At 44.0% G+C, this 222,426-nt stretch overlaps 2 protein-coding genes, 1 long non-coding RNA gene and 1 other non-coding gene across 6 annotated transcripts; 2 read left to right on the top strand and 2 right to left on the bottom strand.

Annotated features, from left to right (window-relative positions):
- Positions 1-9,337: 9,337 nt before the first annotated feature.
- Positions 9,338-15,502, top strand: MPV17L (MPV17 mitochondrial inner membrane protein like). 2 transcript variants are annotated; one of them, XM_006050081.4, is made up of 4 exons: positions 9,343-9,736; positions 12,833-12,903; positions 14,590-14,619; positions 14,701-15,502. In XM_006050081.4, exons 1-4 carry the CDS (start codon positions 9,427-9,429, stop codon positions 14,878-14,880), a joined length of 591 nt encoding a protein of 196 aa, XP_006050143.1. In that variant the 5' UTR covers positions 9,343-9,426; the 3' UTR covers positions 14,881-15,502. The 2 variants fall into 2 exon arrangements, with proteins under 2 accessions (XP_006050144.1, XP_006050143.1); XM_006050082.4 differs by lacking the exon at positions 12,833-12,903 and having other exon boundaries at positions 9,338-9,736.
- Positions 15,503-56,548: 41,046 nt separating this feature from the next.
- On the bottom strand, positions 56,549-61,856 carry LOC123331540. 2 transcript variants are annotated; one of them, XR_006548227.2, is made up of 3 exons: positions 61,711-61,856; positions 60,762-60,993; positions 56,549-59,469 (listed from the first exon to the last, which is right to left on the bottom strand). It is a non-coding gene; the product is annotated as an uncharacterized LOC123331540 (long non-coding RNA). The 2 variants fall into 2 exon arrangements; XR_006548226.2 differs by having other exon boundaries at positions 60,774-60,993; positions 61,711-61,855.
- Positions 61,857-61,906: 50 nt separating this feature from the next.
- BMERB1 (bMERB domain containing 1) lies at positions 61,907-206,340 on the top strand. The gene is made up of 6 exons (XM_006050080.4): positions 61,907-62,160; positions 146,777-146,900; positions 192,823-192,896; positions 200,691-200,805; positions 202,107-202,189; positions 204,735-206,340. Exons 1-6 carry the CDS (start codon positions 62,055-62,057, stop codon positions 204,845-204,847), a joined length of 615 nt encoding a protein of 204 aa, XP_006050142.1. The 5' UTR covers positions 61,907-62,054; the 3' UTR covers positions 204,848-206,340.
- TRNAG-UCC lies at positions 108,745-108,817 on the bottom strand. Its single transcript has one exon. It is a non-coding gene; the product is annotated as a tRNA-Gly (tRNA).
- Positions 206,341-222,426: the final 16,086 nt, after the last annotated feature.

The following is a 222,426-nucleotide window of genomic DNA, read 5'->3' as shown; positions in this document are numbered from 1 at the left end:
AGCCACTGAAAACAAAGCTGGTGAAACTGTGCCAGAGAAACCCTCTATTTCAAATATTTCTTTCAAATGGCACAAAGTACCAAGTCTCAGGTGAACTCTCTGATGTCCATCATTCCTATTAAGAAATCCATGGCCCCATTTTCATATTCTCTTGAGGTTAGGATGGAAAGTGGAAGGTGTTCCAAACTTCTCAACAAGAGCAAGGGATGGATACAACTCTCACCTTAGCACTTTATTTTACTTCCACCCAGACCAAGCCACCAGCTTCCCTGGTGGCTCAGTGGTAAAGAATCCCCCTGCCAATGCAGGAGACATGGGTTCGATTCCTGGGTCAGGAAGATTCCCTGGAGAAGGAAATGGCAACCCACTCTAGTATTCTTGTGAGGAGAATTCTATGGACAGAGGAGCCTGGCAGGCTACCGTCCATGGGAACACAAAAGAGTTAGACATGACTGAGCAACTGAACAACACCAACAACGTTCATTTCAGTTCAGTTCAGGCACTCAGTCGTGTCCGACTCTTTGCAACCCCACGGGCTGCAGCACGCCAGGCCTCCCTGTCCATCACCAACTCCTGGAGTTTACTCAAACTCATGTCCATTGAGTCGGTGATGCCATCCAACCATCTCATCCTCTGTCCTTCTCCTCCCGCCTTCAGTCTTTCCCAGCATCAGGGTCTTTTCTAATGAGTCATTTCTTTGCATCAGGTGGCCAAAGTATTGGAGCTTCAGCTTCAGCATCCATCCTTCCAAAGAATATTCAGGACTGATCTCCTTTAGGATGGACTGGCTGGATCTCTTTGCAGTCCAAGGAACTCTCAAGAGTCTTCTCCGACACCACAGTTCAAAAGCATCAATTCTTAGGCACTCAGTTTTCTTTATAGTCCAACTCTCATATCCATCCGTACAACAACGTTAAGAGGGTCTGAAAACAAGCATATGGAACTAAGCACTTTCAGATAACTGGTGCCAATGTCAAGGAAGTAAGAGCTGCCTAGGTCATAGAGACAGAATTCTTTTTATGCATATATGAATTTATTTATTTTTGGTTGTTTTGGGTCTCCGTTGCTGGATATGGGGTTTCTCTAGTTGCAGCAAGCAGGGGCAACTCTCCTTTGCGGTACATGGGCTTCTCATTGCAGTGGCTTCTCTAGTTGTGGGGCATAGACTTTAGAATGCATGAGTTTCAGTAGTTGGAGTGCATGGGCTCAGTAGTTGTGGAGCACTGGGCTTAGTTGCCCTGAGGCATATGGGATTTTCCCAGACCAGGTATCGAACCCACATCCCCTGCATTGGTAGGCGGATTCTTAACCACCGGACCACCAGGGAAGTCCGAGACAGATTTCTTAGGTGTGGTTTTTCCACATTAGAGCTGACATGCAATGATTTCATGGTGGGATTGCTTCATATCATTTCTGCTAAGAGGAGAAATTAAGGCTCTGGTTGGAACTAGGCTTGTATCTTCTTCTTTCTAACCTCCTCTCTGGAACTTTTTCAGCTAGAGTACCCATTCTTTCTCTCCTATGGACATTCATGTAGTGAAACAGAGCAGGACTCTATGATCCTTGCCCCCCACCCTGTCTTCTGCCTGCCTTTTGCCTGTGGAAAACTTGAATCAAAGAACAAGTTTAATCAGAGAAGTGAGAAATGCTGAAACAAAAACAGTCAAAGGAGACTAAGTAATAATAACATTCTCATTAAGTATAGTCAAGGACCTTTAGTTCTTTCTCAAGGGCTATAGATAATATTCTGAGCCATATCCTGTGAGCTGTCTTATAGATACCAGAATACCAGGTGGAGAAGTTAACTACATGATGACCAGACTGTACCCAGGACTTGAGCTGCACAATTCTGAGAACTGGCCAGAGAGAAATGGGAACAAGTGCACCCCGAAACTGAAGATTAACTGTACCTAAAGCAACCAAGGTGATGCTAGTCAGGCCACTGATGGCCAATTGAACATGACTGCTAGAGATGACTGTGCTGTTTCTGCATGTACGCTCTGCCCCACCCACCAAATCTGTCTATGAAAGCTCTTACCCTCTGCTTTTTGGGGTTGATGGGGGAATCAGCCTTTGGACAGATGTCTGCCACCCTCTCCCTCCTCCTCCCCCACCGCAATTGCCAGCATCTGAAATAAAACAAAATTTCCTTTCCATCAACCTGGCCTGTTTACTGGCTTTTGAGTGGTCAGCAGCCAGACCCCCATGCATACCTTTCAGAAATAGGGCATCAGCAGTGGTGGTACCTCCTCCCCCACCTCCATCATTTCAACCCCACCCGCTGGAACCCATCCAAAGAAAAGTAATTTTTAGAAAAGAAAATGATATTAACATTTACATAAAGCATAGCTCTTTTTATTCATCTGTAATCACACTAAACAAAAACCTTGTGTTTACTGGGCATACCCAGCTTCAAATCAAAGCACCCCCTTCCATTCAGATCAAGGCTGGAGAAATTCCATTAAGAAAGAAGACCTCTGGGGGTACTTCCCTGGTGGTCCAGTGGCTAAGACTCTGTGCTCCCAATGCAGGGGGCCTGGGTTCAATCCCTGGTTGGGGAACTAGACCCTGCATGCCTCAGCTAAGAGATCCCGCGTGACACAAGGAAGACCGATGATCCCGTGTGCCGCAACTAAGACTTGTTGCAGCCGAAGAAATAAATAAAAATAAATATTAAAGAAAAAAGAATGGACTTCTCTGGGGGTCCAGTGGTTAAGAACTCACCTGCCAATGTAGGGGACATGTGCTCCATCCCTGATCTGGGGAGATGCCACGTGCCTCCAGTAACTAATCCCTCGAGCCACAACCAATGAAGCCCACCCACCCTAGAGCCCTTGCAGCACAACAAAAGTCACCTCAAGGAGAAGCCCTCGCATGGCAACTAGAGCGTAGCCCCTGCTTGCCACGACTGGAGAAAGCCCAAAGCAATGAAGACCCAGTGCAGCCAAAAATAGATAAATAATAATTTTTAAGAATGAAGGGGTCTGGGCTGAAGGGGTGGGTGGGTGAGAAAATGTTGAGAGAAAGAGGATTAGATTAGAGTTTTTGTTGCCAACCTCATTTCAGGTGACAAGGAGTCAGTCTCTGGCTTAGTAGCCACACCCTCAGAAACAAAAGATGTCTCAGAGGTGATATTGAAGGGACTGGAGGAGCTTCCATGACCTTTTCTGAAGGTCATGGTTTTTTTTTTTTTTTTTTTGAAGCTGATTGCTTCCTTCGTTTGTTGGAAAACAGACCTGTTGGTCTTGGAGCCTATTCAGCACAGTAAACTTTTGTCAGCAGAAATTTCCAGATTAGTGAAACAAGATAGAAGATTTTAGACATTGCAGCCCAGTTGATGGTTCTTATTAAGTCCTCATTCATTTAAATATAATGAAATAATAATGGTTACAATAAGCTTCCCTGTAATCATCTTAATGTGTATTTAATGTGATCCTTAGTTGTAAATTGAAGCTCAGTTCCCACATCAGTACTTTACTCCCTGCTGAAAGAACTCCTAACAAAACTCTTTTCCATTTTAACTCAGCACTACATTCCCTGGTTATCCTCCACTGTTCAGGGATATTAATGTCCCGTAAACCTGTTAATTCATTATTGCCAGAGGGCTCGGAATCACAGCTTGCACAGATGATGAAGCATCAATGGAATGAATGAATTTATCTCACAGCATCTCTTCTCCTTTGAAGGCCAGGCAAGTTCTTTAGCATTTTTACCTAATTAGATTGTCTTTAACTGCTGCATTTTTTTTTTTATTGCTTTTAAGAAGAGACAAGTATATACTGATCTACATAAAACCATCTCAACTTTGAAAATATTCATTGCTCTTCCTTTCAACTCCCATTAAGTAAATATGTTGAGCTCTTTCATAAACATCACCATAGATTTTTGAGGATATTTGCCTCTCTCTATATAGGTTGTTACCAATCCTCAGCCTCACTGGCTTTCTGTGAGGAGAAAAAGAATTCATGTATTAAAGTGGTTAGTAGAAAATTGACACATGCAGCGAACTCTCCAAGAATGTCAATCCCAATAGCTGTGTTTTAAAAATACAGGGTGCCTGGACTTCCCTGCTGGTCCGATGGCTAAGACTCTGCACTCCCAGTGCAGGGAGCCCACGTTCAATCCCTGGTCAGAGAACTGGATCCCACATACCACGACTAAGCACAGTCAAATAAATATTTTAAAAAACAAAGCAGGATGCCCTTGAGAGTTTCCTGGAGGTCCAGTGGTTAGGACTCAGCACTTTCACTTCCCAGGCCTGGGTTCAATCCCTGGGCAGGGAATTAAGATCCCATAAGCCACAGGGTGTGGCCCAAAAAAAAAAAAAAATTAAAAATAAAGGTACAGGCTGCTCAATTCACTTCAAATTTCAGATGAACAGTTAAAATTTTTTAGTGTAAGCATGCCCAAATACTGCACCAGGGTATATACGTACACGAAAAATTATTCATTGTTCATATGAAATTCAAAATTAAATCTGCATCCTACACAGAAGAACTATACAAAAGATCTTCATGACCGAGATAATCACGATGGTGTGATCACTCACCTAGAGCCAGATATCCTGGAATGTGAAGTCAAGTGGGCCTTAGAAAGCATCACTACGAACAAAGCTAGTGGAGGTGATGGAATTCCAGTTGAGCTATTTCAAATCCTGAAAGACGATGCTGTGAAAGTGCTGCACTCAATATGTCAGCAAATTTGGAAAACTCAGCAGTGGCCACAGGACTGGAAAAGGTCAGTTTTTATTCCAATCCCAAAGAAAGGCAATGCCAAAGAATGCTCAAACTAACGCACAATTGCACCCATCTCAAAAGCTAGTAAAGTAATGCTCAAAATTCTCCAAGCCAGGCTTCAGCAATATGTGAGCCGTGAACTTCCAGATGTTCAAGCTGGTTTTAGAAAAGGCAGAGGAACCAGAGACCAAATTGCCAACATCTGCTGGATCATGGAAAAAGCAAGAGAGTTCCAGAAAAACATCTATTTCTGCTTTATTGACTATGCCAAAGCCTTTAACTGTGTGGATCACAATAAACTGGAAAATTCTGAAAGAGATGGGAATACCAGACCACCTGACTTGCCTCTTAAGAAACCTATATGCAGGTCAGGAAGCAACAGTTAGAACTGGATGTGAAACAACAGACTGGTTCCAAATAGGAAAAGGAGTACGTCAAGGCTGTATATTGTCACCCTGCTTATTTAATTTACATGCAGAGTACATCATGAGAAATGCTGGGCTGGAGGAAGCACAAGCTGGAATCAAGATTGCTGGGAGAAATATCAATAACCTCAGATATGCAGATGAAACCACCCTTATGGCAGAAAGTGAAGAGGAACTCAAAAGCCTCTTGAAAGTGAAAGAGGAGCGTGAAAAAGTTGGCTTAAAGCTCAACATTCAGAAACTAAGATCATGGCATCTGATCCCATCACTTTATGGGCAATAGATGGGGAAACAGTGGAAACAGTGTCAGACTTAATTTTTGGGGGGTCCAAAATCACTGCAGATGGTGATTGCAGCCATGAAATGAAAAGATGCTTACTCCTTGAAAAGAAAGTTGTGACCAACTTAGATAGCATATTGAAAAGCAGAGAAATTACTTTATCAACAAAGGTCTGTCTAGTCAAGGCTATGGTTTTTCCTGTGGTCATGTATGGATGTGAGAATTGGACTATGAAGAAAGCTGAGTGCCGAAAATTGATGCTTTTGAACTGTGGTGTTGGAGAAGACTCTTGAGAGTCCCTTGGACTGCAAGGAGATCCAACCAGTCCATTCTGAAGGAGATTAGTCCTGGGTGTTCTTTGGAAGGAATGATGCTAAAGCTGAAACTCCAGTACTTGGGCCACCTCACACGAAGAGTTGACTCATTGGAAAAGACCCTGATGCTGGGAGGGATTGGGGGCAGGAGGAAAAGGGGATGACAGAGGATGAGATGGCAGGATGGCATCACCAACTCGATGGACAAGAGTTTGGGTGAACTCCAGGAGTTGGTGATAGACAGGGAGGCCTGGTGTGCTGCAATTCATGGGGTTGCAAAGAGTCAGACATGACTGAGTGACTGAACTGAACTGGACATTCTACCCGGAAACCCTAATCCCTCCCCTACCCTGCTTTTCAGAAAATTTCCCAAATTTTGCTCTATTTTTCTCTCTAACAAATTTGGTTAAGGGAATTATGTAGGAGTCATTAGGATGATTCCCTTTTTTTTTCTTAACGAAGACCACAATTTCCTCTAATTTAGGCAGGAATTAGATTTTTTTTTTCCAGAAAAAAATCATTGTGAACACAAATCCATGCCACAAGCACATAGTTTAGTGCCTGGCCCATAACTGTGCTCAATAAATACTGATCAACTGAATGAATGAATGAAAGATTGCCTGGGTTAACAGCTGGTCCTATCGCAGTTTGTTGAGATATGGGTCCTTTGATTTCAGCTGATGTGATCAATTGCTGTTAGCAATTGAAAGGATTACAGAGAAGTAAGACATGAATAATAGCCCTCCAAAGATGTCCCAGGTGTTGCAGTGGTAAAGCATCCGCCTGCCAATTCAGGACAAAAGAGACAAGGGTTTGATCCCTGGATCAGTAAGATTCCCTGGAGTAGGAAATAGCAACCCACTTTAGTATTCTTGCCTGGGAAATCCAATGGACAGAGGAGCCTGGCAGGCTACAGTCTCTAAGGTTGCAAAGAGTCAAACAGGTAAGATCTCAAGATGTGGAGGTTAAACTGCATTATCCAGGTAGGATGAATGTGATCACAGGGGGTCCTTCTAAGAGGAAGAACAGATGAGTTGGAGTCAGAAAAGACTATGTGATGATAGAATGACAGAGAGAGAGACTGGAAGATGCTTCGAAACTGACTTTGAAGACAGAGGAAGGAGCCATCCAGGAATGCAGAGGGCCTCTAGAAGCTGGAAAAGGGAAGGAGATGGATTCTCTTCTAGGGCCTCTGAAGGGAAGGCAGTCCATGGGTCCATTTTAGACTTCTGACTTCCAAACCTCTAAGACAACAGATTTGTGGTAACTTGTCACAGCAACAATAGGAAAAGAATAATACAAGGGGGATTTAAGTAATAAACAAAGGTGTGTGCCAGGAACCTGCCTAGTGGAGACAAGTTTGACAAAAGATTTACTTGGAACCAGTAACAAGGAGGAGGAGTGTGAAGGGATGAAGATCAGTACATGAGCAAATAGCAAAGGTCAAAGGACACAGAAATTGGCAGAGTCCCCCAAACTGAAGAGAATGGGTGGATTAGTCGGCTAGGGCTGCCAGAACAAAATACCACAGACTACGTGGGTTAAACAATTTATTTTCTCACAGATCTGGAGGCTGGAAGCCCAAGGTCAAAGTGTCAGCTGCCTTAGTTTTTTCTGAAGCCTGTCTCCTTTGCTTGTAGGTGGCCCCCTTCTCACCCTGTCCTTACATGACCTTTCCTCTGTGCATGCACTGCTCTCATGTCTCTTCCTATGTCCAAATTCCCTCCTCTTATTAGGACATCAGTCAGATTGGATTGGGGCCTAGCCGAAGGGCCTCATTTCAACTTAACCATCTCTTTTAAGTAGCAATTCCCTGGTGGCTCAGATGGTAAAGCGTCTGCTCACAATGCGGGAGACCCGGGTTCGATCCCTGGGTTGGGAAGATCCCCTGGAGAAGGAAATGGCAATCCACTCCAGTACTCTTGCCTAGAAAATTCTACGGATGGAGGAGCCTGGTGGGCTACAGTCCATGGGGTCACAAAGAGTCTGACACTACTGAGTGACTTCACAACTTCACAACCTCTCTTAAAGCCCTTTCTCCAAAGACAGCCACATTCCGAGGTACTAGGGGTTAGGGCCTCAACCTATGAATTTTGTGGGGACACAATTCAGCCCACAAAGTAGGGCTGACAAATTGAGGAACAAACTGTAAAATAACTGGTTAATGCTCCTAGTTGGCAACTAAGGTGCTCTGTAACAATTCAATGCAATGCAAAGCGATCCAGGATTAAATGCTAGTCCTCGTAAAAGGACTTTAGTGGGACTGCTGCTGCTGCTGCTAAGTCGTTTCAGTCGTGTCAGACTCTGTGAGACCCCATAGACAGCAGCCCACCAGGCTCCCCTGTCCCTGGGATTCTCCAGGCAAGAACACGAGTGGGTTGCTGTTTCCTTCTGCAATGCATGAAAGTGAAATCCCACAATTGGCAGTAATTTGAATATGGTGTCTAGGCAGTTTATTACATCAGTGCCTGTTTCCTTGTTCTGACGATTGATTGTGCTATGGTTATGTAAGATGTCAATATCTGGGGAAGCCTGGGTGAAGAGTATAGGGGAACTCTGTACTACTTTTGCAACATTTCAAAAGGTCTGGCATTATTTCAAAATGAAAAGTTAAAAATCAAAAATTAATAATTAACCAAAATAGGGTAAACAGAAGAGAGAAAGAGAGAAAATGAGAATGGAATTGGATGTGACCATGGAGGAAGGAAAAATGGAGAAAAAGAAGCAAAGAGAAAGTGACTTCCATGAGGTCAGAGGTTACACCTGCTGTTTGGGTTTCCAACGACCCCTTGCTTCTGGGAACTCAGCATATGTTTTGGGAGGTAATATTGAGGCATAGCCTCTGAAGAGGATTGAATCCCACCTCACATTCAGAAAAGGCCTCAGAGGTTAATTTCTGACATTGACTCCAAAGACTGGTACATAGTCAGTGCTCTGTATGTGTTGAAACTGTGAATCTCTTGCATGTAAAAACATTTAAAATACACTGCCACCTTGGTAATCGAGTTTTGGTATGCCCACTTTTCCCCAAGCTTTTCCTTTTTTAGACTTTTTTTTGGGGGGGGTTTGTTTTTGAGGGATAATTCACATACCACACAGTTCACGATTCATTCAATGGTTTCGTTACCATGCAATCGCTGCTGCTACTGCTGCTGCTAAGTCGCTTCAGTCGTGTCCGACTCTGTGCGACCCCATAGACGGCAGCCCACCAGGCTCCCCCATCCCTGGGATTCTCCAGGCAAGAACACTGGAGTGGATTGCCATTTCCTTCTCCAATATGCTATCGCTACCATTACCTAATTACTAGATATTTCATCACGCCACAAAAGAACCCCACACCCGGTTAGCAGTCACTTCGCACCCCCACCCGCCCCGCTTCATCGCCCAGCCCCTGACTAGTCTACTGTCCGAATGGATTTGCCTGTTCTGGGCATTTCTTGCAAGGTATCAAGCATTTGCGGACCCACCAAACATCAAAAGCTCAGCCCCAGGATCGCCAGGGGCCACGGGATTGGCCGGCGAGGGTTGGGTGTGCGCGGGGCGCCCAATCGCCTTCGAGCATCGGAAGGAGGTAGGTGCAAGTGGCTGGAGGCGGCGCGCCGGCTGCCCGGGCGGAGGGCGGTGGCGCGGGAGCCAGCGGCCTGCGTTCTTGGGGTGCCTTGGGAACCGGCATGGTGAGCTGGTGGCAGGCGCTCACGCGCGCCGCCGGGCGTTACCCTTGGCCAGCGAACGTACTGCTTTACGCCGGCTTCTTCTCGGGCGGCGACGCGCTACAGCAGGTGCTGCGGGGCGGCCCGGCCGACTGGCAACATACGCGGCACGTGGCTACCGTGGCCGTGGCCTTCCACGCGAACTTAAACTATGTGTGGCTGAGCCTGCTGGAGCGCGCGCTGCCTGGGCGCGCGCCGCGCACCATCCTGGCCAAGGTGCTGTGCGACCAGGCTTTGGGCGGGCCGGTGTACGTCTCTACCTTCTACGCCGGTGAGGAGCCGGGCGGGGACCTGGAGGCGGAGCTGGGGGACCGGGTCGGATCTGGAATTGGGGGACTGGAGGCAGGGGCTTCCTGGGGCTGGGACGGAGCAGGAGCCTGGGGCTCTGTGGGGACGGGGCATGGGCTGGAAACCCTCCCGTGGGGACCAAGGGTTAGGAGACCGGGAGGGTGGGGCGAGAGCGGGAGATCGAGGAGTGAGGACCGGGAAGTCTGGGAACCATGGATTAAGGGGATTGAGGGGAAAGAAATTGAAGCGTGGTTGCTGGAGAGGCCTGGGATTAGGGCGCGAGGAGCGCATTTGGGACGCTGGGGTTGCAAATAGTCTGGGGCTGGAAGTTTCAGGGGGCCCTGGGGTGTACGTAGGCCGGAACTGGGGGAGGCAGGAATGGAGATCCATTTTTCCCCTGAAAAAAAAAAAAGATCCACGGGAATATCAAGGAGACCCCCAGCTCGTTAGCATAGCCTCTGCGATCCCTGTGACTAGGTTGTGGGGCGGTGGGTGGGACGGTCCGGGGTGGGGTGGGGGGAGGCGGTCCTGCTCCTGGGAAAATTCACGCCTGGGGCTGGGGCCTCGTTTCCACTGGAGGGATAAGCCTTTCCAACACGAAAACAAAATGTGAGGGGATTCAGGATGGTCGGGGCAGAGACAGGGGAATCTGAGGTCCCGCCTAAGTGTTCAAGTGTTAGTCGCTCAGTCGTGTCCCGACTCTTTGTGACCCCATGCACTGTAGCCTCCCCAGGCTCTTCTGTCCATGGGATTCTCCAGGCAAGAATACTGGAGTGGGTTGCCAATTTCTTCTCCAGGGGATCTGCCCAAACGCAGGGATCGAACCCAGGTCTCCTGTATTGCAGGCAGATTCTTTACCATCTGAACCTCCAGGTCCCACCTGTTTCCCCCCAGAATGTGTGCTCAGGGCCATTCTCCTGCTTTTGTAACAAGGTTTACCTGAAGGGAGTCCCACTCCCACTTCAAAACCCACAGATAATGTGAGAAGACCTTGGACCCCTGTTATGAGAGGACTCTGTACCTCTGAGGGTGCAGGGAGCCCCTCTCTTCAGAAAGTGCACCGAGGAGCCTGAGGGCCTACCTTTGGGAACCTTCCTTAGCGCCCTAAAATTCTAAAACAGTGGAGAGGGCTCTGCGGCCTTCATCTTCATAGCATTTTCTATCACCTGGAAAGGAGTGAGCATGGGAGGGACACCCATCCATTAAGAAAATTCAAGAATCCTGGGCCTGGCCTTAGCATTGGGGATCACAGATTCCCCCCAAGGGGTCATGTCAGTGCCTGTTGGTGCTTTCTTCTAAACGGGTGGAAGTGATCAAGTTACCACTTTGAAGGAACTTGCACTGCCCCATGGATCTCATTTTGAGGACCAGAGTCGCTCACAAATTGCACAGGAATCATTCCTGATACAGTGCCAACCACAGGGTTGACAGGGTCCGTGAGGTCAGGGCCTAGAGGACCTGAGAGCAGGAGCTGCCTGGTTTACCAGAAATCCGTGCCTTTTCCCCGGGAGTGATGTCCAGGCCAGGTTTGTGAAGTTTCCTCGTGCCTGCTGCGGCAGTGGCCTTGTACTATGGTGATGGGGTGGAGGGTGGTGGTGTTGGCTTTTGGGAATCAGATTCCTGTTTAATTCTCAAAATTAAACAGCAACGCAGGTACCATTATTCCCATGTTACACATGAGGAAGGGGCTTCCCTGGTGGCTCAGATAGTATAGAACCTTCCTGCAATGCAGGAGACCTGGGTTTGATCCCTGGGTCGGGAAGATCCCTGGAGGAGGGAATGGCAACCCACTCCAGTATTCTTGCCTGGAGAATTCTATGGACAGAAGAGCCTGGCGAGCAACAGTCTATGTGGTCACAAAGAGTCAGACACAAATGAGTGACTAACACACGCACACACACACACACACGAGGAAACTGAGGCTCATAGGAGAAAAAATGATTTGCCCAAAACAAACACAATTCATGGCATGGTCTTCATCTCCCCGGGGATTGTCAGTATGCCTGAAACCAGAAAGATGCTACAGCCACAGGGCTGCTGGGGCTTGTGAGTCAGGCCCAAGGACCCTGAAACAGATTCCTGCCCATGGGGCTTCTTTGTTTTTCTTTTCACAATTCTAGACCCTGCTTCCCTCTCCTCCTGTAAAAATGAAGTCGGGGAGGTAGAAGGGGGGTATGTTGGATGTCTGTTCAAGGCTCTTTAGACTTGGAAATTGCCTGTCTTAGATGATCCTTTGTGCTGGGCCTCCCTTGGAAGCTAGAATAGCTGTGATTATGAGATCTGGTTCAGAATCCACGCCTGGGTTGCTCCCTGAGCGCTTTTCCTCCTTTGTAACTTGACCATCCTCAGCCCAGGGTTATGAAAGAAAGGACATAAAATGCTTAGGCCTTAGTTACTGCCGTGTAAGTTGAGTATGGTATTACCAATATTAGGCTCAGTTTTCTTATAAGTCCTGTTCTAAGAATCCCCTGCAATTGACTTAAAATACTTTATTTCCCCATCCTCCCAATCAGAGTTGGGGGAGAATTTTTAAAGCGCTCTTATGTTTACATCCTTCCTAAAATAAGAGGGTTTTATTCTTTTCCCCAGACTTCCTTTTCAGGGTTGCTGAACATCAGAGTTTTCCACATGTTTTTAGGAGCATTGAATTGATGTTCCGCTTTCAAATTCCAATTCAAAAGCCTCTTTAGATGGGAAATCTGAGGTTGCTAGAACACCCAGGGTCTGGCAGCCTTTCTGTAAAAGGAAGAAATTAATTTTAAAAAAATTTAAGAATTTCAAAAAATCTTTTGAAAGGAGAGGAAAAATGTCACCAATAGTCCCACTCTGATTATATTGAGGTTTTTGTGAATTCTCTTACAGTTTTTTTTTTCTAAATAATTCTGCTATAACCTCATACCCTGCTATTGTCACTTCATATTAATCATCACTTTAAAATGTACCCAGTTTTAGAATGCAGATTGTCTTCTGTGTTCACTGTTGGGTCAGACGGGACGTACTGAGTGAGTGATATTGGAATAGAAAACTCAAATGTGAACTGTTACACAGTATTCTTCCTATTGAATCTTATTAAAAATAGGTATGAGTATTCTCCAAGGAGAGGATGACATATTTTTGGACATGAGACAGAAATTCTGGAATACGTATAAGGTAAGACAGACTTCTGAAAAATACAACCATGATCTTTCTGTATCTTTTTTTTTTTTTTTTTTAATATTTATTTATTTGGCTGTGTCAGGTCTTAGTTTCCACAGGGGATCTTTCACTGTGGTTTGCAGGCTTAGTTGCCTCGAGGCATGTGAGATTTTAGTTCCTCATTAGGGACTGAAACTTCCTCCCTGAACTGGAAGGCAGATTCTTAACCACTGGACCACCAGCGAAGTCCTTTTTTGTATCTTTTTAACATAAAGTGAAAGTAAAGTCACTCAGTCATGTCTGGCTCTTTACGACCCCATGGACTGTAGCCCACCAGGCTCCTCTGTCCATGGGATTCTCCAGGCAAGAACACTGGAGTGGGTTGCCATTCCCTTCTCCAGGGGATCTTCCCGACCCAGGGGTCGAACCCAGGTCTCCTGCATTGCAGGCAGACGCTTTAACCTCTGAGCCACCGGGGAAGCCCCCCTTTTTTTTTTTTTTAACATAAAATACATTTAAATAAAAATATTCTTAAATTAGGGCTCCAGATGGTTGACACAAGGGTACAGTGTTTTGACAGATCTTAAATTGTTTTAACAGTTAAAGGAGAAGCTTTAAGAATGTCTATATGTGCCTCTGAATTTTATTCAATGCTCACAATGATTTCTGCCATTCTTGTATTTATTCTTGTTAGTGATTACAGTGATTTTTGGAGTCAAAGAAGTTATTGCAAAATAGGAATTGTAGAATGTGAGTGGCTTAATGGAATCATTGCCACTTTTAGAGCTGATGTTTCCAGGTATGCATTCTGCTGGGTCCCTGTGAAATGAACCTTCTTAATATCACAATGGTATTTACAGAAAAGGAAAATGTTTCTCAGGGCTTGAAACAAGTCACCTCTGGTACTGTATACTCAGTTGTTGTTTAATCGCTAAGTCATGTCTGACTGTTTTGCCACTCCATGGACTGTAGCCCGCTGGCCTCCTCTGTCCATGGGATTTCCCAGGCAAGAATACTGGAGTGGGTTGCCTTTTCCTTCTGCAGGGAATCTTCCCAACTCAGGGATCAAACCTGTCTCTCCTATGTTGGAAGGTGGATTCTTTACCACTATTACCTGGGAAACCCCAACCAACATGTTAAAGCCTGTTAAATCCATCTTAAAAGCTAAATTTATTCTCTAGCATGAAGTAGCTAGAATACATTATTAGAAAATCACCATAAAGTAGGTTTGGTCTATAGTTTCAAAAATTCATTGATGACCCTGTGTTTTATCAGTATTTCCCTGAATCATTTGCGTGAGCAAACAGGAAAACTGCAATATATAAATATATGTTGTTAACAATGATTTGAAAGTAGTTGTCTTCCAGAATTGGTCCTCATTCAGGTAGACTTTTCTATAGTCTAGATGACTATAACTAATAAAAATCTTTATGCCTGTGCCTAACAGCTTTCTGTACAACTTCCCACCCTCTTCCACTCAAGAGACCATAAGTAGTCTAATTTAATCTGCTTAGTTCGAAATATACTCCCACCTCCACATTCTTCCTGTCTGGTATTTCTCTTTTAAACCATGTTTCATGTTTTTATTTATTTATTTATTTTGTTGTCTGTTTTTTTTTTTTTTTAATGCTTTATAGAACAAACGGTCTGATTACTTTGTGCAATTTAAAAGCATCCTAATAAAGTTTTCCTTTATTCCAGAGTGGTCTGATGTACTGGCCTTTTGTACAGGTGAGTTTCAAACTACTGAGAATGCTAATTCGTGGGTTTGGTTTACACGGAGCACTCACAGATGTGTTCTCTCTGTTACAGCTGACCAACTTCAGCCTCATTCCCATTCGCTGGCGAACAGCTTATACTGGACTCTGTGGTTTTCTGTGGGCCACCTTCCTCTGTTTTTCTCAACAGGAAGGTGATGGCACCTTCAAATCAGCTTTAACTTTCCGTCGTATCAAGGGGACAAATGAAGTTGAAAAGCCCTCAGAGAAATGACAAGTCAAGAACTCCCTGAAAGGGACTCATTTTGTCCCCTTAAGTAAGCACAGTGAATTGCCTGCAGATAAAATACTCTGCTTACCAGTTACGTGCTCCCTTTTGAAGATTTACTTTCCTATAGACCTGACTGCTTTTTAATTAGCAATGATAACTTTCAATTTTATCCACATATCCTTTTCCTCCCCATTCTAATCTGGAGCTATTAATTCTCTAATATTTTCACCTCTCTAATGGTGGTGGTACTCAGTTGTGTCCGGCTCTTTGCGACCCCATGGACTGTAGCCTGCCAGGCTCCTTTCTCCGTGGAAGTTTCCAGGCAAGAATACTGGAGTGGGTTGCCATTTCCTACTCCACTTTGACTCCTCTACTACCTTGGTTAATATCAATGATAATGGCAAAATGGCATTTTATAATCATTACTATTTCTGGTCTAATATTTTATTGCCAGTTAATGTAGAAAACCCCTATTTTGATGGTATACATCTCTTCTAAAATCTCAGGTTGTCTCCTAAACACTTTTGGATCTGATTATTTTTTATACCAAAAATAGTCCTTACAGTAAATTTTTGTTTACACCACATTCAATCAGAAAGTTTGAATAAACAGATTACCCCCCAAATATTGTATAATAATTTATTGTTATGCTAACGTGAAGGCTCTGCAAGTACATTTTATCTATTAAAAAATAGTGTATCTTTAGTGGTCCTGAATAGAGTATATTTTACTGATGTTTTCTCTTTTTATAGTTTTTAAGGTTTTGTTTTTCTTTTTTTTGGTTAATGTTTTTTAGTTTTTAGTATATGCACTTCATTAAATATCCCATTTCCTAGATATATGAAATGTACAAAATATTTGTTTTTAAAAAGAAATATATTGAATGAAGTTTCTGGAAAAAAATTAATAAGTTTTCTTCTGGAAGAAAGAACTCAATTCCATAAAGTTTCAGGGAAAATATTTATCCCGAAATTCACACTGATGATATATATTTTTTAAATTACTGCTTTAACGTAAGTCTTTATAGGTAATTTTTAAGGTTGACATGAGAAATTCAATCCAGTTTTTCATTTCTATCTTCAAAGTCAATGGATTTAAAAATTAAAAATGGATTTTAAAATGTGATTATTTTAAGAAGTTTGAGCAATTTTCACCCAAGAATTGCATCATTATTCTGTTGTTTCCAATGGAGTGTTTCACAAATTTAAAGATGTTGAACATTGTGATGTTAATATATTTATCTTGAGACTTTATATTTAAGATTAATTTAAGCTTGTTTGCCTAAATATTTAAGCATATAATTTATATAACTTGTAATTTAAATTTATATGTCATAAATATATGACTTTTAAGTATATGAGTTATTTGAATCTAATAGATATTAATATATTTTACATTATTGGGGCAAGAGTAAGGACATTTCTAGAGAGTTTAATTCTAAAATAATTGGTTTTTCATAAAGTTTTAAAAGTAGTTCATATAACAGAAGAGCTATTTCACAACATGTAAGACATGTTTTATCATTTAAAAAGTATATCCAGGACTTCCCTGGTGGTCTAGTAGTTAAGAATCCACCTGCCAATGCAGGGGACATAGGTTCAATCCCTGGTCTGGGAAGACGCCACATGCTGAGGGGCAGCTAAGCCCTACCTTGGGCTGTAATTACTGAGCCCACGCTCTGGAGCCCACACGCCACAACTGGAGATCAATCAATCAATTTATCTATCAAAAAGAAAAGCATATCCAGAGTAACTATAGTAAGGACAGCTTGAGAGAGTTCTAGATCAGATTCAGCACTATTTATGGTGGAAGAGTAGTGTTTGGGAAAACGTTTGAGAAGACAAACCCTGGGGGAAGGGCGAAAAGCTTATTATTCATAAAAGTTTGATAATCTTGACTCATTAATGTGTTACTCTGTACTGCAGAGATATGTAGCATGTATTCTCTGAATTTTTGCAAATAATACTGTTTTAATTTTTCTCAAGAGTCTTTTTGTGCCTTAGTGTGAGAAATGGAACTCATTTGAAATAATGCAATGTTTGTTTTAAAATGCTGCCATCCTTGGTAAAACACGCTCTTGACCTTCCAGGATTTAGAACAGACCAGATGGATGCTATTCTTCTTCCAAATTTCTCCATTCCGTAAGGCTTCTCTCTCTCTCTCTTTTTTTAATCATTATTTTCGGCCGTGCCTCGCAGCGTGCGGACTCTTAGATCTCCAACCAGGGTCCTCTGCTTTGGAAGCGCGGAGTCCCGACCACCGGGCGGTCAGGGAAGTTCCCCCATAAGGTTTGTTTAACATGCTTGTGTGTTGCCCCCTGGCCCTCTTTTCTGGCCCCCTGTTGCTCAGGCACAGGCAAAACCTTTCGTTCGTTTTTCATGACAGAGCTGAAGAAGACTGGATTTTCAAAACAACTTCACCTAATACACGTAGAAAGCAGAAGGGAAATTTGGAGGATGTCAAAACATTTGTTTTCAAAGCTTGCAGACTACTGCTTTCTGATCCTGGGTCCATTTGCCCTGTAGCTGGAATGGCACCTAGCCAGTTTTCCTCCTTTTCCTCCTTTGATAGTCACCTTATAATGATGCCACTGGCCACCACCCCCAGGGGGCTGTCTTCCTGGCCCTGCTACCGTTAAAATCAAGGGTGCCCAGTCTTGACTTTCCTGGTTTCCATTTCCAGTTTCAGATATAGGCCTTTTACTAAGATAACTAAAAAATGAATTCTCAATTCAGGGGAGATCTTTTCCTTCTACACGAGTGGATGCAACCAGTCTTATAGTCCACTAGGATAACTGTAGTAGATAAAATTTCATAACCCTCATGTAAATAATAAAGGTTATTAAATGGCCACTGTAGGGATGTGAAGAGGATAAATAGCATGCGACATCTGTTAAAAGAAGTCCATGGTCTTGGGGACTTCCCTGGTGGTCCGGTGGTTAAGAATTCGCCTACCAATGCAGGGGACTTGGGTTCAGTCCCTGGCTGGGGAACTAAAGAGCCCACAAGCCACAGAGCAACTAAGCCTGAGCACTGCAACTATGGAGTCTGCGTGCCACAACTAGAGAGTCCATGCCCTACAACAAAAGATCCCTCATGATGCTACAAAGATCCCACGTGCCACAACTAAGACCAATGCAGCCAAGTAAATAAAAATTTTTTAAAAATTAAAAAAGAAGTCCTTGATCTAGTTGCAAGTATAAGTATAAAAAAAAATGACAATCAGGTTCTCAGGAGATCTAATCCAGTTCACCATTCAGTACCTGAGCAGCATCCATGACAAGTGGTCAGTAGAAAGCTTCACTGTTGCTGTAGTAACGCCACCCAGACACAGGCTGGTGACATAAGCAGTGAAAAGTGAAAGTGAAGTTGCTCAGTCGTGCCCAGCTCTTTACTGTCCCATGGACTGTAGCCCGCCAGGCTCCTCTGTCCATGGGATTCTCCAGGCAAGAATACTGGAGCGGGTTGCCATTTCCTTCTCCAGGGGATCTTTCTGACCCAGGGATCAAACCCGGGTCTCCGGCATTGCAGGCAGACTCTACCGTTTGAGCCACCCGGGAAGCGCATAAGCTTTTAAAATTATGGTGCCTGAGCAATCTGGAGAAGCTCCATGGAGGAGATGCCACAGCTAGATGTTGAAAGATGGATTCAAAAGACTGAGCGTCTGTGAATTGAAGTGGTGATGGTAGGATTAGATGCGATTTTTTTTTTTTAATATTTTTTATTTGGCTGCTCTGGTCTTGGTTGTAGCACTTGGGTTGTTTAGTTGGGGCATATGGAATCCTTAGTTGCAGTGTGCAGACTTGTAGTTGCAGCATGTGGGATCTGGTTCCCTGCCCAGGGATTGAACTTGGGCCCCCTGCATTGGGTGCATGGAGTCCTAGTCCCTGGACCACCAGGGAAGTCCCAGGATGAGATGCGATCTTGAAGGAGAGAGCAAAGAAAAAAAAAAAAAAAGGCATGTAGCTTCTAACAGAGAGAGAAATATCCATAACCATTCCTCAACTTTGAATAATGTAGATACTTCTGTCTAGCTTACTTGTAATTGAAAATCATGCATAATTTGCAACCTATCACTCTTTCATTTGTAGGAAAATTAATGAAAGTTACTCCATTTTATCTATATCATAGTTGGTTTGGTGAGAAAGAATCAGGCAATGTGAGAGTTTGCACATATTTAAAATTTTCTGCTGACAAAAGTCCATCTAGTCAAAGCTATGGTTTTTTCCAGTAGTCATATATGGATGTGAGAGTTGGACCATAAGGAAAGCTGAGCACCAAAGAATTGATGCTTTTGAACTGTGGTGTTGGAGAAGACTCTTGAGAGTCCCTTGGATAGCAAGGACATCCAACCAGTCAATCCTAAAGGAAATCAGTCCTGAATATTCATTGGAAGGACTGATGCTAAAGCTGAAGCTCCAATCCTTTGTCCACCTGCTTTGAGGAACTGACTCATTGGAAAAGACCCTGATGCTGGGCAAGATTGAGGGCAGGAGGAGAAGGGGACAACAGAAGATGAGATGGTTGGATGGCATCACTGACTCTATGAACATGAGTTTGAGCAAGCTCCAGGAGTTGGTGATGGACAGGGAAGCCTGGCGTGCTGCAGTCTTGGGGTCGCAAAGAGTCAGACACAACTGAGCAACTGAACTGAACTGAACTGAATGTGTTGTAATTTAAATGGTTAAATACCACTCAATGTCATTTCTTTGGATAATAGTTTAAATAAATCAGTGGTTTTTAGTATGGATTTATGCAAACATTGTATAATTTTATTTTACAATTTTACATTTATTTTACAATTTTACAATAGTACTTTGTACAATTTTATTTTAATATTGTTTGGTTTGCATAAAAATTAAAAGGGTATTATTTGCAAATATTCAGAGAATATATGCTGTATATTCTCTACAGTACAGAGTAACACATTAAGTAAAGGTTATCAAACTTGGATGAATAATAAGCTTTTCTCTCTTCCTTCAAGGTTTGTTTCCTCAAATATTTTCCCAAACACTATTCTTCCACCATAAGTAATATTGAAGCTAATCTAGAAGACTGCCGAGTAGCCCTTCCTATAGTTACTCTGGATACATTTTTAAATGACAAAACATGTCTTACATGTTGTGAAATAGCTCTTCTGTTGTATGAACTACTTTAAAATGATGCAAACCAATTATTTTAGAGTTAAACTGTCTAGAAATTTCCTTACTCTTGCCCCAGTAATGTAAAATGCATTAATATCTATTAAATTCGAGTAAATCATATACTTAAAAGTCATAGACTTATGACATGACTGAGTGACTGCACTGAATTGAAAACTTTCTGAAGCCATGTGTGAGAGTGGCATGCAAAAATGTTTTCCTCAAAATCTATCACTAAGGAGATTCAATGGACAAAGTGATAGATTTGCCCAGTATACAATGAGTGAAATTTGGCACTTAGGGGTTCATTAAAATGAAGGGTGCTTTAGGAAAACTTTATCTTATTGGCGCTGATTTTTTGGGGATCCAGAATAAGAACACTGTCCAATAGAGGAAAGGAATTAGAGCTACTAAAAGATAACTCAATGCAGAAAACATTTTTCACACTCTAATACTTCATTAATAATTGCAATTTGGATTTATTAATACTTTTAAGAAAATTTTGTTCTATTTCTTTCACTATAAAACATGTAGATGTAGAAATTTAACTTTGCTATTTCAGGTTGTATCTAAGTGCAGGAGACGCAGGTTCGATCCCTGGATTGGGAAGATGCCCTGGAGAAGGAAATGGCAACCCACTCTAGTATTCTTGCCTGGAGAATCTCGTGGACAGAGGAGCCTGATGGACTACAGTCCATGGGCTCACAAAAGAGTTGGACATGACTTAGCAACTAAATTACAGCCCAGAACTACAATTTCTAACTCATCCATGTTTTATTTCTCTTCCAAGGATTGTCATCCTTTAGAATTCTTTTTTTTTTTTTAGAATTCTTTTGAAGCTATTGAAAATTTATTTTTTTCTAGGTGGGCAATTTGCTGTTAGTTCAGTAGAGTTTCATATGAATTTCTACACTGTTTGCCAAAACAAATTATACCCAGAACATACTTAACCGTATATTCTGGAGGCAGCTTTCATCTGACATTAGGTTCATCTTCTGAAAGTATTAGAACATTAATGGATTTTTTGTGCCTGAAGATCTTGACCTTGCATTGGCTATACTTAATCTAGTTTTGCCTACAATGCTTAGAATCTAAAGAAACCAAGTCATAGAAAATGCAATCTTAAACCTATTGAAAAATGTTCTTTTAATATTGTCAGTGGCGAATAAGTCAAATGGGAAATCTGGTTTAACAATAAATGATGTACTTGGGATTTCAAGCTATTATAAACTGTAGTCAACCAAGTGTATAGTTAATAACTGATTAACATTATGGGCATATATCAGAAGCTTATCTTTTTTTAGTTCACTTCCCTGTTGTAAGTCTGTTTTTCCTTAAATCTTTATTTATCCTTCCTCTCTCTCTGTTAAATGGCCATAACAAACCCTCTTCTGCCCTTCATTCCCCCACAAACCTCATCACCCAGACACTCATAGGGGACAGGAAACTGGGATGAAGTTAGAGACCACACAGTTCAATGACACGACAGCCATGATTCAGAGAGATGGAAGCAGAGCTTGCTCTTTGGGTCTCTTCTTCCTTCTGGAGAAAGAAAAAGGAGGAAGTTGAGCCCTTGAGAGAATTTTGAAGTAAGTAAACATTTTTGGAGGCAGGTTCCATCTGAAATTAGATTCATCTTCTGAAAGTATTAGAAACTTAATAGGTTCTTGTACCCAAAGACTTTGACCTTGCAGCATCCCCTTTCTTTTCTGAAATCCTCTTCTATCTCTGTATGCCTGTTCTCTGCATTCTGTCTGTGCGTGCGTGCTGTTGATTCAGTCATGTCCAACTCTTTGCAACGCTATAGACTGTAGCCCTCCAGCATCCTCTGTTCATGGGATTCTCCAGGCAAGAATACTGGAGTGGGTTGCCATGCCCTTCTCCAGGGGATCTTCCTGACCCAAGGATTGAGCCCACATCTCCTGTGGCTCCTGCATTGCAGGATTCTTTATCGCTGAGCCACCAGGGAAGCCCACATTCTCTCTGGCTTAGTGCTGTATCTTCCAAATCAGTTCTCATTTCTTTTCCTCACTTCTCAAATCTCCCATTCTCTTCATGTGACTGATTTCAGCTACATTTAGAAGAATAGGTTTATTAAACTAATTTACTAAGATGTGGATGACAGCCTTTCTAGTTGAGTTTTGCTTTGCTTTTTTTTAAATTTTATTTTATTTTTAAACTTTACAAAATTGTATTAGTTATGCCAAATATCATAATGAATCCGCCGCAGGTATACATGTGTTCCCCATCCTGCTTTGCTTTTTAAATTACTAATGCAAGTGAATCTCTGGATGGAGTTTTAGGGAACTATTGCTGGGTGGGTGGGGGTGGAGAGAAGAAGGTATGTTTTGGCAGAAGATTTCTGATATACTTTACATTATGTGGTCTACTTCCCATTGAATTAAAACCAGCTGGGCAGAGATCATTGCAATTTATTGTGAACTTTCCACAATGTATGATCATTATCCGTTTGCATATTTATAATCCCTACTGGAATAAACTTCTGAAAGGAAGAATATAGTTCTTATTTATACTTGTTTCTGAAATGTCTAGCACAGTGTCTGGCATGGAGCAGAAGCTCTGTAACACTATTGAATGAATGAATGTAATTTGTGGATTTCTCCTGTTTTTTGCCTCTAGACTGCTGCTGAGCAGTCTGGATAGATGACCCTTTCATTTTCATCCCTGTGTGCAGGTAGCTGTCCTGTCTTAAGCTGGATACAGTTCAGACCTTCACCTACTTTGGTCCCAGGCCCAGAAAATTGTGTTTTCTTAGAGATGGTGAGGACTTGAAGGCTTTGATGCCCCTGGTCCAACTTGCACACACCCTCTGAAAACCATCTCTTCATACCTCTAACTCTCTAAAGATTGGATTGTTTGTCTTTAAGAAATGCGTAGGACTTCCTTGCTTGTCCAGTGGTTAAGAATCCACCTGCCAGTGCGGGAGATATGGATTCAGTCCCTGGTCTGGGAAGATTCCGCATGCCCTGGAGTAACTAAGCCCATGTGCCACAACTACTGAGCCCATGCCCTAGAGCCCATGCTCCGCAAGAGAAGCCACCACAATGCGAAACCCATGCACAGCAACTAGAGAGTAGCCCCCACTTACTGCAACTAGAGAAAGCCTGCACAGCCACAAAGACCCAACACAGCCAAAAATAAAGAAAGAAAGAAAAAGAAAAAGAATTGGGTAGAATAAAGGTAGTTGGGCGTCCTTCAAACCAGTAAACTACCATTGAAAGAAAGTGAAAGTCACTCAGTCATGTCCAACTCTTTGCAACCCCAGGACTATACATTCCATGGAATTCTCTAGGCCAGAATACTGGAGTGGATAGCCTTTCTCTTCTCCAGGGGATCTTTCCAAACCAGGGATTGAACCCAGGTCTCCTGCATTTCAGGCGGATTCTTCATCAGCAGAGCCACAAGGGAAGCCCAAGAATACTAGAGTGGCTAGCCTATGCCTTCTCTAGTGGATCTTCTCAATCCAGGAATTGAATCAGGGTCTCCTGCATTGCAGGCAGATTCTTTACCAGCTGAGCTATGAGGGAAACCCTTTTGTGATGGTTAATTTTATGCGTCAACTTGTCTGGGCCATGAGGTGCCCAGATATTTGGTCAAATATTATTCTAGGTGTTTCTCTGAAGGTGTTTTTGGATGAGAGTGACATATATATTGTAGACTAAGTCAAGCAGATTGCTCTACCTAATGTGGGTGGGCCTCGTCCAATCAGTTGAAGGCCTGAGTAGAACAAAAAGCCTGGCCTCATCCTGAGTAATAGCATTTTTGGGCAAACAGTTTTGCCCAACTGCCTTCAAACTGGGGCATTGACCTTTTCTCTACCTTTGGACTCAAAACATTGGCTCTTCCTGTGTCTGGAGCCTGTCAGCCTTCAGATGAGAGCTACACATCTGCTTGCCTTGTTTTCAGGCCTTCAGAGTCAGCCTGGAACTAAAGTGTGGCCCCTCCTGGATTTCCAGCTTGCTTACTCACCCTGCAGTCTGGGACCTGTCTCCATCATCATGTGAGCCAATTCCTTATCATAAATCTCCTTTTCTCTCTCTATACACAATCCTATTGGTTCTGTTTCTCCGGAGAACCCTGCATAATGCCTCCTGTTTATATATATGTATATTTATGTGAATATTTCATAGTTTGTGGCTCATGCAGTGTGGTTATCTGGGTGGTGACACCCAGCTCACAACTGTTACAGATTTACTCTGGACGTTAATTTCTGGGGCCCCTGAAATCATAATATATAGGTGGTTATATAGGGGCTTCCCTGGTAGCTCAGCTGGTAAAGAATCTGCCTGCAATGTGGGAGACCCCGGTTCAATCCCTGAGTCAGGAAGATCCCCTGGAGAAGGGATAGGCTACCCACTCCAGTATTCTTGGACTTTCCTGATGGCTCTGGTGGTAAAGAATCTGCCCACAATGTGGGAGACCTAGATTTGATCCCTGGGTTGGGAAGATCCCATGGAGGAGGGCATGGCAACCCACTCCAGTATTCTTACCTGAAGATTCCCATGGACAGGAGGAGCCTGGTGGGCTGCAGTCCATGGGGTTGCAGAGAGTCAGACATGACTGAGTGACTAAGCATAGACAGGTGGTTATACACACCTATTCCCCAGCCTCCATATATGACCTGGAAATGGAAATTCAGTCAGGTAACCAAATAATTGCCAAAGAACAGAACTGACTATATTTACGCTTTAGGTTGACAGTGGATGGAGTATGTACGTTGTGAATTCTGTGAATTTTGGGGACTGAGAATTGATTGCCGTTGGATTAAAAGCCATTTCAGAGTTGAGAGTGTCACTGTGTTTGATGATGCTTCCTAGTGAAGGACTCAGTCAGTATGATGGATAACCTACCTTAGTACTGAGGCCAGACAGTGGGGCAGACACCTGCTGTGTCTGAATATTGCCTTTTTAATATTCATAAGGAAGAGCTATTTGTTCATCTTCTCACACTTGTATCAGTGTCTTACCCCTCTGAACCATGGAGCCAGAGTACTCTTCATATTTTGTGTGGAATGGGTTGCACAAACAACACCGGTTGCTTCATTTCTAAATTTAAATGTTATATATATTAAATTTTTAGGGTGATGTGATTTAATGTACACGAAAAATAAATGAATTTTAGTTAAATACAGAAAATTACTGTTTTGTGCTATTGGTGGTATGCATATTCTGGGAAATATGTAAAGGAAATGAGATTTACATCCTGTAATCCTTCCTAATCATCTTTATTGCAAATATAAGATTTATGTCTTTACTCTGGATTGAGATCCAGGTTGTCCTTATGTAATGTGTGCTGTTTGTCACTTACTGAATTCTTCCAAATGTTTGGTCTACATCCTATGAATGTATGTACTCTGATAGAGCTGAAAATTTAGAATTGGTGTCGTTCCCAACTGACTTCTCAAGAGCTATTCTTTTTGAGTATTAAATAGAGGAAAACGCGTTATTAAGATTCCTCTTATTAATACTGTGGAGGCCAACTTGAGCTTCAGCTGGAAAATTACTGAAACTGCTTTTTCCACCATCCCATGTTCTTGTGGCTCCTTTGGCCTGGAGTCCACTCATTTCTTTTTATTTTCCCACTCATTTCTTTTTTCCTGATTTAAATCCTTCCCTAGTGTGTTGACTGAAATAGATTTGCCTGAACACAGTCCCTGAAGGAACTGCAAGTATGTATCTGAAAAATATGTTTCTTTGTTCTGGAGTTGACTTCAGCAAATGTATACATTTATGCTATTTGTGAACATGTGTATGCCTTGGGGTCACATTAGATTTTTCCATGGCTCCCCTTTCTGTATCACTGCATCTTCTTTTCAGGTCCCTTTCTTTACCTTATTGTTTTATTTTTAAACTTTATTCTTTATTGAAACTTTTTTATTGAAGTATAGTTGATTTACAATGCTGTATTAGTTTCTGGTGTACAGAAAAGTGATTCAGTTTATATACATATATACACATATTTTTTTCACATTCTTTCCATTATGGTTTATTACAGAATATTGAACATAGGTCCCTGTGCTATGTCGTAGGTCCTTGTTTTCCAATTTCCCCGTCTCTTTTTTTTCTTTCTCAAGATTTTATCATACATAAATAGCATGTATAATAGAATATATATTTCAGAAAAATTATGAATTTTTGCCTAGCTAAAACATTTATGACATTTTGGTTCCACTTGTTTGAGTAAATTTGGATAGAATGCTAGATTTCTAGTTTATATTCACTCAAAACTTTGATATAGTTCCATTTATTCTGGTATCTAGTATTATTGCTAAAAGTCTAGAAAGATTATTATCTTAAAGATTTTAAAAGATTTTGAATGAGGCTTGAAACTTCTGATCCAATTCTGAGAATATAAAGAAATGGCTATGTTGTTAAAAAAAAAAAAAACAGGAAATTAACGTGGTATAGTATTATAACTAAAGTACATATTTTGTTCAAATTTCACAGGATTTTATGCTAGTATCCAGTATTTGTTTTCATACCTCATTCAAGATTCCACATTGTATTTAGCAGCATTGAGCAGCTTCAGCCATATGCAACAAATTCTGATAAATCCTCTTTTCATATTTATTCTGTTACAAATATTTTTAAATTTTCCTTGTTATGGCTTCTTAGATACAACCACCATTTAAAAGTGGACATTTAATTTCCAAATATGTGGGGTTTTTTAAGTGTCTTTGATATTAATTTCTCATTTAAATATATTCTTCTCTGCAATCACCCTCTGTTTTTCCAGTCTTAACTTTACTAAGGCTTTCCATGGCTAAGCTACAGAGCTTCCTGGTAGCTCAGATGGTAAAGAATCTTCCTGCAATGCAGGAGACCTGGGTTTGATGCCTGTATAAGGAAGACCCACTGGAGAAGGGAATGACAACCCACTCCAGTATTCTTGCCTGGAGAATCTCATGGACAGAGGATCCTGGTGGGTTACAGTCTGTGGGGTTGCAAAGAGTTGGACGTGACTCAGTGACTAACAGTTCTACTATGGCTAAGTCAAAGATCTCTCTTGGTAAATGTCATACTGTACTTGAAAATATGTAGGTTATTTTAAATTATCTTTTGATATTGATTTCTAACATAATTCCACATTGAGAAAAGAACATATTCTATATGATTTCAATACCTTTAGACCAAGAAATTTTGCACCTTGTTTTATGTCCCTGGATATGTTTCAGTGTCTCTTGGTTTATAATCTATGGGAACTTGAACAGAATTTGTATCCTGCTTTTGTTTTAAAACATATTTTTTAATTGAAGTATAGTTGATTTACAACGCTGTGTTAGTTTCTCATGTACAGCAAAGTGATTCCATTTATTTACATATATATATATACACACACATATATGTATGTTCTTTTTCATATTCTTTCCATTATGATTTATGGATGTGAGAGTTGGACTGTGAAGAAGGCTGAGCGCCGAAGAATTGATGCTTTTGAACTGTGGTGTTGGAGAAGACTCTTGAGAGTCCCTTGGACTGCAAGGAAATCCAACCAGTCCATTCTGAAGGAGATCAGCCCTGGGCTTTCTTTGGAAGGAATGATGCTAAAGCTGAAACTCCAGTACTTTGGCCACCTCATGCGAAGAGCTGACTCATTGGAAAAGACTCTGATGCTGGGAGGGATTGGGGGCAGGAGAAAAAGGGGACGACAGAGGATGAGATGGCTGGATGGCATCACTGACTTGATGGACGTGGGTCTCAGTGAACTCGGGAGTTGGTGATGGACAGGGAGGCCTGGCGTGCTGCGATTCATGGGGTCGCAAAGAGTCGGACACGACTGAGTGACTGAACTGAACTGAACTGATTGAATAGTTTTCTGTGCTATGTAGTCAGTGTGATGTCGTAGCTCCTCGTTGGTTATCTATTTTATATATAGTAGTGTGTATCTCTGCAGTGTGGGAGACCTGGGTTCGATCCCTGGGTTGGGAAGATCTCCTGGAGGAGGGCATGGAAACCCTCTGCAGTATTCTTGCCTGGAGAATCGCCATGGACAGAGGAACCTGGTGGGCTGCAGTCCAATGGGTTGAAAAGCGTTGGATGTGACTGAGCGACTAGGCACGCACAGCACAGTATGCTTCTGCTAATGTCAAACTCCTAATTTATCCCTCCCACCCCATCCCCTTTGGTAACCATGAGTTTGTTTTCTATGTCTGAGTCTATTTCTGTTTTGTAAATACATTCATTTGTATTATATTTTAGATTCCACATATAAGTGATATCATGTGATGTTTTTCTCTGACTTATTTCACTTAGTGTGATAGTATCTAGGTCCATCCATGTTGCTGAAAATGGTATTATTTAATTCTTTTTTTATGCCTGAGTGGTATCCTATACACAATGGAATGGACGTGAATTTGAACAAACTCTCTGATGGCTTAGATGGTAAAGAATCTGTCTGCAATGGAGGAGACCCCAGTTCGATCCTTGCATCAAGAAGATCCCCTGGAGAAGGGAATGGCTACTCACTCCAGTATTCTTGCCTGGAGATGAACAGAGCTTGGTGGGCTACAGTCCATGGGGGTCACAAAGAGTCAGACATGACTTAGTGACTGAGCAACAACAACAAAAATACATATATACCACATCTTCTTTATCCTTTCCTCTGTTGATGGGCACTTCCGTGTTTTGGCTGTTGGAAACAGTCCTGCTGTGAACACTGGGGTGCATGTATCTTTTCAAATTAAATTTTCTCCAGATATATATCCAGGAGTGGGATTGCTGGATCATACAGTAACTCTATTTTTAGTTTTTTTTTTTAAGGAACTTCATACTGTTTTCCACAGTGACTGTACTGATTTATATTCCCATCAAAACCCTTTAGGTTTTTCAATATTATAATCAAACAGTTGTGAATATAATGGGAATTATATTGTATTATATATAATCAGAGAAGGCAATGGCACCCCACTCCAGTACTCTTGCCTGGAAAATCCCAAGGACAAAGGAGCCTGGTAGGCTGCAGTCCATGGTGTCGCTAAGAGTAAGACACGACTGAGCGACTTCACTTTCACTCTTCACTTTCATGCATTGGAGAAGGAAATGGCAACCCACTCCAGTGTTCTTGCCTGGAGAATCCCAGGGATGGGGAAGCCTGGTGGGCTGTCGTCTATGGGGTCGCACAGAGTCGGACATGACTGAAGCGACTTAGCAGCAGCAGCAGCATATATATAATACTATAAATTAATTTTATATAAAAATTAATATAAACAGATTGCATTATATATTTTAGATTCCTAAAATATAGGAAGGTAACTTGGAGGGTGGGAGATGGACTTCCCTTCCTTGTACCCAGCACTTAGCTTTTAGTTCTAGAATTTGAATAGCTATGGAAAAGATGGAATCAAGTTACATGTAAAGTTCAGGTTTGTTAAATTTTCACGGGTCATTCTTTCTGAATGTCTTCTGCATAAGGGTTATATTAATAAATTGGAAAGTTGAAACAGAAACTACTGAAGCAAAGTAAAAATATTCCCTGTTCACTTGACTTCTTCAATCACAGGTCTCTAAATGGAAGATTAGAAGAATGTTCTTAGGGGGAAAAATGGTGTGTCGTTAAAGGTTCTTGCACATTTTGGCCAATTTTACTTTAATTTTTTGCTACTAAAGGGAAGTGGGAAAAAGTCAGTTTATACATGGGTTGAATACCAGAAAAAATGCTTTATAATATTTAGAGGACTTAATAAAGGGACAAGGAGTATTAATATACTGGACAGTAAGATATAAACCCACTAGGCAACAATTCTCACATGCCAAGTTTTTGCAGACTGTTTTTGCTCTATAATGATAAGTATTACTAAAGTGAACCGCGATTTCCAGGCTTTTGGCCAATTATGAATCTGTGAGAACAGTATTAGAGAATCTCCTGCAGGTGATGTGTGAAATCTCTGAAAAGAGTTAATGAAGGAAAGTAATTTATTTTACCCTCTGGAAGAAATTTTAAGGAGCAGTATATACATCTAGAGTAATTTCTCAACAGGTTGGAGCAATTATGTTTTTCTCTGAAGTAATGAAAATGATTTCACTCTGTAAAAAAGTAAAAAAAAGAAAAAAGATGTATAAAATAGTCCATTGTAAAGCAAAAGCTAGAGGAGGCAAATTTTATTTATATTTATGTACTTGGCTGCACTGAGTCTTAGCTGCAGCACGCAGGATCTTTAGCTGTGGCATGTGAACCCTTAATTGTGGCATGTGAGATCTAGTTCCCCAACCAGGGATCGAACCTGGGCCCCCTGCATTGCAGGCCTTTCGTCTTAGCCACTGGACTACCGGAGAAGTCCCAAATGCAAATGTGTAGAAAGAATGATGAGCAATACAGACAAATGGTAAAAGCGAAAACCAATTTATCTGTTACTCCCCACTGTGCTTTCCCTGCTCCAGACTGGTTTTTATGTTGTCCCGTTTGCTTCTGTGTTATATCCTAAGATGCTGTGTCCTTGCCTTCTTTTTATCCAAATTCTACTTGTTAATCAAAGTTGAAAAAAAGTTGTTTTGTCTATTTCCTAGGTCCATATTCATCCCCATCCTGGCTTCAATCAGAATGGCAAGGCTTTCCCTTATGTTCTCTACCCAGGATTAAGGAAAACAGGCTTATGCACACAGAATAATTCATTTACTTATTTTGGCCATGCTGGTGTGTTGTGGGATCCTAGTTCCCCAGCCAGGGATCGAACCCCTGACCTCTACAGTGAAGCGTGGAGTCCTAACCACTGGACTGCCAAGGAATTCCTACACACAGGATAATTTAGAGGGCTGGATCCCGTCTGAGCCACAGATGAGTCTATCTGGCTGGAAAATGAACATGCAGGCATTGGGGAGGGCTACCACAGAGCTCCTGGGTATGGACCCAGGCTGGACTTGGCTTAGGCAGTAACTTGGGCGATTTGTGAGCCTTGACCGGGCGCCCCTTTGCCGATGAGGTCCAGTGCATGCCCCAGAGAGGCTGGAGGCCTTTCCATGCTGACTCAACCTTCCAAGCCGTCTCTCCAACCTGAGGGACTCCTCTCCTAGGGCCCCCTGCAGCCCTCCCTCTGTTAAGGAATCTATCTCCCAGGGCAAGGTCATCTGACTCTTCATTTGTTCTTCACAAATCTATCAATCATTGCAGAAACTATGCTGTGAGCCCTTAGGGACTTGACTTTTGATACTCAGAAGTTAGTTTTTGGACTGTAAGAGCTTTTGAAAATCCTTCTATGATTGGTTTCCAAAGACTGTTTTGAAATCCAAAAGCTAATAATTGACTGACTTCTGGATTATCAGCATTTTTAAAAAACTGTATTTTACTTCCTCAGAGCTGCTGGGACAGGGTAGAGCCATGGATACAATAAATGGTGGTAGGGAACTGAAAATTCATGATAGTACTTACTGCTCATTCATTCATTTATCCATTTATTCAACAAATGTTGAACTGAGCACCTACTCTATTTTAAAGTTGGTTTTCAAAGCCACCTTGCCATAAAACCATCTCTGCCAGTTCTGGCTTTTATTATGCTTTTTTTTTCTCCCTGACTCTCAGAGGATTTATAGTCGGTATCATACAACTTAGGGCTTCTCAGATGTCTCAGTGGTAAAGAATCTGCCTACCAATGTAGGAGATGCAGGAGATGTAGATTTGATCCCTGGGTTGGAAAGATTCCCTGGAGGAGGGCATGGCAACCCATTCCAATATTCTTGAGAAAATCCCATGGACCGAGGAGCCTGGCAGGCTGTAGTTCATAGGGTTGCAAAGAGTTGGACACGACTGAAGTATGACTTGGCGCGCACACACACAAGTACAGCAGTTAGGGTCTTTGACCTTTAAGGGTCTATAAAGATCTTTGAAACGTGTGTGTGTGTATGTATACACAAATACATGCATGTTTATATACATATATGTCTATAAATACATAGATAAGGCTTCAAAATACAAAAAAGAATCTTAGCAAATCAAAATGAATAAGTTTAAATGTCTTTGAAAAGGAATATAATGTTGGTCAGTCATTTGCAACTCAATTCTCCTAAATCTATCATTTATATTAAATGTGGGGTGTGGGTGCATTTCAATATGTTTGATACACTGTAGGGTAATCCTCTAAAAGAGTGTCTGGGTTTTACAAAGGTTTAAAAATAGCTCTGCTGATGTCAGGCAGGATCCAAAATATTGTTTCTGGAGGCATGCCTGAAGGGAGAAGGATGCGATTTCCAGACATGGAGGATGCTAGAATGTAAGACCGATTTGAAAAATCCAAGGAAGACCTGGGTGAAGACACAGGGTAATCAAGGTCGGAAATTGGAGGCAAGGGAGAAAAAACAAAGAAGAGTTTTTCTAAATTATCATGAATATGAAATAATTTATTATACAGTGCTAAAAAAAAAATCATACCTTCTTTTTCAGTGGTCAAACCAGTTAGTCATCTCATGTCACTCCTCTGAGAATGACCCTGTCAGTGGCTTTCCATCCCACTCTGGGGAACAATCAGGATTCTGGAGATCCTACCAGACCTTGACCTTGACTTTGACCTTCTGTGCTCAGTTCCCGCCACTTCTCTCTCTGCCTCACATTCTCCAGGCACAGTCTTGCTTTAGGGTCTACATTACTCAGTTGCTGCTGTGTAACATATTACCCCAGACTGTGATTAAAACAAAAACCATACATTATCTCACAGAGTTTCCGTGGCTCAGGAACCTGGGGGTGGCTTCACTGAGTAGTGGGGGCTCCAGATCTCTCACGAGATTACAGTCGAGATGGCAGCTGGGGCTGCCGTCAGCAAAGAAGACTTGACGGGCTGGAGGACCTGCTTCCAAACACACTCAGCTGGCTGTTGGTTGGAGGCCTCGGTTCATCACCACATGAACCCCTCCATTGGGAAGCTCCCAACATGGCTTTCCCTCGAGTGAGATCCAACTCAGAGAAAGAACACTCGAGAAAACCCCAACACAGGCCTTTTGTGACTTAGTTTTCAAGTCACACACTTTTACTTCTGCCGCACTCTCTTCTCCTCTCTTCTAAATCCAGCCCTCAAGGGTGTGAAGCCCAGGAGGCAGGCGTCACCCTTATGGAGGCTGGAGACTGCAGGACACTTGCACTGGCCCCTCTGTGATCATCTCATGGCCAACTCCCTTAACTCTTTCAATTCTTTGCTTAAATGCATCTTCTCAATAAGGTTTACCCCTACCACTCTGGTTAAAATTGTCATCAACCATGCCCCCCCACCCCGCCCTCCCCCCCTCCCCGCCCCGCGGTCTTTCCTCTGTATTTCCCACCCCCCACCCAATCCTGCTGACTTGGCTCTACTTCATTTTTCCATAGCACGTAATATCTTCTGTCTTATGTAGTTTACTTATTTATTACATTTGTTGCTTATTGAATGTTTCCACCCTTCTCTTCCCCCAAGCTCCAGGAGTGCAAGCTTCTTTGTCTATCTTGCTGACTGATGTATCCTAAGCTCCCAGAAATATGCCATAATGGGTACTAAATAGATACGGTGATTGAGTAAATAAATGAAGGCCATATACAGAAATGCTTTATTTTAAAATTGCATTATTTACAATAGCCAAGATATGGAAGTAACCTAAGTGTCCATCTACAGATGGATGAAGAAGGTGTGGTATGCAATGGGAAACTACTCAGCCAGAAAAAAAGAATGACATTTTGACATTTGCAGCAACATGGATGGACTTGGAAGCCCTGGTGCCTGCACAGTTGCTTCAGTCATGTTCCAAATCTTTGTGACCCTGTGGACTGTAGCCCACCAGGTTCCTCTGTCCCTGGGATTGTCCAGGAAGGAATACTGGAATGGGTTGCCATGCCCTCCTCCAGAGGATCTTCTGGACTCAGGGGTTGAACCTGTGTTTCTTGTGTCTCCTGCACTGGCAGATGGGGGTTCTTTACCACTAGTGCCACCTGGGAAGCCCTTGGAAGGCATTATGCTAAGTGAAATCAGTCAGATAGAGAAAGGCAAATACTGTATGCTGTCACTCATGTGTGGAATCTAAACACTCCAACAAACTAGTGAATATAACAAAAAAGAAGCAGACTCGGAGATATAGGGAACAAACTAGTGGTTATCGGGGTGGGGGGTGTGCAACATAGGAGCTGGGGACTGGGAGGTACAAAGTATTGGATGTAAGGACGAGTACAAGGATGCCTTGTACAACATGGGGAATATGGTCAATATTTTGTAATAACTGTAAATTGAGTGTAACCTTTAACATTGTATAAAAATAGTAAGATGAATTGATTTCACGTCTCGACGTCTCAGACAGTTCAGTTGCTAGGTCGTATCTGACTCTTTGCGACCCCATGGACTGCAGCACGCCAGGCTTCCCTGTCCATCACCAACTCCCAGAGCTTACTCAAACTCATGTCCATCAAAGTTGGTGATGCCATCCAACCATCTCATCCTCTGTCATCCCCTTCTCCTCCCGCCATCAATCTTTCCCAGAATCAGTGTCTTTTCCAATAAGTCAGTTCTTCACATCAGGCAGACAACGTATTGGAGTTTCAGCTTCAGCATCAGTCCTTCCAATGAATATTCAGGACTGATTTCCTTTGGGATTGACTGGTTGGATCTCCTTGCAGTCCAAGGGACTCTCAAGAGTCTTCTCCAACACCACAGTTCAACAGCATCAATTCTTCGGCGCTCAGCTTTCTTTATGGTCCAACTCTCACATCCATACATGACTACTGGAAAACTATAGCTTTGACTAGATGGACCTTTGTTGGCAAAGTAATGTCTCTGCTTTTTAATATGCTGTCTAGGTTGGTCATAGTTTTTCTTCCAAGAAGCAAGTCTTCCAAGTCTTTTAATTTCATGGCTGGAGTCACCATCTGCAGTGACTTTGGAGCCCCCCAAAATAAAGTCTGTCACTGTTTCCATTGTTTCCCCATCTATTTGCCATGAAGTGATGAGACCAGATGCCATGATCTTAGTTTTTTAAATGTTGAGTTTTAAGTCAAATTTTTCACTCTCTTCTTTAACTTTCATCAAGAGGCTCTTTAGTTCTTCTTTGCTTTCTTCCATAAAAGTGGTGTCATCTTAGTATCTGAGGTTATTGATATTTCTCCCAGCAATCTTGATTTCAGCTTGTGCTTCATTCAGCCTGGCATTTCGCATGATGTGCTCTGCATATAAGTTAAATAAGCAGGGTGACAATATACAGCCTTGATGTACTCCTTTCCCAATTTGGAACCAGTCTATTGTCCCATGTCCAGTTCTAACTGTTGCTTCTTAATCTGCATACAGATTTCTGAGGAGGCAGGTCAAGTGGTCTGGTACTCCCATCTGTTTCAGAATTTCCCACAGTTTGTTGTGATCCACACAGCCAAAGGCTTTGGCATAGTCAATAAAGCAGAAGTAGATGTTTTTCTGGAACTCTCTTGCTTTTTCTATGATTCAACAGATGTTGGCAAATACACAACTACAGTATATATTAGATATTCTTATCTCAAAAAGAAAACTGGGGAATTTCCTGGGGGTCCAGTGGTTAAGAATCCATTTGCCAATGCAGGGGACATGGGTTTGATCCCTCCTGCAGGAAGATCCCATGAGCTGCAGGGTAACTAAACCCAGGAGTCATAACTACTGAAGCCCATGATCCACACCAAGAGAAGCCACTGCAATGAGATGCCCACTGGCAGCAACAAAGACCCAATGTAGGCAACAAATAATAAGTAAATAAATAAAAACTGGAACCCAAGCAAGTTCAGCCTTCCACAAGATAGAAGAAATGAGAGATGAACTAGAAGTCTTTTGACAGAGGCATGCAGCAGAGAACGGACAAACCTGGCCCACAGGAATGCTTTTTATGGCAATCACAAGGTTTGGAGACTTCGGAAATTTCGTGTTAAAAATCTGGGTCTCTGGCATCTCCTGGAAGATGTGGTCCTCTGATTGCTATAGTCCTCTATTGAGCATTGTATTACAGTATCTGCTTCCATTAGATAGTTCTCTATAGACTTCGTTCTCTACTCTCCTACAACCTGCCCAATGCAGGCCCTTGAAGGCCCTGAGTTTGCAATCCTTTTTTAGATGGTACACCACACTGGTGATGTTGACCAATGTGCTGTGTGTGCTAAGTCGCTCCAGTCGTGTCTGCCTCTTTGTGACCTCATGGACTGCAGCCCACCAGACTCCTCTGTCCATGGGATTCTCCAGACAAGAATCCTGGAGTGGGTTATTGCCGTGCCCTCCTCCAGGGGATCTTCCTGACCTAGGGATCAAACCAGACTGAATTACAGTCTGGGATTAAAATTGAAATACATTCCAGTACATATTTTGTGCATGAATGCTCAATCGCTCAGCATGTTATGTCTCCTGCATTGCCAGGTTTACCACTGGCACCACCTGGGAAGCCCCACTGACCAGATAACCACACACTAATAATTAGCTTAGTTGATAGAGAACATAATACAACATAGGGACATAGGACCATGACATTTCTTGGATCTGTCTCCTGGTAGAAGGATGAACCTGTTGCTCAGAGATGGTCTGATTCCATCTTGCTCACTGTTCAGCACATGTTATATTAATAGTGGTAACATTTTCTGTGGTACACTGTGATTCAGCTTTTCCACTTCTCATGGCAACAACAAATGTGTCCTTTCTGAGTCAGCATTACCTAGATGCTACCACTGACCAAAATTAGACTGTGTATTTGCAACACATAAATATGAATAATTAAAACTGCTTTTAATATTGATTGCGTTTGTGGGTCATGGAATTAGCCTATGCTCAGGGGTCCTGTGATCTACGTATGGCTCCTACAGAGCCACATGCAGAAATACAACAGCATTCTCTGTTATGCAAGCATCATTGCATTATAATGAATAGGTAATATTAAATTGGGCTGATGAGTCACATTGCTGTAATCCAATATTTCCTTTGTAAAGTCCCTGAGGTCTATACAAGGAAATCTTTTCTGGTAATGAGTAGAGTGATTTTTGAGGCATGTGCCTCTCAGCACCTGGGTCTTTATTTACTAGATGTGTGATCCTGGGTTAGGAGATTACCTTTTACCGCCTCAATTTACTCAGGATTAAATGAGATCACATTTGTGAAAGCTTGAAGGATAGCTCCTGGCACATAGTGGGATTAATCAATGTTAGTATCTGTTTAATTGACACTGATTCTGAAGATCTGCAAAATAGTAAAATAGATCAGCCATCCTCTTGAAACTTGGTTTCCTGTAAGCAGATGATGACCCTTTACTTAGCATTTCTTTTCTGAATTGACCAAAAATTATAGCAGGCCCTTAAAGTATGTACCGGTTCTCCAGGTGGCTCAGTAGTAAAAGGGAAATGGCAACCCATTCCAGTATTCTTGCCTGGGAAGTCTCACGGACAGAGAAGCCTGGCAGGCTACAGTCTATAGGGTCACAAAAGATTTGGACATGGCTGAGCAATTGAGCACGCATACACAAAATATGTACTGGAATATATTCCAGTTTTAACTCTAGTCTGTAATTCAACTATATCCAGCTTGGTTATCTTATTAATGCTGTGAAACAACAAGAGTGTGTGTTTTCATATTTCCTGAAGTCATGATATCCTTTTTCCCTTGTTGAAATCATTTCTATAATTTCTATAATCTCTATAATTTATCACTTTGTATTTCCCATTCCAACCATTAACATTAATTCAACAAATATTTATGCTATGTCCCAGGTGCTGTGCTAGGTATGAGGGATGCCTGAAGTGAGAGAAGGTCCTCATTTGCAGCTTGCTTATGGTCCAGTAGACAGACTTAGAAGCGAATTACAGCTATCACTTACTGTGTGCCCACAAACTTCAGACATGGGTCTGCGCCATGTCCTTTAGATAATGTACTAATGGGCGTGGTGTAGTGAATAGTTCGGCGGCCTCTCCAGCATCCATTCTCCACCCTCCTTCCCCATAGCTCCCAACTTCCGAGGGGAGAGCCTCAGGGAAGGTAGTTCCACTCTCAGCCCAAAGGGTGGAGCACCTGATCAAGGGGAAGCCAATCAGCACATTTCCTGCCTCTGATTACAGTGATTGGTTCAGGGGTGGTCATGTGACCTGCAGTGGCCCAGTTTGGTGTTAGGAGAGTGATACTGCTCACTTAGCTGGAAAAGGCAAAGCCATTCTCTCATTTTCCAGTTGGGATATTAACACAGATGTGAACCCTAGAACTGCTGTAAACCGTTTTTAGTAGCATGAAGGGCACAGAGGCGTGTATTATTGAAAGAATCTCAGAAAAACCCTGATGATTTCTTAATCTTTACATCATTCTGTTTCAAAGCCTGCTTTACCTCTGGGCTTTTCTGTTTCAATAACTGATAGATTCTCTTTATTATTCAAACCATGGTGAATTAGGTCTCCTATTATTCGAACGAAAGCATCTTAAAGGATACACGTGACCTCACAGTAGATAGCGACTCCATTTTTAACAAAAACTATTTATTTGGCCACATGGGATCTTTAATAGCAGTATACAGGGTCTTTTAGTTGCAGAATGTGGGATCTAGTTCCCTGACCAGGGATCAAATCCCGGGCCCCCTGCTTTGGGAGCACGGAATCTCAGCCACTGCACCACCACGGAAATCCCGGCACCTCCACTTTTATAGCTGAGGAAACGAAGAGACTTGTCTTCATCAACTCAATACATGGCAGAGCTATAATTTGAATTGTGAAGTGAAAATCGCTCAGTTGTGTCTCTTTGCGACCCATGGGGTATACAGTCCAGGGGATTCTCCAGGACGGAATACTGCAGTGGGTAGCCTTTCCCTTCTCCAGGGCATCTTCCCAACCCAAGGATCGAACCCCAGTCTCTGGCATTGTAGACGGACTCTTTACCAGCTGAGCCACCAGGGAAGCCCAATTTGAACTGTAGTTTGATTCATTCAAAACCCGCACTCTTTCTAGGATTGTATGAATAGAATTACCCTCAGCAGTGTGATAAGAAGTATATGAAGGATACGACAGTGACACAAAGAAAGAAATGGTCAGTTCATGTGTGTGTGTGTGATGTGGGCATGGAGATATTTCAGGAGAGGGAACATGAAGAGGCATGCAGTGACTGGCGCATAGTATAAGCTGAGGAAATGCTTTGTATTTTGCCTTTGTGCTTCAGAAAAATTTGTATTGCCAAAGAATCTTAACTGGAGGGTTCCAATATCTCTATGGCTCTTCTTAAAGATAACGTAAGGGTTAGTTATCTGGGAGTTATTTTCAAAAAGCTATCATTCTAAAGCAAAGTTGCACCGATTACTTCAAACATCCCTCTGTACCATTCTCAGGAGCTATGTCAACTCAGTGTGTCTGTCTCATGCTCAAGTTGCCTAGGTAGCTCAGTCAACAAGTCCTGTCTCTTTAATAGCTCTCTTTAGTGTACTCTTGCCTGGAAAATCCCATGGATGGAGGAGCCTGGAAGGCTGCAGTCCGTGGGGTTGCTGAGGGTCGGACACGACTGAGCGACTTCACTTTCACTTTTCACTTTCATGCATTGGAGAAGGAAATGGCAACCCACTCCAGTGTTCTTGCCTGGAGAATCCCAGGGACAGGGGAGCCTGGTGGGCTGCCATCTATGGGGTCGCACAGAGTCGGACACGACTGAGCGACTGAACTGAGACATATATCAGGGAGCATTTAATGGACTTTTCTGTTTATTCAGTTCATTCATTCATTCAGCAAACATTTGCTGAGTACCATGTGCCATTCAGTACTCCAGCTCTGATGATTTGAAAATGAACAGAGCACATTTCTACTCTGTGAAAACATGTGAATTCTAGTAAGTTGTAGTACACTTCTGGTGAGTATAACTTAAGTATGACATTTCTGGAGAGCAGCTTAATGACAGGCATCAAATGCCTTTGACAATGTGTATATCCTCTGATTTGGCAGTTTCACTTTAAGGAATTCATCCTAAGGGAATAAATGACATCTACAGAGGATGAGATGGTTGGATGGCATCACCGACTCAATGGCCATGAGTTTGTGCAAACTCCAGGAGATGGTGAGGGACAGGGAAGCCTGGCGTGCTGCAGTCCATGGGGTCGCCAAGAGTCGGACACATCTGAGCGACTGAAGAACAACATAGAACTGTAACCGCAAGTCTCTCCTCACAGTTTTCTTCATAATCTCAGGAAGTTGGGAATAACCTGATTGTCCTCAAAACCAAGGAGATTGCTATGTAAATTACTCTGCAGGCAGCAGAAATCCAGTAGAGGTTTTTAAGCATAAGAGTGGTAGTGTGTGTGTGTGTTTTAAAGATAATTTTAGAACTAATGTGGATAATGATCTCCAGTGGGGAAAAACCCAGAAAAGATATTTTTTTGCAATAGTCTAGGAAAAAGGCAATGCAGCCTTGAGCTAGCGCAAGGCAGTGAGGATGAAGGGGAAATTGGATTTGGGAGAGATTTCCGGGGTAGAATCTTCAGGATTTGTTTGACTATGTGTGAAAGAGTGTGGAGTATTCAAGGGTAAGTTGTATGTGTTAGTCGCTCAGTCATGTCTGAGTCTTTGCGACCCAGTGGACTGTAGCTGGCCAGGCTCCTCTGTCCATGGGATTTCCCAGGCAAGAATACTGGAGTGGGTTGCCATTCCCTTCTGCAAGGGATCTTCCTGACCCAGAGATTGAATTCAGGTCTCTTGCACTGCTGACAGATTCTTTACTGTCTGAGCCACCAAGAAAACCCTCAAGAGTAAAGTATGGAGGCTAAATCTGAGATTTCTAATTGAGGTGGAGCAGGTTTGGGGGGAAATACAGGGAGTCTGGTTTTGAGCTCCCAACTTCCTGGGTGGAGGTTATAAATCCCCTCTCCCAGCTATTGCCATGGTGATTCCTGGAAAAGAAAGGAAAGCTTTGAGAGGGGATGTGGAATTGTGATTAAGTGCTTGGACTCTGACTGGCTGACTGAGATTGAATGCAGGATCCATCACTTACTAGCAAGCCACACCTCTCAGTAGCTGCAAGCTCTGATCTCACACGACACTGTTCAGAGTGTAGAGTTAAGAAGGGTGAGTCTTTTAAAGTGCTTGGTACATCAGTTCAGTTCAGTTCAGTTGCTCAGTTGTGTCCAACTCTTTGCAACCCCATGGACTGCAGCTTCCCTGTCCATCATCAACTCCCGGAGCTTACTCAAACTCATGTCCATTGAGTCAATGATGTCATCCAACCATCTCATCCTCTGTCATCCCCTTCTCCTCCTGCCTTCAATCTTTCCCAGCATCACGGTCTTTTCTGATAAGTCAGTTCTTTGCATCAGGTTGGCCAAAGTATTGGAGCTTCAGCTTGAGCATCAGTCCTTCCAGTGAATATTCAGGACTGATTTCCTTTAGGATGGACTGGTTGGATCTCCTTGCTGTCCAAGGGACACTCAAGAGTTTTCTCCAACACCACAGTTCAAAAGCATTAATTCCTTGGTGCTCAGCTTTCTTCATAGTCCAACTCTCACATCCATTCATGACTACTGGAAAAACCATAGCCTTGACTAGATGGACCTTTGTTGGCAAAGTAATGTCTCTCTGCTTTTTAATATGCTGTCTAGGTTGGTCATAGTTTTTATTCCAAGGAGCAAGTGTCTTTTAATTTCATACATAGTACCACTCAATAAATGTCTGCTCTCAAAACAGAAGTGGAGAGGGAGTACCCACACACTTCAGTGAAATTTTTTTCAGACTCCTCCTTCCCCCAATACAGCTTCGCTAGTGGCTCAGTAGTAAAGAATCCTCCTGCCAATGCAGGAGATGTGGGATTGATCCCTGGGTCGGGAAGATCCCTTGGAGAAGGAAATGGCAACCCACTCTAGTATTATTTCCTGGGAAATCCCATGAACAGAAGACCCCAGTGGGCTACAGTCCATGGGGTTGCAAAGGATTCGGACAGGACTTATCAACTAAACAACAACAGCAAACCTCCTTTAAAAGGAACACACAGCATGCTTTCTGGAACTCTCCTGAACTCTATTTTCTCTTCCAAATCCATTTCCCTCTTTTATCTATTTTCCCCAAGACCGCTTGGTATTTCCAGGAGGAGGGTAGAAATATAAGGGGGAAGTTCGGGGGCTGGAGATGGAGACTGAACAAAAGACAGGTTTAACTGGGAAGAGGTGAAGAGTGAGACGAGAAGATGCAAAGGGATAAACATTGGGAACTGTAACTAAGGGTGTTTGGGATGGGAAAACAGCCTGTGAAGGAGACCAGAAGTGGGGGCCGGAACAGCAGGAATGGGAACCAGAGAGACCATGAGGGAGCAGGTCCTGGAAGCTGGGTGGGGAGAGAGTTTGAGTAGGGTCTGCTCCACAATGTTATATATTTTTGGAGATTAAACAGGGTGACAACTAGAAAGAAGATATGAGCAAAAAAAGCTGTTGGGGATCTTAGAGCATTTCCAGCAGAATAAAGAGGGAATAAGTGGCTCTAGTGGTAAAGAACCTGCCTGTCCATGCAGGAGACGCAAGAGACGTGGGTTCAGTCCCTGGGCCGGGAAGATCCCCTGACGGTGGGCATGGCAACCCACTCCAGTATTCTTGACTTGAGAATCCCATGGACAGAGGAGCCTGGTGGGCTACAGTCCATGGGGTCGCAAAGAGTCGCACACCACTGAAGCGACTTAGCAGCACTTGCCCAAGGTCATGTAGCTACTAAGTGGTGGAGCTGGGATGACAACACTCAAGTTTCTTATTACTCTGTTGTTCAGTTACCCAGTCGTGTCCAACTCTTTGCGACCCCATGGACTGTATGCCAGGCTGCCATGTCCCTCACTGTCTCCCGGGGTTTGCCCAAGTTCATGTTCATTGCATTGGTGTTGCCATTCAGTCATCTCATCCTCTGATGCCCTCTTCTTCTTCTGCCCTCAATCTTTCCGAGCATCAGGGACTTTTCCAATGAGTCGTCTGTTTGCATAAAATGACCAAAATACTGGAGCTTCAGCTTCAGCATCAGTCCTTCCAGTGAGAATTCAGGGTTGATATCCCTTAAAATTCACTGGGGTTTGATCTCCTAGCTGTCCAAGGGACTTTGAGGAGTCTTCGCCAGCACCACAGTTTGAAGACATCAGTTCTTTGGCGCTCTGCCTTCTTTATGGTCCGGCTCTCACAACCATACATGACCCCTGGGAAGACCATAGCCTTGACCATATGGACCTTTGTTGGCAGAGTCCTGTCTCTGCTTTTCAACACACTGTCTAGGTTTGTCATTGCTTTTCTGCCAAGAAGCAATTGTCTTCTGATGTCATGGCTGCAGTCACCGTCCACAGTGATTTTGGAGGTCAAGAAGAGGAAATCTGTCACTACTTCCACCTTTTTCCCTTCTATTTGCCATGAAGTAATGGGGCCAGGTGCCATGATCTTAGTTTTTTAATATTTAGTCTTAAGCTGGCTCTTTCACACTGCTCCTTCACCCTCATCAAGAGGCTTTTTACTTCCTCTTCACTTTCTGCCATTAGAGTGGTATCATCTGAATATCTGAGGTTGTTGATGTTTCTCATCACTCTACCCTACAGGTAATATTCTTTACATGCCCACTAACATGTCCCAAGGGTGTCTTGTGTTTACGTGTATTAGAAATTCATGACATATAATTTTGTTATAGAAGTGAAACACTAAAATCCCAGATTTGCTTTATGAAAGTGATACCCTCTTTTTAAAAACATAATTAGTTCATTAACTTAGCTGCATTGGCTCTTAGTTGCAACACGTGGGATCTTTGACCTTTGTTGTGGCATGTAGGATCTTCAGTTGCATCGTGTGGGATCCAGGTCCCCAACCAGGGATTAAACCTGGGCCCCCAGCACTGGGAGCACAGAATCTCAGACCACCAGGGAAGTCCCAATGATGCCATCTTAAGATACTGATCACACACGTTACAAATGGACCAAATCAAATAGAAAAGAAATATACAAATGGAACAAGCCAATAAAATACCCAGTTTTGATGAGAGAAGGAGCTGTGCTAATCCCAGCTCTGCTTGATGAGGTGTCTGATTCTGCCTGGGAATCTGCCTTGCTTGTGCGACAGCTGCTTTGCCAAACAGCTGGCACGGGGTGGCTCCTGGACTACGCAGGAGTTGTGCAATGTGGTCTAACTGTTGCATTTCCCAGCCCTTCTTTGTGAATTTCTTTCAGTGCTTTCTGAGACTCCTCATCTGTGGAACTCCCAGCTATTTGCTGGCCATCAATTTGTGTGTGTGTGTGTGTGTGTGTGTGTGTGTGTGTGTGTGTGTGTTCGTGCGCATGCGCGCACGCTCAGTTGCTTAGTCATGTCTAACTCTTAGTTCTGTGACCCTATGGATGGACTATAGCCCACCAGGCTCCTCTGTCCATGGGATTTTCCCAGTAAGAACACTGGTGTAGGTTGCCGTTTCCTTCTCCAGGGGATCTTCTCAAGCCAGAGATCGAACCCACTTGCATCGGCTGGTGGATTCTTTACCAATGAGCACCGGGGAAGCCCCAGCCGTCAGTTTAGGAAAGTGTTAATACTGAATAACACTGATCTCCCTGGAAGGAGTCTGTAAACTTAGGAATATTATTATGACAAATGTAATGACTACCTAGAGCTGCATATTCTAGGATTTATGTAAGGATGATCTTGATATTTTAATAAACACAGCACAACACAGAAGCCAACTTTTAACTTCAAGTAATGACAAGACTCTACACATGGACATCACCAGATGGTCAACACTGAAATCAGATTGATTATATTCTTTGCAGCCAAAGATGGAGAAGCCATATACAGTCAACAAAAACAAGACCAGGAGCTGACTGTGGCTCAGATCATGAACTCCTTATTACCAAATTCAGACTTAAATTGAAGAAAGTAGGGAAAACCACTAGACCATTCAGGTATGACCTAAATCAAATCCTTATGATTTTACAGTGGAAGTGAGAAATAGATTTAAGGGACTAGATCTGATAGATAGAGTGCCTGATGAACTATGGAATGAGGTTCATGACATTGTACAGGAGACAGTGATCAAGACCATCCCTGTGGAAAAGAAATGCAAAAAAGCAAAATGGCTGTCTGGGGAGGCCTTACAAATAGCTGTGAAAAGAAGAGAAGCGAAAAGAAAAGGAGAAAAGGAAAGATATAAGCATCTGAATGCAGAGTTCCAAAGAATAGCAAGAAGAGATAAGAAAGCCCTCCTCAGCGATCAATGCAAAGAAATAGGGGAGAACAACAGAATGTGAGAGACTAGAGATCTCTTCAAGAAAATCAGAGATACCAAGGGAACATTTCATGCAAAGATGGGCTCGATCAGGGACAGAAATTGTATGGACCTAACAGAAGCAGAAGATATCAAGAAGAGGTGGCAAGAATACACAGAAGAACTGTACAAAAAAGATCTTCACGACCCAGATAATCACCATGGTGTGATCACTCACCTAGAGCCAGACATCCTGGAATGTAAAGTCAAGTGGGCCTTAGAAAGCATCACTACGAACAAAGCTAGTGCTGGTGATAGAATTCCAGTTGAGCTATTTCAAATCCTGAAAGATGATGCTGTGAAAGTGTTGCACTCAATATGCCAGCAAATTTGGAAAACTCAGCAGTGGCCACAGGACTGGAAAAGGTCAGTTTTCATTCCAATCCCAAAGAAAGGCAATGCCAAAGAATGCTCAAACTACCACACAATTGCACTCATCTCACACGCTAGTAAAGTCATGCTCAAAATTCTCCAAGCCAGGCTTCAGCAATATGTGAACTGTGAACTTCCTGATGTTCAAGCTGGTTTTAGAAAAGGCAGAAGAACCAGAGATCAAATTGCTAACATCCTCTGGATCATGGAAAAAGCAAGAGAGTTCCAGAAAAACATCTATTTCTGCTTTATTGACTATGCCAAAGCCTTTGACTGTGTGGATCACAATCAACTGTGGAAGATTCTTCAAGAGATGGGAATACCAGACCACCTGACCTGCCTCTTGAGAAACCTGTATGTAGGTCAGGAAGCAACAGTTAGAACTGGACATGGAACAACAGACTGGTTCCAAATAGGAAAAGGAATATGTCAAGGCTGTATATTGTCACCCTGCTTATTTAACTTATATGCAGAGTACATCATGAGAAACGCTGGCCTGGAAGAAGCACAAGCTGGAATCAAGATTGCCGGGAGAAATATCAATAACCTCAGATATGCAGATGACACCACCCTTATGGCAGAAAGTGAAGAGGAACTCAAAAGCCTCTTGATGAAAGTGAAAGTGGAGAGTGAAAAAGTTGGCTTAAAGCTCAACATTCAGAAAACGAAGATCATGGCATCCAGTCCCATCACTTCATGGGAAATATATGGGGAAACAGTGTCAGACTTTATTTTTTTTGGCTCCAAAATCACTGCAGATGGTGACTGCAGCCATGAAATTAAAAGACACTTACTCCTTGGAAGGAAAGTTATGACCAACCTAGATAGCATATTCAAAAGCAGAGACATTACTTTGCCAACAAAGGTCTGTCTAGTCAAGGCTATGGTTTTTCCTGTGGTCATGTATGGATGTGAGAGTTGGACTGTGAAGAAGGCTGAGCGTGGAAGAAGTGATGCTTTTGAACTGTGGTGTTGGAGAAGACTCTTGAGAGTCCCTTGGACTGCAAGGAGATCCAACCAGGCCATTCTAAAGGAGATCAGCCCTGGGATTTCTTTGGAAGGAATGATGCTAAGGCTGAAATTCCAGTACTTTGGCTACCTCATGCGAAGAGTTGACTCATTGGAAAAGACTCTGATGCTGGGAGGGATTGGGGGCAGGAGGAGAAGGGGACAACAGAGGATGAGATGGCTGGATGGCATCACTGACTCGATGGACGTGAGTCTGAGTGAACTCCGGGAGTGGTGATGGACAGGGAGACCTGGTGTGCTGCGATTCATGGGGTCGCAAAGAGTCGGACACGACTGAGCGACTGAACTGAACTGAATGACAACAATAACATTAATAGTAATAAATGACATTTATTGAGTATTTATTCCATGCCATGTGCTGTGCTAAGCATGTTTCATAATTAACCCTATTTTATAGGAAAGCAAACAGTCTCTTGGAGAGCTTCTGTAGTTGGTTTAGTGTAAATAGCTACCAAACCTGGAGTCAGGATCTTCACTCAGGCAGCCTGACTTCCAGCTATGGCCTTAACCTCTAGAACTTTCTTTTTTTTTTTAAAAAAGAATAATTTATTTTTGTCTGTGCTGGGTCTTTGTTACAGTGCACAGGCTTTTCACTGCGGTGGCTTCTCTTGTTGCAGAGCATGGGCTCTAGACACTCGGGCTTCAGTGGTTGCAACGTGTGGGCTTCAGTAGTTGGGGTTCATGGGCTGAGTTGCCCTGTGGCATGTGGAATCTTCCTGGATCAAGGATCAAACCTGTATCCCCTGCATTAGCAGGTAGATTTTTAATCACTGGACCACCAGGAAAGCCCTCTAGAACTTTCTTTTCTGAATCTTATTTCTTCTCATGCAAATCACAGTTTCTAGAATTCTCACATTCTAGAAGCAACTCTTTTATTTCTTTGAGATTCTGGGAGATTTTCTTTTCCCTCTGCATTGGGCTTTTCTCTGGAACACAGATCAATTCCTCTCTGTCTCTTCCACTGATTCTATAATCACAGTGTGTGACCAACAGGATATGATTCAGCCGGAATACAAGGCATAGAGCCATACCGGTTATGGTAAATGGCTAGTAATTTCTCTCCTTGCAGTATTTCTAATTTTCTGAATGTTTTCCAGGAATCAAAGAGAGACAAGGCTGATAAATGATATGCTTTAATAAAGGCTGATCCATTAGGAGAAATTGGGGCTACTGTGGGGGAACCCATTTTGTGTGAATAAAAAGAGCTTAAACAAAAGAAAGCATCTCCATGCCCATGTCTTCTCACTTTCTCCATGATTTAAAATGGAACAAAAGGCATGTCATGGGAACAGGAAATGATCCTCCTGATGTTCTTTCATGTATTCGTTTGTACAATTGAAACTTATTCTCTTTGCCAGATGCAGAGGTATAGCTACAGTCCTCCTGACATATAACCTGTATGCTAGTAGCAAAACGGCTAATTCACTAAAACCCCAGAATAATGCTGGCCAAAGTAGAGAGTAAGCGGGACACAGAAGTGTTGAAGGGGTGTGATGTTGAAGGTGGGAAGGTGTTTGCCCAGCCTTTCTGAATCAGGCGCATGTAATTAAGCCACTAACTGGGGCAATCATGTCATTGTTTTGGAAACTCCAGTTGCCAAAGGACCTCAAGTAATGTCCATCAATACACAAGCTGATAGGGGATGGATGGAGTGGGAGTTAGCATCTTGGAGTAGCAGATGAAAACTATTAAGTATAGGATGGCTAAACAACAAGGTCATACTGTACAGCACAGAACTATAGTCCCAATCCTGTAACATCATGGAAAAGAATATGAAGAAAACCCAGACAGGCTGGAAAGGGCAAACACTGTCAGGTAATGCCAAATCCCAGGTAGGACCAGGACAGATCTGGACCGTGTGGCCAAATCCCCAGAATTCTCCACTGGTTGGCTGCACAGTCTGGCCTTAGTCATTTCATTAACCTCATGACAATATGTGTGTTCATGGAGAATAGATGCAGAAACAAGGGAAATAGTGACAGGCTTTATTTTCTTGGGCTCCAAAATACTGCAGCCATGAAATTAAAAGATGCTTGCTCCTTGGAAGAAAAACTATGACCAACCTAGAGAGCATATTAAAAAGCAGAGACATTACTTTGCCGACAAATGTCCATCTAGTTAAAGCTGTGGATTTTCCAGTAGTCATGTACAGATGTGAGAGTTGGACTATAAAGAAAGCTGAGCTCCAAAGAATTGATGCTTTTGAACTGTGGTGTTGGAGAAGACTCTTGAGAGTCTCTTGGACTGCAAGGAAATCAAACCAATCAATCCCAAAGGAAATCAGTCCCAAATATTCATTGGAAGGACTAATGCTGAAGCTGAAACTCCAATCCTTTGGCCACCTGATGTGAAGAACTGACTCATTGGAAAAGACCCTGATGCTGGGAAAGATTGAATGCAGGAGGAGAAGGGGACGATAGAGGATGAGATGGTTGGATGGCATCACCAAGTCGATGGACATGAGTTTGAGCAAGCTCTGGGAGTTGGTGATGGACAGGGAAGCCTGGTGTGCTGCAGTCCATGGGGTTGCAAAGAGTCGGACACGACTGAGCAACTAAACTGAACTGAACTGAATGTGTTGTGATTTAAATGGTTAAATCCCACTCAATGTCATTTCTTTGGATAATAGCTTACATAATTCAATGGTTTTTAGTATATCCTTATCACTACAAATGGTGACTGCAGCCATGAGATTAAAAGACGCTTACTCCTTGGAAGGAAAGTTATGACCAACCTAGATAGCATATTCAAAAGCAGAGACATTACTTTGCCAACAAAGTTTCGTCTAGTCAGGGCTATGGTTTTTCCTGTGGTCATGTATGGATGTGAGAGTTGGACTGTGAAGAAGGCTGAGCACTGAAGAATTGATGCTTTTGAACTGTGGTATTGCAGAAGACTCTTGAGAGTCCCTTGGACTGCAAGGAGATCCAACCAGTCCATTCTGAAGGAGATCAGCCCTGGGATTTCTTTGGAAGGAATGATGCTAAAGCTGAAACTCCAGTACTTTGGCCATCTCATGTGAAGATTTGACTCACTGAAAAGACTCTGATGCTGGGAGGGACTGGGGGCAGGAGGAGAAGGGGATGACAGGGGATGAGATGGCTGGATGGCATCACTCACTCGATGGATGTGAGTCTGAGTGAACTCCGGGAGTTGGTGATGGATAGGGAGGCCTGGCGTGCTGGGATTCATGGGGTCGCAAAGAGTTGGATACGACTGAGTGACTGAACTGAACTGAACTGAGAGTTATGCAACGATTGTAACAATTTTATTATTATTGTTTGGTTTGCATAAAAATTAAAAGGGTATTATTTGCAAATACTCAGAGAATACATGCTGTATATTCTCTACAGTATAGGGTAACATATTATTAAGTAAAGATTATCAAACTTTTATGAATAATAAGCTTTTATCTCTTCCTTCAAGGTTTGTTTTCTCAAATATTTTCTCAAACGCTATTCTTCCACCATAAGTAATATTGAAGCTAATCTAGAAGACTGCCGAGTAGCCCTTACTATAGTTACTCTGGATACATTTTTAAATTACAAAACATGTCTTATATGTTGTGAAATAGCTCTTCAGTTGTAGAACTACTTTAAAACTATGCAAAAACCCAGTTATTTAGAATTAAACTCTCTAGAAATTTCCTTACTCTTGCCCCAGTAATGTAAAATACATTAATATCTATTAAACTCAAATAAATAATATACTTAAAATTTATATACTTATGACATGTAAATTTGTATTACAAGTTATATGAAACATGTAGCATGTATTCTCTGAATTCTTGCAAATAATACCCTTCTATTTTTTATGCAAGAGCACTTTTGTGTTTTAGTGTGCAAAATGGAGGGCTTCCCAGGTGGTGTTAGTGGTAAAGACCCCTGCCTCCCAATGCAGGAGACTAAGATGTGTGGGTTCGATCCCTGAGTGGGGAAGACCCCTAGAGGAGAGCATGGCAACCCACTTCAGTGTTCTGGCCTGGAGAATCCCCATGGACAGAGGCGCTTGGTGGGCTCCAGTCCATAGGGCTGCAAAGAGTTGGATACAACTGAAGCAACTTAGCACACTAGAACACAGTGAAAAATGGAACTTCTTTGAAATAATGCAATGTTTGTTTTAAAATGCTGCCATCCTTGGCAAAACACGCTCTTGACCTTCCAGGGCTTAGAATAGACCAGATGGCTCCTATTCTTCTTCCAGATTTCCCCATCCCATAAGGTTTATTTTAAAAAAACTTTTTTTTAATTATTTTTGTCAGTATGTGGAATCATAGTTTCCTGACCCTTGGGAGTCGAACCCTTGCCCCCTGCATTGGAAGCTCGGAATCTTAACCACTGGACTGCTAGGAAAGTCCTGTCAACATCACAGTTTTAGAATATTTTCACCTACAAAGAAACCCTGTACTCTTCAGCAGTCATTATCTTCACCTATTCTCCCTTGCCCCCAGCCTTAAGCAACAACAAACCTACTTTATTTCTCTATAGATTTGCTATGGATAGTGTTTTCTCTGTAGATATAGATTCTGCTGCTAAGTCACTTCAGTCGTGTCCGACTCTGTGCGACCCCATAGACGGCAGCCCACCAGGCTCTGCCGTCCCTGGGATTCTCCAGGCAAGAACACTGGAGTGGTTGCCATTTCCTTCTCCAATGCATGAAAGTGAAATGTGAAAGTGAAGTTGCTTAGTTGTGTCTGACTCTTAGTGACTCCATGGACTGCAGCCTACCAGGCTCCTCCATCCATGGAATAGATTCTAGACAACTTATATAAATGGCATTATATAATTTACGGTGTATTATAGCTGCTTTCTTCACTTAGCATAATGTTTTCCAGATTTATCCATGTTGCAGCATGTATCAGTGCTTCCTCCCTTTTTATTGCCAAATATCATTCCACCTGCAGGAATATACCACATTTTATTGATCATTCATCAGTTGATGGACATTTGGGTTGTTTTCACTGTTTTGGGCTATTGTAAATAATGCTGCTGTGAACATTTTTTCAAACAAGACTTTTAAAAAATAATTTTATTCATTCATTTACTTTTGGCTGTGCTGGGTCTTCATTGCTTTGCAGGCTTTTTTCTAGTTGCGGCAAGCGGGGGCTACTCTCCAGCTGTGGTGCATGGGCTCTCATTGCGGGGCTTCCCTCGTTGAGAAGCTCGGGCTTTAGGTGCACCGGCTTCAGTAGTCGTGGCTCCTGGGCTGAGTCGTGGCTCCTGGGCTCTAGAGCACAGGCTCAGTTGTTGCAGCTCCTGGGCTTAGCATATGGGAGATCTTCCCTAATCAGGGATCGAACCTGTGTCTCCTACATTGACAGATGGATTCTTTACCCCTGGACCACCAGAAAAGGCCTCAAACAAGTTTTTGTATGGATGTATCTTTCACTTCTCGTGGGTCTATACTCAGGAGTGGAATTGCTGGGTCATGTGATAACTGTGTTCACCCTTCTGAGAAACTGCCAGACTGTCTTCCAAAGTGGCTGCACCATTGTACATACCCACCAACAACATATGAGGGTTCCAGTTTCTCCACTCAAGTGTCGTTTTGATAGGTTTCTGCCTTGGGCTTGGACACTTCACCTGGTAAATACCCAAGATATCAGGCGGAGAAGGCAATGGCACCCCACTCCAGTACTCTTGCCTGGAAAATCCCATGGATGGAGGGGCCTGGTAGGCTGCAGTCCATGGGGTCACGAAGAGTCGGATACGACTGAGTGACTTCCCTTTCACTTTTCACTTTCATGCACTGGAGAAGGAAATGGCAACCTACTCCAGTGTTCTTGCCTGGAGAACCCCAGGGACGGAGGAGCCTGGTGGGCTGCCGTCTATGGGGTCGCACAGAGTCGGACACGACTGAAGCGACTTAGCAGCAGCAGCAGCAGCAGCAAGATATCAGGGCTCAAAACATCAGCCAGCACAATGCAATAATAATAACAATAACAACAACGTTGTACTATCATCACAACAATATCATGGGTTAGATAATGTCATTAGAATTTTAAAGATGAAGAAAGTGAAGCTTAGAGAGATTGTGACATGTCACACAGGATCACACAGCTGGCAGGTGGCTGAGCCAGGGCTTGAACTGAGATCCTCCAGATTTCAAAGCCTGTATTTTTGAAAACCATGCTATTCTGATAAGCTCAATGTCATGAACATTTGAAACTGTCAACATGCTGGATAAAGTATCAAATTATCAGGATGATATTACATTATTTTCTCTTTCAATCAACCTAAATGACAGTTGTAGAAGTATGCTGCATTGCCCCTGCTGCCCTGGCTCTTTGTAATCATCTAGCATCCCTCTGAGTCTTTGGCATTCCCAGCAGAGCAAGGCACAGAGCCAGGATGAGAAGCCAGGGCTGGAATAGCCATTTAATTCCATGCAGATGGTCACTTCAGCCAGTTATTGAACTTGAAGCATTATCACCCTGAACTAATGCAAACAGACAGGCTTCTAGGCACCGCTGTGGCACGGATGGTTTTGTCCTCTAAGATTACAGAACTGCATTACTCACACAGTCTTAGGAACGGAATTTATTCCTTTTTGAATGATAAAATGCACAGTATGAGTTTTCTGAATTTTCCAACTGCCTATACACTAACTGAGTGTATGGTGGTTGGAAAATTCAGAAAATTAAGAAGGAAGACATCTCCCACAAATCTCAACTCTTAGAAACAACCCCTGTTAACATTTTCATGCATTTATTCCTTGTCTTTTTATTTTTCATGAATTAGAAACATAGTGATTTTCCCCCCTGATTATAAAAGTAATACATATATCTTGTAGGGATATTGGAGAATTCAAAGAAAACATTATTACCTGGATGTTCATAGGTAGTATCAACAATTTAGCATATGTCATTTCAGTGTTTTATTGGATACATGTGTATATGAACACATTAAAAAATTGGGATCAAAGCACTTGTTTCATTTTATTTCTACCATTTTTATGAAATACTAGTATGATCAAGATCACAGTGTACACTTAGCCTTAACCAAAGATCAAGAATAACAGTGTATCCTTTCTACTACAATTTGCATTCTACTTTTCCTCTGATGCTCTGATTAACATTGTGTTATAATGGTTTTTTGCCATGACATTTCAAACTCTCTGTGAATATCATTTTTTAAGGTATGCCATGATCCATTGCATGCATTCCATAATTTATTTAGCCATGCCTTTGTGTAGGATATTAGACTTGTCCTAGTTTTCCCACATTTTACATAAATTGTAAGAAATATCTTATTGGTACGTATTTTTTGTTGCTGTTGTTGTTCAGTCACTCAGTTGTTTCATACTCTTTGTGACCTCATGGACTGCAGCACGCCAGGCTTCTCTGTCCTTCATCATCTCCCAGAGCTTGCTCAAACTCATGTCCATTGAGTCGGTGATGCCATCCAACCATCTCATTCTCTGTCATCTCCTTCTCCTCCTGCCTTCAATCTTTCCCAGCATCAGGGTCTTTTCCAAAGAGCTGGCTCTTCACATCAGGTGGCCAAAGTATTGGAGCTTCAACTTCAGCATTAGTCCTTCCAATGAGAATTCAGTGTTTATTTCCTTTAGGATTGACTGGTTTGATCTCCTTTCAGTCCAAGAGACTCTCAAGAGTCTTCTTCAACACCACAGTTCAAAAGCATCCATTCTTCGGTACTCAGCTTTCTTTATGGTCCAACTCTCACGACCATACATGACTACTGGAAAAATCATATATTTCTTAGGTTAGATTCTCAGGGGTTGAATTATTGAGTCCAATAGGTCTGGCTAGCTTTTCTTTTCTTCTTGTTGTTTTTTAAAAAATCATGAACTATTTCAACCTACAGAAGAGTAAAGAGCATAACATGACAAAGTTCCCCAAAACTTTTATTTAGTTTTTTGTATTAAGTTATAATTTTCACACAGTAAAGGGCATATATCTTAAATGTCATCTCTTCCCCCTGCCCCAAGTCTATGTATTCATACACACGTCACAGTACATCATCAACCAGATGATACATTTCTAACGTTTCAATAAGCTCCCCCTCATTTCCCATTCAGTACCACCCCAAAAGTAAGCACTATTGTGACATTTATCACTGTAGATAAGTTTCACCTGTTCCTGAACTTTATAGGAATGGAATCATTTAGTATGAATTCTTCTGCATCTGACTTCTTTTTTTTAATGTTAAGCCTGTAAGATTCATCCATTTTGTTGGCAGTAGTTAGGTCAAAGTGGTTGACCTTTCGGAGAAGGAGCTGGCACCCCACTCCAGTACTCTTGCCTGGCAAATCCCATGGATGGAGGAGCCTGGTGGGCTGCAGTCCATGGGGTCGAGAAGAGTGGCCACGACTAAGAGACTTCCCTTTCAGTTTTCACTTTCATGCATTGGAGAAGGCAATGGCAACCCACTCCAGTGTTCTTGCCTGGAGAATCCCAGGGACGGGGAGCCTGGTGGGCTGCCGTCTATGGGGTCACACAGCGTCGGACACAACTGAAGCGACTTCGCAGCAGCAGCAGCAGCAGCAGCAGTTTGACCTTTCCCACTGTTGTGGCTATAATCTCAAAAACAAAATATAAAGGTGTTAGTGACAATGTAGAGATGTAGGATCCCTCATACATTGCTGGTGGGAATGTAAAATAGTTTAACCACCATGGCAAACAGTTTGAAGGGTACTTAACAAGTTAAACATGCAATTTACCACATGGCACAGTAATTCCACTCTTCAGTATATACCCCAAAGAATTGAAAACAGATACCCGAACAGATACTTGTATACAAATGTTCATATGGATACTGTTCACAGTAGCCAAAAGGTGGAAAAACCTAAACATCCATCAGTGGATGAATGGATAAACAAATTAAGATATAGTCATACAATGATATAGTATTCAGCCTTGAAAAGGAGTGAAGCACTGATACTGGCTACAACTTGGATGAACCTCAAAAGTAGCAGGATAAGTAAAAGAAGCCAGATGCAAAAGGTCACACGTATGATGCTATGTGAAATACCCAGAAAAAGTAAGTTCATGCAAAAAGAAAGGACTGGTACTTTCAGAGACTGAAGGGAGTGGGGGAAGTGGGGAAGCTGCTTAAAGGACATGGTGGTTTCCTTAAAGGGCATTTGGTGTTTTATAACTAGATAGAGGTGGTGGTTATACCGCATTGTGAAGGTATAATACCTTGACTTGGTTGCTTTAAAACGGTTAATTTTATGTTTTGTGAATTTCACCTCAAAAACTTTTAACATAGTTAAATTATTAATATTTTTCTTTAAGGTTTGTGTTTTTGGGGGGGGGGAGTTTTAATATATTCTTCCATTGCAAAATAATCAAGGTATTCTACATTATAAATTTTAAAAATTTTGCTTTTCTCATTTAGGTCCTTAATCAACCTGGAATTTCTGTGTGTGTATGTGTGATGGGAAATAGAAAGTGAAAGTGTTAATCGCTCAGACGTGTTTGACTCTTTGTGACCCCATGGACAGTATTCTGCCAGGCTCCTCTGTCCATGGGATTCCCCATGCAAGAACACTGGAGTGGGCTGCCATTTCCTTCTCCAGGGGATCTTCCCCACCCAGGGATCCTACCCAGATCTCCTGCATTGCAGGCAGATTCTTTACAATCTGAGCCACCAGGGAAGAAATGTGATAGGAAACATAAAGGTGTGGTATTTATTTTAGTTTTCCATTTGTGTAGGCAAATATCTCAGCACCATTTATTGAATAGTTCATCCTTTTTGTACTGATTTGTAATGCCTCCTCTGTCATATATCAACTTTCCAAATACGTGCGGGTCCAAATGGGGGCTCTCAATTTTCTTATTAGGCCTTAAGACAGTAATTTAAGTTTAACTGGGACTTCCCTGATGGTCCAGTGGTTAAGAATTTGCCTGCCAATGCAGGGAACACGGGTTTAATCGCTGGTCCGGGAAGATTCCCACACGACACGGGACGACTAAGCCTGTGCACCACAACAAGAGAAGCCCACACAATGCTATTAGAGAGTAGCCCCTGCTCACTGCAGCTAGAGCAAGCCCGAGTGCAGCAACGGAGACCCAGCATAGCCAAATAAGTAAATTATTTTTTTAAAAAAAGGTTTAACTACCTGGGAATTAAGTGCTCCCTGTTTTATTTTCTTTGCCATTGCCTTGCCTATTCTTTGCCCTTCATTTTTTCACATAATTTTAGGGTCAGCTTGTCAAAGTTTATGTTTTATTTTTTACATTGTGATATTTATTAACAAAGATGGCCAGAAAAGGATGCAGCCACAATTACGAAGTGATAAGGATTAAAATAAAAGTTGCTTTCTATTATATTGTTCCTAGGGCATTGTAGTCAATCTAGAAGTTGAAGTTTATTTTAAAATCCTATTCCTATTGAGATTTCAACCGAATGGCATGGAAGAGAATTGTCATCTCTTTCATACCTCATCTTTTGTAACCTTGAACATGGCATACCTATCCCTTCATTTCTTTTCAGTTCATTTTTATTTTGCTTAACAGTACCGGATAAAAAGTTAATTAATTGTCCCTTGTGACATGAAATAGTAATTTTCTTCTCAATGATTTTTTTTGCATTATGATTATATTTTAAGGTTGATTAATAATTATAGAAAACGACTACGCTTTCATGTTTGTCCTGTGTCCCCCAAACCTGCTGTTATTCATTTTAATAGATTATTTGTGGATTTTCTTGGATTTTTATATAGATAATTATACTGTCTGAAAAAGCAGCTTTGTTTCCTGTTTCAGTTCTTATACCTCATTTATTTTCTTATTTTGTGCCAAGCTAGGACCTCTCAGAAGTGGGGATTATCAGCATCCTTCTTTTGACCTTAATAAGGATGCTATTAGAGGTTCAACAGTAATTGTGATGGTTGCTATTAATTTATGATAATTACTTTTTAGAAACTTAAGGAAATGGTCTTCTAGTCTTCATTTGCTAAGCACAAGAACAAGCATGTGACTGCTAATTTTTCAGATACTTTTTCTATATTCATTCAGATGATCAAACAGCTTTCTCCTTTGATCTGTTAATATGATATATCATATCAATAGATCTTTTCTATCAGGTCATTACTCCATTTTGGGAATAAACCCTATTTGTTCATGATGTATTTTATTTAGAATTCTTGTAGCTAGGTGAGATCACTTTGGGATTTTTTAGCATAGCATCTTAATCTGGCTTTAATATCAAGGTCATACTGTCCTCATAAGATGAGCTCTGAAACAATTTTTATAAAATAAGGATGATCTGTTATTTGGTAAAACTCACCAGTAAATGATTTGACCCTGTTGCCTTTGTGAGACTGAGGAGAAAAACTAATTTCTACATTAACAATTCAGGTTATCGGTTATCAGTGGTTATCGGTTTGCGTTTGTATTTCCTAACTGCACTTTGATGGTTTACTTTTTGAGAGAGAATTTATTGGACTGTGTCGGGTCTTAGTTGTCTCACGTGGATCTTTCGTTGCCACGCACGGACTCTCTAGTTGTGGTGCCCAGGCTTCAGTAGTCGTGGCACATGGGCTGAGTTGCCCCATGGAATGTGGGATCTTAGTTCCCTGAGCAGGGGTTGAAGCCCGGCCCTCAGCAGTGAATCCATGGAGTCCTAACCACTGGACTGCTGGGGAATACCTGAGAATCACCCATTTCCACTAAGTTTTCAAAATCTCCCTGTATTCGTATTATACATCTCTTTACTTCTTATTACTCATGAGTGCTTTGTTTGATGAGTCTCAGATGGTTTACCTTCTTTAATAGTTCTTTCCCCCAAAGGAATCAACTTTTCAGTTAGACATCCTCTCTACTACTCCTTGATTTTCTACTAGGTTGGTACAAAAGCAATTGTGGTTTTGGATGGTGAATTTTAAATCATTATAACTAGGCTCAAACACATCTTTATTAATCAAAATGGATATCATTACAATCAACACATTTTTGCCAATGAGAAATAAATTTGTCCATTCCTGTAGCATAAAAATCTGTGCTTTGGGATTCGAAGAACTCTTGGGAAACATTTTCTGCCTCTGGTTGGTTGTGGAAGCATTTTCCCTGCTAAAAGTTGTTGAGATGGTTGAAGAACTTGCAGTTGGTTTGCAAGGGCTCAGGTGAATACGACGGATGAGGCAACACTTTATAGCCCAATTTGTTCAACTTTTGAAGCGTTGGTAGTGCGATGTGTGGTCGGGCATTGTCATGGGGAAGAATTGGGCCCTTTCTGTTGACTGATGTCAGGTGCAGATGTTGCAGTTTTGGGTGCATCTCATCAATTTGCTGAGCATACTCCTCACATGTAATCGTTTCACTGGGATTCAGAAAGCTGCAGTGGATCAGACAGGCAGCAGACCACCAAACAGTGACCATGAACTTTTTTTGGTGTGTTTGGCTTTGAGGAGTGCTTTGGAACTTCTTCTTGGTCCAACCACTGAGCTGGTCATTGCTGGTTGTTGTATAAAATTCACTTTTCGCTGCACGTCCAATCTGATCAAGAAATGGTTTATTGTTATTACGTAGAATAAGAAAAGACAACACTTCAAAATGATTTTTTTTTTATTTGAGGTCAGCTCATGAGGCACCCACTCGAGTTTTTTCACCTTTCCAATTTGCTCCAAATGCCAAAAGACCATAGAATGGTCCACACTGAGTTCTTCAGCAATTTCTCTTGTAGTTGTAAGAGGATGAGCTTTGATGATCCTCTCAATTGATCACTGCAACTTCCGAGGGCTTCTTCAAGGCTCTTGTCTCTTTTGCAAAACTTGAACCACCGTAGCACTGTACGTTAGCCATTCCTGGGCCAAAGGTGTTACTGATGTTGCGACTTGTCTCCATTGCTTTACGTATGACCCATTTTGAACTTGAATAAGAAAATCGCTCCACTTTGCTTTGTGTCTAACATCATTTCCCTAGTCTAAAATAAATAAAAAATAGACAGGTAATAAGTCATTAGCAAAAAAAAAAGCTAGAAATGCATATTAAAATAATGTATAATATAACCACATTTATTTAAGAATGTTTTCCAATATCAAACAGTGAAATTCAACAATGCAAAACTACAATTACTTTCGCACGAAAGTAATATTTTCCTTAATTTATGTTTTTATCATTATTATTTTTTCTACTCGACTTAGGTTTTATCTGTTCTTTTTTCTTATAGTCTTTGCAGTTTAACATTTAACCATTTAAAAAAATTTATTTATTTTTTTATTGAAGAATAATTGCTTTACAGAATTTTGTTTTCTGTCAAACCTCAACATGAATCAGCCATAGGTATATCCCCTCCCTTCTGAACCTCTCTCCCACCTCCCTCCCCATCCTACCCCTCTAGGTTGTTACAGAGCCCCTGTTTGAGTTTCCTGAGCCATATAGAAAATTCCTGTTGGCTATCTATTTTATATATGGTAATGCATGTTTCCATCTTACTCTTTCCATACATCTCACCCTTTCCTCCCCTCTCCCCATGTCCATGTCTATTCCCTATGTCTGTTTCTCCATTGCTGCCCCGTAGATAAATTCTTCAGTACCATTTTTCTGGGTTCCATATATATGCTTTAGAATATGATATTTATCTTTCTCTTTCTGACTCACTTAACTCTGTATTAGGTTTTAGGTTCATCCACATCATTAGAACTGACTCAAATGCTTTCCTTTTTATGGCTGAATAATATTCCATTGTGTGTATGTACCACAACTTCTTTATCCATTCATCTGTCGATGCACATCTAACATTTAACCATTTTTTAAAACCAGTTCAACCAATTTTAAACATATAAACTCAGTGGTATTAACTATTTTCACATTGTTGTGCATCACCCCCATTCTTTTTAATTTAATTTATAACTCTTTTCATCTGTAATACTGCAAATCTATACCCAATAAATAAAACACCCCATTCTTCCCTCCTCCCAGCCTCTGGCAACTTCTATTTTACTTTCTGTTCCAGTGATTTAGACTACCCTAGGCACCTAACATAAATGGAATCATACAGTGCTTTTCTTTCTTTGACTGGCTTATTTTACTTAGCATTATATCCTCAAGTTTCATCCATGTTGTAGCCTATTACAGAATTCCTTTCCTTTTTAAAGGCTGAATAGTATTCCACTGTATGGAAAAGCCATGTTTTGCTTACCTATTCATCCTAACCCATTTATTTTTAGTCTTACATTTTTAAATGCATGCATTTAAGGCTATACATGTACTTACATCAAAACTTACAAGTTTTGATATGTGATACTCTCATGCTTATCCAGGTCTAAATATTTTATGATTTTTATTGTTATTTCCTTTTTCTCTCATGAGCTATTTAGAAGTTCTTTCATTGATTATAAATTTTTAATGACTCTTGTTACCAGTTGATAAATCATTTTCTTAAAAGGCTGGGCCTCTTCATTCCTCCATGAGCCATGTGGATCCCAAAAATCACCCCCTATTATATCTTAAAAATAAGAACAAACAATAGATAATCAACCTGTGTCCTATAGGTCTTCCCTCTTCCCCATACAAAGCTACATACCTGTGCAGTTAAGAAGGTCAGGACAATCAAGGGGCTAAGTCTAGATTCAAGTGCTGACCAGACCACTTGGTAAGTGTGGGAATTTGGGCAAATAAATTAATCTTTCTGCATCTCAGTTTCATCTTCTATAAAACAAAGCTAACAAAACAGTATCTGTTTCACAGAGTTATTGGGGAGTGTTCAGCACTTAGCCATCATTCAATAAATATTACTATTTAAAAAATCCATCTAGCTGTGGATTTTACTTTGTACTTTTAATGCTGCCATGCTAATATCAACCCCTGGGTTTCTGGGCAGTAAAGACCCATGTTCTAAATAGCTTTGTTATACTGATGTCCAAAATATTTTTATGCCTCTCAAGTTCATGCAAACACCTACAGGGTGGACACAGGCACTGGGAGAGAAGACTGTCCCATTTTACATTCAAATTCAAAATGCACATAAATGCAAACTACAGAGGTTCTCACAGGCACAGAACACACAGATCCAGGTCCACACTCACGCTTCCGCGCACTCGCCACAAAGATGGATCCATCGCCCACAGATAGAAATGCTCTCACAAATCCCACTCAAAGCCTAGCAGCACTCTGACATATCACAAGCCACTCGCAGCGCCAGCCCCATGCAAAGCATCGCCACCTGCTCCAGTAGGGGGCTGCTGCCTTGTTTTTACTTCCTTTAGGTTGGTTCTATTTTAGTTGTTGTTTTTGTTGTTCTTCGAGTTATTATCTGCCCCCTTTTCTGTCTACCCAGCCCCCAAGCTCCCCTCCCAAGCCTCCACTGCGCATGCGCCCTCATCCTTTCCACGCCCCCCTCCCCGGGTACCAGTCGGCGCTCCTCGGCTTTGGCGGCGGAAGAGATGGAACCGCGTCACGAGCGCCCGGCCCCTTAAAACGCTGCTGGCTGGAGCCGCCTCCCTCCCTGCAGCCCGCGGCAGGGATGGAGTAGAGGGAGACCGGTCGACCTGCCCGCGGGGATCAGCGATGGAGTTGAAGCAATCTTTGTCCGTCCATCTGGAAGCGGAGAAGCCTCTGAGGCGCTATGGGGCGGTGGAGGAGACGGCGTGGAAAGCGGAGGGACTGGGGAGAAGTGAGTAGTCGGGCGGGGTGGGTGGGACAGTTGGGGATCGGTGCGCCGGAGCCGGTGGTCGCAGGAGCGCCGGGTTGGTAGGGAGCGGACCGAGGGGAGCGCCCCCGCAGCGGGGCTTTAGTCGCTGGAGCGGGAATGCGCAGCGCTGCGACGCTGTCTCCCGCGAACAAAAGGGGGACCCTCCGGACTGGGTTTCTCCGGGAGGCTCGGAAATCTCCAGGCAGCTGAGCCGGGAGCGTGGGGTGGACGCGGGAGTCACCGGATCCAAGCTCGCAGCTGGTTTTGGAAAGTAGGGTCTTTCCCACCAGCCGAGCGAGGAAGGTCTTTTCTCCGCCCGGGATGCGCTAAGGCGGGCTGGAGCCTTGGACCATCCTGGAAAGCGCCCACGGACCCGGAGAGGGGGGAGTGTCCTCTGGGTTTCTGCTTTTGCTTCTCCGTCGGCGCGAGGTTCAGGGCACACCTGAAATTCCCAGCGTTTCTTTCCCCTGCTTTCTCCAGGGTCGCGAGTGGGAGGGAAAGGGTTAGGGGAGGGTTAACCCTGTGCACGCCCTTCCCCTTTCTCTCTGGACTCAGAATCTTTCTGCTTTGGGTGCAGTCCTAGAAGGCAGTTCGGAAACGGACCGATTGTAAATATTTGCTGCTTCTCTCTACGGTATTTTGGGGTCAACAGCATTAACAAATAAACTAAGGATTTTTGTGTTTAATGAATAGGATGCTGTAGTTGAAACTCTTGCCCTTAAAGTATAGAGGCAGCTGCAGGGGCCCTAGGGTCACTAGCCCTCCCCGCAAATCCGGGCGCTTCATGGTGTCCCTACCCTTGTACTTCATCCTTGGGGCTGGGAAAGGCCCTCTCGCCCTTCTCAAGGACCCTCGGCTTGCTGCCGTGGCGCTGAGCAGTGTTGGATCAAAATATTGTGAATATGCTCTTTTCCTGTCTTCACCTGGTAGAAGACTCTGTGTGTGTGTGTTTGTGTGTGTGTTTTCTCCATAGCTGTAATTACAGATTTAGAAGATCTTTTTAGAATGGCTCAACTGTACTCTGGTTTTCATGGGTTCAAATAGAAATCACAACCAATGTCATAGTTCTCCACCTGAAACTGGGAGAGTGTCCAGCCTCTCTCCTTTTCTTTCTTCTTTTAAAAATCTGGGTTCTTCCTCTGGTTTCATCCTTTTAAAACCCTGTGGCTTTGGTACTTTAGCATAACAGCAGAGCTGAGGGTCTCTGGTCTCCCTGCAAGCTCCACATAATACCCACAATGGCTGCCTTTTGTTGATGGATTGCCATGTATTAGGTCTTGCCTGTGCTAAGAACTTTAAATCCATCCTCTCATTCAATCCGCATAACAGCCTCCTTAAGAGGAATATTATGACTTATGACTCCCCTTACACAGAGGGAAAAACTGGGGCTTGCTTAGGTAATGGGATTTAAGTGGCAGAGTCAAGATTTGAACTCAGGTTTGTTGGGCCCCTGAGCCCCTCTCTGCTTTTTACAAAAGGTATTTTGCTATCAGGTTTCCAGGAAGCTTTGTAAATCTGTTGAGAGAGTCTCAGAACACATTCAGTGATTTTTCTTTTTTTTTTTTTCCCTCCACCCCCACCCTAGCCTGGGCCAGTGGCATGCAGACTCTTGGTTCCCAGACCAGGGATCAAACCTATGCCCCCTGCATTGGAAGCTCAGAGTCTTAACCACTGGACCACCAGGGAAGTCCCATATTTCGTGCTTTTAGAAGTATGTGGCAGCCTGTTGGTTATGATGGCCTTGAAAGAAAATTTGGATCTGTGCAGAAAAGAAGCCCTGGGTTTGAATCCTGGCTCTGCCCCTTTGCTGGCTATATGACTGAATTTGTGACTAGTCACATCTTTTAAGCCTCTCTCTGCCTCCCTTTTCTGAAATGGAGATGCTAATAGAATCTACCTTGTAGCTTAATTGTGACCATTCAGTAAGATGATATAGAGTTCAAGGTAAGTGCAAAATATATTAGCTGCTTCCATTATTTTATTACTACATCTGTGGTAAGAACCTGCTTCTATCCTTTGCAAAGAATTATATAAAGCAACACTGAACTAAAATTACAATGTTGGCCAGGTCCCTGATAATTCTCTTATGGTTTTTTACTTTCTCACCATTTTATTAGGAAAAGTTTTAAGCATACAGGAAAATTACAATGGAAACTTGGTAGCATTTTCACTCCTGAAATTTTTGTACTTCTCAGTCATAGACTGCAAACTGTCAAAGGCTTGGCCAAAAGACTTTCTCATCCTCTCTCTTCCAAACCGTTGAAGATTCTGACTCTTTTCTCATTCAAATGCAGGACCACAGTTTCTGATCTGCTTTTGGTGTTGATCCCCAAATCATTTTTTTTCCATTCTAACTTAGTCAAATCCAAAAGCTTCTTAAAGCACTGATCCAGATTTTCACTTTTGAATCTTAAATTTGGGATTGTTTGCAGGTTTTGATCTCTAGACTCTCGTCTGTGGCCTTTCTTTTTATTATTAAAGTGGCTTTTTAATTTTTTTTTGATGCTATATCAACTCCTAAGGGATCTATGCATCCATCCTGTAACATCTGAGGCCTCCATTAATTTATTAACGAAGTGTGAAAATTAGTAAAATTGATTCTTTGGCATAACAATTGCCAAATCAACGTTGTTATGCACGAAATGCTGGAGAAGAAAGAGAGGCCCATTAAAAAGAAGATATGCTCTGTTTAACTTTTACACATATTTAAACACTTTATGTTAAACATGGAGTACAAGCATGCTAAGTTGCTTCAGTCCTGTCCCACTCTTTGTGAACCCGTGGACTCTAGCCCTCTAGCATCCTCTGTCCATGGGATTCTCTAGGCAAGAATACTGGAGCGGATTGCCATGCATGCCCTACTCCAGTCTTCCCGACCCAGGGATCGAACCTGTGTCTCTTACGTCTCCTGCTTTGGTGTAGGTGTTACTTAAAAAAACTTGAAAAAGGATGGAAAAAATTGCAAAACTGGTCATTTTCAGTTAGGGCTGTATTAATTGTTGTCTTTACTGTTGGTTGTTGTGGTTGTTTAGTCGCTAAGTCATGTCTGACTCTTTGCGACCCCATGGACTGTAGCCTTCCAGGCCCCTCTGTCCATGTGATTTCCCAGGCAAGAATATTGAAGTAGGTTGCCATGTCCTCCTCCAGGAGATCTTCCTGACCCAGGGATCCAACCCCACATCCCCTGCATTGGCAGGTGGGTTCTTTACCACTGAGCCCTAGAGGAAGCCCATTGGTACTGTAAGCTATAGTTTTTCGGTAGAAGATATGTATAGTACAGTAAGCAAGAGTCAAATGACATGGGTCCAAACCAGCTCTGACACTTTGTCTCTTTGTCACCCAGGGACAATGGCTGAACCATTCTGTGAGTCATCTGTCTCATCTATAAAATGGAAATGTGTTGGTTTGAACCCTTGGGAATTTCCTGGGTGAAATCTGAAACTGGCCCTTTACACAGAGGGCAAATGGAGGCCAAAGAAACAGGTGGCCATTCCAGATTGGTAGGAGGCAGGTATAATAACAAGGAAACTTATACATGAAATTTGTCTTGGGCGCTGCAAAATAGTAGATCATTGTACCCACCTTCCAGATTCTCAAGAGTTTATATAGAAGCCTTAATGGGGTTCAGTCATGTGTCCAGATGGTGCCAACAACACCCTACTGTCTCAAAGCCACATCCTTGAACTGGCTCCTTGAACGAGAAGAGTGGGCAGAGTGAACATTTTGAGGCTAGAAGAGGACTGAGTAATATTCCATTGTACATATGTACTGCATCTTCTTTATACATTCATCTGTTGATAGACATTTAGGTTGCTTCCATGTCCTGGCTATTATAAATAGTGCTGCATAAGATAAGATATAGTACATATCTACAATGGAATATTACTCAGCCATAAAAAGGGAATGAAATTGTGTCATTTGTAGTGATGTGGACAGACCTAGAGTCTGTCATACAGAGCAAAACCAGTTAGAGAAAAATACATTCACATATATATGAAATCTAGTAAAAGGGTACAGATGAACCTATTTGCAGGGAAGGAATACAGACATGTGGACACAAGGGGAGAAGCGGGGGATGGGATGAATTGGGAGATTGGAATTGACATATATACACTCGTGTTCAGTCGCTTCAGTCATGTCTGACTCTTTGCAACCCCGTGGACTTCAGTCCACCTGGCTCCTGTGTCCATGGAATTTTTCAGGCAGGGATACTATAGTGGATTGCCATTTCCTTCTTCAGGGGATCTTCCCAACCCAGGGATCGAAGGTATGTCTCCTGCATTGGCAGGTGGATTCTTTACCACTGAGTCATCACCAAAGTCATATATATACACTTGTTGTTCAGTTGCTGAGTCATGTCCAGCTCTTTTCGACCCCAAGGACTGCAATACCTCTGGCTTCCCTGTCCTTCACTATCTCTTGGAGTTTGCTTAAACTCATGTCAATTGAGTCAGTGATGCCATCCAACCTTCTCATCCTCTGTCTCCCCTTCTCATGCCCTCAATCCTTCCCAGCATCAGGGTCTTTTCCAGTAAGTCAGCTCTTCGTATCAGGTGGCCAAAGTTTTGGAGCTTCAACTTCAGCATCAGTCCCTCCAATGAATATTCAGGATTGATTTCCTTTAGGATTGACTGGCTTGATCTTGCTGTCCAAGGGACTCTGAAGAGTCTTCTGCAGCACCACAGTTGGAAAGTATCCATTCTTTGGTGGTTAGCCTTCTTTATGGTCTAACTCGCACATCCGTGCATTACTATTGGAAAAACCATAGCTTTGACTAGATGGACCTATGTCAGCAAAGTGATGTCTCTGCTTTTTATTATGCTGTTACATGTCTATGTTTGTCATAGCTTTTCTTCCAAGGAGCAAGTTTCTTTTAATTTCGTGGCTGCAGTCAGAGTCTGCAGTGGTTTTGGAGCCCAGGAAAATAAAGTCTGTCACTCTTTTCATTTTTTCTCATTTGCCACAAAGTGATGGGACTGGATGCCTTTTGAATGTTGAATTTTAAGCCAACTTTTTCACTCTTTTACCTTCATCAAGAGACTCTAGTTCCTCTTCGCTTTCTGCCATAAGGATGGTATCATTTACATATATGAGGTTGTTGATTTTTTTATTTTTTAAGGACAGGAGATGGGTGAGGAGCCTCTGGTTACTCTGTCTAGCCAGAGAGTCATCTGATAGTCACATACGCTGAATGACTTCATCCAACAGGATAATAGGGACCACTTTAGGCTGTTGGGAGGATTAAATGAGATACTGTGTGTAATGCATTTAACACAGTGCTTGGCACACAATCAGCAGCCAGTCTGTCATAATGGGATTTCAGTGACTGGCACCCATCAGCACTGGTGGAGACGATTCCAGCCTGCTGGTCTGTTTTTCCTTGCGTCCTTTTCTTTGTAAATTCCAGGTGATGCTTGTGTAGATACCGCTGTCTTCCTCACTGGAAGATGTAGGAAATGGCTTTCACACCCTTGGAAATCACCTAGTATTTTCTCTTTTGAGAAAGAGCCTAAATTGCTCCTATCCACCTTTGACAGCATATTCCCACTAGAAGTGAGTAGTTTTTTTTTTTTTTTTTTTTTTTTTTTACTCAGTTGGAAAATGCGTAGTGACATGTCATTGTGGTTAGGTACATAAAAATATTGCTTTCAACCAACTGTAATTAATTGAGGGAGACATGAAGACAAGGTGCCTTTTGACAAAGCATAGTGCTTTTTAAAAGCACAGTTGTGGCCAATTCTTGAAAGATTTGAGTGTGCCTTAAAGGACAATCAAGATTTTGAACAGGGGAATTGGGGGGGAGGGTGGCACAGCGGGTAGGAGATGCCAGGAGAGATAACAGAATTGGCAGAGGCATAGAGGTGGAAATAAATGTGCTGTGAGGAGGAGATTGGACTGAAGTGGAAAGCTCAAATGATAATCTTTCTATAAACCCAGGAGAGATGACAGTTATTTAAAAATCCAAGGGTGTGTGCTGACTGGCAAACAGATCATTAAACTGGCCAACGTTTTAGGTTTAATAAACAGCGAGGAGACCGAATGCTATGAATTGTTGGCAATCTATGTAATATATTCTTGGGGAAGAGTCCGTGTTTCATCTGTTTGATTAAATATGCTAATTATAGTTTTTCAACTTTATTTTGCTTTGGCCTTATTTCTGTTTTCTTGTTACAGAAGTAATACATGCACTTTATAAAAATTCAAATTCATCTGAAATATAAAAATAAAAGTTGAAAAATAACCATAACCTGCTCTCCCATCCTCATTTATTTATTCAATCAGATCAGATCAGATCAGATCAGTCACTCAGTCGTGTCCGACTCTTTGCGACTCCATGAATCGCAACACGCCAGGCCTCCGTGTCCATCACCAACTCCCGGAGTTCACTGAGACTCACGTCCATTGAGTCAGTGATGCCATCCAGCCATCTCATCCTCTGTCATCCCCTTCTCCTCCTGCCCCCAATCCCTCCCAGCATCAGAGTCTTTTCCAATGAGTCAACTCTTCGCATGAGGTGGCCAAAGTACTGGAGTTTCAGCTTCAGCATCATTCCTTCCAAAGAAATCCCAGGGCTGATCTCCTTCAGAATGGACTGGTTGGATCTCCTTGCAGTCCAAGGGATTCTCAAGAGTCTTCTCCAACACCACAGTTCAAAAGCATCAACTCTTCGGCACTCAGCCTTCTTCACAGTCCAACTCTCACATCCATACATGACCACAGGAAAAACCATAGCCTTGACTAGACGAACTTTTGTTGGCAAAGTAATGTCTCTGCTTTTGAATATGCTATCTAGGTTGGTCATAACTTTCCTTCCAAGGAGTAAGCGTCTTTTAATTTCATGGCTGCAGTCACCATCTGCAGTGATTTTGGAGCCCAAAAAAATAAAGTCTGACACTGTTTCCACTGTTTCCCCATCTATTTGCCATGAAGTGGTGGGACCGGATGCCATGATCTTTGTTTTCTGAATGTTGAGCTTTAAGCCAACTTTTCACTCTCCATTTTCACTTTCATTAAGAGGCTTTTGAGTTCCTCTTCACTTTCTGCCATAAGGGTGGTGTCATCTGCATATCTGAGGTTATTGATATTTCTCCCGGCAATCTTGATTCCAGCTTGTGTTTCTTCCAGTCCAGCGTTTCTCATGATGTACTCTGCATATAAGTTAAATAAACAGGGTGACAATATACAGCCTTGACGAGCTCCTTTTCCTATTTGGAACCAGTCTGTTGTTCCATGTCCAGTTCTAACTGTTGCTTCTGCTTTATAAGTCCCAGGTAGTGTTCTGGGGGCTGCGAGTATGGTATGGAGCAAGACAGGCAAGGTTCCTGCCTGCATGGAGCTTCTATTCTAAGGGGAACCTGGAAATGGACTGCGGGTGAAGATGTCAGGTAATACGTAAATAAATAATGTCCAGGTGATGTTGTGTTACATGAGAATTAATAGGGGAGGGGCTTCCCTGGTGGTCTAGTGGTTAAGAATCTGCCTTGCAATGCAGGGATGTGAGTTCGATTCCTGGTCGGGGAACTAGGGTCCCACATGCAGTGGGGCAGCTAAGCCCCCACTCGCAACTTCTGAGCCTGCAAAAGCACAAATAGAGAGCCCGCTCACCTCAATGAAGATCCCACCTGCAGCCAAATAAATAAATATTGAAAAAAAGAGGATTAGTAGAGGAGGGATATTTTCCATCCAGTGGTCAGGAAATGCTTTTCTAAGGAGGTGACATTTTGCCATGTAAATGTCAGGGATCCAGGAAGCAAATGTAAAGGCCCTTGATATATTAGCAGAAGAGTCAGAAGGCCAGGGTGGCTGGAACCCAGAGAGTCAGGGAAGAGAGTGGAGATAAATCAGAGAGGAGCCAGATTGGGTAGAAGCTTGTAGGTTGTGGTTAAAAAAAAAAAAAATTACAGGTTTTATGCCCATTGCAGGAGAAGCTGCTGCTGATTATTTAGCTTGAGGTTAACATGAACTGGCTCATTTTTTTCTTAAGATTTTTTTCTTAATGTGGACCATTTTTTTTTTAAGTCTTTATTGAAGATGTTACAATATTGCTTCTGTTTTATGTTTTAGTTTCTTGGCTGCAAAGCGTGGGGGATTTTAGCCCTGCCACCAGGGATCAAACCCGCACCCACGCCCTGGGAAGCAAAGTCTTAATCCCTGGACCAGCAGGGAAGTCCCTGGTTTTTGTTTGTAAAAGGTCACGTAGGCTAGTGGCTGGAGTATAAGACCATAGTGGGCAAGTGGTGATCGATGTAATTATCCTTTCCTGTAGTCCCGGTTCCTTCTTTATCAATACTATTTTGGATAAGTGATGGGAATTTCCTTAGTGTGGAAGGTGTGACCAGGGTACAGGGAGCGTGGACTGCCTTTTGGGAGACTGAGCACCAGGTTCTTCTCCCGTGGAGCTAGTGGTCAAGAACCCATCCACCAATGCAGGAGACATAAGAGATGAGGGCTCGATCCCTGGGTCAGAAAGATCCCCTGGAGGAAGAAATGGCAACCCACTCCAGTATTCTTGCCTGGAAACTTCCACGGACAGAGTAGTCCATGGGGTTGCAAAGAGTCGGGCATGACTGAAGCGACTTGGCATGCATGCACTGGCTTAAGTTCTCAGAGGTGTGCCAGCCTCTGCTTTCTGCCTGGAGAGGCAACTGACTGTGCAACTTATTGCTGTTGCTGCTGCTAAGTCGCTTCAGTCATGTCCGACTCTGTGCAACCCCATAGATGGCAGCCCACCAGGCTCCCCCGTCCTTGGGATCCTCCAGGCAAGAACACTGGAGTGGGTTGCCATTTCCTTCTCCAATGCATGAGAGTGAAAAGTGAAAGTGAGGTCGCTCAGTCATGTCCGACTCTTGGCAACCCAATGGACTGCAGCCTACCAGGCTCCTCTGTCCGTGGGATTTTCCAGGCAAGAGTACTGGAGTGGGTTGCCATTTCCTTCTCCAATGCATGAAAGTGAAAAGTGAAAGTGAAGTCGCTCAGTCGTGTCCGACTTTTCGCGACCCAATGGACTGCAGCCTACCAGGCTCCTCCGCCCATGGGATTTTCCAGGTAAGAGTACTGGAGTGGATTGCCATTGCCTTCTCCGTAACTTATTCCAGGAAACATGAATAGCAGGATATGAAGATTGTGAATATATTATTAGCTAATATGTACTCTGAACAAAGTTACTTATTTACATTGCTCTGTTTATTCTCTTAAGTTTCATTTTTACATTTCCTTCTTATGTGTCCATTGGAGGAAAAATCCATTATGCCTATTCTTGGTCTCGATGAATTATTAAATACTTATTAATAATAATAGTAGTTAATGAGCCTTAGCTATGAACTCGAGCTTATTAGATTCTATTAGTTCAGTTGATTGTAACTCCCCTTTTATATGTGGGGAAACTGAGGCTTAAGGAAGTTAAGAAAACTAAAGGTCACAAAACCAGTGAGTGGCAGAGCTGGAGCCTAATTCTAGCTCTGTCTGACTCTAAACGTTCCTAGCTAGTGTCTGTTATTCGTGGCCCCATGCTCAAAATTGCAGAGATCAGAGATGAAATACAGCTCCCAGTCATAAGAAGCTTACAGATTTGGAGGTGTCATAGATGTGAAGAACACCATGATTTACGTGTATCAGTTCAGTCACTCAGTTGTGTCCAACTCTTTGCGACCCCATGGACTGCAGCACGCCAGGTCTCCCTGTCCATCACCAGCTCCTGGAGCTTGCTCAAACTCATGTCCATCTAACCATCTCATCCTCTGTCGTCCCCTTCTCCTCCTGCCTTCAATCTTTCTCAGCATCAGGGTCTTTTCCAGAAGTCAGTTCTTTGAGTCAGGTGGCCAAAGTATTGGAGCTTCAGCTACACAGAAATACACATGTTATTTATGTGTATAAACAGTATGAAACAGATGCTAAATGAAGGTACAAGTAGAAAGCGAACAGAAGAGCTTGGCTCTTCCTGGGGCTCCAGTATGACAGCAAGGAGGAGTGTCTGCACTGGACCTGAAGGCTGAGCAGGGTTTCAGTGGGTGAAGAGAGAGAAGGGCATTTCGGGTGAACTGCCAGCCCCAGGCAGGGAGGTGGAGATCACAAAGGCCAGAGTCCATGTATTGGTGCCAGCTTTTTTTTTTTTTTTTTCCCTGTTTCTTTCCCCATGGAAAGAAACCTCAGGATCTGTCTGGTTCACTTGAATGAATCACCTGCTGCCTGGATGGGCCTGAGAGCTGGAGATAAGCACAGGTGGAGGCTCTTTTAGCGTAGTCCTTCAGAACGTCACTCACCAAGCTCCCCCAAAGATGCTTACCATACAGTCCCTTCATTCCTTCACTGTTCACTCACCCAATGGGCTTGAGCCCCTACTATGTGTCAGCTAACGAAGACGAGCCAGACCTCACCATTAAGGAGTTCTTAGGTCTGCTGTATTCTAACACTGTAATCTTGGGCAAGTTGCCTAACTTCCCTGAATCTCAGTCTCTTCATCCATAAAATGGGAATGTACTTAATACCACTGAACACTTAGAAATGATTAAGATGGGAATGCCCTGGTGGCCCAATGGTTAGAACTCAGCATTCTCATTGTCAGGTGCTGGGTTCGATCCCTGGTCAGGATACTAATATCCCTCAAGCTGTGTGGCATGAACAAAAAAACAATTTAAAAAAATGGAAAAAAGAGAACTCTTTAAATACAGGTATAGGTTATATAGTATCATGGCATCTGTTCCCATCACTTCATGGGAAATAGAAGGGGAAACAGTGGAAACAGTGTCAGACTTTATTTTTTTGGGCTCCAAAATCACTGCAGATGGTGATTACAGCCATGAAATTAAAAGACGCTTACTCCTCGGAAGGTAGGTTATGACCAACCTAGATAGCATATTCAAAAGCAGAAACATTACTTTGCCAACAAAGGTCCATGTAGTCAAGGCTACGGTTTTTCCTGTGGTCATGTATGGATGTGAGAGTTGGACTGTGAAGAAAGCTGAGTGCCGAAGAATTGATGCTTTTGAACTGTGGTGTTGGAGAAGACTCTTGAGAGTCCCTTGGACTGCAAGGAGATCCAACCAGTCCATTCTGAAGGAGATCAGCCCTGGGCTTTCTTTGGAAGGAATGATGCTAAAGCTGAAACTCCAGTACTTTGGCCACCTCATGCGAAGAGTTGACTCATTGGAAAAGACTCTGATGCTGGGAGGGATTGGGGGCAGGAGGAGAAGGGGATGACAGAGGATGAGATGGCTGGATGGCATCACTGACTCGATGGACGTGAGCCTGAGTGAACTCCAGGAGATGGTGATGGACAGGGAGGCCTGGCGTGCTGCGATTCATGGGGTCGCAAAGAGTCGAACACGACTGAGTGACTGAACTGAACTGAACAAATATATGATAGGTCCAAGTGGTCAAACCAAGAGATGGTTCTGGGGTCTGGAAAAGAAAAGGACATTTGAAGAAGGCTGAAAAGGTGAAGAGTGTTTAATCACTGACTGGAGGGAACAGCATTCCAGGCAGAGGGAATAGCGCGTGTGTAGACTGACATGAAACAGCATATTTGACCCAGGAATTGCAGGTGGGTCAGTCATGTTTGAGAGAGACAAGACAGGTGGAGGACTTTTCCGGTGGTCCAGTGGCAAAGACTCTGAACCCCCAATATAGGGAGCCCAGTTCCATCCCTGGTCAAGGACCTAGATCCCACATGCTGCATTGAAAGATTCCACCTACCACAATGATGATGAAAGATCCAGCGTGCTGTAAATTTCAGAGGCCTGAGTAAGGAAATAAACTCTGATATTCATTAGAAGACTGATGCTGAAACTGAAGCTCCAGTACTTTGGCCATTGGATTCAAAGAGCCAACTCATTGGAAAAGACCCTGATGCTTGGAAAGATTGAAGGCAGGAGGAGAAGGGGATGACAAAGGATGAGATGGTTGGATGGCATCGTCAACTCAATTGACATGAGTTTGAGCAAACTCTAGGAGATAGTGAAGGACAGGAAGCCTGGCAGGCTGCCATCCAGGGGGTCACTCAGAGTCGGACAGGACTAAAGCGACTTAGCAACAACAGCAGCAGATTTGAGCAGATTAAAGCTGCCAGGCTGTATGGAGCCACTGCAGGACAAGGGGCAGAAGTAAAGAAAGTGGCATCTTAGGAAGACTTATGTGGCAGTTGTTGTAGACTGGATGAAAGAGCAGGAACTCTGGGGTGGTGGAAGACCAACCTGGTGTGTTTTGGAATCATCTGATAAAATGGCAACCCGCTCCAGTATTCTTGCCTGGGAAACCCCGTGGACAGAGGAACCTAGCGGGCTGCAGTCCATGGGATTGCAAAGAACTGGACACAACTAAGCCACTGAGCACGCACGCACGCACGGTCATGATGTCACAGGGACTGGGCAGTGGGTGGGAGCAAGGGGCTAACCAGACATCTGGAAGGGAAAAAACATTGGTGATTGATTGCAGAGAGGAAAGAAAGAGGCTCTTCTAAGCATAGACAGCGACAGGTGGGAAATAACTGTTGGTAGCCTGAAGTCTTAGGAATTTACATAGGCATCGGTGCTGGTTACTTTCGCTCTCAATAGGGTTTAAAAAGGTGCATGGATTATGGGTTTTGGGAAAAGTAATAGTAATGGCCTCTTACCTTTATAGCACTTTCCAATGTATACTTCCCCCGTGTTTTCTAACTTACTCTTTACATAAAGGACAAAGAGCAGGAGGTGTCGTGGCAGGACTCACCCCAGGGAAGGAGAGCAGCCTGTACAGGCTGAGCGAGAACACAACAGTCCGGGTTGTTTGCACTGGACGAGGGTTGTTTGCACTGGACCAGGGTGCCCGGGGGTATGTCTGTTTGGATGACACACAAACAGCAGCTGCATCACAAGATGGTGACAAGTGTGTCTGGATTTCATAAAATCCAAAGTGGAAAGTAACTAAACGCATGACACCAATCACTCAGTTCATTTAAAATTTCCAAACAGGGGACTTCCCTGATGGTCCAGTGTTTAAGAATCCACCTTCCAGTGCAAGGGATGCGGGTTTGATCCCTGGTCAGGGAACTAAGATCCTACATATCATAGGGCAGTTAAGCCCATGAGCCACAACTAAGACCTAATGCAGCAAATAAGTAAATACGTATTTTTTTAAATTCCCAAACAGGTAAGTCATCCATTCATGTATTTTTCCATGCATCTATTCATTTCTTCATTCTTTGAATATGTATTTAACGGCAGCCTCGTATGCCAGATAATTGTGCTAAGCCCTTGAAAGTATAGTAGCACTTTGAGTAAGACATATATTGTCTGTGCCTTCAGATAACTTAAGGTCTTCTGGTAAAATAGAACTACCATATGATCCAGCCATCTCACTTCTGGATATTCCTGAAGGAGATGAAGACAGTGGATCAAAGAGTCCTCTGCACCTCCATGTTTGTAACAGCATTATTCACAGTAGCCAAGACATGCAAACAACCTAAGTGTCTATCAATGGATGAATGGATAAAGAAGCGTTGTGTGCAATGGAAAATTCTTAAAGAGATGGGAACACCAGACCACCTTACCTGTCTCCTGAGAAACCTGTTTGCAGGTCAAGAAGCTACAGTTAGAAATGGACATGGAACAACAGACTGGTTCCAAATTGGGAAAGGAGGATGAAAAGGCTGTATATTGTCACCCTGATTATTTTACTTATATGCAGAGTACATCATGTGAAATGCCAGGCTGGATAAATCACAAGCTGAAATCAAGATTTGCCAGGAGAAATATCAACAGCCTCAGATATGCAGATGACACCACTCCAATGGCAGAAAGTAAAGAGGAACTAAAGAGCCTCTTGATGAGGCTGAAAGATGAGAGTGAAAAAGCTGGCTTGAAACTCAACATTAAGAAAACTTAAGATTATGATATCCAGTCCCATCACTTCATGGCAAATAGAAGGGGATAAGTGGAAGCAGTGAGAGATTTTATTTTCTTGGGCTCCAAAATCACTGCAGATAGTGACTGCAGTCATGAAATTAAAAGCCACTTGCTCCTGGGAAGGAAAGATGTTTGCTCCTGACAGACCTAGACAGCATATTAAAAAGCAGAAAACATCACTTTGCTGACAAAGGTCCATCTAGTCAAAGCTATGGTTTTTCCAGTAGTTGTGTTATGGATTCGAGAGTTGAACCATAAAGAAGGCTGAGCACCAAAGAATTAATGCTTTCCCATTGTGGTCTTGGAGAAGACTCTTGAGAGTCCCTTGGACAGCAAGGAGTATCAAACCAGTCAGTCCTAAAGGAAATCAACCCTGAATATTCCCTGGAAGGACTGGTGCTGAAGTTGAAGCTCCAATACTTTGGCCACCTGATTCGAAGAGCTGACTTGAAAGGCCCTGATGCTGGGAAAGATTGAAGTCAGGAGGAGAAGGGGATGACAGAGGATGAGATGGTTGGATGGCATCACTGACTCAATGGACATGAATTTGAGCAAACTCCGGCAGATAGTGAAGGACAGGGAAGCCCAGCAGGCTGCAGTTCATGGGGTTGCAAAGAGTCGGACATGACTCAGCAACTGAACAATAACAACAAAAATTACTCAGCCATGAAAAGAAGGGTATCCTGACATTTGTGACAGCATGGATGGAACTTGAGGGCATTTTGCTAATTGGTAAGTTAGAGAAAGACAAATACCGCACGATGTCACTTATATGTGGAATCTTGAGCACATGTACACCCGTGGTGGATTCATGTTGATGTATGGCAAAACCCATACAATATTGTAAAGTAATTAACCTCCAATTAAAATAAAAAAAATTTTTTAATTAAAAAAAGATTAAAAAAATAAAAATAAAAGTATGTAAAAAAAACAAAACAAAACAACCAAACTTGTAGAAACGGAAAGCGGTAAAGTGGTTGTCAGGGGCTGAGGGAGGAGGGAAATGGGAAGAGGCTGGTAAAAGGGTGCTAGTTTTCAAGTATGAAATGAATGAAGTCTGAAGATCCAATATGAAACGTGATGACTGGAGTTGATTATACTGAATTATGTAATTGAAATTTGCTGAGAGATTAGGACTTAATGTCCTCACCAAAAAATTAACAAATAAATACATGAGGTGATAGATGTGTTAACTTACTAGATAGTGAGACTCTTTTCACAGTGTTTACCTGTTTTGAATCACTACAATGTATACTTTGAGTATCTTACATTTTGATGACTTCCCTGGTGGTCCAGTGATTAAGACTCTGTACTTCCAATGCAGGGAGCACAGGTTTGATCCCTGGTCGGGGAACTAAGATCCCACATGCTGAGTGTTGTGACCAAATTGAAAAAAAAAAACCCATATTTTTGTCAAGTATAGCTCAATAAAGTTGAAAAAAGTCTTCGGGAACAGTTTCTGTTTCCAAGGATGCAAAACCAAAGGACCAAGCCTTGCAAAACCAAGGCTCCTAGTCCTTCAGAAACAGAATTCTTCAGCTTGCTGACCGGATGCCCTTGTAGCTAAATATTGTCAAGAGATTAAATTAATTGTTTTGCCACAGACATGTTTTGCAGGCCCTTGAGAAGTTGGGTCCTAATAGGGTCAAACCAAGTTTTATGGGCTAACCCGAGTGCAATTACCTGATTCTGTTTTCCTGCAAGTGCCATGACCACAGACGCTGTGTGTGTCAGATGCTCTGCTGAATGCTCCCTCGGTGCCTACCACATTGCCCAGCACTTGGAAGCCTCACATTAAAAGAAATCAACAGTTGCTGAATCGGGCAACGTTAATCCACAAAGACTGAGAAGCAAATGATTTAATCCTGTTTTATAAACATTCAAAATCATCAAACTAAAAAATAAAGTTAGCTGGAGCCTTGGTCTGTCACCTGCCCCTTTCTTGGTTCCTGGGGCTGCTAGTGGTTGAGGCTTCTTGCTTTCCTGCTTCAAAGGAAAGATGCAAGATTTCAGATCAGATACAAACAGTAGGAACAGATACCATGATAGTGAACTGGCAGTGTGCAGTGAATGCTACGATAGGTGTAGGCTGGGCAAAGTGATTGACATATACACCATATCTCCTTGATTCTTGCGTGCATGCTAAGTCGACTCAGTCATTTCCGGCTCTTTGCAACCCCATGGACTGTAGCCCACCAGGCTCTTCTGTCCATGGAATTCTCTAGACAGGAATACTAGAGTGGGTTGCTATGCCCTCCTCCAGGGGATCTTCCCAACCCAGGGGATGAAATTAAGTCTCCTGCATTGCAGGCAGATTCTTTCACCCTCTGAGCCACCTGAGAAGCCCCTCCTTGATTCTTCGATGTCAGCAAAGGTGGGATGCACCATTCATAGTCAGTCACATCTTTCAGGAAAAACGGAAACAAAAACCAGCATGGCAGCATTAAATTTACTGGTCCATTAAATTTCATACAGAGAACAGAGTCATCTTAGACACCATTGGTGAAACTGTTGAGTGTTCCAGCCTTTGGGGAAAGCAGTCGGATGTGTCTGCATGGTAGTCGCTCAGTCGTGTCCTACTAACTGCGACCCCATGGACTGTAGCCCACCAGGCTCCTCTGTCCATGGAATTTTCCAGGCAAGAATACTGGAGTGGGTTGCCATTTCCTGCTCCAGGACATCTTCCGTACCCAGGGATCGAACCTGCATCTTTTGTGTCTCCTGTATTGGCAGGTAGATTCTTTACCACTGCACCACCTGGGAAGTAAGCAATTGGATAACATCTATTAAAGTTTAAAATGCTCATATGCTTTGACTCAGCAGTCTGACTCCTGGGATGCTACCCAATAGAAACAGAAGCACCAGTATATAAGGGCCTATGTACAAAAAAACAGAAACCAAAACACTGAACACAATGAAGGCCCAAGAGTAGAAGAATGGTTGAATAAATAATTGTTCATCCACTGTGAAATGTTGGGAGCTATTAAAAAGGTATAAATTAGAGCAATAATACTTGTCTTAGAGGCAGTATTAAGGGAGACTTCAAAGAAAATTAATATAAGAGGATCTCATTTTTGTAAAACAAAATCTGTCTATATAGTACACATATAATGTATGCATCCGTGTGTGTGTGTGTGTGTGTGTGTGTATGTGTGTGATTTTGTCTTTTTTTGGCCACACTAGGTGGCTTGAAAGATTACAATTCCTGGACTAGGATTGAACCCACGGCCTCAGCAGTGAAAGCCAGGAATCCTAATCATTAGGCCACTAAGGAACTCCCATGTGTGTGATTTTATTTGTATGGAGAACAACATGGAAAAATGCAGAACAAGTTGTTACTGTGGGCTACCTGCAGAAAGGTGGGGTGAGAGGGCTGCTGTGAGGGGCAGAGAGAGGAGGGGGCAATAGAGAGTCAAACACAAAGCAAAATGAAAAAAGAAACACACAGAAAAATTCACTTGCAGTATTATCAGATGTATACCTTGATGTTAAATTATGTGTTTGTGGAATGGGAAAGGGGCATCCTATCTTCAGAAATGCTAAAATAGGGCTTTCCCTGGTGGTCCAGTGGCTGAGACTCTGAGCTTCCAATGCAGGGGGCCCAGGTTTGATCCCTGGTCAGGGAACTAGATCCCACATGCCGCACCTAAGAGTTCGCATGCTGCGACTGAAGATCCTACATGCCACAACCAAGACCCGGTGCAGCCAAATAAATAAGTATTTTTAAAAAAAGAATTGTGAGTCTAGAAATAACCCTCACTTTAAAGAAAATAAAGATCCCAGCATGCCGCAATGAAGATCCTGTATGCTGCAACTAAGACCCAGCACAGCCAAATAAATATTTTTAAAAATGCTAAAATGTGGGAGCAGAAAGTGGGTCACAGAATTGAAGAGATACAGTTTTATCTGACTTAATCCTCACTACAAGATAAAGCATTGTGTGTGTCTGTATATACATGTGGGTTTTTCAGGTGGTGCCAGGGATAAAGAACTCGCCTGCCAGTGCAGGAGACATAAGAGACTCAGGCTCGATCCCTGGGTCAGGAAGAAACCCTGGAGGAGGGCATGGAAATCCACCCTAGTATTCTTGCTGGAGGATATCCTGGACGGAGGAGCCTGGCGGGCAACAGTCCATAGGGTCACAAAGCATCAGACACGACTGAGTGACTGAACAAAAGGGAAAGTTATAGACATTTTATGGTCCTAGATTCAAATCCCTTCTCCATTGATTAATGGGCCAAGATTTTTATTTCTTTCTCTGTGTGTTCAGTTCAGGTCAGTTGCTCAGTCATGTCCAACTCTTTGCGACCCCATGAATCACAGCACGCCAGGCCTCCCTGTCCATCACCAACTCCCGGAGTTCACTCAAACTCACGTCCATCGAGTCGGTGATGCCATCCAGCCATCTCATCCTCTGTCGTCCCCTTTTCCTCCTGCCCCCAATCCCTCCCAGCATCAGAGTCTTTTCCAATGAGTCAACTCTTTGCATGAGGTGGCCAAAGTACTGGAGTTTCACCTTTAGCATCATTCCTTCCAAAGAACACCCAGGGCTGATCTCCTTTATACACACATAGACATATACATGTATATGTGTGATTGCATGCTGAGTCACATCAGTCGTGTCCGACTCTGCAACCCCATGGACTCTAGCACGCCAGGCTTCCCTGTCCTTGACCATCTCCTGGAGTTTGGTCAAATTCATGTCCATTGAGTCGGTGATACCATCCAACCATCTCATCCTCTGTCGTCCCCTTCTCTTCCTGCCCTCAATCTGTCCCAGCATCAGGGTCTTTTCCAATGAGTTTCCCTTTAGCTACTTGTAAATGTTTAACCGTATTAAATTACTCTGGCTTTCTGTATTTTTAAAGGGAAAGGCACCCGAAATAGTGCATGGAAACCTATTTTAAAGATCTGGGTGGTCACTGTGCTGACCATTCTTCCTTAGTCCTTCTTCCATTGCAGTTCCCACATGCCATCTTTCTCCTAGTGATCTCAGGGCTGAAAAAAGAAATAACTTTCTCCATAATCCTGGTCCCAGAGAGAAATTTGGGAAACAGGCCACAATAAGCAGAGGAAGGGATGAAGCAGTCGTTCCTTCCTTCATGCTTTTCTTCCTGTGTTTATGCCCCTCTGTCTTGGTCCGTTCCTGCTGCTGTCCCAGAAGACCATAGACTGGGAACTTACAAACAGCCGCAGTTTCTCTATCACATCCTGGAGGCTAGGAAGTGCAAGATCAAGGCCCTGGCAGACAGTGCCTGGTAGGGGCTTCCTGGTTCAGAGATGACTGTCCTTACATAGAGAAAGGGGGTGAATGGGCTCTCCAGGGTCTCTGATATAAGGTCACTAATCCCATTCATGAGGGCTCCACCCCCATGACCTAATCACCTCCCAAAGGCCCCATCTTCTAACACCATCACATTGGGGATTAGATTTTCATATGTGAATTGGAGCAAGACACACACATTCAGTCTTTAGCACTCTCCTCGGTCCAGGAATTAAGACAGCTCAGAGCTAGAAATTTGTCCAGGCCCTACTCCAGGGATGAAATGCTTTTAGCAGGTGGCTCTTAAAAGTGGCTATCATTGTGTCAAGGAACAGATGTGCTTAAATTATCTTCATTGAGGTTCCATTTGGTTCTTCCACACTCAGCACTCCTGATGAGACCGTTTCACCCACTCTGTGTTCGTGGTGCAGTGTGAATGCTGGAGACGCACCGTCCACCACTACACAATCTGTCCATCCCCAACCTGTTTAATAGATGCAGGGAAGGCGTCCCCCGTGCATATTTAAAACCAGAGCGAGTGACACTGAAAGAGCAGCCTAGCAGGGGCACAGGTGGCCGGGCTGGGATCCAGGCGCTTGGAGGTCTGCTTTTGTAAGGATCAGCTCTGCCTTGCGGCAGGGCTTCCTTTCTCAAATGCTTATCCAAAGCCAGGACTAAGTTGGCTTTGTGTGTTTCTTCTCTACTGAAGTGGATATTTCATTTACTAAGGTCAATTTCACATACCATAAAGTTAACCCTTAATCATCTTCAAGCGTACAGTTCAGTGGCACTTAGGATATTCCCGGGCTTTCCTGGTGGCTCAGTGGTAAAAGAATCTGCCTGCAACGCAAGAGACGTGGGTTCGATCCCTGGGTCGGAAAAATCCCCTGGGGGAGGAAATGGCAACCCACTCCAGTATTTTTGTCTGGGAAATCCATGGACAGAGGAGCCTGGTGGGCTACAGTCCATGGGGTCTCAAAGAGTCAGGCACGACTGAGCCTGAGCACCAGCATGAATAGTACATTCAGAGGTGTGCGGCCATCACTCTGTCTAGTTCTGAAACATTTCTTCGCCCTCAGAGGAGACTCCATACCCATGAAACAGTCCCTCCCCCCATACCCTTTCTCCTACTGTTTTCTGTGTCATTGGATTTACCTATTCTGGATGTTCAATATACATGGAGCCATACAATGGGCGAATTTCACTTAGCATCATATTTTCAAGTTTCATCCATGTTGTAGCAGGTGTCAGCATGTCACTCCTTTTTATAAATATTTCACTTATGAATACACTGCACTTTTCATTCATTCATCAGTTGATGGGTATTTGGGTCGCTTCCACCTTTTGGCCATGTGAATAATGCTGTTATAGACATTTGTGAATGAGTATTTGTTTGAGTACCTGTTTTAAATTCTTTGGTGTAGGGACTTCCCTGGCAGGCAATGTGGGTTTGATCCCTGGTTGGGGATCTAAGATCCCACATGCCACGGGGCAGCTAACTAGAGAGAAGCCTTCATGCTTCAGTGAAAGATCCTGCATGCTGCAACTAAGACCTGATACAGACAAATAAATAAAGATTTAAAAAGTTCCTTGGGGTATATACCCAGGAGTGGAGTTGCTGGGCCATTGGTAATGCTATGTTTGACTTTTTGAGGAAGATACAGAGATTTTTTTTGATTTCCACATTCTCTGGCAGTTTCACCCTCCCCTGACTCTTTTCTGGATCCTGCCTTCCCTTGAACTTTATAATTTCAAGAAAATAAGACAGTCAATTTAGGAAATCAGCATTTTGTGATCATTAAATACACGAATTCTTATCCAGGGGTCAGGGTTCGTAGCCCCTCTCTCCCATTTACTAACTGGTTGATCTGAGGCTAGTTACAAAGCCTCTGAGCCTTCGTTCACTCATCTGCAGTTATCGTTGTTCAGTTGCTCAGCCGTGTCCAACTCTTTGCAACCCCATGGACTGCAGCATGCCAGGCTCCCCTGTCCTTCACTATCTTCCAGAGTTTGCTCAAATTCGTGTCCATTGAGTCGGTGATGCCATCCAACCATCTCATCCTCTGTCATCCCGTTCTCCTTTATGCCCTCAATCTTTCCCAGTATCAGGGTCTTTTCCAGTGAGTCAGCTCTTTGCATCAGGTGGCCAGAGTATGGGAGCTTCAGCTTCAGCATCAGTCCTTCCAATGAATATTCAGGGTTGATTTCCTTTAGGATTCACTGGTTTGATTTCCTTGCAGTTCAAGGGACTCTCGAGTCTTATCCAGTACCACAGTTTGAAATCATCAATTCTTTGGCGCTCAGCCTTCTTCATGACCCAACTCTCACATCTGTACATGACTACTGGGGAAACCATAGCTTTGACTACACGGACCTTAGTTGGCAAAATGATGTCTCTGCTTTTTAATACACTGTCTAGGTAGTTCTATTTTTAATCTCTTAAGGAGCTTCTATTCTGTTTTCCATAATGGCTGCACCAGTTTACATTCCCACCAGCAGTGCACGAGGGTTTCTTTTTCTCCGTACCCTCACCAACACTTGTTATTTCTTGTCTGTTCAACGATAGCTGTTCTGAGAGGTGTGAGAGAACTTCACTAGTGATACTGACATTTGGGGCTGGGTAGCTCTGTGTTGAGGGAGCTGTTCTGCTTATTTTTGGATGCTTAGCAGCATTCTGGTTTCTACCCACTCAATGCCAAGGGCACCTCCCCCACCATCTCCAGCCATGACAGCAAAAATGTCTCCAGACATTGCCAGATGTCCCCAAGAGGGGCAGAACGTCCCCAGCTGAGAACCACTGATCAGGTATAATTCTTTTTTGATGCTGATGCCCTAGTTTTATAATGTAGAGTTGAAGAGTCCGAAGAATTTTCCTATCTCATCTCTTCATCTTGACTCCTAGGTTTCTTTCCTCTTTCCCTCCGGACGTCTCTTGGTTCATGCACACAAAGCGCTGACAATAAAAACTGTGTTGTGTGTGCTCAGGGTTAAGCCCGGAGAAATATGCTTATGGGCTTCCTGAAGCATCCCTCTCCCCATGTAGGATTTTCCTCAGGCATTCTTTTCCTGGAAGATTTCTACTTCCTACAAATCGGAGTGAAGGGGAAATTGTCACTTTCACTTACAAAAGAAAATGCTTCAGGTAGATGACTAGAAATACCCTTCAAATAATAGCCCTTAACTCTGCTACTAGAAAGAGAGGGATTTCTGCCAGCCTGGAGAACAGTGACACTCTGTTTCTCTGGACCATTATCTGTGTGCAGGGACTGACCATTTCTTGTTTATTACCACCCCAAAGAGTACCCAGACAGTTATGAAAGGGACCAGGAAAGTAGAACACAGCAGGTGACAGATGACATCTCAATTTTGCAAACTGAAATGAACACTTCTCTGGGTTGGGTGGGGGAGGAAAAAGAATGCCTGGTTCTCCTATGAATGGTTTTAGATGCAGGGTTTTTTTTTTTCTTAATTTAAAAAATTTATTTTATTGAAGCTTAATTGATTTACAATGTGTTAATTTCTGCTATACAGTAAAGTGATGGTTATATATATATACACATTCTTTTCCCTCTGCTCTACAGTAGGATCATGTTGTTATCCATTCTATATAGTACTTTGCATCTGCTAATCCCCAAACTCCTAATGCATCCTACCTCCCCTTCTTGGCAACCACAAGTGTGTTCTCTATGTCTGAGTCTGTTTCTGTTTTATAGATAAGTTCATTGTGTCATATTAGATCCCATATATAAGTGATACTTAGATGACGTTCTTAGCGTAGAGGTGTACTCAGAAATCAGGTGTCCCTGGTGATTCAAGTCTCTTCCTCCTCTTAAGAAGGCCAGTGTGGGGACTTCCCCAGTGGTCCAGTGGCTAAAAATCTGCCTTCCAGTGCAGGGCACGCGGGTTTGATCCCTGGTCGGGGACTAAGATCCCACATGCAACGGGGCAGCTAAGGCCTCACACCACAACTAGAGAAGTCATTGCACCTCAATGAAGATTCAGCATGCCAAAATAAATAAATATTAAAATACAGCTTAAAAAGGACAGTGTGTGTATATGTCTCTGTTCATACCCAGTTGCTTCCATGGTGTCTTGAAGGGCACAGAATAAGAATTGTTAATCCTGGGGAGAGGCTAGTTCCCATGTGATCCCCAACTCTGGCTGTAGATTAGAAACCACCCCCAACCCCCAAAAGTAGCTTTTAATATGATTATCCCACCCCGCCTCCTTTGTGAGAGGATTGGAAACCCCTTGCCCAGAAGGAAGATCATTTTCCCAAGTGCTCAAGCTAGGCAGTGGCAGAAGTAGAACTTGAACCCACTTATTCTGTATAATCAAAACCAGCTCATAAGCGAGAGTTCCCTCCCTTTCTCTGCTAGACCATGATGGCCGACACCTGAACGCTCAAAGTAAAATAAATGACTCACTCCTAAATTGTGACTCCGTCATTGTTCTTGGGAAAACAATTTATCCCCTCTGTCCTGTTGTCCTGGATCAGTCATCCATTTCCGAACACAAAAGATGCTCTTGCTCTTATTATTAGCAACTGTTATTCAAAAATTTGTCACGGACGGAGAGAGACATAACCTGTGTGTGGTGGACCCATTGCTCTATTAATTTAGCTCCTTTTCTGAAGAAGGAAACACAATACCCTGCATTTAGAAAAGATAATTATCCATTAGCTAATGCATTTCCCAAAGAAGCAGCCTGCTACCCTATGACAATGTGTCAGCTGCAGCAGAAATGCGCCCGTAGTTCTGCTGGGGCAGGGGAATGCAGGAAAATATTAGTGTTACTGTTCAAGGATAATTTTCAGAACAAGGTAAAATCACGATTATCCCAAAGATATAAAAATGAACATGTGTTAAAGATTTTATTCTGGCCTCTCTCGCCTTCTGTGATGGCCCACACTGTCTACGGAGTGTGTTTCTCTCTCAATAAATCCACGTCTTACCTATGTTTTAAAAAAGATTGCATTCTACTCAACCAGTGAAGGAAACCTTGTAGATGTTATAGCCGATTCAAAAGAATCTGAACTATGGACCTACTTATGGGTCAGAAATATTGAAATGAAGGTGCAAAGTTTTTCATGAAGGAGAGGGAAGTCATTTGGATGTGCATGAGAATTATTTTTGAGTTTTTACCAGTTATCTGCTACTCATGGTGTTGTAAAATAGCTCAGAGACAAAGAAAGACTAGAATCAGAGAGCCTGGCCAAGGTGACCGGTAGATCGCTTGGAGTGTTTCACTGGAACACTTCTGGGCTTCAACCTTATCTACATGCTTTCTGCAGAGAGGTGATGTGAATTCAGATTCTTCATTAATCAGCATTTACAAACACAAAGAAAGCTACTAGTTTTCAAGAGTTACGGTAAAGAAAAGTATCTTTTATTGCAGAAAATGATTTCAAATGAAATCTGATCCAGTGAAAGCCTGGACTTGAAAACATGGAGTCAGGAGGGACACTGAAAAATGCCTTAAAATTCAGTCTATTAATTACCCAGATGTTCATCTCTTGATGCCAAATGGTGGGTGTTCTATTGACTTTTTAAAATATTATCCAGACGTACAGTTTGATTGAAGGTCTGAGTGGGTAAATCCAGCCCTTGCTTTTTACCAATTTAGCTTCTCTGCCAACTAATATTATCCACTATCTACCTACATATGTGTGTGTGTGTGTGTGTGTGCATGCGTGTATAAACATGCACACATATATAAGGGGCTTACCTGGTGGCTTGGGAGTAAAGAATCCATCTGGCAAGAAGGAGACATGGGTTTGATCCCTGGTTCAAAAGATCCCCAGGAGAAGAAAATGGCAACCCACTCCAGTTTTCTTGCCTCGGAAATCCCATGGACAGAGGATCTAGGCGGACTACAGTCCATGGGGTCACAAAAGAGTCAGACACAACTTAGTGACTAAACAACAACAACACATCTGTATGTTTAATACATGTACATTATATATGTATGTGGGCTTCCCTGGTGGCTCAGCAGGTTAAGAATTCACCTGCAACAGGAGACGTACATTCGATCCCTAGGTTGGGAAGATCCCCTGGAGAAGGGAATGGCAACCCACTCCAGTATTCTTGCCTGGAAAAGCCCACGGACAGAGGAGCCTGGCGGGCTATAGTCCTTGGAGTCGCAAAGAGTCAGACACTCCTGAAGTGACTGAGCACACACACACATATATGTATGTAGCAAATATATATTACAGTGTATACATAATATATATGTATATTATATTATGTACATATATGTGTATATTATATTATACATATATAATATATGTATATATGTATATAATACATAACATATATGTATACATAATATATATGTATAATACATACTATATATGTATTCAGTGAATTTATGTAAACACACACATGCATATATATATATATATATATTTTAAATTCAGGGTCATTACTGTATCATCCCATGATTGGTAACTGCCAACCTGCCTTTCAAAGAAGAGGCTGTTAACACAGGAACTGGCACACACTGGGAATTCCACACATCAAGGTATTTGATTCCTTAGCAACTGAGAAAAGATGCTTCGCTTCCTAGGGAGGTAGGGATCTTAGGCAAGCAGCTAACCAGCTTCTAAAAATAGCCTTGAAAGAGAAATTACTTTGTCCTCTGTGGGACCAGGATCAGATATCTAGTTTTACAATATTTACTCAGCTGCCATTTCTATTATCTAAAAATAAAGTAGTTTGAACCTGACCAGCAAGTCTAAACCCCTAGGTGTGCGATGGCTTACCAGCTGGGCACAGGCTGCTGCTCGGTGTATAAAGCTCTGGCCTCTCCACTAAGGAACTTAGCAGCAGCAAGATTTAAAGATAGAAATCATGTCACCATTCGTCTTTTTGCCACACTTATAAAGTCAGACATTGGATGCCCACTGTCTAATACAGTGGTTTCTCATATGACTGTAGGTCTTTGCTTGAAGGCAGCATTTTCTAAGCTGTGTTCTGAAGAATAGCAGCTGTTGATAGGTTTTCTAAGAAAAAGGGAGGTGGCTCAGCTGGTAAAGGATCTACCTGCCATGCAGAAGACCCGAGTTTGATCCCTGGCTTGGGAAGATCCCCTGGAGAAGGAAGTGGCGACCCACTCCAGTATTCTTGTGGAGAATCCCATGGACAGAGAAGCCTGGTGGCCTACAGTCCATAGGGTCGCAAAGAATCAGACACGACTGAGCAACTAAACACGGGATGTGGTCAGTAAGTTTGGAAACTGCTGGGTGAAAGATTGTGCTGTAGAGTTTTTGAATGTTGCAGTCCTTACTAGCCTGATGCATAGAGCAGATCTCCATGGATACAGGAAATCTCCTGCCTTAGCTCTGGCCTCTGGTCTCAGTTCTGCCTGCTCTGCTGTTGACCAGTGTGTTCATCACTGCTTCAGCCCATCTCTCCCTTTCACAAAAACTTCCCATTGCCTCCGATGCCAATGACATGCTCCTCTGCTATATTTTGTCGGTTCTTTGTTTTCACTTTTTAATTGGTTATAAGACATTCTGCCTGGTCTTCTGCAGCCTCTGTGGTCTTCACCTACCCTCTGACTGCATCCATGAAATTAAAAGACGCTTACTGCTTGGAAGAAAAGCTATGACAAACCTAGACAGCGTATTAAAAAGGAAAAGCATCATTTTGCCAGCAAAAGTCCATGTAGTCAAAGCTATGATTTTTGCAGTAGTCATGTAGGGTGTGAGAGTTGGACCATAAAGAAGGCTTAGTGCCACAGAATTGATGCTTTCAAACCGTGGTGCTAGAAAAGACTCTTGAGAGTCCCTTGGACTGCAAAGAGATCAAACCAGTCAATCCTAAAGGAAATCAACCCTGAATATTCATTGGAAGGACTGATGCTGAAGCTGAAGCTCCAATACTTTGGCCTCTTGATGTGAAGAGCTGACTCACTGGAAAAGACCCTGATGCTGGGAAAAGATCGAGGGCAGAGGAGAAGGGGACGACAGAGGGTGAGATGGTTGGATGGCATCACCGACTCAGTGGACATGAATATGAGCACACTCTGGGAGACAGTGAAGTTACAGGGAAGCCAGACGTGCTGTAGTCCACGGCGTTGCAAGAGTCAGGCATGACTTAGTGACTGAACAACAACACCACCACCTTCCCTCCCAAATGAGCCTTATTCCTCCCCAAGACTCTGAAATGCCCTCCTGCTCTGGTTAGATTGGTTTCCTTCACATCCTCATCTGTGAAATGGGGTGATCTGTCCCCCGCTGACACACTTAGGGCGAGCATGCAGTGAGTGAACACCTTCAGGCTTTGAACACAGTGCCTAGCGCAGGATAAAGCCTGGATTGTGGAAGCTGCTATTATCATAGTTGTCATTATGGTGGCTATTCCATTCTTGGGCCACTCCACCCTTCTTCTCCTTTCTGCTTAGATTTGATTTTTAAAAAAAAATTTATCTGGCTTCACCGGTTCTTAGTTGGTGGCTTGTGAACTCTTTAGCTGCGGCGTGTGGGATCTAGTTCCCCCACTGGGAATGGAACCCGGGCCCCCTGCACTGGGAGTCTTAGCCACTGGAACACCAGGTGATGCCCCCTCTGACTTCATCTTATCTTTCCTCATGGCAGGTCCTTTTGTCTCCCTGCTTCGCTCGCACCCTTCACTTGATTTACACAATAGACACCCCCCTTCTGTAGGTGTGTGTGTGCTCAGTCACTTCAGTAGTGTCTGACTCTTTGCAATCCCACACATGGTAGCCCGCCAGGCTCCTCTGTCCATGGGATTCTCCAGGCAAGAATACTGGAGCAGATTGTCATTTCCTCCTCCAGGGGATCTTCCTGACCCAGGGATCAAACCCACATCTGTGTCTCCAACGTTGGCAGGCGGATTCTTTACCACCAGCGCCACCTCCAAGCCCTTCTTGCATAGAAATTCAGAAATCACCCAAGGTTCCAGCCTCACCTCCTCTGGAAGCCCCACACCTTCCACGTTGCCTCTTCGTTTGAAGAATTCCTTCCATTTGACCTCCTGGTGTGCTTTCTCCATTCTGTGCAATATGATGTTTAGTTGTCCTTGATTTGTGTCAGCCTCAAGGGTTCTCATCTTTAGAGCAGGAGCCATGCCTTAACTTCATTCTCAATCTCCCTGTAGTGCTTAGATTAAGTGTCTGCAAACTTTTTTCTGTACAGGGATAGATAGATAGTAAATGTTTTAGACTTTGTGGGTCATATAGTTTCTGTTTACTGTTGTGGTCCCAAAGCTGCCATAGATGAATGAATGAATGAATGGATATGAATGTGCTCCTTATAATGCTTGTTTACCGTCACTGAAACGTGAATTTCACATCATTTTTATGTGTCATGGAATACTATTCTTTTGCTTCTTCCCCCGCCTCCCGCCCCCGCCAATCATTTAAAAATGTGGAGGCCTTTCCTTAACTCAGGTCCAGGTGTGGCCTGCAGGGTTGTGGCTCCCTGGTCTAGACAACAGGCATGTAAAAGGGAGTAGGATCACACCTGACTTCTTGATTGCTGCTGGAGGAGAAAGTTCTGGCTGTGATTAATTCTGTTCTTCAAAACCAGCACTTGCTGGCTTTTTGTTTCCAGAGCTGGTCCTGTAGCAAGAGAGAGTTCACTGCCCGAGAGAAAAATTTGTATGAATCAGCATTCCTTTTAATTTGCTCTTTTTTTGTTTGTTTGTTTGTTTCACACACAAGAGATGGGATTATTTGCAAATGAGAAATGGACTTTGGAAAATTCTGAGGCTTTCCAAGTGTGGGAGCAACCCATTAGTCAGTTCAAGAGGTCTCAACTAGAATTTTAGAAATTCAATAGAGGAGACTAGAAAGTATAAGAATGCCTCTAAGGTACTAAGGGTAAATATTATTTTGTGCTATTTTTATCTCACTTATGCTTATGTGTGATTATAGATTCCGGGTCACTCTGTATGCCTTACTGTGGATTAAATAAATTTGAAAAGCACAAGAACTCAAGGAGGAAGGGGGAATTTATTTGATGCTTGTCAAAATCCTTCCAGAATCAAAAGAGCTATATGGCCAGGCCTTCCTTAAAAGAAGAGGAACTCTGATGACTATTAAGTTTCAAGTGGCAGATAATTCAGGGCACTATCATCAGGCTGAATCAGACCCAGTGTTTTGCATCCCTAGGACATTGTGCTCAAGATTCAAATACCCAGGAGAGGACAAAGAGAAAATTTCTGAGTTAACCAGTCAGTTCTGTTGCTTGAAAATAGTCCTACCGCCTGTGTTCACCCTTCCGGTGAGAACCTATAAAGGCATGCTATAACCTATAAGCTTTTCCCCACATCCTAGTGGCTTCTGCAAATATTGACGCTAGCAACTACTGCTCTCAGGGCAGTGCATCCATCCTATCCCAAGACAAGCTCTGGGACCACTGTGTGGCTGAATGTCAGTTGGAAGAGCCAGGTTCGATCCCGGGTCGGGAAACTAGATCCCACATGCTTCCACTAAAGAGTTCACATGCTGCAACTAAAGAACTCATGTGCTGCAACTAAGACCTGGCACAGAGAAATAAATAAAAATTAAAAAAAAATCAAAGCCAAATGCAGCCAGAACATGGCATGTGTATGTAGGCCTAGCTAGATCAGGACCCAGCCCTTGGTTGAGAAGGGCGCCATCTTGATTGCCAATCCCACTGGACAGCATTCCATGGGTGAGGCACGTTCTCCCGTGGAAGTGTGATGGAGGCCTTATGAGCAGAGAAAGACAATGCAGCTTGCAGAGCAAAATCCCCCTGGAGATAAATCCCTCTCCAACAAAAATAACTAGTTTGTTTTTAGTCTGATAATTAGAGGGATAATGCTCACAAGTCTTTCGTTTTCTTTTTTAAAATTTTTATTTATTTTTGGCTGTGCTGAGTCTTCGTTGCTGCAAGGGCTTTCTCTAGTTGCAGTGTGCGGGCTTCTCATTGTGGTGGCTTCTCTTGTTGCAGAGCTCAGGCTCTAGGGCCTGTGGGCTTCTGTAGCTGCAGCTCCTGGGCTCTCGAGCACAAGCTCAGTAGTTGAGGTGCCTGGACTTAGTTGCTCCTTGACATATAGGATCTTCCTGGATCAGAGATCAAGCCATGTCTCCTGCATTGGTAGGCAGATTTTTTAACACTGAGCCACTGGGGAAGGCCTGCTCATAAGTTTTGAAGTTAAAAAACACTTAAGATTATAAAAGACAGACAAAGTCATTTAAAATAATCCTGCCAGGACTTCCCTCATGGTCCAGTGACTAAGACTCCACACTTCAAATGCAGGGGCCTGGGTTCAATCCCTGCTCGGGGAAGTAGATTCCACGTGCCACAACCAAAGATTCTGCCCGCTGCAACTAAAAATGCCACCACTAAGACCTGGCAGAGCCAAATAAAAAGAATAATCCTGCCAACGTCAGAGAACCACTGAGAGCATCTTTCAGAGGCCCCTTTGCTCTTCCTCTCTTTTCCCCTTCCCCTTTCTCTTTCCCTCTTCCTCTGAATCATGCTTCTCAATAAACAAATCACGTTTTAGAATCTGGGTCCTCTCCCCGCACATTTCTATTGTCTTGGGGGTACACCCCCTTCCTGTGGAGGAAGAGAGTTCTTTTGTATGTAATGTTTGAAAGTTCAGAGCAAGTGAGACGTGGAAGTTTTAGAGAAAATAATGCTTGACAAAGGACAGGAGGAGAAGGGGGTGACAGAGGATGAGATGGCTGGATGGCATCACTGACTCAATGGACTTGAGTGTGAACAAACTCCAGGGAGCCTGGTGTGCTGCAGTCCATGGGATCTCAAAGAGGCGGACACAATTTAGCCACTGAACAACATACAGTTTGGAGCAAAAGTAAAGAGAATAGACTGGAACGGGAAGTCTAATCTGGTTCAACACACACACGTTTTGATCCTTTTTGTGCAATGGCTCTGCTTGGCTCTGAGAATGGGGAAGGAAACGGAGATGAGCAAGGCAGAGACACTTCTTTCAAGGAGCTCCCTGCTAGAGAGATGATGGCCCCAACCAGCTTGTGGTCAAACATGAACCTCGTGCTGTAGGGACACAGAGGAAACGGCAGTGAGCACGCAGTTGTCAGTTGCAGCCTTCATTTTGTAAATAACAGGGCATCTCCTCTGTCTTCCATCCCAGCCTCACCTGAGTCCTCTCGTGTGTATTTTGCTGTCTTGTGTGTTTACCTTCAGATGGGGAAGCTATTCTTCCCGTGGATTCTCTGCTTTCTCCTCTGGTGAACTTTTGTTTCTCACACTTATAGATCTCAAATATCAATGCTTCAAGCAGGCTTTCCCTGACCTCACCCCCCAGCTCATCACCCTTCTCTCTTTGCACAGTTTGCTTTCCCGTCACATCATTACTGTCTGTTTCCTCTCAATTCTGTTCGCAGAGGGATCATACCTGCTTTATTTGCCCAGCACTTGGCAAGGGCTCCATTAATATCTGTTGAATGAATAAAGAATAGATAAACGTGTTCAACGCGAGCATACACTCATTAAAATTCAACTGAGTAAATTTTAAAGGTCTTATTGGTTTTATTCAACCGTTCATGAATCGGGCAACATCCAATCTAGCAAATAGAAAGGAGCACCAAAGGACCGTCCAAGGCAAGAGATTTTTGTGGGCAGAAGGGAGCAGGAGCAAGACAGTGCACTGGGCCAAAGAGGGTATTGGTTATTATCGCGAAGCAGGGGTCTAGCAGGGAGATTACAAATAAATGCTGATCAGGGGATTCCGGATCGACTCATTTAAGATTCCATTTCTGGGAGAGCCAAATTTGTAATGAAGTCAAGTCTTGATGACGTGGAGCTTAGCAAAAGCAACTCCATTTGGACCCTGTTGTCTTATTTTTAACACACTCCACTGAAGAAATGGAGCTGAGGCTGGTTGTCCTCATGACAATAAGGTAGGCTCTGACTACTTAACAAAGAGTGATGCTAAAAGCGATCTGGAGGATTTCCCTGGTGGTCCAATGGCTAAGACTCCACTCTCCCAATGCAGGGGACCCAGGTTCGACCCTTGGTCAGGGACCTAGATCCCATAAGTAAGAATTCAAATTCTGCACCTAAGAATTTGCATGCTGCAACAAAGAAGATGCTGCATGCTGCAATGAAGATTGAAGATCCCAAGTGCTGCAACTAAGACCTGGCACAGCCAAGGAAAGAAAGAGTTAAAAAAAAAAAAAAGACAATGTGGTAATCAGAAAAGACACATGTACCCCAGTGTTCATAGCAGCATTGTTTACAATAGCCAGGACATGGAAGCAACCTAGGTGTCCGTCAACAGATGAATGGATAAAGGAGAGGTGGTACTTATATACAATGGAATATTATGCAGCCATAAAAGAGTGAATTTGAGTCAGTTATAGTGAGGTGGATGAACCTAGAGCCTGTTATACAGAGTGAAGCAAGTTAGAGAAAAACAAATATAGTATTTTAAGGCAAAAATGTGGAATCTAGAAAAATGATATTGATAAACCTATTTGCAGGGAAGGAATGGAGACACCGATGTAGGGAATGGACTTGTGGACACAGAGGGGAGGGAGTGAGATGAATGGAGAAAGTAGCATCAGCATATATACACGATCAGGTGTAAGATGGATACTGGTGAGAAGTTGCTGTGTCGTGTAGGAGTCCAGTTGAGTTCTGTGATGACTTGGAAGGATGGGATGAGTGGAGGGGATGGAGGCTAAAGACGGAGGGGATGGATGTATAATTATGGCTGATTTGTATTGTTATATGGCAGAAACCAATACAACATTTAAAAAACATTTTTTAAAAATATTTTTTTAAAAAGGCAGTGTGGGATGCCGGATTGGATCCTGAAACAGAAAAAAAAAGATATTAGTGGAAAAACTATGTGGAATCTAAAAAAATAAAGCAAACTAGTAAGTATAACAAAAAGGAAACAGACACACAGATACAGGGAACAAACTAGTGGTTACCACTGGGGAGAGGGAATCAGGGAGGGGCAAGACAGGGATAGAGGATTAAGAGGTACAAATTATTATATATAAAACAAAGACGCTGCAAGGATATGTTGTACAGCACAGGGAATAGAGTCAGTGTTTTGTAATGACTGTAAATGGAGTTTACAGTTCTACTCCATAGAAAGAGTGGAAAAGTTCTACTTTTAATTTTTAAAAGTTCTTTAAAAATTATGAATCACCATGTGGTACACCTTTAACATATAATATTGCGCATTGGATATACCTAATTTAAAAACAGGCTAGTGCATTCAGATCAAGTCTGTGGTTTAGTGAATAGTAATGTACCCATGGACTGATGCTAAAGCTGAAGCTCCAATGCTTTGGCCACCTGATACGAAGAGCCGACTCAGAAAAGGCCTGAGGCTGGGAAAGATTGGGGGCAGGAAGAGAAGTGGGCGACAGAGGATGAGATGGTTGGATGGCATCACCAACTCAATGAACATGAGTTTGAGCAAGCTTCAGGAGATAGTGAAGGACAGGGAGGCCTGGTGTGCTGCAGTCCATGGGGTCACAAAGAGTCAGACACAACTTAGTGACTAACAACAGCAGTGTACCCATGTTAAATTCTTAATTTTGACAAACATACCATCATTTGGAAAGATGTTAACAGTGAGGGAAATTGAGTTAAAGGTACTTGGGAACTCTGTATTATTGCAGCTTTTCTGTAAATCTAAGATTATTCCAAAATGAAAACTTCATTTAAACAAGGGAGCAAAAAGAGGCAAAGAACTCGACCAGTGAACCTGGTCAATGTGTGACTGTTAACATTTTTTCCCAATAGTTTAGCGTTCCTTATAGAATGCCGTTATAAGTTGTGGCTTCTTTTTTTTTTTTTTTTTAGCTCTGTGATATCTAATCCAGAAAGGTTTTTCTGTCGATAGTTTATATGTAAAATTAAATATATATATATATATATATATGTGTGTGTGTGTGTGTGTGTGTGTGTGTGTGTGTAGGCTGTGCTGGGTTGCTGTGAGGCCTTTTCTCTGGTTGTGGTGAGCGGGGCTACTCTCTAGTCTCCATTCATGGGCTTCTCATTGTGGTGGCTTCTTTTGCTGTGGAGCACAGGCTCTAGGGTGCCTGGGAGACAGTAGCCGCATTGCATCCGCTCAGGAGTTTCGGTACCTGGGCTCTAGAGCAAAGGCTCCATGTTGCAGTGCATGGGTTTAGTTGCTCTGCAGCATGTGGAATCTTCCCAACCCAGGGATCAGACCCGTGTCTTCTGCATTGTCAGGCAGATTCCTTACCACTGAGCCACCAGGGAAGCCCCTCATTCTTGTTTTGTGGGAATGAGTAAAAGCTAGAGATATAGCACTAAGCTTTCTCTTCCTTCCCAGGGGTCAAATATGAGCTGTCACTCACTTTCAAGACTGGAGTGTATGAAAAAGTTAACTACCTTGAAAAATGAGGGGAAAAATACTAAAAGGGTTTTCCTTCCCATGTGCTAAGTTCTATGACTTGATTAAATTCAAGTGTATTTTTCATTTTCAAGAGAAATATTAGGTCCCTCCACTTTAAAATATGTATTTTATTTATTTATTTGGCTGTACCAGTCTTAGTTGTGGCATGTGGGATCTAGTGCCCTGACCAGGGATTGAATCTGGGCCCCTTGGATTGGAAACTTAAGAGTCTTAGCCACTGGACCACCAAGGAAGTTCCAGGTCCCTCCATTTTTAAAACAGAAATATGAAATTTCCTAACTCCTAAAGCCTGACTTGGTATTAACTGAATAATAAAAACAACAGTCTCAGAGCACTTCAACTCAGTCTAAAATATTTATTAAGGACATACCAAGTGTGTGGTACCATTCACACAGCAGCAGAGGAAACCTACAATATGTAAAATTTTTACATGGCATCTTGGATCAAAAAATTTTCAGTCTCATAGAAGAGAGTGATCGCAAGGTGTTGCCACATAACATTGAGCAGTCTTGTTGGCTATCCATTTTAAATATAGCAGTGTGGACATGTCCATTCCAAACTCCCTAACTATCCCTTCCCCTCATCCGTCCCACCTCTGGCAACCAGAAGTTCCTTCTCTAAGTCTGTGAGTTGTGTTTCTGTTTTCTAAGTTCATTTATATTATTTCTTTTTAGTTTCCTCATAGAAGTGATGTCATATGATAGTTCTCTTTTTCTGTCTGACTTATTTCACTGACTATTCTTTATATTTCACTGACTATTCTTTATAGCAATTTCTGGCTAATCAAGTTGACATTTTTCTTTCTCTTCGGGTGGCTGAGATGTAAGAGACTGAAGTAAGTGAGTGGCCATTTATAGCAGGGTTTGCATAGATACTGTCAATAAGCTTTTAAAAAGTCTTTTTAAAGGCATATCTGCTCATTATGAAAACTCAGGCAGACGCGTAAAAAGTAGAAAGCAAAAGCTATATCCCACCCTCAAACTACCATCAGATTTGGCATCTGTCTTTTCAGTCTGTTATTTGACACATATACTTACATATGTACTTTATAATAAAGGGAATCATATTGTAGGCACTAAACATAGCTTAGTTTTTTCACAGTGTATCATAGCCATCTTCCTATGTCAATAATACACAATTATCTCATCCTTTCTGATGATTGGATATCCTCCCAATGTCCAGGTATATCCAACCATTCCCTATTAATGGCCATTTAAGCTACTTCATACTTTTACTGTTATAAACAATGCTACAATCAATATCTTTCATCTTTACATATGAATGAAAATATTTTAAGTGGCATTGCTGAGTTAAAGGCATTCAATTTTGGGGGGCATGTCAAAAACATTCATGAGATTACAAAAAGACCCTCTTATATGAGACTGAAAAGTCTTTGATCCGAGATGCTGGATTTTATGTATTTTAGTTTGCCTCTACTGCTGTGTGAATGATCCCATACGCTCAGTATGTCCTGAATAAATATGGTAAATTGAAATGAAGTGCACTGAGAAATTGTGCTCTGAGTGTCGGAGAAATAGTCATTATTCAATTAATATCAAGTCAGTCTTTTGGAGTTAGGAAATGTCATATTTCTGTTTTTAAATTGTTATTAAAAATGGATGGGCCTAATATTTCTCTTGAAAATACAAAATATACTTGAGTTTAATCAAGTCATAAAACTTAGCACATGGGAAGAAAAACTCTTTTAGCATTTTTCCTCTCATTTTTTGAATGTGGTTAACTTATGTGAGAGATACCTAAGTCTGAATTCATTTTATGGAGTTTATTTTGGGACTAAATTAAAATTTCTTAACTTGAGGCAGAAAGGAAACATCATTATTTGACGGCAACATGACGTAGTGGAAAAAGCAGATTACCTTGGGAATCAGATTACCTTGGTTCTAGTTTCTTTTCACCCTTAAACTAAAATCAGTCCTGAATATTCATTGGAAGGACTGATGCTGAATCTGAAACTCCAGTCCTTTGGCCACCTGATGTGAAGAACTGACTCATTTGAAAAGACCCTGATGCTGGGAAAGATTGAAGGCAGGAGAAGGGGATGACAAAGGATGAGATGGTTGAATGGCATCACCGACTCAATGGGCATAAGTTTGAGTAAACTCTGGGAGTTGGTGATGGACAGGAAGGTCTGGCATGCTGCAGTCCATGGGGTCGCAAAGAGTTGAGGATGCGACTGAGTGATGGAACTGAACTGAACTGAACTGAAGTGAAACTATTTCCTCATCAACAGTCCCCATTACCTTCCTGATTCTTGCCTCTGGTTGTATCTTGTCTCATGGGTCTTCCAAATAATCGACAGTCATTTTCCAGAATGCAAGTATGATCCATTGCTTAAATCTATCTGGATTTAAGGAATTAGCCACTGCCTTTAGGATGAAGCTAAATTCCTTTTTTGACAGTGTAGCAGTCTGTCTTTCTAGCTTTTCTCCCTCTACATGCCCAGCTAGGATCTTATCTAGCTGCCCTCACCTCCCTGCATCACTTTCAAGGCTCACAGTCTGTCATGCCTCCAGGCTTTGGTTCAGGTCGTTCCTTCCTTCTAGGAGCCCTGGGTCCCACTTCTCTGACCAGATAACTCCTACTCATTCTTCAATAAATCGCTCAGGCTTCTTGCTTTCTTGGAAGCATTTTCTGACTCCTACAGATTGAATGGACTTGCCTCCTTTTGGTGCTTGTGGACATAACCTATTACCCCACACGTTCTCTGTAGTGGTGCACTAATCACACTGCATCGTAACAGCTGGCTTTTCTTGTCTCATCTCTTTTGAGGGCAGAAGCCATGGCCTGTTCATCTCTGAGTCCCCTGTGTCTGCCACAGGGTCTGACACACGTAGATGTTTGATAAACCTTCATGAAGTAAAACAATGTGTGTTTATGTGTGTCCATCGCTCAGTGCTCTGTCGTGTCCAACTCTGTGCGACCCCATGGACTGTAACCCACCAGGCTTCTCTGTCCATGGAACTCTCCAGCGGAGAATAGTGGAGAGGGCTGCCATTCCCTTCTCCAGGGGATCTTCCCAATCCAGGGATCGAACCCAGGTCTCCCGCATTGCAGGCAGATACTTTACCATCTGAGCCACCAGGGAAGCCCAAAAAATCCTGTAGCTGTCCTCTGAGTCCGTTATGTCTATAACAGGATCTGACACATGTAGATGTTTGATAAACGAATAAAACAATTGATCTCTCAAATAAGTGATGAGATTCACTGATACAAAATTCTAAGATTTTTATGAGAATTAAAAGTTGAAAGAACTCCAGAGCAACCACTAAAGATATAACTCAAAATAATGTAGTAGAAAGAAAAAGGAGACAAAATAATTAAAATTGTTAACTATAAAATATGTTTAACATAAAGGTCAATAAAAGAGGAACAGAGGAACAAGAAAGACATGAGGCATATATAAAACAAATAAAATGACAGGGGTAAATACAACCATATCAACAATTACATTAAGTGTAAATGGATTAAACACTCCATTCAAAAAGCAGAGATTATCAGACTGGATTTTAGAAGAATAGGATCCAACTATATGCTGCCCAAAAGAGACACCTTTTAGACTCAAAGGCACAAATAGGTTGAAAATAAAAAGATATAAAAATATATACCATGCAAACATAGAGATCAGGAGTAGTTATACTAATGATGAACAAAATAGATTTTAAGACAAAAAATGTTACTGGAGACAAAGAGGGGCATTTATAATGATGAAAGGGTCAATACAGCAGGAAGCTACAAAAATTATACATATATGCCTCTAACACCAAAAGTAGAAGGGAATAATAGAATGAGAATGTGTGTTTTCAGAAGTACTCCTTGGAAGAACCTTGGCTCTAGGTTCTTTACCCGGTGGCCTCCTATCTACTCTATAAAGGTGTCATCAGGCTCAAGTGCCCCATACAGAAAAGAAATCACAAGAGCACTAGCAGGAAATATCCTGAGAGGAGGCACCATCATTTTTAGGTAAAGGGGAGATGTTTAAGAGCCTGTTCTAAACATCAGAACTTCCGGACTTCAGAATCTCATCAGTTTCTTCTCAGGTCCCCTTTCCTGCGATTGGTTTCCCCCTCATCACATCTCATTTCTCAGTAGTTCTGGTCTTGACTCTAGAAAGCTTACATTCTCTGCACTGAAATCAGCATGATTTTCTACTTTAACCCCAGTCCTAGTCTGTGATTGAATGTGCCACCTTCTGGTGTGACAGGAAGCCATAATTACTGATTTAAAATTCCCCTGTCCTTCTCTAGCTTCTAAAGAAGTTGATTCCCAAGAATAATTCTCTGAGTGGGTTGAGGATTCTCTGAGTGGGATGCAAATCAAAAAAGTCCAGAGAGGACTACACAGCTGTACTTAAGAGAAAGAACCCACAAACTGCAGGTAATGGGGTGGGGTAGGTATGCGGGGACCCTGGAGCCAGTGTGGCCACACAAAGGGAGAAGAAATAAAAGATTCAGGGAGGAGTAAAGGGTATATAAGGAGGAAAGATGCAAATCAAGAGAACATTTAGAAATCTGGGATGAGCAAAATAGCTGTCTCCCAATAAAACCTTCAGTTAAAAATAAAAGGACATTACTTACCATTAGGGATGGGTTTGCTGGTTTTGTTTCTCATCTTCTTTTTGTTAATTTGTTTTTGATGTGATGATGTGCCAGGACCAGCCCGAAGGTGGCCAAGGGTAGAAGCCGAGGTTGTTACTCGTGGCTACATTAAGACTAGGCAGTCAGCTTGATATCTCGACATGTCAATGAACACTGGTTGGATATTTACCAGCTTTGCCTACTTACATGGTTTCCAAGATGAATGAGACATCATGCCTGTCCTCAAGGAATTTATGGGCTGTTGAGAGAGACAGATATATTGGCAGATAATTATATAACATGGTAAATGCTTTATCAGAGCGAAGATCTGGGTATATTGGGAGTGCAGAGGTTCTGACCCAGTCCAGGGACCCCAAACCCTGGGTTCATTAACCAGATGAGGAAGGGAGCAGGCAAAGTTTCAGAAGTATAAAGAAGTATGGTGCTTCCCAAGACCTAACAGCATTTCATTAACAACAGAACATACTCTGCATAGGTTCCATTCCTACCTAGCTTTTCTTCTTTTCTCTCTTCTTCCCTCCTTCCTTCGCATGCTTATCTATTAACCTATCAGAGTTCATCCCAGCCTGTCTATGCTCAAAGCTTGGTGCTCAGAGCCAGAAATCAAACAGGGGAGAAATAAATAAATAATATTTTTAATTTAAATAAAATACATATGTAAAATTTATATATTTAATAATAAATAAAAAACAGAAATAAAACAAACCTGTTCATTGCCTTCATGGAGCTAATCACACAAAGAAAAATATAATTTCCACCTGTGGTAAGCTTCAAAGGAGAAGTCCATGTAGGATTACCAGATAAAATGCTGGTTTACTTTGAATTTCAGATAAACAACAAATAATTTTTTTAAGTATAAGTTTGTCCTGTGCAATATTGAGGATATGCTTATACTCAAATTTTTGCTTATTTGTTTGAAATCAGCATTAACTGAGCACCCTGTATTTTTGTTTGCTAAACCTGGCCAACCTTAAAACTCAACATTCAGAAAACAAAGATCATGGCATCTGGTCCCATCACTTCATGGGAAATAGATGGGGAAACAGTGGAAACAGTGTCAGACTTTATTTTTTTGGGCGCCAAAATCACTGCAGATGGTGATTGCAGTCATGAAATTAAAAGACGCTTACTCCTTGGAAGAAAAGTTATGACCAACCTAGACAGCATATTGAAAAGCAGAGACGTTACTTTGCCAACAAAGGTCCGTCTAGTCAAGGCTATGGTTTTTCCTGTGGTCATGTATGGATGTGAGAGTTGGACTGTGAAGAAGGCTGAGCGCAGAAGAATTGATGCTTTTGAACTGTGGTGTTGGAGAAGACTCTTGAGAGTCCCTTGGACTGCAAGGAGATCCAACCAGTCCATTCTGAAGGAGATCAGCCCTGGGCTTTCTTTGGAAGGAATGATGCTAAAGCTGAAACTCCAGTACTTTGGCCATCTGATGCAGAGAGTTGACTCATTGGAAAAGACTCTGATGCTGGGAGGGATTGGGGGCAGGAGAAGAAGGGGACGACAGAGGATGAGATGGCTGGATGGTATCACTGACTTGTTGGACGTGAGTCTGAGTGAACTCCGGGAGTTGGTGATGGACAGGGAGGCCTGGCATGCTGCGATTCATGGGGTCGCAAAGAATCGGACACGACTGATAGACTGAATGAACTGAAACCTGGCAACGCCAAGTCCGAGATGCCATGAGGTTACATGGCTGGATGGCCTGGGAGAGGAACTGGAGAGAGGGAGTCTATTTCCAGAGGAAGAAACAGCATGGATATAAGTAGAAGCAGCCTAGGGACTTCCCTAATGGTCCAGGGGTTAAGACTCCAGCTTTAGTGCAGGGGCTGCAGGTTCGATCCCTGGTCAAGGGATCCCATTTGATCCCACATGCAGTGTGACCAAAATAAATAAATAGATTCTCACTATAGTCATATATGTATATCTGCAGCCTGGGTAGAGCATTTGAGAGAAGGTCCCTGGGGCTTGAGCACAGCTATTTAATTCACTGGGAGATGGAGAGAGAAGAAGCAACTGGAAAATGAATAAATAAATCACGTTTTTAAGGAGGGTACTGTACAAGTAAATGTCAGGTACTGAGTGACTCAGTATATTGATTCTAAAAGATTAGTCAGGAGTGATGTGCGCTGGACTTGCTCAGCCCTTCTGTTGCCAGATGTCAGATAACTCAGACGTGGATGCCGGTCCCTAGGCAGCACAAGATTCTTAAACCATGCAGTGTCATCCCCAAATGAGTCTGGCTTTGCCTGTAAACATGCAACCGCAGAGAGTTTCAAAAACTGGAAATGGTTCTGGAAGGCCAGCGTATTTCCTTTTAAATACAAGGTGCAGCATAATGGATCTGTGAGAGAGAAACTGCTGGGGAACCTTTCAGTAAACGAGGGAGGTTTTGTCTGCCATGGTGAAGAAGATGTCTGAGTGCCCTGCACACGACCAAGCTCGCTGACCTGCATCCCAGTGACTGTGCGTCGGGCCAGTCTCGGGAGAGTGGTTCTCAACCAGGGGTGATTTGGTGCCCCAGGGGACATCTGGCAACATCTGGAGACATTCATTTTTTTAAATATTTATCAATTTAATTTATTTATTTGACTGCCCCAGATCTTAGTCGCAGCATGTGGGATCTAGTTCTCTGACCAGGAACTGAACCCAGGTCCCCTGTGTTGGGAGCACAGAGTCTTAGCTACTTGGTGTGTGCGTGCTCAGTCGCTTCAGACTCTGTGTGACCCCATGGACTGTGGCCCACCAGACTCCTCTGTCCATGGGATTCTCCAGGCAAGAATACTGGAGTGGGTTGCCATGCCCTCCTCCAGGGAATCTTCCCAACCCAGGGATCGAACCCATGACATCTCCTGTGTCTTCTGCATCGCAGGCAGGTTCTTTACTGCTGAGCCACCCGGGAAGCTCCTTAGCTACTGATATGTATGCATGTGTATGTTGGTCACTCAGTCATTTGTATGTATGTTTTAGTCCCTCAGTTGTGTCCGACTCTTTGAGACTCCATGGGCTGTAGCTCACCAGGTTCCTCTGTCTATGGGATTTTCCAGGCAAGAATACTGGAGTGGGTTGCCATTTCCTTCTCCAGGGGATCTTCCTAACCCAGGGATCGATCCCACGTCTCCTGTGTCTCCTGCATCGCAGGCAGGTTCTTTACCACTGTGCCACCAGGGAAGCCCCCACAACAGAAGTGTAGCCAGATCCTAACATGAAGGGTGAACAGCCTGGAAACCAGCAGGAGGATGAAGAGGGGTTCTCTTTAACCACCTACTCCTGTCTCATGGTTGAAGCACAGACAGCCTGAGCTATGCTTTCTCGCAGCCTCCTTGAATATATGTCAACACAGCCTTAACAGTGTTTATGTAACTTATCACCTGAAATATTCTTGAAAAGATGCTACTTAAGGGGACTATAAACAGGGAAAGCCACTCCTCCTCCTTCTCCTCTGAGCCCCGATCCCACTCCTGCTCCTGCTTCTCATGATGCAACTGCCTTAGCAGTGAGACTGATCCATCCTGGAGCTGGGTCTTCCAAGTATGGGTGTGCCCCAACATCATGGAACATGCTTGGGTTCTTTCTGTGTGTGCTTTAATTTCAGGCATAAAGCTAGCACAGAAAAAAGGCTAACACTTTTGTATCCACCTTCCAGGATTGACCAGTGTTAAGATCTTGACTTAAATCAATTTTAAAGCAAGCAAACAAAAGAACAACACCTAAAGATTCAGCTGGAAATCCTTCTTTAGTTCTCTTCCTTCCCAGGAGTGACCTCATTGTGAAAGAATATGAGTCCCTCTTATCCATGTATTTGAATTTTTTACTTTCTCATGTGTGTATACACACACAGGATGTGGTATTACCCTGTACATGTCCATTTATCTCTTGTTTTTACCACTAAGCATTATGTTTTCAGGGCTTACGCATGCTGATAAGCATAGACCAATTCTTTTATTTTTTGAACTGTTCAAAGTATTTGTAATATAGGAACATACCACAAATTCTTCAACCAGTGTCCTATTGATAACATATAGGATGTTTTCAATTTGTCACTATTACCAAACACTTCTATCGTGGCCACTCTGGTATAAATAGCTTTTTGAGCTCAGGAGTAAGAGTTTATACTGGGTAGTTATCTAGAAGTAGAAGCATGAAGCAAACAGTATGCATGCTTTCGATTTTAATAAACATTGTCAAATTGTTGTCCAACTGTGATCGTATAAATTTACACCCTTCCTAGCAGGGTATGAGTTGCCACTTCCTTGCATCCATACCAAACACCCATAAACTATCAAGACTGTTAGAGGTTTGCCAATCTGGTGAGTGTGAAATGAGTTTTGTTATTTTATTTTTGCCTTTTCCTGATTATCAATGAAATTAAACATCTTTTCATCTGTTTATTGGATATATGAGTTTCCCTTTCTGTGAATTCTTAATTCACATCCTTTTGCATTTTTTTGTTTGTTTTTTTTTTACTATTGTGTTGTCATTTTCATGGGCATTCTTTACATTTGGTTCCTGATCTTTTGTGTATGATAAACATCACATCTTAAGTCTGTGGTCTGTCTTCTTTTTTAACACTGTATATTGAGATAATTGTAGATTGCATTAGAGGCATCTCTGTCTACTTCTCACCTGTTTTCCCTCAGCAGTAACATTTTACGTGGTACAATATCACAAGCAGAAAATTGGCACTGATGCAACCCATTGACATTATTTAGATTTCCCCAGGTTCGTGTGCACCTGTGTGTGTGCGTATTTAGTTCTGTTATCGTTTTATCATATGCATAGATTTGTGCGGCCACACCATAGTTGAGATACAGAAGAGCTCCATCATAGGGACCCCTTGCTCCATTACTTTAATGACAACAGTTACTTTGCCCCATTTAATCCCTGACACCTGCTAATCATTTTCTATTTCCATTTTATCATTTCAAGAATGTTATATAAGTGGAATCATACTGTGTATAAGCATCTGAGTTTATCTTTTTTTTCAGTCACCATATTTCTCTTGAGATCTTTCCAAGTTGTTGCATGTATCAACCGTTCATTCTTTTTGCTGGCTGAGTAGTATTTCATAGATGGATGTACCACAGTTTGGTTCATCCATTGAAGGATATCTGCATGGTTTCCAGTTTGGGGCTGTTCTGAATAAAGCTGCTATGAACACTTGTATAGGTTTTTTTAGTGTGAATATAAGTTTTCATTTCTCTGAGATAAATACCCAAGGGTGCAATTTTCAAGTCACATAGAAGTGTATATTTAGCTTTGTAAGATGTTGTTGTTAAGTCGTTAAATAATATCAGACTCTTTGCAACTCCATGGACTGCAGCACACCAGGCTTCCCTGTCCTTCACTATCTCCTGGAGTTTGCTTAAACTCATATCCATTGAGTCAGTGATGCCAACCAACCATCTCATCCTCTGTCATCCCCTTCTTTTCCTGCCCTCAATCTTTCCCAGCATCAGGGTCTTTTCCAATGAGTCAGCTCTTTGCATCAGGCGGCCAAAGTATTGGAGTGCCAAACTATTTTATGCTTCTTCTAAGTGGTCAAAGTTCTAAATGCAAAGCTGTTTGTGGTATTCCTTTATTCTTTCTTTAATGGCTACAGAGTGTGTAGACCTATCCCATTTCATTTGATATTGGTGATTTGTGTTTTCTCTCATTTTATGTTTGTGAGTCTCCTAAAAGTTCATCATTTTTGTTGATCTTAGGGGATAAGAACTAGAGTTTTGCTTCATTGTTGTTCTCTAGTATTTTTGCTGGTTTTGGTTTCAATGATTTCTTTATTATTTCCTTCCTTCTGCATTCTCTGTGTTTATTTTACTATTATTTTAGCTTCTTGACGTGGGAACTTCAGTTATTGATCTGAGATCTTTCTTCTTTTCTAATGTATTTACAATTATAAATTTCCCTCTCAGTAGTACTTTAGCTTCATTTCATTTATTTCAGTAAGTCATATGTTCATTTTCATTTGATTCTTTAAAAATATTTTCCTTTGAGACTTCTTTGACTCAAAGACTTTTTATATGTATGTTGTTTAGTCTCCAAGTTTTGGGAGATTTTTGTTGTGTTTCTGTCACTGATTCATGGTTTGATTCCGTTATGGTCAGAGAACATAATTTGTGTGATTTTAGTTCTTTTAAATTTAATATTTGTTTAGGGGACCAGGATATGTTCTGTCTTAACATTCCTTCAGTTCAGTTCAGTCGCTCAGTTGTGTCTGACTCTGTGACCCCCATGGACTGCAAGCACGCCAGGCTTCCCTGTCCAACAACTCCCAGAACCTGCTCAAAGGACTCCTTGGGCACGTGGAAAAAAATGTGCATTCTACTGTTGTTCAGTGATGTGTTGCATAGATATTAGTTGAATCAGTTAATAGTGCTAGTCAATTATTTTATATCCTTGCTGATTTTCTGTCTAGTAGTTCTATCAGTTGCTGGCAGTGGAGTGTTGAAGTAACCAATTATAACTGTGAATTTAAAAAAATTGTGTATTTGTCTATTTATTCTTTCAGTTCTATCAATCTGCTTCTGTTTGGTGCATAAACATGATAGCAGTGTCTTCTTGGTGGACCAATCCTTTTATAATTATATAATGTCCCTCTTACAATGTTCTTTGTTCTGAAATCTACTTTATCTGATATTAGTATAGCCACTCTTTCTTTTGGTTAATGTTTGTATATCTTTTTCCATCTACTTTCAGTCTACCAATATTATTATATTTGAAGTGAGTTTCTTATAGACAGGACTTCCCTGGTGGTTCAGGCAGTAAAGAATCCACCTGCCATGCAGGAGAGAATCCCTGGTTTGGGAAGATCCCCTGGAGAAGGGAATGGCTACCCAGTCTGGTATTCTTGCCTGGAAAATTCCATGGACAGAGGAGCCTGGTGGGCTACAGTCCATGGGGTCGCAAAGAGTCAGACACAATTAAGCGACTATCACTTTCACTTTTTCTTTTAGATAACGTATCATTGGATTGTTATTTTCTATCCACTCTGCCAAAGTTTGCCCTTTAGTTGATATACATAGACCCTTTACATTTAAGTTAATTACAGATGTGTTAGGGCTTCAATCTGCACCCAGTTCTACTGGTAATCATTATATACTTCATTATCATGCACTGATAAGTTACAAACAAGCACCAGTTATACTTAAGAATGTTTTGATGAAGCAGTAAGAATTATTAATTTTATCTGCTCTTGACTCTTGAGTACGTGTTTTATTTTTATTTTTTCATTTTTATTTTATTAGCTATTTAAAATATTCATGTGTTTGCAAAGTCAAAACCTCAAAGTACAGCAGAAAAGTTTAGCTTTCATTCCTGTCTCTTCTCCTGTGTTTCCTCTCCCATCAGTACATTTTTGAAAAAATATTATTTCCTTGTTTATTTGGTTGTGCTGGGTCTTAGTTGTGGCATATGAGATCTAGTTCCCCGACCAGGGAATGAACCTGGGCCCCCTGCATTGGAAGTGCAGAGTCTTAGCCACTGGACCACCAGAGAAGTCCCAGTAAATACTTAAAACTGGATTTTGGGAGAATGGCATTGAAACATGTAAAATATCATGTATGAAACGAGTTGCCAGTCCAGGTTCGATGCACAATGCTGGATGCTTGGGGCTGGTGCACTGGGACGACCCAGAGGGATGGAATGGGGAGGGAGGAGGGAGGAGGGTTCGGGATGGGGAACACATGTATACCTGTGGCGGATTCATTTTGATATTTGGCAAAACTAATACAATTATGTAAAGTTTAAAAATAAAAAAAAAAAAAAAAAAAGAATATCTAGGACTCAAACGCCAGACTCAGGGAGCTGGCTGTGTGCACCCTAAAAAAAAAAAAATGGATTTTGACTTATCCCTCTTTAAAAAAAAAATAAGTAAATACATATATTCTAGTATTTCCCATTTAAAAAATGTTCTGGATGACAGAATGGAAAGTACACATAAGCCTTTTTTTCTCATAGAGCATAATTTTTACTTGAAAGAATAAATGTGTTTTCTACTGTCATTTTTTCAGGCTTGAGTGTCAGTTTCTCAAAATGAGTGAAGAGAGCCTGTCATTTCAAGGAAAACAGCTGACGGTATCTGTTGCCAGAGATACAGCTTGAGCTTTCAGCAGATGATTAGGATTTTGGAAAACTTGCATCTGTTACCATGAATTTGACAACTTCCCAATACAAGACTTTTCTGGTGATATTGGTAGTAATGTAAATTAATGTAATTTTTATGATAAAACATGCCAACATTTGGAAGATTAGCCTAACTCAGTGAAACAGTATTTTCTAAATGACCAATATATCATATTACACAATCATGTTTGGTTAAAAGATCTTTTCAAGTGTTAGCCCAATGGATTTTTAATGTAACAGAGTATAAAAAGTTCACTGATAAAGTTTTAGGTTCCATATTGCAACATTGTGGCTTACCTTTAAAAATCTACTCCAGCTTGAGTTTTGGTGTAGTAAAAAATAAGAAATTCACAGTAATAATCTGAAAAGGCTATTCAAATCCTCCTCCTTTTGCTAACCATGTACCTATGTAAGGCTGGGTCTTCTTTCTATACTCCAACCAAAAGAATATATCACAATAGACTGAATGTAAACCCAGATATAAAAATCCAGCTAGATATTAGATTTGCAAAAATGTAAAACAATGGTACTCACTGATGATATTTTTTTTGGAAGAGTTTTTTCATTAAAAACATGTTATTTATGTTACATATAGCAATTATAGAATTGCTATAAATTATAGAATTTATAGCAATTATTTTTAAATGAAATAGTAAATATTTCTAAAATTTCTTAGGTTTAATTTATTATATAGTAAATATTGATAGGTACAGTATAAACAAAAGCTATATGGGTTCCCAATAATTTTCAGAAAATTCTCAAGAACTGTTGATATTTGGGGCTTTTCAGGCAGCACTGGTGGTAAAGAACCTGCTTGTCAATTCAGGAGACTCAAGAGACCCAGGTTCGATCCCTGGGTTGGGAAAATCTAGAGGAGGGCATGGCAACCCGCTCCAGTATTCTTGCCTGGAGAATCCCATAGACAGAGGAGTCTGGTGGGCTACATACAGTCCATGGGGTCACAAGCAATTGGACATGACTGAAGTGACTTAATGTTCACACACATTGATACATAGCATGAAATAGCTATCTAATTTTACTTTTTCCACATGATGACAAGTTTCCCCGGTACTAGGGAATAGTCTACCCTGTCTCCACTGATTTGTAATGTAACCTCCTGCCTTTAGCACATTTCCATATGCATATAGATCTGTTCCTAGACTTCCTTTTTCTGTTACAGCTTTCTATTTGTCCATCCATATGTCAATTCCACTCTGTCTTAATTACTACTGCACAATACTATTTTGCTCTCTGGGGAGAATTGACATTTATGATACAAGCCTTCCCATCCATGGTCATGGTATGTATTTCCATTTATTTGGGTCTTCTCTTTATGTCCTTCAATAAAGTTTTATTATTTTCTCTGCAAGAACTTCATATATTTGTTGAAGTCATTCCTATATTTTGTTTTATTGGCTATTATGATTTTTAATTAGTTTTATTGCAGTATAGAAATCTTCCTGATTTTGGATGTTAATCTTGTAACCAGAAGCTTTAACTTAAGTAGTTTATAGATACTCTTGAATTTTCTGTGTGGACAGTCACAGAATCTGCAAATTAATGCTGTTTGATTCTATTTCTTACACTTATTTTTCCTTGTCTTATTGCAGAGGCTCACTCCGTAGGTATACTGGTACAGTGGTGGTGTTGCATTTTGTCAAATGCCATGATCTACTGAATTAGGATTTCTGATGATGGAGAAGAGTGCTTGTTACAGGTTGAGGTTATCTAATACGGTGGATAAGTAGCCTGTATGTGGCTCAGAGCATGGCTTTTAGAGTCGAATGATCTGAGTTCATGTTGTTGTTCTTTTTCTAACTGGGACCTTGGCAGTCACTTAACTTCTTACAGTCTTAATTATTTCCTCTGTAAAATAAAAATAAAAATAGGGACTTATCGTATTGCTCTGCAGATTATATGAAACAAACATTAGTTTCTGCTTTGAAATCCTACGTGCTTGGACCACGACCTGCTTCTCACTTGGGTGGTGGTAGAGTTTTGTCAAGGCTATGCAGTTAGTGCTTTTCACTGCGCTTTCCTTCAGGTCAACCACACAGGTATCTCTTCTATCTTACGTTGAAGTTCAAGATAGAGATGCCCACTCTATAAATATTAATCTCTTTGTAGAGGCCCCTTGAAAGGAAGAAAAATATTAGGATTAGTAAGCCAGAAAGAAAAACACCAATACAGTATACTAACGCATATATATGGAATTTAGAAAGATGGTAACAATAACCCTGTGTACGAGACAGCAAAAGAGACACTGATGTATAGAACAGTCTTATGGACTCTGTGAGAGAGGGAGAGGGTGGGAAGATTTGGGAGAATGGCATTGAAACATGTAAAATATCATGTATGAAACGAGTTGCCAGTCAAGGTTCAATGCACGATACTGGATGCTTGGGCCTGGTGCACTGGGACGACCCAGAGGGATGGAATGGGGAGGGAGGAGGGAGGAGGGTTCAGGATGGGGAACACATGTATACCTGTGGCGGATTCATTTTGATATTTGGCAAAACTAATACAATTATGTAAAGTTTAAAAATAAAATAAAATTAAAAAAAAAAAAAGAAAAATATTAGGATTAAAGCAAACTTAAAATACCTTTCCCCAATCACCTACTACAGTTATTTGTTAAATCTTAAGAAGTCAGCCCCAACTTGAAAGGCCGAACTGGGAAATTCATTTGACCTTTTGGAAAGGCACTTTGGCAATATTTCAGTTCAGTTCAGTCGCTCAGTCATGTCCGACTCTTGGCAACCCCATGAATCACAGCACACCTGGCCTCCCTGTCCATCACCAACTCCCGGAGTTCACTCAGACTCACATCCATCGAGTCAGTGATGCGATCCAGCCATCTCATCCTCTGTCGTCCCCTTCTCCTCCTGCCCCCAATCCCTCCCAGCATCAGAGTCTTTTCCAGTGAGTCAACTCTTTGCATGAGGTGGCCAAAGTACTGGAGTTTCAGCTTTAGCATCATTCCTTCTAAAGAAATCCCAGGGCTGATCTCCTTCAGAATGGACTGGTTGGATCTCCTTGCAGTCCAAGGAGTCTGGACTGCAAGAGTCTTCTCCAACACCACAGTTCAAAAGCATCAATTCTTCGGCGCTCAGCTTTCTTCACAGTCCAACTCTCACATCCATACATGACCACTGGAAAAACCATAGCCTTGACTAGATGGACCTTTGTTGGCAAAGTAATGTCTCTGCTTTTCAGTATGCTGTTTAGGTTGGACATAACTTTCCTCCCAAGGAGTAAGCGTCTTTTAATTTCATGGCTGCAGTCACCATCTGCAGTGATTTTGGAGCCAAAAAAAATCAAGTCTGACACTGTTTCCCCTGTTTCCCCATCTATTTGCCATGAAGTGATGGGACCAGATGCCATGATCTTCGTTTTCTGAATGTTGAGCTTTAAGCCAACTTTTTCACTCTCCACTTTCACTTTCACCAAGAGGCTTTTGAGTTCCTCTTCACTTTCTGCCATAAGGGTGGTGCCATCTGCATATCTGAGGTTATTGATATTTCTCCCAGCAATCTTGATTCCAGCTTGTGTTTCTTCCAGTCCAGTGTTTCTCATGATGTACTCTGCGTAGAAGTTCAATAAGCAGGGTGATAATATACAGCCTTGACGTACTCCTCCTATTTGGAACCATTCTGTTGTTCCATGTTCAGTCCTAACTGTTGCTTCCTGACCTGCATACAAATTTCTCAAGAGGCAGGTCAGGTGGTCTGGTATTCCCATCCTTTTCAGAATTTCCCACAGTTTATTGTGATCCACACAGTCAAAGGCTTTGGCATAGTCAATAAAGCAGAAATAGATGTTTTTCTTGAACTCTCTTACTTTTTCCATGATCCAGCGGATGTTGGCAATTTGATCTCTGGTTCCTCTGCCTTTTCTAAAACCAGCTTGAACATCAGGAAGTTCATGGTTCACATATTGCTGAAGCTCTATACAGTCAACAAAAACAAGACCAGGAGCTGACTGTGGCTCAGATCATGAACTCCTTATTGCCAAATTCAGACTTAAATTGAAGAAAGTAGGGAAAACCACTAGACCATTCAGGTATGACCTAAATCAAATCCCTTATGATTATACTGTGGAAGTGAGAAATAGATTTAAGGGCCTAGATCTGATAGAGTGCCTGATGAACTACGGACTGAGATTCGTGACATTGTACAAGAGACAGGGATCAAGACCATCCCCATGGAAAAGAAATGCAAAAAAGCAAAATGGCTGTCTGGGGAGGCCTTACAAATAGCTGTGAAAAGAAGAGAAGCGAAAAGCAAAGGAGAAAAGGAAAGATATAGGCATCTGAATGCAGAGTTCCAAAGAATAGCAAGGAGAGATAAGAAAGCCTTCCTCAGCGATCAATGCAGAGAAATAGAGGAAAACAACAGAATGGAAAGGACTTGAGATCTCTTCAGGAAAATTAGAGACCACCAAGGGAACATTTCATGCAAGGATGGGCTCGATAAAGGACAGAAATGGTATGGCAATATTTAGCAATAACTTAAATGAACAGTCCTTTGATCTGGGTATTTCACTTTTAGAAATCTGTGTTATGCAAATATTTGCACAAATGCATGAAGTTCTCGGTAACAGACTTTCATTACAGCATTGTGTCTAGTAATGAAAATTTGTATCTATTCCCAGTGGTTGGTTACCTCTGGAGAGAGGGGTGGGGCTGAAGGAGAGGTGTTGGAGAAACTTTTTGCTTTTCTTAACATAGTTCTAGATTATTTGAATTTTCCACAATGAGTATTAATTCACATATTGCTTGTGTAATTATGCAATATCATCAGGACCTTGAAACAGATCTTCTGTGAAAGTCAGAAACATTTCTTTGCAGGATACAATGCATCACCATTAATTTGGCAAGATGTCTGCAATTCCCCAGTCTGCACCAAGGGCAGAGTGATCTTGAGTAAGAACAAGTCTTAAGAGAAGAAGAAAAGGAACTCAGGTCCCAAACATAGGAACCATCCAGAGGTGTGGGGTGGTGCTAAGGCAGCATCTTCTCTGTCTCTAAGGGAAAAAGTCTCTACCCAGACATGGATCAACTTGGGAGCCTTGATATGAATGCCTGAAATAGGACCCCAAGAGGTCAGCAGAGATGCTGTTCCTGCTGCCGGGGGGGAGTAGAGAGAAAGAAAACGTTTTTGAATCTCATCAACCTCTATCGATTGGTTGGTAGCCTCTGGGAGAGGAGCCGGGTGGGGAAGGCTGAACCTGATGTGTTACATAATTTGAAAAGATGAACAGTGTAGTGTTCGTTGCAGCACTATTTACAATAGCCAAGACAGGAAAGGCAGCCTAAATGCCCATCAACAGAAATGAATAAAGAAGTTGTGGTACATATACACAGTGGAATATTATTCAGCCATAAAAAGAATCAAATAATGCCATTTACAGCAACATAGATGGACCTAGACATTATCAAATTAAGTGAAGTAAATCAAAGACAAATATCTGATATGACTTATATGTGGAATCTAAAAAAATGATACAGATGAACTTGTCTATAAAGTAGAAACTGATTCATAGACTTCAAAAGCAAATTTATAGTTACCAAAGGAGAAAGGTTGGGTAGAAGGATAAATTGGGAGATTGGGATTGACATATGCACACTGCTATATGTAAAACAGATAACCGACAAAGACCTACTGCATAGCACAGGAAACTCTACTCAATATTCTACAATAGCCGATATGGGAAAATAATGGATATATGTATATGTATAAATGAATCACTCTGCTGTACACCTGAAACTAACACAATGTTAAGAAAGAGAGAGAAAGAAGCTGGTTACTTTCCACGAAGAACAGCATGGACCGGAGGCCAGCCCATATTTCAAGGGCAGCAGAGGAAACAGCCCAGGACTCACCGCTCCCTCCAGTTTCACACCTGGAGGAGGATACCGCTGACAGGGAGCGAAGGGAGACAACTTCCAGGGGCTGTGATGTAGGAGTCCCCTACAGGGGGACTTTAAAAATAGCCTGCATTTCTAGTTACAAAATTAATACATGTACATAATAATAATAATATAATAATTTTACTGAGCATTTGTCCCATACCAGATACTGTGCTTTAAGATTTATATGCAATATCTCACTTGGTATTTATAACAAATTGAGGAGAGCAGTCCTCAAATTATTTTCTTCATTTTATAGACATGGAAAAATTACCATCACTGACTCAGTGGGCATGAGTTTGAGCAAGCTCTGGGAGATGGTGAAGGACAGGGAGGCCTATTGTACTGCAGTCCATGGGATCACAAAGAGTCCGACATGACTGAGCAACTGAACAAACAAATAAATACACACATATATATGTGTATATATGCATACATATATGGGCTTCCTTAGTGGCTCAGGTGGTAAAGAATCTGCCTGCAATGCAGGACACCTGGGTTTGATCCCTGTGTGAGGAAGATCCCCTGGAGAAGGGAATGGCTACCTACTCCAGTATTGTTGCCTGGAGAATTCCACAGGCAGAGGAGCCTGGCTGGCTACAGGCCATGGGGTCCCAAAGAGTTGGACATGGCTGAGTGACTGACACTTTCACTTCACTTTCACATACATATATAGATAGAAAAAACTCATACACATTACTACCTTTCAAAGAAAATCAACAGTGTGATGCATGTTTTTCTAGTAAGTTTTCCATATATTTTTTCCAATGCAACTGATACCTATTTATTTTTTCATGTCTTTCCTTTTTAGCGTTATACTGTGTTTGCATCCTTGACTTATCAAATGTTCTTCAATAACTTAATTTTAACCAGCCCCTACAGAGCTGAACATCTGACATTGCCAGTATTTCACTGTTATAAGAATGTTGTCGTGAGTATATATCCTAGTGGGCTAACATCTGATTATTCTTTTGTGAAGACCATAGAAGGTCTTTTTTTTTAAATTGTGGTACACCTGAAATATATGAGTTTCAGGTGTTCAACACAGTGAGTCAATATTTGTATATATTGATTGCTAAATGATCACTACCAGAAATCTAGTTAACTTCTGTCACCACACTGTTATACATTTTTTCCCTTACAAGTGAGAGCTTGTAAGATATATGCTCTTCAGTTCATTTCAGTCCAGTCACTCAGTCGTGTCCGACTCTTTGCGACCGCATGAATCACAGCACGCCAGGCCTCCCTGTCCATCACCAACTCCCGGAGTTCACTCAGACTCAGGTCCATTGAGTCAGTGATGCCATCCAGCCATCTCATCCTCTGTCGTCCCCTTCTCCTCCAGCCCCCAATCCCTCCCAGCATCAGAGTCTTTTCCAATGAGTCAACTCTTTGCATGAAGTGGCCAAAGTATTGGAGTTTCAGCTTTAGCATCAGTCCTTCCAATGAACACCCAGGACTGATTTCCTTTAGAATGGACTGGTTGGATCTCCCTGCAGTCCAAGGGACCCTCAAGAGTCTTCTCCAGCACCACAGTTCAAAAGCATCAATTCTTCGGTGCTCAGCTTTCTTCACAGTCCACCTCTCACATCCATACATGACCACTGGAAAAACCATAGCCTTGACTAGACGGACCTTTGTTGGCAAAGTAGTGTCTCTGATTTTTAATATGCTGTCTAGGTTGGTCATAACTTTCCTTCCAAGGAGTAAGCGTCTTTTAATTTCATGGCTGCAGTCGCCATCTGCAGTGATATATGCTCTTAGCAACTTTCAAATATGCAATCCAGCACTATTAGCAATGTTCACTATGTTGTACATTGTGTCCCCAGGATTTATTTATTTTCTAAGTGGAAGTTTGTACTTTTTACCACTTTCACTCATTTTACCCTCCTCCCACCCCTGGATAAATTCTTCTAATTTATTTGAGAGTCTGTGCTCTTCCCTCTTCTAGAGACACTTGAGCAGGGTTAAGAGCAGACTAATACGAGTTTGATTCCCAGCTCTCTGCTGCTTACCACCTGTGCCTCCTTGAACAAGTCACTTCCTCTTTCTGAGCCTGGCTTTCCCATCTGTTAGCAGGGCTAATGTAACATTTACTGATAATTTAATGATGCAGCAGCCTTTTCCTAGACCTCGAAAATCTCCTTCACCCTCTTCTGCCTCCCAGTCTCCACAGGACAAGACCCAACCCATCCTTCATGGTCTGGTTCCAAAGCCACCCCTGCTATGATGTCTTTGGTATCTTTCTGGCTAGAATTATGTTCTTGATTTTTTTAATTGAGATAAAATTCACATAAAATTAGCCATTTAAAAAACTGACGTATGGTTGATTTACAGTGTTGATTTCTGCTGTACAGCAAAGTGGTTCAGAGAATTAATCATCTTATTTATTTAAGATGTGTTTTGATTTTTAAATTTATTTATTTTTATGTTTTAATTTATTAATATTAAATATAAAATTATTTACTTTATATATTTAGTGTATTTATTAAATGTGTAAAATAAGTTAAGATTTATTTAAGATGTGGCACACTTTTGACTGGGCCACTCAGCCTGTGAGATCTTAGTTCCCTAACCAGGGATGAGCCAGCACCCCCTGCATTGGCAGCACAGAGTCTTAACCACTGGACCACCAGAGAAGTCCCAGAAAACTAACCATTTAAAAATGTTTGTCCCACTGCTGGGCATACACACCAAGGAAACCAGAATTAAAAAAGACAGTGTACCTTAATGTTCATCACAGCACTGTTTACAATAGCCAGGACATGGAAGCAACCTAGATGTCCATCGGCAGATGAATGGATAAGAAAGCTGTGGTACATATACACAACGGAATATTACTCAGCCATTAAAAAGAATACATTTGAATCAGTACTAATGAGGTAGATGAAACTGGAGCCTATTATACAGAGTGAAGTAAGCCAGAAAGAAAAACACCAATACACTATCAGATCAGATCAGATCAGATCAGTCGCTCAGTCGTGTCCGACTCTTTGCGACCCCATGAATCGCAGCATGCCAGGCCTCCCTGTCCATCACCAACTCACGGAGTTCACTGAGACTCACGTCCATCAAGTCAGTGATGTCATCCAGCCATCTCATCCTCTGTCGTCCCCTTCTCCTCCTGCCCCCAATCCCTCCCAGCATCAGAGTCTTCTCCAATGAATCAACTCTTCGCATGAGGTGGCCAAAGTACTGGAGTTTCAGCTTTAGCATCATTCCTTCCAAAGAAATCCCAGGGCTGATCTCCTTCAGAGTGGACTGGTTGGATCTCCTTGCAGTCCAAGGGACTCTTAAGAGTCTTCTCCAACACCACAGTTCAAAAGCATCAAGTCTTCGGCACTCAGCCTTCTTCACAGTCCACCTCTCTCACCCATACATGACCCCAGGAAAAACCATAGCCTTGACTAGATGGACCTTTGTTGGCAAAGTAATGTCTCTGCTTTTGAACATGCTATCTAGGTTGGTCATAACTTTCCTTCCAAGGAGTAAGCATCTTTTAATTTCATGGCTGCAGTCACCATCTGCAGACTAATGCATATATATGGGATTTAGAAAGATGGTAACGATAACCCTGTATGTGAGACAGCAAGAGACACAGATGTATAGAACAGACTTTTGGACTCTGTGGGAGAAGGTGAGGGTGGGATAATTTGAGAGACTAGCATTGAAACATGTATATTATCATATGTGAAATAGATTGCCAGTCCAGGTTCATTCGATGCATGAGACAGGGTGCTCAGGGCCGGTGCACTGGGATGACCCTGAAGGATGGGATGGGAAAGGAGGGGATGTTCAGGATGGGAAACACATATACACCCATGGCTGATTCATGTGAATCATGAATGTATGGCAATGTATGGCAAAAACCACTACAATATTGTAAAGTAATTAGCCTCCAATTAAAATAAATAATTTTAAAAAAATGTATTATTCAGTGGTATTTAGTATGTTCATAATGTCTACAACCATTGCCTCTAATTAGTTCCAAAACATTTTTGTCACCTGAAACCCACACCTATTCAACAGTCACCCATCCCTCCCCCAACCCCTAGAATAATCTTTCTGTCTCTGTGGATTTACCTATTCTCGATATTTCATATGAAATATCCACATATTTCATAGCCAAACGCTATGTGGCCTCTGTGTCTAGCTTCTTTCACCATTTTTACTTTTGGACGACTGAAATATTTTTTCTACATGCGTTTTCTCTCTTGTCTCATAAATTTCTCCCTCCCCCATGGGCTTCAAAGCCCCCCTACTCCAGGACACTCTCTTGTCTATTCTGCAGACCTCCCACATCCAGCAGTGGCCTTGCCCAAAGGAAGCCCTGAACACACTTTGGCTGAACTGAATGGGAAGTGTAGCCCTGAGTGTGTTCCCCTGGCCCAGCTGCTGAAGAATCCAAGAAACGAGACTTCCCTGGCAATCTAGTGGTTAAGACTCTATGCTTCCACTGCAGGGGGCACATCCATCCCTGGTCTGGGAACTGAGATCCCTCCCGCCATGAGGCCAACAATTAAATCAAGGAAAAGAATTGGAGGAAGACACAGGCAAAGGATAAATCATCATTCCCTGCAGTTAATCCTGAGGGGTTGGCTTTTTTGCCAACCCCTGCAGAATCCCACTGGAGTACTCTTAGAACAAACACCCAGAAAAATAACTTCAGTGTCCCAGCTGAGACATAGTTAAAGATGATCTGTGGGCAAGGTAGAGATCCTTGTCCTAACAGGAGGCTGCCCCTTTCTGGCTCGTGTTCTTTCTATGGCTCCCCATTGCCCTCACCTTGGTTACTGCGTGAAGAGTGAATTGTTGGGGGTTACAAATGAAACTGTGGCAGCTCTAGAAATTGTTCAGATGGTGGGCTGCAGATGAGTCACGAGATGGCAGGCAGTGAATGGTTTTGGAATATGATTTAGAAGTACAGGCACACCTTGGAGATACTGCAGTTTGGGTTCCAGACCAATAAAGTGAGTTTTTTGTTTCCCAGTGCATATCAAGATTATGTTTACATTATACCCTAGTCTGTAAGGGCTTCTCCGGTGGCTCAGATGGTAAAGAACCCACCTGCAATGTCGGAGACCTGGGTTCAATCCCTGGGTTGGGAAGATCCCCTGGAGAAGAACATGGCAACCCACTCCAGTATTCTTGCCTGGAGAATCCCCACAGACAGAGGAGCCTGGGCTACAGTCGATAGGGTTGCAAAGAGTCAGACATGACTGAGCGACTAAGCACACACCACACACAGAGTCTGTAAACTGTGCAATAGCATTACGTCTAAGAAGCAGTATCTGTGTTATTGTTCAGAAGCCCAGTTGTGTCCAACTGTTTGCAACCTCATGGACTACAGCAGGCTAGGCCTCCCTCACCATCCCCTGAAGTTTGCCCAAGTTCATGTCCATTGCATCAGTGATGCCATCCAGCCATCTCATCCTCTGATGCCCTCTTCTCCTTCTGCCTTCAATCTCTCTCAATATCAGGGACTTTTCCAATGAGTTGGCTGTTGGCATCAGATGACCAAAATACTGGAGCTTCAGCTTTAGCATCAGTCCTTCCAATGAGTATTGAGGGTTGATTTTAATCTCATGACTCCCACTTGGCTAATTTGCCCAGACCTGAACGATTATTATGGCAGGAGAGAGGGTAAGAGGTGGTGATGGAATATTTTGGTTGACCAGGTTCTGGATCACATGCCCAGTCCCCCAGATGGAAATCAAAACACAGATGCTGGCTGGGGAAAGAACAGACATAATTCAGAGGCCACTGATTCAAGGTCAGAGGCTTAATTTTGACCTTGCCATTGGTTAGCAAATCTCCTCATGTTGCCCATCTATAAAGGGAATCATTGCACCCATTCAAATACCAATTACTACCACCCTGGGAAGCCATCACTTTCTTTTTTATCTCACTTGCCTAATCTTCTCAGAGAAGCATTTGGATTTTCTCCAAACCATTTCTACCTTCAGAAATGTGACTTATGAAGAAATTAGGCAACTGCCTTTTACTTTCACCCCAGTCATTGGCACAGTGGTAAAGAATCCTCCTGCCAGTCCAGGAAGCTGAAAGAGAAGTGGGTTCAATCCCTAGGTCAGGAAGATCCCCTGGAGGAGGAAATGGCAGCCCACTCCGGTATCCTTGTCTGGAGAATTCCATGGACACAGGAGCCTGGCGGGCTACAGTCCGTAGCGTCACAAAGAGTAGGACACGGCTGAGTGAGCACGATGAAGATGAGCGTCATTTCAGCAACTGGTTCTGAGACACTGTTTATCTCCCTCCCTCAGCTTCATCCCAGGTAAAACTGCCATTTCAAGCTGTTTCATTGGAGGGAGATGGAGAAGAATGCATCTTTTCAGAGAAAAAAAAGAAGACACAGCAAATAAGAAAAAGTAAACTGAAGCCCAAAACCAATTTGTTGACTCCTGGCTGTCCAGTACCGCATTTTAGGCATCTTCAGCTAGTCCTTCCGCCTACAAAGCAGTGATTCCTGGGAGCTGGCCTAGTTAATGCCCAACTAAGGAAATAATTAGAAATCCAGCAAACCCATTATTTCAGAGGCCCATGCTGATGATTCAGAGAATATGAAAACTGGAAGAGTGTTTTTCCCTTCATTGGGGTACGTTTGAGGATTCTTTTGGTTGTAGGTAATTGAAACTCATTCAGTTAGCCAAAGGGGAATATTATGTAAGGGTCCTGGGTTAGGATTCTGGTATTAGGATTCTCCAGAGGAACTCATTAGGAAATATATGTTTAAAAAAAGAGTTGTAAAGAATTGGTTCGTGTGATTATGGAAGCTGAGAAGTCTCACGATCTGCCATCTGCAAGCTGGAGACTCAAGAAATCCAGTCTGAGTGTGGAGGAAGCCTCAGAACCTAGGAAGCTGATGATACAAATACCAGTCAGAGGGCAGGAGACTATGAGAGGAGACGTCCCAGCTCAATCAGTGAAGCAGGGAAAAAAGAGGTGAGCTCGTCTTTTCTTCTGCCTTTTGTCTATTCAGGTCTTTCAGGAACTGAATCCTGCCAGTCCTCATGGGGAAGGCAATCTACTTTACTGAGTCCACCCATTCAAATGCTAATCTCATCCAGAAACACCCTCACAGACACACCCAGAAATAATGTTTAATCAGGGCACAGTGGCCCACTCAAGTTGACACTAAAATTAACCATCACGGGGGTGCCTCACAAAACCCAGGGTGGAGAAGTGCTGGAATTCAGGAAGGGACTAGAATGTGTTGTGAATCAGGGAGCTCCCTTCCTCCACGTCCGTTTCTCTTTATATCTCTCTCATTCGTCTCACACTGCAGAGGGGCTTTTTCTGGTTTTCGGAACTTGTGGCAAACAGCTTATGTTGTTGCTGTTTTAATATTTATTTGGTTGCTCTGGGTCTTAGTTGTGATGTAGTTCCCTGACCAGGGGTCTAACCTGGGGCCCCTACATTGGGAGCTCGGAGTCTTAGCCACTGGACCGCCAGGGAAGTCCCTACCAGGCTTCTGTTTTAAGACAGCAGTCAGATTGAGGCTGGAATCATACATAATCTCAGTACTAAAGTCTCATAGAAGGAGCCTATTGGTCCACGTGGGTCAGATGTCCACACCTGGGCCAATCAGATGTGGGAAACTGGAGAGAGGCGGGGCTTATGGTCTCTTGAACGTGACCATGTGGAAGGCTCAGAGAAAAGACATTTTTCAGAAAAGCTGGAATTCTAAGAAGTTAAGAAAGAAAAGTGCGTGCTACATTGTGCTACTAATTAAACTTCAGACTGCAGTGTGTTGATGAAAAATTAATCAGTAGTCAATCTAAGAAAAAGGTGGGAAATTTTACTGGAGCCAACCTGAGGGTGATAACCTGGGAGACAGTCTTTTAGAAAGCTCTGAGGAATGTTCTGCTGTTAGTGGTCAAAGCACAGTTAGGAAAATTAAGCATCAAATGACGCATTACTGACGGTTTACACAATCCAGATCTACATGAGCAAAGTGAGCAGCAGGTCGTGGGTCATCAGGGCCCTTACAAGATAAAGAAGGGAGTTTGTCTCCCAAGGAGGTCTGATTAGTGCAGATGCGAAACATACACTAAAGGGTAGGGAGGAGGCCCAAACGGGCAGAGAACAATTTTGTGTTTAAATTTTCTTGTCTTACCATAAAATATGACTTTTGTCTCACCAGGTGGAATCTCATTACCTTCATCTATTTTTTTTGTTGTTGTTGAAAAAAAAATAAATTGAGCTTGTGAAATTTTAGGTCCCCATTCCCCAATCAAGAGATTGAAGCTGGGCCCCAGCAGTGAAAGCGCTGAGTCCTAGGCACTGCAGGGCCTGGGAAATCCCTCCTCATCTCTTTTAAATAAAGCTGAGATTGGGACTTCCCTGGTGGTCCAGTGGTTAAAAAATCTGCCTTGCAATGCAGGGGACATGGGTTTGATTCCTGGTTGGGAAACTAAGATCCCACATGCTGCAGAGCCACTAAGCCTGCGCCCTGCAACTACTGAAGCCTTTGAGCTCTGGAACCTGTGCTCTGCAAGAAGAGAGCCAGCCTTGTGAGGGATGTCACAATGAAAGAGCCCTCACAATGAAAATGGAGATGCTGCATGCCGCAACTAAGACCCAATGCAGCCAAATAAATTAATATTTTAAAATGTGTCTTTAAATAAAGCTGAGATAGTCTACACCACAGTGTAGTTCAGTTTAGGGGACCAGTTTATAGGGGTTTGAATCCTGGCCCCAGTATTTGCTGGCTGTGTGACTGTAGGCAAATTACTCAACCTGCCTCTGTGCCTTGGTTTATTCATCTGCCAAATAGGTAGAATAATAGTATCTATCCTGTACAGTGGTTGGGACCATTAAACGTGTGAATGTAAGTAAAATGTTCAGACTCTGCCTGGCAAATAGTAAAGGCTTAATAAATAATAGGTATTGTTCTTCTTACTCTAAAGTTCATTTCAGTTATGGCTTATATTAGTTCTTAGATTATTAAAAAAAATAGAAGTTGCTAGAAATATACTTTTCACAGTTAGGGGAAAATAATCATTACTGAAATTGAATATATCATTGCTGTTGCCTTTGGGATTATTTTTTGAGTTCTGAATAGTACTTCTGGTTTATAACCTTAACATGGAGTTTCTTCTAAACAAGTTTCTATAAATAATTAGCAATTCTTTTCCTCATTTTTTTTACTTGGCAAGAAAAGCCAATCTTTTGGACATGTTTCTCTGTGTAAGTTTGGAACTTAAACCTCTTAATAGCCTAGTTTATAAAAGGCAAGTTACAGAATCTCTTTTGTCTAAAGGATCCTTTAGGACAGAGGTCTGCAAACCTTCTCTTAACAGGCTAGTAGTAAATATTTTTGTCTTTGAAGCCAGATGGTCTCTATTCCAACCATTCAGCTCTGTTGTAGTGTGAAAGCAGCCATAGATAATACATAAACAAATGGAAATGGCTTCATTCCAATAAAGCTTTATTTAGGGACACTGAAATGTGAATTTTGTATAATTTTCACATGTCACAAACTATTTGTTTTCTTTTGATTTTTTTTCCTCCAATATTTAAAAAAAATGTAAAAACCATCCTTAGCTCACAGGCTATACAAATACATTGGTGGGCTGGATTTGGTCCATGGGCTGTAGTTTGCGACCCCTGACCTAGGAAGCAGTTGTGTTGGCATTTTTGACTATGGACAAGGGGAAACACAAGGACTGCCCGGGATCCACAGCCCTGTTACCACAGCAGTATTTTCACTCTCTGCCGCTCCTTCTTACACATTTCTCTTAGAAGATGTGGAGTATTTGTGTGACCTGGTTATATGCAACAGAAAACTCAAACTGCTTAAGCAAAAAGAGGATGCACTGGGATCTGTTCCTCCAGGAGAAGTTGATCCAGGGTTCCTCTGTTTTTCTCCATCTCTTGGCTCTTCTTCTTTCTGTGAAGATTTGCTCTCAGGATCCATGTGATGACTGGTCCATGGCCAGCAGAAACCAGGCCAAGTTTCTCCTCCTCCAAGAGTTCACACAAAAGCTCGGGACCTGATTACCTGTGTTTTGTTATGGAGCTTCATGTCCATCTGAACCAGCTCTGTGCCTGGGGGAACAGAACACCACACCCAGGCAGGGTCAGCCCCAAGAATCCCCAGGATTGTTACCTGCATCAGATTCCCAACTAAAATGGGAGTCCACTCACCAAGGAAAGGTGACCAGGTGCTGGGAGGCAAAAATCAACAAATGTCCACTTCCCACTGGGGATATCACAATATGACATTTAGAATTGGAATGCCTTGAACAAAGTGGGTGGGCGAGCTGCGTGGAGCAGGAAGTTGCTCCTCACACCCCGTCTTCTGAAAGGGATGCCTGCCTTTCCTTTGGCAGATTCTCTCTGCAGGTTCCAGTTTCTCCTGGAACAGACTTTCTAGGCTTGACAAACCTAAAGCTACTGAATGCTGTAGATTTCATTTTCTGTGCAATCAGGTGGTCTAGACTCTCAGCACTCAGTTGATTGAGATTCTGTTTCGGGGAAGCAGTGATATGAATAGCTAACGTCCTGGCTCAGCCACTCACTCGTCTCAGTAAAAGCAGACAGTGCCACACTCTCTAACCAAGCTCAAAATAGCTGTTTCCTGACGTGGGCTCTTGGTGACTCACAGTGGAGTTTTCCAGTCTTGGGGGTATGATGACTCTTTCCTCTGCTCCTTTCCACACCACTGAGTCTAATTTTTCCTACCTTTCCCCAAATATCATTTGTCACCTCCAGGTTATCCCTTGGGACAACTTCATTCTGATCTTGTTTTTCTTTTGCCTTCAGCAACCCACTCCAGATTCAGCATCTTTTTTCCCTGTCTATCACCAGATAAGTGTGTGGCCCTCAGTTACTTGCATCCAGTTTGGAAGTGCCAACGTGTTGGAAAGGGAAAAAAATCGTTTTCCTCTGCCCATCTCGGACTCCCTGGCTGCAGCCCTGTAAATGAAACGGACAAAATAGAAAAACAGCGAAGTTTATTAACATGTGCAATCACACATATACCTGGGAGCACTCAATGATGAGTAGCTCATCAGGGTGGTTAGAACTCGGGCTGATACAGAATCTTCACAGAAGAACGATACATTTTTAGGGAAGTGACAAGACAAGAAAAGGGACTTTGAGTTTCTAATGGGAAGGTAGGTAGATGGGGGAAAGTAATGCAGGATAAGGATTGGTTAGTCTTTAAGTTTACCGTATAGATTCCTCTGGAGACATCGCCAGGCTGATGAAGATCTAGAGTTGTTTCCACTGATTAGTTTCTCTCCCCCCTGGTACAGAAGGGAGATTTATAATTTTATAAATGTATAACCTTTATTATAATTTATAATAAATTTAAATTTATTACCTCTATACAATTTATAAAGGTATATATAATATATACCATTATATATATAATATATATAAGTTACACAATTTATGACCTTTATTATAAATTGATATCCTGCTTTTAGGCAAATTGAAAAAAGTAGGGAGCTTTTCTTGTACCTTTTTTTTTCCCTCAGTTGCTTTCAGCTAATAATCCTTATGGGAAAGGGACATGTTTTGGGGTGACATATTCTGTTATCCTTCACACAGGACCCTCAGAACACACTCCAGTCCTAACTGGGGCCTGGGCCAATGTTTCAGTCCCCATCTTATGTACCTGGGTGTGTGTGTATGTGCCCCCAAAATGCTCAACCTCCCAGCCACCTGTCTGCCACACCCCAGATCAGACAGCCCTATCTGTGGGAACAGGATGGCCAGCAACTGTAGGGCTGAATCACCTTCTGCAAAAGTCCACAGAGAGTGGGAGCTACAGAGATGACTGTGGCTGAGCCGGAAGAAACAGCTGGCATCTGCATAACAGCAGTTGTGTGCTTTTTGATTGCATTTCTTTTATTTTATTGTGTTTATCGATCTCTTGCTATGACTGAGCCCTCTATTAAGCACTTTGCATATATTATGCTGCATTTAATCCTCCAATTCTCTGAAGCAGTTGCAGGAAGCTGATCTTCCTACCTCTATGCCTGCTCCCTACCTTTACACCTTCTATCACAGAAGACAGCAGTCTTATCTCTCCCCTGCTTAGAATTCTTCTGTAGGTCAGTCACGGAGAATAAAATCCAGCTTTCCACCAGCCTTGCATTATCTGGCCCCTTCCTGTCTCACCATCATGTCACACCCTCCCCTGTTCTCATTTTGTTCCACCCACACTGACCTTATCTCTGTTCATGAACATCAAGCTTGTTCCTGTCTCACGGCTCCTGCACTTGCTGTTCCATCTGACGGTAACATCCTTTCCTTCTGTCTTCCCAGGCCAGCTCCACTTGATCATTTAATGTCAGCTCAAATGTCACTTTCTCAAAGAGGTCTTCCCCAGCCACACTGTTTGAAGGAGCCGCCATCAATTACCAGCCCATAACCATATTTTACTCTCCACATAGTCCAGTTGACTTAAAGGCTGTTTATCTTTTTTACTTGCAGCCCATCTTCTCCACTGGGATGAATGCTGCGTGTCTCTGTGCCTAGAGCCTAGAACATTGTTTGGCCTAGGGTAGGTTTGGTGAATATATGAAGAGCCCCCCAGACCTTTTGAGGCTATGTCATTTGCCCAGGGTCCCACAGAAGAACGACCCCCTTCACGGGGGTTGAGCCTTGCATGTTCAAAAGGGAGGCCAGAGAGAATAAAACTCTGTGCTTATGAAATAAATCCCAACTGGCTGAAATCTTGGCTAGCTTTTGTGTCCAGTTTTTTGGCATCTTCAGCTTTTTTGAACTGATGCTTCAACTCGAATGCTCAGATTTTGAATCTCTTGCCGGGTTGCTGGCCCTACCCACACCCCCAGTTCTGGCTGAGACATGCAAGAAGTTCTGGGTTTGTGATCCACTGACTTGTGATCCTCTTCATCATCCAATGTAGGAATTTTTTTTCTATTTATAAAAATAATACCATACTCTGCCCTCAAGGAAGTGGGCATAACTCCCCATCCTGTAAATGTGGGCTGTGCTTATTGATGTCCTTCCAAAGAGGATGGTATGGAAAGGAGTAGGGGGAGAAACCTAATAAACATGACCTCAGCTATGAGATCGGGGTCAGGATCAAGAGTGACCTGGATCAAGAGTAACCTTTAGAGTATGTGTCCTTGACAGAAGGCAAGGAGAATGGCACTCTCGCTCTATGATCTTCCTCCAAAAACCCATAGCCCCAGTCCAGTCATCAGAGAAACATCAGGCAGATCCCAGTGGAGGGACATTCAGCAAAACACCTGACGACTACTCCTTAAAATTGTCACGGTCATCATCAAAAGCAAGGACATTCTGGGACTTTCCTGGTGATCCAGGTGCTAAGACTTAGCACTCCAGAGTCTCTTGTTCAACACCTGGTCAGGGAAATAGATCCTACATGTTGCAATTAAGATCCAGTGCAGCCAGATAAATAAATACATATTATTAAAAAAAAAAAAAAATGAGACCAGTCTGAGAAACTGTCTCAACCAAGAGAAACCTAAGGAGACACGATGACTAAATGTCACGGGGTGTCCTGGATGGGATCCTGAAACGCAGAAATGAGGACAGTAGGTAAAAACCAAGGAAGTGTGGACAAAGTGTGACCTTTCGTAAAAAAAACAAAACAAAACTGAGTATTTCCGGCCCTGGTGTTTTTGCCTGTGGCCTTTCTGTATAGGATTTTATCTTGCCTCTCACACTGGACTTTCAATCCGGCAAGTCCATTTCAATGTTTGTGTCTTTTCTTCTTCTGCCATAATCTGACTCTCCCTCTGGTTTCCCAGTTTACAATCCTGTTGGTGAACACTGAACGTGACCCACTCATGCTCTCACAAAGCCCAGAAGTAGGCTTCCCTGGCTGGTTTTCTTTGACCCTCGAGCATCCTGAATCCCAGGCAAACCACTCAGATAAGAATTCATCCAAGGCTGTTCCTCATTCTCAAACTTTCTGAGTTAAAATTATGTTCTCCAAGCAGTTTATGTCTCCAGTTAAGTTTCCAGGCAGAGAGAGATGAAATGAGCCACATGATTTTAAGGCTAAGCAATTTTTAAAAACTGAAATATTACTTTAGACAGTCTCAATTTATATTCCTGTAGATTCCAATCATCTTAGCCCACCAAGCGGGCTTTTAAGCAGCACCATCTGGTTCTCTACCCACCCTTGTGTGACCCAGGCCCTCCGCTTACTTCTGAATTGGTTTGAAAATTGGAAGTGTGAGGGAGCCTTACTAAAAGATACATGATTCACAGCTCAGGATAGATTCGTAATTGTCTATATTCATGAAGTTGTTCTGAGATTTCAGGGCTGGAGGACATTAAAAAAAAAAGAACTTTGAATAATAGGATGAACCTACAGAAATGCCAAAAAGCATTAATTGTTTATATGCCGTTTTAATTGGACAGTTACCTTATTGTTATTATAGGGTTATCGATTTCTATGGTTTTAACTCAGCATTCCTAACAGTTCCCTCTGAATTAGAGAGAATACTTTGTTCTCTGGTAGGGTCTCAGAGGACCTCAGAAACCAAGCTGAGCCCTTCTGCTTGGGGTTGGAGAAATATGACAGAGCCACTTGGTGACTCATTGAGGGTCACTTAGAAGGGAAAATATGACATTACAGATTGTTAAATAAACTGCCAGAACTCATGTGTCACCCTCCTTCAAAGCCCCACTCTGGAAATATTGCACACATCATTCAAATGGAAACCTCTCTTGGGGACCACAATCCCAATCCATGTTGAGGTCTTGTGAGCACCCTTAATGGTGATAAGCAACTTTTGTCTTGGAGAGGGAGTTTCATTTTTGGAAAAGTCATTCTGAGACAGGTGGTGCAAATAAAGTAAGTAATCAAATCTTGTGAATATAAAAAAGTGAATATAGGTGTGTTAAACTCTTTTGTCTGGAATGGCTCATAAATTTATTTGAAAGCAGTGATCAAAGAAGAGTTTGCTTATTGATCCCTCTCCTTATTCCAGAAAGGATTGAATCATCATATAGCTGTCTAATAAAAGTTTTAAAAGGCTTGAGGAATGTTAGGATTATAGAAGCATTCTGAGGTAATTCCTTGAAGGATAATATTTATGACCCCATGGACTGTAGCCTGCCAGGCTTCTCTGTCCATGGGATTCTCCAGGCAAGAATACTGGAGTGGGTTGCTGTTTCCTTCTCCAGGAGATCTTCCCAACCCAGGGATCTAACTTGGGTCTCCTGCATTGCAGGCAGAGTCATTACCATTTGAGCTACCAGGGAAGCCCTTATTCTAGAATAGTTGCTTAAAAATTTTTTTTTTACATTACCTTAATATCACCTCCCATTCCCTTCCCTCCAGACCTAAGGCTAGTTTTGTCGATGATGCTGGTGGGACATAGTGCTTCTCGTTGTCCTTGGGTAGGCATGGAATGGGATGGTGTAAGAGGTAAGGAATTTCCATTAAAGGGAGTTCTGGGGAAGGAGCTAAAGTTGGGGCAGGAGCTCCTGGGGCTGATCTCTTCTGTCCTTCCCTGTCTCCAGCTTCAGCTGTGGTGTTGGTCTGAGATTGTCTGGTTTCTCTTTAATGTCGGTGATGCTGCTGCTGCTTCTGATGGTGACGGTGGTGATGATGGTAGGGATGATGGGGATGATGGGGATGATGGTAGTGATGGCAGGGATGATGATGATCACGATGTTGCAGAAGATGATAAAGATGGTAATGATGATGAGGGTGGGGATGTTGATGATGATAGTACTTGTGGTCATTGACAACCTCACACTCCCTATGATGTACCAGGTGCCACATTAAGAGCCTTGCACACAACCTATCATTCAACCAGCACCACAACCAATGAGTTAGTTAATTGTTATCCCCATTTCACTAATGGTGGACCTTGACGGGGAGAGGTCACATGACCAGCTTACCAGCCTTGCAGGGAGTTACTATGGAATGAAGGAATATTGCAAGCTAGGGTTGTTAGACACTTTACAAGTGAAAAAGCAAAATCTCAGAGAATGTAAGTATCTTGTCCAGGGTCACAAGCCAGTAAGGGGCAGAACCGGCATTTCTAGTTGAGTCATGCCATCAACTGAGGGTGTCTGTTGTGTGATGGCTGCTGGCACTGAGCCTGGGGGGTGGATGGTCCCCAGTGAGCAGGAGGGCAGCCTTACTGCTTGGTTGCCCTACTTCCTTCAATGGGTCTAGGTCCCTTTCTACAGGCCACAGATTTTGCCTGGGAGGATGATAATGACCCCACTCTGGGACTCTCCACAGTTGGTTTACCTGGTCTCCTCTATTATATAGACCGTGATTTACTGAATAATGGTCCCCAAAAGATGCCTACACTCCTATCCTCAGAACCTATGAATATGTTACCTTATACAGCAAACGGGAATTATTGTTGCAGGTGGAATTAAGGTACAGACTTTGAGAAGAAGAGATTATAATGGATTACAAGAGTGGACCCAATCTAATCACATGAGCCCTTAAGATGAGAGAGCCTTTCTTGACTCAGAGAGAGATGTGAAGAACTAAGAAGGGTCAGAGAGATGTCCTGTAAAAAGGACTCCTCCTGTCGTGGCTGACTTTGAAAATGGAGGAGGTGGCTGCTAACCAAGGGGTGTAGGCGACCGCCAGAAGCTAGAACAAGCGAGACTCATGTCAAACCTCTGACTCCAGAAAGATAAAGCAGTACATGTGCATTCTTTTAAGCCAGTAAATGTGTGGTCATTTTCAAAGGCAGCAACGAACAACTAATACTCAGACTGATTTTTTTTTTTTAACTTTTTCACCTCTTGCCTTTTATTGACAGTGAGTTGTTTTAGCTGGGGAGGCAGTTGAGCATGAAGTCAATGTGAGAAGTGATTATCTGCAGAGCAAAGCCCCTGTGGGGCTTGCATGGTCTCCCTTGTGTCACCTGTAACTTATTAGTTACAGTTCTCAGCTGGCATTTGAACAGAGAGGCCATTACCACTGCCCACGTTTTTCCTGTTCTTCCCCCAAGTCTGGAGTCCTCTATGTTCCTCTTTGTCCAGACAAGTGCTTCTGTGATGAAATAGCTAACATTTATTGAGTACACTGTGTTATGGGCTCTATAGATCCCCTCAGTTAATCTTCATAATGACCCCTTGCTGGGGATTCCACCACTCTCTCCTCATTTCAGGAAACAAAGAAATGAATGAAGAAATCACCTTAATGACATACAGATTGTGGGGGCCTCCTCCAGAGAGATTCTGATTCAGTAGACTCCAGAGAGGTCCAGGGAAATGGATTTTTTAAAAAATGTTTTGGCTGAGCCACGATGTGGCATGTGGAATCTTAGTTCCCTGATGAGGGATCAAACCTGCACCCTCTGCGTTGGAAGCATGGAGTCTTAACCATTGGACCACCAGGGAAGTCCCAGGAAATGAACTTTGAATCACACCCACGTGGGTCTCTGGGCTTCCCAGTTAGTGTTAGTGGTAAAGAACCTGCCTGCCAATGCAGGAGACATAAGAGATGCGGGTTTGATCCTTGGGTTGGGAAGGATCTCTGGAGAAGGAAATGGTAACCCACTCCAATATTCTTGCCTGGGGATTCCCATGGACAGAAGAATCTGGTGGGCTACAGTCCATGGGGTCACAAAGAATCAGACATGACTGAAGCAACTTAGCAGCAGCAGCACGTGGGTCTCATATCTGTGCTCCCAAGAGCACTGTTGAAAGAGTGTGTCTCCATCACTAGTTTTCGGGGAGAGGGGAGTGAGTTTGTTTCCTATGTTGACATTCACAAATGTGTGAAGATGCTATGGGTGGGTGGGAGGGAACTACTGGCTTCTAGGGTGCAGAGGCAAAGGATGCTGCTGGACATCCTACAACGCACAGGACGGCCCCCAGCTAAGAATCATCCGGCCCCACATGTCAGTAGTGCTGATGGTAGAGAAACTCAAGTCCCAACAAAACTCAGAGGCTGTGGAGCAGAGAGGAGGTAAAACCCTTGCTTTTCCTTTGGTTTCTGAGCTTTCAGAATGAGCCTTCAGAGGTTCCCACATTCTATGTCCTTCAGTTCAGTTCAGTCTCTCAGTTGTGTCTGACTCTTTGTGACCCCACGACTGCAGCATGCCAGGCCTCCCTGTCCATCACCAACTCCCAGAGCTTGCTCAGACTCGTGTCCATTGAGTCGGTGATGCCATCCAACCATCTCACCCTCTGTCGTCCCCTTTTCCTCCCTCCTTCAATCTTTCCCAGCATCAGGGTCTTTTCCATTGAGTCAGTTCTTTGCATCAGGTGGCCAAAGGATTGGGGTTTCAGCTTCAGCATCAGTCCTTCCAATGAATATTCAGGACTGATTTCCTTTAGGATGGACTGGTTTGATCTCCTTGCAGTCCAAGGGTCTCTCAAGAGTCTTCTCCAACACCACAGTTCAAAAGCATCAGTTCTTTGGTGCTCAGCTTTCTTCATAGTCCAACTTTCACATCCACACATGACTACTGGAAAAACCATAGCTTTGACTAGATGGATCTTTGTCGGCAAAGTAATGCCTCTGGTTTTTAATATGCCATCTGGGTTGGTCATAGCTTTCCTTCCAAGGAGCAAGCATCTTTTAATTTCATGGCTATGTCCTTGCCCTCAATTTATAGATAAGGAAACTGAGGCTTTGGGACTTCCCTGGTGGTCCATTGGTTAAGAATCTGCCTTCCAACACAGGGCATGTGGGTTTGATTCCTGGTCTGAGAAGATCTCACGTGCCTCAGAGCAACTAAGCCCGTGCACCGCAACAAGAGAAACCACTGCCATGAGAACCCTGCTCTCTGCAACTAGAGAAAGCCCGAGTGCAGCATCGAAGCCCCAGCACAGCCAAAAATAAATAAAATTAAGAAAAAAGAAACTGAGGCTGAGAGTTGAAGTCATTTGCCCAAGGGCAGCAGCTAGGAGGCAGAGCCAGAACTTAAACCCATGTCGACTTGACTCCAGAGCCTGTTTATTAACCCTGTTGCTGATCAGACCTTCTCCCTAACTCCTTTCGTGACCTCAGACAAGGCAGATGTGGCTGAGAAAATAGAAACTCAGAGAAGCTTTAAAAAAAAAATCATACCCAAAGTCCCATTAGAGAATAATATCCATGGTCACGATTTGAAGGCAAATCAGTTTCTTCAGCTGCAAAACCTTCCTTGTGGAGTGATTGTGATTATAAAGAGGCATTACATATGAGAAGGTGGCGTGCAGAGGGAGGTATGATTACTCGCAGGACCCAGAGGCATCCTTATAATTCACAAGGCGGAGGGGGAGGATACGGAGCGCCTGAATTAAAAGCAGTTACTTCATCTTCTTGGGAAATGGTGACTCATTAAGAGCAACCGACTGTTTCCCATTATATTCACTTCATAGCGAGAAGGCGAGATGCTTGATACATCCCATACTAGGATGTTTGAGGGGTTGAAATGAGCTTCTATCCTCCATGAATGATTGATGACAGTAAAAGGCTGGGGTATCACCAGGAGCCTTTGAAATGCATCAGGATATCTGTTCCCCAGTAATGGGGCTCAGATATCTTTCCCTGGTATTTAAGACTGTCCCTCGGGTCGATACCAGGAAGACGTGCCTGTGGGGACCTAGGGGGTGAGCTAAGGACCTGGCTCCTTGGCAGAGGGCTAGCAGGGCCATTCTTGGACCCTTCATTCAGGGTGATGTGTGTGTGCATGCGTGCTCAGTCACTTCAGTCATGTCTGACTCTTTGCAACTCTATGGATTGTAGCCCACCAGGCTCCTCTGTCCATGGGATTTCCCAGGCAAGAATACTGGAGTGGGTTGCCATGCCTGCCTCCAGGGGATCTTCCTGACCCGGGGATTGAACATGCATCTCCTGCACTGCAGGCAGATTCTTTACCACTGAGCCACTGGGGAGCAGGCTTGGGTCTAAATGATCAGCAGGCCCTCGTTCTCCAGATTTGATGATGCAGATCTTGTCTCCTCCCCCACATTGGTCTGGCTTTTCCAGGGAAAGGACAGGTGCGAGTAGTAAGAATGATGCTGACCACCCTTTATCACACCCAGGCACTGCACCAAGCACTGGACGTGTCATCTTACTTCTTCTCCAGAGCAGCAACTCTATGAGGTAGGAGTTACTGTCCCATTTTACAGAGGAGGAAACTGAGTCTTGGGAAGAATCAGTAACGTGGTCCAGATCACACAGTGACTGGTAGAGCCAGGAGTTGAACTGGAATCTGTCCAAACCTAGCATCAGGGGAAAGCTGTGAGCTAATGACTTTTCTCCCTGACACGTAAACCCCTTCTGAGAAGGTCAGCTTGATGAGAACAAGGCTTTTGTCTGTTTTGTTTCATCCTCATTACTTAGAGCAGGATCTGGCATGAAGCAGGTTTTCATTGATATTTATTAAATGAATAATAAGAGCAAATGTTACAGAGAAGTTTCTGTATGCCTGGCATGAAGATCAGCTGAGAGATGAGTGATTGTCCCCATGTGGCAGATGAAGAAACTGAGGCCCAGATTCATCAACTGATGGGACCAAGGTCAGCCTGGGAGGTGGTCGTGACACCTGAAAAGTTCATGCCCATAATGGCCCCTCTCATAGGCCGTCTTTGAGGGCTCACCTGGCTCTCATGGTACCTGTACCCAAAAGCTTTTTCTCTTTTTCTTTAATGTTTTCAGCCGATGACACCTGCCATGGTAAGCATTCAAACAACACAGTTAACAGTGAATCGGGCTTCTTTGGTCACTCAGTGGTAAAGAATCCGCCTGCCTATGCACGAGACGCGGGATATGATCTTGGGTGGCCTTGGCCTGCAGTGGCTGGGGTTCCCAGCCGGCGACTGAGGCCGGGTTGCGTCGGTGAAAGCACCAAATCCTTGTCACTAGATCAGTGGTCAGTGACAAGGGCCCTGGCCCTTCAGCTTTGCAGAAAAGAATTCCTACAAAGATGGAAAGTAGTGAAACAGGTAAAGTGTTTATTGAGAAGTAAAATAGTACAGTCTGTGTGGAAAGACACACGGGTGCTCTCAGGGAGAGAGAGTTGCTGAGTTGCACCCTCGTGGCAGCTTGAATCACTTTTATGAGGCATTTCTTCCAGGTTTCCTTTGGCCAATCGTTTGAATTTCCCTGGTTCACTGTCCATATTTGGTATATCGCAGGACCCTCCCATGTGTGCACACACATCTCTTAGCCAAGATGAATTTTACTGAAAAGGCGTCTGGGTAGAACATCCCTTAACATAACTCCCCTTTGGTCTCCAAGGAACCTTTCTGTGCATGTGTGGTCAAGGAGGTCTTCTCACTTGGGGAATGAGAAATATGTGGTCTGGGCCGGGCCCAGCCTCCTCCCTTAATTGTCTGCTATTTTCTTCTTGGAGTTTTGATCCACAGGGACTGAATCTCCAATAGCTTTACCCTGGTGGAGGGGTGCTCACCTGCCTCCTGCCTCAGTTCAGTCCCTAGATAGGGAACATCCCCTGGAGAAGGAAATGGCAACCCACTCCAGTATTCTTGCTGGGAAATCCCATGGACAGAGGAGCCTGGCGGGCTATAGTCCATGGGGTTGAAAGAGTCGGATACAACTTAACGACTAAACAACAACAACAAATACAGTAAATCAGCCGCATCAGATGTATTAACAATGGTGGGGATTAGGGGAAGGGCAGATAGGAATTCTCTGTAGTGTCTTTGCAACTTTTCTATACATAAAAATTTATTCCCAGAGGGATGGAATGGGGAGGGAGGAGGGAGGAGGGTTCAGGATGGGGAACACATGTATACATGTGGCGGATTCATTTTGATATTTGGCAAAACTAATACAGTTATGTAAAGTTTAAAAATAAAATAAAATTAAAAAAAAATTTATTCCAAAAATTTTAAAAAGTTTGTTAAAAAATTCAGATAGTTTCTCTCCTGGCGTTAGGTTCTTCCCTGGTGTCCCAGTGATCAAGACTTTGCCTTCCAATGTGGAGAGTGCAGATTTGATCCCTGGGTGGGGAAGCTAAGATCCTAATGCCTGGGTGGCCAAAAAACCAAAACATAAAACAAAAGTAATATTGTAACAAATCCAATAAAAACTTAAAAAAAAAGTTCCACATCTATTCACGCGATAGAAAAGGACATATTAGGTTGAAGGTGATTGTCCTTTGAGGCTTACCCCCAGGCTCCCCGTTCTCCAAAGGCCCTTCTCTCGTGTGTCCTTTTGAGTATGTTCTAAGGATGCTGGGCGCCTAGTAAGTGTTTGTGGGACTGAAATGAATACGTCCACCATCATTAAATTGCTTCTATGATACAAGCCGGGTTGAAATAATGACTCAAAATGGCTGATTCATCTTTGGGCGAAAAAATCTGACACACTTGCCTTCACGCCTCAGTTCTTATTTAATTTCCAATGAGAACTCAAGAGATTGAGCCCCGTGCTGTTTGTTGAGGGACCCTCAGAAGCAAATCGTGTCGTGTCCTTCCACATCCTGTCAGATGTGGAGATGAGGCTATCCCCAGGGCCTCTAAGTCCCTTCCAACCAAAGGAACTGGAATTCGATTCTACGGAAGCTTTCCTGGGGGTAGGAAGGGTGACCCTGGTACCCAGATGCTCTTAGCCTCAAACTGGAATGCTATGACCCTTGTCCCCCATGTCCTCAGCCTGCCTTTTGTCCGTGGAAAAACTTTAGTGAAAGAATGAGTTTAATTGGAAAAGTGAGAAAATGCAGAAACAAAGGAAACCAAATAATAATGTAGCCATTAAGCACAGTCAGGACGTTTATTTCCTTCTCATGTGCTGTAGATCATGTTCTAAGCCATATCTTGTGAGCTCTCTTATAGATACTGAAACCACCACCCAGTGGAAGAAGTTAACTACATGATGACCAGACTCTAGCCATGCATAAGCTGCCACAATTTTGAGAACTGGCCACAGGGACATGGAAACAAACCAGCCCCGGAACTGAAGGAATTGTACCTAAAAGAATCAAAATGATGCTGGTCAGACCACTGATGACTCATTTCAAGATGACTGTCAGAGCTGACTGTGCTATTTCTGCATGTAGCCCCCTCCCTCTGTCTATAAAAGCTGTTGCCCACTGACTGTTGGGTGAAGGGGGGGTGGAGTCAGCCTTTGGACAGGTGTCTGCCCTCCCCCCTGGTTGCCGGCATCCAAAGTAAAGCAAACTTTCCTTTCACCAACCTGGCCTCTTTAATGGCTTTTAAGTGGCGAGCAGCTAGATCTGAGTTTGGTGACAAAACCACAATGAATTAGGTTGCACGAAAATTAGAGGCATCCCTCAATTTATTGTGCTTCCCAGATATTGTGTTTTTTACAAACTGATGTTTTATGGCATCTCTGTGTCAAACAAGTCTGTCTTGCCACTTTTCCAATAGCATTTGCTCACTTCATGTCTCTGTGTCACGTCTTGGTAATTCTCACATTCCAAACCCTCCGCCAGCAGAAAGATTATGACTCACTGAGGGCTCAGATGATGGTGAGCATTTTTTAGCCATCAAGTATTTTTAAATCAAGGTGCATACATTGTTTTCTTTGTTTTTTTTTTTTTTTTAGACAAAATGCTCTTGCTCATTTGATTGCAGTAATGTGCAAACGAAATTCTTTTGTGCACTGAGAAACCAAAAACTTTGTGTGACTTGCTTTATTGAGATACTTACTTTATTGCAGTGGTCTGGAACTGAGCCCATAGTATCTCCTGTACTCTTTTTTTTTCCAATTATCGAGCTTTACAATTGTCAAAGAAGCCTCAGTTTGATGGTTTGTCTTTAACACCTCTCCAGTATTTGCCAACTATGTAGTACTTACTCGTCTACATGGTTAAGAAAGAAAAGTTAGGCTTTCAATCTGAGCTCTAAGCAGGCTACAGTATTTAGTCAGAATTTGATAAGATCACTTTATTTCCATTGGACTTACTGTTATGATTATTTTCTAACTATACTAAGTGATATTGACATTATGTATGGATATGATAATTAAATTTCCTTTAAGGAGTTTATATAAGTGAAAAAAGTCAATGTAAAGAATATTTAATACATGCTGGTATAGTTAGTGTCTTAGCTCAGGCTGCAGTAACAAAGTATCATAGACTGACGGACTTAAACAACAGTTATTTCTCACAGTTCTAAAGGCTGGGAAATCCAAGATCAAGGCACTGGCAAATCTGGTGTTTGGTAAGGACCCTCTTTCTGGTTTGTACACGACTATCTTCTTGTGTTCTTACATGGTGAACAACAGAGAGACAGGAAGCAAGCTCTGATGCTTCATATAAGGGCACTAATCCATTATGGGGGCCCCACCCTTGTGACCTCCTATAACCGTGATTACCTCTGAAATACTCCACTCCAAACACCATCACACTAAGAGTTAGGGTGTCAACATAGGACTTTGGCAGGGTGAGGGGAGGACACAAGCATTCAGTCGGTAACATAACGTGTGTGTGTGTGTGTTCAGTCACTTAGTCATGTCTGACTCTGTGGCCTCATGGACTGTAGCCCGCCAGGTCCCTCTGTCCATGGAATTTTCCAGGCAAGAATACTGTAGTGGGTTGTCATTTCCTCCTCCAGAGGATCTTCCCAACCCAGGGATTGAACCTGAGTCTCCTGCATTGGCAGGGAGATTCTTTACCATTAGTGCCACCTGGAAAGCCTGACAGATAGTACATGATTGTGGTGAATTCTGTGCAGTGATTGAGGTTTTGGAAATGCTATCCTGTAGCCCTTTGACCTACAGCCTGGGCTTTGGAATCAGACAGACCTGGGTCTGTGCCATTCACTGGTTGAATGACTTTGGCCAATCACTTATGTTCTTTCTGAGCCTCATCTTATTAACCTATAAAGAGAGGGTGATAATGAGTGTACCTACCTGCCAAGGTATTTAGGAGCAGGATGAGTTAGTGCTGGACTCCTAGTGATGTGAGTGATCTCCTAGATATGTGAGAGCTCTGGGTACATGAAATGAGGAAGAAGAAACAGAAGTGGGTATTGCCCAGGGGACCCTGGACTTAGATTCATGTTGTGACCCATGGCTGGAGACGACTGACCAGGGAAGATTTCTCTTTTGGTCCCCTGCAGTTTCCTTTCTCTCTAAATTTAAATTATGAATTTCTAGGAGACCGTCAGCCTTCACTTGCCATGCTCACCATCACCGCCCTGTCCCCTGGTAGCTTTACATTCTCAAGATAAATGATTAAACCTGCAGGAACATCCCAGTCATGTCCGGTGCTCAGTGCTCAGCTCTTGCTTGCCAGTGCTGCTGTGCTCATGAGGCGTGAGTCTTCCTGGTGTGGCATTTGGGGATAAAAAAGATGGATTTAGCTGCTTCATCCCCCAGAAGTGACTCAGCTGCTCTAAGCTGAGTGACAGCCATGGCAGTTGGAGCCCTGGGGACTTGTGTGCCTTAGTGCTCCGCTTGTTCTAAACAACCATGCTTTGCTCTCTTACATCCTTGTAGCAACCATCTTCTCTAGCTGCCCTGAAATGCTTGTCCATCTCCTCCTGGGATTTGTCCTCGTGGACACATCCACTGTTGGTTGCCTGCCTTCTAGCTGGAGAATGCTGCCGAGGTTTCCATCATGCTAGTTCTGTCACACAAGGTCAGACTGAAAGAAACCATGCGTGATATTCACTTACTGACATCTTGTACCCGCATTTCTCAGGGTCTGGGCTGAAGACCCCCTGCATGAAGGTCCTTGGACATGACCCCTGCCCCTCAACCCAGGTGTATCCTAATTCCTGGGGCAGAGCTCCCCAGATAATCACCTGCTAAATCTTTAAAACAGCTCCTCTTTGTTGACATATATACACCACCATGCGTGTAATAGCTAGCTATTGGGAACTTGCTATGAAGCACAGGGAGCTCAGCTCAGTGCTCTTTAATGACCTAGAGGGGTGGGGAGGGGGTAAGGGGTGGGACAGAGGGGATATATGTATACCTATAGGTACTTCACTTTGTTGTACACCAGAAGCTAACACAACACTGTAAAGCAATTATACTCCAATAATTTAAAAAATGAAATTAAAAAATAGCTACTCTCCATATATCTAAGGCAATAAAATAGACTCAGTTTTCTGATTGGTAAGCTGATGATGATACTTCTTAAGTGGGGAGGTAGTTCTTAAGTGAATAGAATTGATGGCAACAAAGACTTTGGAGTAGGACAGGTCTGGTTTTAAATCTTGACCCCACCACTTTCTCCGTTTCTTGAGCCTTGACTTGCTCTTCTGTGAAAGGGGGATGAAAACAGTTTTTATCACCCGGGGCTATTTTGGGAGTTAAATAAGGTGATTTGATCCTAGCATGTAATAAGTGCTGAATAAATGTTAGCTATTATTGTTACTGTCTAAATGTGTGGTTTTTTTAACCTAATTTAAATTAGGGGAATGATAGCATCTACCATCTAGGGCAGGGGTTGGCAAACTTTTTCTACAAATATTTGCAGTTATGTGGGCCATGCAATCTCTGTTACAGCTACTCATCCTATTGGTGTAATGCAGAAGCAGCCATAAGCAATACATAGATGAATGAGCATGGCCAGTGTTCCAATAAAACTTTATTTGCAGCATCAGGGAGGGGACTGGCTTTGGCCCATGGTCATGGCACCCCACTCCAGTACTCTTGCCTGGAAAATCCATGGACAGAGGAGCCTGGTAGGCTGCAGTCCATGGGGTCACTAAGAGTCGGACATGACTGAGCGACTTCACTTTCACTTTTCTCTTTCATGCATTGGAGAAGGAAATGGCAACCCACTCCAGTATTCTTGCCTGGAGAATCCCAGGGACGGCAGAGCCTGGTGGGCTGCCGTCTATGGGGTCACACAGAGTCGGACACGACTGAAGTGACTTAGCATTAGCATAGCTGGTTAACCCCTCACCTAAGGTGTTGTGAAGATTAAATGAGATGAGACTTGTAATGAGCCTAGCAAGACTTTGCCAACAAAAGTCTGTATAGTCAGAGCTATGTTTTTTCCAGTAGTCATGTATGGGTGTGAAAGTTGGACCATAAAGAAAGTTGAGTGCCAAAGAATTGATGCTTTCGAATTGTGGTGCTGGAGAAGACTCTTAAGAGTCCCTTGGACTGCAAGGAGATCAAACCAGTCAATCCTAAAGGAAATCAACCCTGAATATTCATTGGAAGGACTGATGCTGAAGCTGAAGCTCCAGTCCTTTGGCTTACCTGTGTGAAGAGCTGGCTCACTGGAAAAGGGCCTGGTGCTGGGAAAGATTGAAGGCAGAAGGAGAAGGGGATGACAGAGGATGAGATGGTTGGATGGCATCACCGACTCAATGGACATGAGTTTGAGCAAACTCCGGGAGAGGGTGAAGGAGAGGGATGCCTGGTGTGCTGCAGTCCATGGGGTCGCAAAGAGTCAGGCACAACTCAACAACTGAACAACAACAGTTGCTGGCACAGAGAAAGGATTCAAACTATTCCATCCTGATTTGAACTCCAGGCTTTGCTCCTTTCTCCAGGGGAAAGAAAGCATCTATGAGCAGGACTTTCCAACAGAAGGATCAGTGCCATCCTCTGCCCCAAGTCAAAGCTAAATGTTCATCTCAGCACCTGGAGCCTGGCAGTACCACCACCTCCGTCCTCCCCCGAGGATGGAGGTAAAATGCCAATCCATGGGGTGTGATTAATCTTCTCTGTCCCACGCTTCGCCCCAGGGTGTGTTGCCATTTTCAGTGTGTGTCCTGTGGAAATCAGGTTGTCTGTCTGAACCGTGATGGCTGAGAAATAAGGATACTCACGTCTTTGAAATGGTTAACTATGCGCCTTTGCATCCGTAGATTCATTTAGCTCTCACCCGGAGGCTGTATAATGTGGTGAAGGCATGTGGTTAGGGAGAAGAGAGAGAGGCTAGATTTGAATTCTGTCTCTGTAACATTCTGGTTGCGTGATGTTGGCCAAGTCACCTTCCTTCTCTAAGCCTCAGATTCATCCTCTGTGAAACAGAGATTAAATGAGATTGTACATATAAAGCTTCCAGCACAGCTTAGCATATGATAGCTATTAAATCCCATTTTGTAAAGGAAGAACATGATACTAAGACATAAAAAGGCTCACCAGCAATCATGAACTGGTGATTGGCCTCAGTTCAAAGATCTTTAACTCTGGCCCCTGGTGGTCCAGTGGCTAAGACTCCGTGTTCCCAATGCAAGGGGTCCAGGTTCAATCCCTGGTCAGGGAACTGGATCCCACATGCCACAACCAGGAGTTCAAATGCCACAAGTAAAGATTCATATCCTGCAACTAAAAAAAAGAGAGAGAGAGATGGTGTGGCAGAGCATGGGGATAACAAAGGTTATCTGTTATAACTTTATAACTTATATGTTGTAACTGTGCATCAAGCATAGCGTGTCTCTGTTAATTCAATCCTCACAACAGCCAGGTTGGAAGGAGTTAGCAGATGCAGGGAATGTGATATTGGCCTCAGAGTAAAGCAAGAACATTCCCTCCTCTGTGTCTCCTCTACCGATGAAGGGTCGTCCGACTACGGCATCCTTTAAAACCCAGCCATTCACTCTGGAAATGTGGCCTAAAGGCACCTCTTAGATGCATGCAGAGATTTATCTCTGAGAATGCTCATCCTAGCGCTGCTTCTAGTGGGGGAAATGGCAAACAACCTAAGTGTCTGGGGGTTGGTGAAGTGATTCATGACACAGCCACAAATAGCAAACCACACAGCCTTTCACACTGCTGCTGGGGAAGAGCATCCAAGGACGTGTGGAAACGCTCACGGAATGTTCAGTGAAATGAGCAGGTAATAAAATGGTGAGACCCTAACTTTATATTACAAAAACCAGACCTCCATGATGGTGTGTGTGTGTGTATACATATATATATATATAGGGCTTCCCAGGTGATTCTAGTGGTAAAGAACCCACCTGCCAATGCAGGAGACATAAAATGAGATGCGGGTTCAATCCCTGGGTCGGAAAGATCCCCAGAGGAGAGCATGGCAACCCACTCCAGTATTCTTGCCTGGAGAATCCCATGGACAGAGGAGCCTGGAGGGAGAGAGTCCATAGGGTCGCAAAGAGTTGGACACAACTGAATGACTTAGTTTGTGCATGTGTGTGTATGTATATATGCACATAACATCTTGAACTACTCACATCTTGATATGTGTTTTTGCACTCTTTAAAAAAAAATGCATGTGTTTATATATAACATTATACATATAAAACACACACACATATATAAAATCATATGTGTCACCCTATATATGCATGCTACATATATAATATATATAATGACATAAATTACCACATGAATGCATTGGAAGAATGTACATAAAAAAGTTAATGTCAGTATATGAAGAGAGATGTATATACATAGATCCACATACATGCATAGTGTTATGGATTCAATGTTTATATCCCCCACAAATTCATATGTTGGAGCCCTAATCCCCAGTGAGGCTGATTTGGAAATGGGAAAGCTGTTGTTGTTCAATCGCTAAGTCCTGTTCAACTCTTTACAACCCCATGGACATCAGACTTCCCTGTACTTCACCGTCTCCCGGAGCTTGCTCAAACTCATGTCTGTTGAGTCAGTGATGCCATCCAACCATCTCGTCCTCTGTTGCCCGCTGCTTCTTCTACCTTCAATCTTTCCCAGCATCAGGGTCTTTTCCAATGAGTCAGCTCTCTGCATCAGGTGGCCAAAGGATTGAAGCTTCTGCTTCAGCATCAGTCCTTCCAATGAATGTTCAAGGTTGATTTCCTTTAGGATTGACTGGTTTGATCACCTTTCTGTCCAAGGGACCCTCAAGAGTCTTCTCCAGCACCACAGTTGAAAAGCATCAATTCTTCGGTGCTCAGAACTGAGATTAAATGAGGGCATTAAAAGTGGAGCCCTGATCTCATAGAGTTAGTATCTTTCTAAGAAGAGACACCAGAGAGTTCCCTCTGCATGCACACGAAGAGGCCATGTGAGTACAGTGAGAAGGTGGGCATCTGCAAGCCAGGAAGAGAGTTTTCACCTGAAGCTCACCTTGCCAGACGTTGATCTGGAACTTCTAGCCTCCAAAACCAGGAGAAAATAAATGTCTATAGTTTAAGCTCTGCAGCTTCTGTTGTTTTGTTATGGTAGCCCTAGTGAACCAGTATATGTGCATATACACATTGTTGTTCAGTCGCTAAGTTATGTCTGACCCATTGCAACCCCAGGGATTGTAGTATGCTCCTGTAGTGGGCTCCTCTGTCCTCCACTATCTCCCAGAATTTTGCTCAAATTCATGTAATAATTGCCTCCCGCTCTTCCCCAGGAGCATTTTGGATACCTTCTTGACCTGGGGGTGCTCATCTTCCAGCATCATATCATTTTGCCTTTTCATACTTTTCATACCCCATGTCCATGGGATTCTCCAGGCAAGAATACCACGTGCTCCAGTGGACCACATTTGGTCAGAACTCTTCACTATGACCCATCCATTTTGGGTGGCTCTGCACAGCATGGCTCGTAGCTTCATTGAGTTACACAAGCCCCTTTGCCACAACAAAGCTGTGATCCATGAAGGGGGTGTATATACATACATACATGCAGATATATTTATATACAGTCATATATATGTAAGGGCTTCCCATGTGATGCAGTTGGTAAAGAATCTGCCTGCCAATATAGGAGACATGGGTTTGATCCCTGAGTTGGGAAAATCCCCTGGAGGAGGAAATGGCAACCCACTCCAGTAATCTTGCTTGGAAAATCCCATGAACAGAGGAGTCTGGCAAGTTGCAGTCCATGGGGTCACAAAGAGTTGGACACAACTGAGTGCTCACACACATACACACACACACGTATATAGTGTCTTTCTATATATTTGATAATTATATGGTTCTGTGTGTGTGGCATGTATATGGCCTTATATTTTTTTGATATATGGCTTTACTTATATGACAATATATATATACATATAACTATCAATATAAAGTCAGAAGAATGTCCATCAAAATGTTCCCTCTGGGCAGAGAGGTTGTAGATGACTTTTTACCTCGTTCTTCTTTGCTTATCTCTGTTATCTGAATTTTCTACAACAAACTTGTATCATTTCATGTTACTATTACTTACATTACTTAGTATTCCTATAAGCTAATTATTAATGGTATTGCTAAAAGTAATTATCACACCCATTTTTCTGCCTAAAAATGCTGATCTTGGAGACTGGGACAGGATGAACGGCCATGGTCAAAAGGACCGAGACTCAGAAGCTGGGACCAGGCAGGGACTGCCAAGGGCACGTTATAACCTTGAACAGGTTTGGGTGACCCCTGCCTGAGCCTCCTTCTGCCTTGTAACAGGGTTCCCATGGAAACGTGCTTTCTAGTTTCTAAAGGGCCCGCTCACAAATACAGACTTGCAACACTGGCAAGGATCCGTGTGCCTTCTTGGGGTGTGAAGGTCGCTGGAGCAAGGCGGGGACTGTCCCAAAGGGAATTCTTGAAAACCCTTACAGCCCTCGGGGTCTTGACGCCTGCATTTTATATCTCCTGCACAGATCAGCTGGACATCATCTCCATGGCAGAGACAACCATGAGGCCGGAGGAGATCGAGCTGGAGATGGCGAAAATCCAGCGTCTCCGGGAAGTCTTGGTCCGACGGGAATCTGAGCTCAGGTTTATGTAAGTGCTTGGGGGAAGTGGCCAAGAAAAGGAAGGAGTGAGGAGGGGGAGGATGCCCGGGAACCTGACATTTACTGTTGAGAACTGTGTGCCAGGCACATTCTCACTACTGCCTCGAGAAGTGGCTATCTATTTCTCTATTTCTTATTCCTGTGTGCTCAGTCGCTCAGTCATGTCCAACTCTTTGCAACCCCATGGACTGCAACCTGCTAGGCTCCTCTGTCCATGGAATTTTACAGGCAAGAAATACTGGAGTGGCATTTCTTCCTCCAGAGGATCTTCCTAACCCAGGGGTTGAACCTGCATCCCTTGCACCTCCTGCATTGGCAGGCGGATTCTTTACCTCTTGTGCCTCCTGGGATGCCCTGTTTCTTAGTATATAACTGTTAGTCAATATAAAACCCTATAAAAGATGATTAAATTACTATCTGGGTCTTGCTTTCTTTTTTTTTCTATTTTTATTGTTTACATTCTCAAAGAGCATAAAACTTATATTTGGTTCTAAAATTATAATTAAGCTTCTGTTCTTATCTACAGATTTTTTTCTAACATTAAAAACATGTCACAAAGGGTGGGATGAATCGAGAGATTAGAATGGCATACATATACTGCCGTGTGTAAAATAGATAGCTAGTGGGAACCTGCAGCATAGCACAGGGGGCTCAGCTCGGTGCTCTGTGGTGACCTAGCGGAGTGGGATTAGGGGGAGGGAGGTCCACAAGGGAGCGGATATATGTATACATATAACTGATTCATGCTGTTCCACAGCAGAAACTAACACAACATTGTAAAGCAACTGTACCCCAATTTAAAAAAAATTACTAGCGTTGACAACATACTCCCCATGTTTTAAACGGAAAGGCGACAGAGAACGTGAGCTCAGCTTTAAAGTACTGAAGGGCTGTCTTCAGCCTGCAGGTGCTCAGAGGGGCCAAGGTTGCTTTTGCAACAATGGCTTTCACTGAGCATTTCCTGATCTTTGCATTGTATGTGTGTGTGTGTGTGTGTGTGTGTGTGTGTGTGCGCATGTTATCCCCACATCTGGCACACACACGTCAAGGGCTCAGAGACATGATACGCCAACATGCAAGCTCCAGCCTTGGGCCAGGCCGGCATAAGCTCTTGACTTGTGACCTCACTAAATTTCCCCATCATGCTCATGAGTCTGATCGCTTAGAGACAAATGTCAACAGTAGACACTTGGATAAATCAAATTATCCAAATGATACAGAAGGATGTCAATGCTGTCAGGACATTTCGGAGGCTCAGTGACATACTCCCAGGGAGGGGCTGGCTTCTTGGCGCCCAGAAGTCTTGCTAGCAGCCTGCAGACAGCGGTGGATAACAATGAGAGTTCCCCCCACCAAGCCCCGCCTTTAGAGTCTGTAGCCTTGTCTGGAGGCACAGAATTTTATCGATCTCAGAGATGCACAGCAGACTCCAAGATGGCCGGGTAGAGATCATGGCCCACTCAGACCTGGACAAACACCTCATCCATCATCTGTGGCCTTCTGGGCTAAGGGGCTGGGTGTGGACCCTTCTGGAATTTGGTTTCTTGGTTCTTTCTCAAAGCCAGGCCTTCACACTGCTATAGGGTTTAAGGTGCAGGTGGGTCCTAGTCTTGTCTCCATTTTACAGAAGGAATATGCAGGTCAGGAAGCAACAGTTAGAACTGGACATGAACAACAGACTGGTTCCAAATAGGAAAAGGACTACGTCAAGGCTCTACATTGTCACCCTGCTTATTTAACTTCTATGCAGAGTACATCATGAGAAACGCTGGGCTGGAGGAAGCACAAGCTGGAATCAAAATTGCCAGGAAAAATATCAATAACCTCAGATATGCAGATGATACCACCCTTATGGCAGAAAGTAAAGAACTAAAGAGCCTCTTGATGAAAGTGAAAGAGGAGAGTGAAAAAGTTGGCTTAAAGCTCAACATTCAGAAAACTAAGATCATGGCATCCGGTCCCATCACTTCATGGAAAATAGATGGGGAAACAGTGGCTGACTTTATTTTTCTGGGCTCCAAAATCACTGCAGATGGTGATTGCAGCCATGAAATTAAAAGATGCTTCCTCCTTGGAAGGAAAGTTATGACCGACCTAGACAGCATATTCAAAAGCAGAGACATTACTTTGCCAACAAAGGTCCATCTAGTCAAGGCTATGGTTTTTCCAGTGGCCATGTATGGATGTGAGAGTTGGACTATAAAGAAAGCTGAGTGCTGAAGAATTGATGCTTTTGAACTGTGGTGTTGGAGAAGACTCTTGAGAGTCCCTTGGACTGCAAGTAGATCCAACTAGTCCATCCTAAAGGAGATCAGTCCTGGGTGTTCATTGGAAGGACTGATGCTGAAGCTGAAACTCCAATACTTTGGCCACCTGATGCGAAGAGCTGACTCATTTGAAAAAACCCTGATGCTACAAGGAATTGGGGGCAGGAGGAGAAGGGGACGACAGAGGATGAGATGGTTGAATGGCATCACCGACTCGATGGACATAGGTATGGGTGAACTCTGGGAGTTGGTGATGGACAGGTAGGCCTGGCGTGCTGCAGTTCATGGGGTCGCAAAGAGTTGGACACGACTGAGTGACTGAACTGAACTGAGCTGGAGGTTAAGAAACTGACCCAAGGTTGCTTTAGCTAATAAGTAGCTAAGGTAGGATGCAGTCTGAGTCCAGAGTTTTTATTAAGTGAGTGAATGAGTGAAGGAAGGAGGGAAAGAAGGAGGGAAGGAAAGAATGAAGGAAGAAAGGAAGCTCTGAATGTATTTCCCGAGATGATGTCTTAAAGAGTGTAAGCTCTTGAGGGCAGAGATCTGATCCATCGCCTCCTCTGTTGAATTCTCCCAGAATCTTGAACAATGCCCAGCACTTATTAGGCCAATTAGTATTCGATGAATGTGCAAAAATTGTTCTTTCACACTCCATCCTTACCCCAATAGCTTCCCTTCACACACACACACACACAGACACACACACACACAACACCCCTTTGCATAGGATATGAAATAGAATTTTAGACTGTACTAAGCATTTACAGGCTCAGGTGGGAAGCTCTGAGTGAGAGGAATGTGACAGCCTTTGACTGAAACAGCCCCAATAACTGTAGCTGTAATAACCAGGACAAGATTGGTTTTGTCACACCTGCTCGGAAGTAATCAAGTTACTACCCCTCGGCTCCCCTGGAGTCTGTGTGAGTCAGATCCTATTTCATGGCAGAGGGTGTCTTCTCACTTGACTGCCTCCCGCTGTGCTGACTCTTTCTGGATCTAAAGGCTGCTGTCCCAACACCCCCGAAGATGAGCATTGTCCCTTCGTGGATTTCCGTTTTCTCTCCGCGTCCTGCCCTCTCCTCTGGGGCTCACGGCTTCTGCTAGTTCCGCCTCCCTGTCCCTCCCCGGGAGCTAGCATGAATTCACAGGAAGTGGGCTCAGGATCATACTGGCTCTCTCCTGCCCTTGTCTGTGTCCTCGGGCACACGACAATTTTCAAAAGAACCGCTGTTTACCTTGGTTACTGATACACTGGACACATGTTATGTATGTTGCATGCATTTGCTCACTTATTTCAACTTTTTGAATCATAAACCCACTCTGAGGGAGTGGATTCTATTCCTTCTACTTTACTGATGAGAAAACGGCAATTATAGAGGTGAGATAACTTTTTTCAAGGTCACCAGCTTGTAGAGGTGGAACTGGGATTTGAACTCAAGGTGTGTTTCTGAGGGGCAGAGCCCTGAACTCTTAAGTTAGCCTCTTATTCCCAGCAGAAGGACGCTTTTCTCTTCGCCTCACTCTTCTAGAATGCAAAGACAGACTCCTGCTGGGAGGTCCCCAATCCCACAGTCCCACACTGGGTGGCATCTTGTTCCGCCATCTTGAATGCAATTGGGCGGAAACAGAGATGATTCTGATGCATCAGGCTTTGGACTTTTTCATAGCCTTTCTCTGGAGAGAAGTGATTTATTTGAAGCCTAACATGAGCTCCAACTTAGTCAAGGTTTTCAAGTCAACCTGCTGGGAATTTGCAGTAGTACCCTGTTCCTCTAAGGGTCCTCGGGGACCACAAGAGTCAACATTTATCGAACCCTCACTGAGGGTAAGGTCTTTGTGGAGCCCTATGCACATATTATAATATAACATATAAAAAGTGCTTGCTAATGGAAGGACCAGTCAGGTGCACCCCCCGCATACCTGCTTACCCTAAATAAGGCTCATGAGGTCAGGTTCAGAGAAGGGTTTTGAGTGACCAGTGGGCACGTGTCTCCACCACACAACGGGGGCATCTGCTTTGAATGTTTTCCCTTCACTGGTCTCCTGCTTTCCAAGTTCTTAACTGGCGTTTAGAGATCTCCCTCTTGAAATCTGGCAATTTTATGAGCTTCATTTGAAAGAGGGAATAAACGCCTCAGTATCACAAAAACGCCTCTTTAATTGGTGGCAAATGTCCAGGAGGTGAAACTTGAAACCTCCTTTGTTCCACCTTTGACCCCCAATGCCACCCACCTGCCATTCCCTCCCGCTACAGCCCCATCCCATGTCTCTCGCCATCCTGGCCTGTGGAGGCTGTCAACAACCCCAGATTCATTTTCTCACCCTTGATTCCAGCATTGACTCACGCTGTTAGCTTTGCATAACTCCTCCTGCAGCCCCTGCCGGCCCGCCTCAGCCCTTCTGCATCACCTCTGCAAGCCTGGTCCTGCTGTTTATCTGGGTTTCTAAGTATCTTTGGAGGTGAGGGAGGGGGCCGTTATCTTCATTTTACACTGTGCTCTGGGCAGCGGTATCTTCTAATTAATGAGTCAGAGCTGCAGCGGGCAGCAGAGATGGGTGTGTGAAGGATAGGTTTCAGGAGCACAGTCCTTGAGTTCCAGTATCTCCAGACTCTGGGCTTGGACCCCAGTAACTTCATTTTATTAAGAAGGACTGAGCAGAAATAGAGACACAGACGTAGAGAACAAACGTGTGGATACCAGGGGGAAAAAGAGGGGGCGGGATGAATTGGGAGATTGAGATTGACATATATACGTATATGTATAAAATAGACAATGAGAACCTATTTATAGCACAGGGAATTCTACTCAGTGCTCTATGGTGACCTAAATGGGAAGAAAGTCCAAAAAAGAGGGGACGTATGTATAGGTGTAGCTGATTCACTTTGCTGTATGGTAGAAATTAACACCAGAGAAGGCAATGGCACCCCACTCCAGTACTCTGGCCTGGAAAATCCCATGGACAGAGGAGCCTGGAAGGCTCCAGTCTATGGGGTCGCTAAGAGTTGGACACAACTGAGTGACTTCACTTTCACTTTTCACTTTTCACTTTCATGCATTGGAGAAGGAAATGGCAACCCACTCCAGTGTTCTTGCCTGGAGAATCCAGGGACAGAGGAGCCTGGTGGGCTGCCGTCTATGGGGTCGCACAGAGTCAGACACGACTGAAGTGACTTAGCAGCAGCAGAAATTAACACAGTGTTGTAAAGCAACTGTTGCTGTTGTTCAGTCGTTCGCTTGTGTCCAACTCTTTGCAACCCCATGGACTACAGCATGCCAGGCTTCCCTGTCCTTCAGTATCTCCTGGGATTTGCTTAAACTCATGTCCATTAAGTTAGTGATGCTGTCTAACCACCTCATCCGCTGCCGCCCCCTCTCCTCCTGCCCTCAATCTTTCCCAGCACCAGGGGCTTTTCCAGTGAGCTGGCTCTTCACGTCAGGTGGCCAAAGGACCGTAGCTTCCAGCGAATATTCAGGGTCCATTTCCTGTAAAGCAACTATACTCCAATAAAAGTTAAAAAAAAATAATAGAAGAACCAAGTGTGGTTAAGCACTCGGGCCCTAGAACCTGGAAGAGATTCAGGGTATGGTGGTAGAGGGTTCATGAGTTGTAAACAGCCACTTTTCAAATCCTTGCTGTGTTGGGCAGTGTTCTAAGTGCTTTCCTCACTACAACTTAATCCACATACAGCATCCTCCCTGCCCTTTTTATGGATGAGGAAATGAATGCACAGAGAGGTCAAGTAACTTGCCCAGGGTTGTTCAGCATCCACGAAACAGCAGACAGTGATATAACCCAGCACTCTGAGTCCAGAGTCCATGATTTCAACCATCAAGCTATAGGGGCTCTCAGATGGTTTTGAACCCCAGGTCTATTTCTTATTGACTCTGGGGACTGGAGCAAATCTTGCCCTATTCCAGCCTCAGTTTCCCCTCTGGTCAATGGGGTGTTGATGCGTCCCTGATAGCATTGTCACAGGGGTGGAAAGAGAGGACACGTGAAAGTAGGTGACTCTTCCTAGGTTACAAGCAAACCAAAATTCCCTTCCCTCCTCTAACTGTCAATACCATGCCTTGAGGGAAGAGGATCAGGGCTGCTGAGTTATCTCCAGAGAAGACCCAGAAAACCACCTCTCTCCCCTAAGATCTGGGAGTGGCTCTTACCCATCAAGTCCAACTCTGCTCTCGGAACTTGGCTTTATTATTGTCATTTTTAAAAAGTTTAATACACCTGCCTCCTCTTTACCTTTAATGAGCTGATGATAATCCTGAAGCCTGTTAGGAAAAGCTTCAAGCCAAAGGCAAAATGAAGCATGTGCATTTATGTAACTTGACACTTCTCAGCCACGTTTGGCAGTTCTGCGTCACGCTGGTTGCACCCTGGGTTTTAAATAGCATCTCCTAAGAACAGGTCACCGTTGCTGGAGCCACTGTACATATCAGGTGGTGGGAAGAGATGCCTTTAATTGCAGAAGATCTAAAAAGCAGTTTGTCTTGGACAAAGCATACCAGAATGTGAGGAGCTGGGGAAGGGAAAAGGAAGGAGGCCTTAAGGGAAGATGAAAAAAGATGAGGAAAGAGGACGGAGAGAGAGTGTTCCAGGTGAGACCTCTGAATGGAAGGACCCTCCTGAATTCCTAACTGTATGGGGAGGTAGGGATGAGGGTGGGGACCTGGCGGATCTAATAGAGAAAAAATATCCCCCACTGGACAGGCGTCTGCTGCTCCATGATGCCTTTCAAAGTCAGAACTAGCTTTGGGAAAGGAAGATCTTCTCTCTGGGTGCTTTGACTGTCTTACCATAAAGGGTTTCATGCCCTTGGCCCCATGGATCTCCCCTGGGCTCTGCTGAGCTGGGGAGGGGAACCCTGTATTAGTTTCTTATCATGGTTACTTTTATGTGTCAACTTGACTGGGCTCTGGGGCACCCAAATACTTGTTTAGACATAATTTTGGGTGTACCTGTGAGGATATTTCTGGATGAAATTAACATTTGAACCCACAGACTTGGCTCATTAGAAAATACCCTGATGCTGGGAAAGGCAGGAGGAGAAGGGGATGACAGAGGAAGAGATGGGTGGATGGCATCACCGACTCAAAGGACATGAGTTTGAGCAAACTCTGGGAGTTGGTGATGGACAGGGAAGCCTGGTGTGCTGCAGTCCATGGGGTCACAAAGAGTCGGATATGACTGAGCGACTGAACAACAACCACAGACTTAAGTAAAGTAAAGCAGATTAGTTCAGTTCAGTTCAGTTGCTCAGTCATGTCCGACTCCTTGCGACCCCATGAACCACAGCATGCCAGGCCTCTCTGTCCATCACCAACTCCCAGAGTCCACCCAAACCCATGTCCATCGAGTCAGTGATGCCATCCAACCATCTCATCCTCTGTCATCCCCTTCTTTCTCCTCCTGCCCTCAATCTTTCCCAGCATCAGGGTCTTTTCAAATGAGTCAGCTCTTTGCATCAGATGGCCAAAGTATTAGAGTTTCAGCTTCAACATCAGTCCTTCCAATGATCACCCAGGACTGATCTCCTTTAGGATGAACTGGTTGGATATCCTTGCAGTCCAAGGGACTCTCAAGAGTCTTCTCCAACACCACAGTTCAAAAGCATCAATTCTTCGGCACTCAGCTTTCTTTATAGTCCAACTCTCACATCCATATTGCACCTCCCCAGTGTGGGTTGGCCTCACTCAATCCGTTGAAGACCTGAGAAGCACAGGAAGCAAGAAGGAACTTTGCCTGCCTGACTGCATGAGCTGGGTTGTCAGTCTTTCCTTTCCTACCTTTGGACTTGAACTGAAAAATCAACTCTTTATGGGTGTGGAGCTTGCCAGCTTTGGGCTGGTACTTATACCTTTGGTTCTCGTGGGTCTCCAGGTTGGTGACATACAGATCTTGGGACTTAGCCTCTGTAATCCTGTAAATCCTTATAAGGTTATATCTATCTATTTGCCTATCTATCGATATCTCTATCCAGCCTAGAGCTGTTGTGTATAATTGGGTATGCATGAGCCCCATGTGACTTCTGCTGCTGCTACTGCTAAGTCACTTCAGTCGTGTCCAACTCTGTGCGACCCCATAGACAGCAGCCCACCAGGCTCCCCCATCCCTGGGATTCTCTAGGCAAGAACACTGGAGTGGGTTGCCATTTCCTTCTCCAGTGCATGAAAGTGAAAAGTGAAAGTGAAGTCGCTCAGTCATGTCCGACTCTTCGTGACCCCATGGACTGCAGCCTACCAGGCTTCGCTGATCATGGGATTTTCCAGGCAAGAGTACTGGAGTGGGGTGCCATTGCCTTCTCTGCCCATGTGACTATTTCAGCTTAAATTACTGTGTGCTCTGCTGTGCTTAGTCGTGTCTAACATTTTGCGACCTATGGACTGTAGCCCACCAGACTCCTCTGCCCATGGGATTCTCCAGGCGAGAATACTGGAGTGGGTTGCCATGCCCTCGTCCAGGGAATCTTCCCAACCCAGGAATCGAACCCAGGTCTCCTGCGTTGCAGGGGGGTTCTTTACCAACTGAACTACCAGGGAAGCCCCAACTAAATTAGTTACAATTAAATAAAACTCAAAATGCAGTCCTTCAGTAGTCTTAGCCACATTTCAAATGCTCCTTAGTCAATTCTGGCTAATGGCTATCCTAGTAGAAAGCCATTGTTCTTTGTAGAGCATCACCCTCATCATGGAAGAAACTCTCACACATAAGCATCAGGAAGCATATTCCAGAATGTTCACATCAGTCTGTTCCCACCCAGTCTCCCACCTTCTCATCTTCATCAATTCTCCCCCTGTGGCCCTGACCTCTGCTCTCCATGGACCTCCTTTCAGTCCCTCTTCTTCCACGGCAACCTTCATCCGGGCTGTTCCTTCTATCTAGACGCCCCCCACTTCCCCTTCCTGCCTGGTTAACTCTCCCCCTTTCCCCAGGGCTCAGATCCAGGGTCATTTCCTAGAGGAAGCCTTCCCAGCACCTTCCAGTCTGGGTCCTGTCCTGTCCCGGTCACCAAGGTCTTGTTTCCTCCATTTATAAATCTGTGCTTATCAGTGCAAGTCCGTGTTTCCCGTCTCTCTCCTGCTCGCCTCAGCCTTAGTGAGGATACAGGCTGAGCCGTGTAAACTCCTCACGGTGTAGGCAGCACCCAACACGTGGCCCGTCTCAGGGTAGGTGCTCCGTGCGTATATACCTAATAAATGAGCAAGGGCTTGACTTCCCTTCTTTTTTTAGTGCCTGCCTCATTTCCAGTGGTTCCATCCACAGTATTCCTACAGAGGGAGACCTTGGTCCAGCAGCTTGCAGTGCACTTTATGAAGTGTATGAGTTTCCTGTGGCTGCTGCAACAAACTATACAAAGTTGGTGACTTAACACGGGGGACTTCCTGGTGGGCCAGTGGTTAGGGCTTTGCACTTTCATGGCCCAGGGCCTGGGTTCCATCCCTGATCAGGTAGTTAAGACCCTGAAAGCCATATGGCGAGGCAAAAGAAGCAAACACCTCCACACCTATTCTCTTGTCTTTTCTAGAGACCAGAAGTTGGCAGTGGGTTTCTGCCATCAAAGTGTTGGTGGGGCCAAGCTTCTCCTGGAGGCTCATTTTCCAAGGCGAGGATCATTTTGCGAGCTCTTTCCCACTTCCAGAGCCTCATGTCTTATGTTCCCTCCTCGTTGTCCCTTCCTCCATCTTCAAAGACCACAAGTGGTACCATCCAATCTCTGCTGGAATCAGCCCACCTGTATAATCCAAGATAACCTCCCCCTCCCAAGATCCCGAATTGAATCACACCTGCAGAGTCCCACTTGCCGTCTAGGGTAACATGTTAAGTTCTGGGAGTTAGGGTGGGGATATCTTGCAGGACATTGTTCAGCTGACCACCTTAAGAGACCGCAGCAATTCATTTAAAGGCCAAGTGCAGAGCTGGCCTCCCAGGGTGGCAGCAACAGTGACGGGGATGTCCATGGCAAGGTCGAGCTGAGGGGAAGACAGCATGCACCGCATGGAGAACCTGCGTCACTTCATCTGATGCTGAGTGTTCATCATTCTTTGAAATCTCCCAAGGAAAAAGCATCTTATGAGACAGAGCGAGCGCACAGGCTCAGTCACGTGTGCCTGACAATGCAGGGTTTTCCCTGCTCTTTGCTTGTCTCTGGAAAACTGCTGATGTGAGTGGCAGCTGGGGTTGAGAGGTGCTTGTCCGTATCACTTGATGATCTCAATTGAGGACTCGGCTCTTTGCTCTGAACTTAGCCCCAAATCAGATAATGCTTGCCTGTGCCTCATTTCTCTTCAGATAAGAACCAGCCCCCTGTTGACATCTTTAGGACAGGCTGCTCAAAAGAGAAACAGGAAGGGAAAAAATACAGACACCTTAGTAGATTTGCCTTCGTGTTTTGGGTCTACACAGCATAGCCACTCATTTTATGTAAGTCTTTTATTGAGCTTGTTACAGTATTTCTTCTGTTTTGTGTTTTGGCTTTTCAGCCAGGAGGCATGTGGGATCTTAGCTACCGGATTGAACCTACCTCCCCTGCAATGGAAGGCGAGGTCTTAACCACTGGTCCACTAGGGAACGTCGCCATAGCTACTCATTAAGACAGTATCCTGATTTATATCTTTTGCTTTGTTTAATTGGCTAATGGCACCCCACTCCAGTACTCTTGCCTGGAAAATCCCATGGACGGAGGAGCCTGGTAGGCTGCAATCCATGGGGTCGCTAAGAGTCCGACACAACTGAGTGACTTCACTTTCACCCTTCACTTTCATGCATTGGAGAAGGATATGGCAACCCACTCCGGTGTTCTTGCCTGGAGAATCCCAGGGATGGCTGAGGCTGGCGGGCTGCCGTCTATCGGGTCGCACAGAGTCGGACACGACTGAAGTGACTTAGCAGCAGCAGCAGTCATTGACTGATCAGTTACATAGATCTTTCCTCTTGGATTTCTGGCCTGGAACTCTTGTCCTTCTGTCCTCAGTCCCCTAAACTCCTCAGGGGTTTCAAATTAGATTAGGAAAATCTAAGACCCTCCCAGTTTGGGTCCTGCCAGAGGAAAGGCAGTCTGTTTTTTTTTTTTTTCATTACTAAATGTCTTGGTTCTTTGACAGTTATTTTCTGATAAAAGGAAAGGCGTGTAACTTTCTCTAGATGATATTATACCTACCTTTGAATTCTAACTCTGCCATTTGTATGCTGTGCAATCTTGAACGGATACCTTAACCTCTCTGAGCCTTGGCTAACTCATTTGTCAAATGGCAATGCAGCTAACCTCTCCTAGGGTGATTTTGAGGAGTAAAAGCGATCATGTTATTAAGTGTCCCCCCACAATATAAATGCTCATTAAATGTTATTTTCCTTTCCTTCAGGAAGAAATTGAGTTTGGAAATGAACAGGTGCTTGTTAAAAGCAGACATCGGCTCATGTGCTTGGCTTTTAGTAGTAGCCTGTTTATTGTGAAGAGGGGGCACAGGAGAAGGGAGGAGATTGGAGGGTGGAATGAAGGTCTCTTCCATCATAGGAAGGTACGTACAGACTGGAGAGGAGGTGATGCAGGGCATCTGAGATCCATTTTGAAACATCTGAAGGACTGTCACGTGGAGGAGCGAGTTGGTTTCTTCTTTGTGGAACTAGAATCACAAATGCTGCAGAGAATCCAGTTAACCATCCCAGCATAAGAGGGGCCTTAGCAAATACTTGGAATTACAAAAGTTGGAACCTTGGGAGGTCATGAGTTTCCATACATAGGGATATCCAAGCACTTATTTATTCCTTCCTTTATTCAGTAAGCACTTGCAGTGAATAATACGTATGAGGACTTGCCCTAACAGTCCAGGGGAGGAGACAAAATCTGTTGATGTCAGAGTAAAAGATAGAAGCTTCAGATGGGTGAAGGGGTGGAGTAGCAGGTGCTGAGATGCTGTGATCAATTCTCAATGCTGTCATTACTAATTCGTCTAATGAATCTTGAGCATATACATGTGCCAGGCACAATGCTAAATTTTTTCAATGGATCACTGGTTTTTTTCTTCGTAGCAACCTGATGAGGCAGGTACTAATGAGTCACATTTTACAAATAAGATTAAGCTAAGAATGAGGGGAGTTGAGATTCTAGCTCCAGTAGCTTGACTCAGAGCTGGCTGTTCATGAAGCACCAGTGGTTGCCTCCCAGCCCCACTGCCCCTCCTTAGAGAATCAGCTCCTCATGTTGGGGGTTCTTGCCTCCCCCACTCCCCTCCTCCAGGCCAGAGCTAGTTGGTCCAGATTGGCTTGGCCTGGGCCGATCAGAGTCACTCTCCTGGAATACAGAAAGACCGGACCAGTTAGATGATGAAAGTGAACAAAAGTGCTAGTCGTTCTGTTGTGTCCGACTCTGTGACCCCATGGACTCTAGTCCTCCAGGCTCCTCTGTCCATGGGATTCTCCAACAAGAATACTGGAGTGGGTTGCCATTTCCTTCTCCGTGGGGTCTTCCCGACCCAGGGATCGAACCCAGCTCTCCTGAGTGGCAGGGAGATTCTTTACCATCTGAGCCACTGGGGAAGCCTTTTTGTGGTTAGGTGATGGGAGATTTGCAAACCAAAGACTGTGGATGAGTAGAGAAAACCATACTTTGGTGGGAAGTACAGCACCACTGCCTTATTAAGAGCCGCAAACAAGGGAGACTAGGGTCCCCAAAAGCAGAGAATGAACTTGGCCATGACATTCCCATTCTGCTCCTCAGGCTGCCCTGCTGAACTGGATCTGTGTAAGATGCCACATCTTCTTCTACCCTGGGAACCTACTCTCCAGACCCTTGGAGAAGTACCTCCCACCCATGATGCCACAGGCTGGGGAAACCAAAATCCATGACAGTGGTCTCTGAATCCCTAGCAGGTTCCCTCTTATATCCTCTCTGCCCCTGGGCTTGGTTTCCTGGGTTCTACACCACCATCTGTGTGGGTGTGCCACGCAGATGCTTCAGTTTCCATAACAACAAATCAAAACAAAGCCCTGTGATACTCCCACAGGTCATTTGAGGAGTTGTAGAACTAAGGATCACAGAAGGGGTGGCACGGAGCTCTTTACAAACAAACTATTTAAAAATCCACATTTTATACTCCTGGCTAATAAGGCCTTTTTCATCAGCCTGCATGAGGCAGTTCTTTTTCTTGAGCCAGTCTCATCTCCTCCCTTGCTCTTGTTTTTCTCAGCTCCCTCCATCTCAAGTAAGACACATGCCTCTTCCTGCCCCACAAAGAGCAATTTCACGCTCTTCTGAGAAGCCGTGGCACCAAAAGGTGCCTGGGCTCTTGGGAACCCTACCCCAAGAGGTTGTCAAACTATGATTCCCAGAAAAAACATTTCCTCCCTAAGAGGAATTTGGGTACCAACTATTAAGATGTTAACATTCCCCTGATTTCTGACACCTTTACTAAACTATCTTTATGGAAAACGTAACTATGCTAAGACCTCAACTTCCCAGAATCCCTTTCCCTTTCCAAGTAAAAGGTGGGAGACAAAATAGATAATTGATGAGAACTGACTGTAGAGCACAGGGAACTCTACTCAGTGCTCTCTAGAGCAAGAGAGGAGACCCAAAATGGGAAGGAAGTCCAAAGAAGAGCAGCTATGTGTATATGCATGGCTGATTCACTTTGCTCCACGGCAGAAAATAGTATAGCGACTATAAGCAACTGTTGAGCAATTATACTCCAAGAAAAAAAAAAAGAATTAACAGTAATCATTATCATTAATATTGTGATACTAAACAAAAAAGGTGTGCATTATAAAGAAAAAAGAAACTAAATCTAAAAGCACTTAGAACAGTACTCTCCAGACTTGTTATAAAGTATGCAATGAATTTTAGCTATAATTATGAAAAACTAAAAATAAAAATGGAAGATTCCGGGAAGCAGCAGTGTTGATCCTTTGAGGGGGGCCATGGTTAGAGCATGAAGGTAGCTCCAGCTCATCCTCACTGTCCACTGCTTTTCTGTCCAACTTGTCTTCCGGACTGCCTGACCTGCTGGCCAAACATGGCCCCATGTCTTCTAGACACCGGGCAGACAAGGCGACAGACTTGCATAGACCTGCCCCCCTCTGCACCCTACCATAACCAGATGCATGCGTCTGACCTCTCAGAAGGGCGGCCCTGTGTCTCCTCTGGTCCTCACCTTCCCTTCCCTGACCTCCACCTCACCGGCTGCTCCCACGATTGTGGCCAATTTAATTCTTATAATGCATCCCTTGCCCTGTAACTCATGGTGGTTCTGCTTCCCCAGTTGAGCCTTGATACCCATCAAGAGGGTTTCCCTGCTGGCTTAGTGGTAAAGAATTCGCCTGCCCATGCAGGAGACGCAAGTTCGATCCCTGATCCAGGAAGATTCCACCTGCCCTGGCACACCTACGCCCCTGTGCCACAACTATTGAACCTGCTGTCTGGAGCCCGGGAAGAGAAACGACTGAGCCCACGTGCTGCAACTCCTGAAGCCTGCCAGCTACATTCCCCCTACTCTGCAGCCAGAGAAGCCACCACAATGAGAGGCCCACACTCCACAACCACGGAGTAGCCCCCGCTTGCCGCAGCTAGAGAAAGCCTGTGTGCAGCAACAAAGACCCAGCCCAGCCAAAAATAAATACAATTATTTTTTAAGAAAAGATACACAGCAAGAAGCTTTACAGAAGCAGCCAGTGGCTGGAGGCCGTGAAACTTGTCTGTCTTGCTCTAGGCTGGCAGTTCTCCTCAAAATCACTGGCTCAACCTTGACTCACCCAGAGCCAAGGAATCCCTTGGAGAGCTTTAGAGAAGATGCTGATACCTGGGTCTTACTTCCAGATTCGGAGTTAATCAGTCCAGAGTGTGGCTTGGCCATTGAAAGTTTGAAAACACTTTGGATGATGCTCCCCATACCTTCCATATATGTTCCTCACCCCTTCCCTGAATGAAATAGAACCCAAGTGTCTGTCAGCTGCTTGCAGATGACTCATCTTGCTTTCTTGCCATATTTTTTAATGATGAAATTGAGTGATGGTATAAAATGTGCCCACATTGGCACTGCAATAAGTACCTCTCTCTCCTGTAGCTTAGCTCGTGATCAGAATCAAAATGAAATGTATGTTTGTGGTCTCCCAGGGTGTCCGAGAATCCCAGGGCCATCTGTTGTCCTTCTTATCACATCCATTGTAGAAGTTCATTGATTAAGCCTTTAATTGAAACCAGTGCTGTGTTTATCAAGAAGTTTACATTTATAAGCTTTCTAAAGGCACATAACCAGAAGCAGAATTTATAGTCACTCGGTAACGATCACTTTCATTTCATTCCATTGCCCACCTGTTTTCGACCCCTAAAAACCAACACAGGGTCTCTTTTTTAATTTTAAGAAATCACATGAGTAAGCCAAGAGTTGGAAGATGTGGGATTTCTGAACTTCTTTACTGAACTGTGAGGGATTCTGGCATTTAAGGGTAGTAATTGTTTAAGAGAAGGGGGCAACAGAGGATGAGATGGTTGGATGGCATCATTGACTCAATGAACATGAGTTTGAACAAGCTCCAGGAGATGGTGAAGGACAGGAAAGCCTGGCGTGCTGCAGTCCGTGGGGTCGCAAAGAGTCAGACACGACTGACTGATTGAGCACAGGCACAAAGTGAGATCTACATTTCACTTTGAAAGCAACACTTTAGAAAAGCCTGAATAGACAGGCATTTTAGCTTGACTTGAATTGTGCTAGCTGATGGCAAGGGACCTCTGCGTCGTCCTTCCCCCTTAAAGTTGGTGATTATCCGTGGCTGTTCCACTGTCTCTGAGTACTAACACTGCCCCTTAGGCCACCATAAATGGCCTTGAGCTGTTTTGGAGGAAAAACTCCATCTGCTCCTAGAACGATTTAGACTAGGTCTGCTTGGTGCTCTGGTGATTAAATTCAGGGATCCTTGCCCATGGTTTCATTAACTGCCTGGAGGAGTAAGCCTTCTGGCCATCTGTCGTCTGCCTTGACGCTGTTATCTCTGCTTGCTCCCCCGACAAAGTCAACCTGAGCCAGGGCGTGTTCAAGCAGTCAGCAGCACTGGATTTGGAGATGGGACCTGGGTTGAGATCTTGGCTGTGGGACTTTGATTCATTTGGTCCAGTTTTTCCCGAGGTAGGGTACCTGTTGGAATGATTTTAGGTAATATTTAGGAAAGCATTAAGAATTTATTTTCATGTCTTTTAAAAAGGAAAAATATTGGTTCTTCTGTTTATGGTGCTGTAAAAATTTTATATTAAAGTTTTCTAACGTTAAAAATTAAAAAAATGATACCAATGAACCTGGGCTTCCCAAGTGGCTCAGATGGTAAAGAATCTGCCTGCAATGCAGGGGATTCGAATTCGATCCCTGGTTGGGAAGATCCTCTGGAGGAGGAAATGGCAACCCACCCCAGTATTCTTGCCTGGAGAATCCCCATGGACAGAGGAGCCTAGCAGGCTACAGTCTATAGACTCAAAGAATCAGACACGACTGAAATGACTGAGTACATACGCACGCTGTAGCTGCGTTGGAGGGTTACGATTGGTGTGTGTTAGGATTCTTCAACAGCGGGTTCCCGTAAATACAGACTGACTTAGGTCAGGATGTGTGATGTGGGCCCAGCCGCTGGGCCAGCCTCTATTTTGTGGGTTCTATATAGGAATTAACTTTATCACTCTTTCTGACACCAAATTTTTGTCAGTCTTACACATCAGTTTTCCCGTTCTCTAACACCAACTGGATATCCAATAATCCAATTACATGCTGACCTGGAGTTCAGATCTGATCCCACCACTGAAAGGGCTCCATCCCACATGACAGCCTTCAGATGCCTGTCACAAGTCCCAGGCTACCCACACTTCTGCCCAGCCAACTACAAATTTGGGGGTTTCTATGACCCTCCCACACATACACACAAGGTTTGATCATTTGCTGGAATGATTCATGGAACTCAGGAAAACATTTTACTTACATTTACAGATTTATTATAAAGAGTACAAAAAAATAAGAAAATAAAAGCTACAATTTTGGAAGAGCCAAGTGAAGGAGCTCCATTTGGGCAAAGTGTAGGGGGAGGGGGTGAGCATGTAGAACTTCCACTCCCTTGTGGGCACACGTTTTCAGCAGATCACTGTGTCCCCCAAACCAGAACCCCCACAAATCTCACTGTTTAAGAAGTTTTTTTAATTTATTCTTATTTGGAGAGTAATTGCTTTACAATATTGTGTTGGTTTCTGCCATACAACAGTGTGAATCAGATGTAAGTGTACATATGCCAGAGTTTCTATAACTCAATCTGTATCCCACCTCTTCTCTCCAGAGATGGGGGGTGGGGATGGAAGCACCCACCTTCTAATCCCGTGTTTGGTCTTCCTGATTGTTACCCGAAAAACTGAGTTCTCCTCTTGGTGGGTGTCAAGCTGAAACCGTGTGGCTCAGATTAAAAGACCAGAAACTCATGGTCTTTTAATTGAGATTAGACACCTGGTTTCAGGACTTAATGAAACTCAGGTTCTTAATGTCTCATTGCAGAAAGAATTCAGTGAGAGACAAAATGGTAGGTAAGAAAAAAAAATGGTAGATAAGAAGGGGATTTATTTAGAGAGAAATACACTTCACAGACAGAGTGTGGGACCTCTTGGAACGCTAGAGGCATCAGGGTACAGGGGTTGTCAGTTTTTTTAGGAGTGCGTAAACGCTGGGCTGGAAGAAGCACAAGCTGGAATCAAGATTGCCGGGAGAAATATCAATAACCTCAGATATGCAGATGACACCACCCTTATGGAAGAAAGTGAAGAGGAAGTCAAAAGCCTCTTGATGAAAGTGAAAGTGGAGAGTGAAAAAGTTGGCTTAAAGCTCAACATTCAGAAAACTAAGATCATGGCATCTGGTCCCATCACTTCATGGCAAATAGATGGGGAAACAGTGGAAACAGTGTCAAACTTTATTTTGGGGGGCTCCAAAATCACTGCAGATGGTGACTGCAGCCATGAAATTAAAAGACGCTTACTCCTTGGAAGGAAAGTTATGACCACCCTAGATAGCATATTGAAAAGCAGAGACATTACTTTGCCAACAAAGGTCTGTCTAGTCAAGGCTATGGTTTTTCCTGTGGTCATGTATGGATGTGAGAGTTGGACTGTGAAGAAGGCTGAGTGCCGAAGAATTGATGCTTTTGAACTGTGGTGTTGGAGAAGACTCTTGAGAGTCCCTTGGACTGCAAGGAGATCCAACCAGTCCATTCTGAAGGAGATCAGCCCTGGGATTTCTTTGGAAGGAATGATGCTAAAGCTGAAACTCCAGTACTTTGGCCACCTCATGCGAAGAGTTGACTCATTGGAAAAGACTCTGATGCTGGGAGGGATTGGGGGCAGGAGGAGAAGGGGACAACAGAGGATGAGATGGCTGGATGGCATCACTGACTCGATGGACGTGAGTCTGAGTGAACTCCGGGAGTTGGTGATGGACAGGGAGGCCTGGCGTGCTGCGATTCATGGGGTCCCCAAGAGTCGGACACGACTGAGCGACTAAACTGAACTGAACTGAAAGTCCTAAAGCAAATCAACCCTGAATATTCATTGGAAGGACTGATGCTGAAACTGAAACTCCAATACTTGGGTCACCTGATGCGAAGAGCTGACTCATTGGAAAAGACCCTGATGCTGGGAAAGATTGAAGGCAGGAGGAGAAGGGGATGACAGAGGATGAGATGGTTGAAAGGCATCACCGAGTCAATGGACCTGAGTTTGAGCAAACTCTGAGAGATAGTGAAGGACAGGGAAGCCTGATGTGCTGCAGTCCATAGGGTGGCAAAGAGTCTGACAAGACTTAGCGATTAAACAGCAACAACTTCATAGACGAATTAGTGGGAGGGGTACTCCAGCTATTTGGGGGAAGGTGTGGGGATTTCCAGGAACTGGGCCACTGCCCACTTTTTGTTCAGCCTTGGAACTGTCATGGCATCTGCGGGAATGTCATTTATAAAATAGCTTGCTGATGTGTTACAATGAGTGTGTACTGAGGCTCAAGGACTGGTGGAAGTTGAATTTTTTCTGCCATCTTGGATCTAATTAGTTCTACCCACTTATTGCCGTGTCCAATGGCTATGTCATTCTTTTAAATGTTGTGTCCAGCCCCCTTCCCTCCTGTTTCAAAGCCAAAAAAAACCACAACCAAGCCAAAGATTGGGAGATGGAAGGATTTATTACCTTCAGCAAGTAAGGAGAACATTGGGGAACATTGGGGATCATTCCCAAAGCAGTATCTCCCTGAACAGCAAAACTGGGGACATTTTAAGCTGAGGGCACATGCATGTTTCATGAAGGGGAGAGTCCAAGCTTTAGTTGATACTGAAGTCATGAGGATTAGAAAAGATCAACATCATTATCCCTTAGGTTCCAGTAGATCTGGTGGTTGATTGTATCAGGCTAATCTTTACCACTGAAACAGAACTGGGTGTCTTTTCTCTTGCCTGATGACGGCCATTTGTGTCTGCATTCTTTTGTTGCCTTAAGATCATTAATTACTGAGACCTGTTTAAGGACAAGCATTGTGGCCAGGCTTAGATCACGAAATGGCTTTAGTCAAAAACGGCTTCTCTTCTGTCAAGAAAACCATGCTTGGTTCTCTTTTTCCGGGGTGCCCCCTACCCTATCTGCTTACGTGGTGACTAGCCCCAACCTGAAGCTACCTAGGGGCCCCCCCTGAGTCATGCTGGCATAAACTCAGAAACTCAGGTGTTTATGCCAGCATAATAATCAGAGGAGATTATTATGAATATTATTATGAATAACACATCACTCAGGAAATTCTAAGAGTTTTTAGGGAGGAGTTCTGTGCCAGGAAGCAGGAACAAAGACCAAATATATAATTTTTATTATACCACACTTGTTTTCCTCAGAACGAATTACCTCCTAGGGATTTGTTGGTGAAAAGTGAATGAGCTAAGCCATATAGAGTAGTTATCATGGGAATTCTCTGGCAGTGCAGTGCTAAGGACTTGGCGTTTTCACTGCCCTGTTCCAGGTTTGATCCCTGGTCAGGGAACTAAGATCCCATAAGCCACTCAGCATGGCCAAAAAAAGTAAAAATAAAATTTTAAAAATTTAAGAAATTGTCATAGTGCCTAATGTATAGTAATTATTCAGTGAATATTAGCCATGGTACCACTGCAAATACGAGGTAGTGGGAAAAAAAAGTCAGCTGAATGTGTTCCTAGGAAGCCATGAGAGTCTTTTATTATGCTTTTAAAATAAAAATTAACTAAAAATTGGAAATAAAGGAAGGAGGTCGAGCAAGCATGTTCTTTCCGTGTCATCCTGGGACACTGTTTAACAATGTGCCCAAGTATTAATATTATTTAATCATCTGGGAGCGTGTCTGTACTTGACTGGGTTATTATTTACTATTTGATTAGAGCACTGACACTATGAAATTACATGCTGACATGTAGATTTTGTCCATTCCAAAGGGTAACCCTAAAGGTGATGGTTTCGTTGCCCTAGAGGCTGTTAACCAGCTGTCTATCTAACCTAGCCATCTTATTCTAAGATTCTTATTAAAGAGTACCCAGAAGTCCAGTTCCTTAAATGCTCTGGGAATGAGCTTTACCGTCTTACTGGTTTCCTCTTTAATGGGTTAAATACGTTTTTGACAAGTGTTCATTCTGTATGTGTATGAGTCTTGGGCTTCCCAGGTGGCACTATTGATAAAGAACCTGCCTGCCAGTACAGGAGACATGAGAGACAGTGGTTTGATGGTTGGATCGGGAAGATCCCCTGGAGGGGGCATGGCAACCCACTCCAGTATTCGTGCCTGGAGAACCCCATGGGCACAGGAGCCTGGCTGGCTACAGTCCATAGGGTTGCAAAGAGTTGGACACAACTGAAGTGATTTAGCCTGCATGCATGCACGAGTCACATGTTTACACTGAAACCATATTTATATGGAAACCATATTTCAGCATGGTCCTCATCAAGCCAGGACCCGAGTTCCCTGGGCCTGTAATTGAGTTCAGCCAGCATTCAGAGAGAACATCCTTTTTTTTTTTTTTAATTAATTTATTTGGCTCTGTTGGGTCTTAGTTGTGGCACGTGGGATCTTCGTTACGTCGTGAGGAATTTTTTGACTCAGCAGACCGACTCTCTAGCTGTGGTGCATGGGCTCAGTTGCTCCACGGTCACAGAGGACATTCTGTGTGCCACGCACCGTGCTGAGCACCGTAGGGAAGACAAAAGTGGGTAGGACTGGTCCCTGGAGTCAAGGATTTCATACTTTCATATATGTTAGCTGCTCCCTAGGCCAGGACATCGCGTTGAACATAAACAGTTTTGTAGCTCGCTCGTATCAGATGAGGCCGTTTTAAGACTCAGACAGGTCAAGACCAAAACAAGACAGCTTCACAAGTGCGTCTGAGAATGAATAGGACTGGAACATTGTCCAAACTATAAAAAATGACCAAGCATCTCCATAACCTGGGCTCATCTCAGTGACTGCAGCTGCTTCTTTACCAATTGAAGCTTTAGTCTCATGGTTCTTCTCACTTTGGTATAAGGATTGTTAAGATACCCTATCAAGATATAAGAATTCCCCCACTTGCTGATGACATCCAATCCTGAGTAAATGCCACTTCCTTTAAACCAGCCTCCGAAGCACCTAACACAAGCCCAAATCTTATCCTAAGTCTTTCCTAACACCTCTTACTGGTATCTTTTTGTAACTGAATTAAGGGGCAAACTATCCAGGTATCCACAGAAGGTGTTACAAACTCACTAAAGTGACCTAAGATGAGAAAGTTGTCCCCATCAGCACTTCCCTCAGAGGCAGGAGCCACTTTGGAGAGAAGCTTGTTGCAGTTCCAGCTCTTGGTTGCAAACTCAAGCACAGAAAAGGATATACTGGAAGGCTTAGGGTGGCATAGGGTGGGGAAGGGGCTCACAGAACCAAAGGGAATCTAGAAAATGGGTCAGAACCCAAAGAGCTCCAGAGGCTGGCCACAGGACCAGTCTGGCCAGAATGCCACCTCCACTGTTCCTGGATATCTCAGATCCAGCCTCACCATCCTTTCTTCTCTGCGTCATTTGTCCAGTGGTCTTGGGCAACATCTTCTGGTTGGCTGAGTGTGAAGAAGGAGTGCTTCCTTTTTCAGTTTCTGCAATGAGCACTAACACAATGAAGAGTTCCCCTAAAACTAGAGTTTGGATATTGAACAACCAAAAATTCCAGCTTTTGTCCATTGGAAGAGCGAGACTCCCCGCCCGTGGGTAGTAAAGCCAGTCTACTGACACAAGTCATGGTGAAGGAAAGTAGCATTTATTGCAGGCACCAAGCAAGGTGTCCAGAGCAGCTAGTGCTTAAAAGACCTGAATGCCCCAAGGGCTTTCTGGAAAAGTTATTAAAGACAGGGTGAGGGAGGGCAGCTGTGGGGTATGTGGTCAGCTTGTGGACATTCTTCTGATTGGTTGGTGGTGAGGTAATCAGGAGTCAACATCATCAACTTTCTGGTTTCAACTGGTCTGAGAAATCTACAGGCTTGTGGGCAGCAAGCAGTTAACTTCTTCCACCTGGTGGAGGATTCAATATCTGCAAAACAGCTCAAGGGTATGGCTCAGAATATTATCTGTATATAGTTCAAGAGAAGGAACTAAAACTTCTTGACTTTGTTTAATGGTTAAACTATTATTATTTTGTCTTGCTTGTTTTCCTTTGTGTCTGCATTTTTGCACTTATCTGATTAAATTTATTCTTCAGGATTTGTGGAAGGCCTAGGGGGCTAAAGTTTTACTTTATCCAAGAGTCAGGTAGAGGGACTTCCCTACGAGTCCACTGGTTAAGAATCTGCTTTTCAATGCAGGGTATGTGGGTTCAATCCCTGGTTGCGGAACTAAGATCCTATATCCTGCAGGGCAACTAAGCCCATGAGGTACAGTGAAGACCCAGCACAGCCAAAAGAAAAAAAAAAAAAAAAGAGTCAGGTGGTCTGTTTTGGAATGGCTTCTTAGGGTCCTGCTCAGTTACAACCCAAAGAGTCATCTGTGAGTCAAGTAGATGGTCTGTAAACAGCCTTCAAAATAGTGAGTCATGCTGTCTATAGGATTTTTGTATTCTTGAAGAGGGTTGTGCTGTATTTCTTAGGGCTTCCCTTGTGGCTCAGCTGGTAGAGAATCTGCCTGCAATGCGGGAGACCCCAGTTCAATTCCTGGGTCAGAAAGATCCCCTGGAGAAGGGAAAGGCTACCCACTCCAATATTCTGGCCTAGAGAATTCCATGGACTGTATTAGTCTGTGGAGTCAGACACCACTGAGTGACTTTCACTTCAGTTCAGTTCAGTTCAGTCGCTCAGTCGTGTCCGACTCTTTGCTACCCCATGAACTGCAGCACGCCAGGCCTCCCTGTCCATCACCAACTCCCGGAGTTTACCCAAACTCATGTCCGTTGAGCTGGTGGTGCCATCCAACCATCTCATCCTCTGTCGTCCCCTTCTCCTCTGCCCTCAATCTTCCCCAACATCAGGGTCTTTTTAGATGAGTCAGCTCTTCGCATCAGGTGGCCAAAATATTGGCGTTTCAGCTTCAACATCAGTCCTTCCAATGAACACCCAGGACTGATCTCCTTTAGGATGGACTAGTTGGATCTCCTTGTAGTCCAAGGGACTCTCAAGAGTCTTCTCCAACACCACAGTTCAAAAGCATCAATTCTTCTGCCCTCAGCTTTCTTTATAGTCCAACTCTCTCATCCATACATGACTACTGGAAAAACCATAGCCTTGACGACTTTCACTTAATAACTTACTAAAATGCTGAATTTCTTAGAACAATAAAGGACAGGCTTCTCACTGCCTTAACATGAGCACCCAGGTGGCACTACTTAACACTGGCACCCTGGCTTCACCATCTAACTGGCTGTGTGATTCTGGTTGAGCCACTTTAAACTCTAGAAGCTACAGGATCTTCATCTATAAAAGAGATGGTCTCATAGTATCCACCTTGAAGAGTTATTATAACCCATCTAAGAATTAACTGAGTTAACTCCAATACTTTGGCCACCTGATGCGAAGAGCTGACTCATTTGAAAAGACCCTGATGCTGGGAAAGATTGAGGGCAGGAGGAGAAGGGGACAACAGAGGATGAGATGGTTGGATGGCATCACCGACTCAATGGACATGGGTTTGGGTGAACTCTGGGAGTTGGTGATGGACAGGGAGGGCTGGCGTGCTGCAGTTCCTGGGGTCACAATGAGTCAGACGTGACTGAGCGACTGAACTGAACTGAACTGAATTTGTATAAAGCATTTAACACACGCCCATCACACAGTAAATTCTGAATAAATGGTAGCTAAAATCATCATTGGCTTCCCTGGTGGCTCAGGAAATCCATCTGCCAATGCAGGAGACCCAGGTTCGATCCCTGGGTTGGGAAGACCCCCCTGGGGAAGAGCATGGCAGCCCACTCCAGTATTCTTGCCTGGAGAATTTCATGGTCAGAGGAACCTGGCAGGCTACAGTCCAGGGGATCACAAAGAGTCATACTCGACTGAGCACCTGAGCACCAGCTAATTATACCCCCACTCTGTCCTGGCTTTGGAGGATCCAGCAGAGGAAACCTGCAGTTTCTTTGTTGTTGCTGTTTTTTTAATTTATTTATTTTAATTGGAGGCTAATTACTTTAAAATATTGTAGTGGTTTTGCCATACATTGACATGAATCAGCCATGGGTGTACATATGTTCCGCATCCTAAACCCCCCTCCCACCTCCCTCCCTATCCCACCCCTCTGGGTCATCCCAGTGCACCAGCCCCGAGCACCCTGTCTCTTGCATCAAACCTGGACTGGCAATCTGTTTCACATATGATAATATACATGTTTCAATGCTATTCTCTCAAATCATCCTATCCTCGCCTTCTCCCACAGAGTCCAAAAGACTGTTCTTTACATCTGTGTCTCTTTTGGTGTCTCGCATATAGGGTTATTGTCACCATCTTTCTAAATTCCATATATATGCATTAGTATACTGTATTGGTGTTTTTCTTTCTGACTTACTTCACTCTGTATAGTAGGCTCCAGTTTCAAACCCTGGGATCCTGCTTCCATAGAAAGGAGGCCACTAATCACTGGTGCTGAACAAACGTGAGAGTCATTTAAATGTTAATTTGCTTACCCTCAAAAGCAGATCTCTTCTGATAGTACCAAGTATCCAAGGGAAATTGTGGGTGGTGGTTGTAGCTAACCCAGGGCTTATAGAGGGGTGCTGGGTGTTTTCATAGGAGGAGCAGAGCTAAGCTAAGAGGATGGACAGTGTGGCCAAAGCCATAGGCTACTTTTCAGGCAGGGAGACTTTCCCAGGGCTTGGGGTTAACAAATTGTGTTTCTAAGCGTTTCTTCCTTCAGTTGTTAGATACTCAGAGGAAAGGAATGACAGCTTTAGAACTCCTGTATAGGAGGGGCTTCGGGCCACCGATCACAAGGAAGAATCAGGGGATTTATCTGAAGGCTGCATTTGCAATAGCAGACCCACAGTTTTTTATTGATTGGTGGTAGAGCTCAGTGGGGCATCCCAGGTGGCCCCATGGTGAAGAATCTGCCTGCCACACAGGAGACGCAGGTTTGTGGGTCGGGAAGATCCTCTGGAGAAGAAAATGGCAACCCACTCCACTATTCTTGCCTGGGAAATCCCATGGACAGAGAAGCCTGGTGGCCTACAGTCCATGGGATTGCAAAGAGTCAGACACAACTTAGCAACCAAACAGCAACAAGAGATCAGTAAAAAGTGCATGATTTTCTCCCAAGTTGTTTTTTTTTTTTAAACTTGGACTTTATATAAAACTTGGGAAAAGGTTGATGCCCATCTCAAAAACATTTTGATGTTTATTTACTTTGGTGTGTTTTTTCAAAAACATTTAAAATATTGAAGTGGATTTGAGGGCTAATGGAAATTATGGGGTGAGGCTAAAGCCGTCCCCCAAGAAAATCCACATCTTGGAACAGACAGTGGTTGAAAGTATTTTTAAAGGCTCCTGACAGCAAGGCTGGGGCAGAGGATGGGGGTACCGGGGTAGAAGGGGACAACCTGGTTTATCAGGGTCACATTTCTAACCAGCTTGTGATAGTGTGATTGTCAGGGCTCTGGAGTCAGATTGTCTTTTTTCAAATCTTGCCTTCATCCCTTGCCAGCTGTGTGATCTTGGGTGATGTAGGTAACCTCTCTGAGCCTTCTGTAAAGTTGAGAATGATCATACCTGCCCTATAGATGGTGAGGATTTAAAAAGATGGGTCTAGACCCTGTTGCTGACTCCTGGGAAGTGCTCAAATGCAGATGAACTTGGAAGCTGGGAGGGAAGGTTTAGGGAAGAAGACGTGGTCGCTTCTGGCAGGAACTCAGCAGCGATCAGACAATGGAAGGCACAGGAGGCCCAAATGCTGAGAGCTCAGAATAGAAACTGTATTGATAGCAGAATGCAAAGCAAGATCACTTGAAATCCGGATGTTTAATTGGATTTCTCTGGAGAGTGACTCACCGCCATTGATAGATGCTCTCGCTCTCGTGGGGTCTCTATCATGGGATTTGAGAATTTTCCATCTGCACTGGCGGCCCCAAGGCCCTGCTTCAGTAAAGATCCTGGACGGTGTGTACTCCTCCATGTCCACCCACCAGCTTGCCTTCCTCTCTTCATCATGGATTTAATGTGATGTGTCAGGCACGTGTGATGTACTGGAATCACAGAGGGAAGAGGCAAACCCCTTAAAGGGTGCACAGTCTCTTTAGGGAGAAACACAAGTGCCCAGATGATTATCAGGGGAGTGACGGGCTGTGGAACTGAAGGAAGAGGACGTGATGCCACATGGGAGCATCTTGAAGACTCTGGAAGGAGATGCTGGGGCTGCCCTGAAGGCTGCATAGGAGTTAGAGACAGAGAGGTGTTCTGAGTGGGGGACACCTTGAGAAGAGCAAAAGCTTGAGGATACACTATGATCACACAGGCCAGCAGGCGGGCTGCTAGGAATACCGGCTTTATGGCCAGAAATGAGGCTCAAAAGACAAGGGCACAGAGTGGCTTCTGCCATGGCTGCAGGGACCTGAGACTGGCCCATGGGAATTTAAAACAAAAACCAAAACCCTTTAAAAATCATCCAGATAATGCACGCATATTGTAAAAACAAATAAAAATTTAAAATACAAAGCAAATGAAGGAAATAAAAAAATCCCCCAGGGAAATTCCCTGGTTGTCCCCTGGTTAGGACTCCATGCTTTCACTGCCAAGGGCATGGATTCAGTCCCTAATCAGGGAGCTGGGAACCTGCAAGCCTGTGCCACAGTCAAAAAAGAAAATCCCTCAAAATAATCACTGTAACATTTTGAATGGAGTCTTCCTGTCTTTTATCGAAGCATCTGTACTTTGCAAAATTGGGTCCTAATGTTTCTTAACTGCTCTTTGGTGTGGTTCATTCTCTTGTATCAATAACATCTCTTCTGAGCATCATGTTTAATACCCGGGGAGAATTCCATTATGCCCCTGTCCCTTCCTTTATTTAAGCAGCCCTCTATTGTTGTCGACAGTTATGTTGCTTCCAGTGTTTTATTGTTGCAAACAAGACTCTATTGCATATAATCATAGCTACATTTTTATGGTGCCCTTAATTATCTCCCTACGATGAAATCCTAGAAATGGAAATCACTAGACTAGCGTTTAAATATTTTCAAGGCCGTTGACACGTGTTTCCATATTGTACCCAGTTTTCTCCTCCCATCAGTCCATTGGCCATCTTTGCTATTTCTTCTTGTGTCTTCTCAAACTCCCACATCACTAGGAGGACTGTCCAGGGGGAATGGAGAGGCATCAAACTGAGATGCAGCCACGCTTCTAACTATTGTGGCTGCAGAAGGTGTCGCACCAGCCCTGCACGCAGCAGGCCTTCTGGACTAATGATGGCTTAGATGATGGGGCTGAAATCCAAACTCTGGCCTCCCTCTTCTTGTAGGAGTGCAGAGAAAGTGAAGGACACCCAGTTAGATCTGAATTTCAGATCAATGACATCATACTGAGTATTGTTCAGTTGCTCAGATGTGTCCGACTCTTTGCAACCCCATGAACTGCAACATGCCAGGCTTCCCTGTCCTCACCATCTCCCAGAATTTGCTCACACTTATGTCCGTTGACTAGGTGATGCCATCCAACCATCTCATCCTCCTTTTCCCCCTTCTCCTCCTGCCTTCAATCTTTCCCAGCATCAATGTCTTTTCCAATGAGTCGACTCTTCACATCAAGTGACCCAAGTATTGGAGCTTCAGCTTCAGCATCAGTCTTTCCAGTGAATATTCAGGGTTGATTTCCTTTATGATTGACTGGTTTGATCTCCTTCCTGTCCAACGGACTCTCAAGAGTCTTCTCCCTAGCACCACAGTTCAAAAGCATCAGTTCTGTGGTGCTCAGCCTTCTTGATGGTCTAGCTCTCACATCCCTACATGACTACCAGAAAAACCATGACTTGGACTAGACAGAGCTTTGTCGGTTAAGTGATGCCTCTGCTTTTTAGTATGCTGTCTAGGTTTGGGATAGCTTTTCTTCCAAGGAGCAAGCATCTTTTAATTTCATGGCTGCAGTCACTGTTCACAGTGATTTTGGAGCCCAAGAAAATACAGTCTGTCACCGTTTCCACTTTTTCCCCATCTATTTGCTGTGAAACGGTGGGACCGGATGCCACAATCTTAGTTTTTTGAATGTTGAGTTTCAAGCCAGCTTTTTCACTTTTCTTTCACCCTCATCAATAGGCTTTTTAGTTCCTCCTCACTTTCTGCCATTAGAGTGGTATCATCTGCATATCTGAGGTTGTTGATATTTCTCCCAGCAACCGTGATTCTGGCTTGTGAGAGCCCAGCATTTCACATGACGTACTCTGCATATCAGGCCTCCCTGGTGGCTCAGATGGTAAAGAATCTACCTGCAATGCAGGAGATGCAGGTTTGATCCCTGGGTCAGGAAGACGCCCTGAAGAAGGGAATCACTACCCACTCCAGTATTCTTGCCTGGAGAATTCCATGGGCAGAGGAGCCTGGTGGGCTACTGTCCATGGGGTCACAAAGAGTCAGACAAGATGGAGTGACTGACACACACACACACACACACACACTTTGTGTATTAGTTAAATGGGCAGAGTAACAATATACAGCCATGACATACTCCTTTCCCAACTTTGAACCAATCCATTGTTCCATGTCCAGTTCTAACTGTTGCTTCTTGATCTGCATACAGGTTCCTCAGGAGACTGGTAAGGTGGTCCGGTATTCCCATCTCTTTAACAATTTTTCACATTTTTTTGTGATCCACACAGTCAAAGGCTTTAGCTCAGTCAGTGAAGCAGATGTTTTTCTGGAATTCTCTTGCTTTTTTTCTGTGATCCAGTGGATGTTGGCAATTTGATCTCTGGTACCTCTGCCTTTTCTAAATCCAGCTTGTACACCTGGAAGTTCTCAGTTCATATACTATTAAAGCCTAGCTTAAAAGAATTTTTAGCGTTATGTTGCTAGCATGTGAAATGAGTGCAATTGTATGGTAGTTTGAACATTCTTTGACGTTGCCTTTCTTTGGGATTGGAATGAAAATTGGCCTTTTCCAGTCTTGTGGTGACTGCTGAGCTTTCCAAATTTGTTGGCATATTGAGTGCAGCACTTTTACAGCCTCATCTTTTAGGATTTTAAATAGCTCATTTTTGAGTATAGGTATGTTCCAAAGATTGCACAGGGCATCCTGATACTACAAGTGATTCCTTATTTATCTGAAATTCGAATGTAACTGGTACCCTGTGTTGTTATTTGCTGAATCTGGGAACCCTCCATGGCTTACCACATCCATTGTGTGTTGGTTGTATTTTCTCCAGAGGGATCCTCTGGAGAAAATACTGCAGGCTAGCCAGCAATAACTTTTAAATGGGTTGCAGTTCTTCCTTGTATTGTTGGAAAGTAATGTGTGTAACCGATGCTCTATTGTTGGACATTCATGGTGTTTCCTTTTCTCTCCTCTCCTCTTTCCTCCCCCTCCCACCTCCATCCCATTCCTCCCCTTTCTCCCCCACTTCCCCTCCTCCTTTTCCTCCTGCTCCTTCTAACTTTCCCTTCCATCACTCTAACTTACCTGTTTGGAGTTTAATCTTTGTCCACATCTTTAATCCTTTCTTTCTTTTCTTTTCATTTTTTTCTCAAATGGGTGGCACAACACAGCACATGGGATTTTAGTTTCCCAACCAGAGACAGAATAGAGCCCATGTCCCCTGCATTGAAATCATGGAGTCTTAACCACTGGATCACCAGGAATGTCCCAGCATCTTTAATTCTTCGTGGACCACTCAGCCGAGGCACTCAGGGCTAGGATTAGGGAAATCCAGGACCAGAACCTTCACAGCTTGCTGAGCCATCCAAGGGGATGACTCCCATGTTTCCATGTAGGCACTCTCTAGGTGTTACTGAGTCCAAGCTTGCTCTGCTCACCGCACAACAAGCCAATTAACCAAGAGACAGGGTGTTGAGGCAAAGAATATGACTTTATTTGGAAAGCCGGCAGACCAAGAAGGTGGTAGACTAATGTCTCAAAATAACCACCTTTTCGGGTCTGGATGCCAGGTTCTTTTATAGAATAGAAAGGGAGAGGTGAAGCAGTAAAGTAAAAAGACCATTCATCTCACAAATATCTCCTGGAATGGCCAACCTTGGGAGGAGATGTGTTCATTTCTTCCTTTCTATAGCCATCCACAGGTGTTCAGGGTCCTGAACAAAGGGATTTTGGTTTAAACTTCAGGCAGAGGGGGAAGGTTCCCCAAGGCAGGCCATTATGTATGGACAGTGTCCTTTTAGTGAACAGAAAAAATGGGAAGCAAAGGTTAAAGTAAAGGAAACAGATCCAACATGGAGTCAGTTCCTCTCTGTAACACAGGCAAGAGATTGGGGGAATAAAAGTAGAAAATAAAAAGTCACAAAACTTAGTATTGCCTTCAGTGAAGGGAAGGATGTGAAGGTTGAATGGCGTTGCAGAAACTGCCAAATCACATTAGCTGGTGCTGCAGGAAATCTGTTGGCCAGTCTCGTGCACACTCGGTGCAGCCCAATTCCTCGCTGGAGTCCAGAGGAGAAAGCGGGCTGGGTCCTGAATCAAGGCGACAGGCGGGTGAGAGCCTGAGGGCCCTCCTCATCGCCAGGAATCTTAGCTGGCTTATTTCTGGTGTTTTTCAAAAATGTAAATTGAGTTGGGAGGCCTGCATACAGTAGGCTTTCATCTAGGTTGTCTAGAACAGTGGTCGCCAACCTTTTTGGCACCAGGAACCAGTTTTCATGGAAGACCATTTTTCCATGGAAGGAGAGAGAGGGGTTGGATGATGTAAGTGCATTACATTTATTGTGTACTCTATTTCTAATCTAAAGCTGCCACTGATCTGCCAGTGGTACTTGGAGGTACCAGTCCAAGGCCCAGAGGTTGGGGACCCCTGGTGCAAATGATTGATTTGTTACACAAGTCAGTAAACCAATGACTCAATGATCAATATTCCCCTCCCTGGGCATTTACTTCTTCATCCATTTAAGGTGAGAGCTCTTTCAGCTCCAAGAACAAGGTTAATCTCTGATTCCTTTCCATGTTTTTTTCTTTTTTCCGAAGATTATGATCAGGACAAAATTTTTCTTTTTTTAAGCTTATTTTTAATTGCAGGATAATTGCTTTACAATGTTTTGTTGTTTTTTTCAGTACAACAACATGAATCGGCCATCAGTATACATATATCCCCTCCCTCTTAAACCTCCCTCCCACCCCACCCCACCCACCCCCAGATTTTTCTATAAAGGACCAGCTAGTAAAAATTTTCAATTTTGAGCTATATGGTCTCTGTCACAATTACTCAGCTAGGCTGTTGTAGGGTGAAAGTGGTCACAGATAGTAGGTAAATGAATGGGCACAGCTGTGTTCCAATAAAACATTTTTAATATTAGCTTGGTACAAAGGTAATTGTGGTTTTGGACCATGAATTTTAAATCATTATAACTCAGCTCAAACATATCTTTATTAATCAAAATAAGAGCCATTACAATCAACACATTTTTGCCAACAAGAAATAAGTTTGTTTATCTCTGTAGCATAAAAATGTATACTTCAAGATTTAACTAACTCTTGGAAAGCATTTTCTGCATCCTGCTAGTTGTGGAAGCATTTTTCCCTGCAAAAAATTGTTGAGATGCTTGAAAAACTGGTAGTCGGTTGGTGAGAGGTGAGATGCATTTGGTGGATGAGGAAAACTTTGTAACCCAATTCACTCAACTTCTGAAGTGCTGGTTGCGTGATGTGCAATTGGGTGTTGTCATGGAGAGGAATCGGCCCTTTCTGTTGACCAATGCTGGTTGCAGGTATTTCAGTTTTCAGGGTATCTCATCTATTTGCTAAGCATATTTCTCAAATGTAATGGTTTCGCCAGAATTCAGAAAGCTGTAGTGGATCAGATAGGCAGCAGACCACCAAGCAGTGATCATGACCTTTTTTTGGTGCAAGTTTGGCTTTGGGAAGTGCTTTGGACCTTCTTCTCAGTCCAACCACTGTGGTGGTTGTTGCCTGTTGTCGTATAAAATCCACTTTTTATTGCACATCACAGTCTGATTGAGAAATGGTTCACTGCTGTTGCATAGAATAAGACACTTCAAAATGACAATTTTTTTTTTTTTTTTGCAGTCAGCTCTTAAGGCACCCACTTATCGAGTGTTTTCACCTTTCCAATTTGCTTCAAATGCCAAACAACCATAGAATGGTCCATGTTGAGTTCTTTGGCAACTTCTCATATAGTTGTAGGAGGATCAGCTTTGACAATGACTGTCAATTGTCATTGTCAACTTCTGATGGCTGGCCACTGCTCCTCGTCTTTAAGGCTCTCGTCTCCTTTGCAAAACGTCTTGAACCACTCTGCACTGTATGTTTGTTAGCAGTTCCTGGGCTAAATGCATTGTTGATGTTGCGAGTTGTCTCTGCTACTTTATAACCCATTTTGAACTCCAATAAGAAAATCGCTTGAATTTGCTTTTTTTCTAACATTGTTTCCATAGTCTAAAATATAAAATAAACAGCAAGTAATAAAACATTAGCAAAAAAAAAAAAAAACACACACACATTAAAATGGTGTATAACATAACCACATTTATTAAGAATGTATTCTAATATCAAACAGCAAATTTCAGTAATGCAAAACCATAATTACTTTTGCACTATTAGGTAGTTAGAATAGGGAAAAGGAGTCCAGAATGGCGGTGGCTAATAGTAAGGAAGAGAAAAGCCTGCGAAAATAGAACAAAGGAAGATCCGAGGACCAGAGTGAGGACCTCAGGTAAAACAAACAACACTCCTGGCTGGCCCAATTTACATAGGACAGGCCCAGGGAGAGAAAACATAAAAAGAGGAGCCAAAGCTAGCTCTCTCTCTCTCCCGCGCACTGGGGTGCTCTTCTCTTCGTGTCTTTGGATCAACGTGCCCTCACGCCTCGAAGATGGATTTTCCTGCTATCTTCTAAATAAAATTGAGCTGTAACACTGATTTGTCTAAGAGCTATAACATGGTCCATTCGAGACCTGAGAGCTATAACATGGTCTGTCCAAGACCCGAGAGCTGTGACATGTTGAGGGGGCTTTAATGTCCGTCACTCCAAATCTTTGTTGTGACGAGACAAAAACCGAGGAACGTACACTCGCCTGACAGCACCAAGCTAATAGACACTGAACCCTGAATTTCATATAATGGTCATGTGTCCAGATATGTTCTTCTTTTTTTTTCTATTTAAAAGTAAAATCTATTCTTATTCATGGATTCCAACAAAGCAGGCAGGTTTGGCCCATGGGTCATAGTCGGTTGACCCTGTTGGAGATTCAAGAGCAAACATATCTTCCAGGAAGTTTCTTGAGTGCCTTAAACAGAAAGTTCAGATTGAGGATGCTGTTCCTCCTTGGAGTGTACACACTGATTACCATGTCAGCCACACTGGCTTTCATAGACATATAACCAACCTAAGATGACTCCCATGTCAAATCCTTCATAACCCGGATCAATATGTCACCAGGGTGTCCTATTTTGGTGGGTTCTTTCTTGTCACATAACACAGACACCACACTCCTTTCTGCAGTCAATGTTTGAGCTTCGCCCTTTGCCTGAGTGCCTGGCACTCTTCTCTGTGGCCAGCCAGGTTGTACCCTTCCCATAAATGGCAGCCTTTGCTGAGGAACCTCCCCCCAAACTACTCTGGTCTCTGTCTTCCCTGAACTCCAACCACTGTATGGCATGGGACTTCAACATTCCCACCTGAGAGGTCAGTCTGCCCAGGTTCAGGTTCCTATTACTCACTCTGGCCTTGAGCAAGTTCCTAACAGCATCTAAAGGATGCTAATAGCTCACTTCTGTAGACTTAAAAAAATAGTCACAACCTAAAAGTTGCGTTATGTTTCATTCGGTGGGAATTTTTAGGACTTCAGGCTCAGGAGGCAGCATCTCAGGTAGCCCTGAGAGAACTGCTCTGAGGAGGCGAGCAAGGGGAGCCAAATTATATAGAAGTTTTGCAAAGGAGGGCAGGTAGTCTGATTGTCAAAAGATTACTGTGAATCAAAGAAAACCAGACATCCCAAGTTAAGGAATGTGTCGCTTTTCTATGTAAGGGAAGATGTAAGAATCTGGGTCACTGAAATCATTCCTTTGATACGTACCTCAGGTATCTGGGGCCAGTTTCCTGTGTTCCCACATCCTGAGTTCCTCAGGGCTCACCGTCCGGAGTGGCTGCAGGCTGATGGCTGCTAGATAGCAGGTATTCTTTCCTTCCTGAGTTCCCTCAGGGCTCATCTGCTCACCATCCATGGTAGCTACAATTGATGATGTACATCAGCTACAAGCTGATGACCGTGACATCGTTTGTTTACTGATCTGGCAGGAAGTATTCCATTCTACACCTCCTAGGGTTGCTGTGAGTTAATTGAGATGATTTATATAAAATGCTTACACCAGAACCTGGCCCCAATAGTATGAAAACATTGATAAATGCCGGCTACAGTTATACTCCTATGTTGTTTGACATTTTTCCAGGAGGCTGTATTTCTATGTTATGTATATGATTTTTGAAAGACCAGAAGTACCCTTTTGGGTCTAAAACAAAAGTACAAAAATACTGTTGGTAATTTTTTCATAGAAACTTGTAATTGGCATGTGGCACTGTTGACTTAAAAAAAATATTCACAACCTAAAGACAGTTGTTTTATTCAGTGGGAATTTTTAGGACATCAAGCCCAGGAGACAACATCTCAAGTAACCCTGAGAGCTTTGAGGAGGCGAGGGGATGAGCCAGGTTATACAGAAATTTTTGTAACAAAGGGCAGGTAGTCTGAACATGAAAAAATTATATTGTTAATTAAGAAAACCAGATATCTCAAATCAAGAAACTGAGCGCTTTTCTTTGTACAGGAAGATGCTAGAGTCTAGACTCACTGAAATTATTCCTTTGATATCAGCTCAGCTCTCTGGGCTGGTGTCCTTTGTTTTCACATCCTGAGCTTCCTTTTCTCAGGGCTTACCCTGGAGAGTGGCTGTAGTCTGATGGTTGCTGATATGCTTTTCCTTCCTGAGTTTCCTTAGGGCTCACCGGCTCACATTGGCGGGCTGCAATCACTGATGATGATGACATCCTTGTTTACTGATGGCAGGAAATATTCCATTTCTCAGCACAGACCCCAAGAGCTCGGCTCAATGAGTTTTTCAGTATTAGTAAATTTTCTGAATCAAAGCAGAGAACATCTGGAAAACCCCTGAGGGAGAGAAGAGTAATTCATGCTTGAGGAAGGTGGCATTCTTTTAGGAACAGTGTCATCTCCCAAATGAGGGTCTGATTACAATCAAGGAAGAAGCCAGTTAACATGCAGACCATAAATGTGCCTCAAGGAGAAAACAGGCCTTCAGTGACTGTCCTAAAGGCCTCCATTTGATGGATGTGTCACCTGAGCCTGCGTGGCAGGCACCTCGCTTGTCCTTGGTCCCCAGCTTACGTGATGCTGAGAGAGGGCTGAGACTGCGGTTTCCCTGGAGAGGTCTCAACACTTATTCTCCCCCAGGGACAGCGTTTAAACTCATTAATCCAAGATTGCCAAACACACACACACACATTCATCATCTCAGTGCCATTAGGTTGGAGGAAATTGAAATAGCACAGAAAGTGAGACTCATTCTTTGACGCAGGAATGTTGGCTGAGAGTTTTCAGGAGTGTCTGAGCAAGCCTAGCGGTTCACCACGTTACCCAGGGCAGAGGGGTGGACAGAAGTAACCTTTCCTCTGTACCTGCTACAGATGTGCTGAGCACAGGGCTGCCTGCTCTACACCCATAAGCTGATTTCATTCTTCATGAAAGAATGAAAGATAAAGGTAAGATTCCGCTTCCACAATGAGCACTGACACCCCGAGCAGTGGAAGGGCTCCCACGAGTAATGTAGCTGGTCAACGGGGGAGTTGACCCCGGTCCAGCTGGGTCTAAAGCATGTTATCACCGCTATGTGCTGGAAGAACAGGGTTCCCTGGATCTTGTGTCAACTTAAAAAATAGAAAATTTTTTAAAATTTAAAAACAGAAATTAAAAAAAATAGAAATTGAATTATATTTTATTTGGTGGGAATTTTTAGGACTTCAGGCTTGGGAGGCAGCATCTCAAGTGACCGTGGAAGAACTGTTCTGAGAAGGTGAGGGGAGGAATCAGGTTATATAGAAGTTTGCAGCAAGGGGCAGGTAGTCTGAACATCGAAAGATTATTGTTAATTAAGGAAAGTCAGGTATCTCAAATTAAGGAATTTAGCGCTTTTCTAAGCATGAGAAGATACAAGAGTCTGGGCTTGCTAAAAATCATTCCTTTCACATGTGTCAGGCGAGTGCACAGAAAAAGAGAGCTCTTTTTTAATATAAATAAATATTTTAATAAAATATTTTATTTAATAATTAAAATAATCAAATATTTAAAATTAAAATAATTAAAATAAAAATATTTTATTTAATAAATGAAATATTTTAATAGATAAACACATGCACCTCAGCTATCTGGGGCCAGCAACCTGTCTTCTAAGATCCTCCTCCCCCAGCTCCTCAGTGCTCACATAGCATTCACCGTGGCAGCAGCCCAATAGCTGTCAGATTGCAGGTATTCTTCTCCTTCCTGAATTCTCTTAGGGCTCACCGGCTCACACCACGGGGCTGCCATTGCTGGTGACCGTGGCACCCTTGTTTACTGATGTGGCAGGAGATACTCCATTTCACACTTGAAGCCCCCAATCCTCTATGTGAGGAATCAGAAGTATGGGGAGATGAATGGTTTGCCCAGAGTCATTATGGTTTAATAATATATCTGGTGGTGGTGGTGGTGTTGTGCAGTTGCTAAGTCGTGTCTGACTCTTTGCAGCCCCATGAACTGCAGCACACCAGGCTTCCCTGTCCTCACTATCTCCTGAGGTTTGCTCACACTCGTCTCCATGGAGTGGTGATGCCATCCAACCATCTCATCCTCTGTCGCCCCCTTTTCCTCCTGCCTCCAGTCTTTCCCAGCATCAGGGTCTTTTCCAGTGAGTCAGTTCTTTGCATCAGGTAGCCAAAGTTTTGGAGCTTCAGCTTCAGCATCAGTCCTTCCAATGAATATTCAGGGTTGATTTCCTTTAGGACTGACCAGTTTGATCTCCTTGCTGTCCAAGGGACTCTGAAGAGTCTTCTTCAGTACCACAGATCAAAAGCATCAATTTTTCAGCGCTTGGCCTTATTTATGGTCCAGTTCTCACATCCGTACATGACTACTGGAAAAACCATAGTTTTGACTATACAGACCTTTGTCGGCAAAGTGATGTTTATGCTTTTTAATATGCCATCTAGGTTTGTCATAGCTTTTCTTCCAAGGAACAAGCGTCTTTTAATTTCATGGTGGCAGTTGCCATCCACAGTGATTTTGGAACCCAAGAAATAGAAAGTCTATCACTGTTTCCATTGTTTCCCCATCTATTTGCCATGAAGCAATGAGACTAGATGCCTTGATCTTAGTTTTTTGAATGTTGAGTTTCAAGCCAGCTTTTTCACTCTCCTTACCTTTATCAAGAGGTCCTTTAATTCCTCTTCCATATCCTGGTCTTTGCCACCAGTTTCTGACAGAGCTTCTGAAATTCTAGTTACTTCCTGAGTGACAGGGATGCTGGGAGCATCTTTTGGGGAGCATTTGTTCCTTGACACAAGAGCTTCATAGGCCCTGGGAATTTCCTGAGTAATGAGTGTTGTTTCGCATGCTAATGAGATATCTCGGTGGCTTTGAATTAGGAGCTGATCCATAGAAAGACCAAGGCTTGCTTAGAAGCTTGTAACTTGCGGCACAATCCCTGAATTCTCTGGGGAGATTGTGGAGCCTGATCTCCACAATCATTGATCATTAATAATTGATCATGCCTACATGATGAAACCTCATAAAACCTCTTGTGACGTTTAGAGGGCTTCCAGGTTGGTGAACACATGGAGTTGATGGGAGAGTGGCCCGCCCTGGGGAGGGCCTGGAAACTCCCACACTCTTCACCATACCTTCATCTGGCTGTTCATCCGTACCTTTTAAAATATCATTTCTAATAAGCTAGCAAATGTATGTACATGTAATTCTGAGTTTTGAACGGTTCTGGCAAATTATCGAACCTGGGGAAGGGGATCATGGGAGCCCCCAGTTCATAGCCAGTTGGTCAGAAGTAGAAGTGGTCCCAAATTGCAGTTGGCCTCTGAGTTTGACGGGACTGAGCCCTTGACCTGTGAGGTCTGTGCTCACTCCAGGTTGTGAGTATCAGAATTGAGTTCAATGATGGCACACCCGGTTGGTGTCCACCAAGAGTTGGAGAATTGCTTTGTGTGAGAAAATCCATGCATTTGGAGTTGCAAGTGTAGCGTGTATAAAAAACCAGTTTTCCCTTTAGTTGTGGAGGAGGTTAATGGTAGGGCTCCACATCCCAGATGTTATTTCTTCTTACCCATCCCAAGGTGTCCACTGCATTCACAACTTACAGAGTGTTGTGTTAGTTGCTCACTCATGTCCGACTCTTTGCAATCCTATGGACTGTAGCCTGCCAGGCTTCTCTGTCCATGTGATTCTCCAGGGAAGAATAGTGACGTGCATAGCCTTCTCCGGGGATCTTCCTGACGCAGGGATCGAACCCAGGTCTCCCGTATTGTAGGCAGATTCTTTACCATCTGAGCCACTACGGAAGCCCCAGGAAGAAGCCAAGTAAATACTCCCTTAAAAAGTCAACCCTTTCCTCTGTCAGTCTGCTTCTGCCTTCACATCTTGGTCTCTGCTGGGTTTCCATTAGTCTCCAGACCATGTCATTTGCAGAGAGATTTTGTAAAGCAGCAGCACTATTATTCTGACAGAGCCTATTCACCTCTCCACGCCCAGAGCTGGTAAAATGACCAATTTTCTCCATTGTCCCAGCATGAAAGGTTGAGATGCGTGATGACACAGGCTGACTTTCTTTTCCTTCCTCCATCAATCAGGTTCTCAGAAATGACATCTCTCTCTCTAGAACGAGCAGAGTTCCATTTCTAGGGTTCAGCACTATTCTGGCAGAGAATTGGACTAATGGGGTTTATTCGAAGTTCCAGCCAAGCTTCAAAAGTGCTTTGCATGAACTGGTTAAATGTTTTTTGAATAATATTATTTGATGACATTGGACAATCAACATGATGTAATGCCCACAATGAGCAGGGTATATGCATGTTTATTTTGGTCCTATTTTAATTTAAAATGCACATGTCCACATATATGCATTGGTGATGATGTCTTCAGCTACAAGTAATCAGAACATCTGATTAATAGTGTCTTGAATTAATTAGGTGTTGGTGGGGTGGCTCAAGGATGTCATCAAGGATCTGTCTCTTTCCTTGCTTCCCCGTGCCACCCTCACCACAGTGGCTATAGCAGCTTCAGGAGAATGAGGGGTTAGCACTCAAGACTCACATTGTTTTAGGAAGAGGGACCCCTTCTAGGGCCAGAAAGTGGGTCTTGTCTGACGCTTGGAAATGAATTGTGTGAGGAGACACTGCTGTGCTTTGTCACTCAGTCATGCCCAACTCTTTGCGACCCCATGGACTGTAGTGTGCCAGGCTTCTCAGCCCATGGGATTCTCCAGGCAAGAATACTGGAGTGGGTTGCCATGCCCTCCTCCAAGGGATCTTCCCAACCCAGAGATCAAACCCAGGTGTCCCACATTGCAGTTGGATTCTTTACCGTCTGAGCCACCAGGAAAGACTTCATTGGGAAGGGGCACCCAGGCAGAAAGCAGCAGAGGGAACCCAGGAGAACTCCTCTGCCACGTGGCTCGCAGTCTTGGGTTTTATGGTGATGGAGTTAGCTTCTGGGTTGTCTCTGAAACTGACTCGGGGTCCTTGCTGGTGGTGCACGCACTGTTCACCCAAGTTGGATTCCAGAGAGGAGGTTTCTGGGAAGTTGGTAGGACATATGGACTGGTGTCTCCGCTTTCCTTTTGACCTTTCCCAAATGCTTCTGGTTGGTGGTAGCTTGTCAGTTCTGCACTCCTTACCAGAACTCCGTGTTGTTAAGATAACTCATGCAAGTGGCTACTATCATATATGGAACCCAGTTCGCCTGCATTGGCTGGCAGATTCTTTACCACTGAGTCACCAGAGAAGAACCACCTCAGGTATCTATTTTATACATAGCATCAATAGTGTATATGTGTCAATTTCAATCTTCCAGTTCATCCCACCCCTCCCTGTTTGGTATCCATACATTTGTTCTCTATGTCTGTGTCTGTTTCTGCTTTGAAATGAGATCGTGCTTAGTCACTTGAGTCGTGTCTGACTCTCTGCAACCCTACGGACCATGGCCTGCCAGGCTCCTCTGTCCATGGGATTCTCCAGGCAAGAATACTGGAGTGGGTTGCCATTTCCTCTCCTTCATGGGGTTCTGATGCATGTCTGCCTGTGCGAGCTTCCCAAGAATTTCACCTTGTTTGTTAAGGTGTTGGGGATTTGGATGGACTCAGGAGGACTCAGAACTAGGCTAAGTGCAGGTTCGAGATGGATAAAGGGTGAAGGGCACCCCCCAGGGCAAATCCCCCAGACCTGGGTTACGTGAAGGCAAAAGACTGGCGTGAAGTCCACCGCAACACTCAGGGTGGAACAGGGGCCTCTGTGTGTGTGGATCAAGGTTATGTGTAATTTTAGTTTCCTTATTTGTCCTTGTTTGTATTTTTCAAAATTTCTACAGTGATCAGGAATCTGCCCAGCAACCAGATAAGACTTCTATTTAAAAAAATATTTTCCTCCCCTTTTTTTTCCACTTTATTTTTTAATTGAAGAATACTTGCTTAACAGAATTTTGTTGTTTTCTGTCAAACATCAACAAAAATTTTATTTAAAATTTAAAAAATTTAAAAAATTTTTATAGAGAGGAATATAATCAAAATAGGTTTGTTTTTTCAGAAGTTTGAAGATGTGGGCTCCATTTGTCAAATAATTGCTTGTCCAGCATCATTTTCTCTTTCTTTTCCCTCCTGCCTCTTTCTGATAGCTATTAATTGTGACAGATACCATTTACTGAGCATTGTACCATGTACGGCCCAGGCACATGCTCAATGCCTGACCTGCATAGTAATCCTGGACAGCTGTACTATTATAATTCGGATTTCAAAGATGAGGAAAGTGACAAAAACCTCTGGCACTCGGCCCCTTTGAGCTAGAGATGGCTGGTCCAACGCTGTTGCTTCTAACATTGTTGCTGCTAAGGGCTAAGTCATGTCCGACTCTTTTGCGACCCCATGTACTGTAGGTTCCTCTGTCCATGGGACAAGGAATACTGAATACAAGGAATGCAAGAATACTGAAGCAGATGGCTAACAAACACATGAAAAGATGCTCAGCATCACTCATTATTAGAGAAATGCAAATCAAAGCCACAATGAGATATTACTTACCTGACACCAGTCAGAATGGCCATCATCAAAAAGTCTACAAACAATAAATGCTGGGAGAGGGTGTGGAGAAAGGGAACGCTCTTGCATTGTTGGTGGGAATGTAAATTGATACACCTACTATGGAAGATGGATGGAGATTCCTTAAAAAACTAGGAATAAAACCACAATATGACCCAGCAATCCCACTTCTAGGCATATACCCTGAGGAAATCAGGGTTGAAAAAAGACACTTGTATCCCATTGTTCATTGCAGCACTATTTACAATAGCTAGAACATGGAAGCAACCTAGATGCCCATCTACAGATGAATGGATAAACAAGTTGTGGTACATATACACAATGGACTATTACTCAGACATAAAAGGAATGCATATGAGTCAGTTCTGATGAGGTGAATGAACCTAGAACCTATTATACAGAGTGAAGTGAGTCAGAAAGAGAAAGATAAATACTGTATTCACACATATATGGAATATAGAAAAATGGTACTGAAGAATTTACTTACAGGGCAGTGGAGAAACAGACATAGAGAATAGACTTATGGACATGGGAAGAGGGGAAGAGAGGGTGAGATGCATGGGAAGAGTAACATGGAAACTTACATCACCGAATGTAAAATAGATAGCCAACAGGAATTTGCTGTATGGCTCAGGAAACTCAAAACAGGGGCTGTGTATCAACCTAGAGGGGTGAGATGGGGAGGGAGATGGGAGGGAGGTTGGAGATATATGTATACCTATGGCTGATTCATGTTGAGGTTTGACAGAAAACAAAATTCTGTAAAGCAATTATTCTTCAATTAAAAAAAAAAAAGATTACTGGAGCAGATTGCCTTTTCCTTCTCTAGGGGATCTTCCTGACCCAGGGATCAAATCTGCATCTCCTACAATAGCAGGCGGGTTCTTTCTTACGGCTGAGCCACCAGGGAAACCCTGCTTTCTCAACTTCACGATTGGCATTTTGAACCAGATAATTCTCTACTGAGGCAGCGGGATGTTTCACGACATCCCTGGATTCTACTCACTAGATGCCAGTAGCAGTCTCCACGCACATCCAGTGATAACAGCAAATAAGTCTCCAGACATTGCCAGATGCCCCTAGAGACCAAAATCGTCCCCATTAAGAACCATTGATATACACAATGGCATATTGATTAGTTATAAAAAGGAACGCATTTGAGTCAGTTCTAATGAGGTGGATGAACCTGGAGCTTATTATACAGAGATCAGAAAGAGAAAGACAAATACTGTATATGAACGCATATGTGTGGAATTTAGAAAGATGGTACCAATAATCCTTTGTGCAGGGCAGCAAAAGAGACACAGATGTAAAGGACAGACTTTCGGACTCAGTAGAAGGCAAGGGTGGGGTGATTTGAGAGAATAGCATTGACATGTGTATATTACCGTATGTAAAATAGATGACCAGTGCGAGTTCAATGCATGAAGCCCAGCATGCAGAGCCGGTGCTCTGGAACAATCCAGAGGGATGGGGTGGGGAAGGAGGTGGGAGGGGGTTCAGGATGGGGGGGACACGTGTAATCCTGTGGCAAATTCATGTTGATGTATGGCAAAAACCAGCACAATTTAGTAAAGTAATTATCCTCCAATTAAGATAAATTAATCGAACAAAAATCTGATCAGACCACATTCAGACTCCAAAGGCCAAAAAAAAAAGTCATACCTGGGCTTATTGCCACAGACAAGGAACAGAGAATTGTCATCAGAAGCCACTGTCAGATGGCTATGCTGCCCACGCCCCTTCTTAATAGACAGTAAACACCTGTGAACTGTTCCCCTTAAAAATAAATAAATAAACCACTGGTTTAGCCCGATCTTCATGCTCCATGTAAAGAAGGATTCTGGAACACCTCTGGTTGGAACATTGCAGATAGGAACCCAGGGAAACAGCTTGTACCCTTCTGGCGAAGCCCCCATGCTCATTCGTGGCGGCTGCCACCTACTAGGACATTCCAGGGCAGGATTTGACAGTCGCTTGGAGTGCCTCTGGCAACAGGAACAGGAGATGGAGGCTAAAGTGAGACATTCCTGCCACTTGTCCTGAAAGCTGGGATGGTGGGTCACTTGGGCCATTCTTGGCCAGCGAAGGGCAGGGGACCCCCAAGCTGGTCTGAGGATGGCGCTTCTGAATGGAGTTCAAGTTCTTGATGAAGATACCCCAGAAGGAAGCAGAAAGATCAGTGAACTTGGACAAGTCGATCTCTACTTCTGGTCCCACCTACGCTTGCTGTGTAGACTCAGGTGAACCCTTTGAGAATATTCATGCTTCTCTCTCTCTCTTCCTGGGACAGAATGTTGATGTGGCCAAACCAGTCCACTCCATCCCTCCACCTGCTTCACTCTTCTTTGGAGCATCTGATGTTTTATTGTATTTGTGTTTACCCTCTGTCTCCCCAGATTAAATTTCAGTAATGAAGGCAGGGGAGGCTGGTACATCCCTGGAGCCTATGACAGTGGCGAACACAGTAAATGCTCAATAAAGACATGCAGAATGAAGGCACACAGCACACCCAATGGGGAAGCTACTTGAAAATATGTCTCGGGTCATAGACATGTCATACCCTTTGGATTCAGTGGTTCTACTTCTGAGAATCAGTAGCTCCCACCCCAAATAATCCAACATGAAAGAAAACCTTTAGGTTAATCCTACAGTGGCTACAATACAAGCAACCTGAAAAAAAATCTAAGTAATCAAGACTAAGGGCGTAATTAAAACCACCCTGATAAATCTACTTGGTAGAATTCCAGGTAGCCGTTACAAACATCGTTTACAGTAAGATGAGCTAATATTGCAATACACAGACATGAAACTAGACTACATAATGCAAAATTGTGTGTGCAACCCAATTGCTGAGGTTATAGGCGTGATCTTCTTTTTACACTATTGCTGGGAATATCATGCAGAGTCCCTTTGGAGGACAATTTGGAAATTCCTATCAAAATGCAAGGGTTCATGTCACTTAACCCTCCAACCTCATTTCTAGAAATTAATTTGCTAGGAATTCCTTTATTTCTAGCAATCTATGCTAGAATATATCTGGAAATAAGTCTAATGTCTATGAATGAGGGACAATGGTTAAATAAATTACCGTTTATCAATATATCAGAATACTATACAGTCATTAAAAATGAGGAGATATGCATGTCCTGACACAGTAATATGCTCAAGACAAAAAAAAGCTAATTGTAAAATGCTTTTGTATATGAACGATGTTGTATTTGGTAATAGAAGAGTAAGCATTTTTTTTTTTTTAATCTAGAGGAATAGATAGGAAACCCTTGACGATGGTTTTCTCCAAAGGATAGGGGAAGATTTTCTGTCTGTGCTGTTAATTTCTGTGATGTTTAAAAGCTTTTCACATAGCTGAAAAAGGAAAACACTGACCCCATGACATGGAGTCGCTCGCGTAAGCCAACAAAAACCAGGCCCGCGAAGACTGGAAGGAACTCTATCAAGGTGTTATTAACTGTGATCATTCCTGAGTTGTGGGAGAACGGGCAGTTTTTGTCTTGTTATTTTTGATGGAAAACTTCTAAAGAGCCTGTGTGATCTTTACAGAGGACAGAGCCCTCCCTCCAGTCCTCTTTGCTTGAAGCTGGGTGGTGCTCAGAATGTAGAATGTTCTGTTGATGTAACCTGTGGTCCTGCGGTGTCCTCTCTCCCCAGGATGGATGACATCCAACTCTGCAACGACATCATGGACTTGAAGCAGGAGCTGCAGAACTTGGTCGCCATCCCAGGTAACCATGGGGACCCCACCTCCACCAGACAGCTGCTCAGAGTCCCTGTCTGGAAGGCCCTAGCGCAGCCTCATTCCTGCAACTCAGTGCTCCCGATCTCGTGGCTCAACCAACTCCACATGAGGCAGACCTCGTTCAAGTCCTAATTCCGCCCACCTCCTTGACCTCGGGCAAGTCATGTTATCTCTCTGAGACTCAGTCTCTCCTCCTCTGAAAATGGGGTAGGAATAGTAATAGTACCTAATTCATTGGGTATAAATCTCATTGTGATGAATGAAACAATGCAAACCATGTGCTTAGCTTGATGGCTGGTCCAAAGAGTCCAGCAAATATTAGCAATGATTACTCTTATTATCCTGTTTGGGAATAGGTAGAGTATGGTGGTTACAAGCTCTGATTTTGGAGTCAAACCTACATCTGTCATTTATTAATCATGTGTCCTTGAGCAAGTTATTTCACTACAACGCAGTTTCTTCATCTCTAATCTGGGACAATCATACTGTCTGTCTCAGGATTGTTGTGAGATTGACGAAGGGGATAAAACATGCAAAGTGCTTAGCAGGCATCCAAGGTGGCTCAGTGGTAAAGAATCTGCCTGCCAAGCAGGAGACCTGGGTTCAATCCATGGGTCAGGAAGATCCCCTGGAGAAGGAAATGGCAACCCAATATTCTTGCCTAGAAAATCCCACTGACAGAGGATCTAGCAGGCTACAGTCCATGGGGTCTCAAAGAGTCAGACATGACTTAGCGACTAAACAACAACAACATCCTATTTAAGTGCTTAACAAATTAGCACTATTGTTATTGGGCTTCCTAGATGGCACTCGTGGTAAAGAACCCACCTGCCAATGCAGAAGACCCAAGAGACACAGGTTCGATTCCTGGGTCAGGAAGGTCCCCTGGAGGAGGGCACAGCCACCCACTCAAGTATTTTTGCCTGGAGAATCCCATGAACAGAGGAGCCTGGCAGTCTGCAGTCCATAGGGTTGCGCAAGATTTGAACACAACTGAAGCAATTTAGCACACACGTATTATTATTGTTATTATTAACCTGAGCTTCCTGGTGGCTCAGACGGTAAACAATCTGCCTGCAGTGTGAGAGACCTGGGTTCAATGCTGGGTTGGGAAGATCCCCTGGAGGAGGGCATGGCAACCCCACTCCAATATTCTTGCCTGGAGAATCCCCATAGATAAAGGGGCCCAGTGGGCTACAATCCCTGGGGTCACAAAGAGTTAGACAGTACTGAATGCCTAAGCACAGCACAGCATGCCATTAACCTAACACATCCTTCTCATCCTTCAGGTCATAGCTTCTTTGACCCATTTCCCAAAGAACACCTTCCTTGCTCATCCAAGCTGGGTTAGATGCCTCTGGGGACACTTAAACTTCTCAACATAGAGACAATCCCCAACTTAAAGTTTGATCTAACAATTTTTGGATTTTATAATGCTGTAAAGTCTTTAAGAATGTCTCCAGATGTTGCCAGATATCCCCTGGCCAGGGAGGTGGGCAAATTGCCCTGAGAAACACTTGAAAATCCAGAGATTTGGGTTTGAAGCCAGGATTGCCAGCTAAATGACCTTCACTGAGCACCTTGATTTCCTGAGCCTTAAATTCTTTGTCTGCAAAAGGAAACAAACCATGAGGCATGCACACGGTTGTTGCGGATATGCCCTGAGATGACGCAAGATAGCAAACATACTTTATTCTAAGAGGAGTGTGTGCAATGATTATGGAATCTTCTGGCATCATTGCTTTAATGAGCAACTACTAGTTGCTTTAATGAGCAACTACTGAGGCTTCCCTGGTGGCTCAGACGGTAAAGAATCTGCCTAAGTGCGAGATCCCCTGGAGAAGGGAAAGGCACCCCACTCCAGTACTCTTGCCTGGAGAATCCCATGGACAGAGGAGCCTGGCAGGCTGCAGTCCATGGGGTTGCAGAGTCGGACGTGGCTGAGTGACTACCACTTTCACTAGGTGCCAGGCAGTGTGCGGGCCCTGAGAGGACACCAGTGAGTAGCCAGCCCTCATTGAAAGGGGGTGATGGGACTTCCTTGGTGGTCCAGGGATTAAGACTCCTGGCATCCAATGCAGGGAGCATGAGTTTGATCTCTGGTTAGAGAACTGAGATCCCACATGCTGTGTGGCATGGCCCCCCAAAATAAAGATAATAAATAAATAGAATTTAAGTAAAGGGGAAGTGACAGGTCTGGCTGTGGGGCTTCTTCTTGAGGCAATTAAAATGTTCTAAAATCGATTGTTATGATGACATGGAGTCCAGGTTCACTCTACTTGCCGCATGATAGGCCAGTAAATCCGAGACAAGGTGTTAAGACAGGGAAGGGACTTTATTTGGGAGCCGGCTGACAGAGAAGATGGCAGGCTAGCGTCTCAAAATAACCATCATGTGGGGCCTGGATGTCAGGTTCTTTTATGGATCAGAGATGGGGGGAGGTGAGGAAACAAAAAGACCATTTAATTCCTGCAACTATCTCCTAGAATGGCAAACCTCAGGCAGGGTGGGGTGTGTTAATTTCTTTCTTTCTGCCATCTACAGTTTAACAGTTCGGCAGAGGCAGCAGGGTTCCCTGAGGCAAGCCGTTATGTATGCTGATAATAAGAAAAGCGGCAAACAAGATTTAAAGAGATAGGAACAGATTCAGCAGGGAGTCATAATTAACCCTTCCTGGTTACTTCAAAACAATAGAACTTTAGGACCAGGATCCTGCTGCTGGGGGCTGGAGAAGAGAAGCCCTCTTTGCGTCTTCCAGCTTCTGATGGTTCCCATCAATCCTCGTTCCTTGGCTTGTAGCTGCCTTATCCCAGTCTCTGCCTCTGTCATGGGCTTCCTCTTTTTGTGTATCTCTGTGTCATCTCCTCTTTTAAAAAAAAAAAAAATTATATTTATTTTGGCTGCACCAGGTCTTCGTTGTAGCACGCAGGACCTTCCATCTTTGTGGTGGCGTGTGGGACCTAGTTCCCCAACCAGGGATAGAACCTGGGCCCCTTGCACTGGGAGGGCAGAGTCTTAGCCACTGGCCCACCAGGAAAGTCCCCATCTCCTCTTCTGATAAGAACACTAATTATTGGATTAAGGGCTCATCTGAATGAGTATGACCTCATCTTAACTAATTATATCCACAAAAACCCTATTCCCAAGTAAGGTATTTCCAAATAAAATTAGGGGTGGCCACAAGGAGAAGAGGGCTTCAGAGGATGAGACGGCTGGACGGCATCACTGATGCAATGGGCATGAACGTGGGCAAACTTTGGGAGATGATGAGGGATGGAGAGGCCTGGCATGCTGCAGTCCATGGGGTTGCAAAGAATCAGATATGACTGGGCGACAGAACAACAACAGGAGTACTATTTATCCTAATATAGGCAGAAAGCTCAGCCCAACCTCACAAGGGTTCAGAACCAGAATCAGGAAAGCCGTGGAATATTTTTAGCCCCTGCTGTCTCTCACTGTCCATTTTGGAGCTCGTTCCATGTCTTCCCTCTAGCACATGAGCCAAGCAAGGCCACTGTTAGCAAACCACACATGGGTCCCACTTGCCCCTGTGCAGTAAAGCCAGCCTGCTGCCACCTGGTGGTGGGGAAGGAAAGTGCAGCATTTATTGCAGGGACAAGCCAGGCGTCCAGGACAGCTAGTGCTCAGAATACCAGAGCTCCTCGATGGGTCTCAGCAAAGCATTCTTGAAGCCCAGGTGAGGGAGGGGCATCCCAGGGTCTGTAATCGGCTCGTGCACAATTCTCTGATTGGGTGATGGTGAGGTCACTGGGCAGTGTCCCAGGGGTTAACACTGTCAATCTTTAGGCTTCAGAAGGCCTGGGGGCTACGGGCTTATGTCCATCAAGTAGTTAACATGTCCCATTTGGTGGTGGGGGTGGAGGGGTTAGCCTCTGTAAAACAATTCAGGAAATGTGCATCAGATACTATTATCTAGGTGATTTCAGATAGGAGCTGAAGCAGAGGATATTGGTGGGGGATGGTGGTGTTTGTCCCAAGAAGGCCCCAGAGGGTCCCTGCTCGGTTACAACTTCATCTCCCTTCCATGATTTTCCCACCCAAGAGCCCGACTCTATATCCCAATTTTCAGCTTCCCAGGGGTCTGTGATGGGCCCAGCATGGGTTGATGTCTCTCTCTTGAGTGGAAGAATTCCCAGAGCCCACTCTTAGCTCAGCAGGACACATGGGTGGCACTGGGGCAAAGGAGACACCAGGGTGTGGCCAGCCAAGGCCTCCCCAGGCCAGAGGGGCTTCACCGGGGGCCATGGCAGCCTCTGGAGCGTGGGTGGGAAGTGGGTGGAAGTTGGGAGTCTTTGGTGGACATAATACCTAGACTGTATCACTGACTAGGACTGGGATTAGGGTGAGAAGAAAAAGGCGCTCAGCTGAAACATGAGAAATTCAGCAATCATATTTTCATGCAATATTTAGAATACCAAAATTCACTCAAAAAAAGGTTAAATAAACATGAGATCAGTACTGACACTCAATGGGCAGAAACCAGGAATGCTAAACCGGCATGGAGGGGACAGTCCCCGCTGAAGGATGTGTTCTGCTTAAAATGCCATCGGCGGTCCTGCAGAGAAACACAGAAGGTCAATGGGTCACTTAGCAACAGAGCCCAGGTCTTCCCCCCCGACCCCCACTGATTCTCCTAGGAAACCGCATCTTCCCAATCACTTCCCTGAAGAAATGCAGATATTAAAGTTCCCTTTCCTCTCCTGCCTTGCTGTTCACCTCTCCCCACTGTGTCCTCTGACTTGTTGTTGAGAGCATTTCTGCGTATTCCCTGCAGCAGTGCCAGGTTTCTAGATGGACTTAGGTGGGTTTAGGAGGAAACAACCCAATGCTCCCAGCAATACAGCAAGAAAAATAATAAGTAAAGAGAGGACTGAAAGGCCAAGAAAATCATGCTTCTCCTGCCAGGGTCAGAAAACAATTCAGCAGACTATGATGAGACAAAGTCACTCAATCACATCTGACTCTTTGTGACCCCATGGACTGTAGCCCGCCCGGTTCCTCGGTCCAAGGGATTCTCCAGGCAAGAATACTGGAGTGGGTTACCATTTCCTCCCCCAGGGAATCTCTGGACCCAGAGATCAAACTGCATTTCAGGCAGATTCTTTGCTGTCTGAGCTACCAGGCAGGTGGCGCTAGTGGTAAAGAACCCGCCTGCCAATGCAGGAGACCTAAGAGACTTGAGTTCGATTCCTGGGTTGGGAAGATCCCCTGAAGAAGGAAATAGCATCCCACTCCAGTATTCTTGCCTGGAGAATCCTATGGACAGAGGAGCCTGGCGGGCTACAGTCCACAGGGTCGCAAAGAGCCGGACACGACTGAAGTGACTTCACACACGCATGATGAGAGAGAACACCTGGGGCCCTCCACACCCTCAGGGCTTCTCAGGGACAAGCTAAGACATCTCACCCACCTCCCCTGCCACCACCAGCCCCTCTGGGCTGGGGATGCTTAGACTTGGCTGTAGAGGCCATGGTACCCTCCTCTTGGACATAAAAATAGTGTCTCAAAAAAAAAAAAAAAAAAGAATAGAGTTGTTGGAAAGAATTCAACTAGTAATTCTCAACCATCAACCAGGGTGATTTGCCCCGCAGAGGACATTGGTCTTGTCAGGAGACCCAGTTGGTGGTCACCACTAGGAGAGGGGGCTGCTCCTGGCGTCTAGTGGGCAGAGGTCAGGGGTGCTGCTCAACATTCTACAGTGCTCCAGAAGCCCCCATGACAGAGAATGGTCCAGCCTCAAATGCCAGTAGTGCCAAGGTTGAGAAACCCAGATTAAATGAAAATATAATACACGGTAATACAAATACAATGATAATTGTTGCCATTTATTAAGCACTTACTTTTGCCTGCTTCTTATGCCATGACACTTGCTTTTCTCTCAGTGTCTATTTCTTTTGTACCTGGTTTGGTAAATGTGTAATCTAGAGAGCCTTTAATCATGAAAGCAAAAGTGATAATGTAAAATAAGAGCCTGTGATAATAGTAGCTGACTGTTCATGAACCCTAACTGTGTACCAGGCAGTGAGCCTCTCTTAAAACTTGCAACAACTTTATGACCGTCTCTGTCCAGAGACTGGATGCTCAGAGAGGTTGAGGAATGTGCCTAGAGTCACACAGCTAAGAAGAGGAGGAGCTGGGGCATCAGGCCAGGATTGTGATCCTATGGCGAGGTCTCCCAGTTGTGATAAGGTCTACTGACCACCTTAGTCTACAGTTAGGAGGCCACGGCATGGTCCAGGGAGAGATGATGGTGGCCTGGGCTAAGGAGGTGTGCTGGAGGAGATGAGAAGCGAGTTGGAGGGTCACATCGGCAAGCCCATGGAACTAGGAATCAGATGTGTGATGCCAACAGGGGATAAAGTTGGCAAGTAGGTGGGTGATGCGGGGAAACAAAAGTAGTAGTGGATAGGTGACTGGCACAAAAGTACCAGTAGATAGGTGAGTGGTGCCTGGAAGCAGATGGGTGATGCTTGCAGGCAGGTGAGTGATACCAGCAGGTAAATGGGTGATGCCTGCAGGTAGGTGGGTGGAGCCTGCAGGTAGGTAGTTGGGGCTTAAGGCAGGTAGGTCGTACCTGGGGGCAGGTGAGAGATGCTGGCCAGAAGCGTACGTCATACACACAAGCAGGTGAACAGTGCTGGCTGGTGGTATGGAGACCTGGGTCAGTAACTGGTTTGCAAGCTGAGAAAGACCCCTTTGAGTAGGTGGCCTCTCCTGTGAGTTTATGGACGGGCTGAGGGCCCTGAGCAGAGGGCTGCATCTGAGTGTCTGGGGAGACTGGGAGATGCCTGAACTGGCAAGAGATAGTGGGGATGAACAGCTTGAGGAGGGAGGTTTGTGAGTTCCTGGGGACTCTAGTCATAGCCACATGATGCTGGTGTAAGATCTGGGCCCTGGCAGAGGACAGGGGAGTATTGGAAGGCTGCTGCTGGTAACTTGGAAAGGACAGTGACATCACTCCTTGAGTCCAAGGGCGCTGTGGTTAATCCATCTGCAGAGGGCAAGGAGGCTCTATGATGCTGACGAGTGATTTGCAGAATCAGACTTCGGGACCCACTACCGTCGTCAGCACAGCGATGAGCAGAAACACAGGGGCTGCTAGATCCCAATTCCTTGCTCCCCTCTGATTAGTGAAAGAAACTGATTTTCTCTCTAACCTAAATATTATATTCTCCTTGTCTCTGGTTCTGCCTCCAGGTCTAGAGGAAATAGTCAGTGACAGTTTGAACTGGCAGAGGGACAAGCTGCCCCATGAGTTTTATCTTCTGAAGGGGTCTGAGCAGAGGAAGCCAATGCAGGGTTAAGTTTCTGCCCTCCTGGTTGTCTTAGTCTTCATGTCCAGCCCTCGTTGTTTTGTCTCTGCTATGAAGCTCTAGCCCTTGGTATTTAGAACAGGTTGGGAAAGCATGGGTGCTTTTCGTCTGATGGGTTGGGTAAGCCTCACTCCAGAGTAGTCATCTCCTGCACCCCGCCTGTGCCCTTCTCCCCTCAGCCTTCTTCAGGACCCTGTTGCAGCATCAATATCATTTAGCAAGCATCCACCACGGGCCAGCTCTGTGCCAAGTCGTTTACTAAGATCCCCGCACTCTTGCATTCAAGCCCTACTGTGTATTTTACAGAGGAGGAAACAAGCTTGAACCAATCCACTTGCCTTTCCAGGTTCATCCAGCAAGTTAAATGGTCGAGCCAGGATTCCAACCCTGGCCCCTCGGACTCAGTTACACTCAACCTGTCTCTGCTAATGTGTTCTTCTTCCCAGAAAAAGAAAAAACTAAGTTGCAGAAGCAGAGAGAAGATGAGCTCATCCAGAAGATCCACAAACTGGTGCAGAAGAGAGACTTCCTGGTGGACGATGCCGAGGTTGAGCGGTTAAGGTAAGTGGGGAGTGTGTCCCCTGGGCAGGGCTGGGGCTGTTAGCATGCAGCTCAGCTTCCTTCCAAAGCCCGTCATCTGCTCCCAGACTCACAGCATTGCAACGGGTGTGTCCTGGCCAAATGCTTCCCAAACACTAGATCCAGATGAATCCTTCTGGCCCGAGGCCCCACGGCCTATTCAAGAGAAATTTAAATCCAGCTTCAAAAAGTTTTGCCTGTGGATCTTAAGTGAATGTCATCTGAGAAGGTGACCAGGGAGGAATTACATCACAGAGCACATGGAAGAGCTTCCTACACCTTCTTTTTACTGAGCTTTCTCCCAACTCGTCAAGGCACCTTTTCCAGAAACTTCTATTCTTTTCTACAGAAACTCTACCCTCTGTCCTAACTTGCTTCCTCACCCACCCTCCACACTTCCCAGCTCTGTTCTCTCCCTTCTTGTCTCCTGGGGGCCTCTGATGCCCCTCCCTAGTCTTCAGGGTCTCCCATTTGTAGATGCCCCTGCCCCGTTGATCTGGTCAACCATGGGCCCTGGAGCCGCAGTGCTCCTGAAGTCTCTGCAGGGGACCAGAGGGCACGATAAATGCCAATGTTGATTCTTGAATTTTTTTGTGCTGGAGCAAAATCTTGAGAGTCCACAGGGCAGAGGCTCAACGGGCCTCTTCCAAACCAGAAGACAACTTCCCTTTAATTCTCTGTGACCTCCTGAGTCCTCCAAGGCTGCTAGGATGCACTTTTCCCAGCTCAGCCAGGCTCGGACCATTGGCTTTGCTTCTGGTGACCCTTGGGAGAGCTGAGGCGGCTTTCTGAGACCTGCCACATACTTTGTCTAGGGTAACTTAAAGGTGCAGGATCAGGAGAGGAATTGCCCCGCTCACTAAATCTCTGGTAGGGAGGCTGGGTCCTCTAACGCCCCTGCCTCTACCTTAGGGTCTCACACCAGCGGGCGTGGGCATTTACTCCATCACTGATATGTGTTTCTGCTTCAGAGTAGATTCATCAAACAACACACACCCACCACTGTACCCACATAACAACATGTGCCCACCACCCACACACAAAACATCACACATGTGTTCCACCCACATGTAACATACATTACCATCCACACATAACACGTGCACCAGTCACACACAGTACACATCAGCATATATGCACCACCCACATATAACACACAGCAACTTACATGCACCATCCCTAAAGTCTGATACATGATCCCACACTCTTGCCTCATTTTATCAGTTCCTTGATGCTCTCCTGGCTTACTGTTCTTTCCTGTCTTTACATATCTGTCTTCACAGGGAGCAAGAAGAAGATAAGGAAATGGCCGATTTTCTGAGAATCAAGTTAAAACCTCTAGACAAAGTAACCAAATCTTCAGCCAGTGAGTGCATACACTATTCCTTCTCCTCCCGCATCTGAGAGAAAAGGAAATTTTAAATGAGGTCTGGAAGCCAAGGGGACACAACAAAAATGCTTTCTAGAGGTCAAACTTGAGCACAGGATGGCAGCAGGCAGGGCCAGCTTCACGGGTGAGGAAGCCCAGGGCCCGACTCCTAGAAGGGCACTGTGCTTGCTTGCATGTCCTGCTATTGCTGTCTTGGAAGTCTTAAGAATTTTCCAACAAGAGGCCCCACCTTTTCATTTTGCACTGAGTCCTGCAAACTGTGTAGCTAGTGCTGGGAGCTAGTCCTTGCTCATATGATTTGGTACAGTTCATAGAAGGAGTTGAGTGGCCACTGAGGCAAGAAGGTGGGAACTAAGGCTCAGGGAGCTCTGGCCTCTGTTGGAGTTGGAATCGCTGGAGGAACAAAGGCAGAAGTTTGCTTCTCACAATACCAGCCTCACAAGATACTCAAAGCAAAAAGGGTTCTGGGTGAAATAAGTTTGGGAAATGCTGTGCCCTTGACCACTGTTTGTAGGCTTCCAATACCCACGAGCATATTAAAGTGATAACCAGTCCTGCTGGATAGGAACTGCCTTCTCCTTATTGGCCCAGTGAGGCCACTTTGAGTAATAAGAAATGGGTGCCCAATTCAAACTGGCCCTAGCAATAAAAGGTGATTTGCTGGAAAAAGAGCAGTGGGAGCCAGGGCTCCAGGGACTAGACACCTTTGCTTTCCTTCTGGTTGTCCACTTGGCACCTCTTGTCATCTTAACTTCACTTCCTCCTCCTACACAGGCCTTTGTGGGGCCAGAAATCCAGGACCATAACTTAGCAGAGAAGCAAGGCAATAACTGCTATCTAAATGCGTAAGATTCTGACCAGCCTTTCTTGGATCACGTTCCCACCTGCTAGGCCCATCGAAGGGGCTGGGAAGTTGTGATTTTCTGCCCCTGTAGCCACAGGGGCATGAACTGTTATCAGAGGAAGAGCGATGGACAGTCTTGTTAGGAAGACAAAACCCTGAAGCTGCCACTACCAGCTGAAGCCACAAACCCAGTTTTTCCCTAACTATCCATTGATAATATTCCATGAAAACACATTGGTACTGTGTCAAGGAATAAAGAAAGAGAAGGGCCCTGGTCCTTCTGCAGGCCCCTAAAGTCACGAGGCACATGGTTTTTGCCTAAATCCAGCATCTTCAGTAGACTCTCTCTTCCATGAAAGGCAAATTAGAAAAACTCTACCTAACAGTGTGGAAAAGGAAACAAGCAAGGAAACTTGTCTTCTGTGTAAGATTATGGATAGAAAAAAGAATTCCAGCCAGAATTCAAAACACCAAGCCTGTACCACATGCAAGTGTTGGGTCCAAATATACATCATCCATGTGGGCTGGAATCCCAAGCTGAAAAATTAAAACTAATCTAAAACCAGTGGAATCTCTGGAACCCCAGCAAAGCAAATGTAAAGTTGCTCAACAGAGACCCCTCAGCTCCCATAACACAGCCCACAGATTAAAAACAACTCCCATGCTGATGCTCTCTCAATAAAAAATTTAAAACCCATGAAGAATGGAAACACCATGAAAGGAGTCCGTAGATGCAACAAAAGAGAATGTCTGTCCTCCCATGAACCAGAAATAAGAGAGTATCTAAGAGATAATAAGTGTGTTTACAATGACTATAGAGATAAAAGAAGGAATAATACTCAAAATGAAATAGTAAGATGCTATGAAAAAAAAGAAGAGGTAAATTAGCAAAGAATTAGCCTTCTAAAAAATTACTGTCTGAGGAATTCCCCGATGGTCCAGGGGTTAGGACTTTGTGTTGTCACTGCCAAGGGCCCAGCTTCAGTCACTGACTGCAGAACTAAAATTCCACAAGCTGCGTGGCAAAAAAAAAAAAAAAGAAACTATTGTCACTGAAGTGAAACTCAATGGATTAAACACAAAGACACAGCTGAAGGGAGGATTCATATAATTGGAAGACAGAGCTGAGAAAATTACCCCGGAATTCAGCGCCAAGAGACAAACAGATGGGAAATGTGAAAGGGAAGTTATGAAACATGGAATAGTAAGAGTAATAGTGTTAAACGGACATCTAAGAGGCATTCCAGAAGGAACAAGAATGGAGAATGAGAGGCGAGGGTATCTGAAGTGATAATGAGTGAGCATTTTCCAGAACTGAAAGGTAGCCCTCTGGTTGAAGTGACTTCTTATTTCTCAGTCAAATACTTCTTGGATGACAGACCCGGTGCTGAGCTTGGCAGATAACAACGGTGAGGAGAACAGAACAGGAGAAGGGCTAAAAGCTGTAGTTAGAAGCCAAGGCCTGAAAGCCGCTGGACCTCCAGGGAGGTGGGAACGGTCAGCAGGGCCATATAAAACGCATGTCAGCTCCCCAGACTTGACCTGTGTGGCCTTGGGGCGGGGCCTGGCCGGGGTTGGGGGGGACCTGGGGCTGCAGATGGTCAGGGCTCTCCTCACCTCACCTCTGCCTCTCTCCTGTTTCCCCGCCCTGCTCCCTGCTCTCCTACCTTGCTGCAGGCTCCCGAGCAGAGAAGAAAGCAGACCCCCCACCTAGCAAGCCCACGGTGGCCAAGACGGGGCTGGCGCTCATCAAGGATTGCTGCGGGGCCGCCCAGTGCAGCATCATGTAGCCCCCACGCGGGGTGCCCCCGGGGCCACGGGGACCCCCTCCCACCCTCTTGTCTTCAGAGCCCCCATTTCACCGGGGCCCAAGAGCTCTCCAAGGCAGAAGGGATTGAAGGCAAGCCCGTGACCGCCGCCAAGGGCCCAGCCGCCCTGTACAGAGTGTAGCAATAGGGAGTCCCTCACCGTCGCATGGCCCTCCCCAGAGCATGCCGAACCCAGGAGTCTGTCTCCCTGTTTATCCAACCACCAGGAAAGGTCCTCCCTTGAAAAAAGTATTATCTCCACTTCTAGCTAGCTGTGTCTCACCCACCGTGCGAATGAACTGGGAGAGGGGCATGATCCCCAGGTGTGTACAGGTGTGACTTTTCAGCAGTCCAGAGCCATGCTGGACGCTTCCCCTAGCTGCTCTCCTAGCTCTGCTGTCAGGCCGCCCCAGACGGTCCCGTCCCCCCGTTCTTTCCTCTCCCAGGGGTTTGGGCCCTGGAGGGCTCCACGTAGCCCACGTGTCTGTGGAGACACAGAGGGCCCATCTGGAAAGACTGAGCTTGTGTGTGGTCGTCGTCACGTCTCCCGCTTCCTCCCCTCCGGTGTCTGGGCGCGGCTCACATCAGGACTGTGTCTGTCCGCTCTCGGTTCTTCCTTTGCAACATCTGTTCCAGGTGCGTGGGGATCCCCTCCCCCGGCTGGAGTGCACCCAGTGCTTGGAAGAGGTAGCAGAGAGCTGGGAGCTCCAACCCGAGGCCAGGGAAGATGAGAACAGACCCAGAGCAGACGTACTTACTCTCCACCTCCGGGGCCCGCCGGCTGGATGGTGTGCCGGCAGGGCGCCACTCACCGGCCTAACACACAGACCTCTGCAAACATCAGCGGCAGGCGGGAGAGGTGGCCTGACCCAACTGTGTCCAATCATTCGGTGGTGTATTTTAACCAGCCTGAAAAATTCCACCTGTGTAACTTGATGTACTTTTGCTACAGCCAGCCCGGCACAGCCCATGTGACCTCTCTGTACGTGTGTGTGTCGTGACCGGCCTAAGTAGTTAGCGTAACTCAAGATTCGCTGATGTGCAATCATCCATTGGAGAAAATAAAACTGGAAACCACGTACGCAGCATTTTTAAAGTTTTTACTTTATTCTTGACTATAGAAGTAACCCATGTACATAGTTAGTTAATCATTTACAAAGTACCAAAAGTATAAAAAAGGTTTTTGTTTGTTTTTTTAAACTCCCAATATTTCTCCACTTACTCTGACATTTTGGCATATGTCTTCTCTGTCTTTTTTTATGCATTTTTTTTTCATGATTGGCATTCTGTTGTACCGTTCTATAACTTTTTTTTTCCCACCTATCATAGGATCACTATCATTCTGCCACGTCATTAAAAGCTCTTTGTAAACATTAAACACTTCATAAATATTTACAATGGCTGCTTAGTAATCCATCTGTGGATATACTGTAATTTATCTAACCAGACCCTCCATATTAAACTTTTAAGCTGTTTCTAGTTTTTCAGTTTTATAAGTAATGTCAGGATAAACATCCTGAGGGGTGGAGAAGGGGGTGGGGTGTTGGGTGAAACTTCATCTGAATTTCTGATTTTTTCTTAGCACAGACTCCTAGAAGTAAGATTCACATTACATGGGTCACATTTTTTCAAAATATTTGTAAATCAAAAAAAGAAAAAAAAGTGAAGGTCTCTCTAGTCACAGCAGCTTTGGAATTGACACAAAATATCTTGGAGTACGATGGCCCCTCCTGGCTGGGAGCATGCTTCCAGGCCCTCCCACTATGTTACTGATGTGCTTCTGCTTCAGTCCAAGCTTCAGCCTGCTCACCACTTCCTGTCTATTCTGAAGATGAAGAGGCTCCCTCAGGTTGCTGCCAGTACCATCACCTGGCCTCAGGGGACACTGCCCTAGACCAAGCACGAAGCCAGTCTTCCTAGGGTTGCCATAATGTATTCCCTCAACCAGCGGGGTTTAAACAACAGAAATTTATAGTCTCACAGTTCTGGAGGCCAGAAGCCAGTGTCCTCAGGACTGTGCTCTCTCTGAAGGTCTTGGGAAGAATGCTTCCTTGCCTCTTCCAGCTCCTGGTGGCCCCTGGTAATCCTTGACTTTATCACTTCAATCTCTACCTCTTCTATAGTCCCTCTCTGTCTGTGTCTCTGGACCTCTCTTCTTGTGAGGACACCAGTCATTGGATTTAGGGACCCTCCCAGGTAGTGCTAGTGATAAAGAACCTACCTGCCAATGCAGGAGATGTAAGAGACCCAGGTTCGATCCTTGGGTAGGGAAGATCCGCTGGAGGAGGGCATGGCAACCCACTCCAGTATTCTTGCCTGGAGAATCCTATGGACAGAGGAGCATGGCAGGCTGCAGTCCATGGGGTTGCATAGAGTTGGATACGACTGAGTGACTGAGCATGCGCAGTTACATTAGAGATGCACAGAGAGTGGACAGCTCAACCGTATGCCTGTATGACACTAAGTCTGGGATGATCGCATCACAATCCTTACCTTAGCAACTTCTCGTAAGACCCTGTTCCCAAATAAGTTCAGATTCTGAGATGGCAAGTGGCCATGAATTTGGGGCAGGGGTGATGCTGAAAACTCAGCCTCTGGGCAGTGGTGTTGAATCAAATTTCAGAGCAGAGTTTTGGGTGCACTAGAAAAGAATAGCTTTACTGCTTTGCCAGGCAAAGGGGGACACAGTGGGATTCTGCCCTCAAAAATTGTGTTTTATAGCTCTGATTCATGGGCAGGGCTGCTGATTAGGGTGTGTGCAGGGCCTACACTCTTAATCTCAGGTAATCTCTTGATGAGCTTCTCTGGTTCCTTTAACCTGGCCTCAGATGGTCTTCTCTGGAATGAAGAATGCTAACATCTTCCATTTTGGAGGAGTTTTAGTTCTGTAAAGAGCTCAAAGATACTGTTAGGTGTACCCCTTGTGTACCCCAGAACCAGGACCCTGCCCCCAAGGCTGTATTATTGTTTCAGGGCTGGTCTTGTCTTGTCTCTGCGTCCCCTCCCTTCTCTGGTTAGCAACAGTTCCAGTCTGCCCTTTGGAACTCAGGGAAGGTCATGGAAGCTGGAATCTATTTCCTATAAACAAGAAATGGGACAGAAAGGCTTCCATGCCCAGGAGGTGCACAGGGTCCTGCTTGGTTTCAGGGGGACACTATTTAACCCACTACACAGGTGCTCCCCATTCTTTCAATAAACACTCAGGCTGAAAAGAATCTACCTCTCTCCCTTCCTGGTAGAAAATGTGTGTCTGGAAGGCCTGACCTCAGACCAATTAGACAGCAGTCACTCACCGCTCCAACAAGCTAAAAAAGATCGAAACCCTCATAAAAATCCTGCTTCTGGTACACCCGCTGAGCTCTGGGGTACATCTAACTTATGTTCCTGTCATTGCTATTGATTTTTTTAAGCAAAACAAAACAAAACAAAAACCCGCATCATTTATTGAGGTTTTCACAGAAGAGCAGAAGAAAGTAATTGTTCGATATGCTCCCAGATCCCCAGGGCTGCCTGCAAAGCTGGGAAAACTTGCAGGTCTCAGGGTCCCATACCCCAGACTCACTCCTTTTGGGGGTCAGTTGGGGAAGGGGACAATAATAGCTGGAGACACAATTACTGAAAGTCTGTCGCTGTGCACTGAGCATGTATGCACACTTTCTCACTTGCCTTTCACATCAACACCATGAGACAGATCCTATTATTGGCACAGTAAGTCTTCATATGTACTTCATTGGTACATATGAATATGTTCAGTTCCTAGAGTGTGCTCATAAGTCCAATTTTTTGTAGTCCAACAAAGTAAACCTAGGTACCCAACTAATAAAATTGACTATCATTCTGCGTTTGGGTCCTGTACCACAAATAAAGAAAACCTTGCCATTTTCTGCATCATAAATCTCTTTGGTTCTTCAGTTACTTCCTTTTCCTCTTGTCTCTCTTTGTCCTTTCTCTGGGCCTCCAATTCCATCAGGTCTTCATTAGTAGGCTCCACATTCACATCTTTGAAAGTTCGCAACTTGATCTTTTGTATGCAGGTGACTTAACTGTATCTGAAAACTGGGTTCTCTTCTTGCTGGGTGTTGAGTCAGTAGACACAACCAAGCCAAAGATCAGAAAGAAAGATTTATTATTTGCAACAAATAAGGAGATGCTGTTAAAGTGCTGCACTCAGTATGTTAGTGAATTTGGAAAACTCAGCAGTGGCCACAGGACTGGAAAAGGTCATTTTTCATTCCAATCCCAAAGAAAGGCGATGCCAAAGAATGGTCAAACTACCATACAATTGTGCTCATTTCACCTGCTAACAAGGTAATGCTCAAACTCCTTCAAGCTAGGCTTCAGCAGTACCTGAACCAAGAACTTCCAGATGTACAAGCTGGATTTAGAAAAGGGAGATGAACCAGAGATCAAATTGCCAACATCCACTGGATCATAGAAAAGGCAAGAGAATTCCAGAAAAACATCTGCTTCATTGACTATGCTAAAACTTTTCTGTGGATCACAACAAACTGTGGAAAATTCTTAAAGAGATGGGAATACCAGACCACCTTATCTGTCTCCTGAGAAACCTGTATGCAGGACAAGACTTAGCAACAGTTAGAACTGGCATGGAGCAACAGACTGGTTCAGAATTGGGAAAGGAGTATGTCAAGGCTGTATACTGTCACCCTGCTTATTTAACTCCTGTGCAGAGTACATCATGTTAAATGCTGGGCTGGATGAATCACAAGCTGGAACCAAAATGGCCAGGAGAAATATCAACGACTCAGATATGCAGATGACACCACTTTAATGGCAGAAAGTGAAGAGGAACTTAAGAGCCTCTTGATGAGGGTGAAAGAAGAGAGTGGAAAAGCTGGCTTAAAACTCAGCATTCAAAAAATTAAGATCACAGCATCCAGTACCATATATCGTTGCAAATAGAAGGGGAAACAGTGACAGATTTTATTTTCTTGGGCTGCAAAACCACTGCTGATGGTGACTATAGCCATGAAATAAAAAAATGCTTTCTCCTTGGAAGAAAAGCTATTACAAACCTAGACAGTGTATTAAAAAGTGAAGACATCCCTTTGCCAACAAAAGTCTATACAGTCAAAGATATGGTTTTGTTTTTTCCAGCAGTTATGTGCAAATGTGAGAATTGGATCTTCAAGAAGGCTGAGTGCTGAAGAACTGATGCTTTCAAATTGTGATGCTGGAGAAGACTGCTGAGAATCCCTTGGATCACAAGGAGATCAAACTAGTCAATCCTAAGTGAAATTCACCCTGAATATTCACTGGAAGGACTGATGCTGAAGCAGAAGCTCCAATAGTTTGACCACCTGATGTGAAAAGCCGACTCATTGGAAAAGACCCTGATACTGGCAGGAGGAGAAGGGGTGACAGAGGACGAGATGGTTGGATGGCATCACCAACTCAACTGACATGAATTTGAGCGAACTCCTGGAGACGGTGAAGGACAGGTAAGCCTGGTGTGCTGAAGTCCATGGGGTCGCAAAGAATCAGACACAACTTATTGACTGAACAACACAGAACACTGGGGATATTTCCCAAAGCAGTGCCTTCCCAGCAGCAAAACTGGGGAGGTTTTAAGCTAAGGGTACATGCATATTTATGAAGGGGTTTTAGGAGAGAAGAATTCACCATAGAATTGTGGCCAAGGTCAACAGAGTCCAAGCCTTAGCTGACTGAAATCTGAAGTTATAATCAACCTCAAAATTCCATCCTCCTCCTCGGTGGGGGGCCTTAGCTCCTGCAGAACTCAGGGACCATATCAGATTATGCACATCCCTTGACGAGGAACTAGGATTCTGCTTTATCACTGCACCATTGTTTGACTGCCTTTTCTCTGTTCCTATCTTCTTTTGTCCCCTTAAGAGCATTAATTCCTGGGAGCTCTTCATGGGCAAGCATTGTGGCCAGGCTTAGATCACAAAATGGCTTAAGCCAGAATGAGCTCTCCTATGTCAAGGAAGCCATGCCTGGTTCTCTTTCTCCAAGGAGCCCCTACCCTATCTGCTTTCGTTATTACTTCTGCTCTGTAGATGAGGAAGTGGTCCTAGGTGCCATGAGCAGTTAATGGCAGGATGGCCATTCATTCCCTCATCCCCTTTTGTAGTCTCAATCATCATTTCTCTCCCCGTCAGCATTTAAGCAAATCTCTCCCGTTAACAAACAAAAAACCCTCTATTCCATCTTTCCTGGCAGTTCACACATTTTTATACACTTCACAGCCCTGACTTGTTGAGAGCTGTCCATCATCTTGCTGTCTCCACTTTCCTCATGTCGGGCAAGTGTATGCTCCTCGGCTCTGTCTCGTCACAACAAAGATTTAGAGCGACGGACATTAAAGCCCTTGGTGTGTCACAGTCCTTGGGTCTGGGACAAATCGTGTTATAGCTCTTAGACAGATCAGTGTTACAGCTCTATTTTATTTAGATAATAGCAGGAGAATCCATCCTCGAAGTGTGAGGGCATGCCAACCCCAAGACGTGAAGAGAAGAGAAGCGAGTGGAGGAGCACGCTGGAGAAAGAGAGAGAGAGAGCCCTTTGGCTCCTCTTTTTATATGTTTCCCCCCACCCTCTCGCCCCGGGCCTGCCGTATGTAAATTGGGCGAGCCAGGAGTGCTGTTTGTTCTACCTGAAGTCCTCACTCCGGTCCTCGGACCTTCCTTTGTTCTATTTTCACAGGTTTTTCCCTTCCTTGTCTTTTATCCATTTTGGACTCCTGTTTCCTATTCTAACTACCTAACACTCATCTCCAGCTCCCTCCTCAAACTATTCTCATCTGGCTTCTGTCACTCTCGTCACTGACCCCTCTTGCTGAAATGCAACCATTTGGTTACATAGGGGAGAGAAGTATCTACCTTTAATCTTCTATTTCTCTATCTTTCATCTGTCCGTCTACCATCTATCTGTCTAATCTTTTGACTGTGCCACGAGCCATGCAGTTTCTCATTTTCCAGCCAGGGATCGAACCCATGGCCCCTGCATTGGACTGTGGAGTCCAAACCAATGAACCATCAGGGAAGTCCCATTCCTTTAACCATTTTAGGTTCTGCAATGGGGACCCTGTCAATGAGACTGGCCACAGACAGATTAACGAGAGAAAAGCTAGATAAGTTTATTAACACGTGCATCGTACATAACCCAGCAATGAGTAGTGCCAGGAGGTGGTTAGAACATGGGTTTATGTACCATCTTAGGCTAAAACCTAAACCTTAAGCTAAAGTAAGGAAGCCTGGTGGACTGCAGTTCATGGGGTCACCAAGAGATGGACACGACTTAGAAACTGAACAACAGCAAGGTTAAAACCAAAGGAAAGGGGTTTGGGGCTTCTGGGCAGAGGAGACAAGTTATGGGAGGATGACCAGGAAAAGCAGGTAAACAAGGGTTGTTTATTATGCAGATTGAAGTCCTGCCTTCTCCATGGAAATCCTCCTCTTCTTGGGCTAGAAGAGGACCTTTCACAAGTGGGAATTTCCTTATAAATGGAGGGCTCCCCTGGTGGCTCAGCTGGTAAAGAATCTGCCTGCCATGTGGGAAACCTGGGTTAGATCACTGGGTTGGGGAGATCCCCTGGAGAAGGGAACAGCTACCCACTCCTGTTTTCTGGCCTGGAGAATTCCATGGACTGTATAGTCCATGGGGTCACAAAGAGTCAGACACAATTGAGTGACTTTCATTTTCACTTTATAAATGGAGATTTGTTTTATAAAAGGAAAATGTGTACCTTGTGTTTAGAGCTTTTTGTGCATCTGCTGTTTCTCAATAGCCTTTAGCTTCAAATAATCCTTATGCTGAAGGGGCGTGTTTTGAGTGGCATATTCTGACACCCCTCATCTGAATCCAGTTGGCACATCAGCCCTCCTGCCAGCTGTCTGCCTGACTTGACTGCCAACACACCCCACTGTCTAGGTGTACCTCCCACCTCTCTCCAGTCTCCTTTATCACTTCCTGTCCTCAGGGCCTGGCCCTCAGCATTCTCTCCCCGCCACAGCCCCAGCCACCTGCTCTTAGATGGCACTCTGACCACTCCTAAGTTCTCTTATGCACCTAGACCTTTCTCCTACACTCAGACCCCTTCTTCCTGAGGGTCTTCATTCAGATCCGGAGCAGGCACACCGTAAAAGACATGTCCTAAACAGGTGTGGCAAACCAGCCCACCAACTGTTTTTGTAAATTAAGTTGTATTGGAACATAACCAAGTGCTTTTGTGTATTGTCTACGGCTGCTTTTTGCTGCAGCAGTAAAGTCTTAGGTGGTTGTGGCAAGAGAAAGAAATTTTAAAAATAAGAGAAAAAAAGAAATTAAAAAAAAAGAAAAGAAAGAAATTTAAAAAGAGGAAAAAGAGAAAGAAAGAAAAAGAGAAAGCCATAAAGAAAGCTGAGCACTGAAGAATTCATGCTTTGAACTGTGGTGTTGGAGAAGACTCTTGAAACTCCCTTGGACTGCAAGGAAATCAAACCAGTCAATCCTAAAGGAAATCAGTCTTGAATATTCACTGGAAGGACTGATGCTGAAGCTCCAATACTTTGGCCACTTGATGTGAAGAACTGACTCATTGGAAAAGACCCTGATGCTGGGAAAGATTGAAGGCAGGAGGGGAAGGGGATGACAGAGGGTGAGATGGTTGGATGGCATCACTGACTCAATGGACATGAGTTTGAGTAAACTCTGGGAGTTGGTGATGGATGGGGGCCACATGCTGCAGTCCACAGGGCCGCAAAGAATCGGACACGACTGAGACTGAACTGAACTGAACTGAACTGAACTGTGGTAAGAGACCAAATGGCCTGCAAATCCTAAAACATTTGCTCTTTGGTCGTTTAAGAAAATGTCAGCCAACCCCTATCCTAAAGTGCCTCAGCTTCCTCTGTTTTTCCATCTCAGAAAAGGGCACCACCAAATAGCCAAGATTATCCTAGAACTTGTCCTTGACTCTTCTCTTCCTCCTCACATCCATGCAATTGTCTTTAGCTTGTTGTTTAGTTGCTAAGTTATTTCTGACTGTTTTGCAACCCCAGGGACTGTAACCAACCAGGCTCCTCTGTCCATGGGATTCTTCAGGAAAGAATACTGGAGTGGGTTGCTATTTCCTTCTCCAGGGGATCGTCCCAACCAGGGATCGAACCTGGGTCTCCTGCATTGCAGGCAGATTCTTTATTGTCTGAGCCACCGGGGAAGCCCCAAGTCTTTTAACTTCAACCTCCTAAACTTCTCTAGAATCTGTCCACACCCCCATCTTCCCACCACCCAGTGTTGCCCCTCTAGCTTGTCTTGGTCAACTGCAGTGGTTTCGTAACTAGCCTCCTTAGCACTGGCTGTTCTCCACACAGTGGCCACGTGATTTTCTGAATAATGCAAACCTAATTGTCATTTCCCTCCTTAAAACCATTTCCAAGGCCTTAAGGACAACATCCATGTTCTTTCACATGGTTTCAAAGGCCCAGTCAGATCTGGCCCCTTCCCATATCCCTGGCTTCGTCCCACCTGCTTGCTGGGGTCCCTCTTTGAACTGGGGCTGCAGAAAGATTCTTTGATGTTTTTTAGTTCTTGCCATGCTCTCTGTTGGCATCTCTCCTGGACCTTCTCGCATTCTTCTTGTGCCAAGAACTTCTCAGATCTGCCAGCCTTTCTCTGGTCTACCTGTGCACCACTCTCTCAAGTCAAAATGACCTCCTTAAAGAGCAAATCTAACCAGGTGTGCTGCTTCCAAGTGTAAAACTCCCCTGCATCGTCCCCTCCATCCTCACAGTCTCAGGGCTTGGACCTGGGTTTCAAAGGCTCACTCCATCCAGCCCCTGCATACCTCTCCCACCTCCCTTCTCACTGCTGCTCCAGCTTTAGATCCTTGCTTACACCATCACTTAAAGGAACAAACTGAGTAGGAGCAGCTGGAAACACTAGGCAGTGTCAAGGAGGGCATGGGACACAGCATCCAGCTCGACCCAGAGGCTGTGAGACCTTAAGAACTTTGTGAAAAGGGCCCACAGGACTTTGCAACAGGATGGGATCGCTGCGAGCATTTTAGCAAGGGGCTGGTGTGGAAGCCCAACGCATCAGGCAGGGGAGTGCTCCCTTACACTCTTTCCCATCAGACGGAGGGTTCATCACCTGTATTTGGCAGATGGGGAACTGAGGCTCAGAGAGGGGAAGTGACTAGCCCAAAGTCACACAGCATGTAAGTGTAGAGCCAGGGCTTGAGTCAGAGAGCTGGGTGAGACTCAAGCACGGGATGTTTATTTCTCATTTCTAATCCCAGCGTCATCATCACTCCACTCCCTGTTGAGCTGTACTCATAGGTGACTCATGGCCACGCCAGCAAATCGCTGAGCCCCTTACGAACCTTTCCATTCCATGCTGACTGGACAGCCCTGGGCTGCAGGGGCTCAATGACTGAACTCATCTGCAGCTCCAGGAGAAGCAGTTAGAACATGTCCAGGGCCACCTGCCGAGACTCGGGACAGCTGAGTGGGCACCAGGGGCTGGGGCGAGACACTCAGGAACGCTGGTTTGAGGAGCACATGTCCTGTCCCCTTTCTGTTCATGTGTTCGTGAATTCCACCTGCGAATGCAGCCCTCGGCAGGTACCAGGGAACACAGCGATGAACAGGGGTAGTCCTGTCTTCAGGTACCTGACGTTCCAGGGAGGGAGACGTTGTCTAACAGGAGGGTGGAGGAGGCCCCCTATCCGATGTTAAGTCTGAACAAAACCCACTGCCCAGCAGGATTAACTGCAGGGAAGAGAAGATAGACACTGATGAAGGGCTCCAGCCTGCCAGGTTAAGATCCCCACTCAACACTCTATATGTGAGCTGGGGTGGTTCCTTCACCTCTCTGGGCCTCAGTGTCCAGATCTGTGAAATGGAGAGAACCGTGGAGGGTTAAACGAGATGGTGCATGGGAAGGGGTTGCGCAAACCATGCAGTGAAGTGGATGTGTACTGCCCACATCTGCACGTAGGAAGCAAGCCCAACCTGGGTCCTGCCCTCATGAAGCTGATGGTGAGCAGAGCCATGGATACACTGCCAAGTGACAAAGCTGCTGTGACCTAAATGTCCACCGAGCTCAGTTTCATGTGCTTCCCCAGTGTCCGCACTGTCCCAGGCATGCAGTCACACCCAACCGACTGCACCCCGCCTCGCTCTACACACCCTCACATCCTCCCCACACCTGTCCCCTCCCTCTACTTCTGCCAAGTCCATGTGGAATCAGCCTCAGAAAGTGATGCTGAATCGAATCCCAGAGGTTTGGGTTAAGTAGAAAATAGCAGCCTTATTGCTTTGCCAGGCAAAGGGGGAAACAGTGGGCTCATGCCTTTCAAAATTGTATGTCCCAACCCGGGAGGAGTCATAGCAATAGTTCAAGGGTGGGGTTGCTGACAAGATTTATGTGTGTGCAGGTCTCCTCCTTTCAAATTGTGGCGCTGGAGAAGATTCTTGGGAGTCCTTTGAATAGCAAGGAGATCTGATCAGTCAATCCTAAAGGAAATCAATCCTGAATATTTATTGGAAGGACTGATGGTGAAGCTCCAATACTTTGGCCACCTAATGCGAAGAGACAACTCATTCGAAAAGACCCTGATGCTGGGAATGATTGAGGGCAGAAGGAGAAGAGGGCAGCAGAGGATGAGATGGTTGGATGGCATCACTGACTCAACAGACATGAGTTTGAGTAAGCTCCAGGAGATAGTGAAGGACAGGGAGGCCTGGTGTGCTGCTGTCTATGGGGTCACAAAGAGTCAGACACAACTGAGCGACTGAACAACAACCCTGGAAACAGGGAGAGGTTATAGAGTCAGGCAGAGGTATGTGATAAGGACGAAGGCAGTAACAGTCTTGCATTCTTCTTTCTTCTGCAAAGTTTCAAAAGGGTGGGGTTGCTGACAAGATTGGGCTTCCCTGCTGGCTCAGACATAAAGAATCTGCCTGCAGTGTGGGAGACCTGGGTTCGATCCCTGGGTTGGGAAGATCCCCTGGAGGAGGGCATGGCAACCCATCCAGTATTCTTGCCTGGAGAATCCCATGGACGGAGGAGCTTGGCGAGCTACAGTCATGGGGCCACAAAGAGTCGGACACGACTGAGCGACTAAGCACAGCTCAGAGTCTCAGGTGGTCAGGTCTTCTAATCTTCTCTGGTCGCTTTAAACTTGCCACAGGTTGTTTCTTGGCTGCTCCTCTCTTGATTAACAACTGTTTGAATCTGCCCTTTAGAACTCAGGGAAGGTCACAGAGGCTGAATGAAAGCTGTTTCCTATAATCGAAGAAATGGGGGACACAGGCTTTGTGCCCAGGAGCCCCACAGGGCTCGGCATCAAGGTGACAATTCCTGATCAACCAGTTTTTGATTTCAAGACTTGTTTTGGTGACATTGGGCTTGGTGTAAGTATTCCATTTAGGGCCTGTTGTCTTGTTTTTTAATTTATATTTTGGCTACACTGGGTCTTCGCTGCTGTATGCAGGCTTTCTCTAGTTGCAGCGAGGGGTGTCTACTCTCGAGTTGCGGTGCTCAGGCTTCTCTTATTGCAGAGACCGGTTCTAGGCGCATGAGCTTCAGTAGTTCCAGCTCAGGGCCTTTAGAGTGTGGGCTCAGTTGTTGGGGCCCACAGGCTTAGAGGCTCCAAGGCATGTGGGATCTTCCCAGGTCAGGGCTTGAACTGGAGTCCCCTGCATTGGCTTTATCCACTGCACCACCAGGGAAGTCCCTGTTGTCTTGTTTTTAACAGTTCTTTTTGGTTGTAGAAGACCAAAATTGAAGCCAAGCTTGCAAAACATAAGGGTGCTTCCTGGCTCCTGGGACATCCTGAGATGTCCCCAAATCTAAGGTACCAGCAGGTCCAGGGATTCAAAGGATATCACCTGGACCTGTTTTCCATGTTTTGCTACCTCTCCATGCTGGCTTTGTCCAGCTATAAAGCTCCCAGCTTCCATTCCCCGAGCCTCCTGGAGAAAAAAATCCAGCGATTTCAACAAAGAATGCCCGCCTGGAGTCTGGGTCACATGCCCAGTCCCGAATCACTTGCTGGAGCAGAGGGTGCCGATCACTCTCAGCCGAGCTGGGGTCCAAAGGCTGATCTGGAGAGGGGGTGGTGATGTCAGTCCAGTTGTGCCAGAAGAGGAGAGAAGAGATGCTGGGAAGTTAAAAACACAGGTCTGCAGCATTTTAGAGGATAAGAAACAAGACTTCCCTGGCAGTCCAGTGGTTAAGACTCTGAGCTTCCACTGCATGGGGCACAGGTTCGATCCCTGGTTGGGGAACTAAGATCTTGTATCCCACACATCACAGAACAAGCACCACTACCCACCTGCCCCACTCCCCCACCAAAAAAAATAAAAAACAGGCTTTCAGAGCAGGGCAGAGATTTGCTAAGGTCATTAGCGAGCTCACTGAAGCCTGGACAGAACTCAGAGCCCTTGGTCTGACTCAGTGCCCTTACCTGGCTCTTGACTTGCTTTACCCACAAGCTGTTTGTTTATTCAGGTTTGAACAGCAACTATCTACCCACAGAAACCACAGTCTATGGATTTGGAGGGAAGAAACCCCTAAGAAAGCATTTCTGTGGCTTCAGGATCCAAGCACAGCATTGCCCTGGGCCATTCAGCTCTGAGTTAACTGTCCCAGTTAGAGACCTCAACCCCCAGAAAGGCTCCAGAGCCTGTTTAGCCATGTTAAAATGGATTTTTTATTTTGAAATCTTTTCTTCTTTTGTGGCTGTATCTTGCAGCCAACAATGGTCCGTCTAGTCAAAGCTATGGTTTTTCCAGTAGTCATGTATGGATGTGAGAGTTGGACTATAAAGAAAGCTGAGCGCCAAAGAATTGATGCTTTTCAACTGTGGTGCTGGAGAAGGCTCTTGAGAGTCCCTTGGACTGCAAGGAGATCCAACCAGTCCATCCTAAAGGAAATCAGTCCTGAATTTTCATTGGAAGGACTAATGCTGAAGCTGAAGCTCCCATACTTTGGCCACCTGATGCAAAGAACTGACTCATTGGAAAAGACCTTGATGCTGGGAAAGGTTGAAGGCAGGAGGAGAAGGCAGAAGGATGAGATGGTTGGCTGGCATCACTGACTCAATGGACATGAGTTTGAGTAAACTCCAGGAGTTGGTGATGGACAGGGAGGCCTGGCGTGCTGCAGTCCATGGGGTCGCAGAGTTGGACACGACTCAGCAACTGAACTGAACTGAACTTGCAGCTTGTGGGATCTCAGTTCCCCAACCAGGGACTGAACGCAGGACCCAGCAGTGAAAACCGGGAATCCTAACCACTGAGCCACAAAGTGGTGATTTAGTCACTAAGTAGTATCTGACTCTTGTGACCCCATGGGCTGTAGCCCACCAGGCTCCTCTGTCCATGAGATTTCCCAGGCAAGAATACTGGAGTGGGTTGCCCTTTCCTTCTCCAGAGGCACTTCCCAACCCAGGGATCAGACCCAGGTCTCCTGCATTGCAGGCGGATTCTTTACTGACTGAAACACCAGGGAAGCCCTTGGGCCACCAGAGAAGTCCTCTGTTTTGAAATAATTTTGAACTTACAGAAGCTGTCTTTAAAACAGTGCAAAGAACCCCTGTACACTCTATGAGGCAGTCACTAGTTGCTAGCGTTTTGCTGCATGCTCTTTATCATTTTATTTCCAAGAATGACTTCAGTTGCAGACATGATGTTGCTTTACCCTTAAATTCTTCAGCCTGTATTAAAGACCAAGGGTGCTCCTTTCTATTATAGCACAATTCTCAAAATCCAGAGGCACAAGACTATTACCTAGTATATACATATTATCCATGGTCCCAGTCATTCTCACTATGGCAATCCTCCTCCACGCTATGGGATCTGGTCCAGGAACAAACTTGCTTTTTGTTGCCCTCTTTAACCTCCTTCAGTCTTTTCGAATCTCTTGATGCTGAGAGCTTTGCAGCACCTAGGCCAGTGGTTTTATAACTAACCTGGTCCGTTGGACACTTTAGTCAATAGAAATTGATGAGAGTCCAGACGAGGAATTCAGGGAAGAGTTAAAGGGGACTTCTACGGCAGCAGAGGGGAGGGGAACAAGAAACAGGGGCCCAAGAGCTGGAGGGCTGGTTCCTTAACTACAGTGAAGGTGGGGGCAAATCTGTGGATGGAGCTGGCGGGGTGTCTTAGGTGGTCTGCCCACCCCTCTGGTGGTGCTGTGTGCAGGAATCACGTGCTTTTGCTCCCGGCACCTCAGAAGTGACAGTCTGTGGCCTTGAAGATGTGCTGTGTGCTCATTCGTGTCTGACTCTGTGACCCCATGGACTGTGGCCCACCAGGCTCCTCTGTCCATGGGGCTTTCCAGGCAAGAATACTGGAGTGGGTTGCCATTTCCTCCTCCAGGGGATCTTCCCGACCCAGGGATCGAACCCACGTCTCTTGCATCTCCTTCACTGATAGGCAGGTTCTTTACCACTAGTGCCACCTGGGAAGTACCAATAACGAGTGAGTGAGTGACAGTCGCTCAGTCATATCTGACTTTTTTCAACCCCATGGACTGTAGCCTGCCAGTGTCCTTTTTTCATGGAATTCTCTAGGCAAGAATCCTGGAATGGGAAGCTGTTCCCTTCTCCAGGGGACCTTTCCAACCCAGGGATCGAACCCAGGTCTCTCACACTGCAGGCAGATTCTTTACCATCTGAGCCACCAGGGAAGCCCATGTGGGCTTTCTATACCTTATTGTTCATGATTACCCTGACTGCTTTTAGTCCCTTATTGTTGCTTATTTAGTCGCTAAGTCATGTCTGACTCTTTGCAATCGCATGGACTGCAGCATGCCAGGCTTCCCTATCCTTCACCATCTCCCGGAGCTTACTCAAACTCATGTCCATCGAGTTGGTGACGCCATCCAACCATCCCATCCTCTGCTGCCCCCTTCTCCTCCTGCCCTCAATCTTTTCCAGCATCAGGGTTTTTTCCAATGAGTCGACTCTTCCCATCAGGTGGCTGAGGTATTAGTCCCTTACAGTTCCTTTGTATTCTGTTGCTCGAGACAGTTTTCCAGGGGGCACTTGCAAGCACTCTGGTGGGGGTCGGGGTGGTCTCAGGTCCCCACCTGTCTCAGTTTTAGCCGACAGCCCACATTTTAAACATGTTTCCCTGGTGATTCTAATGCCCTCTCTGATCTGAGAATCACCACCCAGAAGGGTCTTCCTGTTTGAGCCCAGAGCCCTGCTGCTGTCAAGGAGGCAGGAAAATATGACTGGGCCAGCCTCTTACTCACCAGGGTCCCCACACCTGGCTCAGTGCCCGGGACCCAGTGGGGCTCAGTAAAGATGAGCCCTGGGAGGTGTGCAGGCCAGGGGCTCCGGCCCAGCTATGCCATGGAGTGGCTGGGGCAACGGCCCACCCTTTCCAGCCTCACTCTCCCCATTTGTAACCTCAGTGTGGGGGTGGAGGCTTGCAGCTTTGAAGCTTGTTTGTTGACCCTTGGAAGGTTGAGCCAGGGCACCCCTTTCCTCCCGCACTGGGAGCTGGACCTCCAATGTCAGTCACTCACTCAAATTCATCAGATGTAAATAAATTGTTTATGTAAATTCATTGACGGGAACTACGACTTGCTTCTGACTGATGGCATTTGGCAAACATGATGGGAAGTCATTTCCTTAATTAGGTTACATCATACAAGGCTCCCTCTTAGAGGACTGGAAATTCTCCCTGCTGGCTTGAACTGAGCTGCCATTCTGGGGAGGCCCATGTGGCCAGCCTCTGGGGTCTGCAGATGGCTTCCTGCTCACAGCCCACAGAATCTGGGGCCCTCAGTTGGGCCGGGAGGGCAAGGGGGAGGGTCAGCAGGCGCCAGGCCCCAGAATCCGTGTGCAAAACAGCACTGGTCTCCCCACGTACAGACGTGAAACAGGCTCTATTTTAGAACACAGATTTATTTTCTGAAACATCTTTCTTGATTCCATGTCTGGCCCAGACACACCAGACTCAGCCAACCCCAAGGGCGGGGCCTCTGCAGCCTGTGGATGGGTCTGTCTGCACTCACTGTGACTAAGAAGGTCTGCAGGGAGAAAGGGGGCGGGGGGCAGTTCTCTCACACCAGGCCCTGCATCAGGAAGACTTTCAGCAGAGGCGGAAGGGCCACCCCCAACCTCTGCAGCGCCCCCAGCTGGTTCACCAGCATGGGATGAGGGGCCCAGTGGCTGGGTCCTTAGCCTCAACTACGGATGTTTCTTCCCCTTTCCTCCTCTGGACCCTGAACTCCCCATTTCCAGATCCTTCCTTTCCAGGACCTGTGGATCGTTCTCTTCATCTCACTGAGGGAAGGTCTGGCCCTCGATCTCTGATCTTGTCCCACACGCCTGAAAATTGAGGGGCTTGCTTTCCCACCAGTTCTGAATTTGCCGACTGCATCCCAAAGGCAGCCAAAGTGTGAGGTGCTGATTGCTCAGTTATGTCTGAGTCTTGCGACTCCATGGACTATAGCCCACCAGGCGCCTCTGTCCATGGGACTCTCCAAGCAAGAATACTGGAGGGGGTAGCCATTCCATCTCTGGGTGAACTTCCCAATCTAGGAATCGAACCCAGTTCTCCTGCATTGCAGGA

This window comes from Bubalus bubalis, chromosome 24 (genome assembly GCF_019923935.1).
Source record: "Bubalus bubalis isolate 160015118507 breed Murrah chromosome 24, NDDB_SH_1, whole genome shotgun sequence".
Lineage (NCBI taxonomy): Eukaryota > Metazoa > Chordata > Mammalia > Artiodactyla > Bovidae > Bubalus > Bubalus bubalis.
Note: the sequence above shows the minus strand (reverse complement) of the source record. Positions and strands in the feature narration are given on the sequence as shown.

Coding starts and splice junctions, on each gene's coding strand:
- BMERB1 (XM_006050080.4), top strand. CDS start 62,055: ATGGAGTTGAAGCAATCTTTGTCCGTCCATCTGGAAGCGGAGAAGCCT. Junction 146,901..192,822: donor GAATCTGAGCTCAGGTTTAT/GTAAGTGCTTGG, acceptor CTCTCTCCCCAG/GATGGATGACATCCAACTCT. Junction 192,897..200,690: donor GAACTTGGTCGCCATCCCAG/GTAACCATGGGG, acceptor TCTTCTTCCCAG/AAAAAGAAAAAACTAAGTTG.
- MPV17L (XM_006050081.4), top strand. CDS start 9,427: ATGGTGAGCTGGTGGCAGGCGCTCACGCGCGCCGCCGGGCGTTACCCT. Junction 12,904..14,589: donor AATTCTGGAATACGTATAAG/GTAAGACAGACT, acceptor CCTTTATTCCAG/AGTGGTCTGATGTACTGGCC. Junction 14,620..14,700: donor TGTACTGGCCTTTTGTACAG/GTGAGTTTCAAA, acceptor TCTCTGTTACAG/CTGACCAACTTCAGCCTCAT.